The 226,354-nt window shown below is 48.4% G+C and overlaps 2 protein-coding genes across 5 annotated transcripts; one reads left to right on the plus strand and one right to left on the minus strand.

The window, feature by feature from the left end:
• Positions 1-1,051: 1,051 nt before the first annotated feature.
• myo1ea (myosin IEa) lies at positions 1,052-209,047 on the plus strand. Of its 3 annotated transcripts, XM_072470699.1 has the most exons (29): positions 1,052-1,328; positions 62,148-62,291; positions 74,311-74,400; positions 76,681-76,775; positions 80,960-81,047; positions 83,673-83,762; positions 94,032-94,163; positions 96,487-96,621; positions 97,969-98,101; positions 112,810-113,006; positions 116,881-116,961; positions 117,377-117,463; positions 120,035-120,121; positions 124,056-124,223; positions 131,475-131,560; positions 131,669-131,750; positions 136,189-136,295; positions 144,388-144,486; positions 158,141-158,285; positions 171,510-171,624; positions 175,270-175,439; positions 183,251-183,396; positions 183,835-183,981; positions 186,961-187,118; positions 191,859-191,954; positions 199,865-200,072; positions 201,724-201,759; positions 205,207-205,376; positions 208,034-209,047. In XM_072470699.1, the coding sequence occupies exons 1-29, from the start codon at positions 1,326-1,328 to the stop codon at positions 208,108-208,110; spliced, it is 3,372 nt and encodes a 1,123-aa protein (XP_072326800.1). In that variant the 5' UTR covers positions 1,052-1,325; the 3' UTR covers positions 208,111-209,047. The 3 variants fall into 3 exon arrangements, with proteins under 3 accessions (XP_072326800.1, XP_072326801.1, XP_072326803.1); XM_072470700.1 differs by lacking the exon at positions 201,724-201,759; XM_072470702.1 differs by lacking the exons at positions 1,052-1,328; positions 62,148-62,291; positions 74,311-74,400 and adding an exon at positions 62,333-62,351.
• Positions 209,048-217,564: 8,517 nt separating this feature from the next.
• On the minus strand, positions 217,565-225,947 carry ccnb2 (cyclin B2). Of its 2 annotated transcripts, none has more exons than XM_072470704.1 (9): positions 225,541-225,947; positions 223,477-223,593; positions 223,162-223,398; positions 222,876-223,064; positions 221,870-222,028; positions 220,092-220,325; positions 219,815-219,955; positions 219,165-219,275; positions 217,565-219,076 (listed from the first exon to the last, which is right to left on the minus strand). In XM_072470704.1, the coding sequence occupies exons 1-9, from the start codon at positions 225,562-225,564 to the stop codon at positions 218,975-218,977; spliced, it is 1,314 nt and encodes a 437-aa protein (XP_072326805.1). In that variant the 5' UTR covers positions 225,565-225,947; the 3' UTR covers positions 217,565-218,974. The 2 variants fall into 2 exon arrangements, with proteins under 2 accessions (XP_072326805.1, XP_072326804.1); XM_072470703.1 differs by having other exon boundaries at positions 223,162-223,401.
• Between the last annotated feature and the right edge of the window lie 407 nt (positions 225,948-226,354).

Genomic DNA, 226,354 nt, shown 5'->3' on the forward strand with positions numbered 1-226,354 from the left:
AGGGAATAGATGGCCCTAGTGGTGGGGGGGGGGGGGGGGGATGGTGAGGGCAAAACAGATGGATGGAAGAAATTAACATGAATTGATAGAAATAGAAATGGGGTGAAGGTGGAGGAGAGAGTTCACAGTGGGAAGTTGTTGAACTCAGTGTTAAGTCTGGAAGGCTGTAACATGCCTAATCGGAAGATGAGGTGCAAATAATTAACCCTAGAGAGGGAATGGGTCGAGCGCCCTGATTTATTACAACAGAGATTGCATTCCTCAATTTTGTTTTCTTATAATTAAACCCACTGTCGCGACCGTGACTTGGCCATACCAGCTCCCATGTATTCCCTGAGACCTCAGGACTCTCTAGCAAGGGGTGGGGTTACAGGTATTTTCCTTTAGGGGCTGGGGGAGGGAATCGAGTTCTGATCCCATCCGTTTTGATTTCCTGAAAAGCACAGCCGTGCTCCATTCCGCGTGCAGATAACAGTCACTCACAGAAATGTATTTATTTTTAATCCGGGGCAATTCTTTTTCCACATTGGCTGTTGTGTAAGTGGGAGTGGGAGTGATAGTGCTGAGTCGATCCAGGATCCGTAGACTGAAGATGCCTTATAATAATGACACATCTTTAATTTTTAAACTGAGCTAAGCTCGCGCGTTGTAAAAGCCCATGTTTATTGTCTGTGCGGATAAGTCACTCTGCACCTTCCAGTAAGTAGCTGGCAGTAGGGGGGGGGGGGGGGGGGGGGTGCAATGCAAGTTGCAGTGGTGTTAGTTTGAAGTCTGGCTGGGGGGGTTGAATGGACGGTGTCAGAGGCAGGGCTGACTGAGCAGATTGCTGTGTGTGTGTGTGTGTGTGCCTGGCTGAACCCTGAGCTCCTCCTCGCTCCCTGTCCCACTCCGCATTCCCAATGGTGTGACGAGGCGCACTCACAGCCCGATTGGCTGCGGCGCCGAGCTTCATTTCTCCATGTATGGACTGATTGGCAGAATTTGCGCATTAAAACTAGACAACCATTCTATAACACCCCCCCCCCCCCCCCCCTCTCTGCCTCTTGACTGCGAGGCAGCCCGCAGGAGCTGCAAGTACAGGGGAAACTTGACTTTGGGAAGCAAGGATTTATATAGATTTGTCTATCTATCTCTCTCACTACCCACCCCCCCCCCCCTCTCCACGCCTTCCTCCCTTGTCTGAACCATGGATCGACCCCCAGCCTGTTGATGCCAGCGCCGACTGTAGATGGACCTAAGAGGCCAGTAAAGAGAACCCAGTGGCTGGCGCCGCTTGCAGGAGGCAACCTCTACCAGGGCATACGGCGTGAATCGAAGAAAACAAAATGGTAAGTTTTTTTTGGTGTGTGTGGTGGGGGGGGGGGGGGGGGGGAGACAATTAACACTCGATAATAGCGATCTACTGGGAATTGTTTAAGGATGTTTCGCCCCGGTTAGAACACTGGCTCCCAAACCCAAACCGCCTGGGCGGATAGGCACCTAGTCCACTTCCAATCGCCGGCTTTGTCACCCTTAGATCAGAACAAGAACGGTTGTGTCCTCAGCTTCCCTGAAAGATCTCGCCCAGCGCTCCCTCCACACTTTCCCCTAGAATTCGATTGCAATTGGCCCAGCCAAAGGAGCGCCCTCTGGCTAACATACTGAACAATCCACAGGTTGGGAATGGTTGGGTCCAGGGAGCCGCTCCAAAACGTTGAACCAACACAACCGGTCTGCAATAAGCACCCACGTTGGTCAAGGTGTGGGTGTTTTGTTTTTACAATTATTTAATTGGAACATGAATTAGAGACAGTGCCACCACCCAAGTAAAATTTAATCTGAACTAATTTTGAAAGTAGCAGCGTTTATCGAGAACGAAATGGAAACCGAGGTAAAATCCTAATGTTGTTTCCAATCCTTGCAGTATCGATTCGGTTCCATTTAGTAAACTATTAATTATAGTTATCAATCTCATTGTAGTGAAGAGTCAAACTACCCAAGGGGGTGATGGAATTATTTGCAGAAACAATCTCTGCATTTTCCCCAAACGCGTTATTGAAACTAACCAGAGCAATAGAGTTTCAGTTTGCAACACGTTGGTTGGATTGTGCAAGATCAAATGTCATTAAAAATACAAAGGAGGTGAAACTCACAGTCTAAACCTCGGTGACAGAAACTGTCCAGTACATTTTCCGAGAGGAGTGTCTTTCGTTTGAAAGACCCGACCGAGGCTGTCACCGGGAGAGGAAATACAGCAATGTGGGTGCATCCTCGTCCAAGTCAATACCGACATTGAACAAAACCCTGGGTTTGCAGATATGATTTCCCCTGGATTTTCTGCCACTGTGCGCGCTCATCTTTAAAGTGTGTCAGACAGAGGCAGCGAACCGGCCCCACTGCTCACTGTTTCTGATCAGCACTAACTAACCATCATTACGTGTGGAAGCAGCAACTTCATTCGATTCACGGTTGCCGCTTCTGACAGAAGTCTGTAGATTTATTAAGAGGGTAATCTGGGGAACAGTTCATTGGTTTTGTTCAATTTTAATGTGAAGCAAGTCAATATATGGTGGCGCAGTGGTTAGCACTGCTGCCTCAGAGCGCCAAGGACCCGGGTTCGATTCTGGCATTGGGTGACTGTGTGGAGTCTGCACGTTCTCCCGGTCTCTGTGCGGGTTTCCTCCGGGTGCTCCGGTTTCCTCCCATAGTCCAAAAGATCTGCGGGTTAGGTGGATTGGCCATGCTAAAAAATTGCCCCTTAGTGTCCAAAGATTTGCAGGTTAGGTGGATTGGCCATGCTAAAAAATGCCCCTCAGAGTCACAATGATGTGCAGATTAGGTGGGGTTACAGGGTAGGGGAGTGGGCCTAGGTATGGTGCTCTTTCGGAGCAGAATGGCTTCTTTCTGCACTGTCTGGATTCTGTACTATATGTGAGCAAGCAGTTGAGAACTAATATTTTAGTTAAAATGGTGCATAGTCTGATTTAATATAATGGCATTGCATTTTTCTAAGACAGTATTTTTATTTTCAACAGCATTATTTTTTTGTTGTGTCTCCATCCAGCACCATTTACGTTTCTCCTCTTCAATGTTGCAACAATTTTAATAGGAATTGGCTCTTATGTGACCTGCAATGCTCCCTTTCTATCAATGTGTTAGGGCAATGCTTGTGTCTCTTAGATGCACCCAAGGGGAGGCTAGACAGGGAGAAAGAAATACAAGATGAAAGGTGGGAGATGGCTGGTGTGGAAGATAAACACCAGTGTGGGCCAGATTGGTTGAGCCAAAATGGCCTGTCTATCTGCTGTAAATTCTATGCAAGTCTTGTGTGGAATCTCTTTAATTCCAAAGGAGGTTTCAGTAGTCATTCATCACACTCAACGTTGCTCTGCTCAGAAAAGACTGCTGTTTTCACCTACATAAAGAAAGCTCCTGTATTTATATTGGGCTGTAATACAGGACATCCCAGGGTATTTTACAGCTAGTGAAGTACCTTTAAAGTGTAGTCGCTGTAATGGAGGCATTAAAACTGAGTTGTTAATAGTGATGACTGTCCTTCAAAATAAGTTGTATGTGAACCACTTTGGGACAATTCCGTGACATATAAGAAACTATACAAATGGAAGCTCACTCATTTTTTGCCCTCTTTTGCTTGCTTTCTCATCAGCTGCACAGGAAGGAAAAGTAACATTTGCATTTATATATCGCCTTTCATGTGAACATTTCTCAAAGCGCATGATGTACTTTTCAAGTTCACTGTTGTGTATCCCCGAAATGAACGAGCTGTCTACAGTTTTGTATGAAGTGGCAAAATCAGCAAAAACACGAGTCATTCTTCAAAATGTGTGCGGGGGGTTTTAATCGACACTCACTGTTCAGCAGTTTAAAGGTTTAACAGCTCCTCTGGAGAGCCGAACCTTCGACAGCGTAGCACTGCCTCAGTACTGTACAGGATTGTCAGACAGCCGAACCTTTGACAGCGTAGCACTGCCTCAGTACTGTACAGGAGTGTCAGACTAGGTTATTAGCTCAAGCTCTGATGTTCAACATAAACCTTCTGACCCAGAGGGAACTGAGCTACCAGCTGGGCTAAAGTGACAGGAATTAGCTTCAATTTAAATTAAAATCTGTGCTCCCCCCCCCCCCCCCCCCCCCCCCCACCCCATATCATGCACCAACATTGAAAATGTAACTAAATTGTTGCCCATTTCTACTGTCTGGTTAAAACAGACAATGGCATCAGTCATAGGCCCCATTCACCAGATGCAAAGTAGTAGGTCAATATAAACGCATCTGTTTCACATTAGGAACAGGCCTTTCCAAGGTACATGTGCAGTCTCACAGTGGAGGAGTCTGCTCCTCATTTCCAGTCAGTGATGTAGACTGGGCTTGATGAGGAAGTAGCAGTTGAAGTAACAGGCTGTAAAACCTTATCATCACTAAGAATAAAAGAAATAGCAGCAATGGCTTCCTCTGAATTACCACAGTTACGCCTATTAGCTATTTTCTTTTGCTGCAATATCGTTTTGACTGGTTGTACATGTATATGTGGTTAGGGTAGCAATCTGCAAACACAAATAATTCACTACCGTTTGGCATCTTATGGCCTCACTTTATTGGCAGTGCTTGCATGAGAATGATTGAACCGGTTGTATTTATTGTGTATACTATTTTTGAGGATAATACTGTTAACTAAATGTTAGATATGAGTCTTCAGTATTTTACTGAATGATTGACTGTCCATTGCGCTGTTACTGTTACCTCCACATTACATTAATAAAATAGTTTGACAGGTACAGTTGTTAGCACAGAATTACCAGGACAAACCCTGTGGATTAATTCTATGTAAAAAGTTAACCTTTATCATACACCAGCTACTTATTTACAGGCGCTTTCCACGCAGTGAATGCCCCCAGTGTGCTTCAAATAGGAAAAGAAGATCTGAAGCAACAGAAACAGAATTTGGAGAGGTGGCAAAAGGCATCATAAATGAGAGTTGCTTAATCGGCTTCTGAAGGTAGAACTAGAAGTCACAAAGCAGTGAGTCAGGGAAAGAGTTTTAGACAAGGGTTCAGATTGCTGAAGGTGCCACCATTGGTGGTAGAGCAGAGAGAAAGCTTTGTCAAATGACCAGCGCTGGAAGATAGGAGAAAATGAGCTGGGATATGAGGCTGGGGGTTAACTGGAACAATGCCGTGGGTAGATTTGAAAAGAATTGTTTGGTAGGTTGGTGTTGGGAACTCATCGAAGGTCAGCAAAGGTGGCTGAGTGGGGAGAGAAATTTTGAACAAGTCATAGCTAATTAGGGTGGATAAGATATTATTGAATTGGAAGTTCTTGGTACTAATACTTTATACCTAAATTTGAAAGTGTGCCTTTCAATAGCCTGAACATCCTTCACCAGCACAACTATTAAAATTCGCTAAATGTCGGGCGGCTTGCGACGCAGTGGTTAGCACTCGGACTACGGTGCTGAGGATCCGGGTTTGAATCCCGGCCCTGGGTCACTGTCCGTGTGGAGTTTCCACATTCTCCCCATGTCTGCGTGGGTTTCACCCCCACAACCCAAAGATGTGCAGGTTAGGTGAATTGGCCACGCTAAATTGCCCCTTAATTGGGGAAAAAAAAAATTGGTACTCTAAATTTATAAAAATAAAATTCACCAAATGCTTCTGAAATAAACTAAATTGTTTTGAAACTACAGTGATAAGTGCTGAAAATCATTTCGTAATTTTAGAGTGATGGAAATACTTCCATGAATTGAAAGTAGTGGAACATTACAAGAAAATATTGTGCTTTATTTTAGCTTTTTAAAAAAATTATCCATCTGATATAGAGATTGTTGCTGTGAAAGCCTGCCTTGCGTTTTTTGTTTCAAGCTTGTTATCTGGGACAAAGCAACCATCTTGATCAGCACTCGATCCACCACCTTCAATGTTCATTCCCTCCTCCATTGGTGCAGAGTGACAGCAATGTGCAAGATGCACTGCAGCAGCACATCAAGCATCCCTTGACTGCACCTTCCCAAACAGCAACCTATACCGTCTGGAAGGACAAGGGCAGCAAATACATGGTTCCCCTCCAAGCCACAGATCATCCTGACTTGGAACTATATCACTGTTCTTTCATTGTCGCTGGGTCAAAAAACCTCCACAACAGCACTGTGGGTGTATTGCACCTGATGAATGGTAGAGGAAAGGAATGCCGTTCACCGTCACATTTTCAAGGGCCGTTAGTGATGGACAACAACTGTTGCCTTGCCAGTCACGCTCACATCCTATGAAAGAACAAAGGTAAACAAATCTAGGGACCAAATATTGATCACTCGTGGAACTTACTGAATTCACCCCGCATCATTAACTGCGAGATCTCTTTTCGATATGTAATGAGTGCAGTCATAAATGCTGTATGGTCCAACCCCATTGATCTCTCAGTTTCCTACTTTCCTGTCTTTTACTGCAGAATTACAAATGGCTGCAGCAGGTTTCATAGAATTTACAGTGCAGAAGGAGGCCATTCGGCCCATCGAGTCTGCCCCGGCTCTTGGAAAGAGCACCCCACCCAAGGTCAACACCGCCACCCTATCCCCATAACCCAGTAACCCCACCCAACACTAAGGGCAATTTTGGACACTAAGGGCAATTTATCATGGCCAATCCACCTAACCTGCACATCTTTGGACTGTGGGAGGAAACCGGAGCACCCGGAGGAAACCCACGGTTCCCAGCTTTGATTGCTGGATTGTGCTAATCATAGGGTGATAGTGGAGTACGTCAAGTATCCCTCACAAGTCAGGGGTGGGGGGTGGCACGGTGGGGGGGGGGGGGGGGTATGGGATGGTGGCATTGGGTGGGAGATGCTAAGGAAATTAGTTGTACAATTACCAGAACGCATAATCATATGGATGTTGAGTGAAGAGTTGGTTGGGCTCACTGTTCAGACAGATCATTATTTTCTACCCAATGATGCTGACACCTATAATATTGTACATAATACTGAATCATTTTTGGACAGGTGGAAAGAAAGCTGGGTGACAAATAATAGCCTTGTGTATTTTGTTGTAAGAATAATAACATGCTTAGCAAAGGCAATGAGTTCACCACAGCCTTTATTTTGAACAGGTTTTTCTATCAACCTCTTCAAACTATTGGGTTGTGTTTTATTGCAAACAGCTTTAACGGTATAAGAGGATAGCGAGCTGGTGTCCTGATCTTATTCTGAAGATAATAATGCAGGGCATCATTAATATGTCCCTTTTAACTGAAAGAAAGTGTTGAAGCTTTTACAGAAAACCCACCAGTAACACCTGGATGCATACAGCATTGCCAGCCTAAGGTGGTTAGCAGTTAAAATGCTAATAAAATATCTACCTATTGAAGTCTTTCACCTGTGCATGTTTATCAGTGTTCAGGTACCATGCTCTTAAAGGTTAAAGATAAAGCTTTAAACCAAGCAGTCATTTCCCCATTGGTTTTTCTATCCTTATTTCTCCCCCAAAACAGAAACCAGGCAAGATGTGAGTTAATCTTACAGAAGGTATCATCCACAATTAAGCTATAATAGACGCCAAAATGTGCCCACTTCTCCACAGGCAGCACCTGAGGATTGAGTTTAAGGAACAGGAGCTGTGGTGCATTTGCATCACAAGTTTAGCATCTCACCAATACTCTACTTGTGAAGTGTGAATTAGATGTCAAGTTCTGAACTGACTTTGAAGCAAGAAAGGACAAGATTCCTCTCCAGATTTTCTTTTATAAATTTAGAGTACACAATTTTTTTTTCAAATTAAGGGGCAATTTAGCATGGCCAATCCACCTAACCTGCACATCTTTGGGTTGCGAGGGTGAAACTCACGCAGACACAGGGAGAATGTGCAAACTCCACACGGACAGTGACCCATGGCCGGGATTCGAACCTAGGTCCTCAGTGCCATAGTTCCTGTGCTAACCGCTGCGCCATGTGCTGCGCCCCTCTCCAGATTTTTAAACAATTTGTTCTTTCACGAGGTGTGGGCATCGTTAGCAAGGCCAGTGTTTGTTGCCCATCCCCTTGAACTGAGTGGCTAACTGACCATTTCAGAGTATACAAACCTACGATTTAGGAGCAGGAGTAGGCCACTCGGCCCCTCGAGTCTGCTCTGCCATTCAATAAGATCATGGCTGATCTGATTGTAACTTTAACCCCACCTTCCTGCTGTTCCCCAATAACCCTTTGGTTATTGCTCTATCTTAAAAACATTCAAAGGCTCTGCTCCACTACCTTTTGAGGAAGAGAGTTCCAGAGACTCATAACCCTCAAGAGAAACAATTTCTACTCATCTCTGTTTTAAATGAGCCATCCCTTATTTTCAATGTGACCCCTAGTTCTAGGTTTTCTTGACAAGAGGAAACATCCTCTCCACATCTGCCCTGTCAAAACCCCTCAAGTCACTTTTACTCTTCTAAACTCCAGTGGATACAAACCTATCCCCTTCAATCGTTCCTCATAAGACAACCCACCCATTAGAGGGCTGGAAATCCTGTGTCGCATGTAGGCCAGACCAGGTAAGGATGTGATATTTTCCTTCCCTAAAAGGCATTAGGGGAACTAGATCGGTTTCCCTCAACAATCGATGGTAGTTTCTATGTTCATCGTTACTAAGACTAGCTTTCAATTCCAGATTGATAAATTGAATTTAAATTCCACCATTTTGAACCCAGTGCATTAGTGTGGACCTCTGGATTACTAGTCCAGTGACGTTACCACTGTGTCAGCAGCTCCCTCGTGTGTTCTCACTTGCTGTACAACCAGCTTCAAGCTGTATTTACACATGCAGGAGGCACTGTGGACACAAAGTGGCACAATTTCACCCACACTTCATAGAGTGACTGTATCCTTAAACACCGTTTGGTCCTGGAACCTAAGCACCACAAATATCTCCCAAAACTCAGGCAATCATGAACAACAGGAGACCAGCTAGCATTGTTGCCTATATTTATTATTTTAAAAAATGTAACTAGAGGCATGCTTAGTATAATTACTGCACTGCTGCCCAAGCAAATATGTCTGCTTTGCAGAGATGTGGAGGGAAGAATTTCAACTAACTGGCTTCAACCTTTCAAAGTTATCAGCATGTCCATGGCCAAAGTTGATAATTACATTGCACCGCGCCTGTAGCCTCCCCCTCACATGGTCCTGTTTTGAGTGTCATAAGTAATTAATGGGGTAACATATGAAGGGAGACTGCTGTTGTGTTCACGTGTACAGAAGCATGTTATTATTCGTGTTCAGAATCTTGAAACTGGTCTAGTGTTCATGCCAACCTTGGCTTTAGTGGGTAGCACTCAGGCCCCTGAGTCAGAAGGTGGAGCCTTCATGTCCCACCCCAGACCTTCAATGCCAAATCTAGGCTGACACTCCAATACTGAGGAAGTGCTCCACTATCAGAGTTGCCATGTTTTTTTTAAATAAATTCAGAGTGCCCAATTCTTTTTTTTCCAATTAAGGGGCAATTTAGCCTGGCCAATCCACCTACCCTGCACATCTTTAGGTTGTGGGGGTGAGACCTACGCAGCTACGGGGACAATGTGCAAACTCCACACGGGCAGTGACCCGGGCTGGGATCGATCCTGTGAGGCAGCAGTGCTAACCACTGTGCTGCCTTAGAGTTGCCACCATCTTTTGGATGAGACTTTAAAGTGAGGCCTCGAGCCGCCCTTGCAGATTGAAGTAAAGGATCCACTGGCACTTTGTGAAGAACAGTGGGGACTGATGTCTTGGCTAATGTTTTACATTTAACTTGTATCACTGAAGCAGGTTATCTGGTCATTATCAAAATGCTCACAGCAAGGTCCCAGTGATTAGAAATAAATCTAATCAGATTCTGGGTGCATTTGATGCAATAAATTTGTTAAAGAAAACCTTTGATCTTAGCATGTCGGTTTTGGGGAGTGGAATGAAGTCTTTACTTTGGGGCGAGTGTGCGTATCAGGGGCTGGATTCGCCGCCGCCCGATGCGGAAATCGCGATCGGCGATGGGGCGGAGAATCAATTTTAGCGCTGAAATCTGGGACAGCGGCGGTTTTTAAATTCTCCACCTCCCTAAGCCACGCCGAGTATCCACCGCCTCAGGCTATTGCCTGAGGCCCACCCCACGATGCTCCGTTCCCGACGTGGGACTCTCATGGTCCCAGACGTACAGGAACCTCGCGAGGCGGCTGTGGACTCAGCCCAGTTGGGGGAGGGCCGATTGGCAGACAGGGGGGGGGCTTCATTCTGGGTTGGGGGCAATGAGGGCGGGCGGTCCAGGGGGCTCGAGCGGCCGATGCGGGGCACTGCTTTGTGGTCCAGGTCCGCGGGCTGAGTCCGCCTTGGAGCACGGCGCGGCCGCTGCAGGCCACCGCCGTGTGCATGACCCGGAAGTCCTGTGGGCCATATTGGCAGCTGGAGCTGCGTGCTCCACGACAGCTGCCTGCTAGCCTCCAGCAAAACAGGGAATCGGTGGCCTTTTGACACCAGTTTTCCTGGCGTAAAAGACCACAGTTTTCACGACTGCGTGGGGACTTAGTCTCCAAAACGGGAGAATCCAGCCCCAGATGTTTTCATATATACCATGTGTCGGTTGCAAAGCAATGAGGGTGTTTTACTTCCTCAGAGTGACAGATTTTTATTGCGCACATCGAGCATCATTTATAGATGTGAGCCTTGGCTCAATGGTACCAATAGCGCTTCTGGAGCCAGAAGGTTGTATGTTCAAGTCAACTGAAGGGACTATTTATTTTCCCCTCCATCAACATCACTAAAGTAAATGATCTTTTCATCATTTCATTGCTGTGCATACATGGATGTTGCATTTTCCACATCACAACACTGACTGCACTTTGAGAAGCATTTAAATTGACAGTAAAGCACTTTAGGAAGATAGTGAATGGTGCCATATTAATGCAAGTTCTTTTTCTGACTGTTAATTAAATGGCCATTTCCGTATGACTTTGGGCAGTGGCGACATGAAACCCTTCTCGACAGCAGCCGACAATGTTCTTATCCTATCTCATGGTCTGTACTTAAACCCAGGTCCCTGAGGTGAGAGTACAGGGTTGGATTTTTCTACACTTCAGTAGCATGAAATTAGATTTTAATCATTACTTTGGAGACTTACAAGCTTTAATGAATTCCACGGCATATTGCAAAGGGCTCATTTATGTCTGTGCTTAATCCCCACCGTGCTGCACAGTCTGTACTTTTTGGGGGTGGGTGGGAGACGGCTAAAATAGCTGTTTGGGCTCCAATGATTAGCGATTCCCTATAAATCATAATTGAAATGTCTGTTTGTGGCTGTTATCTACTTGATTTAGCAACTGTGCTTTACAGAGATTATAGCCAAAATAAAATAAATGGATTTATGGCGACTGTAGAAAATACTACAATCAACAGTCAAAATGTGGGACAGACCACCCTGGAGAGAATTGTTGGCATTTACATGTCTAGAACTTTGAGGAAAAGACTCTATAAATAGAAAGCTGAGATTGATGGAAGAAATGTGAAAGAAGGTGAAGACGTACTGAATAAGAGATGTTGACATTTCAGTGCAGCATCGCGGGTGCTGGCCTTCAGGTGGAAATTATACCACGGCCCTGTCTGCATGCTGAAATAAACAGTCTGTATGCAAATGCAAATTCTTCCCTCATTTCTTCTCTGCTAATTTTCCATGAAAGCAAGAAACCTCCTACAACATGACACCCCCAGTTGCTTCACAACCAATTATTACTTTTGAAGCGTAGTCACTGCGGTATTGGCAAATGCCGACTTGAATAAAGCAAGGTCCAGCAAATAGTAATGAGATAAAAATCCAGTTCATGGATTTCCAATCTTGATGGTGTTGAGTGAAGGATAAATGTTGGCCATGCTCACTGGGAAAACTCGTCTGCTCTACTTTGAGATCTTTATACTTCGGCTATGCAGAGTTAATGGATGGAATTTAATCCCCCCCCCCCCAACCTCTGGCAATGAGCTTGCAGGTGAGGGGGTGTCATTTAGTTGGACGGGAGAGTGTGGGGTGGACGCTTCACTGCCTTCCACCGCCACTTGAGTATGTCCAGGAAGGGTAGGCTTCTGGATGGCCTTCCAGCCAGGATGCTAATTGAGGCCCTTAAGTGGGCAGTTACTGCCCATTTAAGGACCACATCCCAGCAGTGGGCAGGAGTTGCCATGTGGAGAGGCCAGAAAGCAACCCCTGCCATGTTTGTTAGCATGTTTCCAGCAAGGGGGAGTTGCGGCTCTCTTTCAGAGAGTGTCAGTGCCTGAACGAGGGACCCAACATTGGGTATGGGGAGCCCACTGAAAGCCAGTCCTCTGCCCTTATCTCTGACCTCTCCATTCCGCCCCTCTCCCCCCATTCACCATTAACCTCATCCCACCCTCGCTCACCATTTTCCCAGCTTCCCCCATTGATCCCAGGCCTCTGGTGGGTGCATCACCAACGGTGCTTACAGCAGTGGGGAGCTGCTAACCCCTGATTGGTCAGTAGTTCGCAAGAGGTGGAATTTCCCTCTGAACGGTCTCCGCCCCAGGGTCTTCAATTCCGGGGAAAGTCTGACGCTGGTCACTTAACTGGTGGGCATTCACCAAGAGAGGCAACATGGGACTCCAGCCTCTTCTCCAGCCAATGGGCGAGATCCCCATCACAAACATTAAATTCTTCCCAATACTTCATCTAATTGAATACACACAGATGAAAGAGGTCCCTGATTCAATTCTCTGTCAGTGTTGAGTTTGATTATCTCAACCAGAACGGGAATATGTGTGATGGAATTTGACAAAATGTTGAGGAAAAATTCAGCCAGTGTTCACTATCCCTCGAGGAGCGTGACCCTCCCTACTATCAAAAGGTAGGTATTGAATGAAGACAAGATTGGATCTGACTGTGTCTCCTCTTCACTCTGCCATCTATCACCCACCCTGCCATGGTCAAGTAGGCTGCTTATACGCATGACAAAACCTTGAACAAAATACAAGAAGGCTGATGATAATCATGGATTACACACCCTTGCAAGGAATCAACACCTTCAGTGAAGAAAGGAAGGGAGAAATTTGGTGAAAGTAAAAAGGGATTTGGGGAACTAATCAATAACTGTGAAGTATTCCAGAAAGCAGAGAATTCATAAATTGCCACTTGTCACATCGTTAACAGAATATAGTGTAAATTGCTTCTAACTGCTTTCATTTGCAAAATAACTGAGTCAGACCTAAGCATTTTTGTTTTGCTTCAGTTGTCTTATTATTTTCATGCAGCAGATGAAATCATTGAGTACTGGATGTTGGTGACTGAGCAGAATGAGTAACTAGAAATGGAACATGAGTAACTGACTCTGGGAAATGCCGTCATTTTGGCCTTTGTTTTTTTTACTTGTGGGAGGAATTTGGGGTAAACTACATTATCAGCAATCCTGAGGGAACTGCTGCACTTTATCCTTCATCTAACACTGTGGCAGTTCTGGCATGTCTACATTGCTTACAGTGGTGCATTCTTCATAAATCCACTTCTAAGTGGTTATTAATGCTGCATTTGGGTCTGACTGCATATTGTTCTAAGTTGAATAGCAAACAAAGTAGATTTAACACTCTTAACGTTTTACAGATGGTCACTGGATAGCGACCAAGGGTATGCTTATTTGTTTTATTATTCAATACCCAAGCTGATGGAACTGGTGACACTTGCTGTACCTGGTTACACTCCACACAGAATAGGAATTGAACATGACCCCTTCTGTTTAATGCCGCGCCAGGCGATATCTTTACCCACTTGATCATTACAGAAGCTGCTCATATGTAAGGAGTGACATGAGCCTGTTATTTTTACATTCTTTGAGACAGCACAACACTTTAACCTGACTGTGAGTTTCTTTCCCTTTAGTTGGCACTGACCCAGTGTTTTAAAACCATGTTCATAACCCTCTGGCCATTTACTTTGGGAATCTTATTAAATATTTATGTCATTAGTTTGAAAAAAAGACATAGTAAAATTACAGAGGGAGGTCACTGAACAATTCCACAATACATTATGACCACTGCAAGCAGTGATCCACCAATGGGGCCACAGAATAAATCATAACTTGCGCACACCAACTTTAAAAATAAAGCCAGTTGATTCATTGGGGACTTTTTAAACTTCATTTTTAAGCTTCTAAGCATAGAGCTCCTGGCATCATTGTATCTAGCATTTCGACATTGATGAGTTCTTTGTGCGTATATGCACACACGAGCAAGTGGAGCACTGTATGTAAAAAAACCCCGGCATGGAGCTTCATTTCTCTGATTAGAGAGCAATTTGAAGGGAGCAGCATGACTCGAGCCTTCGAGTTCTGCATCATTGTGAGCAGGAAGCAGTACCTGCTGTGCAGCTGCACCAAGGAACAGTGATGGATGATGACTCTCTTTGCCATTAGAAAGAGTGAGATGCTGCTGGATGGAATTTCAAAAGAGCCTTCTGTTTTATGCAGAAGGTATAACCGCAGAATGCAGCAGGGCCGATAGCTTGTGGATTCGAAGGTCAACTAAAGCCTTTGGTTTGGGCTGCAGTTAAGTAGCACTTCGTGAAGAGGTATAATGTTCTCAATTCAGGTATAACAATGACCAGTTATATAATTCAAGTATATTGTTAGTCTCTCTATTTACAGGGGGGGGCGGCCCAGTGGTTAGCACTGCTGCCTCACAGCAGCAGGGATCTGTGGTCAATTCTGGCCATGGGTCACTGTCTGTGTGGAGTTTGCGCATTCTCCCTGCATATGCGTGAGTTTCCTCCGGGTGCTCCGGTTTCCTCCCACAGTTCAAAGATGTGCAGGTTAGGTGGGTTGGCCATGCTAAATTGTCCCTTCATATCCAAAAGCTGGGTGGGGTTCCGGGGATAGGGCAGGGGAGTGGACCTAGATAGGGTGCTCTTTCAGAGGGTCAGTGCAGACTTGATGGGCCAAATGGCCTCCTTCTGCACTGTAGGGATTCTATGATAGGAAATGTGCAAGATTAGAATAATAGAACTAATGTGCCACCGTGCCGCCCATAATGTGGAAATATACAGAGAGAGGTCTGTTGAACCCAAGACTTCGCTGAGAAAAACTTATAAGCACCATCAATGTTGATTAAATATGGAGTTTTGTAAAGCATTGCTATAATAAAACCTGTGCAGCAACATTAGAAAATGTCCCAATTTCCTGTAAATTATGTAAAAGAAAATGTAATGATCTAATAAAAATATTTCTTTAAAAAAAGTGAACAAATCTATTTTGAAATACAACCTTTTACTGCACAATGCCTTTCTTCCTTGCTGACAGTAAGAGGTTTGACTTCAGAAACCAAACAAGAACAACTGTGATGAACTTGAAAAGGCAAAGTTGCCTTGCAGAGAAAAAGATTAAGTCCAATTCAACTTGCTTTTGCCATATGTAGCAGTATGCACCTCTAGATTATTTGAGCATGCAGTTGAAATCCACGTGCAGCAGGGTAAGAGTTGAGAAAGTGATGAAGAAATTTGTACCTGAACTCCATAACTGATTTTTTTTTTTCTCCTTGGGACCAAAGTGTGGTTCTGAGTGTTTAAAACAGCATGAATTTCGGCTTCCTGCATGGAGCAGTAGTAACTAACCAAATAAGGAACTGGTTAGGTTGCTTTAAGTGAAAAAGTGCACTGAAGGGCTAGTCATACTCATGTGAGGTGAAACAAGCCTGTCTTTCATTACTGGACTGGATGTCCAGCATTGCAAGCACTCTTGTGGCTGTACATATGCGGCGCAAAACCTTACAAGGAAGCACTTGTTAATTTGTATCAGTGAGCAGGGAAGTTCAAAAGGGAAAGAACCACAATGTTTTGTCTAAGATGCGAGAATTGAATCGCTTATTTCCAACAGTTAGGTACATCGAACACCACGTGTGACCGTTTATTCACAAGGCAGCTTGAAAATAAATGTTAAGAAACGCAATAAATCTTGCACAGGCCACTGCAAAAATAAAGAGAGCCCATTCGTCCTGAAAAGCACAAATTCTTTAAAATCGCTAAGGAACATTTTCCTGTGTCTGTCTGTGCCTGAGGGTGTTGAATCACCTGGATGCAATAAATGGAGGATGATGGGGTGCAGAGGACCTCTCACCCGCAAGTCGCAAAGACCAGTTTTGCCCCCCTTTTAGGCCCCTCTATTTACTGTGCCCAACTTATCCAATACCCCTCAGGAACATTTATCACCTTTCAGTTTTAATGCTTTTCATTTCCCCTCCTTCTGCTTTGACTACTGTACTTTTTCTCATCTCTATTAACTCTGCTCCAAATCCCTGCTCTCTGTACGTTTCGCTTCACGTTTCATGGAGCACAGGGGAAGATTTAAGACAGAATTGAGGAGGAATTTCTTCTCTCACAGAGAAGGGAATCTGTGGCATTCTTTACCAGAGGGCTGCAGAAGCTGGGTCATTACATATGTTCAAAGCTGAGATAGATAGATTTTTAATCGGTAAGGGAATCAAGGGTTGTGGGGATAAGGCGGGGAAGTGGAGTTGAGGATTATCAGATCAGTCACAATCTCATTGACTGGAGGAGCAGACACAATGGGCCGAATGGCCTACTTCTGCTCAGGTGTCTTCAGCGTCTTACTTTGTAAATATCGTTGGGTCTAATTCTGTTTCAAAGCATACGGGTGTGTGGGAAAGTGGTGGGAAAAGATCTGGGAGTAATCCCGGTGCTTCCCGATTGCCCCGTTCCTCCCCCCCGCTCCACAACCGTCTCCAACACTGACTAAATTCATCAAAATAAGTTACTTAGAGGTTGCTGATTCACTGGGAACAGCAATGAAACTACCTCAGCATGAGTCAGTACCTTCAGGAACGGAAAGGGGAGCATTAGGAAAAGAAGGCATTATACTTTTTCCATGGATGAAAAGAAAATAACTGTGGTGGATTTCATGATCATCGAACGCCACAACGCACTTTACAGCCAAGCAATTGCTTTTGAAATGCAGTCACTGTTATGACGTAGGAAATTATGGCTGCCAATCTGTGCACAGCACCCTCCCACAGACAGCAGTGCAATAACGACCAAATATTTAGACTTTGTGTATGTTTCTTAAGTGATAAATATTTGCCAGACCATTAGTGATAACTCCCACACTCTTCGAAACACTGCCATGTCCACCTGAGAAGGAAGACAGGGCCTCGGTTTTAACGTTCCACCCGGAAGACAGCTCCTCAGGCAGTGCAGCACTCACAGGAATAGCAGCCTTGCCTTTTGTGCTCAAATCTGGAGCAGAATTTGAACGCACAACATTCTGACTCGGGGGGGGGGGGGGGGGGGGGGGGAGGTGCTACCACCTGAGTCAGGGCTGACACCTGCAACATAGAGATTATAACCGTAGGGAGGTTATGCTTCAATGGTACAGGACATTGGTGAGACCACATCTGGAGTATTGTGTACAGTATTGCTCTGCTTATTTACGGGAAGATGTAGATGCATTGGAAGCAGTTCAGAGAAGGTTCACCAGTGGGCAGGTTGTATTATGAGGAAAGGTTGGACAGGTCAGGTTTGTATCTATTAGAGTTTAGAACTGCAAAAGGTGACTTAATCAAAACCTTTAAGATCCCGAGGGGTATTTACAGAGTGGATGTAGAGAGGATGTTTCCTCTTGTCAAGAGAATCTAGAACTTTTTTGAGCATGGAGAGACCAGGATACAACAGTTCCAGAATAACAAATTGTTCACCCTCTGTCGCAAAAGAACTGGTCAACATCATCGACCCAGACATGAAATGTCAGAAACATCCACCTCGTCCATTCAAAGCTGGAAGGGTGAGTCAGAGAGAGTTCCAGAGCTGTGATGGAGCAAAGACCAGGACAATTCATTCACCGTTGATTTGAAATGTACAACAAACAAATGGCGAAATGGAGGCTGCGGTCAGGAGGGAAGGAGCTGTGAGTGAAGGTCGGATATCTGGAATTAAGGACAGAACTTTGGCATCGATGCTCATTGGGTGCTCTGGCTAAAATTGCGCAAAGTGTTTCTGAGAAGCATTCAGTTACCGTTAATATTGTATCCTCAATAAATCTGTGACATAAAAAAAAAGGGCAGCACGGTAGCATAGTGGTTAGCACAATTGCTTCACAGCTCCAGGGTCCCAGGTTCGATTCCGGCTTGGGTCACTGTCTGAGCGGAGTCTGCACATCCTCCCCGTGTGTGCGTGGGTTTCCTCCGGGTGCTCCGGTTTGACCCGGGCCTTCACCACCTTCAAAATCACTCCCGTCACTCCCTTCCAATACCCTTCCAGTGCCGGGCATGCCCAAAACATATGTGCGTGGTTTGCCGGGCTCCCGCCACACCTCCCACATTTGTCCTCCACTCCAAAGAACCTGCTCAATCTTGCTCCCGTTATGTGTGCTCTATGTAGCACCTTAAATTGAATCAGGCTAAGCCTGGCGCATGAGGAAGAGGAATTTACCCTGCTTAGGGCATCAGCCCACATACCCTCCTCTATCTCCTCCCCTAGTTCTTCTTCCCACTTTCCTTTTAGTTCGCCCACCGACTCCTCCCCCTCTTCCCTCATCTCTCGGTAAATCTCTGACACCTTGCCCTCTCCGACCCACACCCCTGAAAGCACCCTGTCCTGTATCCCCTGTGTCGGGAGCGACGGAAATTCCCTCACCTGTTGTCTAGTAAACGCCCTCACCTGCATATATCTCAAGAAATTTCCCCGGGGCAACTTATACTTTTCCTCCAATGCTCCCAAGCTCGTAAAAGTCCCATCTATAAATAAATCTCCTACCCTCCTAATTCCCAACTGGTACCAGCTCTGAAATCCTCCATCCATTCTTCCTGGGGCGAACCTTTGGTTGTTCCTGATTGGGGACCACACCAGGGCTCCCCGCACCCCTCTCTGTCGCCTCCACTGTCCCCAGATATTCAATGTTGCCGCCACCACCGGGTTCGTGGTAAACTTTTTAGGTGAGAACGGTAGCGGCGCCGTCACCAGCGCCTCTAAACTCGTCCCTTTACAGGACTTTCTCTCCAGTCTTTTCCACGCCGCTCCCTCACCCTCCATCATCCATTTACGTATCATTGCCACATTGGCGGCCCAATAGTAATCGCCCAAGTTCGGTAGTGCCAATCCTCCTCTGTCCCTACTACGCTGAAGGAACCCCCTCCTTACTCTCGGGACTTTCCCTGCCCACACGAAGCTCGTGATGCTCCTGTTATCTTAATTGCTTGCACCCTGCCCGCCAGCGATAGAGGCTGCATGTCCCACCTCTTGAAGTCCTCCTCCATTTGTTTTACCAGCCGTGTCAGATTAAGTCTGTGCAAGGTTCCCCAGCTCCTAGCGATCTGAATCCCCAGGTATCGGAAGTTTCTTTCCACTTTCCTTAGAGGCAAGCCTTCTATCTCTCTACTCTGGTCCCCTGGATGTATCACAAATAATTCACTTTTCCCCATGTTTAGCCTATACCCCGAGAAATCCCCGAACCCCCTCAAAATTTGCATAACCTTAATCATCCCCCCCGCTGGGTCCGACACGTATAACAATAGGTTATCCGCATATAACGAGACTCGGTGTTCTTCTCCCCCTCTAATCACCCCTCTCCATTTCCTGGAGTCTCTCAACGCCATGGCCAGAGGTTCAATTGCCAACGCGAACAACAATGGAGACAGCGGGCATCCCTGTCTTGTTCCCCTATATAGTCGGAAATACTCCGATCTATGTCGACCTGTAACTACGCTTGCCGTTGGAGCCCCATAAAGAAGTCTAACCCAGCTAATAAACCCGTTCCCAAACCCAAACCTCCTTAACACTTCCCATAAATACTCCCACTCCACCCTATCAAATGCCTTCTCTGCGTCCATTGCCGCCACTATCTCTGCCTCCCCCTCCACTGGGGGCATCATTATCACCCCTAATAGTCGTCGCACGTTAACATTCAGTTGTCTCCCTTTTACGAACCCTGTCTGGTCTTTGTGCACCACCCCCGGGACACAGTCCTCTATCCTCGATGCCAGTACCTTTGCCAACAATTTGGCGTCCACGTTCAATAAGGAAATGGGTCTATAGGACCCGCACTGCAACGGATCTTTATCCCTCTTCAAAATTAACGATATCGTCGCCTCCGACATTGTCGGGGGTAGAGTCCCCCCCTTCCCTGGCCTCATTGAACGTCCTCACCATCAACGGGGCCAACAAGTCCACATATTTTCTGTAATATTCCACCGGGAACCCGTCTGGTCCCGGGGCCTTCCCTGCTTGCATGCTTCCCAGTCCCTTAATAACCTCGTCCACCCCAATCGGTGCCCCCAGGCCTACCACCTCCTGCTCCTCCACTTTCGGGAACCTCAACTGGTCCAGGAACTGCCGCATCCCCTCCTCTCCCTCTGGGGGTTGAGACCTATACAGTTCCTCATAGAAGGTCTTGAACACCTCATTTATCTTTCCTGCCCTTCGCACCGTGTCTCCCCTTTCGTCTCTAATTCCTCCTATCTCCCTCGCTGCTGCCCTCTTTCGCAATTGATGAGCCAACAGGCGACTAGCCTTTTCCCCATATTCATACCTCCTCCCCTGTGCCTTCCTCCACAGTACCTCCGCCTTTCTGGTGGTCAGAAGGTCAAACTCCGTCTGGAGTCGTCTCCTCTCCCTGTACAATTCCTCCTCCGGGGTCTCTGCAAATTCCCTATCCACCCTTAAAATCTCCCCCAGTAATCTTTCCCTTTCCTTGGCCTCTGTTTTCCTTTTGTGGGCCCCAATGGAGATCAGCTCTCCTCTGACCACCGCTTTTAGTGCTTCCCATACCACTCCCACAGGGACCTCGCCGTCGTCATTGACCTCCAGGTATCTCTCAATACACCCCCGCACTCTTGCACACACTCCCTCATCCGCCATCAGTCCCACATCTAATCGCCAGAGTTTTCTCTGCTCCCTTTCCTCTCCTAATTCCAGGTCCACCCAATGTGGGGCATGATCCGAAACCGCTATGGCTGAGTACTCAGCTTCTTCCACCCTAGAGATCAATGACTTTCCCAAAACAAAAAAATCTATCCGGGAGTACACTTTATGGACATGGGAGAAGAAGGAAAACTCCCTCGCCCTAGGTCTAAGAAATCGCCATGGATCTACTCCCCCCATTTGGTCCATAAACCCCTTAAGTACCTTGGCCGCTGCCGGCCTTCTTCCGGTCCTTGAACTGGATCTATCTAGCCCCGGGTCCAGCACCGTATTAAAGTCCCCTCCTAAAATCAAGTTTCCTACCTCCAGGTCCGGTATACGCCCCAGCATCCGTCTCATAAATCCCGCATCGTCCCAGTTTGGGGCATACACATTAACCAACACAACCTCCATTCCCTCCAGCCTGCCACTCACCATTACATATCTACCTCCGCTATCTGCTACGATGTTCTTTGCTTCAAATGCTACCCGTTTCCCCACCAAAATGGCCACCCCTCTATTCTTTGCGTCCAGTCCTGAGTGGAACACCTGTCCCACCCATCCTTTCCTTAACCTAACTTGGTCCGCCACCTTTAGGTGCGTCTCTTGGAGCATAACCACGTCTGCCCTTAGTCCTTTCAAATGCGCGAGCACTCGGGCCCTTTTTATCGGTCCGTTCAGGCCTCTCACGTTCCACGTGATCAGCCTCACTAGGGGGCTACCTGCCCCCCTCCCGTGTCGACTAGCCATTACCTACTCTAGGCCAGTCCCATATCCCGCCTCCGCGCTCCCGCTCGCTCCCCCAGCGTCGCACACCATCCCTGCCCACCCACTCTTTAGCCATTTCCTTTTGGATTTCCGCAGCAGCAACCCAGTTGTCCCCCCCCCTCCCCCCCCCCCCCCCCTCCGCTAGATCTCTTTCTAGCATGATTGCTCCCCCCATATTACTTCCGTAAGTCAGCTGACTTCAACTGACCCCGGCTACTCCTGCTCACTCCTCGACCCCCCCGTGTGGGGAACTCCCATCCGCCTTGCGCCTGTCTTCCCGCCTTATTCTTTCTGGCGCGGGAACATCCCTTTACCTGACTCGCCTCTTATGGCGCAGCTCCCTTTCCCCTCCCCCCTCCCCTTCCCCATTCTCCAACTATGTCCCGTCTTTCCCCCCTCACCGGCGCCCACATTTCCCCAATGTCTCCCCCCTTCCCAATTTCTTTCTCAATTAACTTCAACCATAACATTAACAATAACATTTCCTGCAGCATCAGTCCCTCAGTTCCGATCCAATTTCTCTTCTTTGATGAAGGTCCATGCTTCCTCCGCCGTCTCGAAATAATGGTGTCTCTCCTGATACGTGACCCATAGTCTTGCCTGCTGCAGCATCCCGAACTTCACCTTCCTTTTATGCAACACCTCTTTGGCTCGGTTGAAGCTCGCCCTCCTTCTCGCCACCTCCGCACTCCAATCCTGGTATACCCGTACCACTGCATTCTCCCATCTGCTACTCCGCACCTTTTTAGCCCATCTCAGGACCTCTTCTCTATCCTTAAGGCGGTAAAATCGCACGATTATCGCCCTGGGTGGTTCTCCCGCTTTTGGTCTTCTCGCTGGAATCCGATTTGCCCACTCCACCTCCAAGGGGCCCATAGGGGCCTCAGCACCCATCAGTGAGCTCAGCATCGTACTTGCGTACGCTCCACAGTCCACTCCTTCCACACCCTCAGGGAGACCCAGTATCCGAAGGTTCTTCCTTCGCGCTCCATTTTCTAGGGCCTCGATCCTTTCAGTACACTTTTTATGAAGTGCCTCGTGCGTCTGTGTCTTAACCGCCAGGCCCAGGATCTCGTCCCCAATATCTGTCACCTTCTGCTCCACCACACGGAGCTCTGTCTCCTGGGTCTTTAGTGTCTCCTTGAGCCCCTCAATTGCCTGTAGCATCGGGGTCAGCACCTCCCTCTTCAGCAGCTCCACGCACCGTCTCACAATTTCATCCTGCTCAGGCCCCCATGTCGCCTGCGCTTTCTCCGCCGCCATCTTGTACTTCTCTCTTTCTGACCCTTTGGCCGACGATTCCTCGCGCTGCAGCCGCCGCCACCGGTTTTTTCCTCCTTCATTTGGGGGGGACTCCCTTCTCACATACCCCACACCGGGTTGCGTCGTCGAAACATTCCCCGTTGGGGCTCTTAAAAGAGCCCGAAGGTCCGTCGGAGCTGGAGCCGCCGAAACGTGCGGCTAGCTAGGCATCACCGCAACCGGAAGTTTCAGTTAGAACATTCAAGGATCAAAAATGCAGAAGGAGCAATATTTGAAATCTCTTCCTAAGTCACCAGCAGCAAACGCCTGCACGGAGCTCTGGGGTACAATCAGAAATGATGGGCTGGATTTTTAGGAAGTCGGGGGAGACACCATGGAGGTGTGAAAATGATGGACGGGTCCCGATTCCTGAGCCCATTCCCAGGGTTTCCGATTTTCATGGGTCAAAGGTGCGGACTGTTGCGGGTTGTACTCCAGCCTTGGCTAGCTCCACAGCGAGGAGAGGCAGGTCCTCGTCCTCTGCAGTTTTCATAGGGCAGAATATTACAGCCCCTCCTGCTGGCGGGATATTCCGGTTCCACCCAAGTCAATGGACTTTTGAATGGCTCACCAAATTTTATGGTCCCGCGCCTGCCGCGACAGGGCCGCAGAATGTTTTTTTTTAAACAGACAATTTTATTGAGGTTTCTTTGGCATTGTAAATAGTTCCAGATTACAGAAATATGCAAACGTCAACAGAAACCCAACATTTCAACCAAACCATAATGCACATACCCACTCCTCTCCCACGTACACTCCCCTATCCCTCCTACTCTACCCTAATCTCCCCCTCTGGGCTGCAGAATTCTGCCCATAATAGTGTTGGGGCCAGCTTTTGTGGACTCGTGGTCTTTGGCACCTATGTCATGAACCATAGACTAGAATGGTTAGTTAAAAAGGACTTACCCACACCCCGCATGCCAACCAATGCCCCTCTACCCCACTGCCCATGGGATTTTCATCCTCTCCATGCCCAGCCATGCCCCTCCACCCACCTGCCTTGAGGTCTTTTATACACCCATGGCAAACTATGTCCATTCACCCATCACATTCTCTGGAAAGAACCAATCAGCCCTATAGAATACATTTTAAAAAAAACAGTAATTTGTTCATAACTTTCCTCTTTCTTTAAAAAAAAGCTTGTTTCCCTACAGGCAACCAAAAGTGGTAATCATCCAGGCCCCTTCAAGAATCCATAGCAGAAACCGCAAGCACTTGAAACTTCTATCTTATATAAATAAACATTGTGCAATTGACAGAATAGAGTCAGAACTATCAGTCAAGCAATGCCTGGCACCCTGCCACCCATCTGGGCCCTCTCCCATGTCTTTGGCTTCGTCAAAGAAAACCCCACTTACAATCATTTCCTGCAATGACAAGCTTGACTCCCCAGTGCAGGAAGAGTACTCACAGATTGGGATGCTATTTTTAAATGCCACCCCGATCTTTTGAACCTCTTTTTGCTCCCCCACCATGGCCTCCGCCCCACCCTGCCGCACTGCACCCAACCAACCTCTTATGGGGTCTTTGAGCTCCCCCATCACCGACCTTTCATGGTCAATGCATCCCCCAGGTCTGATCCCTGACATGGCCAACCTGGCACTTCCAGGTTGGCAGGGGCACTGTCAGGGTACCAGGGTGGTATGGCAAGGGTCGCCTTGTGGCAGCACCAAGGTGCCAGCCTGGCAGTGCCAAGATACCAGGTGCCAGCAATAGGACCAGGGTACCACCCTGCCCAGACCCCGACCACCCAGGGGTCTCTAATGGGAGACCCCTTGGGTACCATTACGCCTGGGTCACATTTGTGTGGGCCAGTGCTAAACGGTGCCATGGCGAGGTTGGCCAGGCGAGGCGGTTAGTTCCCGAGCCCCAGGGGAAAACGGCGCAGACATATTTAAGTGAGCCTAGTGGCTCATTTAAATATGTACATCTGGATCTCGCAAGGCATTTTGAGCGTCGCGAATCACGTGAGATTCAACAACCTTGTCACATCACCATGTCAGATGCGAAGAGGCAATTAAATCGTGGCCGTTAATTCCAATTGTTATTTAGAACACACCGGAAGACTGTCATGTGTTAATCGTATCGATTGAGGTTCAGTACATATATGAGGCAAGTATTGACTGAATGGTAACTTGAGTACATATAAAGAAACATTTCCCCTTTAAGTACATTTTGACAGTAAACAAAATTAGATCACATGGTATTGGGCGGTCATAGGCTGCTGTGGATTGCAAATAGGTTAACAGATAGAAACCAGAGTAGAAGCAGGGGATTCAGGGAGATTTAGCAGTTTGGATCAGAAATTGGCTAGCTGGAAGAAGACAAAGGGTGGTGGTTGATGGGAAATGTTCAGACTTGAGTCCAGTTACTAGTGGTGTCCCACAAGGATCTGTTTTGGGGCCACTGCTGTTTGTCATTTTTATAAATGACCTGGAGGAGGGCGTAGAAGGATGGGTGAGTAAATTTGCAGATGACACTAAAGTCGGTGGAGTTGTGGACAGTGCGGAAGGATGTTACAAGTTACAGAGGGACATAGATAAGCTGCAGCGCTGGGCTGAGAGGTGGCAAATAGAGTTTAATGCAGAAAAGTGTGAGGTGATTAATTTTGGAAGGAATAACAGGAAGACAGAGTACTGGGCTAATGGTAAGATTCTTGGCAGTGCGGATGAGCAGAGAGATCTCGGTGTCCATGTACATAGATCCCTGAAAGTTGCCACTCAGGTTGAGAGGGTTGTTAAGAAGGCGTACGGTGTGTTAGCTTTTATTGGTAGAGGGATTGAGTTCCGGAGCCATGAGGTCATGTTGCAGCTGTACAAAACTCTGGTGCGGCCGCATTTAGAGTATTGCGTGCAATTCTGGTCACCGCATTATTGGAAGGATGTGGAAGCATTGGAAAGGGTGCAGAGGAGATTTACCAGAATGTTGCCTGGTATGGAGGGAAGATCTTATGAGGAAAGGCTGAGGGACTTGAGGCTGTTTTCGTTAGAGAGAAGAAGGTTAAGAGGTGACTTAATTGAGGCATACAAGATGATCAGAGGGTTGGATAGGGTGGATAGTGAGAGCCTTTTTACTCGGATGGTGATGTCTAGCACGAGGGGACATAGCTTTAAATTGAGGGGAGATAGATATAAGACAGACGTCAGAGGTAGGTTCTTTACTCAGAGAGTAGTAAGGGTGTGGAATGCCCTGCCTGCAACAGTGGTGGACTCGCCAACACTAAGGGTATTCAAATGGTCATTGGATAGACATAGGGACAATAAGGGAATAGTGTAAATGGGCTTTAGAGTGGTTTCACAGGTCGGCGCAACATCAAGGGCTGAAGGGCCTGTACTGCGCTGTGATGTTCTATGTTCTATGTTCTAAACAAGTCATTCTCAGAATAGCAGCAGGCTGTTACTAGTGGGTCCAATCCTGGGGCCATTAATGTTCACAACATACAAAATATTTGAATGGGTGGACCAAAGGTAAAATTTTCAAATTATGTGGGAATGTAAATTATGAGGCGGATGCAAGGAGTCTTCAAGGGGTTTGGACAGATAAAATATAACACGTGTGAAGTTATCCATTTTGGCAGGGAAAAACAGAAAGGCTGATCATTCCTTAACTGGTGAGAGATTGGGAAATGTCGATGTCCAAAGGGACCTCAGTCCTGTGGTACTCAAATGAGTATAAAGAAACACTGGCGTCAATACGGAGTGTTCTACGCTGGCATCAACGGACGTCTTGGTCCAGCGATTCTGTTGCCCACAGGGGACCAGCACGGCGCCGGAATGCCCTGCGCTGCTCCAACTGCGGCCGCATGCGGGCCGGCGCCGCGCAACATGGCAGAGCCACACAGCGGGCGGGCGCGGAAGAAGGTACGCCCCCCCCCGATTGCGGGCCTGGCCGTCGTGGCGCCCCCCCCCCCCAGAGTCTGATCCCCCCACCCCGCCCACCAGGATGGCCACTGCATCCGCAGGTCCGAGCTCCCGCCGGGTGGAACCATACGGGAACCACGCCGGCGGGAACTCGGCCGGTCGACCACGGAGAATTGCCGCAGAGGCCTCTTTCAACGGCCCCCGACCGGCGCCGCGTCGACCGTGCAAACGGCTGGCGGCAATTCTCCGGTCGTGGAGAATCGCGTGCCGCGTCGGACCGGCGTCGTGGGCCGTCTCGCCGTCAACTCCAATTCTCCAAGCCGGAGAGGGCTCAGAGAATCCCGGCCTTTATTTTCCAGTAAATCAGTATCAACTGTCCTCAACCTAGTAGTCTGAAGGATGACTGACCTATGAGAGTCTTGCACGCTGACCATTTATTCTATAAGTAACATGGACCCATTACATGCTTTTGATACATATTTACATTTAAATATTAGATTTCACTGGAAAATGCTGGTGTCACAAAAGAGATAGCACAGGATTTGTGTTATACAGTTGTTGGACTGGGCTGCAGTCACCTGAATGATAAACTCATCATGAAAAATCTATCCTGGAGCAATGGGAAATAGTTATCAAAGTTGTTATTGATTTTCTTTTAAACTCCATTCATACACAAGCATGACCATGTGGATCAGATTAATTTGTTCTGGTTGTTGACGGCCGTTATGTGTAATGTTTTTTCAGGAAACATTTTCGACAATTGAGGTTTCTGCATTTTGTCTCCCTTGGCGTTGTGTCTCTTAACCGAGTGTTTGCTAGCTTAATTAGTACAACATCCATAGTCTGTGCAACCGGCGCGGGAGTGGAGAATCCCGCCCACTATTACTCGACTGTTCTTGTCATGTGATCCTGCCCCCTTATCAAGTCACAAGATAGTTTTGCTCTTCCGTTCCTCTCACACATCACCGAGGATATACATAGAAAAATATGCTACTGATGTAATAGAACCAAAAAGCCTGAGTTATGAGTTTTTATATGGTGGTGGTATGTTACAAATCACTCAGAGTCCAGGTTGCTGTGCAAACATGCACTTCTCCATGGAGTCTGGAGTTATGGATAGTGATTATCGAGGTTCCAGCTTTCTTTCCATCGCATTGGGAATCCCTCCTGACCTTACAGCCTGCCATTGGCTTGTGACGGAAGGGTCTGCAGGTCGATGCTCAACCTGTTTGGCTGCACCTCTTTTCGACATCAAGTCCTGGGGTGGGGCTCAAACCTGGAGTATCAACTCAGAGGCAGAAACTTTACCCACTGCTCCACAAAACCTCATGATCTCCTTCAGCAATGTGTATTTATAGATGGCCATTTAATGCAGTAAAGTGCCCGAAGGTGCTTCACAGGCCTGTTATCAGACATAATTTGCCAGCAAGGCACATTTAGAGATATCAGGAAAGATGATCAAATGCTTGGTCAAAGAGGAAAGTATTTTTTTTTAAATTCAATTAAGGGGCAATGTAGCGTGACCAATCCACCCACCCTGCACATCTTTGGGTTGTGGGGGCGAAACCCGTGCAGACACGGGGAGAATGTGCAAACTCCACACAAACAGTGACCCGGGGCCAGGATCGAACCTGGGACCTTGGCACCGTGAGGCAGCAGCGCTAACCACTGGGCCACCATGCCGCCCTCTGTATGCTTTTTTAACCTCTTTGTCCCCTTGGCCTGCCACCTTCAACAATTTGTGCACATGCAACCCAAGATCTATCCGTTCTTGCACCCCTTTTAGAACTGTAGCCTTTACATTACCTCTCCTACTCAAATGTATCACCTCACACGTATTTGCATTAAATCTTATCTACGTTGGGTCTGCAAACTCCACAAGCGTGTCTGCGTCCTCTTGGGGAAATAAAGAGAGGAGAATTAAACTTCTACTTTTGCCTTTAGTTCTATGGGAAGAGTCACCAACTCCTGTGCAGCAAACACAAGTTGGTGCTAGTTGTAGCCTACCAGGTTTTGCCTGCGGTGAGAATTTTCCCACGGTATGAATGTTAAAGGTCATTGTGTCGATTATGGCTCAGCTGGTAGCATCTCCAGAGTCAAACGGTTCAAGCTCCACTCCGGAGATAATGGCAGATGACATTCCATGCAGTTCTGAGGAAGTGCTGCACTTTCAGATGAAAGCATTGTTTGAAGAAGAGCAAGGGAGTGCTCCCCGATGATCTGACCAGTACTTTTCTTTGACCAGCTTCATTAAACAGATCGGATTGTTATCAGGTTGCTTTTCGTTAGGACTTGCGTTATGAAAATTGGCTGCCGCGCTTTCAATTATGACTACACTTCCACTACACTTTAAAGTGTTTGATGACACCCTGTGGGTATAAAAAGCATGTTTTAAAACAAGCTCTTTCTCCTTTCCTTAACACAGCTTTACATTCCAGTATGTGTGAACGAAAACAAGTTTGTGCATAACACATATGTACGTCCCGCGAAGCCTGATGCTGGGAATGTTTGCTGTGTGAGTGGTCATGTTTTTGATGCATTTGGTTTCCCAGCAACACTCTGTCTCAGGACTGTGCAGTGCTCATGTCTGTGCGCTGTAGAAGACTCAGTGATGTCAATGCACCCTCTGAATGAGCAAAATACCACTTTGTACAGTGTCGTTGTTGAGCTTAAAATAGGAGATGATGTTGGCAATTCATTTTCAGTAAATGCCAGTGTGGATTTGGGGTGACACCCAACTGCTGCACATTAGCTTTTTGGTTTAACCTATCTGGATGAAGACTGGAACAAACAAGCCAATGTTTGACGATTAGATGAGCTGAAACCCCATTTTATTTCCATTAAAAATATTTCTACCTAATACTTGAGAAAAGTGTAGTGACCCTTCAGAGTATTAACTCCTTCATTGCAATGCCCCAGTTTATTATTCCCTACTTTCACATAGGCCCACATTTTCAACTGTTGACCGGATTTCTGAAGTGGGTATGTTTTTTTCTGTGTGAGCCACATTTCAGAGATCCATCTTCCCTTATTTTCCCCGGAACTGTCCGGAAGCTGCAGACTCTTGTAGAAACGCAGATGACAGCAAATGCCTGGGTACTTCATGCAAGTGGCCAATTTTGATACACTATTGTGGATCCCAGTGTATCTGCTGTGGAATGGGTCTTCCATCCAGCAAAAGGTCAGAGTTGTTGTCCTGGTCAATATCTGATGCATTTATGGCGATGTAGGCAAAAGGACTTTGTCAAATCTGGCATATATTCTTCAGGGTTGGTTCTGGTAGTCTCATAACAGGTGCGATCCTACAGTGACGCTGCGCCAGAAAAACAGCTCACCGCTGCGCAGCGTGGCCGTTGAATGCTGGGAGACCCCGCATCACGGGATCTACGCGGCTCGCCACACCTCACAAGATAAAATCCGATCCCGCAAGGTGTTGCGAGGTGAATCCCACCCAGTTTTGAGAAATCTGCAGTAAGCCTCACTCTAATGTGCAGATTCCCGAGGTACCTGAGGCTTTAGCATTCATCCCCTTAGCCTTGGAGACCTCGGGAATCACCATTCAACACTGGTCTCCACAAACGGGGACCAGATGGAACGGCACTCATGGGGGACTCCAATGGGATCGGAGGCCCTCAGCTGCATTCCCTTTGGGCAGAGTCGTGCCCTGGCACTGCTGGTGGCAACTGGGCACCCTGGCAGTGCCACCTGGGTGCCAGCCTGGCACTGCCAAGGTGCCCAGATGGCACTGCCAGCTGTCATGGCCAGCTGCCAGTGCCAGGTTGGCACTGCCAAGGTGCCAAGCTGGGGATTGTTTTGGGGGCATCGGAGATTGAAATGCAATTTAAAAATGGCGTCCAGATACCTCGCTACAATGGGGAGTTCTGCCGTGCGGAGCTCCCCACTGTACAAACTGGGGCTGTATGCAAACCCGGCCGCGGGTTCCCCGTTCAGGCTCAGTATTCAAAGCGAGTCGTGCTCGCAGCTAAACGTGCTCACCAGAGGACTTTGTCCACCCATTACTTCAGGAGGCAGATGCGCTGGGAGCAATTTTCCCTAATTTGCGCATTGTTGTATCAGGAGTAAAGGTGTGTGAAACACGTTGGCTTCATGGACACCTATTCACACCTGATTTAACAGCACTCTGAAATTTCAGAATGCTGGCGGGAATCACACAGCCAGCTGGGGGCGGCAAGGCCTAAACATATCGGCAAAGCCAAGATTCTGAAATCAAATAACACCCCATTGGCAAAGTTAAATTAAAGGCTCTCTCTCTCTCTCTCTCCCCCCCACCCCTTCCACTGGCAATGGGGCAGCCCTCTCCTCCCCACTCACAGGCATCAGGGCATCCCCCTCCCATCGCAACTCCTCTTCACTGGCGCCACCCCACACTCCACTTTGCTGGCTCTGTCCCAATCCGCTCCCCACAGGCATCGGGGCAAGCCCCTCTTTCCCCCCCCCCCCCCAAGGATCAGGCCCCCCCCCCCCCCCCCCAATGCAAGGGCCACTGCTACCCCCCCTCCTCACAGGCACTGCGGCCCCCACCACCCAACACATAAAGGGAACACCCCTCTTCCCCTTCAAATGGGACTCCCCAGAGGGTCCACCCTTGGCACTGTGGCCACATCATCCAAGAGCTACCCCTCATCAGTAATGATTCACACTGGCATGACCTCAAACAATGTGGGCTGGAACTTACGGTGTGGGCGGAAGTAGTGGGGTTAATCCCACTAATCTTAGTTACATTTTTTATAATCTATGCAAATCAGGTGTGCGCCCTTCATGGGCATGAACCTGATGGCATCATTGGTGGGAGGCAAGGAAGATCGCACTCGGGATTCTCGCTGGCGCAAATCCCGTTTTTGGCCTCTTGCGATATTTAGTGACCATTTAGTGGAGATTTGCGCCCGCGGCTCGATCTACCACTAAATCGCGGTACATGTTGTCTTTACCAGTGATTAGCTTCTAGTGCCAGTCCTGACCAGGAGCTGAAACCTCTTTCCCGGATGTTTTTTTGTGCCAAACCTATTCATTAATCCAAATCAGACCGGAAGAATTATGCTTCTTAATCTCTTCAATAGAGCTCGTGCTCTGTTTTTAAATGCTGCACTCTGATTAGACTTTCCATTTAAATACGGCGCGCAAAAATGATGCACCAACATCAGGAGATTGTTTTTTTTTAGTGCTCGGTGAGTTACTGATGATTGCATGAAGTTTTCAAACAATGTTTGTCTCTTAATTTTACATTTTTACACAGCAACTTCGCATTCTCAGGAAGTCCCAAGGGTCACGGGATGACACGCCCACTTCCGGAGATCCGTCTTTTTCCTTGAATAAATGTCACAGAATATTTTTGGGACCACCCAAACAGGCAGATGGTGTCTTGGTTTAACACATCTCATCCACAGGGAATCACCTCATCACCTCTGACAATGCAGCACTCCTTAAGTACTGCAAAGATCACCACAAACCTCAGAGTCTGAAGCGACTGCTATCACAGAGCCAAGATGACTGAATATAGGAGGTAATGAGCTTTTTGGTTAAGCACATTTCTCCCTTACTCTCTGGTAATTGATGAAGATTTTGAGGTCAGTGGCCTAAATTTTACAGAGACAGCAGAAGTCCTGGTGTCTTTGTCCCGACAAAAGGGACATACAAGGGCCAAACTGACCAGGACAGGCATTAACATTGAGCCACCTTTGTCCAGCAGAAACCAATGAAATGGCTGACTTGGTCCACCAACAGGACCGCAGCATCATGAGAAACGGGGGTCGCTGCTGAGGTGCAGCAGAACACCTGGGACTGAACGTAGGCAAACAAAATCTTTCAAATAATCACCCAGCGCTGGAGGAGGTACCCCCGAAGGGGAAGTCATTGAGCCCGCAGTGGGTGACTGCCTTCCTTCCCACCTTGTTCCATAAAGATTCTCCTCCCAAGCTGCTGCTGGGAGACCATCTCCATTCCTCAGTCAGTGGTGTTGACCTGCTTTAGCAAGGTGCCAAAGGCACCGGAAGAGGGCCCCAAATTGGGCCTTTAAGTGTGCAAATCAGCTGCCTCCCCCTCCTTCCTCCCTGCTTCTGGGACACTTCGGTGGAGCCGGCCTAACCTGTTTGCCCAGCACTGACTGCCCCTTCCCCATCCCCCCCTCCCCCCATTCTCAGCCTTGCTTTGCGAGGCCTGTAAAATTCAGCAAGTTTCTTTGGGGAAGCAGAACACGCTTGGCAGTGAGCCTTGTAACTTAACCGGCTGCAGTTTCATCATGGGCAATGAGTAAGGGCACAATTCCAATCATTGCAATTGGATGAGAAATGCCTGATGGTCTTTACAATGAGGTTTGGAAGTTCTCCTGTTTCCCTTACTGTCTAGCTGCCTGCTTCTTGTGGCAAAGCGACAGTGACATGCTTCAATCCCACCATCAATTGAGACACCACCAAAGGACACGGGGGGGGGGGGGGGGGATTTGATGATGAACGAATTTATGGGAAAGCACAAGAATCTGTCACTGCAGCACAGCTGAAATGGAGAACTCTGTAAAAGGAGAACTGATATCTCTCCACTTTGTTACAGTGCGTACAGATACACTCCAGCTGTCCAACTGTCTGATTATCACTCATGTTCTGATAGAAACAGTTATGGTTTTTAATTGGCTGAATTGGTCAGTAATATTTCTGGAAGCTATCAGCCAAACTAACAATGTATGTGTGCGAAGTATCTCTCGTTAACACTGGCACTTGGCAATGAGCACACACTTTCTTTGTAACGTTTTATTTCCATTGCTTTACATGATTGCTGAGTTAATAGAATTTTATCTCCACGTCCTTCTTGAGAACACTTTGTCTGGGAGGGCAGTTACTGTTGTGGCGGAGTTGTGCAAAACTGCAGCTTCTTCTGAAGTGCTGCATTCTTTTTTAATAAAATATATTTATTAAGAGTTTTTAAACAAAATTTTCAACCATACAAGCAAACCCCCCCCCACCCGTAACAAAAGAGAAAGAATGCTCACATAGCAAGACATGAACATGGCAAGTCAATATGGTACAGAACTTTGTACATTGGATTCCTCCCGTACATGTCAGTTTCCCGGATCGTTCATGTGTTTTCTTGCTCAAATGCCCCCCAGAACAACCCCCCTTTCCCCCCCCCCCACCAACAAAATATATCCCCCCCTCCCCCCCTGGGTTGCTGTTGCTGCTGTCCGACCTTCATCTAACGCTCCGCGAGATAGTCTAGGAACGGTTGCCACCGCCTGTAGAACCTCTGCGCAGACCCTCTCAAGGCAAACTTTATCCTCTCCAACTTGATAAACCCTGCCATGTCATTTATCCAGGCCTCTACGCTGGGGGGCTTCGCCTCTTTCCACATTAACAAGATCCTTCGCCGGGCTACTAGGGACGCAAAGGCCAGAATGCCGGCCTCTTTCGCCTCCTGCACTCCCGGCTCGTCCACTACTCCAAATAGTGCTAGCCCCCAGCTTGGCTTGACCCGGACTTTCACCACCTTGGATACTATTCCCGCAACTCCCCTCCAGAACCCCTCCAGTGCCGGGCATGACCAAAACATATGGACATGGTTTGCCGGACTTCCTGAGCACCTCCCACATCTGACCTCCACTCCAAAGAACCTACTCAGCCTCGCCCCCGTCATATGCGCTCTGTGCACTACCTTAAACTGTATCAGGCTAAGCCTGGTACACGAGGAAGAGGAATTAACCCTACTTAGGGCATCAGCCACAGCCCCTCCTCAATCTCCTCCCCCAGCTCCTCTTCCCATTTACCTTTCAGCTCCTCTACCAAAGCCTCCCCCTGTTCTTTCATCTCCTGGTATATCACCGACACCTTGCCCTCCCCGACCCATACGCCCAAAATCACCCTGTCTTGAATCCCCAGTGCCGGGAGCAGCGGGAATTCCCTCACCTGCCGCCTCGCAAACGCCCGCACTTGCATGTACCTGAAGGCATTTCCCGGGGGTAGACCAAATTTCTCCTCCAGCGCCCCTAAGTTCGCAAACGTCCCATCAATGAACAGGTCCCCCATTCTTCTAATCCCTGCCCGATGCCAGCTCTGAAACCCCCCGTCCATCCTTCCTGGGACAAACCAATGGTTATCCCTAATCGGGGACCACACCGAGGCTCCCAGCGCTCCCCTGTGTCGTCTCCACTGCCCCCAGATCTTTAGCGTTGCCGCCACCACTGGGCTCGTGGTGTACCTTGTCGGCGAGAGCGGCAGCGGTGCCGTCACCAGCGCCCCCAGGCTCATTCCTTTTCAGGACGCCATCTCCAACCTCTGCAACGCTGCCCCCTATCCCTCCATCACCCACTTACGGATCATCACCACGTCGGCTGCCCAGGAATAGCCACCCAAATTCGGCAACGCCAGCCCTCCTCTATCCCTGCTATGCTCCAAGAACCCCCTCCTTACCCTCGGGGTGTTGCTCGTCCACACAAATCCCATAATGCTCCTGCCTACCCTCTTAAAAAAGGCCTTGGTGTTCACGATTGGAAGGCACTGGAACACAAAAAGAAACCTTGGGAGGACCACCATTTTAATCGACTGTACCCTGCCCGCTAGCGAGAGTGGCAACATGTCCCACCTTTTAAAATCCTCCTCCATTTGTTCCACCAGCCGCGTCAAATTAAGTTTGTGCAGTGCCCCCCAGCTCCTAGCTACCTGAATCCCCAAGTATCGAAAGCTCCTTTCTGCCCTCCTCAACGGTAGGTCGTCTATCCCTCTTCCCTGATCCCCCAGATGCACCACAAAGAGCTCACTCGTTCCCATGTTGAGCTTATAGCCCGAAAAATCTCCAAACAGATCCCTTAGGATCTGCATGACCTCAACCATCCCCTCCACTGGATCTGCCACATACAGCAACAGGTCGTCTGCGTACAGCGACACTCGATGTTCCTCTCCCCCTCCGGCCACCCCCTTCCATTTCCCCGACTCCCTTAACGCCATGGCCAAAGGTTCAATTGCCAATTCAAACAGCAGAGGGGACAGGGGGCACCCCTGCCTCGTCCCTCGATACAGCCGGAAATACTCCGACCTCCGCCGGTTCGTGACCACACTCGCCACCGGGGCTCTATACAGGAGCTTGACCCAACTAATAAACCCTCCCCCAAACCCAAACCTCCTCAACACTTCCCAGAGATACTCCCACTCCACTCGGTCAAAGGCCTTCTCCGCCTCTCCCTCCACCGATGGCATCATTATCACATTTAGGAGCCTTCGCACATTGGTATTTAGTTGCCTACCCTTTACAAATCCCGTCTGGTCCTCGTGAATCACCCCCGGGACACAGTCCTCAATCCTCATAGCCAACATTTTTGCCAGCAACTTAGCATCTACGTTGAGGAGCGAGATCGGCCTATACGACCCACATTGCAGTGGGTCCTTATCCCGCTTCAAGATCAAAGAGATCGTCGCCCCGGACATTGTCGGGGGCAGGGTCCCCTCCTCCCTTGCTTCATTGAAAGTCCTTACCAGCAACGGGGCTAATAGGTCTGCAAACTTCCTATAAAACTCCACCGGAAACCCATCTGGTCCCGGGGCCTTCCCTGCCTGCATGCTCCCCAGTCCTTTAACCAGCTCCTCCACCCCAATTGGCGCCCCCAAACCAGCCACCTCCTGCTCCTCCACCCTCAGGAACATCAGTTGATCCAAGAATCGTCGCATCCCCTCTTTTCCCCCTGGGGACTGGGTCCTATACAGCTCCTCATAGAAGGCCTTGAATGCCTCATTCACTTTCACCGCACTCCGCACAGTAGTTCCCCTGCCATCCTTGATTCCACCTATTTCCCTCGCTGCCATCCTCTTACGGAGCTGATGTGCCTGCATCCGACTCGCCTTCTCCCCATATTCATATATCGCCCCCTGTGCCTTCCTCCACTGTGCCTTCCCTGTGGTCAACAGGTCGAACTCCGTCTGGAGACTTCGTCTCTCCCCGAGTAGTCCCTCATCAGGAGCCTCTGCATATCTCCTGTCCACCCTTAAAATCTCCCCCACTAACCTCTCCCTTTCCCTGCCCTCTCTCTTCACCCTATGAGCCCTGATGGAGATTAACTCTCCCCTGACCACCGCCTTCAGCGCCTCCCATACTACTCCCACCTGCACCTCCCCGTTGTCGTTGGCCTCCAGATACCTTTCGATGCACCCCCGCACCCTCCCACACACTTCCTCGTCTGCCAGCAGTCCCACATCCAACTGCCACAGCGGGTGTTGGTCCCTCTCCTCCCCCAGCTCTAGCTCCACCCAATGTGGGGCATGGTCTGAAATGGCTATGGCCTAATACTCCGTTCCCTCCACTTTCGGGATCAATGCCCTGCCCAGAACAAAAAAATCTATCCGGGAGTAGGCCTTATGTACGTGGGAGAAAAAAAGAAAATTCTCTGGCCAAAGGCCTGGCAAATCTCCACGGATCTACTCCCCCCACCTGATTCATAAACCCCCTAAGCACCTTGGCCGCAGCCGGCCTCTTCCCCGTCCTAGATCTGGAACGATCTAATGCTGGGTCCAGCACCGTGTTAAAATCCACACCCATTATCAAGCTCCCTAACTCCAGGTCTGGAATACGCCCCAACATCCGTTTCATGAATCCAGCATCGTCCCAGTTCTGGGCGTATACATTCACCAATACCACCTCCGTCCCCTGCAACCTACCGCTCACCATCACGTATCGGCCTCCATTGTCCGCTACTATGCTCTTGGCCTCAAACGACACCCGCTTCCCCACCAATTTTGCCACCCCTCTATTCTTCGCATCCGCACTCCGAATGGAACACCTGTCCTACCCATCCCTTCCTTAACCTGACCTGATCTGCCACCTTCAGATGTGTCTCCTGAAGCATGGCCACGTCTGCCTTCAGTCCCTTCAGGTGCGCGAACAGAAGTGCTGCATTCTAACATCGGAACAAAGGCTGTTGCGAAAGAAAATATACTACTGCGCTTCACTTTTTAATCCGCTTTTGAACCGCCTCCAGTATCATTTATTTTTCTATCCACCGTTGTCCCGCTTCCTCCTTGCAGTACACTTGCAAGTGCCTGCATCTTCCTCTGCTAACCCATCCATGTGGCTTCTATTCTGTTCGTTCAACTGTGAGCCTTGCATCAAGCGGCGCAAATCAGGGCGGCATGGTAGCACAGTGGTTAGCACTGTTGCTTCACTTCTCCAGAGTCACAAATTCCATTCCCGGCTTGGGTCACTGCCTGTGCGGAGTCTGCACCTTCTCCCCATGTCTGCGTGGGTTCCTCTGGTTGCTCCGGTTTCCTCCCACAGTCCAAAGATGTACAGGTTAGGTGGATTGGCCATGCTAATTTGCCTCTTAGTGTCCAGAAAGGTTAGGTGGGGTTACTGGGTTACAGGGATAGGGTGAAGGTGTGGGCTTCAGTAGGATGCTCTTTACAAGGGCTGGTGCAGACTTGATGGGCCATACGGCCTCCTTCTGCACTGTAAATTCTATGATTCTAATTGAGGGCATCACGGTGGAGCCTAAACCAACACCCTAGCCTCCTCCAACACATATATCTCCTCCTGGATGGTGATCAATAGTAGAACATAAAAATGAGGAACAGGTGTAGGCCACCTGGCCCATCGATCCTGCTCTGCCATTCAATAAGATCATGGCTGATCTAATTTATACTTTAATTTCACATTCCTGCCTTCGCATACCCCGGAAACCATTCATCCCCTTGTTTATCAAGAATCTATTGGGCAGCACGGTGGCGCAGTGGGTTAGCCCTGCTGCCTCACGGCGCCGAGGACCCCGGTTCGAATCCCAGCCCTGGGGTCACTGTCTCTCTGCAGTTTGCACATTCTCCCCGTGTCTGCGTGGGTCTCACCCCCACAACCCAAAGATGTGCAGAGTAGGTGGATTGGCCACACTAAATTGCCCCTTAATTGGAAAAATAATAATTGGGTATTCTAAATATATTTTAAAAAAATTCTTGTCCACTGACCCATCCCTTCTGCTCAAGTTGGAACACATGGATTTCCGGCGGGGAAGGTGAGAATTTACGTGTGAATCTTTTAATTTGATCACCTTCTATTCCAGTCCAATGAACACCTCATGCACCAAAAGCAAAGCAAATGGCAGCAGTTTTCTCATTGAATTCCTCAGCTGGACTCACGCACACACCCTTTCCTAATCGCATTAATAGTTCACTGCCCTTTTGTAATGTTATCTTTTCTGTTGATTTTCAGACTTTTAGCACAGTTGCTTGTGGGACATCCCTTGTATTCCGTAGCAGTGCGAATCCAAACTGGGGCTAATCCAAATTTCCACTTTCACTCCAAGTTTTTAAAACTTTTTTTTTATTAGTGACTGAATCTTGTGGTGCAGATGATCAAATTATGCTCTTAACTTTAGCTGGTCCCAGAGATGCACATTTCACTCTTTTCCTCCATTTGCCATTCTTTTGCTTATTAGTTTGATTGTATTGGGATGGTTGCATGGTTTCTCCATTAAGCACCCTCAGATTATCGTAGCAAACAAAAGCCAGGCACGTTAGACAGAATTGAATGCCCTCCCTTGAGGTGAGTGAGGGCATTTAAATCTGATGGGAGTGTCTGGGCGGAGGCCCGATTATGTCAGGGGCAGGAAAACTAATGGAGGGCCATCTGCCCTGCCGCCAAAGAAGGCGCTTAAGTTGGCATTGCCGGGTGCCTGATTGAGTGACCCAGCATCAAGGCTCCTACAGAGAGCAATACTCCTGCCCCATACTCCTCTCCCATCCTTCCCTCACTCACCTGTGGCCTCAGGTTCCTTGCTGACCCTAAAACGAATGAAATGAAAATCGCTTATTGTCACGAGTAGGCTTCAATGAAGTTACTGTGAAAAGCCCCTAGTCGCCACATTCCGGCACCTGTTCGGGGATGCTAGTATGGGAAGTGAACTGTGCTGCTGGCTTGCCTTGGTCTGCTTTCAAAGCCAGCAATTTAGCCCAGTGAGCTAAACCTATGCAATTTGGCTTGAATTGCAGACAGTGAAAGTCAGATTGCCTATTTGCTTTTGGGCTTTTTGCTGATGGTGAGTTAGCATGCTCTTTGGTATTGGTGACGAATGTACATATGAGATTGAAATTTTTTTTCATGTATGAAAGAACTGCTGATCTTGTCAACAGAGAAAGACTCTGGGCTGGATTCTCCGTCCCTGCGTCTAAGTGCTGACGCCAACGGAGGATCCATGTGGAGTTCCACGACGGGAAAATTGGCGCCGCACTGATTCCGATGAGGGGCTAGCACTGGCAACGCGTGAAACACCCGCGGAACACGCGGAAAACAGTGGGAGAATCGCCGGGTCCGTGCTGGACACGCGCAGGGCTGACAAGCTGCAGCCGCGTGTACACCTACACCCCCCCCCCCCACACACGCACCGATTGCACAGGAAAAGATGGCGCTAGTTGTGCTGGGCCGCGTACCCGTCCACCCCGACCCCACAACCCACCTCTCGGCCACCCCCAGCCCTGGCAGAAGCCCCCCCAGCCAGCGGCACAAATGTCGGCAAAATATGGTCGTTGGTGGACACTGTCCGTACGCCCTCTCTCTCGGCAGCCACCACGCTAGGCTCACGACTGTTGAGACCACACGTGGCCTGCGCCGTCGGGAACTCGGCCCATCGGGGGCGGAGCATCGTGGGCGGACCCGATAATGAGATGCGGATGTGGTAGCAACTACCCGCGCCGTGTGTCGCAATGACACCGATTTGGAAGGGGCAGAGCATCGCGATTCGGCGCCAAACCAGCACCTGTCACGATTTTGGCATCGGGAACTATTTGCCGCCCGATCACTGTTCCCGATTTTGCTGTCGGGAAACGGAGAATTTCACCCTCTGTTTGCTGCATTAGTTATAGAAGGAGAGGCCACAAAATTTAGTTTAGTCTGGAGTCTTGAGCATGATTCTTGGGGAATGGACATTGTCTTATTAACACTCTGTTTATTCTTTGATGCTACTGTTTATTGTTTTTCCTGTTGTGTTCTTTCTGTACACAGTCCCAATGATTTCCACTTGTCATAGTGCTCATTGCTCTGTTCTAACATTGCACATGATATAATCCTACTTGTGACAATAAAGATTATTATTATTGTCAATAACCTCTGACCTAGTATCCTAATTATATAACTCTACAGGTAGCTCCTGTTTCCCTCCATCTCCCTTTAGTCTTCAGGAGTGTTTTTGAACAAATCCTCAGGGGTATTTTACATCACGCACCTCATCTTAATGCTTCAGCTGGGGAGTGCGTGGGTGACAATCAAACTCGCGGAGCCGGTCACAGGACAGGCCAGATGTTACTCTCCCGTCTGATTCCCCCCTCCCCTGATGAATTTGTCAGCGTGTCAGGCTCTGTCTGAAAACCCCGCGTATCTCCCCAGATGCTCTGCCGGGTTGTCAGACTACATTTTGAGCCACTCTGACAGAAACAAATTCCAGGGGGTGGGGAGGAGGGGGGGTGCGTTGTTTAATGGCGTCAGTCTTGGGGGGGGGGGGGTGGCGGCCAGGCCACCTCCACAGAGATTGGGGCGCAATCTTTAAAGGATGCCCCAGTCAGTACCGAGGTGAAATTCCCTCACCCACACCCCCCCTACAAAGTTTCAAGGGTTTCCCCCCAACCACTACAAATGGACTGCCCCTCCCCCCCACACACACAATTATCAGGGGCCCTTAACTGCAACCACTCCCCCCGCCCCCACCCGCCACACCCAGAGCAGAAGGGACCCTGCAGCTCCCCCCATCACTGCCAATTTTACCCCCCTACCCATTTTCAATGGCCTTGGTGCTCTCTCTCTTTATCTCTCTCTCTCTCTCTTCTTCCACCCGCACCCCAGTGCCACCCTGTGCTGGGGATGTCCCTTTCCCTCGGGGGCGATGGCGCCCTAAGCAGGATCCCCTTGACTGTTTCCCATCTTCACAAAGCTGTTGTCAACCCGTTGGCGAGTTTGAATTATTCAGTGAGGAGGGGGCCATGTGACCTGTCGGCCCTTTAGTGACATGTCAAATCATTAAAATGTATTTAAATGAGGGCGGGATCCACGCTATCTCACCGGCAAGGGACGGGGGAAATAGGGAGAGGAGATCTCGCTGGCGAGAATCTTGTTTCCTGACTGTCACGAGACTTTGCGCCTGCGTCGCTGTTTACGCCCGTGGAAAACGTGGTTGCAAAACCGCCCTCACCGCCCCTTCATCGCTTTGAGTAAGTGCACCGTGCCATCCAAAAGGATGGAACTTGCATGTATGCAGCGCTGGTGTGACCTCGGAATGTTCCAATGTGATTTACAACCAGCGAAGTACTTTAGAAGTACTGACAGCAATGTAGCGAAACATATCAGTCAATTTGAACATTACTATGTCCCATGAGCAGCAATGAGGTAAATGACCAGAAAATCTGATTGCAGTGCCATTGGTTAAGAGGTAAACACTTGGCCTTGGCCAGAACACCAGGAAGAGTCAGTTTGCTCTTCACAATGGTGGGATCTTTCAATTTGGAGGACTCTTCCCCCTCCCCCTCCGGGCCCAAACGGGGACCTTGGTTTTATGCCTCAAGAGAAACCAGCTGTGGCACTGGAACAAGAAGGCAGACATTAAGAACTGGACTATTCTTCAGGATGGGGCTTTTAATTGGAAGGACTGTTTTCTTTTTCCATGTTACTGGTGGGTTTTTATTTTAAGGTTCTTCTCCTATTCAGTAAGAAGACTTACAACACCAGGTTAAAGTCCAACAGGTTTGTTTCAAACACTAGCTTTCGGAGCACTGCTCACCCTAGTCCAACGCCGGCATCTCCACATCAGGGGCAAAATTCTCCGGTATTGGCGCGATGTCCGCCGACCAGCGCCAGAAACGGCGCAAATCAGTCCGGCATCGCGCCGCCCCAAAGGTGCGGTATCCTCCGCCCCTTCACCGGCCGAGTCCTAACCTTGAGGGGCTAGGCCCGCGCCGGACTGATTTCCGCCCCGCCAGCTGGCGGATGTGCCCCGCTAGCTGGCGCGGAAATGACATTGCCAGGCGGCGCATGCGCAGGAACGTTAGCGGCCGCTCACGGCATCCCTGCGCATGCGCTGTGGAGGGAGTCTCTTCCGCCTCCGCCATGGTGGAGACCGTGGCGAAGGCGGAAGGAAAAGAGTGCCCCCACGGCACAGGCCCGCCCGCAGATTGGTGGGCCCCGAACGCGGGCCAGGCCACCGTGGGGGCACCCCCCGGGGCCAGATCGCCCCGCGCCCCCCCCAGGACCCCGGAGCCCGCCCGCGCCGCCTTGTCCCGCCGGTACAAAGAACAAAGAAATGTACAGCACAGGAACAGGCCCTTCGGCCCTCCAAGCCCGTGCCGACCATGCTGCCCGACTAAACTACAATCTTCTACACTTCCTGGGTCCGTATCCTTCTATTCCCATCCTATTCATGTATTTGTCAAGATGCCCCTTAAATGTCACTACCGTCCCTGCTTCCACTACCTCCTCCGGTAGCGAGTTCCAGGCACCCACTACCCTCTGCGTAAAAAACTTGCCTCGTACATCTACTCTAAACCTTGCCCCTCTCACCTTAAACCTATGCCCCCTAGTAATTGACCCTTCTACCCTGGGGAAAAGCCTCTGACTATCCACTCTGTCTATGCCCCTCATAATTTTGTATACCTCTATCAGGTCTCCCCTCAACCTCCTTCGTTCCAGTGAGAACAAACCGAGTTTATTCAACCGCTCCTCATAGCTAATGCCCTCCATACCAGGCAACATTCTGGTAAATCTCTTCTGCACCCTCTCTAAAGCCTCCACATCCTTCTGGTAGTGTGGCGACCAGAATTGAACACTATACTCCAAGTGTGGCCTAACTAAGGTTCTATACAGCTGCAACATGACTTGCCAATTCTTATACTCAATGCCCCGGCCAATGAAGGCAAGCATGCCGTATACCTCCTTGACTACCTTCTCCGCCTGTGTTGCCCCTTTCAATGACCTGTGGACCTGTACTCCTAGATCTCTTTGACTTTCAATACTCTTGAGGGTTCTACCATTCACTGTATATTCCCTGTAAGAGAGGTGGTTTAATCCACACCGGGGAGACAGGCATTCTAGCAGCGGGACTTCGGCCCATCCAGGCCGGAGAATTGCGGGGGGGGGGCCGCCGCCAACCGGCGGGCCGCGATTCCCGCCCCCGCCGAATCTCCGGTGCCGCAGAATTCGGCAACCGGCGGGGGCGGGATTCACGCCAGCCCCCGGCGATTCTCCGACCCGGCGGGGGGTCGGAGAATCTTGCTCCAGGTCTCCTATTCAGGAAACTCCCACATTACAACTGCTGCCTTTTGCTGCATTAAACTCAACATCTGCTGCGGTCTGAACCATCACAAAAGGCTTTTTCATTTATTTTAATAGTTGTCAAAGGCGGGGGGGGGGGGGGGTGAGGGGGTGATGAGATTGGTGGCTACATACTATAATTCAACCTGTGTGCAATCTCTAGCCATCCCATCAAGAAATCAGAGCCCTGATAACGTTGAATACTTATTTATTCCTTTATCTCTCCCCAATGTGAAAATTTCCCTCCCCTCAGGGATCAATGCCCTTTGGTTTTGTCTCCCAACCTGATGGCGATTGCTGAAGTTTAATAAATGAAGGTTTTAGGAGAGATGTGAAGGACAAAACTGTGAGCCCCATGTGTTTGAACAGCAGTGCCTGATTTTAATTAAGTTTTATTCCAGGGAGTTAGTAACCGCTGTCCTCTGCTAATTTATTAAGGGGGGAAAGGTCAGCGGTTTAAAGAGACTGCATTTTCGTAGGAGCATAGCTTATAATCTGTTGGGAGTTTTCACAGTACTTGATGGAGGAAATGCTGTGCCCAAACAGACCTCCTTTTGCTCTGGTGAAATGAGAAAATGCAAGCTCTGTGATTAAATCAAAAACATGACTATTTCCTTTGCCACGGCATTGGTTCTCTGTTCTCCTTATATGGGAAAGGAATTTTCAAAAGCAGCTGACTGGTTGGGGAATCTAAAGTTGTGGGATGGAAATTTCTTGTAAACTTAAGGATTGGGGGAAAAGGGGGGGTCCCAGAAAATAGCAGTTCTCAGCAAGCTGAATGCGATATTTTGCAAAGTAAGGGAGATTTTGATTCAATACTGTGGCCATGCTGATGTAGAGTTTTGTATTGTGTTGTTGGTGAGCCTGATTAACTGTATCACTGTATATAATTATCATCAAACTTCGCACTTCTCTGTAAGAAACTCATAAGAATAAAACCACTCACCTTATGGTTGGTGGATCACTTACTTTGGACAAGGGTTGTTTCCTGAAGACCTTGGCTGTTCTCCTTGTGAGTCGTTTGCACAAGAGTGTTGCAGCTCCTGGTGATGATGGTCTGTTGCCCGTGGAAGAGAAGCCAGGTTCCGTTATCCTTGAAAGACTTGTGAAGTTTCTGGTCTCCTACTGCTGCCCACTTAGTTAAGCCGGCAAAATACAGAACTTTGATGGGTTTGCCATTGGATGGCATGATTTCCTACACTTGTTGAGCTGAAAGAGTACAATGTGGGGAATCGAGGCACTGACACCAGCTTCTATCCTCCTAGCTGAGAAGAAGCCATTACAGTAGTTCCATGGAGTGGGTATATCTAAAATATAATACTTGCATTCATACAGCATCTTTTTAGGATGAAACATCTCAAAGTGCTTTTACACATTGAATTATTTTCAACATTTAGTGATTACTGCTGTGTAGGCAAATCCATTGTCCCACCCATGAGTTTCGGGCTATATTTGAATGGATAGATGGGAAGGGTCTCTGTCGCAGCCTTCAGAGCAATCTAGACCGAGCAGACAGCACAGTAAGGAATGTTGATCTGGGGAGGAAGGGAAATCTCATAGAATCATAGAATCCCTACAGTGCAGAAGGGGGCCATTCAGCCCATCGAGTCTGCATCGACCCTCTGAAAGAGCACGCTACCCAGGGCCACTCCCCCACCCTATCCACGTAACCCCACCGAACCTGCACACCTTTGGACTGCGGGAGGAAACCGGAGCACCCGGAGGAAACCCACGCAGAAACGAGAACGTGCAAACTCCACACAGTCACTCAAGGCCGGAATTGAATCTGGATCCCTGGCGCAGTGAGGCAGCAGTGCCGCTGTGCCACCGCTGTGCCACTGCGCCGCCCCCTCATTGAGTGATCTGTGCAATTTCATAGAAACTGACTGCAAAAGATAAAGGCTTTTGTGGATTCCTCTGAACTAATCATTGGATAAATATTTCAAGATTAAACTTTTTATAGAGAAAAATTAAGGGGTCGCCCTTATGGGACCGAGAGGAGAATTCTTTCTCTCAGAGGGTTGTGCCACTTTGGGACTCCCTCTCCCTCAGAAGGCGGTGGAAGCGGAGTCACTGAATATTTTTAAGGCGGAGGTAGGTAGATTCAGGTTAGGCAAGGGGATCAAAGGCAATCGGGGATAGATGGGAATGTGGAGCTCACCACATACTGATCGGATGATCTAATTGAATGGCGGAGCAGGCTCAAGGCCAAATGGCCTACTTCTGCTTCTGTTTTGGATATTTGTAATAGGAACCTGCAGATGTTTCCTTTGCTAGTTTTGCTAATTTGGGGGAAAGAACAAAATTTATATTCTGTCTGTCATGTCGGTAAGTCCCAACGTACTTTACAGCCAATAACATGTAGTCACTGTTGTAATGTAGGAAATGAGGCAGCCAATTTGTTCCCAGCAAACAGTGATATGATCATCTGTCTTAGTGATGTTGGTTGAGGGGTGAATATTTTCCAGGGCTCCAGGAGAACATCCCTGTTATTCCTCAAAATCGTACCATGGCATCTCTTGGCATCCATCTGAGAGGGCAGATAGGTTTAGTGTCTCATCCAAAGTTAGCACCTCTGGCAATACAGCATTCCCTCACTACTGCACTGGAATGTCAAATTGGATTTTACTCCCAAGTCTCTGCAGCGGGGCTTAATCCCACTGCCTTCTGACTCCAAGGCAAGCCAGCTTGTCAACCAAGGCTGACAACTGCCTATCGAGGAGTCATATTCTATTTGGGCTTCCATCCCACGATAACGGTTGGCCAAACAGCAAAAATTTGCATTCACACCACCCCTATAGTGTAGTTACACGTCCCAGTGTGCTTCACAATGGCAGATGGTCAGAGGTGGTTTGTATGGAATATCTTAAAAAGAGAGGCGAGAGGCTTAGCAACAGAATTCTAGAGCTTGGGGCCTCGGCTGCCAAAGGCATCACCACCAGCAATGGTGGAGAGATTCAAATCAAGGCCAGGAATTTACGGAACCTCCTGCCCGATGGGATATTATGGTCCCGCCAAAGTAAACGACAATTTAAATGGCCGCCCGCATCCGGTGGTAGAGACGCATCGTGGTGGAGTCGGAGAATCCTGGCCCAGGGATGTGCAAGAGGCCGGAATTAGAAGAGTGCTGATATATCGGAGGATTGCAGAGTTAGGGAGGAACTAGGCCATGAAGAATGAGAATAGGCATAAGAATATTGCAAGAATATGTTTTCCATCTAGTTTTATTCCCATATGAGCATTTAATGTGATTTTTGCATTGAATGCCACATTATCCTTTAGGTATTAAGAAATATGCATATGTAAAATAGGCAAATCTTTTTGGCTGCCAATATTCCCAGAAGGATCTAAAGATCGGAAATTACTGGAAAGAATTTATTGAATGACGGGGCTCTTGGCTACTAGCTTGAGAGCCAGCAAGACAAAACCATGCTGCTTCCTTCAGCTAGGCCCGCAGGTATAGTGTGCCAATCAGGCAGATGAGAGGTCACCGGCAGACCTTCCACTGGATCAGGACCCTGGGTGCGGGAGGTCCTGCCTGTCGAGAGCTGCTGGCCAATCGGAGGTCAGCAGAACCTTTTGCTTAGCAGCGTGTGGTGAGACACGTATGGCTACGTAAGACTGTTGTATATATGTTCTACTGTTCTAATCATATTGTTATCTCCACTGTTGTATATACTTATTGTTATTGCTGTTCTGTTATTGGTTGTTGCTGTTGTACTGTTGGAATGTTATTATTGGTGCTGCTGTTGGCTCCGCCTGTGGCTCCGCCCAGCTGTGGAGGTATAAAGCCTGTTGACCTGGGTCAGCCCTGCAGTGCGGGAGGAGCTACAGGTTGGCACATATTTAGCTCATTAAAGCATCGGTTCACTGCTTCTCAGCGTCTCATCTGAATTGATGTCTATCACAGCACCACCGGAGAGGTGGTGGGCTGCTGTGGGAACGACTCCCACCAGAAGCCCAGGATCATGGAGTGACCCAGTCCAGCTGTAGGTGACGAGGTTTTCAGGGGTGGGTGTCATGGGGGAGGGTGGTGTAGGAGGTCAGCAGCAAGGGCGGAAGAGCTCTGAGCTGGATCCACCTTCCCCATGCTGGGTGCCTCGATTGGGCATCGAGTGTCTTTGAACGAAGAAGGGCGCTCCCGGAGATTACAAACAAACTGCACAGGTTTGCACATCATGCCCTCCGCATGCTGATAGACCTGCTGCTGGGTGTTAATACCGGCGGCGAAAGGAAGAGGTTCTCATTTGGGCATTACTTGCCGACTTAAGGGCCTCAATCGATGACAGGACAGGAAGACCGCCCTTGGACCTCCCGCCATGGCCAGATTAAGCTGGAATGAAGACAGGAAAGTGGCAAAGACCCCACCAGCCACCATCCTGTCTGTTTAAATACTCCCCACGGGACAGAACATAAAATACCACCCACTGTTTTTAATTGTGAACATAAAAACATGTTAATACAACAATTACCTATATTTTGCTGATTTTATTTTATTTTGGTTTATTTTACATGGATTAAAACCTCCATTTAATAAAAGACAAAGAATGTTGAATACAAATTAAGCGCCAAAGGGGCGGCAGGTGGCGCAGTGGTTAGCGCTGCTGCCTCACAGCGCCGAGGACCCGGGTTCGATCCCGACTCCGGGTCACTGTCCGTGTGGAGTTTGCACATTTTCCCCGTGTCTGCGTGGGTCTCACCCCCACAACCCAAAGATGTGCAGGATAGGTGGATTTGCCATGCTAAATTGCCCCTTAATTGGGAAAAAAAGAATTGGGTACTCTAAATTTATTTTTAAAAATTAAGGGCCAATGTCGCAATATCACTTCTTGGGGTTTGTAATGAGTCATAGAATCACAGAGATCTACAGCATAGAAAAAGCCCTTCCACCCATTGCATCTGCACCAGTCAAAAACAATCATCTAACTGTTCTAATCCCATTTTACAGCATTTAGTCTTGTATGCCTTGGTATCGCAAAGGCACATCTAAATATTTCTTAAATGTAATGAGGGTCTCTGGCTCCACCAAACTTTCAGGCAGTGAGTTCCAAAGTCCCACTACCCTATGGGTGAAAAGGTTTATCCTCACATCCCCTCTGAACCTCCTTCCTGCCCCTTACCTTAAATCCATGTCCCCTGGTCATTGATCCCTCCATCAAGGGGAAAAGTTTCTTCCTGTCTACTCTATTTATGCCCCTCATAGTTTTATACATCTCAATCATGTCCCCCTTCAATCTCATCTGCTCCAAGAAAAACAATCCTAGTCTATAAAATCTCTCTTCATAACTAAAACTCTCAAACCCAGAAAACATCCTGGTAAATCTCCTTGCACCCTTTCCAGTGGTATCACATCCCTCCTAAAATGTGGCTTCCAGAACGGCACACAATACTCTAGCTGTGGCCGAATCAACGCTTTGTACAGTTCCAGTTTAACCTCTCTGCTCTTAAATTCTATGCCTCGGCTAATAAAGGCTAATATACCACTTCATCCACCGGCTCTGCTACCTTAAGGGACCAGTGTACATGAACACCAAGGTCCCTCTGATCCTCAGTGTTTCCCCAGGGCCCTGTCGTTTATCATGTATTCCCTTGCCTTGTTTGTCCTGCCCAAGTTCATCACCTCACACTCATCCAGATTGAATTCCATTTGCCACTGATCAGCCCAACCTAACCACCCTGTCTACAACCTCCTGTAATCTAAGTCTGTCCTCCTCACTATTTACCAACACACCAATTTCTGTTTCATCTGTGAACTTACTGGTCAACCCTCCTATGTTCAAGTCTAAATCATTTATATAAGTCACAAATAGCAAGGCTGCTAACACTAATCCCTGCAGGATCCCACTGGACATGGGCCTCCAGTCAGAAAAACACCCCTCGACCATCACCCTCTGCTTCCTGTCACTCAGCCAATTCTGGATCCAATTTGCCAAATTTCCTTGGATCCCATGGGATCTTACCTTCGCTATCAGTCTCCCATTTAAAACCTTATCAAAAGCCTTGCTGAAGTCCAAGTAGACTACGTCAAATGCATCTCCCTCATCGCCACATCTGGTCACCCTTTAGAAAAGTTCGATCAAATTAGTGAGACGTGACCCCTCCACCTTAACAAAACCATGTTGACTGTTCTTGAATAATCCCTGCATCTGCAAATGCAGATTAATTCTGTCTCTCATATTGCTTCCAATAGTTTCCCCACCAAAGGTTAGACTGACTGGTCTGTACTTTCCTGGTTTACCCCTTCCTCCCTTCTTTTTTAAAATAATTTAGAGTAGCCAATTATTTTTATTTTCCAATTAAGGGGCAATTTAGCATGGCCAATGCACTTAACCTGCACATCTTTGGGTTGTGGGGATGAAACCCACGCAGACATGGGGAGAATGTGCAAACTCCACACGGACAGTGACCCAGGGCCGGGATTTGAACCCGGGTCCTCAGCGCCGCAGTCCCAGTGCTATCCACTGCGCCACATGCCGCCCTCCTTCCTCCCTTCTTGAATAATGGTATCACATTGGCTATCCTCTGTTGCTAACTTTGGTTGGTTCAATTGGCTCTGTTTTATAACCTTTGCTCAGAGTCGCCAGGTCTCTTTATGATACCGCCAAGGTTCAAGTTCAAGTAATGATCAATAACTCAACACACCAATTAGTAAGATTCAAATCAATACACATTTATTATACACAGTAAATCGCTACTCATGCATAAACTCTACTTTCTAGGCTATTTCTATCACTAATAGGCCTATACGTAGCTTCGGAATGGCCCACCAGGTCAGGGGAACAAATGGCCTTTCGTTCGGGTTCTGAGTCTGCGGGATTCAAAAGCTGGTATGGACTGGTAGCTAGGAGCGCCTATCTCGTAGCGAGCGTTGATTTGAAACTTACGTTCTTGGAGGCCGCCGGACAGGTCACTGTCAAGGGTTGCTTTGCGTTGCTGAGTGACCCTGTCAAGAAGGACGATTTGAACTTGGGGGGCTTTACTTCATAGTCCCCAGGGGCTTCCCGCCTTTCGGGGCGGACCCCTTACCTGGTTTCAAGTCATTGGACTTTGTTCCAATCACTTGGTTCGATTTCTCCAATACTGGACCTGTTCCCCGATCGTTGGGCAGTCTTTAAGTGTCCGTTAACCTCTTTTGTGTTGGCACCTGCTGGCGCCGAGGAGTCTGGCTTGGCCTTGTTTACCTCAAATGTTTCGATTGTTCCCGGGGATCGCTCATTACTATGTAGATGGCTGCTACATTACTATGCAGATGGCTGCTTGTATCGATGCTGTCTGGGTTTTTGCAGAGTCTAATACACCGTAAACTTGCACCTGCTAGTTTTTGCCTGTGTTGGCTGAATTTCCCTTCAGCCTTTGCTGTTCTCCATTTTAAGTCGGGAAGTGGCCAACTCGGGGGGTGGCTACACCTCCAGCCCTCCAGCACCTCTCCTCTTGGAAAATTATTGCCAGGACTTCTGGTAGCGGCTATGAGGGAGTAAGTCGCACACTTGGTGGCTCCCACTCGGGTCGGACTTTTGGACCTTTTCCCCTGACTTTTTTGCGCTTTTAAGTGCTGGATTGAAAAGTAATAGCACTCAGGCACTGAATCCATACAGAGGTGTATGGAACTAATAAGTAGGAAGGAGCGCAAACAGCTGAAGAAATGGACAAGCAAGGGCAAAGTGGAGGTTGTGAGGGAAACCAATAAATATGGCCGATGTCCAGACCCGGGCACCGCCAGCTCAGCCGACAATGGAGCACCTGTTGCAGGTTATGCAGGAGAACTAGCAGTGAAAAGTGATCATTTGGAACCGCTCCAGAAATGGTTTGACCAAATGGAAAAAAGGTTGGATGCCCAGGCTGAGAAGATCCAGGAGCTGGAGAAGACAGTGGAGGAGCAGGCGGACTTTCAAACGGTGGCGGGCATGGAGATTCGAAAGTTGAGAGACCAACACAAAATGCTCCTGGAAAAGCTGGAGGACCTGGAGAACAGGCAGAATTTAAGAATCGTTGGCCTCCCGGAGGGGGCCGAGGGGCTGGATGCTGCCGCATATGTGGCAGATATGTTCCAGAAGCTGCTGAGGAACGAGGTGTTCCCTCGCCCGCCGGAGGTGGACAGGGCACACAGAGTGCAGGTGAGGCAGCCGCGGCGAGTGGGTCCCTCACGAGTGATGGTGGTCCGGTTCCACAGGTTCCTGGATAAGGAGCGGGTTCTTCAATGGGCCAAGAGCACGCGGAGATGCAACTGGGGCAATAGCATCCTGCGCGTTTACCAAGACCTGAGCGCAGAGGTGGCCAGAAGGAGGGCAGGCGACAGGCAAGTTAAAGAGATCTTATATAAGAAGCAGGTGCAATTTGGGCTGCTCTATCCGGCGCGACTGTGGGTTACGCACGAGGGCCAGCACCATTATTTCGAGGAACCCGAGGAGGCGATGGACTTTGCAAAGAGGCAAGGGCTGGTCCCGAGCTGAGGACTCTTGGACTCGTGTTGGAACTTTGAATTCTTTCTCTCTTGTTTCTGAGAGACGCCTGCATGTTTTTTTCATGCTTTTGTATCTTGGTTTTTATGTGTTTTTTGTCTTTTTTCTCTTCATGTCTCTTTTTCGCTTTTGTGTTTGAGTTTTGTTAGAAAAAGAGAATAGTTAGAATGGGTCAGATATGGGGGGTGTTTTTCGGGGAATTTTTGCGATCTCTTTCTGCGTTCAGATAGGAATGGTTGACAGTGCCTGCTATTTTGTTTTGTATGACTTAAGTTGCACTATTGTTGGGGCTGTCTCTGTCCTGTTTAGAGTATTCGTGCAAGCAGGGCTGATTTGGGGAAATGGTGTGGATGGGCCGGGGGGAGGGAAGCCAGGGAATAATAGGTGAGAGACTCACTGGCGCCGGAGTTGGGAGCCACCAGGCTAGCTGGGTGGGCTAGGCAACGGAAGCCAGGTGGGGGTTGTTCATTTAGCTAGTTTATGTAAGGGGTTAGGTTATAGGGTGGTATTGCTACGGGGAGGAGGGGTGGGGGGGGGAGTAGGTCTGCTGACGATGTTGGAAATTGGGCATGGTAACAGTGAGGAGGTCAGGGATGGAGGCGGCCAGGAGACGGGCCAGAGGAAGCGCGACACATGGCTTGGGGGCTGGCCAAAGAAAGGAGATGGCTGATCGGCAAGGTGGGGGGGGGGGGGGGGGGTGCCCCCCTGACCGGAATGTTAGAGGGCTAAACGGGCCAGTCAAGAGGGCGCGTGTGTTCACGCTGAAGGCGGACGTAGTCATGTTACATGACGGGTCTTACCCCCGACGATGTCGCAGGCCACTATCTCACTTATACTGAAACGGGATAAGGACCCAGAGGCATGTGTGTCCTATAGGCCGATCTCTTTGATTAACGCAGATGCTAAGTTACTGGCCAAGATCTTGGTGTCTAGAATTGAGGACTGTGTACCGATTGCGGAGGACCAAACCGGGTTCGTAAAGGGCAGGCAACTGGTGGCCAATCTAAGGAGGCTGCTCAATGTGATTATGATGCCCCCGGAGAGCAGGCAGGCAGAGGTAGTGGTAGCAATGGATGCCGAAAAGGCTTTCGACCGGGTTGAGTGGGACTATTTCTGGGAGGTGCTGGGACGTTTTGGGTTCGGGGTGGGATTCATTGACTGGGTTAGGCTGCTATATCAGGCCCCAGAGGCTAGTGTGAGGATGAACAGGACGACATCTGACTACTTTAGACTGCACCGCGGGACTAGACAGGATGCCCCCTCTCCCCACTGCTGTTTGCGCTGGCTATAGAGCCGCTGGCAATTGCTCTGAGAGCTTCAAGGGACTGGAAAGGGCTGGTCCGGGGGGGACTGGAACATAAAGTCTCGTTATACGCGGATGACGTGTGGCGGGATGGACGGAATCATGGAAACCCTGAGGGAATTTGGTCGGTTCTCAGGATATAAATTGAACATGGCAAAGAGCGAGATGTGGGTAGTGCAGGTGAGAGGTCAGGAGAGTAGGCTGAGGGGGCTGCTGTTCAGGCTGGTAGGAGAAAGCTTCAGATATTTAGGGATACAAGTAGCGCGAGACTGGGGTACGTTGCATCAGCTAAACTTGTCCCGGTTGGTGGAGCAAGTGAGGGACAAGTTCCGGAGATGGGATGCGCTCCCGCTGTCATTGGTGGGGAGAGTGCAGACGATAAAGATGTTGATTCTCCCGAGGTTCTTGTTCATATTTCAGTGTCTCCCCATTTTCATTCCGCTGCCCTTCTTTAAGAGGCAAGATAAAATTATCCTGGGATTTGTTTGGGCGGGAAAGCCCCCGCGGGTGAGGAAGGCGATGCTCGAGAGGAACCGAGGGGATGGGGGGCTGGCATTGCCGAACTTTAGCAACTACTACTGGGCAGTTAACATAGTCATGGTAAGGAAATGGATGGTGGGTACGGGGTCGGTGTGGGAGCGGATGGAGGCTGCTTCGTGCAGGGGCACCAGTTTGGCAGCCTTGGTTACGGCGCCTCTGCCGCTCCCGCCGGCGCGGTACTCCACCAGCCCTATAGTGGTGGCGGCTCTACAGATCTGGGGCCAATGGAGGAGGCATATAGGGGAAGTGAGAGTGTCGGTTTGGTCCCCAATCTGCGATAACCACCGATTTGCCACGGGGAATATGGACGGTGGGTTCCAATTATGGCGGAGGGCGGGGATTGCGAGGATGGGTGATCTGTTCCTGGAAGGGAGCTTCCCGAGCATGAGGGTGTTGGGGGAGAAGTTCTGGCTGGCGAGAGGGAATGATTTCAGGTACTTGCAGGTGCGGGATTTCGTACGCAGATTGGTACCATCCTTCCCACGCCTCCCACCAAGGGGGATCCAGGACAGGGTAGTTTCCAGAGGAGAGGTGAGAGAGGGGTGAGTCTCCGACATTTATAAAGAACTAATGAGAGCAGAGGAGGCACAGACCGAAGAACTGGAGCTTAAGTGGGAGGAGGAGCTCGGGGGGGAGATAGAGGACGGCATATGCGAGACGCTTTGAGTAGAGTAAACACGACCGCAACATGCGCCAGGCTCAGTCTGATCCAGTTCAAGGTCGTACATCGGGCCCACATGACGGTGGCCCGGATGAGCAAATTCTTTGGGCTGGAGGACAAATGTGCTAGATGTGCCCGAGGACCAGCGAACCATGTACACATGTTCTGGGCGTATCCTAAACTAAGGGGGTACTGGCAGGCATTCGTGGACGTCATGTCCCGGGTATTGAAAACTAGGGTAGCAATGAGTCCTGAGGTGGCAATTGTTGGGGTTTCGGAGGACCCGGGAGTCCAGGAGGAGGAAGAGGCCGACGTCTTGGCCTTTGCTTCCCTGGTAGCCCTGCGACGAATACTGGTGGCATGGAGGGACTCAAAGCGCCCGAAGTCTAAAGTGTGGCTTTCGGACATGGCGAGCTTTCTCGGGCTGGAGAAAATTAAGTTTGCCTTGAGAGGATCGGTCAGGGTTCGCCCGGAGGTGGCAGCCATTCGTTGACTTCTTCGCTTCACACAAACATGACCACCGTGGTCCTCAATGGGCCCTGCTCTTTCCCGAGTTATCCTTTTATCCTTAATATACTTGTAAAACAACTTAGGGGGCGGGATTCTCCACCCCCACGCCGAAGTGGCCGCGCCGTCGTGAACGCCGTCAAGGTTGACGATGGCGCGGAACGGCCCCGGTCCCGACCAATTCAGGCCCTGACAATGGGCCAGTATCGGGGCCGCGTCATCTACCCGTGCCAGGCCTTGTTGCCCACGTAAAAGCGGCACCGCATAGATGACGCGGCCGGTGCCGCGTAACGGACGTCATCCGCGCATGCACGGGTTGGCCGGCGCCAACCCGCGCATGCATGGTTGCTGTCCGCTCTAAGTCCGCCCCGCAAGAAGATGGCGGACGGATCTTGCGGGGCCTCGGAAGGAAGGAGGTCCTCCTTCAGAGAGGACGGCCCGACGATCGTTGGGCACCGATCGTGGGCCACCCCACATTTAAGATACCCCCCGGTGCAGGATCACCCCTCGCCCCCCCCACAGGCCGCCCCCCCAGCGTTCATGCACCGCTCACGACTGCAGCGACCAGGTGTGGACGGCGCCGGGGGGAACCCGCTGTTTTGGCCTGGCCGCTCGGCCCATCCGGGCCTCAGAATAGCGGGGGTGCCGGAGAATCGCCATTTTCGGTGTCTCCGGCGATTCTCCGGCCTGCGGCCCGCGGAACTCGACCGGGCCGGTCGAGTTTGGGAGAATCGTGGGAGGGCGTCGGACCGGCGTCCCCGGAAATTTTGGCGGCCCAGGCGATTCTCCCAACCGGCGTGGGAGTGGAGAATCGCGCCCAGGATTTTCCTTTATTTTACCTGCCAGGACCGTTTTGTATCCCCTTTTTGCTCTCCTAATTTCCTATTTAAGTTCCCTCTTGCACTAATGGAGCAGCACTTAAAATATTTCAGCGTTAACCTGATAAGATTCCTAATGGGACACAAAGGTAACCCATTCCTTGTATTCATTGTGTAATTCATTATCTTTCCATAACACAATGTGTGTCGCAGCAAGGGACCCATACCTCAGAATTTCACTGGTGACAGACATTTAGTGCGTCATATGTTTTTGAGTGAAAACATTTGAGGCCAGATTTGCTCTTCATCCACAGCTAGATTTCTAATGATTGCTAGCATGACGTTTTCTACCTTTCAAATTGTCTGTGACAAAATGTACAGGTACAGGTAGATAATTTTGAATGCAGTGAACACATTTATGATATTTTAATTTTTTTTTTAAGAGTATCCAATTCATTTTTTCCAATTAAAGGGCAATTTAGTGTGGCCAATCCACCTGGCTTGCACATTTTTTTGGGTTGTGGGGGTGAAACCCATGCAAACACGGGGAGAGTGTGCAAACTCCACACGGACAGTGACCCAGAGCCGGGATCGAACCTGGGACCTCGGCGCCGTGAGGTCACAGTGCTAACCCACTGCGCCACTGTGCTGCCCTCGTTTATGATATTTTGACACCGCCTGTTAACTGTATAAGCTTCTTCCACCATCTGAACTTTTAATATGTCCTTGGACAAACGCAAGGTGACTGATTCGCTGTACGAGCCATATCTTACATTTTCAAATGATTTATACGCTTCCACAAAGTTGGCAACACAAGTCTATTCAAGATGTAACACCCGCCTCCATATGATAAACAAAAAGTCGTGAAGATCCAAAACAAAACAAATTCCTGAGCCATTCTTGGTTGATTAGTGATAAGGATACTCTAGTTGTACTTGTGTACCAGTCCCAGATACTGAGGGAGTGGATATGTGGATATGCGGGGGGACACCCCACCAGCACACCAGCTGAGTTGGCTAAAGTGGCACAGAGCGGGGATCAATCCCCAACCTTTCGAAGTCCATCTACAAGCTGATACTTCAGAGTCATTGGGTGTGCATGGTGAGGTTTTTTTTTAATGTTGACCCCTGTTATAGCTTGGGCTTCTTCCAATAATAGTGCTTCTTCCAATACTTGTTACCTTGTTACCTGGAATAAGTGCAAAGGTCAACGTCCATAGGCAAGTCTTTGCACCAATGCTGGACCTTCTGCTTGGAATATCTGGGCTAACATTGTCCCCAGGTCAACAGGTTTGATTCCCGCTTGGGTCACTGTCTATGCGGAGTCTGCACGTTCTCCCCATGTCTGCGTGGGTTTCCTCCGGGTGCTCTGGTTTCCTCCCACAAGTCCTGAAAGACGTGCTTGTTAGGTGAATAGGACATTCTGAATTCTCCCTCTGTGTACCCGAACAGGCGCTGGAATGTGGCGACTAGGTATTTCTCACAGTAACTTCATTGAAATGAAATGAAATGAAATGAAAATCGCTTATTGTCGCAAGTAGGCTTCAAATGAAGTTACTGTGAAAAGCCCCTAGTCGCCACATTCCGGCAGTGTTAATGTAAGCCTACTTGTGACAATAATAATTATTACTATTATTATTATAATATGGTTGACTCAACTCCTGCGCAAAATCTCTCTAAAAAAAGTGGATAATGCTATCCTAACAGACCATTATGCACACCAAATATCAAAAAGTAAAATCATATTATAGATCATATTATAGAATTTACAGTGCAGAAGGAGGCCATTCGGCCCATCGAGTCTGCACCGGCCCTTGGAAAGAGCACCCTACCCAAGCCCATGCCTCCACCCTATCCCCGTAACCCTGTAACACCACCTAACCGTTTGGACACTAAGGGGCAATTTAGCATGGCCAATCCTGTACATCTTTGGACAGTGGGAGGAAACCCGGAGAAAACCCACGCAGACACGGAGAGAAAGCGCAAACTCCACACAGACAGTCACCCGACGCCGGAATTGAACCTAGACCCGAGAGAAGTGAGGCAGCAGTGCAAATGTAAAACAAATGATCCTGCTTTAAAAATGTCATCTCAGCATTAAAAATATTTTTCTTGTGCCAAAATAACTCACAATCTTCTGTGGTGCAGTCATATAACATGCACACACCTTCGGATTGCTGAACCCTGCCTTTGTGAAACCTGTACATGTGTTGGAACCAGCTGAAATGAACCAGAAGAAGACCTTCTGCGTTTAATCTCAGGTCTGGCTCAGAACTTTAGTCCTTAGCAAAATTCTTTGGTTCATTTCAAAGAGCCAACACCAGCAGGAAGGCCTCTGTCTGTGCTGTGAGATTCCATGAGGACTATCACTCAGGAATCAAAATAAAGGCAAAATGTAAGGAACTGATTGGTTACTGGTCATTGGCAGGGAGCTCCAACATCTGTTTTAACCATCTGGCTAGCTTTTGAAAGATGAAGCAGCCTATTGATAGTTCAGCCATTCAGAACAATGGCACAGTGACTATCTCTGTACATGAATGTATTAAAAGCTTAAGACATTTGGGAACTAGTCTAGGTCTTTATAATAAGACATAAACAAAAGGCAAACCTACTCACTTCAGTGTCAAACTCAGATGGTATATTCTATCCTTTCCAAATGCAACAAAGATCACCGTCACAGAAGCCATGACTATATAGTTTTAATACTAAGGATGATTCCGAACTCTTTTTTTGAAGAGGATCCAATTCTTTTTTGTCCCAATTAGCTTGGCCAATTCATCTACCCTGCACATCTCTTTGGGGCTGTGGGGGGTAAGACCCACGCAGGCACAGGGAGAATGTGCAAACTCCACACGGACAGTGACCCGGGGCTGGGATCGAACCCAGGGCCGGGATCGAACCCGGGTCCTCAGCGCTGTGAGGCAGCAGTGTTAACCACTGCGCCATAGTGCCGGCCAGGCTGATTACAAACTCTGCTGAAATATACAGTATATGATTTGAAATGAGGTTGATCTTATGTTCCATTGCAGTACCCCAAGGAGTGCTGAAGGTCGTACTTAACCAACAGTGTATTCATTCTGATCTGATAGATGGAAGTTTCTCTCCTTTTGCTATGAGGATTCTAAATGAGACAAGTTACAGCATTATCTCTCCAGTTTCCATTGTTCTAACATAAGCCATCAAAAAAAGTATTTATGCTCGAATAGCTCTTTGTTCAGAGTCTAAATTCTCCATGTTATTGTAGCTGATGAGCCTGTTCCTAACTTCAAAGTGGCAGTGAATTTACAAAGCTGATGTGTGTATGCCTGCAACTATTGCCCAATTTTGTTTGAAGGGGTAATTTAGTCAGGCAGGAGGGTATTGCATGCGGACCCTGCCACCTTACTGTCTCTGTCCCATTTAATCTGGGGTCGGAAGGATCACGGATGGCGTTCCCACAGGAACGTACCACAAGAGAAGCCTAAAATGCAAACCTCTGTTGGGGTTGCTTGCAGGATGCCTGGGGGCTGGGGGTGCCTTGTCCAAAAGCGCTCAGTGCATGATCGAGGGAACCCTGGAGTGGGTGGGGAGGAGAGGGGGGGGGGAGCACTAAAGGCCACCCCTCTGTCTTTGCTGCCGAACCTCCCTTCCCCATGACGCCCCACCCCCCTCACCTCTTCCCCAACTCACTTATGGCCTGGGTCCCTCCTCGGTGGCAGGCCTACCCGCAAAGAGATGATATTGGGCAGAACGGTGGCGCAGTGGGTTAGCACAGCTGCCTCACGGCACCGAGGACCCGATTCGATCCCGGCTCTGGGTCACTGTCCGTGTGGAGTTTGCACATTCTCCCCGTGTTTGCGTTGGTCTCACCCCCACAACCCAAAGATAGGTGGATTGACCACACTAAATTGCCCCTTAATTGGAAAAAATGAATTGGGTACTCTAAATTTATTTTAAAAAAGAGATGATACTATGCTCTTGAAGGTACTCTAACTGATAGGCTGACACCCCCCCCCCACCCCAGCCCGGTTACCAACATTAGATTCTGCCTATTGTTTCAGAATGTGGAACAGTGGCATCTATCAGCCACTTAATAGTAATTTCAGAGTAACTCCATATAGTTGAGGGACATTTGACACTCACATGAACCTTTTTCACTGAAGTATTTACAGAAGAATGCTTTTAAAATGTGTTAATTATCATACAAATACATTGTTAAGTCATAAGTATCACTCATAAGAATGCTACTTCCAACTGAAATCAGCAACATAGAATCCTTCAGTGCAGAAGACCGTTTGGCCTATTGAGTCTGCACCAACCCTCTGAAAGAGCACCCTACCTAGGCACACTCCCCCACCCTATCCCAGTAACCCCACCTCAGCTTTTGGACACTAAGGGGCAATTTAGCATGGCCAATCCACCTAACCTGCACATCTTTGGACTGTGGGTGGAAACCGGAGCACCCGGAGGAAACCCCACACAGACACAGGGAGAAAGTGCAAACTCACACAAGGCCAGAATTTAACCCGGGTTCCTGGCGCTGTGAGGCAGCAGTGATAACCACTGTGACACCGTGCCGTCCACGTAGGACTTGAAGACATACACTTAAACTAGTGAGAAATAGTTTTAAAATGGATATTAGGGAGGATTGTATTTCGTCAGTGATAAATGTCCAGAATAATTTGCCAGAGAGGGAGTAGCAACAAAAACTTTTCTGGTGATCAAAATGAGGTTTTACAGGCAGCATGGTGGCGCAATGGTGAGCATTGCTGCCTCACGGCGCCGAGATCCCAGGTTCGATCCTGGCTCTGGGTCACTGTCCGTGTGGAGTTTGCACATTCTCCCCGTGTTTGCGTGGGTTTCGCCCCCACAACCCAAAGATGTGCAGGCTAGGTGGTTTGGCCACGCTAAATTGCCCCTTAATTGGAAAAAATGAATTGGGTTCCCTAAATTTATAAAACAAAAAATGAGGTTTTACAAGTGGAGACTGTGTGCTGGAGGGAAGAGGTAAAGGGTTAAATTATTGCTTCTCCTTCCTGAATATTCTAGTGTTCTTACCGAATCAAACCATCCCAGTTCTATAAGAAAATAATGCTGGGCCAGCATTTATTGCCCATCCCTAATTACTCTTGAACTGAATGGCTCATTGAGCTATTTTAAGAGTCAGCCATATTGTTGTCGGTCTGGAGTCACATGTAGGCCAGACCAGGTAAAAGCAGCAGATTTCCTTCCGCACAGGTTTATTTTGTTTATTTTTATTTTTATAAATTTAGAGTACCCAATTCATTTTTTCCCAAATAAGGAGCAATTTAGCGTGGCCAATCCACCTACCCTGCACATCTTTTGCGTTGTTGGGGCAAAACCCACGCAAACGGGGGGCGGGGGGGGAACCCAGAGCCGGGATCGAACCTGCGACCTTGGTGCCGTGAGGCAGCAGTGCTAACCACTGTGCCACCCTTGCAAAGGGCATTGGTGAACCCGATGGGTTCACTTTTATGACCATCAACAACGGTTTCATTAGACTTTGAGTTCCAGATTTTTATTAAATTCAAATTTCACCATTGGCCGCGGTGGGATTCAAACCCGTGACCCCGGTGCAGAATCCTGGATTACCAGTCCAGTGACAATAATACCGCCAAGCTACGCTATGCCAACTCCTCTCAGTTCCAGCGGCAGTGGTTATACTTGAGTGCATCATTACCGCTGCTGCAGAGTCAAAAACAAATGAGTTGAGGGAAAGAATGTCAACCTGGTTCGTGAGTGTCCTCTCATCCCTCTCTTTCTTTTCCCCAGGGAAGTAAAGGGCACTACAGGTATCACTGGCAGAGCCACAATGTCAAACAGAGTGGAGTGGATGACATGGTGCTCCTCACGAAGATCACAGAAGATGGCGTTGTCGACAACCTGAAGAAGCGATACATGGATGACTATATTTTTGTATCCTTTCCAAGCCTGACGTAAAATCCAGGCAGAGAACGAGCGTAAGAAGACAAACAGGTTTGGGACGCCTCCATCACTTGCTACTTTGTGCTTTCTAGTGGTTCCCAAGCTGTGGTCCATGAGAAAGTACTGCAGGTGGTTCATGGGGGGGGGAGGGATAATGCAATTATGTATGTATCATAATCAATGTTACATTATTATTTGCAATGTCATTTGCTTCACAAATATCCTTGTGTAATATAATCCGCAATGTATCTGTGAGTGTGCATCATAACCTATTAGAAATAACTGCATTTGAGGGCAGCGGTGGTTAGCACTGCTTCCTACGGCGCTGAGGACCCGGGTTCGAATCCCGGCACCGGGTCACTGTCCATGTGGTGTTTGCACATTCTCCCCGTGTTTGCATCGGTTTCGTCCCCACAACCCAAAGATGTGCAGGGTAGGTGGCCACACTAAATTGCCCCTTAATTGGAACAAATGAATTGGGTACTCTAAATTTATTTTAAAAAAGAAATAGCTGCATTTTTAATACCCATTCATATATAAATTTGACCCCCATCAGCCATAGGTTCTGTCAAAAATAATGTTTAAAACGGCCTGCGCACGTTGTGGTCCACAAAAGCTTTTGATGACGATCCATGGGCCACATAAAGGAAAAGGTTGGGAACGGCTGTTCTATAATCAATTATAAATAACTCTCGGCATCTCCTAAGAGCCATTGCTGCCCATCGTCAAGCCTTGCGTTAGCACTGATCATGCAGCACTCACTCCCTTCCTGTTTTTGACTGGCCTTCAAATCAAGGGGCGAAGTGGAGAAGATTCATTTTCTTTGGCAGCGAAGAAAAAAAAAAACTTCTGTTATAAATGATAATCGCATGACCTGAGATTCCAGCTATTGCATAAATATTTGCCCTTATTTCTGTGCCTAGACCAAATGTTTTCCTCCCCCAAAAGCAAAGCTTTTGATGCGGAACGGGAGGGGGCTGCTGCTTGCAGTTCACAGGATGTCCTTGATGTGATTGCCTGCGTATGGCTGGCGTTTACATCACAATAAACTGGCACTTGGGCATTGAGCAAAAGCCTTAATGAGAACACAATTTTCAAAGCACCTCTGTTGACTAATTAGGCTGTTTTTTCTGTTGACCAGCTCATGTATTTAATGCTTTTTAAAAAAACAAAATGCTGTCTTTATTATATTCATTCAAACCTACATTCGAAATATATCCAGGTGTCTCCTCGGAGAACCAATTCGATGTATGTTGCTCTTTTTTTTCTTCTCCCCCATTCACTTTAACACAGCTCCAATCCTGATGAAAGGAAATGATTTCCAATTTACGTATTGTGATGGGGAGAAAGCTGCGATTATCTGGCTCATGTGGCCAGCTGCTGACTACGGCTTTTGTTAATCTGCAAGGTTAGCCAGCTAGTAGCTGCATTCTGCAGAACAATTCCAATCTTTATTCTGTATTGAGCTCTATTTTCTCAGCTGCGGTACAGCTTCAAATCCACTGGATTAGGAGGAGATTATCTACCAGGATTCCCTTCTCCATAGAAGCATAGAATCCCCTCCAGTGCGGAAGGAGACCATTCAGCCCATTGAGTCTGTACTGACCCTCCGAAAGAGCACCCTACCGAGGCCCACACCCCGCCCTAGCTCCATAACCCCACCTAACCTTTTGGACACTAAGGGGCAATTTAGCATGTTTTAATAAAAATATATGGCCAAACTATCTAGCCTGCACATTTTTGGACTGTGGGAGGAAACCGAGGCAGACATGGGGAGAACGTACAAACCCAACACAAACAGTCGCCCGAGGCTGGATTCGAACCCGGGTCCCTGGTGCTGTGATGCAGCAGTGCAAACCACTGTGCCACCGTGTCACTTCCTACTATCCAGAAACCGGTCCTAAGGAGGGAGGATCAAACTTGGCTATGATGCCCTTTCTGGACAAATAGTTTGGTCACCCTCACTGTCAAGGTTGAACACAATTGCATGAGATACCAGAAGGTGCTCAGTGTTTTGGGGAACACTACGTAAATACAGACAGGAGAAGGCAGGGAAAGAAAATTACTAAGAGGGGAAAAAGTATGATCAGTATAGCTCCTCATCTGTACTCCATCGTTAACTGTTGAACATTCAGTTCCTAATCAACACGATGAGTGTGGATGAAGATGACAGTTTGGACTCTTTCAATTCATCAATTAAGTATTCCAACTTTCCCTTCATCATGATATCCAACTGACTCTCAAAAGATCTCGGGCAGGATTCTCCCGTCTGCCAGCCCCGTGTTCCTTGGCATCGCGCCCTCGTCGGAGCGGGATTCTCTGTTCCCGCCACCTGCCAATGGGATTTCCCATTGCGGCCAGCCGACGCTGCCAGGAATCCCGCGGGCGTGGGTGTGCTGCCGGCACAACAGAGAATCCTGTCGGCGGAGAATCCCGCCCCCACCCATGTTTTCTTGCTGTAACTGGAATTAACTTGACATCACACTTAATTGGATCTAAAGCGCTTTGGAACTCCCTAAGCATGCGAAAGGTGAAAGCCTTGTATTTGTAAATATGGGACGATGATGGCGTTTTCTGTGAACAGTAATGGTGGTGCTCACTGCCATTTTGAACTTGTTTTTCTGCCCTCATTTTTATTCTCCACACCACATACCAATCACTGGTTTAAAAGTGCGGCCTGGTGATCTACCCCAAGCCTGTAATGATTGCGCTCCTGAACTGGTTGCTCGGAGGTCGTCGGAGGCGTAAGCACTTGGTTCTGTTGATCCTGCAGTTTTCACACTTCCTGATGGGAATTGCCTGCTCACAGTGGCTGCAGGAAGATGTGTGCAATGCGCAGAGGTGCATGCAAATTTATATTGATAGCTTGGCAGCATGTGGGAAGGGGGGAGAGGGACATCAATGTGAGGCACTTAGAGGGCGCTTTTCATTTTGCTATCATTTTATGCTTTTAACACTAATTCAAACGAAATGACACACATGGTAATGTCAACACAGGCCGTTCAAAGGAGTAGGCCAAGGATTGGCCATTGACTAGGGTTGGGGTGCGAGGTATTGAAGTATTGAAGCGAGGTACAACTTTCCTAATCTGTGTGCCAATTAAATTCCGGGCGCGAATTGACGGGACAGAAACAGAGTCCCATTTTGGACGTGTTTCGTAGAATTTACAGTGCAGAAGGAGGCCATTTGGCCCATCAAGTCTGCACCGGCTCTTGGAAAGAGCACCCTACCCAAGCCCACACACCCCTATCCCCATAACCCAATAACCCCACTCAACCAACACTAAGGGCAATTTAGCATGGCCAATCCACCTAACCTGCACATCTTTGGACTGTGGGAGGAAACCGGAGCACCCGGAGGAAACCCACGCACACATGGGGAGGACGTGCAGACTCCGCACAGACAGTGACCCAGCCGGGAATCGAACCTGGGACCCTGGAGCTGTGAAGCAATTGTGCTAACCACTGTGCTACTGTGCTGCGTTTAGAGGGGTGTTTCTCGGCACTTGCAGCACCGGGGCCGGCACTGCTATTTAATGACACTTTGCCGGTTATTTGGCCTGGGTGAGGAACGCCCCACCAAGACCGCACTTACAATCATTTCCTGCACTCATGGGCTCAGCTCGCCAGTGCAGAAAAAGTATTCGTGGATCGGGGCGGCATTTAAAAATGCTGCCCCGATCTTGAGTTGACACACAGACCAGGAAAGTTGTACCTCCCTTCACTACTTCAATACCTCGCCATTTTAAAATACCGCCCTGATCTTTCGAAGCCTCCGGAACCCCCCCCCCTCCCCCTCCACTCCACACAACCTACCTCTTCCGCTCCTTGAGCCCCCCCCCCCCCCCCCTCATCACACCTCTTTTAAAAAAAAATTTTTTTTAGAGTACCCAATTCATTTTTTCCAATTAAGGGGCAATTTAGTGTGGCCAATCCACCGAACCTGCACATCTTTGGGTTGTGGGGGCGGAACCAAGGTGCCAGGCTGGCAGTGTCAAGATATCAGCAGGAGTGCAAGGCTACCATCCAGCCTAGAGCCTGACTGCCCAGGGGTCTCCAATGGCCAGGGAGACCCCCCCCCCCCAAGTGCCTTTACTCCTGGTCCATGATTTTGTGGACCAGTGCTAAACAGTGCCATGGCGAGGTTGCCCAGGTGAGGCCGTTAGTTCCCGGACCCCAGGAGAATACGGGGCGAACACATATTTTAATATGTATTTCTTGATCTTGCCCAGATCGTGATGCCTCGCGAGGTTCTGTTAAATCTTGCAAGGCGTTATCGAGTCACCTAATTGGGCGCCACGAGGAAATTAAATCACATCCTAAGTTTCTGCCTCTATATTTTTACTCTTTATCATTTTCAGCAGTACCTGTGTAAGTTTGAGGTATTTAGGTGGTTAGGTCACTGGCTGACACAGCAGTTCTTCTTTCAGTCAAATGTTCGGATGCTCAGGAGCAGCACACAGGCGCAAGTAGTTAGCACAGTTGCCTCACGGCGCCGAGGTCCCAGGTTCGATCCCGGCTCTGGGTCATTGCCCATGTGGAGTTTGCACATTCTCCCCGTGTTTGCTTGGGTTTCGCCCCCACAACCCAAAAGATGTGCAGGATGGGTGGATTGGCCATACCTAATTGCCCCTGAATTGGAAAAAATGAAGTGGATGTTCTAAATTTATATTAAAAAAATGTTCTGATGATCATTAAAGGGGAGAGTGTGCTGCCTGTGAAAGGCACAGGACCATTCAAACTTGTGGGGAGATGGCGATTTGAAAACAATTTGCTTCTTGTGAAACTTCAAATGCTTCCATTCAGCAACATTTAAGACGTGTCCAGATTAGCTGAAAGATTTTAATCCTTCCAACGACCCAGCGATTTAAGAAGTGACCCTCATTTTGCTGAGTTAAATTAAAGCAAGTTTATTCCCTGTGCGTGCTAAATAACCTCATATTGGCTCGTATTTGATCAGCTTATTTATTTTGTGTAAGCTTTCAAAGACTTGCACATTGAATGGGCTGGCAGGCTGTGAGAATAAAGGCAGGGGCATGTGAAATGATGTTGCCAGGCTGCGTCTCTGCTGCCAGGGATTACAGCATTGGGACCGTTGAAAGTGAACATTGTTTGTGGAGTGCCTGAGGTTTCATTGCACAAGCCAAACACAGTCACTTCCGAAAGAATCCTGGCGTGATCTTTACTGTTTGTATCTAAACACATTTGAGGTAAACATTCCGGGAATTTCATTGACCCCCGTCACATGATTTTGTTTTTGGCGTCACATCACTTCCTGTTCTTTGTAAGACGTTTTGGCATTAATGCTTGTGTTCGCCGCCTCTGCCCCTTTCCTGAAGGTGCTGCCTAGTTGGATGGTAGGGTCAGCTGGGAGCAGTCTCGCCTCTGGGTCACACTCTGGGACGTGAGCTGGCAAAGTGAGACTGACACTCCAATGCGGCAACGGGGCAGTGCTAACTTCCAGGTCAAATGTCACATTGAGGTTACATCTTTTGTTTGGGTGGATGTAAAAGATCCCATGGCGCCCTTTTGAAGAAAATCGTGGGGTGGGGGTGAAGGGGGGTGTTCTCCCTGTCAAGATCTACATTCCTCCTCAGTCAAGATCATAACAAATTGTCATTACTGTTTGTCAGAGTTCTCTGTGTACAAATTGGCTGCCGTGTTCCCTATATTGCGATAGTGACAACTCTTCAAAGGTACTTCACTGGCTGTAAAGTGTGTTGAGACAGTTGTGCTGTATAAATGCGAGTCTTTCTGGATACAGCTTCACAGGAGGCAGCAGCATTTCTTTCATGTGTCCAGTCAGTGTGCCTTGCCAGGCTATTCACCCATGGCGGTCCTCGCTTCTGAGTGCAGAGTCTTTTCTTGCCCAATGTCTTAGTGAGCAGGAACCAGGATCTCCACTCTTCCCCCCCCCCCCCCCCCTCCCCCAAATCCCGCATCCAGGAAGTCACGCCCAGCCCATGATGAACAGGGATTAAATCTGGGAACATCTTTGGACCTTCATACCCATCTGCAGTGCATTTATGCACCAAGACATACAAGTGACTCCCATAATTATTTTTAGATCATTTTCTTTTGCTGGGACAAATTGGTGTCCATTCTACCATATTGTATAGGTGTAGCATTAGACACCCACAACTCTCTCCCAGTGAACCAAACTGGGTCACCCCGGTGCATTGTCCCTGGTGTCCAGTACAGGATGGCAAGGGATCAACACCGTACAACCCTGTTAACTTTTCTAAAATTGATTAATGGGATGTGGCTGCCATTCATTGGGCCAGCATTTAAGAGTGTGACAGATTTCCTTCCCACAGAGGCACTGGTGAACCAGTTGGGTTTTACAACAATCAACGATGGTCATCATTAGGCAACGCAGTGGCGCAGTGGGTTAGCCCTGCTGCCTCATGGAGCTGAGGTCCCAGGTTCGATCACGGCTCTGGGTCACTGTCTGTGTGGAGTTTGCACATTCTCCCCGTGTTTGCATGGGTTTCGCCCCCCACAACCCAAAGATGTGCAAGATAGGTGGATTGGCCACACTAAATTGCCCCTTAATTGGAAAAAATGAATTGGGTACTCTAAATTTATAAAGAGGGAGAAAAAAAAGGAGAAAAGAAAAAACAATGTTCATCATTTAGACTTTTAATTCCACTTTTTTATTGAATTCAAATTTCAGCATCTGCCATGGTGGGATTCGAACCCAGGTCCCCAGATCCGGCCCTGGGTTTCTGGATTACTAACTGATTATCTGGTCATTGTCACATTGCTTCGTGCTGTGCAAAACCTGGGCGCCGGTTCACACAATGCAACATTGACTACACCTCAGAAAGCACTCCTTTCAGCTGCCCAGCTCCGAGGTGCCCTGAAGTGGTGAACGGCGCTTTATGAATGCAAGGCCTCCGTTTTAGGGTGGCATGTGGCGCAGTGGTTAGCACTGGGACTGCGGCGCTGAGGACCCGGGTTCGAATCCCGGCCTGGGTCACTGGCCGTGTGGCGTTTGCACATTCTCCCCATGTCTGTGTGGGTTTCACCCCCACAACCCCAGAAGATGTGTGCACGGTGGCACAGTGGTTAACACTGCTGCCTCACAGCGCCAGGGGCCTGGATTCAATACTGGCCTCGGGCTACTCTGTGTGTGAAGTTTGCACGCTCTCCCCATGTCTGCACGGGTTCCCTCCGGGTGCGCCGGTTTCCTCCCACAGTCCAAAGATGTGCAGGTCAGTTGGATTGACCATGCTAAATTGTCCCTTAGTGTCCGAAAGATTAGGTGGGGTTAAAGAAAAACTTGGCGATGCAGATAAACAGTAGAAGCAACAAAAAGGGGCAGCATGGTGGCGCAGTGGGTAGCACTGCAACCTCAAGGCGCCGAGGTCCCAGTTTCGATCCCGGCTCTGGGTCACTGTCCGTGTGGAGTTTGCACATTCTCCCCGTGTTTGCGTGGGTTTCGCCCCCACAACCCAAAGATGTGCAGGTTAGGTGAATTGGCCATGCTAAACTGCCCCTTAATTGGAAAAAAATAATTGGGTACTCTAAATTTTAGAAAATAAAGGTAATGAATGCAAGTTTGTTTATCATAAGGGATGGCACGGTGGTGCAGTGGTTAGCACTGCTGCCTCACGGCACCGAGGACCCGGGTTCGATCCCAGCCCCAGGTCACTGGCTGTGTGCAGTTTGCACATTCTCCCCGTGTCTGCGTGCATCTCACCCCCATGACCCCAGAAGATGTGCAGGGTAGGTAGATTGGCCACGCTAAATTGCCCCTTAATTGGGGGAAATAAAATGAATTGGGGAGTTTAAATTTAACAAAAAAAAAGTTCGATTTTCGTCTGGAGAACATGATGAAAAGGAAATCAGCAATGGTCGTTTTACGAGGCGAGGTTGTAGGGTGTGAGTGCAGGTTGGTGATAGCCCCATAACATTGCAGACTAACACTCGTGAATCATTCCAAAAGCAGAAATCCGCAAAAGGAACCTGATGTTCCCAGTCTCCTCCTGGATTAAAATGTAACTGGGGTGCCCTGTACTAGTGTCCGGCCAGAATTGTACCACCAAACCACCAACGCAAACTCCCCCGTACTAGTGTTATTCTCTCATATAGGTTCAGAGAACAAGACTATCATTATTTACATAGACATTGGACTCCGAAAAAAAAGCATGAAAGCAATTTGTACTGAATTATTCTGCAGAGAGGTTTTGAGACTATTTTTAAAAGGGGAAAAAGGCTGTTTCTTCCAAATTGCAATGTTGTAATTTCAGAGGTAGCGTTCCTGGCTGGCAGATCGGTTACATTGGAATGGAGTATGTCTCGAATAGTATTCGTTCACTCGTTTAGAAACAAGTACTTCTTACTGAATATGCTTATTAATATCATCGTGATGTTTATTTTGCCCTGACTCTCTTTTCTTTAGGGACTAGGTAAATTGATGATGACTTTGAAGCATCTTTTGGAAATGGCACTGAAATTGTGGGTGGAATTTCATGCAGGCGACAAGAGTCAAGTGCTGCCTTTTGTCGGGAAGGCCTTCCTGAATTAAGTGCCGTTGGACACTTAGCGAAGCAGCATAGAGTTTTCCCCAGGAGACTAGGGGAAAAAAAATCATTGGGTACTCTAAATTTTAGGGAAAAAAAGTAATGAATGCAAGTTTGTTTATCGTCAGGGATGGCATGGTGGTGCACTGGTTAGCACTGCAGCCTCACGGCGCCGAGGGGAAGTTCAACTCGCCAATTGGCAACAACCAATTTATTTATGGGATGTGGGCATTGTTGACAAGATCCTCATGGATTGTCCATCCCTAATTGTCCTTGAGGAAGTGAACAACCATTTAAAAAAATATATATATTTAGAGTGGCCAATTCATTTTTTCCAATTAAGGGATAATTTATCGTGGCCAATCCACCTACTCTGCACATCTTTGGGTTGTGGGGGTGAAACCCATGCAAACATTGGGAGAATGTGCAATCTCCACACGGACAATGACCCAGAGCCAGGATCGGACCTGGGACCTCGACACCGTGAGATAGTAGTGCTAACCACTGCGCCACCACGCTGCCCATGAATCACCTTCTTGAACCACTGCAGTCCATGTGGTATGGTTCTCCCACTTCTGTTAGGAAGGGAGCTCCAGGATTTTGACCCAGTGACAGTGAAGCTACGACGATATATTTCCAAGTCAGGATGGTGAGTGGCTTGGAGGGAGAATGTCCAGGTTTTCCCATGTGGCTTCTGCACTTGTCCTTCTAGATGGTAGTGGTCGTGGGTTTAGAATTTGCTGTCTAAGGAGCCTCAGTAAGTTCCTGCAGTGGTGGGAAAAGGATCACAGGATGGGGTTCGAGAGGTGGGCGGGGATCAACAGCATAGACAGGGTGGTGTTTGTCTCTCCCCCATTCCTGATGCGGTGTCCCTTGACCAGGCTCTGTGCCTTTGATCAAGGGACCCCTCATTAATGCTAACATTAAAGGTTAGATTGGAGAGGTAAATGAACGGAAAGGAGTTGAAGGGATACGGAAATCGGGATATTTAAACATGATTAATGCGGAGGAGAAATATCAACATCGGATTATTGGGCAGATTGGCTTGTTTCTGTATTGTAACCTCTCGAAGAGATGGCAGCTCTTTGGAAATTCATTGTTAACACCCATTGTGGGTTATAGACAAAGATACTGATCCGCTTCAGTTAAAGCTTTTATTTTTATGCCTGGAGGAAATGTTACCGTTCTCATTGAATAGAGTTCAGCTGGTATTCAGATAACATTCTGAATATAAATAGTTTATGCTAACCCTAAAATTAGGTTGCAGCCATTAATTCTTTCCTGATATGCTTTCTTGTGTACATACTGTGCATTGAGTTTGATTGTTAATATTCGGAAAGTGTTCTAAATCGACAGGTGTAAGGCAATGTGGTGGTGATGGGTGTGACTCTCTGTGACTATTTTTTAACATTATTGTTGTTTGAACGGTGCAACTGAGCGATCAGTAGACTGCTGAAGCTCCTTGCCTATCATCTACTGCCAACAGGTGGAATCTAGTACCGCTGGGGTCTCCCGCTGAAGTCAATGGACTTTTCAATGGTCGCCGCGTTTTCCAGGTCCACCCCCTCTCCATGACAGGGCCTTAAAATCCAGCCCCACACACCTACATCATATTGAACTGTTGTCAAATAACCTCCAGAGAGTCATAGAATAGAATCCCTACAATGCAGAAGTGGCCATTCGGCCCATTGGGTTTCCACCAACCCTCTGAAAGAGCACCTGGCCGAGACCCACTCCCCAACCCTATCCCGTAAACCCCACCTAATTGCACAACTTTGGACACTAAGGACGAGATCCAACTGCCAAGCTGCGCCTGAAAAGCAGCTCACCGCTGCACATCATGGCCAATAAAAGATGGGAGACCCCACTCCCAGGATCTACCTGGCTCGCAACGCCTCGCGAGATCCAACGCGATCTCGCAAGAGGTTGCGATGTAAATTCCGCCCATTGTGGGCACGATCACTTTTTGACAAAGCTGCATATTAGAGCGAGACGGCTAGCCTCAGTTTAATGTGCAGATTCCCGAGGTATCTGAGGCTTTGAGATTCATCCCCTTCACCTCGGAGACCTCGTGTGAATGCCACTGATCCCCACAAACAGGGCCCAGACGGAACGGTACTCCCACACATGCCATTCCGTCTGGTCTCCGAGTGGGAATCGGAGGCCCCCCCAGCTGCATGCCCTTTGGGAAGAGTGGTGCCCTGGCACTGCTGGCACCACCTGGACATGCTGACAGTGCCACCTGGTTGCCAACCTGGCACTGCCAAGGTGCCCGGGTGGCATTGGCATGGGCACTGCCAGGTTGGCACTGCCAAGCTGGCTTTATTTGCACGCGTGCGATCGGGCTGGGGTTGCCCTGCGTAGGTGTTGGGGGAGAGGTGCAGGGAGAGGGGCGGGGGGACCCTCCCATAGTGCGTTTGGACTGGGAGGGGGGTCACTTTGGGGGCCTCAGAGCTCCCCGGTATACAAAACAGGGCTATATGCAGCCTCGGCCGAGCATTCCCCGCTGAGGGCCTTTATGGTACAAGTAGTATAACCATGTGTTTCTCAGTACTGCGAGCACCGGGAAACACGCAGCTAAACCCGATCGCTATGGGACTTTGTTCCCATTTAGTTGAATCGAGCCCTCAGGGGCAATTTATCATGTATAATCCACCCAACCGGCACATCTTTGGAGTGTGGGAGGAAATCGGAGCACCCAGAGGAAACCCATGCAGACACGGGGAGAACGTGCAGACTCCGCACAGACAGTCACCCAAGGGCGGAATTGAACCCTGGTCCATGGCGCTGTGAGCAGCAGTGCTAACCACTGTGCTACCTTGCCGTCACACTTAACCGGTATACAAAATAACAGTTTTGAAGAACAGTTATATTTGACTCGAAACATTAACTCTCTCCCTACAGATACTCCCAGATTTGATGGATTTCTGCCGCACTTTCTGTTTTTATTAAAAAAATAACCAGAGTCTGCCTTCATCGAAGGGAAGAAAATACTTTAAGGGACAAAGTGAACTTTAGTTTGGAACGTTACTCTGTTGGAACGTCGTTTCTGTAATGCAAATATTGTCCTTCTTGCCCATCTGCACCCCACCCCCTCCACTTCATCCTTCAGAGTCTCAGTGTATCAACAACCACAGCCCACAGTGAGTGTGGGGACAGAACCCTGGGAGCGTCATATAATGGAGCGTGATTTAAATCCTTCGGAGAGGAATTGGATCAGTATTTGGTGGGGAAAGGCATTCAGATCATTGAAAAGCACAAAATGACCCAGCAGATTTACTGCCCTTGTCGAATTCAGCACCCTAAATGCACAAATGGTCGTTTTATCTCCTCAGTAGAAAGTGTTGAACTAAGCCACCTGTTCAGGTTTTCCAAGGGGTCGCCTCTCATTGCGAGGTTTGAAAAAGATTTTTGTTCACCCCGCGCCACTAATTCCATCGTGATCTTAATGTCTTGTTCGGAACCTTAACCTGGACTGTGCAGACATATATCGGGCCTGTGCTTATCTCTGTGAACCCATTCAAACAAATGCCATACTTTGGAGAAAAGGAAATCGAAATGTATCAAGGAGCAGTGAGTATAATTCACTTGGGGAAAATATTGCAATTTTGTGGGGGTGGGGGAGAGAGATTAACAATAACAAAGGCAAATCTCACCCAGCTGCTCAGTTGATAGATGTGCCACCTGCTGTGGTCGTGACCACACACTGGCTAACAGAATCCCGGGATCAGTGCTTCTCCGAAATGCATCACAATTGACTGCAGTTCTCCCGAGGGAGGAGAAAGAATGGAGAGGGCCTGGTGGTGGTGGTGGTGGGGGGGGGGGGGGGGCGGGGGGATCAGTCCCAGCTTCAGCTCCTGAGCACTCTCCAATGACTTGTCAAAATGGATGCATGTCGACATGGGTTGAGGAGATTTCTGCTTTTCATTGTGAAGATCCTTCCCTGTACTTCATACACAGTTATGTTAATAAATAATGGAAATGGTCCATCCAATCATACGCCCCACTTGGTTGTATGGTTACTGATTTGCCTCACACGTGAATAAGCGTCACTTGAGTGAGAGGGCCATCAACAGTAATTAAAGCATTATTCCATCTCAAGGTTGAGAGAGGGGCGGCACGGCGCCGAGGTCCCAGGTTCCGTCCCGGCTCTGGGTCGCTGTCCGTGTGGAGTTTGCACATTCTCCCTGTGTCTGCGTGGGTTTCACCCCCACAACCCAAAGATGTGCAGGGTAGGTGGATTGGCCGCACTAAATTGCCCCTTAATTGGAATAAAAATTGGGTACTCTAAATTTAATAAAATAAATAAATAAGGAGAGAAAATAGTAGAATTAATTTCAAAAACAGTTTAAATACTGTCCAGGAGGGCGATAAATGTTGTTTCACCCAAAATATTGCTCCCCAGCCTGCAATACATGTTGGAATGAGCTTGATGCAATGAAAAGAAACATCTCAAGGTAAACACAAAAAGGAAAATCCTACAGGGAGATGGGGAAAGAGCGGGGGTGTGACTAATTGGACACCCTTTCAAATGGTTGCCACATGAATGATGGCCCAAATGGCCTCGTTCTGTGCTGTATCGTGCTGTGCTGTGCTTCAGGGGCATTGTAAATAGTACAATTGCTTCGCAGCTCCAGGGTCCCAGGTTCGATTCCGGCTTGGGTCACTGTCTGTGCGGAGTCTGCACATCCTCCCCGTGTGTGCATGGGTTTCCTCCGGGTGCTCCGGTTTCCTTCCACAGTCCAAAGATGTGCAGGTTAGGTGGATTGGCCATGATAAATTGCCCTTAGTGTCCAAAATTGCCCTTAGTGTTGGGTGGGGTTACTGGGTTATGGGGATAGGGTGTAGGTGTTGACCTTGGATAGGGTGCTCTTTCCAAGAGCCGGTGCAGACTCGATGGGCCGAATGGCCTCCTTTTGCACTGTAAATTCTATGATAATCTATGTATCAAAATACAACTACATTTCAACACTTTGTTTTTTGTGACACTACAGAAGAGGAGTGTTGTGTTCGAGTATATTTGTGGCATAACAAATCTGATGCTTGTTTCAGAGGCAGACAAAAAATTGGACATTGAACTCTTGAATAACACTGGGATATTAACATGTCAATGTTTAACAGATTTGTACAAAGTATCCTTGTGTAAGATTTACCTCTTTTTTTTTGATCTTTACAGGAATTGAAAATCACAACTAAAGGCTGTGACAGTAATATTTTATGGTTATGGGCGGCATGGTAGCACAGTGGTTAGCACTGCTGCTTCACAGCTCCAAGGTCCCAGTTCGATTCCCGGCTTGGGTGACTGTCTGTGCGGAGTCTGCACATTCTCCCCATGTCTCCGTGGGTTTCCTCCGGTTTCCTCACACAGTCCAAAGATGTGCAGATTGGGTGAAGTGCCCTTAGTGTCCAAAAAGGTTAGATGGGGTTACGGGGATAAGGTGGAAGTGTGGGCTTAAGTAGGGTGCTTTATCCAAGGGCCGGTGCAGACTCGACAGGCCGAATGGCCTCCTTCTGCACTGTAAATTCTATGATTCTATGTTATAAAGCAGAGATTGACTTACCCTGCACCCTGAATGCTAATGGAGCTCCTTAAATGGGCAATTAATGCCAAATTAAGGGCCCGACCTTGCCATCAATGGTATTCACCCAGCAGCGGGGTGATGGGTGGGGGTGGGAGTTGCCACGCCATTAAATTCTATTGTTCCTGAATTTTCAACAACTCCTGGTATTTAACCCACTCTCTCCAGATTCATTTGTTGGTCATCTGTTGTCATGGGGATAGTTTATTATTTGGATTTGTGACACAGTTATTTCCATTCATCCATTAACATTACCCATTTCTCCATAATCCAGGCCCCCTATGAAAATCCACCTCACATCTATGCTCTGGCTGATAACATGTATCGGAACATGATTATTGACGGGGAAAATCAATGTGTCATCATCAGGTAATGAAACTTGTGTATTTTATTGAAGTCGAATAATCTCAATGGGGGAAATTACTCCCATTTCCTCTTTTATTTAGGTTTCCAACTGACCATGTCACACAGGAGGTTTTTAAAGTTTTTTTGCGGCCTTTCTCTGTAAATGACTCATTGTTATTGCCATAACCCAGCACTTAGCAGCTGCAGAAGAGCTTGATTTCCTCACAGTTAGCTTTATTGCAGTAACATAATTGCTGTATTTGGTAAACTGTGGCGAATGAGTTTGCCGTCTTTGCATTATGTAGGAAATCAATAGTAATGTACAATGCTTGCACCTTAGTGCCTTTCTGGTTACTTTGTTACCATCCTTAATGCACGAGAGCTATTTCAGACCTTTTGTGTTCCCTGTTTTATGGACTTTGATTCATTATTCAAAGCATTAATTGCTGTGGGTATCCTGGCGAGTTCAATAGTTTCCATTGCGGACCACCTCTCCCATCTCTTCATTCCGGTCGAATCAAAGTTGCTTTTGCACCAGTGCTGTTCTGCAGATCTGTGCTGCCTGTGTTTGCATCTGACTCCTTTGTCACAGTGGCAACATGGCAGCCCCAGCTTGCCTGCACCCACATTCGCACGACGCTGCAGGATTCAGCCTGTGACGGACAGGCAAGCGTTTTTGCCCCTGTTTTACAAAATGTTAATCATCCGTAATGAGAGACGTGCTCGCGCTGGATCCCATCCAGCTGTGCAGAGTGGCACTGTGTGACACCAGAGGAATTGTGTGCGTATTAACTACAATGACAATGCGTGCCTTGTTCTGAGGTCCCAGGGAAGCTCAGCCAGTTGTAAGGTTACTTGAAATTGGAGCCACCGACATTTTTAACATGTCCCCAGTGGGACTTTCTCTTAAATACGCACACACGGACTTTCTTGCATGTCCGTATATAATCAGTTTTGGTGTTGCGTATCTGTTTTCTGTGTTCTCTTGGAAGTACGCCAGGCAACAAGAATGTAACCGAAAAACCTGTGAAATTTCACACTGTTGACTAAAAATGGATGGAAAGTTGTGTGAGGAACAATGACTGAAGAACTGTTCATTAATGATGTTTTTGGTGGTAGATCTGAGCTAATTTTTTGGTTTAATCCTTTTGCAAATCAGACCTTTTTCCTTCTCTTTCGCTCTTCTGTAAAATGAAAGGTCGCGTTAGTATTGATTCAATGCTTTTGAGGTTTAATGGCATCACATCAGCTTCTTTCTTCAACAACAGTAACGTGCAATTATCCGATTGAAAGATCGTGGACCTGAAATTCTGGACTGGATTGTCAAAGAGAGTTTTGGAGCACGACATCCAGATGAATTCTGGTCCCAGCGTCAGGCCCGAGGCACGCCTCTTCACCAGTGCAATGTTTAATTGGGCAGGAGACCGGCTCAGTGCCTGAGTGGCACTGAGCAACTCCGGGAAGAAATGAGCTGCCTGCCTGGCACCGTCAGCAAAGGCAGGCAGCAGCCATGTTGGGGGCTGTTGCTGCCTTGCCGATTAGAGGCAGTCCATCAGAAGAGGAGGGTGGAAAACAGCCTTGGTGGACAAGGTTAGGAACTGCGCTTGTGCTGCCGATAGTTAGCCCCACACATTTGAACAATCATCAACTCCAACAAAACTTTCTTGCACGATGCACAAGACTATTTGGGCTCAGCTGATAAAACATTGAAAATTACAGTGCCAAGTGTCAGGCCCCTCACCAACCTTCTTAACGAGATCAAGGGGGCTTTGATTAGCAGTGACTGCATTTCCTATTCCCTCACTCCCAGCCGCCCTTTTAAAAATTCGAAGTTGCCCTGGAGGCATTGCGTTCCCGAGGCGGCTTCTGGGATCTCAATTTTCCAAGCCCATCCACGGCAAGGTTCAGCCTCATGGTCCTTCGATAACCCAGCTCATTAACTCTTTCCCTCTCCACAGAATCTGCCTGACAAGCTGCATTTTCTATCTTTATTTCTGATTTCCAGCCTCCGCAGTATTGGGCTTTCGTGTTGAAGCAATTATATGGTTCTTTCAACATAGAAACATGTCCCGAGGCACTTCAGAAATGCTTGCTCAGGCAATAATGGGCTCCAAAGCAGAAAAGGGGATATTAGAAAGGGAGGGAAGGCAGAAGCAGATGAGAGGGAACCATTTACAGTGTCACCTAGCCTGAGGGCCAGGAAGAGAAGCTGGTTTATCGACAGCAATGTAAACACCCATCAAGTTAGGAAAGCATAAAAAAGGCAATTGGTTTGCACAAGTGACAGTCTATTGGATATCATATTGGTATCGGTTTTTTCCTCTTTATAAATTTAGAGCACCCAATTCTTTTTTTTTTCAATTAAGGGACAATTTAGCGTGGCCAATCCACCAACCCTGCACATCTTTGGGTTGCAGACACGGGAGAATGTGCAAATTCCACACGAATAAGGGCCGAGATTGAACCCGGGTCCACGTGGGCCGCGAGACTGCAGTGATAACCACTGCGCCACCATGCCGCCCCACTATTTTCAGCCTAATTGTTCCTTCCAACCTTCATGGTAATAGCATTCCATATTTTCCATTTGCACTCATCGCCCCCACCCGTCTGTCCTTTGTTTGGTTTGAAGATTAAATTCATGAAGCTTAAATTCATTGATTTTCTGTCACGCAAGTTTTTCTGCTTTCTAAAGTCCTGCTTGTTCTACTCCAAAGCCAGCAAGTTTACTAGCCATCTTACATAGACCTTCTCACTTCGTTCTGCAGATGCCATAGGCCAGTGGTGGGAAAGCTGTGGCCCGGGGGCTACATGCGGCCTATCTGCGTTCTGATTGCAGCCCACGAGATATTTTGTTGACCGTTGATCACGCGCAGTGTTGCCACATTCCGCTGATTTCTGTCTGCGTAGTTTTTCTCCTACCAGGATGACTGAAGTGATACATAAGTAAAGCAAACAGCAAGTGAAGTGAGGTGCTTGCTGATTGCTCACAACATTTAATGTGAGAACCGTGCACTCCCTCCGTGTCCAAAGTTTAAACATTTCTTTTGTTTTTTACCATTTTACATCGATAGTTCTGTTAATATATAAATGATTAAGCATTTTCCACAACTCATTATTAAATATTCAGCGTGTATTACATGTATTCAATCTTATTCATGGGGTCATGGTTAGTGAACAGGCTTGATTTCGATCTTGCGGCCCACTGAGATGAAGGAGGCCACCCATGAGGCTCACTTACCAGCCTGGGTTGTCCATCACTGCTACAGAGTCTGTGATCATATTTCTATTCATGTAGATGCCATAACAGACTGGATCAAATGGAAACCATTTGTCAGAGTTCTGATTGTTGCGCTAGGAAAGCCTTTTGAGTGTATTGACAGGAAGCCATGTTCTGAAGTTCAGGATGTGTTTAGTGGCATTCAATCATCTCATTGAGGAACTCTTATTAGGCATGAGTCTGGAGCAGTTTTCAGGGGGAAAGTTTTATTTTTATGAGAAACTTCAAGTACAAAATGAAAAAGAAATCACACCAGCACTTTGAAACCCATCACACCCTTACCAGATGAATTGTCTGTGCAAAACATACAACTTCCAAACTAGCCCAAAATGGGAATAGAAAGCATCTAATCACGGCTCTGCTGTTTGTCAAGTTTAGCAACTGAGAAGCAAAGAACTTGGACTGATGTAGGTCTTTATCATGTCAACATACAGTACATTTAAAAAAAAAAGTATATCCTTTATTGTTTTGGCATACACAGGGTGGGATTTACCAATCACCCCACCGTGTGTTCGGCTGGGGATGTGGCGTGCCAGCGGGATCAACCGGTCCCGCCGTTGGCAATGGGATTTCCCATATTAATGCCACCTAATGATTTGGCTGGCGGGCTTACTGTAGAGTGAGCTATCAACGACCATTTGACCTCACCTTCAAAGTGAATGTACAGCTTCCGCGAGGTTTCGCAGCTATTTCCTTTTGATGCTGTTTCAGATGGCATACAAGCTCCTTAATTTCCTTTCTCTTTGGAGCCCCTTGCACTATCTCCACCTTACAACCAAATCCTTGGTTCATGATAGCGTCGTCAAGCATAATCAACAATCACGTTTTATTGCAGAAACAATGATGGAGTCTGTTGCCCAACGCAGGCCATGTTACAATGGGCAGTGTATAAGTGCAGAGATTGACTTTTTCTCCTTTTTTCCTCTTCCAGCGGTGAAAGTGGGGCTGGAAAGACGGTGGCTGCAAAATACATCATGGGTTATGTTTCCAGAGTCTCCGGTGGTGGGCCCAAAGTACAGGTAAAAAGTTGTACCATTTTAGATCATAAGCTACATTGTCAGTTTTTCTTTTAATGTTTGGTGCAGGTGTAGAACATACAAGTTTGCCCAATATGCGAATATGCTGTAGTTGGATTGCACCCCAAAATTAACCTGCTTTATGCTGATTTCCTCTGACCCCAACATCATAGGGCAGAATTCTCCCAAGACCCCAAGCGGCGGGTCCGCTGGTGAGCACGGTGGGAGAATATAGCAGGAGGGCCAGAAATTGGTTCCCCCCACCCCCACCGATTCTCTGTGATGCCGGCGGGAAATCAGTGAGGCGTGAGACGGTTCGGGAATAACGTGGCGCGCAGATGCGGAACTCATCTGAACAATGCCAGGGGCTGTGTCCAGGATGGAGGCCGCCTGCAATTCTGTGGGTCAGGAGCGCATCTGCAGGTGGAGCTTCCAGATCAGGGGCGAAACTCTCTGGTATCGGCGCGATGACCGGCGCCCAAAACGGCGCAAATCAGTCGGGCATCGCGCCGCCCCAAAGGTGCGGAATCCTCCGCATCTTGGGGGGGCCGAGCTTCAACCTTAAGGGGTTAGGCCCGCGCCGGACTAATTTCCGCCCCGCCAGCTGGCGGAAAAGGCCTTTGGTGCCCCGCCAGCTGGCGCGGAAATGACATCTCCGGGCGGCGCATGCACAGGAGCGTTAGCTGCCGCTCACGGCATCCCCACGCATGCGCTGTGGAGGGCGTCTCTTCCGCCTCTGCCATGGTGGAGACCGTGGCGAAGGTGGAAGGAAAAGAGTGCCCCCACGGCACAGGCCCGCCTGCGGATCGGTGGGCCCCGATCGCGGGCCAGGCCACCGTGGGGGCACCCGCCGGGGCCAGATCGCCCCGTGCCCCCCCATAGGACCCCGGAGCCCGCCCGCGCCGCCTTGTCCCGCCGGTAAGGTAGGTGGTTTAATCTACGCCGGCGGGACAGGCATTCTAGCAGCGGGACTACGGTCCATCCGGAGAATCGCGGGGAGGGGCCCGCCAAATGGCGCAGCGCGATTCCCGCCCCCTGCCGAATATCCGGTGCCGGAGAATTCGGCAAACGGCGGGGGCGGGATTCACGCCAGCCCCCGGCGATTCTCCGACCCGGCAGGGGGTTGGAGAATCTCGCCCCAGGTGTGCTGTGCGGGGTCCATCGTCCAGACTCAGAATCCATCTCCATTTTCAGGTGGTCCGCCTGCTTCAATGGTGGGTCGGTGATGTTTGGTGCGGGTGTAGAACACCCAAATTTGCCCAGTATGCAAAATTGCTGTGGTTGCAATGCACCCAAAAACTGATCTGGTTTATGTTGATTTCCTCCTGTCCCGTCACTGTGGGGCAGGATTCTCCCAAGCCCCCGCTTGGTTCGATGATGGGCACAGTGGGAGACTATAGTGGGAGGGCCTTTTCAATATGGCACACAGACACAATGACGTGCCATTCAAGCATCCCCGCCACTGAATACAGCGCAAAACACCTGGGTGCACAATTAATGAGGTCTGGGCGAGAAGATTTGGTGTGTTTTCCTGCCGACCACCACAGCAGGAAACACTCGACATTCCTGCCCGCCACGTGACCCAGGGTGCGATCTAACCAAATTGCAACAGAGTCCCATGTTGAACGCATTTAGTCAGGTGTTTCCCGGCACTCACAGCGGCCAGAAAGACCATGCTATCTAACGGGACTTTGTTGCAATCCGGGGCCTCAGCTGGAAATGTCCCTCCGAGGCGGTACTTTGTCACGCTTCCTGCACTGAGGAACTCCTCTCGCCAGAACTCCCCAGTGCAGGAGGAGATCAAGATACCATTTTTACATGGCGCCCCAATCTCACAATCCCCCTGACATGACCCCTGGACCCACCCAAAGCCTCAACTCATCTATAAGGGGGCACTTGGGGGGAGGCTCCCCACATCCCACCTCACACAGGCAGGGCACCCACAATCTCTGGCACGGGCACAATGTGAGCCTGGCACCCTGGCAGTGCCACCTGGGTATGTTGGCAATGTCAGGCTGGCACCCAGGTGGCACTGTCAGGGTGCCAGTGCCAAGGTGCTCATGTGGTGCCAGGGTGCCACCAAGGGACCAACCACCCAGAGACCAACCACAGACACCTCCTATCCACTGGGAGATTTCCCCCCTATCCCCTGGGAGATTCTGTTAGATGTCGCAATGCGTGGCGAGCTGGGTAGATCCCGGAAGAGACCTCTCCCGGCATCTACAGGCCGGTAGGTCGCGCCCTTAGCCTCAAGTTAGGAGAATTTAGCCCATAGTTTTGGTGGGACGTCAGATAATGGTAAGTTATTAGGTTTGTGGTGTTTTAATCCATCAAGGTAATTGAGAAATATCAATGCAACAATCAGTGATTCCAAAATGTTCAAGTACAAGAGTTCTTGAGTACTCAGGAATAAGACTACTCGCTGCCCATGGCCCAGTGGTGTAGCGCCTTCACCTCCTGTGGTATTATAAGGATGGTCAAGGTAAAACCTATTTCAAGGCTAGAACGACAATCTTCAAACAGGATTTTAATGTCAGTTGAGAGAAATATTTTGTTATCGACCAATGCAGCAGACCTTCACATCTGCACATTGTGCAGTAATTTAGCATTCCTTTTTCTTTCTTGCAGCATATAAAAGACATCATTCTTCAATCAAATCCGCTCCTTGAAGCATTCGGGAATGCTAAGACAGTGAGAAACAACAACTCCAGCAGATTTGTGAGTTCTCGAAGCTGTGTCCTGTTTTGACTGTAAATATCCTGTGGGTTTGGCTGGGGAACACTTACGGAAAGTCTTCATCTTGAGTAATGTTTGATAGTTATTTTTGGTTTGATGTTTTTCCCTCCAATGCTAAATTTCCTTTGTAGTTTGCAGCAAGTGAGCATGGATTTTGTTATACTTCATCTTCGAACATTACTCACTGTGAATTCTTGGCCAAAACAGCTTTCAGTGTATATCATTGCATTGCAGCTTGACTCTGTGACCTTTACCCTATGATCAGCAGCCTAACCAAGTGACCTTTACCCTATAACCCGCAGCCTAACCGAGTGACCTTTACCCTATGACCAGCAGCCCCCCCGCGAAGTGTGTTTGCTGGCGGCTCACTATTGGCTGCCGACTGGGTCTTCCAGCCTTGCTGATATCTGCGGTGTTTTGCATGGTTCGCCAGGGATCCACCACGAGGGGCGTCACTTTCGGTGGGACAGGAAGATTTTAAAAAATGAATTTGTCACATGATTCCTGTATTTTCCCCCGAATAGAAAAGCCAGCATTGTCCATGTTTTGATTGTCTCGCGCAAATAGTTCAGTCTCTGCTCATTGAGGATAACGGAAACTAATTCGATGATCTAAAATGAACGAGGCTTTGATGAAACATTTAAATACCAGTCAATAAAAACTGGGCACAGTAAGAAGTCTTACAACACCGGGTTTTAACCATTAGCATTGAATTGTTATCAGTTCTAGTTATGTTTGTATCTGCTTGCACAATTTATAAAGGGCGTGATATTCCGGCCACGCAACGCCGCGCGGCGAGCTGCTTTTCCAGCGCTCCCAGGATCTACCCGCTCCCAGGATCTACCCGGCTCGCAATGCTTCACGAGATTCAACGCAATCTCGTGAGACATTGCAAGGGGAATCCCACCCACAATGAGCAGGATCAGTTTTTGGCAAATCTGCATGTTAAAATGAGGCAGTAAGCCTCACTCTAATGTGCAGATTCCCGAGGTACCTGAGTCTTTGGGATTCAATCCCTTTGCCTTGGGACTTCAGGCAAGTGCCTTTGGTACTGGTCCACACAAATGGGGACCAGATGGAACGGGTCTCGTGGGGGGTTTCCAAGAGGATTGGAGGTCCCCAGCTGCATGCCGTTTGGGAAGGGTGGTGCCCTGGCAGTGCCACTTGGGTACCAGCCTAGCACTGCCAAGGTGCCCAGGACACTTCCAGCTGGCATGTGCACTGCCAGGGTGCCATGGTGGCATTTTCTCCGTGCACGGGAGGTGTTGCCTGGTGTGGGTATTCGGAGGTGCGGGAATGGAGGTGCCGGGGGACCTTCCCATGTTGCATTTGGGCTGGGGGGGGAGGTTGGGGATTTTTTTGTGGGCCTGGGAGATCGGGAACCATTTAAAAATGGCATCCCAAAATCTCACTACAATGGTGAGTTTCGGTGAATAGAGCTCCCCATTGTAAAAAACTGGGCTATGACCGGCCTTGGGCGCCCATTCCCTGTTTAGGCCCCTTATTCAAAGCGAGGCGCTTGAATAGCCACGTGTTCTCAGCACTACGAGTGCTGGGAGACACGCAGCTAAACGCGATCGCTCGGGGACTCTGTTCCCTTTTGGGACGATCGGCCCTCAAAGTTTCTTGCAGATTTTGCCATTATATTTAGGGGATTAATCCACACGTGAACAACGTAAAGCAAAGCAACCTTGATGTAGGTAAAGTAAAATGGAAATAATACTTTTCCAACCGTCAGGGGGTGTACTTAGCTTTGTTTGTATTTCAGTACCAAATAATTATCTCGGTCCAACGTTAATGCTGAGCCTTAACTCAGATGAAAGGCCACGCAGCTGTTAGCCAAACACTGTGTCACCTGAGCAGATCTTCTGATGGCTGGGAGACTTTGAATAAATATATATATTCTCCACTCCCGTGCTGAAGGCTTATAAGTGGCGGCAGATGATGCAAACATGTGGGGACAGTCACCTGGATTGCGCTCGGCAACCCCTCCCTGCAACCCCCTTCTCTTCCCCAGCCCAGGTGTACGTACGAAACCACCCCAACTGTTGCATCGGCGAATATTGACAAAGAGCGCAGATCAACTGAAGTTGAACCTGAGACCTTTCATGTCTGTACAACAGACCACTTAATATCCACTTAATATGAGGTAACCTGAGGAATTGAGACGAACACTCCCTCCTATTACACTCCAGTTTTGTTTCTCTCCTCTTATTATTTTGTTGTTGAGGGAACAAATACAATTGCCTCTTTCAACATCACCTCTTGAACCCTCACTCCTTTCCTGGCGCTACAGTATAAATGTTTTTTCTGTTTAGGAACGTCCTCAGTTGCATTCTTTTCCTGAAGTGGCTCTCACTGGGCTTTTGAAAGAAAGAGGCAACTATAACATCATTCTCTTTTTTTTTCACCGCGCGCTGATTTCCGTGAAGGGCAGTCTGAGGTCAGGGCGTTTGGGGCCTCCTTGAAGAATACGAGGGAACCCGCTGAGTTTTCACAACCAATCGGCAGCATCATTACCGCTTTTGTGCTACCCGGCCCCACAAATTGCTGAGCTGATTGAATCCAGGTTTCACAACTCGCCGAGGTGGTTGCGAAGCTGGATTAACATCCCAGAACGTGTAACGAGACTTCGGTTCCATGCTTTGTGGTTGACCCTTCAGTGCCCTCGGGTGACAGGGAATGGGTTATCGACATTCCCTCACCTGTGTCGCCCACACCGTCGAGAACAAATGAAAATTACACAAAAGAAACAGGACGGGCAAGCACAGTGAAATCTGTAGGCTTAGCAATTGTGTCTCAACCACAAGGGTGAGAGGCTGTGCCAGGAATTAAACGAGAAGGTGCGGTGGACCAGAGGGCCTCTCGCATTCAATGGCCTCCATGTGACAACCTGCGTGTTTTTTTTAAACATGCTGGTTTCAGCTGGCCCTCCGATATTACGGTGGAATAAAAGTGTTTGTTGTGCAGTGGATACGGGAACTACAGAAGCCACAGTATATTTCAAAGAAGGAAATACATGCAAGTGAGGGTTTCTCTGTGCATTCTGTTGCTCTCTGCATTCATGCAGTGAAAGATTGAGCATGTGCTGAGCACATCTTGTGTAACTCCACCACCTACACAAGGAATTGGGAAATGGCAGGTCTGGCTGGTTGGCAGGCAGCATTGGAGACCTCGCCCAGCTTTCCAAAGATCAAAAACTGAGGTTAGAGACTGAGAAATGGTACGTTTCGGCATGTGGGAGACTGCTGATGATTCCCCTGCTAGGAATTTTATAATATTATTGTATGGTGCTAAGCCTTCAATTATTGGAAGCCTGAGCAAAAGGAAGAAGTGCAGCAGCCAAATACACAAGAAAGGAAGAGGAGTGAAAAAAGAGGAATAAAACGGCTTTAAAAGAAGTAGCAAGTCTGGTTAAAAAGGGCAGCAAGGGGGCAGCACGGTGGTGCAGTGGTTAGCACTGGGACTACGGCGCTGAGGACCTGGGTTCGAAACCCGGCCCTGGGCCACTGTCCATGTAGAGTTTGCACATTCTCCCCGTGTCTGCGTGGGTTTCACCCCCACAACCCAAAAGGTGTGCAGGTTAGGTCGATTGGCCACACTAAATTGCCCCTTAATTGGAAAAAAAATAATAATTGGGTACTCTAAATTTTTTTTTAAAGGTCAGCGAATTTGTGCGAATAATTGGAGAGCTAGCAAAATGAAACAGAAAAGTAGCCAGCTAATAATAATAATAGTAATAATCTTTATTAGTGTCACAAGTAGTCTTACGTTAACGCTGGAATGAAGTTACTGTGAAGTGCCCCTAGTTCGCCACACTCCAGCACCTGTTCGGGTACACTGAGGGAGAATTCAGAATGTCCAATTTACCTAACAGCACATCTTTCGGGACTTGTGGGAGGAAACCGGAGGGCCCGGAGGAAACCCACGCAGACATGGGGAGAACTTGCAGATTCCGCACAGACAGTAACCTAAGCATGGAATCGAACCTGGGACCCTGGCGTTGTGAAGCTACAGTGCCAACCACTGAAATTAAACGAGAAGGAACTCCATAGGTTCTCTATAGAAAGGATAAAGGTAAAAGTTAATTCTGCTGGCAAAAGTATTGGCTGCAATAAAGCATCTTTTGCAATTCATACTTTTGTTTTTATCGGATTTATTTTACTTGATATTGAGATTCCACCAAATTGAGTCGTTTTGAACTTTGTGTTATCAAAACGTTCCTGAGGATGCCGTTCTTGCTTTAATAATAATAATAATAATAATCAATTATTGTCACAAGTAGGCTTCAATGAAGTTACTGTGAAAAGCCCCAGCCCCTTTTATGACAGTCATGTAATACAAAGTCCCCGAGCGAGAGTATTTAGCCACATGGCTATTCAACACTATCTGAATGGGGTAAGTGATGCCGCGGCCGCTTATAGCCCCAAAGGGCATGCAGCTGGGGGCCTTCAATCCCCTGGGAGACCTCCACGAGTGCCGTTCCATCCGGTCGCCATTTGTGATGACCAGTACCAAATTGCGCTCGCCCAAGGTCTCCGAGGCAAAGTGGTTGAATCCCAAAGCCTCAGGTACCTCGGGAATCTGCACATTAAAGTGAAGCTTACTGTCTCGCTCTAATATACAGATTTGCCAAAATTGTGGGTGGGATTAACATCGCAACGTCTCGTGTGATTGCGTTGAATCTCGCGAGGCGGTGCAAACCAGGTAGATATCTGGAGCGGCGTCTCCCGGCTTTCAACGGCCGCGCTGCGGTGAGCTGTTTTTCCGGCGCAACTTGGCCATTGGATTCTGCTATTAATCATGTTTTGGGAGAATCGCGCCCTATATTTACGATCTTGATGAGTCAGGTGTGAGGAGAGGCTAAGGCAAGTGGACAACAGGTGTTTTTCTAGATGATGGAAGGGATGAATACTTTTGCACTTTCCCTAGCAGCCAAGTTCAACTCTGTATTAGTGCAGATGTTGGAGGAAATGTGTTGATAGTCTGGGCCGATCCTGATAGGACAGAAAATGATGTGACTTCCTTCTCGACGATAGTTTGAGTCCAACCAGAAGAGTTGGTGGGACTACAGGTCAGAACTGGACCATCGAGCCCATTCTTTATTCTTGATGACTATATCATGAACTCCCTCCTCCCCATCACTGAGATCTTTCTAAGTTCAATCCCTATCGGAATCTATTACTAGCACCGTACATCTCTGACTTTTCTTGAAATTGGCCCTTTTTAAAGCTTTGACATTTAAAAAATTCAATCCTTAAAGTTACCAAGTCAACACGCAGAGTGGACAGGGCAAACCGTTAACCCATCTCAGTGCTTGCTCCAAAAACTAATTCAAATTGAAGCAAATTCATGGTCTCTACAAGAGAGACATACAAGAACCAGGCTGACAAGAAAAGGCATTGCACCTCATCGTGGGCTTGGTCTGACACTTGATCTTAGCCAAAAGGCCGAGGGTGGCCCTTTCTAAAGCTAACAACGAAATCAACTTTCTAATTTCTCTGGCGATCTGTTTCACATCTGATCCAACGCCCAAACAAAAAGTAAAAATGTTTTCGCCTCTAATCTAGCTCAAGTGAGTTAGGCTGTCAGTGCCTGTGATCACTGTCCCAAATAAATGATCTGTTTACCTCAATCACCTTTTCACAGTACTAAAAATAAGTAACTTGCCTCCCCTTAATCATCTTTTCTCTGCTGAGAGGGTTCAGTATGCTTCTACATACTACACCTGTTTTTACTGGGAGGTGGGTGACAGGAACTGAGTGGACCAGTCTCAGTCCAGGACTTCTGCTTGACCACGAGGTGATCCTGGAAAAGGCGGAATCATACCAAATGTGGCTGAGGGGAAACTTTTTATTAGCAGCCTTGGGGCAAATTGCCAGGAAGGAAAGGAAAGCATTGTTAAAATTAAAATGGTACAAAATCTGCTGCAGATTGACATTCCAAATGTAGAAGGAAAAGACTTTTCCAGATATTTTTCTTCTTGTCCAACACAGCAGGCAGCTTTTTAGCCCAGCTAAACTTTTTGCATAGCTCTGTAATCCGGGGTGGCGTTCCTTGGTTAACGGAGGAGGGTGAATTTGAACTGGGAATGTAAATGGAGTGAGGGCCTGCTCACTCCCCTTTTCTGCTTCTGGTTGGCCAACTGCAAATGTGACTTGCAGGGCAGCCAGTCCCCCTTTTGTACAGGTCAGATTTCAATTACTTCAGTGGGACCCGATTCAGACCCTGATCCTGGAGCAGGGCAGCCGTAACTGGTGCCCCACAAGGAAGCCATGGGCCATGCCCACGTTTCCCTCAGCCTAACAGAAACGTCCTATACCAGAGCCCTCCGTACCAATCACCTCGTGCCAGGAGCTGTCATTCCTTGGAGACAGCCTCCTAGCCGCACAACTCTAACGGCGAGGCAGCCACGTTTGATGAGAAAGTTGGGAAGTGACATTGTAATCGGGCCAGGTTGTTAAAATTGGCCAAGCCTCACTAATCCCCATGCCAAATGATCAGGAGACACGCTTCGCCACATTCCCGCCCTGCAGGAAAAATCAGCCCCATTGTCTCTGGAATACACTTCAGATTTCCAACACTTAAGCAGACCATTTTAGAAGCCAATTAATATCCAACATAGGAGACACTTCCCGAGCAGACCAGGTGTTAAACAGATTTATTCACGTACTGTCATTTATTGCAGGAAGCAATAAGTTGTTGAAGCTAGTCAAAAGTGACAGCTTTGAACCAACCCATGAATGGATTCAACAGACAAGCCTGTCTGTCAAGTCCCTGTGAATGGTTGTATTTGCAGATATACATATACTTCTTGGAATAACTGCTGGTTCCTTACCAACTACACACCCTCAGAATTCTATAGACAGCTTTTCCATGGAGCTACATCTTGTCCCAAGGTCTGCCGTGGATCAGTGAAAATTGTAATTTTAACTAGAATATCAAAAAGTGGAAAGGCCGGGCGGCGCAGTGGTTCGCAGTGATGCCTCACGGCGCCGAGGTCCCGGGTTCGATCCCAGCCCCGGTCACTGCCCGTGTGGAGTTTGCACATTCTCCCCGTGTCTGTGTGGGTCTCACCCCCACAACCCAAAGATGTTCAGGTAGGTGGATTGGCCTCGTTAAATTGCCCCTTAATTGGAAAAAAGGAAGTGGGTATCCTAAATTCATTTTAAAAAATATATATATGCTTTAGCTCTAATCCAGTGAAAACGTGTTAGAGCGACTCACTTCCCTGATTTGAAATAGTTGAGGGATACGGACCCAGGAAGTGTAGAAGATTGTAGTTTAGTCGGGCAGCATGGTCGACACGAGCTTGGAGGGCCGAAGGGCCTGACCCTGTGCTGTACTTTTCTTTGTTCTTTGTAGATTGACTTTTACTTTTACTTGTGACATAACCAAATTAATCTAATATTCTGGAATTTTACTGACTAAAAATCCACCCTTTGGCCTTTCGCAGAGTTCCTTCCACCCCAAACATTGCAATGTCAAAAGGGGGAATAAACGTAGGAAGCAAATTGTTAAAAAGCTTTTGGGGGTGTGGGGGCTGGCAAGCATATGAAAAACAAAATTTGTTTAAAAAGATTAAAATCAATCAGAAAATTAATTTGAAAGAAGTGATTTTGCAAAAGAAGCCAGTGTGACGTAAGGAAAAAAAAATGGTTTTCACACAGTGAGTGGTTGGGGTCTGGATAGAGCTGCCTGGAAGTGTGGTGGAGGCAGGTTCAATCGAGGCATTCATGGGGGCATTAGATGATTACTTGAATAGAAATAATGTTCAGAGGTACCGTGGAAAAGGCAAGGCAATGGCACTAAGTCATTATGCTTGTTTGGGGGGTAGCAGACGAGTGTGAGAGGTGTGGGCGGGGGCCAGCGAATCACGCGCATATTTTTGGGTTTGCAAAATATTGGGAGTGTTCGTGGTCTTAGCCAGGATAGTGGAGGAGGAGTGGACCCGGACCTTTGGAGGCGATATTTGGGGTTTCAGAGAAGCCGGAGCTGCTGGAGAGGAGGAAGGTCGATGTCGTGGCTTTTGCCTCTCTGATTGCACGGCGGCGAACTTTGCTGGAGTGGCGGTTGGCATCGCCACCGGGGCAAGCGGATTGGTTGGGTGATCTATACGACTTCCTGCGGTTAGAGAAGATAAAGTATGAGTTAAGGGGCTCTGCAGGGGGGTTTGAGGAAAGGTGGGGAATGTTTGTGACCATGTTTGAGGAGCGGTTCGTCGCAGGGGGCTGGGGAGGGCTGAAAAAGCAGAAAAATCTGTACAGACTGTATAGTTGATTGTTGGGAAGTATGTTTCCCAGGGTGTTTATTTGCTGTAACCTGTTTTGATCCATGTTTGTAATAAAATACATTTTTTAAAAAATGATGCTCATTTGGAGAGCCGGTGCAGAAACGATGGGCCGAATGGTCTCCTGCGCCGTACCAATTCTGTGATTCTGTGAATGTGCAGAAAAGACCTGAGAGGTCAAGCAGATAGGTTCACATTTTAATAAAAATAAAGACTTAGGAACTATTCTAGTTTTATAGAGTTAGCAGCACAGCTCATTGGAGCAACTTTAATGCTGCAATGTTCGTGCTTTTCAGTGTTGCTGGATTTACCTCAAACCTTTAGAAAATTAAGCATTCCAGGAAGATGGCTGGTTTTGCAGCCTTGACGGTAAATTAAAGGGTTGATCCCACAATCGGCAGATTACCCTATCAGGATTTCTCAGCAGGAAGCGTCACTCGAAGGGAGCCGCAGGGAAGGAATCACTGACCTGCAGACCTTGATTTTCCATATTTTCAAATTAATAGATTGAAAAAAAGCAAGAACTGCGAGATTTCCCAAAGTGAGATTTCCCTGTGATTGCCTGAGGGGGGAATTTGGACAATAAATCTATATCACCCCTTAACTCTAAATTCTAACAGGACTACACAGGGTGGATGCAGGAAGGATGTTCCCGATTGTGGGGTTATCCAGAACCAGGGTCTGAGGATACGGGACAGACCATTTAGGACAGAGGTGAGGAGAAATTTCTTCATCTAGAGTGTGGTCGGCCTGTGGAATTCACTACCACAGAAAGTAGTTGAGGCCAAAAACATTGTGGGTTTGATTCAAGTAAATGGGAACAAAGTGTTTCCCGGAACTCGCAGTGCCAAGAAACACATGGCTTTATAACGTGACTCGCATTGAATAAGGTACCTTAGCGGGGAACCAGGTGGCACTGCCAAAGTGCCAGGCTGGCAGAGCCAGGGTACCACCCTGCCCAAAGCACATGCAGCTGGAGACCACCTGACTTGGGAGATCCTCACAAGTGCCATCCCGTCTGGTCCCCGTTTGTGCTGAATGGTGCTCGTCCGAGGTCTCCAAGGCGACGGGGATGAATCCCAAAGCATCAGGCACCGCGGGAGGCTAGCTGTTTCTCTAATATGCAGATTTGCCGAAACGTTACCCTGCCCATAATGGGCAGGATTTACATTGCAGCATCTCGCTAGATCGCCGTGGATCTTGCGAGGTGAGTAGATCCTGGGAGTGGGGTCTCCCGGCTTTTATCGACCACGACACATTGCGATAAGCTGCTTTTCGGGCGTAGCGTGGCTATTGGATCGCGCACTGTACGTTTTCAAGAAGCAGTTAGATATGGCACTTGAGGCGAAGGGGATCAAAGGATATGGGGGGAAAGCAGGATTAGGCTATTGAATTGGATGATCAACCATGCTCAAAATGAATGGCGGGGGAGGCGCAAAGGGCCAAGTGGCCTCCTATTTCCTATGTTTCTCTGTCTGTAACTCCTTTCTGTTCCTATGTAAATGGTTAACCCGTTGTAACGCTGAAACATGTGACTGCAGTGTAAACTATAAATTTAAATTCCAGATCCAATTTTAGTTCCGGTATAAACACTAATTTTTAAAAAGACACGTTGGGAGGCAATCCAGGAAAATTGCTGCTGATTGAGTTTGGTGAAGTCCATTTATTTGCTCCCTCCTCAGACTTACACATTATTCCAGACCCTACAGCTAAGGAGGGAACTTGAAGTGAGCGATTTTAGTTTGACTTTCTAAATAACGCGTGTCCCATAAAAGGTTAAAAATATATGTGGTGATTGATGGTAAAACCCAACAGTGTAACCATGTAGTGATATAAAATCGCTGCATGGAGTTCCACAGCTCTGATGCATTAATTAAATTCTTCACTGTGTGGTTCATGACTGCTGCCTGTCCAATGCCTGCGGTTTTCTCTATTATTAAAAATATGACTGATCTGTGCAGGGGAAATACTTTGAAATCCAGTTTAGCCCAGGTGGGGAACCAGATGGTGGAAAAATCTCCAACTTCTTACTGGAAAAATCCCGGGTTGTAACACGGAATCCTGGAGAACGAAGCTTCCACATTTTTTACCAGGTTAGTAGCAAAGCCTTTGTTCACTTTCCCAGGTTACCAGGTTAGTAGCAAAGCCTTTGTTCACTTGAGAACAAGAGCATTTGACTGAAATTGTGGGTGATCTCTGGGGAGAAAGGAGCTGACCTCTCCTGAAGTGCTAATGGTGGAAAGCCCAGATATCCAGCTGTCCTCCACTCTCAAGATATGTTTAAGGGTCTTAGTGACGTTGCATTTTTTTTAAAAAGCCAGAACTAGTGAATGATGTGTTTTAAACTCACTCATAGGTAAAGGATATCATACAAATGAGCTTAAACATTAAAAAAATATATATAGATACATTTGACCTACTTTAGTTGCTAATTATGTACTATTGCTGCATTCTGGAAAGGCTGGGTGTTCCTCAGATATAGTGTGAGGAATTGTGAGGTTATTCACTTTCGTAGTAAAATTAGAAGGGGATCTTGTGATGCAGTGGGTCGTGTTCCCTACCTCCTGGGCCCAAAACCCTGGACTTGGGATTTGATGGCCAAACCGGTTGAGTGACAGCACGTGAATGTTTCCAATACGCCTGATGGCAGGCGGTTAGAGCGGGAGAATTTCCTGGTCAGCCAGACTGTCGAAGGCAACGGCAAACCACCGCGGTACTTTGCCAAGATCCTGCGTGGACTCGACAGGGCGAATGCTGAAATAATGGCTGGAGTTTTCCGTCCATTCGCTCCGACGGGATTCTCCGGTCCCGCTGCAGTGAATGGCGTTTTAGCGGAGCGCCAAGTTCTCCGTTCTCGCTGGCAGCCGCAGCGAGGGCGAACTCGGATTGGAGAATCCCGGCCAATGTTTCCCGTTGTGGGAGAGAGGAGAACTAAAAACACGGTTTGAAAATAGGGGGCATCTCCCATTTAACATGGAGATGGGGAGAGTGTTTTTCCCTGTGAGTGGCGAATCTTTGGAGCTCTCTCGGCCCCAGAGGGCGGTGGAGGCAGGGTCAATGAATATTTGTAAGGCAGAGTTAGATAGATTCTAGATTTGCAAAGGCATCGCCAATGCCCCCTTTAGGGAATGGTGGCTGGAGGAGGAGTAAGAACAGAAAAGCAGAATATTTTTAAAAGGTGTGAAACTTCTAAATGTTGATGGAAGTGCAGAAAGCAGTTAGCCATGCAAATGACACGCTGACCCTTATTGCAAGGGCATTGGAGTAAAGAATGAGGAGTTCTTACTGCAATTGTGAGGCTTCACCTGGAGCACTGTGCAGTTTTGCTCTCCATATATAAGGAAGGATATACTTGCATTGGAGGCTATACAGCAAAAGTTCAGTAGATTGTTCCCTGAGATGAGAGGGCTCTCTTATGATGAGAGGTTGAGTAACTTAGGCTTGCATTCTCTGGAGTTTAGAAGCGTGAGAGTTTATTTCAATATTGAAAGTAAAAGCCTGGCTGGGTTCCTCCTGTCTGGGGAATCTGGAAGACGGGAAGATGGGATTCACAAGCTCAGGATAACGGGACTGAGATGAGGAGGAATTTCTTCATGCAAAGCGTTCTGAATTTCATAGAATTTCATAGAATTTACAGTGCAGAAGGAGGCTATTCAGCCCATCGAGTCTGCACCGGCTCTTGGAAAGAGCACCCCACCCAAGGTCAACACCTCCACCCCATCCCCACAACCCGGTAACCCCACCCAACACTAAGGGCAATTTTGGAGACTAAGGGCAATTTATCATGGCCAATCCACCTAACCTGCACATCTTTGGACTGTGAGAGGAAACCGGAGCACCCGGAGGAAACCCACGCACACACGGGGAGGATGTGCACACTCCGCACAGACAGTGACCCAAGCCGGAATCGAACCTGGGACCCTGGAGCTGTGAAGCAGCTGTGCTATCCACAATGCTACCATGCTACCGTTCTAAAACCCTCTGGGGTAGAGAACTCCAAAGATTCAGAACGCTTTGCGTGAAGAAATTCCTCCTCATCTCAGTTGAGTATATTTAAGGTTAAAATAGACAGATTCTTGATCTTTCAGGGAATCAGCAGAATGGGGAGTGAGTGGGTAAGTGGAGTTGAGGTTGAATATCAGCAATGGTCACAGAGTGGCGGAGCAGGCTCGAGGGCCCATACCCCTGCACCTATTTTTATGTTCATACTCATTTATACACAAGGGATTGGACATTAAAAAGGAAAATCCTTCTTTGTACCTCAAATCCGATTTAAGCAGTTTGGTTTGCGTTGTTCTAAATGGAATTTGCTTCATTAGTATTCCAATTGCAGCCTAATCACGTAATTATGTAACTGGAGTTGACTACAAATAGACCCATTCAGCTCCATTGGCTTGGTTTCTGTCTCTCTTCCAGCTTATTGAAGGTGCGTCCACAGACCAAAAATCCAACCTGGGTATTACCAACCTGGACTATTATTTTTACCTCAATCAATCCGGTTCCTACAAAGTGGATGACATTAATGACCGGAAGGATTTTCAAGAAACTTTGGTGAGGTTTTATTTTGACTTCACTTAATCAGCCATCTCACTTTGTATTGACTTAAAAGCATCCCACTGGTTAGATCTGGTAAGGGCGGCACGGTGGCACAGTGGTTAGCACTGCTGCCTCACAGCGCCAGGGACCGGGTTCATTTGCAGTCTTGGGTCACTGTCTGTGCCGAGTTTGTACGTTCCCCCCGCGTCTGCGTGAATTTGCTCCGGTTTCCTCCCACAGTCCAAAGAGGTGCAGGTTAGGTGATTTGGCCATATTACATTGAACCTTAGTGTCCATAAAGTTAGGTGGGGTTACAGGAATAGGGTGGGGGCCTGACCCTATATAGAGTGCTCTTTCAGAGGGTCAGTGCAGACTCGATGGGCCGAATGGCCTCCTTCTGCACTGTCAGGATTCTATGATCTTGTCCATTGGTTTTATGGGTAAATGAACCACATGGTGTGGACCGTGCCCTGCCGACTTGTGTTTGTCAGGTTCCAGCAGAGTTGATTCTATATAATATGGCCCCCATTATTTGCAAAGCCTTCTTCTGTTTTATTTTTATTTGAAGTGTCAATCAAACAAAGCCTGTGATGCCTTTCCAGGCTTCACAAAACCAACTGCTGACCCTTTTGATTCTTCCACAAGTTCCTGAGATGTTTATACTCTTCGGTCACTTTCTGAAAGGAATTAATATTTAGAGTTCTTCAGTCATGGAATCCCTACAGTGCAGAAGTGGGCCATTCGCCCCATCGAGTCTGCACCGACCCTCTGAAAGTGCACTCCACCAAACCCACTTCCCTGTCCCATCCCAATAACCCCTTAACCTTTTTCTTTAAATTTAGAGTACCCAATTATTTTTTCCAATTAAGGGGCAATTTAGCGTGGCCAATCCACCGAACCTGCACATCTTTAGGGTTGTGGGGGTGAAACCCACGCAAACACGGGGAGAACGTGCAAACTCCACACGGACAGTGACCCAGGGCCGGGATTCGAACCTGGGTCCTCAGCGCCGTAGGCAGAAATGTGCCACCGTGCTGCCCAATAACCCCTTACCCTAACCTACACATCCCTGGACACTAAGGGGCAACTTAGCGTGCCCAGTCCACCTAACCCGCACATCCCTGGATACTAAGGGGTAATTTAGCATGGCCAATCCACCTAATCTGCACACCTTTGGGGTTTCACTTATCACTCATGGGCTTTCCTGAAAATACTTAACAGACCATAAATTATAACCCAGCAGTGAGCCCAAAGATTGTCCACATCACTCACTTTGTCAGCTTCACCGGCTACATAAGGAGCCAATCTGTCTGTTTTGCACAAATGAATGTTACATGATTTTAAATGATTATTTGCTTGCAGCACGCTATGAATGTGATTGGGATCTTTGCTGATGAGCAGGCTATGGTTCTACAAATTGTGGCTGGCGTGCTTCACATGGGAAACCTCAGTTTTAAAGAGGCTGGCAACTATGCTGCTGTAGAAAGTGAAGAATGTAAGTACTTTGTTTCTGAATCGTACCAGAGTCCGAGATGTAATGTTAAATTTCTACAAGACCTCTGGAGGACCATGTGCAGTTTTGGGCTCCATCCTTTAGGAAGAGTGAAAGCAGTTCCATTAAAATAACAAATTGCTTAAGTTTTCTACAAATTTATCAGAGAAAGCCATTGGAGTAACTGGCCTGTGAAGGTAAAGGATGTCCCTGTTTACAAACAAGAACTAGGGATAAATCGGGAAAAGAACGAATGCTGCAACAATTTGCTAGATCCCATGCAGTTGATACTAACTTCTTAAAATTGTTCAAAACGGAGATACCAATGTGTCTCCAACAGCCATGAACAGTCTTGTGGAACATGGGAGCTCCTCGTAATATTCCGATAGTAGATGTAATAAAAATGAATGAAATTGTTATTGTTGACTCTGATCTGTCAGATTCTAAGGATATTGGACAACAGAATGAATTTGAAATGGGTCAAGAATGGATGGGTCCAGGTGGATAGAGCAGACTGTGACCAGTGATTGAGTAATTCAGGAATAAGGGGCATTTATTGAGAGCAGAGGAGGGGAAGTTTTCTATACAATGGGTTTTGAGAGATATCTCATCGAGTTGGCAATTGAACCAGAAACATGATGACATATAAGAATAGTTTTTGCAGGTTATTCAAGGAAACGGGGCAGACTTTCTCCCAGCCCGACCTCTCTGTAATTTTACAGTGGGACAGGCCAGGCCTAGGCTGCCCTGCCTGCCCTTGCTCCAGTGGAGGCCCTTTAAGTGGCCAATTAACGACAAATTAAGGGCCGTTCCCCTCCAAGCCTCAATATCTAGGTTGTCGGGAATAGGTCAGGAGGAAGGAGGAAGCTAGAAATATGACTCTGCTCAATAGGGTTTGGTCTCCATCAACATCGGGCACCACCATCCCCAAGAAGGTCTGGTCCCTGCCAGCGTCTGGTGCTTCTGGGATTAGAAAACTGCAGCTGTCTGAGTTGGGACTTCCTCCCAAGCTAAGGAGTGGATATCTCCCAACGAGCCAATTTGCTGGCAAAGTGTTCTCTTCCAAATCCTCGGATGACGGGAAGGGAAACTCCGCTGTCCAAAAACTCCTGGCCATGGGACAGCCTGGGTACATGTGATTGTGCGGGGCAATAACTACCAACATGGGACTGCTTGGGCCAAACAGCCCACTTCTGTGTGGTATGTTCTCTGGTTAACAAAATCGTCATTGACGTTGAGATTTAACCACATTGCATCTGCATTCCTGGAAACAGTCATACATACTTCTCATGCAGTGTTCATTCTGACTCTCCGTTGTTGTGGTGTTCAGATTCTAGAACTCACCTCCCTCGCCTGTGACACACGGCTCAGTTTGGCTTTGGCCCCACACCCTGGCAACGCCGCAATCTTATTTTTATGTACGTGCAAAATATTGAGGGAGATTTTGCGTGATGGTGTAAATGGGGGAGTGCGAATCATCTGCCTGCTTTACATCTTTCATTTCCATTTTCGTCCCCACCAGCGTTATGTTCTGGTACAGTGACAATTACTGAGTTGGCGTACTAAAGAACATCTAGTTCAAGACTAGTTAATTTTATTATAGTATAAAAAACCGTGGTAGGAAACTAATGCTATCAAACTGGAATTAATACAAACCCGACTGACCGCAATGGTTTCTCCTCAAGACTCCCCCCAGGCTGCAGTGACACGTGCTACTACTTTCCTGACACCTATTGGTCGGAGGCGAAACATATTTACGCATACACTTGCTAATGCATATCACTACAACCAGGAGAGATGAAACGGCTGCTGATTCGCTATCGCCCATTTTACACTCGCACAATGTCACGGTCGATCCAGTGGAGGGAGAGACAGGATTGTGGCTTCAATTGTACATCAGCGATTAATTTCGCAATCAAAAAAGGCGCAGGTGGTGGGATTAAGTTGGGCTTTTCTGTTCCTGAATTTTTTCGGTACTCCATGCAGGCAGCGATTTGAAACTATTCTCCCTGCTGAAGTTTAGTATCCATTGTTCAAACAGCGAGGTAAAATGTCCTCCCAATAGAACGATAATCAGGTGGGTTCTACGTTAGGTGATCGACTCCTCTTGGTTACAACTTGGTTAAAATTTACCCCAACATATCGAATTAAACTGGAGTCTCCTTTGAAGATGTGGAGAGGCTGGCCTTTCATTCCACTCTTCGATTTACTGCACTGTACTGTACTAAAAATAAATACAGCCCTTGAACCAATAAGCACAAGTTCAGATGACTACTGTCGGATTTCTGCACTGAACATTCTTTCTCTCCTCAGGAAGTGTTTGATTTCCTGTTCCTTCTCTCGTGCGCAGTTTTCTCTTCTTTCTCCGCATAGCCGTATTCTGTTCCCTTCTGGATCATTTTGCAGCATTCCCTAATTACAGAGTTTCTTTTTACCCTGGGATTTTAGTGCCTGGCTGCATCCTGTTCTGAAACATCTGCACTGCCACAGCTGCCAAAACCCAACAACTTCACTTTAATTTAAAACAGATCTCCTTCAGTTGACTGCAACCATCCTGTGACCGGTCTGTGACCAATATTCATTTGGGAAAGATTTCTATTTGAATTCCCAGTGGCGTGAATTCCCAGAGCTCCTGACAGATTCCCAGAAAAGTGATGCCTCTGATTGATCTGTAAATGTTAATTTTAGGATATGGGGTTGGATGCTCCACCCCCCCCCCCCCCCCCCCCCCCCCACCCCGTTACCGGTGTATTTGAAGGTGGGAGGGGAGCTTGTAAAATACAGTGCGTGGTCTTCCCATCACTTTCCTGCCCACCCCAACTTGTCTCCTATTTTATGCCAACGGGCAAGACGTCAGGCAACCCACCCACCCTTGGGCCAAATGAGGACCTTATTTGGTCAATAATGGTCGCAAAGACCTCATTCCACCTCCGCTGTTATTTTACCCATGATGGGGGAGGCTGAGGCCAAGTGAGTAGCCTGCAGCTAACACCACATGGGCAGGGGTCGGGCAAGAAGGAATAGAGTTATTAGGGGTGGGGGTTGTAGTGCCCCCTGCCTCTTAGAGGCAATATCAGGCCCACAATACCTTGGACTGAGCTGGCAGCCCGGGCCCCACCACCTCTTCTTCTTTGGAGGTCTGCCTGTAATCCCAGCAGTGGCTTCTGCTTGAACCTGGTGCTGCTAGGACTATAGAGCCACCTGCCAGAATTAGGGAATGCTTGCTGGTATCTCTGTAAGGCGGGGCTTCCTCCCCAGGTTAGGGCAGAGATCTCGACCTGAAACAAATAACGCTGCTCCCAGCGTAAAATGGCTGCGGGGCAGCTAGTTTTTGGATGGAAGGACTGATGACTGACCTTTCAGTCTGGGCAGTGGGGAATAGAGTGCCCCATGATCTCCTCAGGGGTTGTGTCCCTCTAGATTACAGTTTACATCAGTCTCTTTTGAATCCATTGGCTCAGAGCTATAGTGCCACGAGCGTGAGCAAGTCCCAATGGAACGTTTGCTTTCTTAAAGCTTCCCAAAGGTCCCCCTTCCAAGAAGACAAACAATACCTTGGACTAATCAATTTAATCCTTCAGTGACTCTTGCGTTTCTTTACATGTCGCTGGAGGGGAAGTTCTCCTCACTGTAGGGAAGAAACCATTATCCACCTTTCGTGTTGGCATGGTCACCATTGGGCACACATGATGTGGCACAACAGAAGCACCAATCTACCCCCCACCAAGTAGGCAGTGTGGTAGAGCTGATTGTTAACCCAGGATACATCCCATTGTTTTTAAAAGGGTGACAACAAAACCAGTTCTACAACAGGCAAGCAATCCGATCAGGTGGTGATTATATAAATGATTCCCGTTGTGCGGAGCATCAATGTCGTCACCGTGCATTTTATCAGTGCATTTACTAGTCAACTGTGCGTGTCAGTGGTAGCACTCAATGTCCTCGGTGGTGGAAGGTTCAAGTCCCTCGCTAGAGAAGCTTATATACCCAATGGAGTAGAGAAGGACAGCACCAGGGAATTGGCCTGTGCCCTGGTCAATATTTATCATTCAACCATCATCACTAAGACAGATTGTCTAGTCATGATCACATGGTTGTTTTGTGGGATCTTGCTTTGTACTGGTATCTTTCCTACATTTCAGCAGTGGCTATAGTTCAATGACGCTTTATCGGCTTCAAAACAGTTCGGAATGAGCTGTGCATGAAAGGCACTATATACTTTTTTCAAATTTAGTGCACCCAATTCTTTTTTTCCAATTAAGGGGCAATTTAGCGTGGCCAATCCACCTACCCAGCACATCTTTGCGTTGTGGGGGTGAGGCCCACACATACACGGGGAGAATGTGCAAACCCCACCGGACAGTGACACGGGGCCGGGATCGAACCCAGGCCCTTGGCGCCGTGAGGCAGCAGTGCTAACCATTGCGCCACTGTGTGCCGCCTCTGAAAGGCACGTTATCAATGCAAGTTCTTTCTATTACTGTCCGTGGAACTGCACACCATTTCAAATCTCCCGGCACACCCTATTTTCAATCTAATGCAACTGCATTTAATTCTTAACTGGCTTCAATCCAAATCCACATGGAACTATAATTCATTTAACGAACAACATGTGAGTTGTCAAATTAAAAGTGAAAGTGGTGAGGACCAGAGCTGTGAGTGTGGTGCCCCAGCAGTCTGTGAATTCTAATCACTCCTCTGTAATTAGGTTCATCTGTGTCTGAAAGCCGGAAACTTTGAAAGATTGCGATTGTCATGCTAATCCTTGTGGGCAAGAATTGCCAGAATCCAAGTACCTCGGGATTGCCAAATAACAATAAATGCTCGGAACTATAGGACGAGGCTGGTGGGATTGTGATTGTTGAGCTTTTGTGGAAGGGAGGATATGATTTCCTCCAACCACCTGCTTGTTTGGCTGGGTGGCATGGGCTCACAGAGGCACCAGTCGTCCCTGCGAGTACCACACCCAAGCTGCATTCTTCAAATGTGAGCCTATCTAGTAAATATAAGCCTCACCCAATGCCCATGCGCAACTATTGTCTACACAGGAACCATTGACTCGATCAGTCCAGAGCAATGGGGCACTAAGGCCCAGTGCACCATCTCTACCGCAGCCTTACCAAGTTTCTTTGGGCTCAGTCAGATCAAGTGCGAACTTCCACACAGAACATTACATAAGTGCTCCGGACTAATCGTGGAGCTATTTTCTCAAATTTAATATCACATTTTTTTGGTCTTTCTTCATTGATATCCTTTCTAAGTCACTGGAGGGGTCCCAGCTGGATTATTTTGCCCAATCCCGTACACCACACTGTAGGACAAATGTCAAGGTCCCGGCGAGCGTGCGGAGGAGATTTACTGGAATGGTGCCAGAGATGATGGACTTTGATGGAGGGACTGATAAAGCGGGGATTGTTCTCCTCAGAGCAGAGAAGGTTGGGGGAAATTTAATACAGATGGACAGAACTATGAAGAGCTTTCATAGTCAATAAGGAGAAACTGTTTCCATTGGCAAGATGATCGGTAACTAGAGGACAGGGATTTAAGATAATTGGCAAAAAGAGCTAGCCGACATGAGAAGAATTTTGTAGCGCAGTGAGTTACATTGATTGGGAATTCACTGCCTGAAATGGTGGAGGAAGCAAATTCAATAGTAACTTTCAAAAAGGAATTGAATATACAATTGAGAAGGAGAATAATGTTTAGATACATGCAGGTTCGAGATTTTGCCAGAAAGGAGATACAGAGCTTCCCGGTGGAGCTGGTCTCCACATTGCTGGAGGAGGTGCTGACGACAGGGGAACTGGAAAAGGGGGTAGTGTCGGCGGTTTACGGGGCTATTTTGGAAGAGGAGAAGGCACCACTGGAAGGGATCAAGGCAAATTGGGAGGAAGAATTGGGAGAGGGTATGGAGGAGGGGTTCTGGTGTGAGGTGCTCTGGAGAATGAACGCCTCCACCTCGTGCGCGAGATTGGGGCTGATACAGCTGAAGGTGGAATATAGAGCGCACCTTACAAGGGCGAGGATGAGCCGGCTCTTTGAGGGGGTAGAAGATGTGTGTGCACGTTGCGGGGGGGGGGGGTGGGGGGGGGGGGCTCACATTCATATGTTTTGGTCCTGTCCAAAGCTGGAGGATTACTGGAAGGAGGTTTTTAGGGTAATCTCTAAAGTGGTGCACCTGAAACTGGACCCGGGCCCTCGGGAGGCCATACTCGGAGTGTCGGACCAGCCGGGGTTGGAAACGGGTGCGGAGGCAGATGTTGTAGCCTTCGCCTCGTTGATTGGCCAATGGTGGATCCTGTTGGGATGGAGAGCAACCTCTCCACCCTGTGCCCTGACATGGCGGGGGGGGTCCTGTTGGAATTCCTAACTCCTGAGAAGGTTAAGTTTGAGCTGAGGGGAAGGATGGAGGGGTTCTACAATTCATGGGTGTTATTTATTATGCACGTTCAAGAATTGGATGACATTGAACATTAGGGAGGGAGGCTGGGAGGGTTGGGGGAGGGGGACCTTAATGGTGACTGTGGGTGATTCCTGATTCCTTTTTGTCATTTGTTTATGTTAACACGCGTGCTAATGTTTGGGGTTTGGTGGGAGGATGGAATCGTTGTCATTGATATGGGAATTGACATTACATTCGTTACTGATTATTGTTTATTGTCGGGTATACATTTGGGAGAAAATGCGAAAAAGGAGGAGAATAAAAATATTTATTAAAAAAAGAGAAGGAGAATGTGCAGGGTTATGGGGAAAGAGCAGGTATGGCAGCACTAATTCAGTAGCTCTTTCAGAGGGCCAGGACAGGATCAATGGGCTGAATGGCCTCCTTTTGTGCTGTATAGATTCTATGAATCTCAGAGATGTCGGTAATGCTACTGTCTGCAATTTATTGATTGATTTTTAAAAAATTTTTAAAATAATTTTTATTGAGGTTTTCACAAAATATCAACAACAGAATGAAAAAGGAACCCAATAGAATTAAATACCGAACAAAATAAAACAACCCCCGTGCCCCCCTCCCCCCTATACATAGATAATAAATTAACACCCCAAATTAACACAAAGCAAACATAGCAAATATATACACCCCCTCAGATCCCCCAGTGTAGACAAACAAAAATAAAATAGAACCCCCCCTCCCCTCCCCCGGGTTGCTGCTGCTGCTGACCATTGTCTACCGTTCTGCCAGGAAGTCCAAGAACGGTTGCCACCGCCTGAAGAAACCTTGTACTGATCCCCTTAAGGTGCATTTCACCCTCTCCAATTTAATAACCCCCAACATATCGTCGATCCAGGATTCCACGCTTGGGGGCCTTGCATCCTTCCACTGAAGAAGAATCCTCCGCCGGGCTACCAGGGACGCAAAGGCCAGAATACCGGCCTCTTTCGCCTCCTGCACTCCCGGCTCCCCTGCAACCCCAAATATTGCGAGCCCCCAGCCCGGTTTGACCCTGGATCCCACCACCCTCGACTCCGTCCTCGCTACGCCCTTCCAAAATTCCTCCAGCACTGGGCATGCCCAGAACATATGGGTGTGATTTGCTGGGCTTTCAACTCCACCACCGAGGCCTCCTTCTCCACCTGCATCACCTGGTAAGTTTCCGAGATCTTCCCCTCTCCAACCCACCCCCCCGAGAGCACCCTGTCCTGTACTGTGCGCGGCAGCAGCCGCGGGAATTCCACCACTTGCCGCCTGGCAAACGCCCTTACCTGTAAATATCTAAAGGTGTTTCCCGGGGGGAGCCCGTACTTCTCCTCCAGCTTACCCAGGCTCGCAAACTTCCCGTCCACAAACAGGTCCCCCAACCTTCCTATCCCTGCCCTGTGCCACCCCAAAAACCCTCCATCTATTCTCCCTGGGACAAACCGGTGGTTCCCCCGTATTGGGGTCCACACCGAGGCCCCAACTTCCCCCCTGTGCCCCCAGATTTTGAGGGCGGCCGCCACTACTGGGCTCGTGGTATACCCCATTGGAGGGAGCGGCAGCAGCGCCGTTGCCAGCGCCTCCAGACTCGCACCCTCACAAGACGCCGCCTCCATCCCCCTCCCCCTCCATCACCCATTTGCGCACCATCGTCACATTGGCGGCCCAGTAGCACCCACAGAGGTTGGGCAGCGTCCCCATTCCCACTCAGCTCCAGGAACACCCTTCTCACCCTCGGAGTCCCCCGCGCCCACACAAACCCCGTTATGCTCCTGTTGACCCGCCCAAAGAAGGCCTTCGGGATAAACATGGGGAGGCACTGGAACAGGAAGAAACCCCTTTGGAGCACCGCCACCCCAACCGACCGCACCCCACCCACCAGGGACAGCGGCAAAGCGCCCCACCCCCCGAACTCCTCCTCCATCTGCTCCACCAGCCCCGCGAAACCAAGTACATGCAGGGCCCCCCAGCTCCCGGCCACCTGGACCCCCAAACACCTGAAGCTCCGCTCCACCCCCTTCAGTGGGAGCTCGCCAATCCCCCTCTCCTGGTGAACCACGAACAACTCGCTCTTCCCCATGCCGAGCTTGTACCCTGAGAAATCCCCGAACCCCCCGAGGACCCCCATCACCCCCGGCATTCCCCCCACCGGGTCCGCCACACACATCAGCAAGTCGTCCGCATAGAGCGACACCCCATGCTCCTCCCCACCCCGCACCAACCCCCTCCAGTTCCTCGACTCCCTCAGTGCCACAGCCAGGGGTTCAATCGCCAGTGCGAAGAGCAGGGGGGACAGGGGACACCCCTGCCTTGTCCCTCGATGCAACCAAAAGTATTCAGACCTCCTCTTGTTCGTGGCCACACTCGCCATCGGGACCTCGTGCAACAGCCCAACCCACCTAGCAAACCCCTCCCCAAACCCAAACTCCCTCAGCACCTCCCACAAGTACCCCCACTCTACCCTATCGAAGGCCTTCTCTGCATCCATCGCCACCACTATCTCCTCCTCCCCCTCCCTCACCAGCATCATAATAACATTCAGGAGCCTCCGCACATTCGCGTCCAACCGCCTCCCCTTCACGAACCCCGCCCAGTCCCCGTGGATCACCCGCGGCACACAACCCCCAGCCCACACGGCCAAGATCTTCGCCAGCACCCCGGCATCCACGTTTAACAACAAAATCAGCCTGTAAGACCCACACTGCAGGAGATCCCTGCCCCGTCCCAGGACCAAGGAGATCAGTGCCCGGGACACCGTCGGGGGCAATGCCCCCCCCCCCCCCTCCCCCTCCCCCGCCTCATTGAAGGTCCCAACTAGCAACGGGCCCAACAGGTCCACACATTTCTTGCCGAATTCGACCGGGAAACTGTCCGGCCCCGGTGCCTTCCCAGCCCGCGTGCCCCCCAACCCATCGGCCAGCCCAATCGGGGCCCCCAATCCCGCCACCAGTCCCTCCTCCACCTTCAGAAACCTCAATTGGTCCAGAAAGCGGCCCATCCCTCCCTCCTCCAGTGGGGGCTCGGACCGACACAGTTCCCCACAAAAGTCCCCGAAGGCCCCACCGATGCCAACCCCACTCCGCACCACACTCCCTCCCCTGTCCTTAACTCCCCCGATCTCCCCAGCTGCGTCCCGCTTCCGAAGCTGATGCGCCAGCATCCGACTTACCTTTTCCCCATACTCATAAATCGCGCCTGGGCCTTCCTCCACTGCAACTCCGCCTTCCTGGTGGTCAACAGGTTGAATTCGGCCTGGAGGCTACGCCTCTCCCTCAACAGTCCCTCCTCAGGCACCTCCGCACACCTCCTGTCTACCCTCACCATCTTCCCCACCAGCCTCTCCCTCTCCCTCTGCTCCCCCCCTCCCCGCGGGCCCGAATGGAGACCAGCTCTCCCCAACCACCGCCCTCAGCGCCTCCCATACCATCCCCACTCAGACCTCCCCGCCATCGCCGGCCCCCAGGCACCCCTCTATGCTTCCTCGGACCCGCTCACCCACCTCCTCGAACGGCAACAGCCCCACCTCCAAGCGCCACAACAGGCGCTGGTCCCTCTCCTCCCCCAACACCAAGTCTACCGAATGCAGGGCGCGATCCGAGACGGCCATCGCCGAGCACTCGGCATCCTGCACTCTCGCCATCAGCGCCCCACTCACAACAAAAAAGTCGATCCGGGAATAAGCCCCACGAACATTCGAGAAGAATGAAAATTCCCTAGCCCCCGGCCCCGCAAATCTCCAAGGTCCACCCCTCCCATCCGGCCCACAAACCCCCCCCAGCACTCCAGCTGCCGCCGGCCTCCCACCTGTCCCAGATCCGGAGCGATCCAGTGCCGGATCCAACACCGTGTCAAAGCCCCCCCCCCCCCCCCCCACCCAACACCAGGCCCCCCACCTCCAAGCCATTGTCTGTCACAATGCTCGACACCTCGAACGACACCCTCCCTCCCACCAAGATCGCCACCACCGGACCCTTGGCATCCAGCCCCGAATGAAACACCTGACCTACCCACCCCTTCCTCAATCTTACCTGGTCTGCCACCTTCAGGTGTGTCTCCTGGAGCAAGACCACATCCGCCTTCAGCCCCTTCAGGTGCGCGAACACCCGGGCCCGCTTGACCGGCCTGTTCAGTCCCCTTACGTTCCAGGTTATCAGCCGGATCAGGGGGCTACCCACCCCCCTCCCCCGCTGACTAGCCATAACCCCTCCACAGCCAGCCACGCGCCCGCACCCCACGCCTGGCCCTTTTCCCACGGCGGCAGCGCCCCGCCCCAACCACCTCTACTCGCTCCGGCTCCCCCTTGACCATACTAGCAGCAACCTGGCCCCCCCCCCCCCCCCCCCCCAAAGCTAGGACCCCTCCTAACTGCTTTGCTCCCCCCATTGCACCCCCGCAAGTCAGCTGACTCCTGCTGACCCCGGCCACTCCCGCCTCTCCTTCGACTCCTCCCATTGTGGGACATACCCTCCTCCTCCATTACCCATCAGCAGGCTCTCTGCCTCCCCCTTCCATCCCAAACATGGGATACAACCCTCGCTTCCCCGGCCCCGCCCCCTCCAGCCTTCAGCACGGGAAAAAGCCCGCGCTTTCCACCTGCCCGGCCCCGCCACCTCTGACTCGGGCCTCCCCCTCCCCCATGGGGTCCCATCCCCCCGACCGGCCATCCACCCCTACTCCATTTACTTACTCCCCTCCAAGAGCCCACCCAACAGACCCAACGAAAACAGTGCCCAACCCACCCTAACCACCCACACCGAACCAAAAAGAAACAAGAGCAAAGAACCCCCCCTCAAAATGTAACACACCAACAGCAACTCCCGACCACCCATCCCAACCCTCAGTTTGTGTCCAGCTTCTCGGCCCGGGTCCTCCGGGGACTCAAAATAATGGTGCCGATCCTTGTAGGTGACCCACAGTCGCGCCGGCTGCAGCATGCCAAACTTCACCCCCTTCCTGTGCAGCACCGTCTTCGCCCGATTGTACCCGGCCTTCTTCTTTGCCACCTCCGCACTCCAGTCCTGATATTTTCGAACCTCCGCGTTCTCCCACCTGCTGCTCCTCTCTTTCTTGGCCCACCTGAGCACACACTCCCGATCAGCGAACCGATGAAACCGCACCAGCAACGCCCGCGGAGGCTCGTTAGCCTTGGGTCTCCTCGCCAGCACTCTATGGGCTCCTTCCAGCTCCAGGGACCCCTGGAAGGACCCCGCTCCCATCAGCGAGTTTAACATGGTGACCACATAGGTCACCCATGTCCGACCCCTCCAGCCCCTCCGGGAGGCCCAGGATCTGCAAATTCTTCCGCCTCGACCAATTCTCCATCTCCTTGAACCGTTCCTGCCACTTCTTGTGGAGCGCCTCGTGCGCCTCCACCTTTACCGCAAGGCCTAAGATCTCGTCCTCGTTGTCGGAGATCTTTTGTCGGACCTCGCGGATCGCCACCCACTGGGCCGTCTGGGTCTCCAGCAGCTTGTCGATAGAAGCCTTCATCGGCTCCAGCAGGTCCGCTTTGATCTCCCTGAAGCAGCGCTGGATAGCCTCCTGCTACTCCTGCGCCCATTGCATCCACGCTGCCTGGTCCCTGCCCACCGCCATCTTGCTCTTCTTCCCTCGCACTTTCTTTGGGTTCACCACCACTTTTTTAGTCGCCCCTCTCCTGGTCCAAGCCATACACTGTCGGGAGAATATTGCAATCTTCTTCCCACACCGGGAAATGTCAGAAAAATGCCGTTGGGGGCCCTGAAAAGAGCCCCAAAGTCCGTCCCAAGCAGGAACGTGCGACTTAGCTCTGCATAGCCGCAACCGCAAGTCCCTGTCTGCAATTTAAAAGAACAAATGATTTGAATATATTTTTAGGAAAGGTCCCCAGTTTACCTGAACTTACCATTTGGCCTGCAAAATTACTCTGAAAAATGTTAATATTGAACTGCTTGAGTTGCTTTTTTACACGTTAACATAGTAACTAGCGGGGTGCCGCATGGTTCAGTCCTCAGACCTCAACTGTTTACAATCTATATAAATGATCTGCAAGCAGGGACAGAGTGTATATAGCAAAATTTACGAATGATACTAAAATAGGTGGGAAAGCAGACAGTGAAGAGGAGATACAGATTTTACATTTTTTTCCAATTAAGGGCAATTTAGCGCAGCCAATCCACCTAGCCTGCACATCTTTGGGTTGTGGGGGCAAAACCCACACAAACACGGGGAGAATGTGCAAACTCCACACGGACAGTGACCCAGAACCGGGATCGAACCTGGGACCTCGGCGCCGTGAGGCAGCAGGGCTGACCCACTGCGCCACCGTGCTGCCACAGATGGATATAAATAGGCTAGGAGATTGGGCCAACATTTGGCAGATGGAGTTTAATGTGGATAATGTGAAGTTATCCATTTTGGCCAAAAAAATAGCCAGGCAAATTGTTATCCAAATGGAAAGCAGATTCAAAATGCGCCTGGGCAGAGAGATCTGGGTGTCTTTGTTCATGAATCGCAGAATGTCTGTATGCAGATGCCAAATAAGAAAGGTAAATAGCGTTTATTGCAAAAGGACTGGAGTATAAAAGTAGAGAAGTGGGGCGAAATTCTCCCCCAATGGCGGGATGCCCGCCGACTGGCGCCAAAGCCGGCGCAAATCAGACAGGCATCGCGCCGGCAAAAAGGTGCGGAAGTCTCCGCATCTTTGGCGGCCTAGCCCCAACATTGAGGGGCTAGGCCGACGGCGGAGGGATTTCCGCCCCGCCAGCTGGCGGAAATGGCGTTTATTGCCCCGCCAGCTGGCGCGGAAATGCGGCGCATGCGCGGGAGCGTCAGCGGCCGCTGTCAGTTTCCCAGCGCATGCACGGGAGCGTCAGCGGCCGCTGTCAGTTTCCCGCGCATGCGCAGTGGGGAGAATCACTTCCGCCTCCGCCATGGTGGAGACCGTGGCGGAGGCGGAAGGGAAAGAGTGCCCCCACGGCACAGGCCCGCCCGCGGATCGGTGGGCCCCGATCACGGGCCAGGCCACCGTGGGGGCACCCCCCGAGGTCAGATCGCCCCGCGCCCCCCTCCAGGACCCCGGAGCCCGCCCACGCCGCCTGGTCCCGCCGGTAAATACCAGGTTTGATTTACGTCGGCGGGACAGGCAATTCCTGGGCGGGACTTCGGCCCATCCGGGCCGGAGAATCCAGCGGGGGGTCCCGCCAACCGGCGCGGCCGGATTCCCGCCCCCGCCCAATCTCCGGGAGCGGAGACTTCGGCGGGGGTGGGATTCACGGCGGCCAACGGCCATTCTCCGACATGATGCCCGTGGTGGTGCAATTGTATTGGGTATTGGTGAGATCACATCTGGAGTATTATGTCCAGTTTTGGTTTCCTTATTTGAGGAAGGACTTGCTGGCATTGGAGACAGTTCAGAGGAGGCTCACCAGATTGATTCCAGGGCTGAGGAGTGATTGAACAGTTTGGGCTTATACTCACAGGAGTTTAAATGAGAGGGGATCTGATCGAGGTATATAAAATACTAAAAGGGATTGATAAGGTAAATGTCGACCAAATGTTCCCCCTTGTGGGGCAATCGAGAAGAAGAGGTCACAGATATAGGTTGAGAAGCGGTAGATTTAAAACTGAGATGAGGAGGCACTACTCATTGCAAAGGGTGGTGAATTTGTGGGACTCATGGCGGTGGACTCCAAATCGTTAAATGGTTTCAAGAGGTAGATAGATATATTTCTGATTAAAAATAAAAGGGTTAAAGGGAGAATGGGGAACTGGCGGGGAGGTAGCTTTGAGACCAGGAAGGGATCAGCCATGATCGGATTGAATGGTGGAGCAGGCTCGAAGGGCTGAATTGCCCACTTCTGTTCCTAATTCCTTTGTTCTTATACACATTTTAAACAAGCGAACAGCTCCATCAAAATGGTGCAGGGTGTTTTCAGGTAAGCGCGTTGAGCATTTATATGCCAGTATGTCAGCAACATTTTAGGGCCTTTATTTATCTTATCTTTAGTCTAGTGTTTCTCAGGAAAACTAAATTGTACCATTGTAAATCAAGCCACAGTGAAATATTTCAATGCAAAGAAAGTTGTCAGCCCTTCGGCATTCTCCATAAGGTCTCTGAATAAACCAGTGTAACAATCCTGCATCAATTGATAAAATAGATATTTGCATGTGTTTCATCAAAGTTGAATTTTAGTGCATCCGCTCTTTAAAACTCGAGTTTGCAAGGGAGCCAAGACTCCCAGATGTATCGGACGAGCAAAACTTCTCAATTGAACAAATAAGTAACTTGAAGGCATTTGCCCCACAGTCCTGGCATTCCCAGCTTTCCTACTTGGTATCGATCAAGAGCGATTGAAGGAAAAGTTGACCAGTCGGAAAATGGACAGCAAATGGGGAGGAAGGTCTGAGAGCATTAACGTGACGTTAAACGTGGAGCAGTCTTGTTACACGAGGGACGCACTTTCCAAGGCTCTTCACTCACGCATCTTTGACTATTTGGTAGATGTAAGTACAGAGGGGCATTGATGTGGCTTCTAATGATCATAAAATTAGATCAACCTGTTTAATATTTTAAAGAGTTAGAAACATCCTTGACAGTCAAATCAGCAAATAGGCTGTGAAAAGGGTGCTTGAAATGCTGGGTCAACACTGAGCAATAAACATGACTGTTCGTCATTCTCTGTATGGGCTACTAATGCATTTGTGAGTGTATTTATTTATTTCCTCCCCCCCCCCCAGTAATTACAGATTTATGTGTTCTCTGTTGTTGCTGTCACAGAAGTAACCTTGTTTGACAGTGCTGTGACAAGAACAATACTCCCTTCATTAAAGTTTCTCGTGTGCCAAGCACCTCATTGACACAGCGTTTGTAAAAACACTTATTAGAAGCAGAAGATAGCATGCAATGAGCAGTCAGGCTTCTGCAAATTAAAGGTTTAGTATTTGAGTTTGAATCCAATATGTTAGGGCTTGAATGGAGCGGTTACAGGAATGATTACCAGAATGTTGCCTGGTCTGGAGGGTGTTAGCTATGTGGAGAGGCTGAATAGACCCTGACTGTTTTCATTAGAAAGAAGGAGGTTGAGGGGCGACCTGATAGAGGTCTACAAGATAATGAGGGGCATGGATAGAGTGGATGGGCAGGCACTCTTTCCCAGGGTGGAAGGGTCAGTCACCAGGGGGCATAGGTTTAAGGTCAGTGGGGCAAAGTTTAGAGGAGATATGCAAAGCAGGTTTTAAAAAAAATTTAGAGTACCCAATTTTTTTTTTTCCAATTAAGGGCAATTTAGTGTGGCCAATCCACCTAACCTGCACATCTTTGGGTTGTGGGGGTGAAACCCATGCAGACACGGGGAGAATGTGCAAACATCACACAGACAGCGACCCGGGGCCGGGACTGAACCTGGTCCTCAGCGCCGTGAGGCAGCAGTGCTAACCACTTCGCCACTGTGCTGCCCAGCAAAGCAGGTTTTGTACACAAAGGGTGGTGAGTGCCTGGAACGCGTTGCCAGGGGAGGTTGTGGAAGCAGATGCAATAACGGCGTTCAAAAGGCATCTCGACAAATACATGGATAGGGTATAGAGGGATGCAGCATTAGGAGGTATTGAGGGTTTTGGCCAATGGTGGTATCAAGAGGAACAGATTGGGAAACAGATTTTGGAAAGGTGCAGAAGTCACAGGGTAGTAGTCATGGGTGACTTCAACTTCTCAAACATTGAGTGGAAACTCTTTAGATCAAATAGTTTGGATGGGGTGGTGTTTGTGCAGTGTGTCCAGGAAGCTTTTCTAACAGTATGTAGATTGTCCGACCAGAGGGGAGGCCATATTGGATTTGGTACTTGGTAATGAACCAGGGCAAGTGATAGATTTGTTAGTGGGGGAGCATTTTGGAGATAGTGACCACAATTCTGTGACTTTCACTTTAGTAATGGAGAGGGATAGGTGCGTGCAGCAGGGCAAGGTTTACAATTGGGGGAAGGGTAAATACGATGTTGTCAGACAAGAATTGAAGTGCATAAGTTGGGAACATCGGCTGTCAGGGAAGGACACAAGTGAAATGTGGAACTTGTTCAAGGAACAGGTACTACGTGTCCTTGATATGTATATCCCTGTCAGGCAGGGAAGAGATGGTCGAGTGAGGGAACCATGGTTGACAAGAGAGGTTGAATGTCTTGTTAAGAGGAAGAAGGAGACTTATGTAAGGCTGAGGACCCAAGGTTCAGACGGGGCGCTGGAGGGATACAAGATAGCCAGGAGGGAACTGAAGAAAGGGATTAGGAGAGCTAAGAGAGGGCATGAAAAATCTTTGGCGGGTAGGATCAAGGAAAACCCCAAGGCCTTTTACACATATGTGAGAAATATGAGAATGACGAGAGCGAGGGTAGGTCCGATCAAGGACAGTAGCGGGAAATTGTGTATTGAGTCTGAAGAGATAGGAGAGGTCTTGAATGAGTACTGGACTAGGGATAACCCTGGGAATTACAGGCCAGTTAGTCTTACTTCGGTGGTAGGCAAAGTAATGGAAAGGGTACTGAAGGATAGGATTTCTGAGCATCTGGAAAGACACTGCTTGATTAGGGATAGTCAGCACAGATTTGTGAGGGGTAGGTCTTGCCTTACAAGTCTTATTGAATTCTTTGAGGAGGTGACCAAGCATGTGGATGAAGGTAAAGCAATGGATGTAGTGTACATGGATTTTAGTAAGGCATTTCATAAGGTTTCCCATGGTAGGCTTATGCAGAAAGTAAGGAGACATGGGATAGTGGGAAATTTGGCCAGTTGGATAACGAACTGGCTAACCGATAGAAGTCAGAGAGTGGTGGTGGATGGCATATATTCAGCCTGGAGCCCAGTTACCAGTGGCGCCTCTGCTGTTTGTGATTTTCATTAATGATTTGGATGAGGGAGTTGAAGGGTGGGTCAGTAAATTTGCAGACGATATGAAGATTGGTGAAATTGTGGATAGTGAGGAGGGCTGTTGTCGGCTGCAAAGAGACATATATAGGATGCAGAGCTGGGCTGAGAAGTGGCAGATGGAGTTTAACCCTGAAAAGTGTGAGGATGTCCATTTTGGAAGGACAAATATGAATGTGGAATACAGGGTTAACGGTAGAGTTCTTGGCAATGTGGAGGAGCAGAGAGATCTTGGGATCTATGTTCATACGTCTTTGAAAGTTGCCACTGAAGTGGATAGAGCTGTGAAGAAGGCCTATGGTGTGCTAGCATTCATTAACAGAGGGATTGAATTTAAGAGCCGTGAGGTGATGATGCAGCTGTACAAAACTTTGGTAAGGCCACATTTGGAGTACTGTGTACAGTTCTGGTCGCCTCATTTTAGGAAGGATGTGGAAGCTTTGGAAAAGGTGCAAAGGAGATTTACCAGGATGTTGCCTGGAATGGAGAGTAGGTCTTACGAGAAAAGGTTGAGGGTGCTAGGCCTTTTCTCATTAGGACGGAGAAGGATGAGGGGCGACTTGATAGAGGTTTATAAGATAATCAGGGGAAGAGGTTTATAAGATAATCAGGGGAATAGATAGAGTAGACAGTCAGATACTTTTTCCCCGGGTGGAACAAACCATTACAAGGGGACATAAATTTAAGGTGAATGGTGGAAGATATAGGGGGGATGTCAGAGGTAGGTTCTTTATCCAGAGAGTAGTGGGGGCATGGAATGCACTGCCTGTGGAAGTAGTTGAGTCGGAAACATTAGGAACCTGTCCCAACAAGATTCCATTAGGGTGGCATCAACATTGACCATTTCAAACAAGAGCATTTAAATCAATGGTGGGCAGCACGGTAGCATTGTGGATAGCACAATTGCTTCACAGCTCCAGGGTCCCAGGTTCGATTCTCGGCTTGGATCACTGTCTGTGTGGAGTCTGCACGTTCTCCCCGTGTGTGCGTGGGTTTCCTCCGGGTGCTCCGGTTTCCTCCCACAGTCCAAAGATGTGCGGGTTAGGTGGATTGGCCATGATAAATTGCCCTTAGTGTCCAAAGTTGCCCTTAGTGGGGTTGCTGGGTTATGGGGATAGGGTGGAGGTGTTGACCTTGGGTAGGGTGCTCTTTCCAAGAGCCGGTGCAGACTCGATGGGCCGAATGGCCTCCTTCTGCACTGTAAAAAAAAAATTCTATGAATTGAGGATTGCTGAAGGATGTTAGTCATTTGTTCACATTTTAAATGGTGCCTAGTTTTTATTAAGATGTATAAAAGTGTTGAAGTTGAATTGGGTGACGTTCACATTTTATGCTATGTTATTGAAGATGATATTTTTATTAATACCAGGCAGAGAAATTTCAACCAAACTGTATGGCTACATTTCAGCTCCAAACTATTATCCCACAACTTGTGTAGTCACAGTTATTTTGCATTTTTTCCAGTCCATTAACAGGGCCATGGAGAAAGATCACGAGGAATACAACATTGGCGTTCTAGACATCTATGGCTTTGAGATTTTCCAAGTATGGTTTTATTTTACTGGCTTCGAGTTGCTTCAGTACTGTTTAATTTTCACATTTCTGGTCATGTTAATTTCAACATCAAACAAAATCACCCCAAATGACTTTTAATTCTTCTTGGGATGTTTCTATACACTTTAATGCCAGATATGTTCAGTAAAGTACTTGTATCCAGCTGGTGGCTGTGAATGTCAGTAAATGTTGGCGTTCCCTCCTAGGAAACTATTAATGATATGAGTCGATGAACATTTAATGATTTGTGTGATATCCCTTTTCTCCCTTTTTAACTAGTTTAAATGGGTTAATGACTCCGTTAAAATAACTAATAAATAACTAATACCAATTTCTAGTCTTTCCTGAAAGCTCTTGTGTGAAGTCACTGTCTCCATTTTTAAGATGTTTTCTCGTGTATTTGCAGAAAAACGGCTTTGAACAATTTTGCATCAACTTTGTGAACGAAAAGCTCCAGCAGATATTTATTGAGCTCACTCTGAAAGCTGAGCAGGTATGGCCAACCAATCTAATTTATTTATCGCGTTTAAGTCGCCCATTCACTTAGATGGCTCCTTTTCTTTAAATGAATTAATGCAACGTCAAGCTGTGTTTCCATATAACTTATTCATATCCTTTGGAACGCACCGGAAATGTACCCGAGGTATTCGCATCTTCATAATGAAGGTGCTAACTGGGGAGATAATCCCTCGAATGACGTGGTACAGGCTCAAGAGGCTAAATATCCCACTCCTGTTCCCACATCCCCATTATTTAATGTGTAATCCTATTTCATGTAAGCGTTCTGCCGTTGAAATATACTTTTGTTTTGCTTGGGAGTACAGTTGAAGCGTGATTGATAGCGGAAACTCAGAGACTGAGGGTTGATCTATTTATAAAGATCACTTGAACAGATTACATTACAACACTTAACGACTTTATGCCCGATACTTACCTTCCACAAATCAGGCACCTTTAAACGTGCGTTTATTAGTTATGTGCAACTTTAAAGAAAATCTAGATTTTTCTCCATCTGTTTCAATTTAATTCTCTTCCCTATTTCAATCTCATTCTCGTCCTTTTTCTATACAAGCGTGAATGCACACACACACACACACACACTCCAGTTTCATATTGGATTGACCTTGAGCAGGATAACAGGTGCAGCCAGCATTTTCTGTTTTTTATTCAGATTTCCAAGGTCTGGGATTTTGCTTTATAACAAAATATATAGTCTGGAAACAACTGTTGGAATACCGACAGACAAATGCTGAATATGTTCACACAATGTCCAATACTCTTTCAATAGTAAAATTAACCAATTTATTTAAGTTTATCGGTCTGCGTGGGTCTCACCTCCACAACCCAAAAAGATGTGCAGGGTAGGTGGATTGGCCACGCTAAATTGCCCCTTAATTGAAAAAAAAAGAATTGGGTACTCCCCTTATCAAGTGGCGCCTCCCAGTATATTTTAAATTTAGTGTGACTAATTTTAAAAATAAATAAATTGAGAGTATCCAATTCTATTTTTTCCGATTAAGGAGCAATTTAGCATGGCCAACCCACCCACGCTGCACATCTTTGGGTTGTGGGGGTGAGACCCAAGCAAACACGGGGAGAATGTGCAAACTCCACATGGACAGTGACCCGGGACCAGGATCGAACCCGGATCCGTGGCACCATGAGTCAGTAGTGCTAACCACTGCGCCACCATGCCACCCCAGTTATGGAGTTTAGAATGCAACTTGCAGGTTTGGGGTTACAGACCTGAAAAGCAATCTTTAAAACTTTTAGCAATTCAACATTCATGCTGACTTTAAAGTAAACTGCGGCAAGTTTTTGAAAACTCTGTAACTAGTGTTCAATATAAACACTTCCAATTGGATCACACCGTAACTTTTTCATTTTCAGGAAACATACCCACTCTGTTATCATAAATTTGCAACTAAGATAGGGATTATTTTCTTAATTGAAGTAACTACGGAATGGCAGGGTTATGCAGTGTTCTGTCTGTTTCTGATGAATGGGCAGGACCCAGTCCCACACGGCTAAGTGAGTTTAAGAACCTACTTGATGGTGCTAATGCCAGATCTAACTGGCTTCTGGCATCCATCGGCCTCCTCAGGGAGACCCCAGCTGGGTGCCATTTAGGCGTAAGGGGGAACCTGGGGAGTCTCCTGGGCCATTGTAGGCCCCTAGGTGGTCATCGACAGGGCAGCGTGGCACCCTGGCTCTCCCCCTGGCACCCGGGCACCTTTGCACTGCTAGGCTGGCAGTGCCAGGATGCCAAGCTGGCATTTTTCACGCGGCAGTGATTGGGCTGGGCGGTGCACTGCGTGGGTATGCGGAGGGGCCCAGCTCAGGGTCCCCTTTATGGTGTGTTGGTGCTTGTGGGGGGGGGGGGGCTCGGGGGTCACGTCAGGAGCTCGGAAAATCGGGACGGCAGTAAAAATTGATGCAGAAAACGGGGCCCTGTATCTAACCCATGTGTTAGCGGGGGTTCCTTGGCGCTGCAAGCGCAGGGAAACGCTAAATGTTCTCGCTATGGGACATAATTCCCATTTGGTTAAATCCCACCCCCAGAAACCTTTCTGTTAAATCACACCTGAAAATGCCAAGTACTCCTCTGACTCAATCAACTTCTGAATGCTGCACAGACAAAGGTATTGGACAAAAGACTTGTATACAAACTGTCAATATTCTCTAGACACTTCTGTGAATAAGTCAATTAGTCAGAATACTTTTCTTAAAGATATAAGTAACAAAAGCCCATTTTTAATTTGGAATATTTTATCAAAAATCACAAATGAAGATGTAATGCAGAAATGTTGCCTGTTTGATACAAGAAGCAGCTTTGCTTTTATTATACTCAGCACTAGAAGTGTTCACCTTGGGGAGCAAAACGTTTGCAAATATATCCTTGAGACTGAACACTGTTTGGGGATTGCCGTCCTACAATATTGGCCACCAAGTGTTTTAGTGAGTACTGTTGCTATTTAGTGTCCTTTATTTCAGCTGTACTGCAACTAATATCTTTTCTGTCTGAAATAGTTCAACTGTTATTGTGTAATTCTCATCTCCTTAGGAAGAATATGTGCAAGAGGGAATTAAATGGACTGTAATCGACTATTTCAACAATAAAGTAGTGTGTGATCTCATTGAGAACAAACTTGTAAGTATCAGGACTGATTCTTGTATATATTTAGAGTGATGTTCACATATATGCAACTGTATCCTCTTTAATCCTTCATTGCTTAACAGCAAAGACCATGGTGTCGCTTATAAAAAAGAACTCATGCTTTTTCCTTCAATTAATTGTTATATTTCTCAAACGGTTACCCATAAGATACTTAGTTGCACAGTTACTCCTCTATAAGGTTTCAAAATTTAAGAAAAGTTATTTAATCCTCCTTTCTTTCCCTTTCAACTTTTCCCATGTTATGTGGGGTCGGTCACGCTTCATACCAACCATTATTTTTTCCGAAATCCTCTCCAAGTCTCTTTAATCTATTCTATAATGATAAATCTCTTGGTCATTTCTGATCATGTAAACTTTCCGATTGTTATTGGCTACTGGTTGTTTATTAGACCCTGGTAATTATACACCCGCGCTGTGGTAACTGCTGTTTTTTTTAGTTTTGAGTGCTGTGGTTGGTCCATAGAAAATGTGTGACTGAAAAACAAATTTACCATTAATCTGTGGTAACCATCTAATTGTAACCGAGGAAGAATGTTGCAATAGGTGACCACATTTTAAAAATTATTTAATTGATGTGGGTGTCGCTGGCTGGGCCAGCATTTATTGCCCATCGCTAATCGCCCTTGAACTAAGAGGCCACATTGCTATGGATTTGGAGTCACATATAGGCCAGACCGGGTAAGGATGGCAGATTTCCTTCCCTGAAGGGCAATAATGATTCAGATGGGTTTTTACAACAATCGACAGATATTATTAAAAACAGAATTCAAACTCCACCATCTGCCGTGGCGGGATTTGAACCCAGGTCCCCAGAGCATTGCCCTGGGTCTCGGGTCACTAGTTCAGTGACAGTACCACTTTGCCACTGCCTCCCTCAACTGAGTTTGTTTTGGTGGTAAAAAAATAAATCTTTCAAAAATATGATAGAAGAATCATAAGCGATATAAAACTATTGAAATTGTATTGGGATATATGTAATACAGGCAGATAAGCATTGGAATATTAGAAATATACGAATTTATAGCATCAGATGTAATTTTATTTTCTAAGCAAAGATCAATTATTTCATCTCCATCTTTCACACATGACTGCAGATGTCTAGGGCAGCACGGTGATGCAATGGTTAGCACTGCTGCCTCACGGCGCCGAGGTTCAATACCGGCCCTGGGTCACTGACCATGTGGTCATTTCTCATATGAGATGAAATAGGCTTGCGCATCTTTCTCATCAAATCTTGGCAATGCTCGAATATATTTAAACATACGCCTACTAAGCTTTTCAGTGGGAAGTATTTATTTTTCCTCTAGAACTTCCTCAGCTCCTGCCTTTAACTCCAACCATTAATTTGATGTTCTCCTTGCCCAGCACATATGTGCAAAAGACAAGGCTGAGGCATACCGGCCCTGGGTCACTGACCATTCTCCCCATGTCTGCGTGGGTCTCACCCCCACAACCCAAAGATGTGCAGAGTAGGTGGATTGGCCACACTAAATTGCCCCTCAATTGGAAAACAAATAATTGGATACTCTAAATTTATAAAGGAAACTAAAAAAAATTACTGCAGGTGTATTTCATACATGTTCTTTCCAATTAATACTAACCATGGGCTGAAATTTTGACGAGCCAAGCAATACAAAGTGACCGTTGATTATTTGTTTTTAGTATCTTCAAACTTTCTTAATATGGTCACGTTCTTCCATGAAGATGATCATCTATGATGTAGACCTTGTTGTCTGTTGTCATTGTCTGCCTTTTTAATATATCTATTAATAACCCTATTGCTGATTTCATTTTTTTGAAAGCCCGGGTAACCATGGAGGGTGGGGGCAGTTAGCTCAGTTGGCTTAGAGCATCAGCAGGTGGTTCACCAACAGTATGGTGTTCAATCCCCGCTTCAGCCAAGGTAGACTTTGGGTCTGCTTCCTTGCCCTGCCCAGTAGTACAACCATAGGTGAACTGTGGTTTGGCAACCTTCAAATAATTGAGGATGCTACTTGAACTAGAAGAAGGATAACCACGCGGGCCAATTTTTAGGAAGGGGGAATGGCTTCCTTCTACACTGTTGGGATTCTATGATTCTATGACTCATAGGAGTGCATAACAAAAAAAGATGGGTTGGAAGTGATGATAAATAGGAGGCTAATAGACATCCTGATTATTACTGAAACCTGACTGAGGAAGACAATGAGTGAGGAACAATCTACGAGGCTCTGTGTACTTGAGGCAAGGGGGTGGCACAGTGTACTGTTGAGAGGAAGGAAGCAGAAATTGGCACAAAGCCCATTTGGGTGAATCTGAAAGATAGAAAAATGATAAGAGTTAATGGTAGGAAGCTGTTAAAAGATTATCATATTGTGCCAGAGTTGGATTACTGAAATGGGAGATTGAACAATAGTATTGCAGCCTCAGTTGTAACAGGGAATTTTAATCATCCTGACGTAGACTGGGCTCTGTATACACAAAAGAATGGTTTACTGAATTCCGTCATGAATCTTTGCTTGAAGACCAAATGAGTGACGGGATCAAATAAGGAAAACCAGAATGAAAATCAAATTAAGTTTGCAAAGCTGGTATGAGATGGAAAGAAGAGCAGGTGAGAAGAATAAGGTGGAAAATACAAATGCTAATAAAAGGTTGTTTGTCAGAAGACGGAGATGGATACTGAGCGGCATGGGCATATTTACCTGTAGCAATAGGGAGGTGGCATGTGTGAATAAGGAACAGGCAGAATAACAAAACTTTCAATTTGTGGTTCTTCTTGCCCATGGAGAAGGAGCAACTCCAGAGATTAAAGAGGTAAAGGGAGAAAGAGGGAGCAGACTGCTGAAGCTGTCTGGGAAGGGAAATTGTGGTAGAAAGGAGGCTGGGTAAATTAATGCCTACACATCCAGCGGTGGAGTTACCCTAAAGAAGTTCACAAATTCCTTCACCGTACTTTTCTCGAAGCTCACTGGAATCAAATAACATTCCAGAAAGGCAAACGTTTCAATCATCTTTAAATAAATAATCTTTATTGTCACAAATAGGCTTACAATAACACTGCAGTGAAGTTACTGTGAAAAGCCCCTAGTCACCACATTCTGGCTCCTGTTCGGGTACACAGAGGGAGAATTCAGAATTCTCAGCTGGTGCGGGAATTGAACCCGCGCTGGTGGTCTTGTTCTGCATCACAAACCAGCTGTCCAGCCCACTGAGCTAAACCAGAAGGAGAGGAACAGGATGAGTCTTCAAATCACAGGCCTGTGCTTTACCTCATTTGTGGTGGGCAAAGTGATTGGGATCTTGATGAGGGATGGCATAAGTGACCGTCCGGAAGGACAAGGACTGATTAGAGAGAGCCAGCACTCAGGCATTTGGAGAGATCTAAAAAAAAAAACTTCTGTCGGATCCATGGTTCAAAGACGAGAGGGTATAGTTTAAAATATAATATCAAGCAAAAATAAATTTAGGCTCCTTTTTTTTAAGTAAAAGGTGATATAATTGTGAAACACATTCATAAGAAACAGTGGCAGGTTTTGAAAAAGGACTAGATGCATTTCTGCTAGGAATAAAATTTTGAAACTGGTGGATTGATGGTTTTCCTGCCTCCCAAAGCAATACTGCATCACCATAGGGGCTGGTTTAGCACAGTGGGCTAAATAGTTGGCTTGTAAAGCAGTCTAAGGCTAGCAGCGCAGGTTCAATTCCTGTACCAGCCTCCCCGAACAGGAGCTGAAATGTGACAACTAAGGGCTTTTCACAGTAACTTCATTCAAGCCTACTTGTGACAATAAGTGATTTTCATTTCATTCATTTCATTTCATAATCTACAGATAGTTTCCAATATGTGCCATTTTGACAAATATTGCGGTATCATTGTTTTGTTATGTGTAGCCTATGGTCTGTAATAGTATGCATTTATTCACAGAATCCACCTGGCATTTTGAGTATTTTGGATGATGTTTGTGCAACTATGCATGCGACGGGGGAAGGAGCAGACCAGACATTGCTGCAGAAACTGCAGATGCAAATTGGAACCCACGAGCATTTCAACAGCTGGAACCAGGGTTTCATCATTCACCATTATGCAGGCAAGGTAATTAAACATGATCGCAATGGAGGAAAGTTGGGACTAAGCACAAAGTAGCTGACGTCAAGTTTGGGTTTTCAAACCAGGAGGACCTCTCGCTTAATCCCAAATAACATCTCTTTCCAATTAAACCTAGATTCAGACAGTCCAAACGCTGCTCTAAAGTCCATAAGGGATATTATACAGGTTTACAAATGTACTCACATTCTTGGTAAATTTATGTGCAATGCATAAGCCCTTATGTGCAAGTGTTTTCTCTCTCTTTCCCCAAATTGGTATCTTCTAAAGGTGAGCAGACCTATCAATGAAAAGTTAGATATACAAACTATAAAGAATTGACATTTTATAAGTAAGTTCCAGACACCCATATTTCTTAAAGAAAATTCCAGTTATAGCTGCATGTGTGGCTCTGCCATGTGTGCAAATTAATGAAAGATACCATTTACTTAATCTTGCTGGAAAGAGAGACATGTTGCCAAAGCTTTTCATCTTGGACTTATCCGGACAAATGCAAGAATAACAAATTTCAAAGAAGCATATAAACATATGCCAAAAGAGAAGAGGGATGCTGATTGGTTAGCATGTCAACTCTGATTGGCTGAGGCGTTGTTGTGATGAAAGCAAAGGGGGGGGAGGGGCGGCTGTAGGCTCCCAATGCAACTGGGTAATTCAAAAAGGTGCAAGGATTGAACATATTCCTTTTCTTTGCAGAGTACAAGTATAAATGCATATCTCTTTTAGCAAACACAAATGAGCCACATTATAAGCTCGACTGATTATCTTAAATTTGTTCTTAGTGCAACTAGCACACTCAGGACTGTTCAGCAAGTGTTGCCAATCATGCAATCACATCTAATCTTGTTTTGGATTTTGCAAGTGTGGGCTGGTTGAGCACGGTCTGTACCCTGTTTATTACAAACAGCTGGAGGAGCATGCTGTTTGGTTCGATGAGCCAGTATGTTGGCCTACGCACGTGACATCACACGGACACTGAAATTTATACATGACATTGTTTAATCATGTGGTCGGCAGAACATCCTTTTGGACTGCGGGCTGCATCCCACTCATGGAAAATACCACTTGTGCCGTCACCACACAGTAACAACATGAAACTGTTTGTTCAAATTGTTAAAGGTATTCTGTCTTTCCAGGGTAATTTGAGGTAGACTGGGTACATTTTAAGTCCGAAAGTGGCAGCCTTTGTCACGTTTGCGCAATACACAGTGGACAACGACATAATCAGGATAGCCACTGTCCGCGAGCAGGGTGATTTTGATGTACTTTATTTCTGTGTCGAGCTTGCAAGGTGAGCAAATGGCTAGAGTGCTATTTACAAGATTGGTGATCAGGCAAATCTTATATCGCATGGAGTCATATGAATCCCAACATATATGTTGAGCAGTGAAGGAAGGCTTAAGGTAGACAAATGCAGAGAAACCATTAGCAGATTTCTCAACCAGCACTTGAGTAGAGTTGCCAACTCTCCACGTTTGTCCTGGAGTCTCCAGGGATTGAAGATCGGTTCCAGGACACAGCAGGGAGCGTTCCAAAAGGCAAAATCACAGGGCCATCAAAATGATGTTATTTTGCATTTTCTTCCAACATGTTCTTTCACTGGTCATGAAAATATTAGAGACGGGGGAAAAGAAGGAATAATCTAGGGTCTGTTCCCTTTCTAACTGGCCGTGGTAAGACAGCTCTCCTGGAGGATGGATTAATGACAGGAGTGTGGGGACAGGAATTGGGACGACGATCATGTGTCTCCAGGAGTACACTCAATCTTAACGTTGAGGAAAGGGATTGTCCCATCTGTCTATGCCCTTCTCTATTTCAAAATAGGATTTTCAACTCCCAGCTGATGGGAAATTCTGCAACGAAACCGAACATACTGCTTAAAAATACAAGGCCACCTTCCAAGGTGAAGGTGAAAAATAAACAAATGACTCTTGGAAGTGTGAAGAGAGAGGTATGTCCTATAATTCAGAGACCCATTGAAACTCTAAGGGAGACACAATTTAAAAAATTCGAAGTACTGGATATTGTACCAATGTCTACCAAAGACAGGTCCACCCAAAGTCCCTTTGGAAATATGTAATGGCTGGAATATTTCCAGGCCAGACAGCTGAAATTACAAGAACATTTTCAGCAGACGAAACAAGCAGAAAGCTGGTCTCTCTGTCTCTCTCTCTCTCTTAGACCAAATATATTACCCAGTTTGGAAACCCACTTCACTAGAAATCTGCCACCGAACCCATAATAATTGCAACACCTTTTACTCTTGACTGCATCCATGGCTTGCGCATGTGTGTGTGTACCTGCACATGTGTGTGTGTGTGCACGTGCACATGTGTGTGTGGGCTTGACTGATTGCATGAGAAATGCTTGATGTCACATTTTTATTGTACTTCTTGGGTTTAGTGGTAAATTGGCTCTTTCTTCGACTCAAGAAACGCTAGTTTGACTGGCTCCTTATTATTCACAGTTTTTTAAAACTACATTTAGAATACCCAATTATTATTTGTCCAATTAAGGGGCAATTTAGTGTGGCCAATCCACCTAACTTGAACATCTTTGGGTTGTGGGGGCGAAACCCACGCAGACACTGGGAGAATGTGCAAACTCCACGGACAGTGACCCGGGGCCGGGATCGAACCCGGTCCTCAGTGCCGTAGTCCCAGTGCTAACCACTGCGCCCCATGCTGTCCTTATTACTCATAGTTCGAATAGTTAAATACATTTGTATTCGGAAAAGGCGTATCCTCGTGAAAAAGAAACTTAAACCTCTGTTGTGACCAAGCAAGGAGGTTGAGTCGAAGGGAGTCCATCCACCCGTTCTCACCTGGTCATCACACATCTCCTGGGGTGGAGCGCATTAAGATGTGTAAGGAAACCTTTACAGGCGACAGCAGATTCAAGGATCATGAACATAACGGGCTGGATTCTCCATTATTGAGACTATGTCTCAATAATGGAGAAACGGTGGAGTTTTACTCCTGAAATTCCTGCAAAAAAGTTAAATGAATTCATTTAGGGACCCGGAGTGGATCTCGCAGCCTTTGCTGCCGATACGGGCCCCCGCACTTCCGGGGCAGAGGCCGCGCATGCGCAGGGCGGCCGCTGGCCGCGCCGTGGTCCATGTCGGACTCGGAGCACAGAGAAGGTTAGTTCGACGCCGTCGGGAACTCGGCTGGTCGGGAGCGGAGGATTGCGGAGCGAGCCTCTGGCAATGGCCCCCCGGCGGCGCCGTGTACTCCCCAGTGACGCCGATTTTCGGTGCCTGGAGTATCACCGAACTGATGCCGGGTCCTATTACGGCGTGAAACTGGATTCTCTGCCCCAGTGTCGGATGCGATTTCGGGGTCGGGCTGCAGAAAATCCAGCCCATCATCTACATATCAGAAATATGCATGGGGTAGGATTTAATCAAAGGCAACTTTCCTGCGCAAACCAACAGAAATATTTAGGAAATGCTGTATCTAGAGGGGTTGTCATGGTTACCCCTCCATTTGGCCATGCGTGGTGTCATTAAAACGGAATTCGACAGCATGATTCGCTAAGTTCATGGGTTCAATGAATGTAAGATTCAGAAAATGGTGGTTATTCTAGACTGCTATGATATATATAAAACATGTGGGTTTTCCTTAAAAACCGATGCTAACCGTTAACTACTCATTACTTCCTTCTTTACTTGATATCTTTGTTCATTACCTTTCCTACCTCACCCGTTCTCTGCACCAGGCCTTACCACTCGTGTTGTAAGTTATAAAACAACATTTATCTGAAATTGTACTGCCCGACTATCTCTAGTATTGAACTTTAATAATAATCTTTATTTTTTTAAATATAAATTTAGAGTACCCAATTATTTTTTCTCCAATTAAGGGACAATTTAGCATGGACAATCCACCTAAACTGCACATCTTTGGGTTGTGGGGGTGAAACCCACGCAGTTACGGGGAGAATGTGCAAACTCCACACAGACAGTGACCTAGGGGCGGGATTCGAACCCGGGTCTTCAGCGTCGTAGTCCCAGTGCTAACCACTGCGCCACAAGCCGCCCCAATAATAAGCTTTATTGTCACAAGTAGGCTCACATTAACACTGCAACAAAGTTACTGTGAAAAGCCCCTAGTCGCCACATTCCAGCGCCAGTTCGGGTGCACGGAGGGAGAATTCAGAATGTCCAAATTACCTAACCAACGTCTTTCGGGACTTGCATCCGGAGGAAACCCACGCAGACACGGGGAGAACGTACAGACTCCGCACAGACAGTGACCCAAGCCTGGAATCAAACCTGGGACCCTGGAGCTGTGAAGCAACAGTGCTAACCACTCAAAGACTTTATTTTAGCCTCTCATATAGTAAGAGAGTGCTGTCATACCCAGTCCAGTCATTGACGAATGAAGTTTTTGGCTGTAAAAATTGCGACCAATATTTACCAGGAAAGTTTTTTAAATGTTGAAGAACTACAGATGCCTTGAGTGGGGGAATTCCAGACCCATTGTGCATGGAAGCTGCTTATTAATGCAGCCCGCTCCTGATAACCATCTAGCTTTGTTTGTGAAGAAATTTTCCGCTTGAATCATGGGGGCTAGAAGCAGCCAGTCTCATTTCTTAGTTAGTCAGCAGCTCTCATCTAATCAAAAACAGGAAATGCTCTGCAGCTATAGCTTGGTAGTTGAGTGTTCAGTGCGCAGCCCACTGGCAGAGACGGTTTCAAGGTCAACCTTGATGGACTGGACACTGCCTAGATGGCTGAAAAGCATCTCCCTTGTCACTACCTCCTGTTTTCTCAATGCTCAAATGGCCAACGTTCCAGGGGAGGACAAAGGAATCACTTCAAAGATACTCTCGGCGGCGGAGAGATTGGTGACTGGGAGGAGCTTGCTACCAATTGTACAAGATGGCGACGTGTCGACGAAGCCGCATCACGCTTTGAGTCTCAATGTTTTAATGATCAGAGTGACGGCACAGAGGGAAAGATAAGAAAATCCTGCATTCCGGATCCCGCTACCCCGTGGGACATCCTGTCCCATGTACCCAAAGACATTTTGGTCGAGAATTGCCTATCAGTCACGTGAAAACTCATGGCAGAAACTCCCGGCCTTCAGCAAACGCCACCCCCAAATCGAGGACTAGCGACTGCCAGTACTTTTCAGATAGACAAACACCATCAGCCTTCACCGTCTACAGAATTAAACCAGGGCCTCCACCCCAATTTGGTAGCATCTTGATTTATCCCTTCAATCTTCCTGTCTCCATCTGGCCATCAGTGGTATTCTGATATTTAACACCTGGACAGGCTAATGCTGCAGGCATGATTGAAGGGCCAATATGTGATGCATGGTTCGGAATATTGATTCAAGATGTAAGTGGAGCCCCCCTCTGCCCCTGTGGCGCACTTGCACCATCTGATTAGGGTGCATCTGCCTACAGGGCAAGGTGATATTACAAAGAGTAAAGAAAGATTTACAATTGCTTTTTATGATCACAGAATGGCTCAAAATGCTCTACAGCCAATGAAGTATTTTTGAAGTGTTGCAACTTTTTGTAACGTTGAAAATTTGAAACTCCCTCTTCCAAATTAGAAATTAGATGGCAATTGCCTCTTGAATCTCCCGGACCCACATAAAATGGTGCATACCCGAACGTGTCCTGTACATCTGGCTCAGTAATTCTACACTTGGGGGAGTACAAAAAGTGATTTGATCAATTGTAATTGCAGAATAAGAGGGATTGAGCACATTGGAATTGAATTGAGTAAGAGTGAGAGGGATGTGGTTTAATGCATTGCAATTCTATGCAGATATTGGAAATGTAAAGTGATTTGCTATTATACAGGTACTGGAAGGAGTCTATAGATTTCAATATTCAGACCCTCCCTCTAGAATAAAACGATGTCAGGCTCAATGGTACTATATACTCGGGTCAGTATGTGTTTGTCTGTTATCCACAACTTGTATTTATGTTGCATCTTTATATACAACATAGTAAAACATCCTGAGGTGCCTCATAGTTGCATTGTCAAAAAATAAATTGACCCATGGAAATATTAGAGCAGATAACCAAAGGCTTGGCCAAAGAGAGAGATTTTTAAAGAAGTGAGCGGTTTAGGGAAGGAACTCCAGAGCTTGGGGCTCAGACTATTGGAGACACATCCACCAATGCTGAAACAGTTCAACCTGGGTTTTTGTTTTATTCGTTTATGAGGTGTGGGTGTCACTGGCTGGTCCAGCATTTGTTGTCCATCCTTCACTGCCCTCCATTTCACTTCTGAGCGTCAACCACACTGCTGTGGAGCTGGAGTCACATGTAGGCCAGACCAGGGTTTTTACGACAATGGTTTCATGGTCATCATTAGACTTTTAATTTGCATTGAATTCAAATTTCACCATCGCCTATGGTGGGGTTTGAACGCCGATCCCCAGGTCTTGCCCTGGGTCTCTGGATTACTAGTCCAGTGACAATACCACTGTGCCACCGCCTCCCCATAGGAGGTCAGAGTTAGAGGAGTGTACATATCTCGGGGTGGGGGGGTGGAAGATTGTAGGGAGGAAAGAGGCCTTGGAGTGATTTGAAAACAAGGATGAGAATTTTTTTAACTAGGTGTTGCTTAACTGGGAGCCAGTGTTGGCCAATGAGCACAGGCAAGAAAGGTGAATGGGACTGGGTGTGAGTTTTGGATGATCCATAGTTTAAGGAGGGTGGAGGATCAGAGGTCAGTGTCCGAGGTCGTTGGAATGGTCAAGTCCAGAACACCAAAGTCATAGATGAGGCGTGAGCAGCAGATGAAATGAAGCAGGGAAAAGTTGGGCAGTGTTATGGAAGTGAGCTTGGTAATGGTGTGTATATGTGACCAGAAGCTCATCTCGTGGTCAGATGCGACACCAAGGCTGTGAACAGTTTGCTTCAGCTTCAACACACGGCCAGGGAGAGGGATGGAGTCAGTGGCTAGGAAACTGAGAGTAGCAGAGACTGAGTACAATGCCTGTGATCTTCCAAAAGTTTAGTTTAATGCTCATTCATCGCTAGATGTCAGAAAAGCAGTCTTGACATTTCAGAGACAGTAGATGGATTGAGAGAGAGAAGGCGGTAAGGGAACCATCAGTGTACGTAGAGAAGCAGTTTTTTCAGGTGATGTCGCTGAGGGCCAGAATGGTAACCTTCAACTGAGAGCCTTAAAAAAAAATGCGGTTGCAAAATCCCAGGGCTGAAAAAACAAGAGTTCAAATCTTTCAAATTTTCTTTGGTGTCCAGGTTTCCTATAACGTGGAGGGATTCTGCGAGCGGAATCGAGATGTCCTTTTCACGGATCTGATCGAACTCATGCAGAGCAGTGAACTGTAAGTGAAAGAGAAGCTATGTGTAAAAGTGCATGGATTGTTTGGAGCTGATTGTGTGAAACATTAGCTTTGCTTGCATGTTTAATTGTATTTGTTGCTGCTTCACAGCCCCTTCATTCGCACCCTTTTCCCCGAAAGTCTACACGCCGAAAAGAAAGGGCGGCCCACAACTGCAGGCAGCAAAATAAAGGTACTGACAGTCACCAACGTTCCTCACTAACCTTTCTTTGACGATGTCAACCATTGTCTAACTTTAGTAACACATGCACCACAGAGCAATGGGACATTTTGGTGGATGGTCACAAAGTGGTAATGTTACTGATCTAGTAACCCAAACGCCCAGACTAATGCTTTGGAAATGACGCCAAGTTTGCCCATCCCCACCCATGACGATGCCCACCTATGCCGGGACCGAGATCCCCGCCCATTCGCTCAAATCCCATTACAGCAGCTGGGGAAATGTTTAATTCAGGTAATAAAACCTAGGATAAATACAATCCTTGTCAATAATAATCATTGAATATCGGATTGTTGTAAACAAAAACCATCTGGTTCACTCATGCCCTTTGGGGAAGGAAATCTGCTGCCCTCAGCTGGTCTGGCCTACATATGAATCCAGACCACAGCAATGTGGGTGATTTTTAACTGTCCTGGAAATGACCTAGCAAGCTATGCAATTCAAGGGTAATTAGGGGTGACCTCACCAGCAATGTCCCACATCCCAAGAAAGAATGTAAAAGATACCTTGTAATTCAATTGTATCATTGTTAGCATTGGCAAGTGGAGGCAAGGCTGTTCCTCCAGGGAGGGGAAAAAAAACTAGAATAGTTCTATTTTAGTAGGGTCCTTTACTTGCTCGATGGAAGCTGGGAAAGCCCTAATCTACTAAAGATTATATTCCCTTGCTGAAAAAGCGAGGGAATAGAGTCATAGAGTCACAGATGTTTACAGCATGGAAACAGGCCCTTCGGCCCAGCTTGTCCATGCCGCCCAGTTTCTATCACTAAGTAGTCCCACTTGCCCGCATTTGGCCCATATCCCTCTATACCCACCCTGCCCATGTAACTGCCTAACTGCTTTTTAAAGGACAAAATTGTACCCGCCTCTACCACTGCCTCTAGCAGCCCGTTCCAGATGCTCACCACCCTCTGTGTGAAGAAATTTCCCCTCTGGTCTCTTTTGTATCTCTCACCTTAAACCTATGCCCTCTAGTTCTAGACTCCTCTACCTTTGGAAAAAGATGTTGACTATCTACCTTATCTATGCTCCTCATTATTTTATAGACCTCTACCCCTAAGCCTCCTACGCTCCAGGGGAAAAAGTCCCAGCCTATACTGAGGAATTGAACAAATGAATGTGATATAAAATAGTTAGTTCAAATATTAGTTACAGTAATGTAGATAGAAGTGAGTTCACAAAGGACAAAGGAATTCAGAAAGCATGGCAAGGAGGATGGGGGAAAAGGATGCTGGGTAACAAGAGGCCCAGGGTTAAGGAATGCGAAGTGAGCCAATCAGGATATATGGCCAGGTCAAGGGGTGTATAGGATGACCTATGGGAATCTTGTATGTGAAACTTGATGCCATTTGAATGTATTTGCAGAGATTTCTTTGTCTCCGACCTCACTCGGTTCCGGAGCTCCAGGAGACAGCTTGTGTGTTCTGGAACTCATTGCGGAGCGAGTCAGCCTTGCAAGTTGGTTAAAAATAAATAAAACTATACCTACAAATCCATCTCGAGTTTTATTGAGGCCAGACTGACGGGTAAAGAATTCAATACTGTCATTTGGTGCCGAAACCCGGGATTTCTCCAGACGTTCACCGGCCAGCTGCGAAATCAGAATTAGACTGATGTTGGACAAGGAAAGTGGAAATGGGCCCACAATGTGTGTAGCTGGAAAATGACCACATTGATTTTCCTCTCTTCTCATGGTCTGATTGGTCTGGTCACTCGCGGTTGGTACAGAAAGATCGTCTCGACGAAATCAAAGGTCAGTCTGGGGATTAGAAAATTAAACTGATGGGATATCATAATATAGATAGTTTAGTTTTGGGTTAATTGTGGAATTGATGGGACATTGGAAGGATGGTTCGGTTCCACGTGTGTTTTTGATTGGGGAATTGATGGGACATCGGATAGGATGGTTCAGTTCCACGGGTGTTTTTGATTGGGGAATTGATGGGACATCAGAAGGATGGTTCAGTTCCACGTGTGTTTTGAAACTATAGTTGATTAAGCTAAAATTGTATCCTTGGACTGTAGTGACGAACAACGCAGTCTTGAGGACTAGTTCGAGATTATGGGGAATTGCTTGGATAACACGAGTGATCCAAACAGTTCATTGCAAATATTATGTGATATTTATCCAAATAAAGCGAGGGATTTTAGAAAAATGTCAGCAACTTTAAGGAAGAAATTGGGTGACGAATGGCCACTAGGGGGCACTAAAGATGTGGACATCATTAAGAAAATTCAGGGTGAAATCTGGAAAAAGAGCCAAAGTGTGAAAGCCAAAGAGTTAATTGGATTATGGAGACAATATTGTCAAGAGGAGAGGGATAAGATCATGTTATCACGTTGGCAAGAAAATGCCCTTAAAATGGGGATTCCAATTAGTGAAGGGGGGAACCAGAAAACTTTGGAGATCTTGAAAAAGGAGTGTGCATTCAAAAAACGCGCAAGTAAAGAGTGGGAGACACCTAGCGGGGCAGACTCGAGTTTAAAAATGGGCTACGTAGTTCAATGGCTGGCCTTGCATTGACAGAGGCAGATGGTGACCTAGAGAATTGGACCATGTCGGGTTGAGTCCCGACTGCACCAGTAGCATTGTCAGCACTAATTCCAGAACCGCCAGGGTATCATAATTTATATCCAGTCACTGCTGCCCAGATTCAAATCATGCCAGCCTCTCCAGTCCCTTTGGTTGATAATTTGGGTCCTATTTCTGCACCTTCACCGTCTGTTAGAGAGGGGAGCTCTGTTCCACAAGCCCAGTTAGCTCTAGGACCCGATCTCGGACAATGAGAGAGGGGCCTGATCCTAACCAGAAACAATTACGCATCCCACCTAGATCCCTTAAGACTGATATGGTAGGACAGAAAAGTATGAGAACAAAGAAAGAGGACGGGAATGGTTCTGAGGAGCCGGAGCTCCCCCTATCGGAAGGGAAGGACGTCAAAGTCTTTGAAGAGCCAGAGGAATCCGCTAAAGCGCCCCCTAGTGAGACTCTGAGACAGTTGCCGATTAGGAAAATACCCAACCCCGATGCTGCAACAGCAGCAGCCCAGCCCATGATAGACGTTTATTTCCCATGGAGACCCAATGAGATGATGGCTATTCTGGCTGCAACCCCAGACAGGAAGAAATCTTTCGTGGACTATCTGAGAACTACCATCTCAGTTTATCAAACTGATTCTAGGGACCTCTGGGCCCTAGTCCAGCAGCTTTTAACCCCAGCAGAGTACTGCAGTCACCTCAACCACTTGAATTATGCTAGCCATGCCGCACTTCAGCAAGCCCATGCCTTGGACAATGATAGACGGTCACAAATCCTGAATGCGTTGAATGCCACATTTCAAAAGCCCATAAACATCTCTGCTATCTTAGACCTAAAACCTAAAAAGACTGAGGAGCCAGAGAAATTTCTGGAACGTTTTAATGAAATCTACCGTGGGCAGTCAGGCGACTTGCTGTACCAAAATGGTCAGAATTCCCCTCAATATTGTGCTATGTTAATGCATTGCCTACCACCTTCCGTGGCTACTGCCGTGAAATGTAATAACATGAATTGGACAGAGAACGACCCTTCCCAGATGGCCCGGGCAGTCAGATTTTATTGGAAGGAGGGTGTAGGCCAGGGAGGAGGCTCAGTTACAAAGATTAAGACTGAGTATGTAATGAAAAAGGATGATCTGAGACCCCAACCAGCGGCAGATACAGTGGTTTACCAGCTGTAACCCCAGTATTGTGACCTTGACCTCAGGTCTTCGTAGCACCCTGAACTGAGCTGTATCTCAGCTATATAGAGTCATCTCATTAATCTCATTAATATTTTTTACAATAGTTGCCTGCTGGCCAAACGTGTGCGAATTGTCCTATCCGTACACCGCAAGGGACTGCACCAGTGGTCAGTTTCTCCACGTAACAGATGTGGCATTCCTCATGGGCAGACTGGCAGGTAGTTACCAGTGTTTGCTTGCTCAGAGGGAGAGCAGGTATGTCTCTCTTCAAGCTCAATGTTCAGGCAATAAAGTTATGTTCAATTCAGGGGATTATTGGAACGAATTGTTTCTATAGATTGACGGGTAAACCCTTGACTCTTGACTAGGGCAGAAGTCAGGAATTTGACAGGAAAGAGATGAGCTTCCTTTCTTATTGATCTCCGACGATTTGAAGTGTGATATCTGATGTGCGATTAGCCTGCCTCAGCTGCGTATGTTATGCTAATAGATAAATCACTGGGTATGTTTCACTGCATTGGCCAGTACCCTTCCCGTACGGCGGTGTTTACGAGCCGTAGCACGGACTCATACCTCACAGACACCATGAGAGACTTCTTTGAAATGTTGGCTACATCGCTGAACAGTTGCAGCATTTCCTGATCACTTGTTATATTTTGTCTTTTACAGAAACAGGCCAATGACCTTGTGGGCACCCTGATGAAGTGTACGCCACACTACATCCGCTGTATCAAACCTAATGAAACTAAGAAGCCCAGGGACTGGGAGGAGAGCAGGTAACATTGTCTACACGGAGGTTAGGTGGCTGATTAGGCCATTGCATGAGTCTCCAAATCAGTACCCCTTCGATATATTTTTTATCCCTCCTGCTTCTATGGACCTCTGAAGATTCTAAACTGTGCCGGGGTCCATAAGACAGAGGAGCAGAATTAGGCCACTCGGCCCATCGAGTCTGCTCCGCCATTCAATCATGGCTGATATTTTTCTCATCCCCATTCTCCTGCCTTCTCCCCATAACCCCTGATCCCCTTATTGATCAAGAACCTATCTATCTCTTAAAGACACTCAGTGAATTGGCCTCCACAGCCTTCTGCGGCAAAGAGTTCCACAGATTCACCACCCTCTGGTTTAAGCAATACACCCCTTTAAAATGTAGCAGTTTTCTGCTGTCAGTTTCTGCCATTTTATACCGAATTACAAAAACGCACTAAAAAACCAACACATAAGTCAGGTGGGGGGGAGAATACAGCCATTGAATGGCAGGGGTGGGGTTATCGGGGGATGTTGCTAGGGGCGGGGAGGGGGGGGGGAGTTATTTTGCTGACGGGGGAATCTGAAGTAGGTAATGGAAAGGAGATTGGGGGTGGGGGTAGCCAAGAGGCGAGCCAGGAATGGCATGGCACATGGGCCGGGGGCGGGCCCAAGAAAGGTTATGGCTGACCGGCGGGGGGGGGGGGGGGGGGCAACCAGGCTGATCACCTGAAATGCCAGGGGACTAAATGGGCCAGTTAAAAGGGCGCGTGTGTTCGCGCATTTGCGGGCTCTAAAGGCGGACGTAATTATGTTGCAGGAGACACATCTGAAAGCGTCTGACCAGACTAGGCTAAGCAAGGGCTGGATCAGCCAGGTCTCCCACTCGGACTTGGATTCTAAGTCCAGGGGGGTAGCAATTATGATCAATAAGCGGGTTCAATTTGAGGCGGAGGGCATAGTCGCAGACGGCGGGGGCAGATTCCTTATGGTAAGGGGCAAGCTGGAGGGGAGAAGAGTGGTGCTGGTGAACATATATGCGCCGAACTAGGACGACGTTGACTTTATCAAAAGAGTGCTGGCGAAGATCCCGGACCTAGACTCACGTAAGTTGATAATGTTGGGGGGGGGGGGGGGGGAATTTAATGCGGTCTTTAATGCGGTCCTTGACCCGGGGCTGGACCGGTCATGTCCCAGAACGGGCAGACTCCCAGCAATGGCAAGGGGGCTGAAAAGGTTCATGGAGCAAATGGGGGCTGTGGACCCATGGAGAGCCAGACAGCTGACGGAAAGGGGCTACTCGTTTTATTCGCATGTTCATAAAATATATTCTAGGACTGATTTTTTTAATCTTGAGCAGGGACTGTGTAGGGGAGGTAAAGAATACGGAATACTCGGCAATCACTATCTCGGACCATGCCCCGCACTGGGTGGACCTGCAGGTCCGGAGGGGGGGGGGGGGGGATTATCAACGCCCGCAATGGAGGTTAGACGTAGGACTGTTGTCGGAGGAGGGGATATGTGAGAGACTTCGGAAGTGTATGCAAAATTACTTGCAGGTGAACGATACGGGGGAGGTTTCAGCAGCGACCCTGTGGGAGGGGCTGAACGCAGTAGTGAGGGGGGGAACTGATCTCAATTCGGGCTCACAGGGTCAGGGCGGACAGAGCAGAAATGGACAGATTGGTTAGGGAAATTCACCGGATAGACGAGGAGCATGCGGGGGCTCCGGGGGAGGACCTACTCGGGGAGAGAGACGGAAATTGCAGGCGGAACTAGGGGTGCTATCCACGAGTAGGGCCGTGGAACAACTTAGGAAGGCGAGGGGAGTGGTGTATGAGCATGGGGAGAATGCCAGTAGATTTCTAGCGCAGCAACTCAGGAAGAGGGAGGCGGGCAGGGAAATAAGTAGAGCGGTTGATGGGGAGGGGAGCAGAGTGGAGGACCCGGCAGGACTGAATAAGGTATTTCAAGACTTCTATAGTAAGCTGTACACTTCAGAACCCCCGGAAGAGCCGGAGGAGATGAAAAGGTTCCTGGATGGACTAACCTTCCCAAAAGTAGGCCGGGGACTAGTGGACGGGCTGCGGGCCCTGATTAGAGCGGAGGAGGTATTGGGGGGCCTAAAGGCCATGCAGTCGAGGAAAGCCCCGGGACCGGATGGATACCCAGTAGAGTTTTACAAGAAGTTCTCGGAGATAGTGGGACCGGTCCTGACAAGTGTTTTTAATGAGGCAAGGGACAGAGGGACCCTGCCACCGACGATGTCGCAAGCCACCATCTCGCTGATACTGAAGCGGGACAAGGACCCGGAATCCTGCGGGTCATACAAGCCAATCTCCCTGATCAATGTGGATGCCAAGCTCCTGGCCAAGGTCCTGGCGATTAGAATTGAGGACTGCGTACCGGAGGTGATTGGGGCCAATCAGACAGGGTTTGTGAAAGGCAGGCAGCTGACAGCTAACTTGAGAAGATTGCTTAATGTGATCATGATGCCCCCGACGGGCAAGGAGGTGGAGGTAGTGGTGGCAATGGACGCGGAGAAGGCCTTCGACCGGGTGGAGTGGGGCTATTTGTGGGAGGTGCTCGGACGGTTTGGGTTCGGGGAGGGACTGGTTAATTAGGTCAGACTATTGTAGCAGGCCCCAAAAGCTAGCGTTAGGACGAACAGGATAATGTCAGATTATTTCAGACTACACCGCGGGACCAGACAGGGGTGCCCACTCTCCCCATTGCTGTTCGCGCTGGCCATAGAGCCATTGGCGATGGCGTTGAGAGCTGCGAAGGGGTGGAAGGGAATGACTGGGGCGGGGGGGGGGGGGAGCATAGGGTCTCTCTCTATGCGGACAACCTGCTCCTGTACGTGTTGGACCCACTGGCCGGGATGGAAAATATACTGGAAACATTGAGGAAGTTGGTTTTCATAGTACAAATTAAATATGGCCAAGAGTGAGATGTTTGTGGTGCAGGCAAGGGGCCAGGAGAATAGACTGAAGGAGCTGCCATTTCGGCTGGTGCGGGAAAGTTTCCGGTACTTCGGGATACAGGTGGCACGAGACTGGGGCAGTTTGCATTAGTTAAATTTGACGAGGGTGGTGGAACAAATGAAGAGGGAGTTTCGGAGATGGGATGCACTCCCACTGTCACTGGCGGGGAGGGTGCAGACTGTAAAGATGACAATCCTCCTTAGATTTCTGTTCATCTTCCAGTGCCTCCCGATCTTTATCCCACGGTCCTTCTCCAAAAGGACTGGCAAAATCATCATGAGCTTTGTCTGGGCGGGAAAATCCCCGCAGGTGAAGAAGGCAATGATTGAAAGGAGCCGCAGCGAGGGGGGACTGGCATTGCCGAGTCTGATCAACTACTACTGGGCGGCTAACGTAGCCATGATAAGGAAGTGGATGGTGGGTACGGGGTCTATCTGGGAGCGAGTGGAGGCGGCTTTGTGCAGGGGCACCAGTTTGGCAGCCCTGGTCACAGCTCCCCTACCGCTGTCGCCGGCCAGGTACTCCACCAGCCCGGTAGTGGGGGCGGCCCTGCGGATATGGGGCCAGTGGAGGAGGCATGTGTGGGGGGGGGTGCGTCTGTCTGGGCTCCAATATGTGATAACCATCGATTCGCCCCCGGAAACATGGATGGAGGGTTTCGAACATGGGTGGCGGGCGGGGGTGGGGTGGGTGGGCGATATGTTCCTGGAGGGGAGCTTTGTGAGTTTGAGGGGCTTGGAGGAGAAATTTGGGCTGGTAAGGGGAAATGACTTTAGGTACTTACAGATGCGGGACTTTGTACGCAGACAGGTCCCATCCTTCCCACGCCTCCTGCCAATCGGGATCCAGGACAGAATAGTCTCTAGAGGAGAAGGAGGAGAGGGTAGAGTCTCGGATATCTACAAGGTGCTCATGAAGGGGGAAGAGTCCCAGACGGAGGAACTGAAACTCAAATGGGAGGAGAAGCTCGGTGGGGAGATGGAGGACGGGCTATGGGCGGAAGCTCTGAGTAGGGTAAACTCAACCGCAACATGGGCCAGGCTCGGCCTGATTCAATTTAAGGTCGTTCACCGGGCCCACATGACGGTAGCTCGGATGAGCAAATTCTTTGGGATAAAGGACAAGTGCGCTAGCTGCGCGGGAGGACCAGCGAACCATGTTCATGTTTTGGGCATGTCCTAAGCTTAGGGGGTACTGGGAGGGATTTGCGGGGGTCATGTCCCGGGTGCTGCAAACAAGGGTGGTGATGAGTCCAGGGGTGGCAATTTTCAGGATTTCGGAAGACCCGGGAGTCCAGGGGGAGAAAGAGGCAGATGTTCTGGCCTTTGCTTCCCTAATAGCCCGGTGGCGAATACTGCTGGCCTGGAGGGACTCAGAACCCCCGAAGACCGAACTGTGGCTTTCGGACATGTCAAGTTTTCTGGGTATGGAAAAAATTAAGTTCGCCTTGAGGGGATCTGTACTGGGGTTCGCCCGAAGGTGGCAACCATTCATCGACTTCTTCGCGGGAGTGTGAACGCCAGCAGGGAGGGTGGGGGGGAGAGGAAGAGGGGTGGGAGGGGGAGATTAGAGTAGAGTAGGAGGGATAAATAGGTGGGTAGTGTCTAGGGGAGAGGAGCGGGCATGTGCAGTATGGTTTGATTGAAGTATTGGTTTTATATTGATGTTTGCACATTTCTGTTATCTGTAACTGTTTACAATGCCAAAAAATACCTCAATAAAATTGTTTGTTAAAAAAACCAACAACACATATATTCACAAGCAAGTCTCTTCACTACAGCTGTGGCCGTAACCCCCCCTTTAGTCGACATACATATTTTCCATTCCCTAGGATGACCGAAACACCAATTTACAAGCATCTATTTACAGTTTGGTGTGGGCATTAACTTTAATAATCTTTATTAGTGCCACAGGCATGCTTACATTAACACTGCAATTAAATTACTGTTAAAAGCCCCTAGTCGCCACATTCCAGCGCCTGTTCGGGTACACTGAGGCAGAATTCAGAATGTCCAATTCACCTAACAGGCACGTCTTTCAGGACTTGTGGGAGGAAACCGGAGCACCAGGAGGAAACCCACGCAGACACGGGGAGAACGCGCAGACTCCACACAGACAGTGACCCAAGCCAGGAATCAAACCTGGGACCTTGGCGCTGTGAAGCAACAGTGCTAACCACTGTGCTACCGTGCCACCCTCGGACCAGTCCCCTGCGGCTTTGTCACTCCTGCTTGTCCCTCGCGTGCCTTCGCCCCTCCCCCCCTTTCCTTTTCCTCTCTGCCCCGTGGCTAGCCCGTGACTCCCCCCGCAACCTCCTCCCCTGCTTACTCTACTGGTTGCTGGCTGCGAACAGGTCTTGAAACAAGCCGGTGAACGGCTTCCTGTGGAAGCCTTCTTCCGACCCACGGATGGCAAATTTTATTTTCTGCAGCCTGAGAAATGTTCTTGCCATGCTGATTGCCCTGTGCACGTGGCATTTATCGCCGAACACGGGCTGCGGCTGCTGTGTAGCTGTGAACCTACACAGCTCTGTGGGAACGTCGGGCTTGACGCCTCCCTGGCATGTTGATTGTTGGTGGTACAAATACTGCTGCTTTCAGTCAACATGAGTGGCAGCTGTGACTCAGCAAAGATACAAGAAATTTCCACTGTCAGCCATAGATGTTGCTCTAATGTGGCGGGGGTATGATTCCCAAAGCACTTGTGAGTAGGACAGCTCAGTCCTTAAAAGAAAACGTAGGCTTCTCTGTAAGACCTGCCTTCAGTAATTGCAGGTAACATACACAACCAACCTCTGTACTCTGGAGTCCAGTACCGGGTTGAGACTGATCTATCAGAACATCTGGATATGGAGGGGGCCATTTGGACCTTCGAGCCTGCTCTGCCTTTCAACAAGATCATGGCTAATCTATCTCAATTCCTGCATTTCTCCATCACCCCATATCTTAATTTCCCTCATGCCGAAAAAGCCACCAACCTTTGTTTTTAATATACTCAAAGAGCGAAGATCCACAGACCTCTGGTGTAGAGAATTTCAAAGATTTCTGCTGATCTCAGCCCTAAAATGGCCAACCCCTCATTCTGATTCTGTGATCCCATGTTCTAGATTCCTCAACATGGGCGAAACATTGCCTCAACATCCACCCTATCAAGTTTCTGAAGAATTTTTACACGTTCTGATTAGATGACCTCTCATTCCTCGGAATGCTGGGAAATATTAAAGTCGGCTCAGTCTCTCCTCATAATGCCAAACCCCTCATCCCAGGTACCAGTCTAGTGAACCTTTGTTGCATTCCCGCTGGGGCAACGACGCCCTTCCTTAGTTAAGGAGACCAAACTGCACACAGTACTCCAATTGTGGCATGGCCACTATCAACCGTGGATATGTGCAGGTCGATCATGTAACCAAGGAGATCTACACAGAAGAAAATGAAAAAATGAAATGAAAATCGCTTATTCTCACAAGTAGGCTTCAAATGAAGTTACTATGAAAAGCCCCTAGTCGCCACATTCCGCCGCCAGTTCGGGGAGGCTGGTACAGGAATTGAACCGTGCTGCTGGCCTGCCTTGGTCTGTTTTAAAATCCAGCACTTTAGCCCTGTGCTAAATCAGCCCCTGACAAGGCAGAGGGCGGACCTGAGGTGGACCTGACCCGCTAATGTCCCACTGTCACAGAAGGCATTGTTTAAAAGGGAGGTAATTGTAAAAAAATACTATTACAATTTATTCCTTCATATGATGTATAGATACTTTGGCTCCTTTAAAGACTGCTGCACACATTCAAATGCATTAAAAAAATGTAAAAATTTTTAGAGTAGCCAATTTTTTTCCAATTAAGGGGCAGGTTAGTATGGCCAATCCACCTACCCTGCACATCTTTGGGTTGTGGGGGTGAAACCCACGCAAACACGGGCAGAATGTGCAAACTCCACACGGACAGTGTCCCAGGGCCGGGATCGAACCTGGGACCCCGGCGCCGTGAGACTGCAGTGCTACCACGGCGCCACCGTGCTGCCCTATCGTAATCATTTTTGTCTTAAAATGAGGCCGTGGCAAACGTTTTGTGTGTTCGACTTTTCTCCCTCTGTTACTTTTAGCCCGTTTTTGTGAACAGGTTAACATGGCCTCTGTAATGATCGAGAGAACAATTTCAGATAAACTTGATGCATTCCTATGCAATGGAAGAGCTTGTATTAATATAGCACCAGTCACATCATCAGGGAATCCCAAAGCGCCGGACGTACAATTAAATACTTTTAAAGCTGGGTCACTATTGCAATGTCAATGTAGCAGCCAGTTTTGAAGTAGCAGGTTCCCTCAAGAAGCAGAGATAGATAATTAGGCTGCGGTTGAAGGATAAATATTGTTCAGGACACCTTCCCTATTCTTCAAATACCACTATCTGATTTCTTGGGTCCACCTAATGGGCAGACAGAACCTCGGTTAATATCGTGTCTGAAAGACTAGCACCTCCAAAGGTAGAAAGCCTCCGTCAGATTGTGTGCTCAGTTCACTGGAGTATTTCATAGATAGATTTCCTACAGTACAGAAAGAGGCCATTCGGTCCATCGAGTCTGCATTGACTCTGTGAAAGAGCACTCTAACCAGGTGCACTTCCACACCCTATCCCAGTAGCCTCACCTAACCTAGACACCTTTGGACACTAAGGGGCAAATTAGCACAGCCAATCCACCTAACCTGCACATCTTTGGCCTGTGAGAGGAAACCGGAGCACCCGGATGAAACTCACGCAGACACGGGGAGAACGTGCAGACTCCGCACAGACAGTCACCTGAGGCCAGAATCGAACCTGGGCCCCGGGCGCTGTGAGACAGCTGTGCTAACCACTGTGCTACCATGCAGTTCATCAGGGTTTGAACCCACAAACCTCTGACTCAGAACCAAGATGGCTACCATGGAATCAAGGCGACACCAATTGGTGTCCAATGGCGCAGTTTCATAGCCCTGGAATTTTTCAGGAGAGTAATAAACTTTGATTTATAACCATAAAAATAGGACATTGAAAAATAAGCAGTAAACTATTTCATTCCAACATTTTCTGTATATACCAAAATAAAAATTAAAAATCATCTTTCTGTCATACAGTTAATGTTTGTCGTTTTCTTTTTAGAGTGAAGCATCAAGTGGAATATCTGGGTTTAAAGGAAAACATTAGAGTTCGACGAGCAGGCTACGCTTACAGACGAGTATTTAAGAAATTCTTACACAGGTGAGACTTACTGAGGGAGTCAAACATTTCTCGCCGTTCGCTGCCTGCTGGCAGTGTTTTAGAAAATCGTCTCTCTTTTCTCTAGAAAACACTAACTCTTGGCGGGGAATGGTTCTGTAAGGGTTGGTCACTTTGCAATACCTCCCTCAAATGGACACCCTTCACTTGTGAGTTGAAACGGTAAACGCACTGAAGACAAACATTACAGCGACGCATAATTCTGTCCTTGCCTGGTAGTCACATATGTGTGGTGTCCAGTGGTGACAAAGAAAGGAACTTGATTTCCTCGGGATGTCGCAGAGTGCTTTAAACCCAGTGGAATGGCAGCCACTGCTGTTACAGTGGCAGATGTGGCACATAGCCAGATCCAAAATAGCAAATGAGTGGGTGGTCAGATAATCTGTCTTTGCTGGGGTTGTTTGGGGGGTTTGTTTGAGGAAGGAACATTGATCAGGAGAACATTCAAAGAATTGTTTCGTCCCCTGCAATCATGCCCACTGTGTAAAGGATGGCTGATATGACACTTGTCTATGTTAACTTTGCAAACCCTAGCCCATGGACAGGAGCTGGCTCCAATAAATAAAATTACCAGGCCATCTTTTTACTGGTAAATGCACAGAAAAACATAGCAGGTCTGCCAGCATCCATAGGAGAGACACCAGACTTAACATTTCGAGTCCTTAGATTCTAAAGAAGAGTCTAAGGTAGGCATTGTCAAACTCGGGGGCGCGACCCACGTGTGAGTCGCGGGCGGGTGACGGAAGGGTCGCAGAGCCGTCCGGCGCAGCGTTCCCGATCGCGCAAATCAGCCGCAGCAGCCGTCTTTTAACAATGCCGGCTGCAAGCGGCCTTCAAAATGGCCATGAACATATTTTAAAAATTTGGCCGCACTGCGCATGCGTACCCGATCATCGGGCATGCATGCGCAGTGCGGCTGCATTTTGTTTTATACGGTCACAGCCTTTTTTACAAGTTCGGGAGTCCAAAGGGACAAAGGGGCCATTGAGGCCAAAGGGACCCAAAACCAATTCCTCCATTTTTGTCAGCAACAAACAAGGTAGGAGAAAATGGTGGGTCGCGCATGTCAGTCGGCGTGGGTCGCGAAGGTCGGCTGGCGTGGGTCGCGCATGTCAGTCGGCGTGGGTCGCGAAGGTCGGCTGGCGTGGATCGTGAAGGTCGGCCGCCATGGGTCGCAAAGGTCGGCCGGCGTGGATCGCGAAGGTCGGCCGCCGTGGGTCGCGAAGGTCGGCCGGCGTGGGTCGCGAATGTCGGCCGGCATGGGTCGCGAAGGTCGGCCGGCGTGGGTTGTGAAGGTCGGCCGCCGTGGGTCGCGAAGGTCGGCCGCCGTGGGTCGCGAAGGTCGGCCGCCATGGGTCGCGAAGGTCGGCCGGCGTGGGTCGCGAAGGTCGGCCGCCGTGGGTCGCGAAGGTCGGCCGCCGTGGGTCGCGAAGGTCGGCCGGCGTGGGTCGCGAAGGTCGGCCGGCGTGGGTCGCGAAGGTCGGCTGGCGTGGGTCACGAAGGTCGGCCGGTGTGGGCTGCGAAGATCGGCCGGGTTGGGTCCCGAAGATTGGCCGGTTGGTAAAAATGGGTCCCCGGAAAAAAAGTTTGAAAAACACTGGTCTAAGGCACTGTTGCGCAATCTGCGGCCCAGGGGGGAGCCGTTCCGCTGGCCAGGGGGGCATCAGCGGGGGCTGAGGGGACTGGTGGACCGGTGGTCCAGGGGTGGCGAGGGGGGTTACGGGGGTTATCTGGCAGGCCGGGTCCGCCCGCGGCCAGCGCCATGGTGTATGGCGTGACCACTGCAGGTCATCACCGTGCGCATGCATGGCGACGGAACCGGCAATTCTCCGGCCGTTTCTTTTGGGAGCGCCAGGGGCTTTACGTGGCACGGCAGCTAGCCCCCACCGGGCGGAGCATCGGCGCGGGGGCGGCGCTGACTATTTCATCGTAAGACAAGACACATTCTCCAGGCATAGCCTCAAAATCGGAGAATCCAGCCCCATGTCTTCCCGCTGGATCTGAATTGCACCAGTTTTACGATGCCCTTGAGGTTGTAAAGTGGGATGCAATTCAGTGTTCTACGCCATGCAAATTTATCAATCCCGATATTGAGCCGTCATCTTTTCTTGAACTAAATTTAGAATACCCAATTCATTTTTCTCCAATTAAGGGGCAATTTAATGTGGCCAATCCACCTACCCTGCACATCTTTTGGGTTGTGGGGGTGACCCACCTGCCGCCCCTACACACAGCAGCCCCCGCATTTGGATTGCCTGGGTCACCCCCGTACTTGGGGGTGACCCGACCCATCCACCCCCAGGGACTCCTGTAAGATAGGGCCCCCCCCCTCAAGAGAGTAGTGGACCTCCAGGCACCCCCTGCCTAAAGGAAACCCCTCCTCCATTATGATCGATTTGCATTTATTTCCACGCTCCTGCTAGCGAGTGAGTTGACCTCCTTCATCTCAGTGGGTCGCAAGATTGAAATCAGGCTTGTTGATGAACCATGACTCCATGAATAAGATTAAACATATTTAGCACATGGAACTTGTTCACGCTGCCAGCAAGGGGTCAGAGCATGGCATTCAGACTCTGACCCCGATTTTGTCCTGTTGCCCGATTCTCCGTCCCATCAATTCATTTATCAGTGACTTTCTCCAGGAATTCCAAATTTGGGTCATTTTGCTTTGAATAAACTTCATTTTAAAAGTAAGTCAGGTGGCGGCATGGTGGTGCAGTGGTTAGTGTCATAATATACACACAGGTATATGATGGTGCACAGACAGGCAGTGATTGACACACAGGATGACCAGTGAACACACAGAACACAGCAGCCAATCACCAGACAGGACACGACCACTATAAAGCCAGAGGGCACTAGTTTTCCCGCTCTCTTGGGATCCAGCTTCTGAGACAGTCAGAGCCTGTGAGCAGCAATTAGAACATACACCATGTGGTAGTAAGATAGTTTGGTCAGGTTCGCCTCAGGTCTCCAGTCAAGTCAGCATAGTGTCAACCCACAGTTAAAGTATGTATGATAGTTAAGAGTTCAATAAAATCGAGTTGCATTTCTTCAAGTGTTGGAAGCCTGTCTCTCTCACTGCTGCAGTAAACGCAGTCCTCGCAGACCCGGCATACCCAACACATCAGTTAGCACTGCTGCCTCACGGCGTTGAGGACTTCAATCAGAGTTCAATCCCGGCCCCAGGTCACATTCCGTGTGGAATTTGCACATTTATCCCTGTGTCTGCGTGGGTCTCACCCCCACAACCCAAAGATGTGCAGGGTAGGTGATTGGCCACGTTAAATTGCCCCTTAATTGGAAATAAAAAGAATTGGATACTCTAAATTCATTTTTTAAAAAGTAAGTGAAGGCCCGACTTTAATCCTGTGTCGGTGAATGGGTTTGGAGTGAGTTAAAGTCAGGCCCTGATTGTCTTGCTCTGCAAACAGTGAGGCAAATGCCCCATGTCTCTGCTACTGCTAGTGAGTTGCCTTGAATTCAATCAAATCAAAATGATTGTGTGCTGGCGGTTGACTGATAGGAGCTAATGGTAGATAAGGTGCTTTGCTATTGGCTCAACTCTGGGGGAAAATTACATTGCAAAGTCATTTATGTGGAGATTTGAATTTTGCACTTTAAAATCTCCAGTGAATACTGCTTGGAACCCTTTCTCGGCGACCCCTTTTCCTCCAAGGCACTCAGTTTTTAAAATAGCCATGGCTTTATAATGCAGCGTTACTAATATATTTTAATTCATTACATTTTTGAAAATTCATTCATGGAATGTGGCCTTCTCTGGCGTGGCCAGCATTCATTGCCCATCCTTAATTACCCTTGAGAAGGTGGTGGTGGGCTGCCTTCTTGAGCCGCTGCACTCCATGTGGGGTAGGTACACCCCCAGTGCTGTTAGGGACAGAGTTCCAGGATTGTGACCCGCGACAGTGAAGCAGTGACCAGATATTTCCAAGTCAGGATGGTGAGTGGCTTGGAGGGGAACTTCCAGACGGTGGTGTTCCCGGGTATCTGCTTCCCCTTGGCCCTCTAGATGGTGGCGGTCCTGGGTTTGGAATGTTTTGTCTAAGGAACATTGGTGAGTTCCTGCAGCGCATTTAGGATAATGATGCAGTACTCTGCCAAACTTTGGATACTAAACATCAGAGTTCACTCCCACAGATATCATTTTGGTGGGCGTGACTGTCTGTCCCTGAGAAAAATCCAGTATTGTGAAATTTATGTTCTCGTGTTTAGTGTAAATCAAAATCACCAACCTTATTAAGCCAAATAGGTTTAGAAAGGTGACTGTTTAATCATCTTCAAAGGCAATTAAGTTCATTTGTTATTGTGATTTGGATTAATCGTGAAAAAGTGTTAAGCATAAATATTAGGCATTGACTCAATTAGTCCTGAGAAATACAGTGTGTAGAACTGATGGTGTGAGGGCAGCAGGGTGGCGCAGTGGGTTAGCCCTGTTGCCTCACGTCTCTGAGGTCCCAGGTTCGACCCCGGCTCTGGGTCACTGTCCGTGTGGAGTTTGCACATTCTCCCCGTGTTTGCGTGGGTTTCGCCCCCCACAACCCAAAGATGTGCAGGCTAGGTGGATTGGCCACGCTCAAATGCCCCTTAATTGGGAAAAAAAAAGTGAATTGGGCACTCTAAAAAACTGTTTTTAAATGAATTGACGGAGTGACCACACAGGAGCACACAGTTAGATGCAAAAAGAGACCGGTTTATTTATAATACAGCAATCTCTCCACTCCCCGAATGGCTCCTTCACCAACCTGCACTCAAGAGGGGTTTATATACTGAGAGGCTAGGGCGGCACGGTGGTGCAGTGGTTAGCACTGCTGCGTCACGGCGCTGAGGATCCGGGTTCGATCCTTGCCCCGGGTCACTGTTCGTGTGGAGTTTGCACATTCTCCCCATGTCTGTATGGATCTCACCCCCACAACTCAAAGATGTGCTGTGTAGGTGGATTGGCCACGCTAAATTGTCCATTAATTGGAAAAAAAGAATTGGGTACTCTAAATTTATTTTTAAAATATATTGAGAGGCTCCCCTTGTGAAGGGGGAAGCCCCGCCTTGTTTACCGGCGAAGTTTGTATTCCCAGGGGACCAGATGGTGCACACTCCGTGACCTCCGAGGGGGTCATAACAACTCCACCCCCCAAGTACGGAGACATGTCCACGTCCATCGGGTGTAGCGAGGGATCCTCGATCCGTTTAGCTCGAGGACAATGTTCAGGTGTCAGCAGAGCAGGGGCGGGGGGGGGGGGGCACTGTATCGCACTGGGGACCGGCGTTTCTGCGCAGAGCACCTGGGCTGGACTGGTGTGGCCGGCGTGGGCGCGGGCAGCGGCTTGTCAATGTTCACTTGTAGCTGAACTTTCATTTCGGAATCAGCCTCGAAATCCGGAAAACCAGCATCAGGTATCCCGGCCTCCTGGACATAGGCGGTGGCTGCAAATGAGCGAGACCGGGGGGGTCTGCGTTAGGCTCTGGAAGTTCCTGGATGTGCCGACGGATGTGGTTGACGTGGCCATCTGACTCTCTGCCCTGTGCCCACATGGAATAGGATACAGGTCCCATCTGGAGTAATACCACGCCCGGAATCCACATGGCGCCATAGCCACATTTGCGGAGATAAGTGGCATCCCTGACAAGAAACGGCGCAGCAGTGTGCACCTGTACGTGTCCAATTCAGATCGGTCCTGTCCACGGCGGACCTTGTCCCTGTTATCCAGGATGATCAGACTCAAACGTGTCCAGAGATGTTGGCCCATGAGTATTCAGCCAGTGCAATTCTGGGCCACCAGACATAGCTGCGTGCCAGCATCTTCGTCTTCTGGGTGCCCATTGTGGAGGTCTTCCAAAATGGGTGCGCCGCTGCGCTCTGCAATGACCACTCGAATCCCCCACAGGTTGACGCCATCCTCAACACCAAGCTCCGGAATCTTTGAGGTATAAGCTTTTAGGTCTTTGGGCAGAGCCCTGTGCTGTGCACTGTCATGTGAGAGTACCTTTAAGAAATGGGTGTTTATAAATGGGTGTGTATATAAATATCTGTAGTGAGAGTACCTTTAAGAAATGGGTGTTTATTATTTCAGTGACGCCAGAGAGTGGGTGGAGCTGGACTGTCTGTCAGCTTTTTACTTTCATTTTAGGCTGTTTGCTGCAGGGTGTGTTTTAGTTTTGTTTTCAGAGCTGGATAGCTGCAGTCACAGCCAGAAGGGGTATTAGTCTCTCTCTCTGTAACCCAAAAACTGCAAATCGATCCTTTGATGATTTAAAACTAACAACTGCTCTCAGTAGTGACTTTAACCTGATGTGCTTCTGTTAAAAGTTCTTTTTTTAAGTTTTTTGGATGTTAAAAGGAAAGTCCAAAGGATTACTTAGTGTTGTAGTCTTTGAGGGCTGTATTTGAATTGGTGGTTGCTAAGATGTTCACTATATGTTTTAAAAAGGTTAACTTGAATTCATAGAATAAACATTGTTTTGCTTTAAAAAATACTTTTCCATTTCTGCTGTACCACACCTGTAGAGTGGGCCTTGTGTTCCCCATACCACAATCTATTAAAAATTGTGGTTCAGGTGAACTCCATGATACACTTTGGGGTTCTCTAAACCCTGGCCCATAACAGCAGGCATTGGGTTCGAATTCTATCCTTGTCGCCAGTGTAGAAACCGATGGAGTAAGCACACGGGAACGCACAGTTGAATGCAAAAAAGAACACGGTTGATTCACAGTACAGCAATCTCTCCACTCCCCAAAGGGCCTCCTTCCTCGACCTGCAGTCAGGGGTTTATATACTGAGAGGCTGCCCATGTTAAGGGGGAAGCCCTGCCCAGTTTACCGGGGAAGTTCGTATTCCCGGGAAGTCACAGGGAACCGGATGGTGCACACCTCGTGACCTCCAAGGGGATCTTGAAACGATGTCTGTAAATTGGCCCTGGCCATTAATCCAGTGTAGGGGCTGTTGTTAATTTCCCCATTGTGTAATTTCACAGTAACATTTTTGATATTGTTCTGGCTGCTTGTTAAAAAATGGCTGTTGGCTAAACTGAAGCTATAATTTGTTACTTTAATGTGTTATTGTTCATAGTATTTTTAAAATGTGACCGTTTTCTTTTTTTAAGTAAGTCAAGAAAAAACTCTTTGTTCTTTTAGTTTCTGCTGGCTTCCGAAGAGTTCCACAGGCATGAAGTCCTTGTATTTCTTGTGTTATAGTTCAAAATAGCACTCTGCTATCGAAGGGCAAGTGAAGAACGTTGCCATTCGCTTTGACCAAGTCTTTCTATTAATGAGTGGCTGGTGATGTTGAAGAGATAGGCTTAATTCTAAGAATACTCTGAACTTAAGAAACTGTTTGAACTGGTGGTGATACTGGTGCACTTATATATTGTAAATTCTGATCGCTTTGTTCTCAATTAGATTGAGTCTCAATCACTATTTTTGAGCATCTTTTTTTCTCCAAATAAATTTGATTAGTTGCTTTAACCCATTGATGGACAACCGGAGGGCACATGTGGCCCACCTGGGGTCTGAATGCGGCCCGTGGGGTATTTTGGTGACTGCTGCCCGTGCGCAGGGTCGCCACACTCTGCTGATTTCTATCTGTGTGGGGTTTTTTCCTCCCGATATAACTGAAGCGATTCACACCTAAATCAAGGGCAGTGAAATGGGATGAGAGCTGATTCCGCACAACACTGACTGTGAGAGCCGTGTGCTCCCCATGCATCCAAAGTGTAAATAGTTCCTTTGTTTTTTACCATTTGCTAGTTCTATTAATATATGAATCATTAAACATTTTCTGTAACTCATTGTGAAATATTTGACGTGTCTGCAATCTTATTCATGGGGGTCACGGTTAGTCAACAAGCCCGATTTCAATCATGCGGCCCACTGAGATGAAGGAGGGCCACTCAAGCAGCCCACTCACCCGCCTGGGTTGTCCGTCACTGTTCTGACCTGTCGAATCTGTGGCCTGTGTATAGTTGATCTGTTAGTATTTAGCCAGCTGAATCTTTGACTTGAGTTTTCTAATGTGTAAATTGAGTGCAGGAGTGTAGCATGATTCTGCGCTTTGCATTTGGCTGACATACCATAAACAGAACCAATGTGTTCATGGATTCTGGAGGGGCAGGAAACAAAAAGATGCAGATTTCAAAAACTTGTTGAACTAGAGAATTGTGTGAAAGAGCTTGAATCCATAACAGATGCAAAATATAGAGTACAAATGATTATTACTACCAAATCGAGCATAACAGTTCCAAGTAAATCAGCCAAACCACATTATGAACGGAATGCTTTGATTTTATCCCCATTGAGCCCCTACAGTGCAGAAAGAGGCAAATTGGCCCATCGAGTCTGCACTGACACATCGAATGAGCCTCTACCCACATCCACCCCGCCCTATCCCCGTAACCTAACATGCACATCCCTGGACATCAGGGGCAATTTTAGCTTGGCCAAACCACCTAACCCGCACATCTTTGGACTGTGGAAGGAAACCGGAGCACCCAGAGGAAACCCACTTGGACAGGGGGAGAAGATGCAAACTACACACAGATAGTGACCCGAGGCTGGAATTGCACCCGGGTCCCTGGCGCTGTGAGGCAGCAGTGCTAACCACTTTGCCATCATGAGGCCTGTCTCACAGCCTCTCAATGAATAACTATTTAGTTGAAATTTTTTGTTCAATTCAGTTTTTGAGATTAACTGGGCTGGTTTTTTCCATTTGGGAGACTAAGCCCCCATGCCGGCGTGAAAACGACGGTGTTTTACGCTAGGAAAACTGGAGCAAAACGACCACCGATTCCCTGCTCCGGCGTGGGCTAGCAGGAGGCACAGCGTCGAGATCTCAGCTCTAGCTGCCGTTACGGCCCGGAGCATTGCCGGGTCCGTGGCCGCGCATGCGCACGGCAGCGGCCTGCAGCGACCGCGCTGTGCTTCATGGCAGACGCAGCCCGCAGACCCGAACCACTAAAAAAGTCCCCCCCTTCGGGTCCTCGCGCCCTCCCTGCCTGCAGATTGGCCCTCCCCCCACTGTGGCGCCGCTGGCCTGAGTCCGTAGCCGCCACGCTGAGTTCACGACGGGTGAGACCACACGTTTCACACGCCGTAGGGAACTCGGCCGGTCGGGCCTCAGCCAATGGCCTGAAGTCATGGAAACGGCGTGTGAAAGCGGCGCCGCCCCTGATTTGGACGTCACCGGGGATTCTCCGCCTCCTCGCCGAACACGATTTCAGCATCGGGGATCGCCGGATCCAGACCACTATCTATGGGTTGCACTTCTTTTCTTTTCTTGTCTGGATGAATTGTAACAGCAAAACCTAAGACTGATACAGCACCCAAGGCGTCCATACTGCCCATTGTGTCTGTGCTAGCGTTTTGGCAGAGCACTCCAATTTATCCCATTCCCCCCCTGATATTTTGTTTCCTCCTTCAAGTATTTATTCAATTCTTTCTTGAATGTTACCATTGAATTTGCTTCCAGACGGCAGCACGGTGGAGCAGTGCTTAGCACTGCTGTCTCACGGCGCCGAGGTCTCAGGTTCGATCCCGGCTCTGGGTCACTGTCCGTGTGGAGTTTGCACATTCTCCCCTTGTTTGCCTGGGTTTTGCCCCCACAACCCAAAGATGTGCAGGCTAGGTGGATTGGCCACGCTAAATTACCCCTTAATTGGGGAAAAATAATAATTGGGTACTCTAAATGTTTAAAAAAAGGTTAACATTTTTTTTACTTCCAGCACCCTTTGATGCAGTGCATTCCAGATCACAACATTTTTTTGTGTTTTTGAAAAAAAATGTTTCCTCATTGTAAGTATGTGCCCTTGGGTTACTGACCTTTCTGCCATTAGAAACAATTGTTCCTTATTTTCCTCTATAAAATACATTTTGAACTCCGGCAAATACTCCCTTAAACCTCGGTGCTCAAAGTAGAACAACCCCAGCTTCTCTGATTTCCATGTGACTCTCATTCCTCATCCCTGGTACCATTATAGTACATCTCTTATTCACTCTCTTCCCAAGGTCCTAACATTCTTCCTAAAGTACGGGATCCAGAATTGAACATACTGCACCAGCTGAGGCCTGACCAGTGTTTTTATAAAGGTTTAGCATAAAAGTCACTTGGCAGTTCAAAACTGGAATATTGCTGAAAAGAGAAACATATTGATGAAGCTTTTCATCTTGCATTCATCACGACAAATGCAAGAATGCCAAATTTCAAAGGATCACAATAATTTCTAATAGAGGAGAAAAGGGTGTTGATTGGTTGGCAAGTTGACTTTGGCTGAAGTTTAACTTGTGTATCAATCCTAGCTGATGTTAATACTGGACAAGTCAGATCCCAGAGTGAAACCTTGCTTGATAGATCCTAACATTTTTTTAGAAACAGTGGAGAAAAGTTACTGAACAAATTGACAAGAGTCTGCTGATGAGTTCTTTTTAAACACAAAATAAAATATTTATTGAACAAGAAAATGAGTCATATTACACAGGACAAATTGGAACAATCTCATTACAAACACAAGACACTCAGTTACATTTTCTATCTGTTTAATTATAATACTGTACATGATAAAAGGTTATTTGTGCTTTAAAGTTACAAACCTGGTGACTGTAGTTTATTTGTTCCAACCAAGGACCCCGGGTATTTAAAAAAAAACCTAATTTCACCTGTGTAGCGACTCCGGGTCAAGTGAGGCTGGAATTGACTGCGCACCAGCCCAGGATGTTGTGACAGAAGCAACTCTGTGTTGCTGACAGTGTCCTGTTTTAGTGCAGATGGGTCTTGTATCCGTGAAGGGAACTTATTGGGGATGTTTGTAATGACACCTGTGATGTTTTACATTGATACCTATGTTTTGTTTTCTCTTTTTCCTTGTTTTGTAGTGATATTTATAAAAATTTGAAAACTTCAACAAAAATATATGTAAAAAGCAATTTATATATTGTCAATAACACTTGAAGAAAGTAACAGAAAACCTTTGGTTCCCCAAGCTCCTCGGAATTTCAAAAATGGCAAAAGGCTTGAACATATTCCTTTTGTTTGCAGAGAATGGGTCCCTGCATCTGAATGTATGCTGCTTCCAGCAGCGCAAATGAACCACGTTTCAATCTCAACTGATTAACTTAGATTGGTTGTTAATCTGTCTATTATCCCACTCAGGATTGGTTTTAAAATAAGTTCCTTGTTTTTCTAATTCCTCTATTAATAAAATCAAGGATACTATATGCATTTTTATCACCCTTTTCCATTTATCCAGCTATTTCAAAGCTGTGTGTACATGCATCTCCCACGAGTCTCTCACTTCCTGCATTTATTTGTCAAATTGCCTCTCTTTATTCTTTCTACCAAAATGTATCCCTGCACACTGTAAATGTTATAACACTCTCTGGGTATGAGTAGGACCAGTCTTGCATATGGCTAGAAATTCTGCCATAAAAAATTGGATCAGAACTTGTGCTACCGTGGGCAGCACGATAGCACAAGTGGATAGCATTGGGGCTTCACAGTGCCAGAGTCCCAGGTTCAATTCCCTGCTGGGTCACTGTCTGTGCGGAGTCTGCACGTTCTCCCCGTGTCGGCGTGGGTTTCCTCCGGGTGCTCCGATTTCCTCCCACAGTCCAAAGACGTGCAGGTTAGGTGGATTGGCCATGATAAAATTGCCCTTAGTGACCAAAAAGGTTAGGAGGGGTTATTGGGTTACGGGGATAGGGTGGAAGTGAGGGTTTAAGTGGGTTGGTGCAGACTTGATGGGCCGAATGGCCTCCTGCACTATATGTTCTATATCTATGTCTATTCAGCCCATCGAATCTGCTGTGCCATTCAGTCAGATCATGACTGATCTGATATGATAATCCTCAACTCCACCTTCATAATAATTATAATTAATAATAATCTTTATTATTGTCACAAATAGGCTTACATTAACACTGCAATGAGGTTACTGTGAAAATCCCCTAGTCACCACACTCTGGCACCTGTTCGGGTACACAGAGGAAGAACTCAAAATTTCCAATTCACCTAACAGCACGTCTGTCAGGACTTGTGGGAGGAATCCGGAGCACCCGGAGGAAACCCACACAGACACAGGGAGAACGTGCAAACTCCGCACAGACAGTGACCCAAGTGGGAATCGAACCCGGGACCCTGGAGCTGTGAAGCAACAGTGCTAACCACTATGCTAATGTATCCCTGTAGCCCTCGATTCCCTTTTTCTTTTATAATTTAGAGTACCAAATTCATTTTTTCCAATTAAAGGGCAATTTAGCGTGGCCAATCCACCGACCCTGCACATCTTTGGGTTGTGGGGGCGAAACCCACGCAGACACGGGGAGAATGTGGAAACTCCACACGAACAGTGACCCAGAGCCGGATCGAACCTGGGACCTCAGCGCCATGAGGCAGCAGAGCTAGCCACTGCGCCACCGTGCTGCCCTCTCAATTCCCTTCCAGATTAAAAATCTGTCGGTCTCAGCCTCGAACGTACTTAATGACCCAGACTCTGCAGCCCCCTGTGGTAAATAATTCCACAGATTCATTACCCTCTGGGAGCAGAAGTTCCGCCTGTCATAAAGCTGTCATTAATGGGCGACCCTTTACTCTGGGATTGTGCCCTGTGGTTCTAGACTCCCGCACAAGGGGAAACGACCTCTCAGCAATATGGTATATTCGTGCCATGGCCAAAATGATAATAGCTTTGTACATGGATACCTGATGATCATGGAGCAATATCTAGCCAGTTACATTGTGAAAGACCATCAGGTGTAACCAGAGTGATGTATGTAGTGTTGAGTTTCTGGTGAGGGAAAGCCACTTCTTGGTGTAAGATCGAGGCATGGAGAGGAACCAAACTTGGGTTTGAGGGGAATGTATGGGGTATATCATTTTGTGGCATGGTAGGAGGAAATGAAGAGGACCCAGGCATGGACAGGAAAGGTTACGGGGAGGGAGAAGAACCCCTCTTTAACTAAGGAGGAACGTAGGACAACGGGATATTGGTTTGCGAGAACAAAGAGAGGGAGGGAAGGGTTGTAAATTTGTTTGTGGAGCTGTGTGAACAGAGGTCAGCGTGAGAAGTCAGACTATTTCTCATTTGTAATATTGACTGTAATCTATAACTGAGTTATTATTAAAGCAAGGTATTCCTTGGCTCAGCCCTTGTATGAGTTATTTTAAACTGCACAAAATCAGCTATCGTATAATTTAGAGCATAGTTATTGGGTCCTAAAATGAGCAATGAATGATTCGAAAACAGTGAAAATTGGCCATCTAAAGTTATTGTTGGTGATGCCATGTTTGTGGGCCTGAGATGGGCCCCGGGGGTTAATGGACTATTTGCTGTTTTCATTTAGCTGTTCCACTGGGATTAATGGCATATTTTTATAAATAAACATTTCCAATATTTACCAAGCAAGAAACCTTTTATAGCTTGCTGAATTTTCAATCTATGCATTGATTGGACATGGTTTATCACATCCGTTGCTATTTATTTTATCTTGAACAGAAACTGTTTAGTTCCAGGGCTGAGCAAAATGAAATTAAAATTGGAAATGGTATAAAGCCTATGCTTTTGTTTTCTTTTTTAAAATTTGTGCCATTCGCTGCGGAACTTCTTTGCCACAACATCACCTTTCTCATTGCAGGTACGCTATTCTGACTAAAGAGACATGGCCTTCGTGGAGAGGAGATGTGAAGCAGGGAGTTGTCCATCTCCTCAGAGCAGTCAACATGGACCAGGATCAGCACCAGCTGGGGAAAACCAAAGTCTTCATCAAAGCCCCAGAGTCTGTACGTGGACGCTTTGTACCTAATCTACTATCTCTGGTCCGTGATCTGGGGCGGGGTCTTCTGCTCTCTCTGGTAGCGAGCTTGGAGGTGGGAAGGGCATTTGTTTTGGCAGATTTGTAGCATACCTGATACCGCCTTCCTGCCCTCACCAGAATTAAGTTCCAAACTGGAAGGCCCATGGTCAATTGAGGCCTTTAAGTGGCCAATTAATAACCACTTAAGCTGCAGGCAGGGTTGTCACCATGTGGGGTGCGTGAACCTGCGGGGGTCGTTTGTCACCTTTGGTGGGGGGGGAGGAGATAACTCAATCAGCACCTCATCGAAAGATGGGGCCGCTACTAAGAGAAACCTCTGCCCTTGCTTTCGATCCCGCTGACCCCCCCTCTCAGCTCTATTCCCTCCCCCCTTTGAAAATCCCTCCCTAACATTACTTACCTGCAGCCTGAGTCCTCAGTGATCCTGGGATTCGGGGGCAAGGGGCGATGTTCTACCGGCAGCAACCACAGCCCCCTTAGTGGTGCTGCTGAGCACAAGAACAGGAACCTCTGCCCCCGGGGTCTTGATCCCAGAGGAAGGCCCACTGTTTTTTTTAAATAAATTTAGAGTACTCAATTAATTTTTTCCAATTAAGGGGCAATTTAGCGTGTCCAATCCACCTAACCTGCACATCTTTGGGTTGTGGGGTTGAAACCCACGCAAACACGGGAAGAATGCGCAAACTCGACAGGGACAGTGACCCAGACCTGGGATCGAACCTGGGACCTCGGCGCCGTGAGGCAGCAATGCTAACCACTGCGCCACCATGCTGCCCGAGGAAGGCCCACTGTTCACCCTGCCAATGCCTGAATTGCATGTGGTACGGTGGGCCTTCTATTTTTTTTATAAATTTAGAGTACCCAATTAAGGGGCAATTTAGTGTGGCCAATCCACCTGGCCTGCACATCTTTGGGTTGTGGGGGCGAAACCAACGCAAAAACCGGGAGAATGTGCAAACTCCACACGGATAGTGACCCAGAGCCAGGATCAAACCTGGGATCTCGGCGCTGTGAGGCAGCAGGGCTAACCCACTGTGCCACCGTGCTGCCCTCGGTGGGCCTTCCTGAGAAGAGGTCTCTCGCCAGCTCTCCAGCCAGCAGACGGGACGGCCAACACCACAACCTAATCCCGCCCTCGGCTCCTCCCTCGGTTCCTTTGCAGAAGGACTTTTTTTGAAAGATCAGCTCCACCCATGTTATGATTGTGGTTTGGTTGCACAAACCTCTCAAATTGTTTTTTCCCCTGCTCCAAACAAACAAGTGTGATGTTCCTTAAATTGTACTCTTCCCCCCTCGGGCATGTGGTGGTGTTCTTTCACTGGGCTTGCCTTCCTCCTCCCGTGTGCTATCCGGTAAATTGGACTATTCTTTCCTTCATTTCGATTTGTTTGTCCTTTTAACGGGAATAAGTTGTTGTGGAATGAGAATGGAATATTGTGCGAAATACTCCGAAAGAGCAATGCCAACCTGGCACAAGGTTCTTCACACAAACCACTCTGTCTGCTCAGTATAGACAGGACTCTACACTTTGGTGACCAACTTTGTCTGGAATGTGAGTGAACTTTGTCGTTTCCCCCCCCCCCCCCCCCCCCACCCACCCACCCACCAGCGTGACTGAGGTGGGCAGACTGAAGCTCTGCAGCTGTAACTTGAGTTTGGAAGGAAGTTGTTCTTGGCTGCAGACTCCAAGCCAAGGATTGTCGAACATCCGAGAGGTCGCAACGTCAGATTGTTGCTGCCAAGTTCCTGTCACTCCCCCGGGATCTACGGCTGATCTCGTACGGTATCGCGCCCTCACAGGATCCGGATAAAGAAAGAAGAGTGCGTGAGGAACTATTCTTGCGGTGTGAGTGATCCTCTAAACCCTCCATTCCCAACATTCAGCGTCTCAATTTGAAAGGTTGCATCTTGAACTGAGTTACTTGCTCGTCAGCAGGCTCATGACTACACTGACTATGTGCGAATGTTAAAAAAACACATTCTGAATTGCTTCAGAATATCTCTCCATTCCTGCATTTATTTAATTTGGCCGCATCCTACCATATGCCAGGTAAAATATATTTCCCTCCTTCTTCCAGTCTCCTGGCCTCAGCAGCAGCAGCACTGATCCCATTGTCAGCCAGATGTCAATGACCCATTCACATTCAGAGAGTGAATTCATCCAGAGTTTACTTCAGATTTGGAGGTCGTCCATACACATTTTAAATGTCAGTAGGGTTGGTGTAGCGGTGGGCATCATCGCAGACACGCACACAGAACGCATGATTGTTGGGGGAATTAAAAATGGACACTCCCAGCATTAAAAGATTGAATTTAACTTGACCCTTTGGAACCTGTTCGGGCCGAGGGCTGGTTTCACGTCAGGGTCTGCGGTTGAGATCCCAAACCACCTGCTGCTGGTCGTTCAACTTTTGGGTCTGCAGGTAAAATCGATTTGATCTTGACCTGTTTTGCAAACCATTGTCGGTGTCCACATTGCTGCAGTGTGAAAGACAGTGGCCGGAATTCTCCGTCCATTGCGATTCGCCTTCCAGCTGACAGCGCACCCCCGCCCACGGGTTTCCTGGCGGAGCGGGGTGGTTACGAAGGGAAATCCCATTGACAAGTGGCGGGACGATAGAATCTTGCCGCTAGCGAACGGCGCATCGCCAAGAAATGCACGGGGGCCCCCAGTGGAGAATCCAGCCCAGTGTGCGAATACACTGTTATTCTGCTCCAGCTTTACATGGAGCTAATCAGCATCTTAATCAGCTTCGCTGGCATTGGAATCCATGTTTCTACTAGAACAGGGCTCGGCCAGCTGTGACTCGGGCCCCGTGTGATTCTTCAACATCTTATTTGCAGTTCCCAACCTTTTCCAGTTGCATCTCATTAACAGGAGAAAGGCCTAAAAATAAACTAAGTCTAGCTCAGGGAGAACTCTTTTTTTATTGTGAAGATAATGGGCTACATTTTGCTGTTAGACAAATTAACATTTTAACAAAATGCACCATGTGCTTTAAGTAAACATGTTTTTTTTTCTCCCAGTATCTCCCCTCCACCTCCCAGTATCTCCCCCTCCACCTCCCAGTATCTCCCCCTCCACCTCCCAGTATCTCCCCCTCCACCTCCCAATATCTCCCCCTCCACCTCCCAGTATCTCCCCTCCACCTCCCAGTATCTCCACCTCCCAGTATCTCCACCTCCCAGTATCTCCCCCTCCACCTCTCAATATCTCCCCTCCACCTCCCAGTATCTCCACCTCCCAGTATCTCCCCCTCCACCTCCCAGTATCTCCACCTCCCAGTATCTCCCCCTCCACGTCCCAGTATCTCCCCCTCCACCTCCCAGTATCCCCCCCTCCACGTCCCAGTATCTCCCCCTCCACCTCCCAGTATCTCCTCTCCACCTCCCAGTATCTCCCCCTCCACCTCCCAGTATCTCCCCCTCCACCTCCCAGTATCTCCCCCTCCACCTCTCAGTATCTCCCCCTCCACGTCCCAGTATCTCCCCCTCCACCTCCCAGTATCTCCCCCTCCACCTCCCAGTATCTCCCCCCCCCACCTCCCAGTATCTACCCCTCCACCTCCCAGTATCTCCCCCACCTCCCAGTATCTCCCCCTCCACCTCCTAGCATCTCCCCCTCCACGTATCTCCCCCTCCACCTCCCAGTATCTCCCCCTCCACCTCCCAGTATCTCCCCCTCCACCTCCCAATATCTCCCCCTCCACCTCCCAGTATCTCCCTCTCCACCTCCCAATATCTCCCCCTCCACCTCCCAGTATCTCCCCCTCCACCTCCCAGTATCTCCCCCTCCACCTCCCAGTATCTCCCCCTCCACCACCCAGTATCTCCCCCTCCACCTCCCAGTATCTCCCCCTCCACCACCCAGTATCTCCCCTCCACCTCCCAGTATCTCCCCCTCCCAGTATCTCCCCCTCCACCTCCCAGTATCTCCCCCTCCACCTCCCAGTATCTCCCCCTCCACCACCCAGTATCTCCCCTCCACCTCCCAGTATCTCCCCCTCCCAGTATCTCCCCCTCCACCTCCCAGTATCTCCCCCTCCACCTCCCAGTATCTCCCCCTCCACCTCCCAGTATCTCCACCTCCCAGTATCTCCCCTCCACCTCCCAGTATCTCCCCCTCCACCTCCCAGTATCTCCCCCTCCACCTCCCAGTATCTCCACCTCCCAGTATCTCCCCCTCCACGTCCCAGTATCTCCCCCTCCACCTCCCAGTATCACCCCCTCCACGTCCCAGTATCTCCCCCTCCACCTCCCAGTATCTCCCCTCCACCTCCCAGTATCTCCCCCTCCATCTCCCAGTATCTCCCCCTCCACCTCCCAGTATCTCCCCTCCACCTCCCAGTATCTCCCCCTCCACCTCCCAGTATCTCCCCCTTCACCTCCCAGTATCTCCCCCTCCACCTCCCAGTATCTTCCCCCTCCACCTCCCAGTATCTCCCCTCCACCTCCCAGTATCTCCCCCTCCACCTCCCAGTATCTCCCCCTTCACCTCCCAGTATCTCCCCCTCCACCTCCCAGTATCTTCCCCCTCCACCTCCCAGTATCTCCCCTCCACCTCCCAGTATCTCCCCCTCCACTTCCCAGTATCTCCCCCTCCACCTCCCAGTATCTCCCCCTCCACCTCCCAGTATCTCCCCCTCCACCTCCCAGTATCTCCCCCCCACCTCCCAGTATCTCCCCCTCCACCTCCCAGTATCCCCCCACCTCCCAGTATCTCCCCCTCCACTTCCCAGTATCTCCCCCTCCACCTCTCAGTATCTCCCCCTCCACGTCCCAGTATCTCCCCCTCCACCTCTCAGTATCTCCCCCTCCACCTCCCAGTATCTCCCCCTCCACCTCCCAGTATCTCCCCCCCACCTCCCAGTATCTCCCCCTCCACCTCCCAGTATCTCCCCCACCTCCCAGTATCTCCCCCTCCACCTCCTAGCATCTCCCCCTCCACGTATCTCCCCCTCCACCTCCCAGTATCTCCCCCTCCACCTCCCAGTATCTCCCCCTCCACCTCCCAATATCTCCCCCTCCACCTCCCAGTATCTCCCCCTCCACCTCCCAGTATCTCCCCCTCCACCTCCCAGTATCTCCCCCTCCACCTCTCAATATCTCCCCTCCACCTCCCAGTATCTCCCCCTCCACCTCCCAGTATCTCCCCCTTCACCTCCCAGTATCTCCCCCTCCACCACCCAGTATCTCCCCCTCCACCTCCCAGTATCTCCCCCTCCACCTCCCAGTATCTCCCCCTCCACCTCCCAGTATCTCCCCCTCCACCTCCCAGTATCTCCCCCTCCACCTCCCAGTATCTCCCCCTCCACCTCCCAGTATCTCCCCCTCCACCACCCAGTATCTCCCCCTCCACCTCCCAGTATCTCCCCCTCCACCTCCCAGTATCTCCCCCTCCACCTCCCAGTATCTCCCCCTCCACCTCCCAGTATCTCCCCCTCCACCACCCAGTATCTCCCCCTCCACCTCCCAGTATCCCCCCACCTCCCAGTATCTCCCCCTCCACCTCCTAGCATCTCCCCCTCCACGTATCTCCCCCTCCACCTCCCAGTATCTCCCCCTCCACCTCCCAGTATCTCCCCCCCCACCTCCCAGTATCTCCCCCTCCACCTCCCAGTACCACCACCCCACCTCACAGTATCTCCCCCTCCACCTCCCAGTATCTCCCCCTCCACCTCCCAGTATCTCCCCCCCCCCCCCACCTCCCAGTATCTCCCCCTCCACCTCCCAGTATCTCCCCCTCCATCTCCCAGTATCTCCCCCTCCACCTCCCAGTATCTCCCCCTCCACCACCCAGTATCTCCCCTCCACCTCCCAGTATCTCCCCCTCCACCTCCCAGTATCTCCCCCCCCACCTCCCAGTATCTCCCCCTCCACCTCCCAGTACCTCCACCCCACCTCACAGTATCTCCCCCTCCACCTCCCAGTATCTTCCATCTCATCTCCCAGTATCTCCCCCCACCTCCCAGTATCTCCCCCCGCCTCCCAGTATCTCCCCCCACCTCCCAGTATCTCCCCCTCCACCTCCCAGTATCCCCCCTCCACCTCCCAGTATCTCCCCTCCACCTCCCAGTATCTCCCCTCCACCTCCCAGTACCTCTCCCCCCACCTCCCAGTATCTCCCCCTCCACCTCCCAGTATCTCCCCCCGCCTCCCAGTATCTCCCCCCACCTCCCAGTATCTCCCCCTCCACCTCCCAGTATCCCCCCTCCACCTCCCAGTATCTCCCCCCCCACCTCCCAGTATCTCCCCTCCACCTCCCAGTACCTCTCCCCCCACCTCCCAGTATCTCCCCTTCCACCTCCCAGTATCTCCCCTCCACCTCCCAGTATCTCCCCCTCCACCTCCCAGTATCTCCCCCCCCCCCACCTCCCAGTATCTCCCCTCCACCTCCCAGTACCTCTCCCCCCACCTCCCAGTATCTCCACCTCCCAGTATCTTCCATCTCACCTCCCAGTATCTCCCCCCACCTCCCAGTATCTCCCCCTCATCTCCCAGTATCCCCCCTCCCGGTATCTCCCCCTGCACCTCCCAGTATCTCCCCCTCCACCTCCCAGTATCTCCCCCTCCACCTCCCAGTATCTCCCCCCCACATCCCAGTTTCTCCCCCTCCACCTCCCAGTATCTCCCCCTCCACCTCCCAGTATCTCCCCCTCCACCTCCCAGTATCTCCCCCTCCACCTCCCAGTATCTCCCCCTCCACCTCCCAGTTTCTCCCCCTCCACCTCCCAGTATCTCCACCTCCCAGTATCTCCCCCCCACATCCCAGTATCTCCCCCTCCACCTCCCAGTATCTCCCCCTCCACCTCCCAGTATCTCCCCCTCCACCTCCCAGTTTCTCCCCCTCCACCTCCCAGTATCTCCCCCTCCACCTCCCAGTATCTCCCCCCCACATCCCAGTTTCTCCCCCTCCCAGTATCTCCCCCTCTAAGTAAACATGTTCGAGTAGCATAGCTGCACCATGGTTAGAGATAATGGCAAGGGGGCAGCACGGTGACGCAGTGGTTAGCACCCCCACGACCCAAAGATGTGCCGGGCAAGTGGATTGGCCACGCTAAATTGCCCTTTAATTGGAACAAAAAGAATTGGAAACTCTAAATTTATTTTTAAAAATAGATAATGCTTTTATCTCTCGTGACACGAGTTTTGAGGCGGGGCCATTTAACCAGGCACGGTGATGTAAAGTGGGGCCTCACCCCCTTTACGCCTCTGCCCCATTTAGATCCAAAGCCAGAAGTCACGTGGACAGCCAATTGAAGGACCTAAGTGGGCAATTAATGCACTTCTGGTTCTCAATGCAGTGCCACCGGTATTGAATCAGCAGTGAGCAAAGCAGTCTGAAAGCAGGAAACACGAGAAGCAAACTCTATAGGGGTTGGCAAAAATAGACATTGGACCACTAGAAAATGTGGCTGGAGAAGTAATAATAGGAAACAAAGAAATGGCAGACGAACTGAATAGTTACTTTGCATCAGTCTTCACAGTGGACGACACTAGTGGGATGCCAGAGCTCCAGGAGAACCAGGGGGCAGAGGTGAGTGCAGTGACCATTACTAAGGAGAAGGTTCTGGGGAAACTGAAAGGTCTGAAGGTGGATAAGTCACCTGGACCGGATGGACTACACCCCAGGATTCTAAAAGAGATAGCTGAGGAGATTGTGGAGGCATTGGTGGTGATCTTTCAGGAATCACTGGAGGCAGGAAGGGTCCCAGAGGACTGGAAGGTGGCTAATGTAACACCACTGTTTAAGAAGGGAGAGAGGCAGAAGACGAGAAATTATAGGCCGGTTAGCCTGACTTCGGTCATTGGTAAGATTTTAGAGTCTGTTATTAAAGATGAGATCGCGAAGCACTTGGAAGTGCATTGTAAAATAGGACTGAGTCAGCACGGCTTTGTCAAAGGGAGGTCGTGTCTGACAAATCTGTTATTTTGAGGAGGTAACAAGCAAGTTAGACAAAGGAGAATCAGTGGACGTGATTTATTTAGATTTCCAGAAGGCTTTTGACAAGGTGCCGCATGGGAGACTGTTAAATAAGTTAAGAGCCCATGGTGTTAAGGGTAAGATCCTGGCATGGATAGAGGATTGGCTGACTGGCAGAAGGCAGAGAGTGGGGATAAAGGGGTATTTTTCAGGATGGCAGCCAGTGACCAGTGGTGTGCCTCAGGGGTCTGTGCTGGGACCACAACTTTTTACAATATACATTAATAATCTGGAAGAAGGTACTGAAGGCAGTGTTGCTAAATTTGCAGATGATACAAAGATCTGTAGAGGGACAGGTAGTATTGAGGAGGCAAAGGGGCTGCAGAAGGACTTGGACAAGCTAGGAGAGTGGGCAATGAAGTGGCAAATGAAATACAATGTGGAAAAGTGTGAGGTTATGCACTTTGGAAGGAGGAATCTAGGCATAGACTATTTTCTAAATGGGGAAATGCTTCGGAAAGCAGAAGCACAAAGGGACTTGGGAGTCCTTGTTCACGATTCCCTTAAGGTTAACGTGCAGGTTCAGTCGGCAGTTAAGAAGGCAAATGCAATGTTAGCATTCATGTCAAGAGGGCTAGAATACAAGACCAGGGATGTACTTCTGAGGCTGTATAAGGCTCTGGTCAGACCCCATTTGGAGTATTATGAGCAGTTCTGGGCCCCATATCTAAGGAAGGTTATGCTGGCCTTGGAAAGGGTCCAGAGGAGGTTCACAAGAATGATCCCTGGAATGAAGAACTTGTCGTATGAGGAACGGTTGAGGACTCTGGGTCTGTACTCGTTGGAGTTTAGAAGGATGAGAGGGGATCTTATTGAAACGTAAAGATACTGCGAGGCCTGGATAGAGTGGACGTGGAGAGGATGTTTCCACTTGTAGGAAAAACTAGAACCAGATGACACCATCTCAGATTAAAGGGATGATCCTTTAAAACAGAGATAAGGAGGATTTCTTTCAGACAGAGGGTGGTGAATCTGTGGAACTCTTTGCCGCAGAAGGCTGTGGAGGCAAATTCACTGAGTGTCTGTAAGGCAGAGATAGATAGGTTCTTGATCAATCAGGGGTTATGGGGAGAAGGCAGGAGAATGGGGATGAGAAAATATCAGCCATGATTGAATGGCGGAGCAGACTCGATGGGCCGAGTGGCCGAATTCTGCTCCTATGTCTTATGGTCTTATGGTTGCAGGCTCCCACGGGTTTCTTTGTTCAAAGGCACTCAGTGCCTCATTGAGGGTTTCATCGTCGGAAAGGGGGTGCACGCTGTGAGCCAGCCCCCTCTGCCCTTGCTGATGAACAACCCCGCCCCCGCCTCCCACGATCCCTCCCAGCTCTCACTCACCTGTTGCCTCCTCGCCCTCGGTGATCCTTGGCTTCTCCTTGGTGCAATACCAGCTGGTGCCACTAGTCCCCCAGTAGCGCTGCCTGTAGCAGATAGCTCTCGGGGAGGGGATTTCAACCCCCGGGTCCTTAATCTGGGATGGCCCGCCAATGACCAGTAAATTTGAGGGGCTTTTTCCAAAGGGGGGCGGTCCTAATTTTATGCATCTTAAGTTCAAGTTATTTTAAAGATGATTTACTGATAAGATTCTAATAAAAGAAGTGATAATTCAATTATGTCTATTTTAATTGCATTTCTTTAGATACATGCATTTTATTTAGGGTAAATACAAGTTATGCATTCCACCAGAGATAGTTAGCAATTTGTGATGTATTGGCTTTGAAATATCGGGCAGGATACAACCCAAAAATTTAATGTGGTTAATGGAATGTTTCTCGGTGCTGCGCTGTTCAATGGCACGTTGCCATTTTTTTTGCCTATGCGAGGAACTCCCTATCGAGGCCACACTTGAGTCATTTCCTGCACTAGTGAGCTCAGCTCACCAGCACTGGGAGACTATTCATGGATCCAGGCGCCATTTTCAAAGACAGTCCCAATTTTTCCATACCCTTTCAGCGAATCCACTGTGGGGCTGCCCCATTTCACCCAACCTACCTCTTCCAGGGTCCTTGTGCTCCCCACCTCACCCCACCTCTTATGGGCAAGGCACAAGGCACGCCTGGGCCGAATCGATGGTACAGGCAACCTGGCACCCAGACACCTTGGCACTGCTAGTCTGGAACCTTGGCAGTTCCCCAGCCAGCCTGGCAGTGTCGATGTGCCATGCTGGTAATGCCAAGTTGCCTAGGTGACAGCAGGAGTGCCAGGGTGCCACCCTTCCCAATGCAGGACCACCTGGGGTCTCCAGTGGCCTGGGAGACCCTCCCAGGTGATGTTACGCCTGGTCCACGTTTCTGTGGACCAATGCTACACGGTGCCATTGCAAGGTCTCCCAGGCACAGCCGGTGAATCCCTGGTGCGGGGAGAAACCGGCGAACGCATATTTAAATGCTCCTAATGGCTCATTTAAATCTCGCTGGGCGGGATCCAGATTGCAATGTTTCATGAGATTATTTCAAATCTCGCTAGACATTTTGAGCGTTGCCAATTTCGTAGAATTTACAGTGCAGAAGGAGGCCATTCGGCCCATCGAGTCTGCACCGGCTCTTGGTGGCATTACCAGCATGGCACATCACCACCACCCTATCACCATAACCCAGTAACCCACCCAACACTAAGGGCAATTTTGGACACTAAGGGCAATTCAGCATGGCCAATCCACCTAACCTGCACATCTTTGGACTGTGGGAGGAAACCGGAGCACCCGGAGGAAACCCACGCACACACGGGGAGAACGTGCAGACCCCGCACAGACAGTGACCCAAGCCGGGAATCGAACCTGGGACCCTGGAGCTGTGAAGCAATTATGCTAATCACTATGCTACCGTGCTGCCCAATTTCGCAAGATCCAACAGCCTCATCCCGACACTAAGTCGGACGCAACAAGACCATTGAATCAAGTCCATTGGGCGGGATTTTCCACGCGTCCTGCAGTATGTTGGCAATGGCGGAGGCAGCTCAGCATTGGCCATTGTTGGGATCAGCCAGTCCCGCCGCTGTCAATGGGTTTTCCCATTGTTTGCACCCTCCTCTGCCAAGGACCCCGCTGCAGGGGGTTAGGGGGAACGGCTGGCAAATTCTACCCATTGAGATTTTTCTTCATGCAGTTGCCAATAGGTTTTATTTTGGTGATGTCCGGGTAAAAGAAAGACCCGTCTATCCGGAAGAAAAACTTACTCTTGATCTAATATTACTCAGGACTTGTCAACTGCCAACCTGCTGTTCTCTGCTCCCAGAATAATGAAGCTTTTGCCCGTGGGGAGTTTGCACATTCTTCCCGTGTCTGCGTGGGTCTCACCCCCACAACCCAAAGATGTGCAGGGTAGGTGGTTTGGCCACGCTAAATTGCCCCTTAATTGGAATTTTTAAAAAAATAATAATAATGACTTTATTGACAATAGTCTCAATGATAAACATTTAATTCATTAATTTGTCACAGCGGACGTTTTGTGATTTCTTTTTCCCAAGGGAGTGCTCAAAATCCGACAGGATGTTTAGTCTCTTTGAAACAACAAATAAAACTGGTTGCAAGTTCATGTAGGAAATGACAGCATATTGAGAAATGCCAGCGCGCATCAGCACTGAAAGCTCAAGGCAAACTTTGTGGCTAAATCTGCCTGGGCCATGGACCAAAACTGTCTGGACTAACTGCTGTCAAATGGTTTTCCTGAGGCGTCATCCATTACTGAGATGCACTTTGTCAACTCTCAACCCCCTCTATCATGTTTTTTATTTTATAAAATGGATGTCTTGCTTGAGACTTTCAATACTTCTATGTGTTTCAAAGAGAAAATCAGAGCGTTCTTCATTTCTGTTGATCTGAGCTTCGGGATTGAGAGGCAGCACCCACTCCTCCAATAGCTCTTGTGGGTTAAAGCCCTGCCCAGTGTGTTACTGAGCCCAATACACTTCTGTTACGACACCCTGCGTGAATCAATGTAAATATAGAAGTTAATGTCTGTGTGTGTCTCGGACTCACAGAATCCCTGAAACGCTCTCTGAGTTCTCTGAGAACTATCCCCTCGGGATAGGATCCAATCACCACCTGTTACCGGGCAGATTACGGCCTTTTGGCTAATTCATTGGCCACCAGCCGACCAATCGTTAGTTAGTGAGAATGGAAAAAGAGTCCCTGAAAACAAAGAACAAGCCCCTCGGAATAAAACAAATCTCTCGAGAAAACCTCAGCCGGTGGGGTGGGGGGGGGGGGCGGGGGTGCAGGGGGGGAGAGAGAGAGAGAGAGAAAATATATTTTGACCCCTGTAGTCTTGCCACCTTCACACTGGGAGAAATCTTTTTAAGTATCTGAATCAGGATGAGCACGTACTTAATGGCTGCTTTCTTGTTGAAATCAGACTATTTCATCAATAATACCAATGGACAGATTTACATGTCATCATGCCAGTCCCTTTTACCTCCAGACATCCAGCAAAGAGTCTGTTGTGTTTCCACATTGCGTGATTTCCTGTTGTGGACACTCCCTGCCAAATGTTACCAAGAGAACACCTTGTGAAAGCTTCAAGCAATAGTATGTCAGGAGGTGTACCACCAGAGTCTCCTCACCTCAGTACCATCCGGACCTCCGACCTAGGGACTCTTTTCCTTGTACATAGGAAGATTGGGCGGAGATTTGTTAGATGTGTTCAAATTCAGGAGGGGCTGGATAGGGCAGATAGGGAGAAACGGTTCCCACTGGTGGAAGGACCAAGAAGCAAAGGGCACAGAGTTAAGGTAATTGGTAAATACGAGAAGGAAACCTTTTCCACGCAGTGAGTGGTTAGGATCTGGAATGCGCTGCCTTGGAGTGTGGCGGAGGCAGGTTCACTCGAGGCATTCAAGAGGGAATTAGATGATTCTTTGAAAAGAAACAATCTGCCTCTTGGAGAAGGCAGGGGACTGGCACTGGGCGAAATGTTCATTCAGAGAGCTGGTACAGACACGATGGGCCGAACGGCCTCCTTCTGTGCTGCCATAAGCCCGTGAGTCACGGTTGCCAGCAGGGCCGGCTGAGAATGTGCTGGAGAGAAGGCGTTGGGTGTTCTGCACCATCTCCTCCAATCATCAGCCCAGTCTGTTTTCTCTTTAACCCCTCTGATATTTTTATCACAGTCTCACTTGTTGCAAGTTCTTTAATGGATGATATGAAAAATTAAGTTTGAGCAGATCGATGAAAGCTTTCAACCATTTTCTTTCCTACCCTCCCCCACAGCTATTTCTGCTCGAGGAGATGAGGGAAAGAAAATACGATGGATACGCTCGAGCGATTCAGAAGGCATGGAGGAAATACGCTGCGAGGAAGAAATATGTCAAAATGAGAGAGGAAGGTAGAGAATCTTGACCCTGTCTCTATCGGGCAGTCTTGGTTACTCAGTAGTCGCCCTAATAACTTGGTGGTTTCTGGAGTGAGCAGCTGAACCATATCGGAGCTGAATAGTGCCAGGTTCCAGTTCCTGCTGTGCTACACATTACACAAAATGAACAGTACCGTCACCCCCACCAGTCTGTGTCTCAGGCCAATGTTCCACACGGGCCTCCGCACCCCCCCCCCCCCCCCCCCCCCCCTCACCTAACCCCATCAACACGGTAGGGCAGGGTTTAGGGCAGCACGGTAGCATTGTGGATAGCACAATTGCTTCACAGCTCCAGGGTCCCAGGTTCGATTCCGGCTTGGGTCACTGTCTGTGCGGAGTCTGCACATCCTCCCCGTGTGTGCGTGGGTTTCCTCCGGGTGCATCGGTTTCCTCCCACAGTCCAAAGATGTGCAGGTTAGGTGGATTGGCCATGATAAATTGCCCTTCGTGTCCAAAATTGCCCTTAGTGTTGGGCGGGGTTACTGGGTTATGGGATAGGGTGGAGGTGTGGGCTTAAGTAGGGTGCTCTTTCCAAGAGCCGGTGCAGACTCGATGGGCCGAATGGCCTCCTTCTGCACTGTAAATTCTATGAACATATTCTTTTTTTTCTCCCCTGTGCTTTTTGGGGGGGTGTTAACAATGAATTTACTGCTCAGAAAATGGTATTTCCAGGCTGAAACAAAGAGGTGCTTCACGGAATGGCCAATTTCTTAAAGTTGACTCTTCTGAGTCAACTTTAGTCCCTCCATATTCTGGGAGTAGAACTGGTTCGCCAACTTTCACATTGACTTTCACATTCACCATTCTTCACTCCGTTACCAGGTCCAACCGTTACAACTGTTGTTTGAAGTACTGTCCCCTGGGATTGTTCTAGAAGCGCAATGCCGCCTTCTGTTACCTTTTCTGCTGGAGCCCTTTCCACCAAAACACGATGGAAGAGGGGTAGAAATATTTTGCACGCCTGATCATCTCAACTCCTCATGATACTGCGTCCACCATTCTGTCCACTTTCAGAATTTAAATGCTTCTCCTGAATTCCCCACTAAAGTCATTGCTGTTTATCTTAGATGAACAATAGACATGCAAAACATCGGTAATGAAATGAGTATCTTTATTGTGACAGTGGCCCCAGTTCGCTCAGCTGTATAGATGGCTACTGCGTTAGGTTCAGAATTAACACCAACAGCATGGGTTCGATTCCTGTTCTAGCTGAGGGAGACTTGGGACCTGCCTCCTTGCCCTGGCCCTCTGAGAGTGGAAGGCAATGGCAAAGCCACACTGGGGGAAATAAATGTCATGGAAATAGCTCAGGAGGAAGCAGATAATGAGCCGTGGACAGAGCACATGTAAATGAATCGCACCCGCACTTCTTGAAGTCCTCGTGCCATATCCATCTCAGTTCCATCATCTCCATCTCAATGTTTCTTCTTGTGCCACCCCCATACCACCCATGCAGTGTCCCTCTCCCGTTGCGGCCAACCCCCCACCATCCTTCCATCGTATTCCCGTCACAGCCTCCCGTTGTCCAATGCCGAATGTGCACCAAGTTCCACTCACCAAATCACATTATTGTTTCTAACAAATCTTCTAAATGTCACTGATTGTTATTGTCTGGCTGTTCACACTGGCGGGATTCCCTATTCCCGCTGACAGTGCACCCCCTCCCATGGGTTTCCCGGCAGCATAGGGTGGCTTCATTGTGAATTCTCATTGATAATGACGGGAGCAGAGAATCCCGCCGCCAGCGAACGCCACGTTGCCGAAAAACACGTGTCTGGGAGGCCGGAGAATCCCATCCAATATATTCTCAGCATTCACAACAAAATCAGGCAAAGCGTTCCAAGTATCAACAATTCTATGTGGCAAATTTATGTTACAAATATCAAGACGGTTTATACGGATGACCACGCAAAATATCGTAATTGCGAGGAAAAGATGTTTTCAGGTTAGAAGTAGTAAGGCCATGTATCAATTTATATACTTCAACCAAATCAAAACTCAATCTCCTCTTCTCGAACGATTGGAATCCAAGAATTCTTTAAGCGCCTCCTAAGGTATTTCCCACATGCCTTCCATTTTCCTGGTAACACTCTCTATCAGGTGTATATCTCGCTGAAGTGTGGATTCCAAACTGTGGAAACATGCTCCAGATGTGGACGTACCAGCTGCTTATAGAGTTTAAGATAAACACTAACATCCTGACTTAAAAAGGTTGCATTCAGCCCTCGTAAAACATTTGCTGCCCGCTGTACAGCCTGAGCCACACGATTCGTTAACTTCAAACGACTTGTAAAACACTCACACCCAAATCCTTTTCAATGGTTGAATGTGCTGAAAGCTGGCCATCGATGTGACACTGTCAATTAGGATAATTGTGGGCAGGGGCAGCACGGGGGCACAATGGTTAGCACTGCTGCCTCACAGCGCCGAGGCCCCAGGTTTGATCCTAGCCCCGGGTCACTGTCCATGTGGAGTTTGCACATTCTCCCCGCGTTTGCGTGGGTGTCACCCCCACAACCCTAATCTGAATATGGCCATCAATGTCATTAATATAAGCCACAAATAAAAGGGGCCCGTGGCCACTTCCTTGAGGGGCCCCAGTGTTTGGGATTTGGTCATTGCCCATTAACAGTGGCCACTTGCACACGGCCCAACTAAAATGATTTTATCCACTGGTACAGTTTGCCTTTAATCCCCAATGCTGCCAACAATACCCACAATCCAAGTAAATGACATCACACCATTGGCCTCTGCCAACTCCAGCACTCACATCTTCTAAAAAGCCAAGGAGCTGGGAGGCACGGGGTGGCACAGCGGCGCAGTGGTTAGCACTGGGACTGCGGCGCTGAGGACCCGGGTTCAAATCCCGGCCCCGAGTCACTGTGTGGAGTTTGCACATTCTCCCCATGTCTGCCTGGGTTTCACCACCACAAGCCAAAGATGTGCAGGATAGGTGGATTGGCCACGCTAAATTGCCCTTTAATTGGAGAAAAAAAATAATTGGGTACTCTAAATTATTTTTAAAAACTGGGAGGCACACGAACACCCAGGGATGATGCCAAACTGGTTGCCCCCCCCCCCCCCAAGTAAAGCCACGTTCCTTCCACAAAGTCCAGATGGTCTGGACAATGTAAGATTCCATTAATTTTACAACGTGGCAAGTCACACTGACCGGCCGATAAACCTGAGAGTCCTTTCTTCTCCCTTTTAAAAAAAATAGGTACAACAAGAGCAGTTTTCCATTCTTTAAGATGTTTCTACATCTTCCAGACAACGAGTAAAGAGCAGACGAAGCAGATGCCATAAAATAAATCCCCCACCCCTTTTCAAAAGATAGTCAGGTATCTTATCTAGTCCAGGACAGGCACAATTATTATCTTGTCCAGGAGAGGCACAATTCTTGCATCTGAATAGCCTTAGTTGACGATGGGCTGTTCGGACAACCGACATTGTGGTGAGGCGAAAAATATTGGTCCATAAAACAGGCCTCAAAGTGAAGCCGCTTCAGTTAGCCACGTTCCATTAATCTGGAGAACCAAAAAGAGTTTTTTTAAAGAATTATTAGTCGGCTTCCGAAGGATTAATCTGAGGTTTTAAGCGGGACCATTTTCTGCCCAGCATCTGATCTGCTGCTCAATAAAAAGGAGAGGCGGAGAAACAGCATCAACAGGAACTTTGTCGGTGATTACATTGGGATGGAAGATCGACCTGAGCTCCGTCAGTTCATTGGGAAAAGAGAGAAGGTTGAATTTGCAGATACCGTCACTAAATACGATCGGAGGTTTAAGGTACGTCTGATTTCAACTAGCTCCACCCAGCCTATATTTGTTTATCAAATTATCAGTCGATATATAAGCTGACTCATGAATTGTAAGTTGGCCCTTTACCTGCATGACTCGTCATTATCCACCAATTTTTAATTTCCCACCACAGTTGGTCTTCATTATGCTGTATCATCGAGGTTCGCCTCTAATATTTAGAATGGACGCATCCAGTAGATTACTCATGAATAAGAATCAACAGGTAGAAATGCTGTTCTATTAATACCTCACCATCACCATAAAGACAGGCTAAGGTCTGCTCCACTCATAGGAGAAATACCAATGCCGTAACCTTTGCTAGAGCACCCCCTGCTGCCCAGTTTGGGCACTGCAGTATATCAAGGTCCAACAACTACAGCACTGTATTGGAAGTGTGAGAACCAGAGGGATGCTGGGGAGCTGCAATGATGCCTGAAGTATTTTATCACCAGAAGCAAATCAAATTTATTGAATGTTGCTGGTAACTGAAAACTCCAGAGAATGGACGCGGATGGTTTAACCACACTATCATTTTTTTTTTTTTAAATAATATTTTATTGAAAATTTTTGGTCAACCAACACAGTACATTGTGCATCCTTTACACAACATTGTAACAATACAGATAATAATGACCTTTTTTAAATTTAAACAAAAACAACAACAAATAAATAAATATTAAATAACAAAAAATAAAAACTAGCCCTAATTGGCAACTGCCTTGTCTCAGGCCACACCCCCCCCCATCCCCCCCCACCCCCCCCCCCCCCCCCCCCAAGTCCTGGGCCGCTGCTGCTGCCTTCTTTGTTCTCCCCTATCTATCTTTCCGCAAGATATTCGACGAACGGTTGCCACCGCCTAGTAAACCCTTGAGCCGACCCCCTTAGGACGAACTTAATCCGCTCTAACTTTATGAACCCCGCCATATCATTTATCCAGGTCTCCACCCCCGGGGGCTTGGCTTCTTTCCACATTAGCAATATTCTGCGCCGGGCTACTAGGGACGCAAAGGCCAAAACATCGGCCTCTTTCGCCTCCTGCACTCCCGGCTCTTGTGCAACCCCAAATATAGCCAACCCCCAGCTTGGTTCGACCCGGACTCCTACTACTTTCGAAAGCACCTTTGTCACCCCCATCCAAAACCCCTGTAGTGCCGGGCATGACCAAAACATATGGGTATGATTCGCTGGGCTTCTCGAGCACCTCGCACACCTATCCTCCACCCCAAAAAATTTACTGAGCCGTGTTCCAGTCATATGTGCCCTGTGTAATACCTTAAACTGAATCAGGCTTAGCCTGGCGCACGAGGACGACGAGTTTACCCTGTTTAGGGCATCTGCCCACCTCCCCTCCTCAATCTCCTCCCCTAGCTCTTCTTCCCATTTCCCTTTTAGTTCGTCCATCATAGTCTCCCCTTCGTCTCTCATTTCCCTATATATATCCGACACCTTACCGTCCCCCACCCATTTCTTTGAGATGACTCTGTCCTGCACCTCTTGTGTCGGGAGCTGCGGGAATTCCCTCACCTGCTGCCTCGCAAAAGCCCTCAATTGCATGTACCTGAATGCATTCCCTTGGGGCAACCCATATTTCTCGGTCAGCGCTCCCAGACTCGCAAACTTCCCATCCACAAATAGATCTTTCAATTGCGTTATACCTGCTCTTTGCCACATTCCATATCCCCCATCCATTCCCCCCGGGGCAAACCTATGGTTGTTTCTTATCGGGGACCCCCCCAGTGCTCCGGTCTTTCCCCTATGTCGTCTCCACTGTCCCCAAATCTTCAGTGTAGCTACCACCACCGGACTCGTGGTATAGTTCCTTGGTGAGAACGGCAATGGGGCTGTCACCATAGCCTGCAGGCTGGTCCCCCTACAGGACGCCCTCTCTAATCTCTTCCACGCCGCTCCTTCCTCCTCTCCCATCCACTTACTCACCATTGAAATATTAGCGGCCCAATAATACTCACTTAGGCTCGGTAGTGCCAGCCCCCCCCTATCCCTACTACGCTGTAAGAATCCCTTCCTCACTCTCGTAGTCTTCCCGGCCCAAACAAAACCCATGATACTCTTTTCTATCCTTTTGAAAAAAGCCTTCGTGATCACCACCGGGAGACACTGAAACACAAAAAGGAATCTCGGGAGGACCACCATCTTAACTGCCTGCACCCTCCCTGCCATTGACAATGCTACCATATCCCATCTCTTGAAATCTTCCTCCATCTGTTCCACCAACCGCGTCAAATTTAGCCTGTGCAATGTGCCCCAATTCTTAGCTATCTGGATCCCCAGGTAACGAAAGTCTCTTGTTACCTTCCTCAACGGTAGGTCTTCTATTTCTCTACTCTGCTCCCCTGGATGCACCACAAACAGCTCACTCTTTCCCATGTTCAATTTATACCCTGAAAAATCCCCAAACTCCCCAAGTATCCGCATTATTTCTGGCATCCCCTCCGCTGGATCCGCCACATATAGTAGCAGATCATCCGCATATAAAGATACCCGGTGTTCTTCTCCTCCCCTAAGTATTCCCCTCCATCCCTTGGAACCTCTCAGCGCTATCGCCAGGGGCTCAATCGCCAGTGCAAACAGTAATGGGGACAGAGGACATCCCTGCCTTGTCCCTCTATGGAGCCGAAAATATGCCGATCCCCGTCCATTCGTGACCACACTCGCCACTGGGGCCCTATACAACAGCTGCACCCATCTAACATACCCCTCTCCGAACCCAAATCTCCTCAACACCTCCCACAGATAATCCCACTCCACTCTATCAAATGCTTTCTCGGCATCCATCGCCACTACTATCTCCGTTTCACCCTCTGGTGGGGCCATCATCATTACCCCTAACAACCTCCGTATGTTCGTGTTCAGCTGTCTCCCCTTCACAAACCCAGTTTGGTCCTCATGAACCACCCCCGGGACACATTCCTCTATTCTCATTGCCATTACCTTGGCCAAGACCTTGGCATCTACATTGAGGAGGGAGATTGGTCTGTAGGACCCGCATTGTAGCGGATCCTTTTCCTTCTTTAAAAGAAGCGATATCGTTGCTTCTGACATAGTCGGGGGCAGTTGTCCCCTTTCCTTTGCCTCGTTGAAGGTCCTCGTCAGTAGCGGGGCGAGCAAGTCCAAATATTTTCTGTAAAATTCAACTGGGAATCCGTCCGGTCCCGGGGCCTTTCCCGTCTGCATGTTCCTAATTCCTTTCACCACTTCTTCTACCGTGATCTGTGCTCCCAATCCCATCCTTTCCTGCTCTTCCACCTTGGGAATTTCCAGCCGATCCAAAAACTCCATCATTCTCTCCCTCCCATCCAGGGGTTGAGCTTCATACAATTTTTTATAAAATGTCTTAAACACTTCATTCACTCTCTCCGCTCCCCGCTCCGTCTCTCCATCTTCGTCTCTCACCCCCCCTATTTCCCTCGCTGCTCCCCTTTTCCTCAATTGGTGTGCCAGCAATCTGCTCGCCTTCTCTCCATATTCATACTGTACACCCTGCGCCTTCCTCCATTGTGCCTCTGCAGTGCCTGTGGTCAGCAAGTCAAATTCCACATGCAGCCTTTGCCTTTCCCTATACAGTCCCTCCTCCGGTGCTTCCGCATACTGTCCGTCCACCCTCAAAAGTTCTTGCAACAACCGCTCCCGTTCCTTACTCTCCTGCTTCCCTTTATGTGTCCTTATTGATATCAGCTCCCCCCTAACCACCGCCTTCAACGCCTCCCAGACCACTCCCACTTGAACCTCCCCATTGTCATTGAGTTCCAAGTACTTTTCAATGCATCCCCTCACCCTTAAGCACACCCCCTCATCCGCCATTAGTCCCATATCCATTCTCCAGGGTGGACGCCCTCTTGTTTCCTCCCCTATCTCCAAGTCTACCCAGTGTGGGGCATGATCCGAAATGGCTATAGCCGTATATTCCGTTCCCCTCACCCTCGGGATCAATGCCCTACCCAACACAAAAAAGTCTATGCGTGAATAGACTTTATGGACATAGGAGAAAAACGAGAACTCCTTACTCCTAGGTCTACTGAATCTCCACGGGTCCACCCCTCCCATCTGCTCCATAAAATCCTTAAGCACCTTGGCTGCTGCCGGCCTCCTACCAGTCCTGGACTTCGACCTATCCAGCCTTGGTTCCAACACCGTGTTAAAGTCTCCCCCCATTATCAGCTTTCCCGTCTCTAGGTCTGGGATGCGTCCTAGCATTCGCCTCATAAAATTGGCATCGTCCCAATTCGGGGCATACACGTTTACCAACACCACCATCTCTCCCTGTAATTTGCCACTCACCATCACGTATCTGCCCCCGTTATCCGCCACTATAGTCTTTGCCTCGAACATTACCCGCTTCCCCACTAATATAGCCACCCCCCTGTTTTTCGCATCCAGCCCCGAATGGAACACCTGCCCTACCCATCCTTTGCGCAACCTAACCTGATCTATCAGTTTCAGGTGCGTTTCCTGTAACATGACCACATCTGCTTTAAGTTTCTTAAGGTGTGCGAGTACTCGTGCCCTCTTTATCGGCCCGTTAAGCCCCCTCACGTTCCACGTGATCAGCCGAGTTGGGGGGCTTCCCACCCCCCCCCCCTTGCCGGTTAGCCATCATCTTTTTCCAGCTTCTCGCCCAGTTCCCACGCGGCTGTATTTCTCCCAGACGGTGCCCCCCCGCCCATCCTTTCCCGCACCCACTCCCCCCTTTCCCCAGCAGCAGCAACCCAGTAATTCCCCCCTCCCCCCCCCCCCCCCGCTAGACCCCCCGCTAGCGTAATTACTCCCCCCATGTTGCTCCCAGAAGTCAGCAAACTCTGGCTGACCTCGGCTTCCCCCCGTGATCACGGCTCGCCCCGTGCGGCGCCCCCTCCTTCCTGCTTCTCTATTCCCGCCATAATTATCATAGCGCGGGAACCAAGCCCGCGCCTCTCCCTCGGCCCCGCCTCCCATGGCCAACGCCCCATCTCCTCTCCCTCCCACCTCCCCCCATCACCACCTGTGGGAGAAAGAAAAGTTACCATACCGCAGGATTAATCATACAATCCCTCTTCGCCCCCCCCCCCCTCGTCCCACCACTTTGTCCAAACGTTCATTTTCGTAGTCCAATCATTCCAATTTTTCTTCTACAATAAAAGTCCACGCTTCATCCGCCGTCTCAAAGTAGTGGTGCCTCCCTTGATATGTGACCCACAGTCTTGCCGGTTGCAGCATTCCAAACTTTATCTTTTTTTTGTGAAGTACCGCTTTGGCCCGATTAAAGCTCGCCCTCCTTCTCGCCACCTCCGCACTCCAATCTTGATAGACGCGGATCACCGCGTTCTCCCATTTACTACACCGAGTTTTCTTTGCCCATCTAAGGACCATTTCTCTATCTTTAAAACGGAGAAATCTCACCACTATGGCTCTGGGAGCTTCTCCTGCTCTCGGTCCTCGCACCATAACTCGGTATGCTCCCTCCACCTCCAACGGACCCGTCGGGGCCTCCACTCCCATTAACGAGTGCAGCATCGTGCTCACATATGCCCCGACGTCCGCCCCCTCCACACCTTCAGGAAGGCCGAGAATCCTCAAGTTGTTCCTCCTTGCGTTATTTTCCAGTGCCTCCAACCTCTCCACAGATCGTTTCTGGTGTGCCTCCTGTATCTCCGACTTCACCACCAGGCCCTGTATGTCGTTTTCATTCTCTGCTGCTTTCGCCTTCACGACCCGAAGCTCCTGCTCCTGGGTCTTTTGTTCCTCTTTCAGCCCTTCAATCGCCTGTAATATCGGGGCCAACAACTCTTTCTTCATTTCCTTTTTTATCTCCTCCACACAGCGTTTCAAAAACTCTTGTTGTTCAGGGCCCCATATGAAACTGCCACCTTCCGACGCCATCTTGGTTTCTGCTTGCCTTCCTTGCCGTTGTTCCAAAGGATCCGCTGCAATCCGGCCACTTTCCTCTCCTTTTTCCATCCGTGTCCAGGGGGAACACCCTTCTGGTTTACCGCACGGTGTTTTCAGCCGTTAAAATTGCCGTTGGGGCTCCTATCAAGAGCCCAAAAGTCCGTTTCACAGGGAGCTGCCGAAACGTGCGACTCAGCTGGTCATCGCCGCACCCGGAAGTTCAACCACACTATCATTGAATGCTTCCTGTTTTTATCTCCCCCTCACCAGTCTCCTCTCGTCCAATAATTTTGCTTCCCTACAATTCCACAGGCACCAGGCATCACTGGCACCTTGCCCAAGTGGGTATTATTCACATGTAAGCTGTAAAAGGTGGGTGTCATTAGGCTGTTCCTCCCAAGTGCGCATCAGAGTTCAACTTAAATCCCATCTCTGCCTGCTGACCAAGAGTGCACTTCGAACAGATGTGTTGATCGGGGGCACGAAGCCTGGTTAACATTCCCTTGTTAAGCCAGGTTTGCTGAGACCAATTGTGGCACAGACTGGGCATTGAACCAGCGATCATCATGGGTCATTGTAAATAATCCATCAGAACATCTGCACCTCCCAGTTTTTTTTAAAATACCTAATTTGTGGACTGCCACTTTATCAATTATAGTCACTCAATAATCCGGTGTACTGACCGGCCTTTTACAGTTTTGCGCTGCACGAACGTTGCAAAATAAACCCTGAAAGATTCATGAAGAAAGAATTAAGATTCCCACTGATCTAGCCAGAGTTTATCCTCATTATCTGCTGCATTTGCTGATATCAGTTGGGATTGGTCTAGGCCCATGAGAATGGCCTCAACAACTGTGTGGGTTTATTGGGGGAAGGGGAGGAAATCAGACGGGGTCTCCCTCCTGATCGCCCCCCAGTGACTGCTCATCTCCAAGTACAAAGCAGAGAAAAAGTATTGGAGACCTGTGCTACCATGTCTCTGCCATTAGATGGCACTTATTCTACGAGTCCAGGATATCTTTTATTTTTAACATGAATAAAAGTGAAACATGAATAAGTGAGGACAGGGGGTAGGTGGGAGTTACGTTACATCGGCTTGAGCAAAACGGTAAGTATCTAATTTACCTTCTACTGTGTCACCATATAAACTAGGTTTATTCTTTTCCACGGAGAAAGCGGGTACAGCACAAGATGTGTGCGCCAAGCTTGCGATGCGCAAGAATTGCGTGGTCGACTGGAGACAAATTTCTGATCGACCGATGACCGCAATCGACATTTTGGGCACCTTTGCGCTAATTTATCAGTTGGTGATTCCACAATGGGGGGCCTTATGTTCAAAGAGCTTTTTTGGAAAGTTGGTCTGTATTTTTTAAAATATAAATTTAGAGTATCCAATTATATATATTTTTTCCAATTAAGGGGCAATTTAGCATGGCCAATCCACCTAACCTGCACATCTTTGGGTTGTGGGGGTAAAACCCACGCAGACACGCACGGGGAGAATGTGCAAACTCCACGTGGACAGTGACCCAGGGCCTGGATTCGGTCCCAGGGCCGGGATTCAAACCCGGGTCCTCAGCGCCGTAGTCCCAGTGCTATCCACTGCGCCACATGCCGCCCTTGTCTGTATTTTTAATACATGTGATGATGTCCTCCTGTAGGCTTCTTCAGTTAAACAAAAGAACTTCATTTTCAAGGCTGCTTGCTTCACCAGCTACAGCTTCCAGCTAGTTCACCATTCTGGGAAAGCTCCTCCCCCGGAGAGATTCCCGCTCTAGGTCTTGATTGGCTGGTCAGACCATGCGACCCTTACTCAGTAAGATTGCTCTTAAAGGGTCACTTGCTGCAGGAATATTGTATTCCATTTATCTAGTTTCCCCATTACATATTCTTCCATTGTTGTGTTCTATTTTCAGAACGCGAAGCGGGACCTTGTGCTCACCCCGAAGTTTGTGTACCTCATTGGACGTGAAAAAGTAAAGGACGGTCCTATGAAAGGACAGGTGAAAGAAGTACTGAAGAGAAAGATTGAGCTGGAGCGGATTCTAACCGTTTCACTGAGGTAAACTCGCGTCATTGAGCAAGCAGCAGAAACCACTGTCTCTCAGAGTTCACTGCTGTGTATGCACCAACTTTCACAATGTGTTGCCTGACAGTCTTACATCGACCCTTGCCAGGACATATTAGGATCACAGACATAAGACTTGTGTTACATTCTGTGGTTGCAGCTTAGCTCCGTTGGTTGAAGGTTGTGTATTCATATCCTCCACTGCAGCTCTAAGGTGAGCTCTGCATTGTTGGAGGTGCTTCTATTGAGTAGGAGATGAGGGAGGAAAGCGGTCAACCTGTTTGGGTTCCATACTCGAAGGAGACTGCTTCTGCTCATTGACAACTTTTTTTGCCTTCAATTAATGCTATTGAAAATGGGATTGAGCTGGTCATATTGACTGTCCGCTATTTCATTGCGATAATAACAGTCCAACTTATTTTCATTATGCAGCACACTGCAAGATGACTTCTTCATCCTACATGAGCAGGAGTACGACAGTCTGCTGGAGTCTGTCTTTAAAACTGAATTCATCAGCCTTTTATCGAAGCGTTATGAAGAGAGAATGCAAAGGAAGCTACCTCTGCGGTTCAGTAACACGTGAGTACCGCACACACACATCACACACACACATAGATGCACACACACACACAGACACACACACATGGACACACACAAATCACACACACACATAGATGCACACACATACACACACACCACACACATCACACACACACATAGATGCACACACAGACACACACACCACACACATGGACACACACACATCACACACATAGATGCACACACAGACACACACACCACACACATAGACACATGCGCACACACACACACCACACACATAGACACACACACACACACACACACTGGCACATACACACACACACCGACAGACACACACACAGACACGCACACACAGGCACAGACACACAGGCACAGACACACAGGCACACACACTCATAGACACACACACACATAGACATAAACACACACACAGACACATAGACACACACACAGACACACACACATATAGACACACACAAACATAGACACACACACACACATAGACACACACAGACACACACACAGACACACACACAGACACACACACTCACATCGACACACACACGCCACACACATCACACACACACCACACCACATACCACACAAACAACATACACACCACACACACATATCACACACACATACACACACACCACACCACACACATAGACACACAGACACACACGCACAGACACACACACATATCACACACACTCATCCCTCTCTCACACACACTTATCCCTCTCTCACACACACTAATCCCTCTCACACACTTCATCCCCCTCTCATGCACACTCATCCCTCACTCACACACATACCACTCTCACACACACTCATCCCCTTTGTGGTGATATGCATCACTGTATATACACAAGGGGTTAATGTAAATACACTACAACTAAGTAACCACTAGAGGGAGCACCAGAGATGTCATGACATGCAGACATACAGCCAATGGGTCATTACAACAGGACACAACCAATGGGTAATCAGGACACCCAGAGGTGGCATTACCACAAGGGGGCACTTCACAACCCATATAAAAGGACAGGGCACACATGCTCTGCCTCTTTCCACAGACAGACATCTAGAGAGTACATCAGGGTTGATCAACAGCATCACACCCAGCACGTGGCTTAGAGCAGGCTGGTAAAGATAGATTGAGTTACTACAGCTAGATTAGCAGAGAGTTGAACTCATTTAAAAACTGTGTTAATAGTTCAATAAACAAGTTGAACTCATTTCATAGTCTGGAGCTTCCTTTGTCAAAGCATACATCAAGGAAGCAGCTTATGCTACATGAAGCAGCATAACACAACACCCCTCTCTCGCACACACTCATCCCTCTCTCACACACACTCATCCCTCTCTCACACACACTCATCCCTCTCTCATACACACTCATCCCTCCCTCACACACACTCATCTCCCTCTCTCACACACTCTCATCCCTCTCTCACACACACTTATCCCTCTCTGACAAACACACTCGTGCGTCTCACACACACATCCCTCTCTCACACACTCATCCCTCTCTCACATAGTCATCTCCCTCTCACACACACTCGCACTGGATTATACAATAGTCCAGTGTGTGGCAAAAGAATTGCTTTGTTCTGGAAGTCTGGTTTGTTTGACCATTTTTCCATTTCATTGTTCAGAGTGTGAGTCTTTGTACCACTTCCCCTACTGAGCCAAAGATTTGTGAGTTCAAGCCCCACTCCAGTTTCTTGAGCACAGAATCCAGGCTAGCACTCAGGTGCAGTGCTGAGAGAGTGCCACACTGTCAGAGGTGCCTTCCTTGGAGGAAACAAAAAACTGAGGGGCCATCTGCCCTCACAGATGGGCATAAAAGAGTAGGGGAATGCCCCCTGGTTTCCTGGCCAGCTGGGACAATGTCCACTTCCTCAATGTCTTTTGTAAAAATAAATTTAGAGCACCCAATTCATTTTTTTCCGATTAAGGGGCAATTTAGCGCAGCCAATCCACCTACCCTGCACATTACTTTGGGTTGTGGGAGTGAAAATCACGCAAACACGGGGAAAATGTGCAAACTCCACACGGACAGTGACCCGGGGCCGGGTTCGAACCCGGATCCTCGGCGCCGTGAGGCAGCAATGCTAACCACTGGGCAGCACCTGTTGCCTCACGGCGCCAAGGTCCCAGGTTCCATCCCGGCTCTGGGTCACTGTCCGTGTGGAGTTTGCACACTCTCCCCGTGTTTGAGTGGGTTTCGCCCCCACAACCCCAAAAGATGTGCAGGCTCGGTGGATTGGCCACGCTAAATTGCCCCTTAATTGGAAAAAATGAATTGGGTACTCTAAATTTAAATAAAAAAACAAAAACAATGCTAGCCAGCGTGTCGCACTCCTGAATGTCTGAATAATCGGTGGATCTTGGGACTGTCCATCTAACCCTGAACAGATACCCCTCCGTTTGCTCATCTGGTTCGCTCCATTTTCTGACATTCTTCAAAAAATTGAAATCTCCCAATTGTAGTAATGTGCTGTCCGATTCTGCGGCTCGGGAGGCTGACATTTTACCCATCATTTCACCAGCTCTATAAGAACAATCCATCCCCCTGCTCTATCCCTGCTCTACCCCAGGCTTGGAGGGTCAAAGGGCCTGTACTGTTCTTTGTTCTTTAATTTACACTTCAAGTAATTGTCCAATTCCTTTCTCAAAAGCTCCTGTTGACCGTTATCCATCTCACCATCAAACACTGCAATCCAAATCCTAACTGTTCATAAGAAGGGTACCTTTGCCAGGATGTTATCCCTCGATCAGAGTGTAAAACCAGTTGATCTGATTATTTCTATCGCTGTCCGTGGGCGCTTTCTGCGTGGAAACTGGCTGCAACGTTACATCAGCGACCGCACTCCAGAAAGTATATAATAGGCTGTAAAGCACCTTGGGGATATCCCGAAGCCATGGGAGGTGCTACATAAATGCAGGCATGTCCTTGTCATTTAACATTTGTTTCCTCCTGTTACTCAGGCTCGAAATGAAAGTAAGGAAGGACAACTGGGGTCCTTGGAGTGCTGGGAGCTCTCGACAAGTGCAGTTCATCCAAGGCGCTGGGCCAGTTGCCCTGCTCAGGCCCAGCAGCAAAACCTTGCAGGTCAGCATTGGCCCCGGGTTACCAAAGAACTCACGTAAGTGACACATTCCCTCTATTTACGCTCTGGGTGAGCACCCAGTCGCTCCATTCATGAGTACCGGTGCGCACACAATGGCCTCCTTCCGCGCCCTAACAATTCTGTGCTTCCTGCTGTTGGCAAATGCTGCCGCCCAAGAACTTTACGCACAAAGTGCTGATATCTAGTTTTGGTCAAAGTCCCAATTGTCATTCTCCATGAATCTTAACATTGTGAGGTAATCCCAGGAACAATGTAAGAATTTATCATTTTACCCCCTTTGCCAGTGTCAGTTTGCGTCACAGGACAAATCCCTTCATTTTCATCTCTGGTTTGTGGTGACTTTGCTCAGTATGACTGTCTGAGTGAATGGGACGGGGACGCAGCCTGAGAATAAAAGACATAGGAACGGGAAGCGGCCATTCAGCCCATCAAACCTGCTCCCCCATGCAAAATCATCATGGCTGAACTTGGGCTTCAACCTGGCTCCCCATGTCCCTGGATTCCCCAGAGACCGCACATCTGTCTGTCTCAGCCTTAACTGTATCCAATCCACAACCCTCTAGGGGTAGGGAATTCCAACGATTCACAGTCCTTTGAGAGAAGTAAATTCCCCGCATCTCAGTCCTAAGTGGTCGACCCCTAATCCTGAGACGGTGTCCCTGTGCTAACGTTTTGTTGAATTATTGTTTTTCCTCAAATCATCTAAGTTGACTAAGTGATGGTACTCGGCCTCCACACCTGAAACAGTTCAATGGAGTAACCAATATTAGCAGCTGTGCTCAGGGGATCGATTCCTCTTTGTTTATCAGACCAGGCAAAGAATTGTATTATGAATGAAACAATGTCACAGTTCTGTATATGTAACTGCAAATAATATCGAATTAATGTAAAGAACTTGCTCAATGTTTGAGTTACGTCAAAATAATAGGTTCTGCCAGCAAAGATGCTAAATCGCTGGCTTTGAAAGCACACCAAGGCAGGCCAGCAGCACGGTTCGATTCCCGTAACAGCCTCCCCGAACAGGCGCCGGAATGTGGCGACTAGGGGCTTTTCACAGTAACTTCATTTGAAGCCTACTTGTGACAATAAGCGATTTTCATTTCATTTCATAGATTGTGTGCGTGTGACTGACACTGTCATTTGTGTGTGACAGACAGTGTCGCGTGTGTGTGTGTGACACTGTCATTTGTGTGTGTGCATATGTGTGTGGCACTGTCATTTGTGTGTGAGACACTGTCATTTGTGTATGCGTCTGTATGAGCGGGACTGGTACGGCACCCTGGGCTAGTGCACGGTCAATTCCAGCCCCACTTGACCCGGAGTCGCAACACACTGGAATTAACCAATAATTCTTGGAAAAATATTTGAAGCCTTTGGCCCTTAGCTGCCCAATAAGTACAGTTACCAGGTTTGTAAATTTAAACAGAATGGGCTGGATTCTCCGTCTCCCAGACCAGGTGCTGATGCCAGTGTGGGAGCAGTGGGGTTTTACGCCAGGAAAAATGGGCGCAACAGCTGCATCGATTCCAGGACCATTGAGGGGCTTGCAGCCGTGCTGGATGAAGCTCCCGGCTCCCACGGCAAAAACGGCTGGAGAATGGCCGGGTCCATGGCCGCGCATGCGCACGGCGGCGGCCTGTGGCGGCCGCCCGCGGACCCGACCTGCCAAATAATGACCCCCAGTAACCCCCCTCGCCACCCATGGACCAACCCCCACCCAATCTCCCCAGCCCGTGCCGAAGCCCCCCCAAACAGCGGCACGGCTCCCCCCTGACTGTGGCGCCACTGGACACTGTCCACAGCCGGCACACGGCGTCCACGAAATTAATAGCACAAGTGTTCCGCGTCGTCGGAAACTTGGCCCATTGGGGGCAGAGCATCATGGGAGGGCCTTAGGTGACATCCTGAGGCCGTCCTGACGACGTGCAGCGTGCTCGAAGAAGGGGGGGAACATCACAAAAACGGTGCCGCCCCTAATTGCGCCGCAAACGGGGATTCTCCGAGTGCGAATTCGGTGACAGAGATCAGAGAATCCCGCCCAATTAAAAGAATTATTATGAAATATGCAGCAAATGTAACTGGTTAACTATTATCTACTTGCTAATCCCCCACATTAACTTCCCCCACCCTCCATACACACACACACACAAACAGACACACACAAACAGACACATACAAACAGACACACACAAACATGCGCACGCACGCACACACATACACACACACCTACACACACAAACATACATACACACACACCTACACACACAAACATACATACACACACACGGACACATACACACACATGGACACATACACACACACGGACACATACACACACGCAAACACACACACACACATACATACACACACACATACATACACACACACATACATACACACACACATACATACACACACACACAAACAGACACACACAAACATGCACACACACACAAACATGCGCACGCACACACACCTACACACACACATACACACCCACAAACATATGCACACACACAAGCATGCGCACACATACACACACACATACATACACACATACTCACACACATACATACCCACACACACATACATACACACGCACATACACACACACACGAACACATACACACACACACAAACATACACACACACGCATGCACATATACACAAACATGCACACACACACAAACAGGCACACACTCACATACAGACACACACACGCACACAGAGGGGAGAAGAGGAGTGTAAAAATAATAATGAAAGGGAGAAAAGTCTTTGAACACAATCACCACCTGTTTCCGGGCAGAATACAGTCTTTTTGCCAATTTATTTGTCACCAGTGAATCAATCGGACCAAGTCCGTCCTCATCTCTCTGGTGCCGAAAGTCTGGGTCTTGCTACCCAAAGCTAACAGCACCATATACTATGTTGCAACTTCTTTAATTCGTCTCATGTAAAGATACATGTCCATTAAGTATTCATGGATCAAAATTATAACAGCAAAAATAAAGAAAGGAGAAATAAGGGAATCATCAGGATGGATCTTTACAGTGACACTGTCATGTGTGTGTCACACTGTCATTTGTGTATGTGTGAGACACTTGTATGTATGATCGCATGTGTGTGTGTGATCCCACATGTGTGTGATTATTTGTGTGAGATCACGTCTGTGTGACACGTGCGTGTATGTCATGGTGTTTGTGTGTGTGTGTGAGACATAGTGTATGTGTGTGTGACACGGTGTGTGTGTGACACGGTGTGTGTGACACGGTGTGTGTGTGTGTGACATGGTGCGTGTGACATGATTAGTGTATGTGGGTGTGACAGTGTGTGTGTGTCATGGTGTGTGTGTCATTGGGTGTATGCGTGTGTGACACAAGGTATTTGTGTGTGTCGTGTGTGTGTGTGTGACATGGGGTGTGTGTGTCACGGGGTGTATGTGTGTGTGACACAAGGTATTTGTGTGTGTCATGGTGTGTGTGTGACATGGGGTGTGTGTGAAATGGGATGTGTGTGACACTGGGTGTGTGTGACACTGGGTGTGTGTGTATGACATGGGGGGGGTGTACATAGGATGTGTGTGTGACACTGTGTGTGTGTGACACTGTGTGTGTGTGTGACACTGTGTGTGTGTGTGGCACTGTGTGTGTATGACATGGGTGTGTGTGACATAGGATGTGTGCGTGACACTGTGTGTGACACTGTGTGTGTGTGTGATACTGTGTGTGTGTGACACTGTGTGTATGACATGGGGGGGGTGTGTGACATAGGATGTGTGCGTGACACTGTGTGTGTGACACTGTGTGTGTGTATGACTTGGGCGGTGTGTATGAGACACGGGGTGTGTGTGTATGACTTATGTGCGTGTGCAAGTAGTTCTCAGCTAACTTTGTACAGGCCAAGTATCAGTTGTGAAGCCTGGCACCACTGGATTGAACACCTCCCAGTAACACTCTTGGAGGGATTGGGTTGCTCATTTTAATGTTGTGTATGATTATGCATTTTCTACTAAATATACATGCAATGAAAATAGTTTTTTCAGCAGTCCCGCCATATTCCTAAGAAGCGCGTAAGTCTACATTTATGACCTGCTGATGAATCTTCATTCGGACTCTTTTGCCCAAATGTTGACCACACATAAATATGGTGAGGAGTTTTGGTCTTCTTACCTGAGAAAGGACGTACTGGCGCTGGAGGGTGTGCAGAGGAGATTCACTAGGTTAATCCCAGAGCTGAAGGGGTTGGATTACGAGGAGAGGTTGAGTAGATTGGGACTGTACTCAGAATTTAGAAGGATGCAGGGGGGATCTTATAGAAACATATAAAATTATGAAGGGAATAGATAGGATAGATGTGGGCAGGTTATTTCCACTGGCGGGTGAAAGCAGAACTAGGGGGCATAGCCTCAAAATAAGGAGAAGTAGATTTAGGATTGAGTTTAGGAGGAACTTCTTCACCCAAAGTGTTGTGAATCTATGGAATTCCTTGCCCAGTGAAGCAGTTGAGGCTCCTTCATTCAATGTTTTTAAGATAAAGATAGATAGTTTTTTGAAGAATAAAGGGATTAAGGGTGATGGTGTTCGGGCCGGAAAGTGGAGCTGAGTCCACAAAAGATCAGCCATGATCTCATTGAATGGCGGAGCAGGCTCGAGGGGGCCAGATGGCCTACTCCTGCTCCTAGTTCATATTGTTCTTATATATCTGATGAATATTTGTTTCATGAATGTCTATTATTTTGTACCATTTTTATTCTAGGGCCCACAAAGAGGGACTTGACACAAATGAGACAACAAACCACTAGGCCGCAAACTGCAGCATTCCCAATGCGAGCTGCTCCCCCTCCTCCAGCAGGTAAATCGCTTGGGGTTTAAGGTTTAGTAATAGATACTAATTAATTACTATTAAAATTTGCTTTAAGATTACAATTCTCACATCTGGCCCTCAGATTGAGGAGACAGGCAAAGGAAAGGGGTTGCCAAGCCTCCAGGATTGGCTTGAGTTTCCAGAAATTGAAGGTCAAGCTCCAGGACAATGTCAGAAGAAATCCCGGGGTAAAATCTGGAAGCATTTAAAAAAACTTTTTTTTTTTTAAATTGGGGGTGAGGAGGAAAGAAATCTGCCTGACCGAATCAACCCCCATTGGGGGTTGACAAGTTTGTCTAACCATTGACGTAAGAAGGCACATCCGGGTGAGGATTGATGTTTCAAGACAGCCAACAGCGGGCGAGTGGTGGTTGGGGTGATTGGTGGCAGGAGACCATGTGATGGAACCTCCAGGGATACATGCAACTCGATCTGGCAACCCAAAGAGGGCCAGTTCCTTCCAAGGGGCTAATACAAAGACTGAACTCTGCCTGACCTGGTCGTTAGCCAGTCAACAGTGGTTCACAAGAGCAGGACTGGGCCTTGTCGTTGGTCAATAGCCTGGCAAGATTTATTGCCTAGTCTGCATAGGCAAGGACGATTGGAGGCCCACGGAAATGTTCATTAAAAAGGGTGGCACAGTGGTTAGCACTGCTGCCTCACAGCGCCGAGGACCCGGGTTCAATCCCGTCCCCGGATCACTGTCCGTGTGGAGTTTTCACATTCTCCCTGTGTCTGTGTGGGTCTCCCCCCACAACCCAAAGTAATGTGCAGGGTAGATGGATTGGCCACGCTATATTGCCCCTTCATTGGAAACAAGGAATTGGGTACTCTAAATTTATCTAAAAAAAGGAAATGTTCATGAAAATAATTTAATGCCTTCAGCAGGGAAATGGGAACGTTTAGTCGGGGGAGGTGAAATGTCAAATAAATTCCAGGCGATTTATAAACTGGGGTTACTTTTATATGAATTAATCACGGCGTGTTTGGATTACAATTATTAAAAGTCTAACACAACTTTTTTTTTTAAACTCGAGGTTTCCACACAACAGGTGAATGTGCTGCACACAGAGGAGAATCCAATACTTAACAAACATAGCAAAGTCTAAGGAAATGTTGACAACTCCACTCACTCCAAACTAAAGCTGGGAATGAGATTCTGATTCTCAAGGCTAATGCTCCCCACCCTAGGCCAAGTATGTCCCTGCTACCACCCTGACTCAGATCAGCTCACTCCAGGGCAGACCAGGAATAGAGTCTGGAGCCTTCCAGCTGCTCGCTGGGTAGACCAGGAGTGGGACAGGTGATAACTCTGTGAGCTTGATTGAAAGCCCCCGTAAAGGACCCACGCAGACACGGGGAGAATGTGCGAACTCCACACAGACAGTGACCCGGGCCGGAATCGAACCTGGGTCCTCGCCGCCTTGTGGCAGCAGTGCTAACCACTGTGTCCACTGTGCCGCCCCTGAAAGCCTACTTAAAGTTAGTGTTGGGGAGGAAGTGCCCTGGTCATTCAGTGTAACACAAAAAGAAGCTATGAAGAAAGGCTGCTTAGGCCGGGATGGTTTTCCTTGAAGCGGCGAAGACTGAGGGGGGGGAACCTGATTCCGGTGTACAGAATTGAGGGATGATGATAGGTAGGCTAGGAAGGGAATTTTCCCCTTACTGCAGGGCTCAATAACCAGGGGGCATAGATTTACGGTAAGGGTAGGAGATTAGGGGATTTGAGGAAAAACCTTTCAACCAGAGGGGGGTGGGATTGTGGAACTCGCTGCCTGAAAGAGCGGTGGAGGCGGAAACTGTCACAAGATTTAAGAAGAATTTGGATGAGCACTTGACCACCATTGTATACAAGGCAACGGATCAAGTACTGGAAAATGGGATTAGAATAGATAGGTGCTTAATAGCTGGTGCAGACACGATGGGCTAAAGTGCCTCTTTCTGTGCTGTAAAACTCTATGGCGGGATTCTCCGGTCGCATTTGCCCGGCATCCAGGGAATCCCGCCCCAGGTCAATGGATTTTTCAATTGTCGGCTTCCCGCCCCTGGCGTTCTTGCGGCGGGCAGGGTGGAAGAATCCAGCCCTATGTTTCTAAACTTAATACACAAAGTAGGTGAAGCCGTTCTTCCAATATTTTATAGTGCCAAAAAGGATAGTAAGTCGAATTGGAGGGAGCAATGGACAGATGCAGTGGCCAAGGGCCATATACAATTGCACTACCTTGGAAATTTAAAATCCTTTTGAGTAGCTCCTGATGCACGATCAATGACCACTAAAACGAGGTTGAAGTCCAATTGGAGGCTTTAATAAGCTAGATGTTTCCCCCAGCAGCTCAGGTACAGAATGAGGGCTGCTGGGGCGGCACGGGTTCTTATACCCCGCCTGTCAGGGCGGAGCTATTATACACTCTAGCCAATAGCAAGCATATAGGTTCTACCAATGGTACTTCAGCCTCTCAGGTGCCGTAATACCTATAATACCACATTCACCCCCTGTTAAAAAAAAAGTCCGGTGGGGGTGGTGGCCAGCAACTACAAAACATAACAACATGGTATAATTAGTTATGGAGGTACCGTAATACCCCCGTACAGTGTTTAGTAACTATTTACAAGTCTGGTAGCTATGTACATTCGGTGTTTAATATTTACAGATTACGGTTAAAATGAAGCAATCAGTCGATCGGGGGCCGTGGTCGTCCTCTGTAATCATTGGAGCCTCGGTGGTGACTCCGGTGGAGGCTCGGGCGTCTGTGACTCCGGGAGCGTGGCTTCGATCTCCATGGCAGCTTCGTCACCCCTAGACGGCGCTGGTGGGGAAAACGGCTGACCTGGGGAGGGAGCGCCTGTGGGGGGCGTTAGTGGGTGGGGTGGCCTAGGCAGGGGCGGCGGAAGAACCGGTCCTCCTGTAAGGTGCTGCGGTGGAGGGGAGGGTGGGACTGGTGGCTGGAATGTGCGTGGAGTTCCGGCGGGCGCCAGGTCCCGTAGGGAGACCGTATCTTGTCGGCCATCGGGGTACGCCACGTAGGCGTACTGGGGGTTAGCGTGGAGCAGATGGACCCTCTCGACCAACGGGTCCGACTTGTGCGCCGGCACATGTTTTTGGAGCAAGATGGGTCCGGGTGCTGCCAGCCAGGTCGGGAGCGAGGTCCCGGAGGAGGACTTCCTAGGGAAGACAAGGAGACGTTTGTGAGGTGTCTGATTGGTGGTTGTACAAAGTAGTGACCGGATGGAGTGGAGGGCATCCGGGAGGACCGTAGGGCCAGTAGGACGGTCTTCCAGACCGTTCCGTTCTCCCTCTCTACCTGTCCGTTACCCCGGGGGTTGTAACTGGTCGTCCTGCTTGAGGTGATGCCCTTGCTGAGCAGGAATTGATGCAGTTCGTCGCTCATAAAGGAGGACCCCTTGTCGCTGTGTATGTAAGCAGGGAATCCAAACAGTGCAAAGATGCTATGGAGATCCTTGATGACGGTGGAGGCGATTATGTCGGGGCAGGGGATGGCGAATGGGAACCAGGAGTACTCGTTCAGGAAGTACGTGTTGCAGTCGGTGGAGGGGAGGGGGCCTTTGAAGTCCATGCTGAGGCGTTCAAAGGAACGGGAAGCCTTTATCAGGTGCGCTCTCTCTGGCCGGTAGAAGTGCGGTTTACACTCTGCGCAGATTTGGCAGTCCCTGACGGCTTCTTGACCTCCTCAATGGAGTAGGGCAGGTTGCGGGTCTTGATGAAATGGAAAAGGCGAGTGACCCCCGGGTGGCAGAGGTCCTCGTGGAGGGCTCGGAGGCGGTCCACTTGTGCAGTGGCACATGTGCCGCGGGACAGGGCGTCAGGAGGCTCATTTAGCTTCCCGGAACGATACAAGATCTCGTAGTTGGGGTGGAGAGTTCAATCCTCCACCGCAAGATCTTGTCGTTTTTTATCTTGCCCCGCTGTGCATTATCGAACATGAAAGCCACCGACCGTTGGTCCGTGAGGAGAGTGAATCTCCTGCCGGCCAGGTAATGCCTCCAATGTCGCACAGCTTCTACTATGGCCTGGGCCTCCTTTTCGACTGAGGAGTGACGGATTTCGGAAGCATGGACGGTACGGGAGAAGAAGGCCACGGGTCTGCCCGCTTGGTTGAGGGTTGCTGTCAGAGCTACGTCGGACGCATCGCTCTCGACCTGGAAGGGGAGGGACTCGTCGATGGCGTGCATCGTGGCCTTTGCAATGTCTGCTTTGATGCGGCTGAAGGCCTGGCGGGCCTCTATCGACAGGGGAAAAACTGTGGATTGGATCAGGGGACGGGCCTTGTCTGCATAGTTGGGGACCCACTGAGCGTAGTAGCTAAAAAAACCCTAGGCAGCGTTTTAGGGCCTTAGAGCAGTGAGGGAGGGGGAACTCCATAAGGGGGCGCATGCGTTCAGAGTCGGGGCCTATCACTCCATTCCGCACTACGTAGCCGAGGATGGCTAGACGGTCGGTGCTAAACACGCATTTATCCTTATTGTATGTTAGGTTAAGGATTTTAGCGGTCTGGAGAAATTTTCGGAGGTTGGTGTCGTGGTCCTGCTGGTCGTGGCCGCAGATGGTGACATTATCGAGATACGGGAATGTTGCACGTAAACCGTACCGGTCAACCATTCGGTCCATCTCGCGCTGGAAGACCGAGACCCCGTTAGTGACACCAAAGGGAACCCTTAAGAAGTGATGGAGCCGCCCGTCTGCCTCAAAGGCAGTGTATTTGCGGTCACTAGTGCAGGTGGGGAGCTGGTGGTAGGCGAACTTGAGATCCACCGTGGAGAAGACCGTATAATGCGCGACCCTGTTTACCAGGTCGGATATGCGGGGGAGAGGGTACGCGTCCAGCTGCGTAAACCTGTTGATGGTCTGACTGTAGTCGATGACCATCCTATGCTTCTCCCCGGTCTTTACCACCACTACTTGAGCTCTCCAGGGGCTGTTACTGGCTTCAATGACCCCTTCCCTCAGTAGCCTTTGGACCTCTGACCTAATAAAGATCTGGTCCTGGGCACTGTAGCGTCTGCTCCTGGTGGCGACGGGTTTGCAATCCAGGGTGAGGTTCGCAAACAGGGAAGGCGGGTCGACCTTAAGGGTCGCGAGGCCGCAGACAGTAAGGGGGGGTATAGGGCCGCCGAATTGGAAGGTCAGACTTTGAAGGTTACACTGGAAGCCTATACCCAGGAGTGTAGCCGCGCAGAGGTGGGGAAGGACGTAGAGACGGAAATTTTTGAACTCCCTTCCCTGGACTGTGAGGTTTGCTACACAAAACCCCTTTATCTCCATTGAATGGGAACCGGTGGCCAGTGAGATTTTTTGATTAACAGGGTGGATGAGGAGGGAACAGCATCTTACCGTGTCGGGGTGTATAAAGCTCTCCGTGCTCCCAGAGTCAATTAAGCAGGACGTCTCGTGCCCGTTGATGAAAACGGTCGTCGTAGCGGTTGAGAGTGTTCGAGGTCGAGATTGATCCAGAGTCACTGAGGCCAATCGCAGTAGTTGGGAATTCTGTTCAGGCAGTGTGTGGTCGGCCGAGCTGGGGTCCTGGGGGTTCATCCAAGATGGCGTCTCCCATTGGTCGCACATGGCCGGGGGTGCACAAAATGGCGGCGCCCATCCCTCAAGCGTGGCATCCGTGGAACAAGATGGCCCTGGGATATGGGGATGGCGGCGACCGCTGGCCGCACGGGGCCCGTTTGTGGTTGCGGTCCGCATTCGCCGCTGGAGACCGCGGCCACTGCTCGGGCCTGACATACCCCAACGAAATGGCCCTTTTTGCCGCATCCCTTGCAGGTGGATGCGCGGGCCGGGCAGCGCTGGCGGGAGTGCTTGGCCTGCCCGCAAAAGTAGCAGCGGGGCCCCTCGGGTTGCCAGGCCGCCTTGCAGCGCAGGCCTGCGGGGCAACGGGAGAAGTCTCTGGGTCGGCCGCTGCGGGGTTCCACGCTGCCCAGGGGGCTGTCGGGAACGTAGGCGCGAGCGTTCCTGGAGGCCACGTCCAGGGAGCCTGCAAGGGCCCGTGCCTCCCTTAGACCCAGGGTGTCTTTTTCTAACAGGCGCTGGCGGATTTGTGATGAAAGCATACCTACCACGAAAGCGTCCCGGACTAAGAGTTCCGTGTGTTCGCTCGCCGAAACTTGCGGGCAGCCGCAGCTTCTGCCCAGCACCAGGAGTGGGTGGTAGAATTCCTCCAATGATTCCCCAGGGGTTTGCCGTCTTGTTGCAAGCAGATGCCGGGCATAGACCTGGTTTACCGGGCGAATATAGTGTCCTTTTAGCAGCTCGATTGCTGCATCGAAGTCTTCCGCTTCCTTGATGAGGGTGTAGATCTCCGGGCTCACCCTTGAGTGCAGGACATGCAGTTTCTGCTCTCCCGTGGGTGTGTTTTCTGCCGTCTCGAGATACCCTTTAAAACACGCCAGCCAGTGCTTAAAGATCGCCGCTGAGTTCGCCGCATGGGGGCTATGTTGCAGACACTCCGGCTTGATTCGGAGCTCCATCCTTTCTTCTTAAAACCTAGCTTATTAAATTGATGCACGATCAATGACCACTAAAGCGAGGTTGTAGTCCAACTGAAGGCTTTAATAAGCTAGATGTTTCCCCCAGCAGCTCAGGTACAGAATGAGGGCTGCTGGGACGGCAGGGGTTCTTATACCCCGCCTATGAGGGCGGAGCTATTATGCACTCTAGCCAATAGCAAGCATATAGGTCGCACAGCCTCTCAGGTACCATAATACCTATAATACCACAGCTCCTACAATCATGAAACTTTTCTATACGTTTTGCATGTCTCGCTTGGTACTGCTGTCTTCGGAAAACAGACTCTGGTTACTAGGGATGGTTGAACCAGGGAGGAAGGGTATTTGATGAGCAGATCTTGAGGGATATGCCCTCAGGATGGGATTCACTGACGACTTATCTTGATGCATTTGAATCATTTTTAATACATATTTTAATTAAAGTTACATCTCTGTGGTAGAGTAATTTTATTTATTTTATTGTTGCCATTCATTTATATGTAATGTTTAACAGGTGAGTAATGAATTACCATATGGACAATAAAGAGAACGGTGGTATGGTGGTAATATCTCACCTGTTACCCAGAGACCCAGGTTAATGGGTTCAAATCCCAAACGGCAGCTGGGGGAACTTAAATTCAATTGATAAATGTGGAATATAAATCTAGCCTCAGTGATGGTGACCATGACAACTATCATCAATTGTTGTAAAAATCCACCTGCCTCACCAACGCCCTTTAGGGAAGGAAATCTGCCGCCCTTAGCTAGTCTGGTCTACACGTGACTCCAGACCCACAGCAATGTGATTAACTCTTAACGGCCCGGCCCCTCTGCAATGGCCTAGCCAGCCACTCAGTTCAAGGGCAATTAGGTTGCCAGTGATGCCCATATCCCAAAGTGAATTGATTATTATATGGCCAACGTAATTCTCGTGGTTCTTGGAATGTTTGACATTACTATATGGTCCTATAATATACGATCAATACTATTCTTGGGCTGGTTTAGCACAAGGCTAAAGAGCTGGCTTGTAAAGCAGACCAAGGCAGGCCAGCAGCACAGTTCAATTCCCGTACCAGCCTCCCGAACAGGTGCCGGAATGTGGCGACTAGGGGCTTTTCACAGTAACTTCATTTGAAGCCTACTCGTGACAATAAACGATTTTCATTTCATTTATATGGTACTATATTATACGGTCAATACTATTCAATATATAGTCTTATACTATACTGTATACAGTCAGTACTATTCTATATATGGTTCTCTACTATATACAGTCAATGCTATTTTATATATGGTCCTACACTGTACTATATACAGTCAATACAGTACAAATTATTTTTTCCTTCGAATAACTAAAATGGATTCCTCTCTCGATTTAATGTTCAAAGGTTCCCACCAGAACGGAGTCATAAAGGGTCTCCATAACACGTCTCAATGGCCACCTTTAAACTCTCGGTCCAATCAGAGAATACCCTACCAGGGCACCATGACAGATCGCCCGTCACTGCCAAGGCCAGGCTCCAACGTCAAAGACAAGCACGCCCGCATTCAACATAACCTGGATTTCTTGAAAGTGCCCGAGCAGGGTGCTGCAGGGTAAGAGGAGCTCCGGGATTCTGGCTGCTTTGGGCCTCTGTTGCGTTGTTGTATCTCTCAGGGCAGTCCGTGGCCTCTGAGGAATCGCAACTCCAATCCTTGGATGTGTGACAGGAATTCCCCTCAGACAAAAGACTTTGAGGTCTCCAAATGCTTTGTGATTTCTGGATGCCAGAACTGTTCTCATCTTTGAGGGATAATCTAACAACTGTGGCTGAGTTTGCTAATGGCGCCTTTAGCCAGGAGAAGTATATTAGTGAACTTGTCCTGTACACTGAGGTGTACCTTGCCTGGAAATCTCTACCCTGAGGTACAGATTGTTGCACTTGGGCACACGGGAGTTGAGATCCTGTTCAACTTGGCAGTATGAAATGGTATTTTGTTTGTTTTATTTATTTTAAAAAGTATTAAAGAGTAGAGATCCTGAATGCAGACATCCTAAAATTCTCTTGTAAAAGTAATCACCCAAACATCAATAAGCTGTTTCTCCCTGGAAGCCACCATGACCAGGCCTATTTCTGACCTCACTCAACACCCACAAATGTACATTCCAGCAAAGGTCACAAGAATGGGTATCAGGAGTGGAAATCGAGGCTAATTTACTTTTACCATCCCTATTCTGTGGACTCTTAAACACAATTTTACAAATATCGCCACAGCTACATTACTACAGACCGGGGATCTGAAGGCAACAATTGGAATTTACAAATAGGTTTGCCAGCAGTGCAGTTTTGGCAGTGGAACAGCAATCAAACGGTTAAGTTTTGTGGCGCAGGGAACCGCTTGCGCCCACCGGGTGTGAAACATCTTATGTACGTTTAGCTGGACCCTTTGGGAGAGTGACACGTTTCAGGGGAGCTCAGTGTGCTGGACACACAGTGGAAAAGGTGTGCCCTCTGCTGGCCAGTCATGAAGCTGCAGCATTAGGCGGAGGAGTTTGAGAAGCTGAAAGGGAGTGGGAGTAAACTCCAGGCGTTCATATTGTAGGAACCATTCTGGTTTGAATGAACTCACCCGGTAACTGTGATGCGCAATTCTTCAACAAAAATGAAACTTTGCCTCAGCTAATTTGTTGTCCTAACCTATAGAATTCATAGGTGGCAGAGTGGTTAGCACTGCTGCCTCACAATGCCAGAGACCTGGATTCAATTCCAGCCTTGGGAGACTGTGCGGAGACTGCACCTTCTCCCCGTGACTGCGTGGGTTTACTCCGGGTGCGTGGGTTTACTCCCTCAGTCCAAAGATGTGCAGGTCAGGTGGATTGGGCATGCTAAAATTGCCCCTTAGTGTCCAAAAGGGTGTTCTTTCAGAGGGTCGATGCAGACTCAATGGGCCGAATAGCCTCCTTCTGCAATGTAGGGATTCCACAAACTTACATTATTCTATTGAGTAGCCATCTAATAAGTGAAGAAGCTGGAGTCAGCATTTCTTCAACATAGGCTTAATTACAAGAACCAGTGTAATGTTTCCATTCCACAACCTTTCTTTCCCCTCGCGCTGATTTTTATATCTGTGCCCTAACCTTCCCCCGGTTACTATCAGCGGCTCTTAATCAGAAGCAGGCCATGTATTCAGTTGTCACAGCATTTGCAACAGTAATGTTTATAGCAGGTGTATATAAATTATTGTTAAAATCTCTTCCTTTTTATAGCAAACGTTCTGGAATGACACGACCAAATGGAGGAAAGTGAGTCAAGAATTATGCTGTTGGGTGGTGGTTTCCGATGCTGTTGTTGCTGCATTTAGTACAACTGGTTTATTTCAAATTAGCCCTTAGAAGCATGGAGTAGGTTTGATGGCTTATCGCTAGTTTTAGTACTAATTGTGATTATAGGTGCCTATTTTAACCTCGTTGTCAATCATGGCTGTGGTGGTGGGAGAATTTTTTTTACTACTAATGAGACTTCACTATGTACTGGCTTAATTGAAAACAATCACCATCAATATCACCACTTTATGTTGCCTCTGTGTCGATAGATTGAGCTGGTTCACAGATCTGATAGTTAAATTGTACTACACCCGTTTCCCATTCGATATTGTGATTGCAAAGTCCTTTGTTTAAAAAAAACCATAAAATATTAAATATTATAAAGGTACAGGGTAGATGCTTGCAATGTTTATCCATCAGTCTGCAAAGCACCAGCCCAAAGTATTTCCAAATCAAAAACCCAAAACTGAAATCAAGTGTTAAAACTTATATTAACACGGCAATGAAGTGAAAATCCCCTAGTCACCACATTCCGGCGCCTGTTCGGATACACTGAGGAAGAATTCAGAATGTCCAATTCACATTCGGGACTTGTAGGAGGAAACCAGAGAGTCCGGAGGAAACCTACGCAGACGCAGGGAGAACGTGCAGACTCCGCACAGTCAGTGACCCAAGCCGGAAATCGAATCCGGGTTCCTGGTGCTGTGAAGCAACAGTGCTAACCGCTGTGCTATCATGCTAACTTTGACAAAGTAGAGGGAGAGAAACTGACTCCGTTGTCAGGAGAGTTGATAACCGGTGACAGATTTAAGGCAACCAAAAAAAGACATAGCATCTGGTTGTTACGATCAGGAATGCAGTGCCTGAGAGAAGGGAGGAAGGAGATTCAAGTGTTAATTTCAAAGGAGAATTGGATATCCACAGGAAAAGGAAATTAATTACAGGGACATGAAAGGAGGTTGGGTCTAATTGAATGGCTCTTTCAAAGGATTGGCAATTATGATGTGCAAGTTTGAGATCTGTGCCGTATGATTCCATGAAAGTTGTATTCACGTGCGGGCTTCCCTGGGACTTGGGGGATTGGTGGGTAGGGACAACGAATGGGCTGGATTTTCCCGTTTCCCCAGCCGCGACTTTCTCGGCGGTGCGCCATTTGCTGGCAGCGGAATTCTATACTCCCGTCGCCTGTCAACGGGATTTCCCATTGTAGCCACCCCACGCAACCTGGAACCCGCGGTGGGGGAGGGGGCATGCACTGCTGACGGGAACAGAGATCCCCAACGGCCGCAGAGTTCCAGTCAATATTCCTTCTGGGTTATTGGAGGGACGGAATGCTATCTCCTGAAAGGATTTTGTCCCATCAAGAGGTTGCTCTGCCTTTGGCTGATCATGTCAGTTATGAGAACTTGTGTGTAGGTGGCTGAAAATGTGTAGATTAACTAAACTACAGAAGCTGATAGCAATTTGCAGGAACAAACTGGGCCAAATAGTCAATAGAACCACTGGGCGTGATTCAGAGATTGTGTTGCGCCCAGCGAGGATCCGGGCACAATGGGTGAATCAGGTCAGAGCCCCGTTAGAGCTCCACACTGGGCTAATTGCGACTCACCCAACTCACTCCGCCCGGCGAGGTCCAGATCTGCATATTTAAATGAGCCATTAAGCTCATTAAAATACCCAGCGCCTGGTCAACGGCCGCACTGCGAGACCTCGCGAGGGCACCGTTTAGCATTGGTTTCCACACATGTGGACCAGGTGTGATGGCATCTCGGGGGGGGGGGGTGTGGGGGGGTCTCGCAGGACATTAAAGACCCCCGTGTGTCGAGGCGCTGTCCGGCCAAGTTGGCACTGCTGGTGTTGGGCCAGTGGGGGAGGGCTTTCCCCTAAGAACGGGAATGTGGGTGGGGGGGGGGGGGGGGGGGGGGGAGTTTGAGGGCCCCAGGAAAGCTTGGGGGAATGTAAGGGCGGGAACCTGCAATACCTGGGGGGAGGCGGCTGAAAGGGGAGTTCTAGAGATCAGAGCAGCCTTCCAAAATGGCGCCCTGATCTGCGAGGAGCCAGTCCTGCTGCCGGGATCAGCTCGCCATCACAGGACAGCTGCCTAAGTGTGGCTTCGGCGAGGAGAATAGCGGGGTGATCCTCGACACTGCAGCCACCGAGAAACAGCCTGCCAAACGTGCCCAAAAGCGCCGTCTGCTGAATCGGACCCGCCGTTGCTTCATTCGCTTTGTTACTCGGTTAACTTTCAAGATCATGAAGGGGATTAACAGGGCAGCACGGTGGCTCAGTAGTTAGCACTGCTGCCCAATGACGGCGAGGACCTGGGTTCTATCCCGACCCCGGGTCACTCTCCGTGTGGAGTTTGCACATTCTCCTCGTGTATGTGCGGGTCTCACCCCCACAACCCAAAGATGTGCCGGGTAGGTGGATTGGCCGCACTAAACTGCCCCTTAATTTTCTAAAAATGATGGGGATCAACCAAGACTGATCCAAACAAATCATAGTGAAGGGTTCCAATACCAGGGCTAATGAAACCAAAGTCATTGGGGAGATTTCAAATAAAGGCGTAATAGACTTGAAGAGCACTTTGTGAAGAAAGGGCTTGAATTGAGGGCGGGATTGCCCCCCCCCCCCGGCCTGTTTTCCAGTTCCAGAGGCGGCATGTCATCGACCACCGCTGGGTTATTTTGGTCCCACCGATGTCTATGCCGATGTGCACGGTGTGCCCATCTTGCCACCGGGGAACCCGCCGCAGGGGCGGCCACCCTGGGCTGGACTGGTAGACTCCGCCAGCGGGAAGAGCCAGAAAATCCCTCCCGAAGAATGTAAACAATCTCTTTGCTCGTTTCTGGAGAAGGGATTCAGGACGTAGAGAGATGATGGGGTCAAGATCAATCAAGAGGATATGAGCATATTTGGCTTTCAAAGGCCATTCCCTACTAATATTTCTTCTGTTCAAAGTGTTTGAAATCTTGGGAAATTGTTACCTGCTGTGTGTACATTGATGTTGATTGTCTTCCACGGGACTGTCCAAGCTGCCTGCCATGACCAGACGTAACCCGTGAGTTCCGCAGCCCCGCTCTATTTGTGATTCACTGACTGGTTCATCCTGATTTGAAAATTGTGTATCCGGGAGGTCTCAAACAAGGCTGTCTTTAACTCTGCCTCTGGTCAGCAGCTTGATTATATCTGCATATGGACGATCAAGGTTGTTCCGACCTTAGATGTGGGCCCTCAAGCCCCAGGCCGTGAACCTTGGTGATGCCCAATGTGAAGGGGTTTGGACACCCCTGATGGACGGTTTTTCATTCTCTGATCTTTCCAAGAGCTGAAATGTTCAAAGTGCGAAATGAGTGCAATGTGAACCAGCCGTGGAGGTTCAATGTCGAGACCAGCATGTTTCAGTAATTCTCTCTCTTCCTTTAGTGCACACAGACATATGACGAGTCGCCCAACCCCTGCTGGAGGACGTCCTAAACCACAACCCAAACCCAAGCCTCAGGTGCCACAGTGCAAAGCTCTGTACGCGTATGATGCTCAGGACACAGATGAACTTAGCTTTAATGCTGATGATGTTATAGAAATAGTGAAGGAAGGTAAAGTGTTTTTAAAAAAAATACAATTAATGCTCTTTTTCTCTTTGCATGTTCCATGGAATTAAATGTAACTGGAAAATTTAAATCCCACAATCATACGCCAGTTAAGTGGCTTGTTTTATTTACATTGCAGTTCCCTACTAAAGACATGTTACGCCAGATTTTGCGATTTAAAAAAATGGTGGGGCATTGAAAGGAATGTGGCCGGGATTCTCCGTTCTTAGCTCCTTTTGATGTGGTCAGCAGCTGTCAATCAAAGCAAGAGAGTTTATAAACATTTCAGTTAACATCAAAGCAAGGTACTTGAGATGCATTCAAGTGTGAATGGAAAGATAAAGAATCCACCAAGCACCTGTCTCTGGAGCAGTAAAACTGTCAATCACTGGCAAATGCAATGTATTGCTGTGCAAAATTAAATGGAAGATTTGGATTTCAAAGGCTCTCAAGGGATTTGAAGCCCTTTGAAGTACACTAGATTTTGGAGGAGGCCTCCGACACTTGTAGCAGCTGCTGCTTTACGCACTTTTTTCTGATGTGCACATGTAGGGGAGGGTAAGTGAAAATGCAGTGACTTTTCACTCTCTGCCCGGGCTACTTTTCAGCTTTCAGGCAGGGGTGACTGATGGAGGGGTCTCTGATGAGGGGTTCAAATTGTGGAGGGGGGGGGAGCTCAGGGGGGGTCACCCTCCTGTGTGCATGTTGCGGGAAGGTGACCCGTTATTCCTGTGGTGGGGTGAGCATTCCCCGCTTATCAGCTGGTAGGAGGGGGCTGCGGATTTGCATTGTGGGGGGAAGTTCTGATGGACTCTGGGGGGCACCTCAGTTATGCATTGACCCACCTCGAGGACCACCGCATCAGGGCCACGCTTACGCAAACTTACACCAAAGCCCACCCCGTGGATTTCCCGCTATTGGGGTCAGAGCGTACGAGGGGAAGGGGGTATGAAGCAGGATTCCAACCCATTAATCAGATGTAATTATGTGCAAATCGTGGATTTGCATAGTGCCGCCGGCACAGGGTGGGTAATTCGCTGAGACTAGCAGTGGGCCAGCAAAGCATTGCAACTGGTCAGGCCCACACCGCCACCCTATCCCCGCAACCTCAACTAACCTTTTTCGGACACTAGGGGCAATTTAGCTTAGTCAATCCATGTTTGGACTGTGGGAGGAAACCGGAGCACGACACGGGGAGAATGTGCAGACTCCGCACAGACAGTGACTCAAGCCGGGAATCGAACCTGGGACCCTGGAGCTGCGGAGCAACTGTGCTAACCACTGTGCTACTGTGCTGTCCAAATGTAGCGTTTCGTTCCTGCAAACGAAAATCAGTGCTCAAGATTTTTTAAGAAGTTCGAAGAATCTTTCTGTTTCTTGGCCCTGAAACTGACACCAGATTAGAGAGGAGCAGAACTCTAAATCCCCCCAAAAAGTGTGGGCATATATCAGGCAAGCGTCACAACTTCAGCACCAACTGCAAAACCCAGGCCTCTGCAACGCTGCCATTATCTAGATCCGAGAAGAATTAGCTTCAAACTGTGGTTTGATGTCATTGGTGCTGCAGTGCGATTGAGATTGGTGTTAATTTTTAATAACATGTTGGTGTAATGATACGCAAACAAGTGCTGCAGTGGCTTACATGGAACTACTACAAGCACTGCACAATTTCCACCTCGTTTGGCATGTAGGCATAAGCACTGTTAGGTGATAATTATTTTCCCTGTCACCTTTCTCATTGCAAGCATTTTTGTGTGTCTCGGCTTTTCAATGACTGCCAAGACCATTACTGCTTTGAATCTTCTTTTCCTGTTCTCCCCCAAGCTCCAGATGCACCGTCCAACCTGTTCTTTCTACTCGCTTCACCCTCATCAGTGTCGAGATGGGGACTTCCCACACCGTCTGCTCCTCCTGTTTGTTATTTTGGCAAATGTCAAAATTTTATTGCCATCCCCTTCAGGCTTTTAAATTCCAGGCTCAACTTCAACCACTCATTCCTTTTTTGAAGTATCGTGTCTTCTCTCACTCTTGCCAGCACCTTGTCCGCCCTTGGCACTTTTCACAGCAGAGCAGGCAATGCCTCCGGTGTCCAGGCCAACATTTATCCCTCAGTTACGAACACAAGAACAGGTTAACTTGATTATTCAACTTGCCGCTGCTTATGAGAACTTAATTCGCATAAATTGGCTGCTACAATTTTCCACAAAATTGACTGCAACGGTAATTTGGTGATTTTGAAGTGCTACATAACATTCCGGAAAAAGCTAGACATTCAGATCCTTGCTTTATTTCAATCAGCTGCTCCTGGCAATAATCTATCTTGCCGGATGCAATGTTGGCCCAGAGAGAGAGCGTATGCTTCAAAGAGCTTGGCTTTATTTAAGAGTCTCCAATTTAGAAGTAGATAAGTGGCACTAAATTGCAGTACAACCTCATGCAAAAGATTCATGAGTTATTCCACATTGGGGCCAGGCGAGTCTCCCCCTGAGTCACTGAGTTTCTCTAATCTACACAATCACACCTTTTCTAGACAACATTTTCATTGATTGCATACATTTTAATTTAATTAAGGTTTGCAACTTTTCATTAGGATGTCAATCGACCGGGGAAGGTTGCATCAAAATTCCCGCTGCTCTGTCTAAATTCCCTCTTTCTTGTTGTAGATCCCTCAGGCTGGTGGACGGGTCGACTGCGAGGCAAGCAAGGATTGTTCCCCAACAACTATGTTGCCAAAATATAAACCCGTTCCAATGAAGATCTGGTCAAACGAATTGAAGTACCTGAGATACTTTGAAGACTGAAAGGCATGTTTGCAAATGTATAATTCCACAAAATATATGTAGTCTGGAGCTACACAATAGCTGTGCTAGTACTGAAGGAACTGTAATTTATTGTATTTATCTCCTTCTGAATAAAAAGTGTGTAACTGCTAGTTCAGCGAGAATGTTTAACTTGGACCATAAAATACCTGCATATGGGTTTAATTATTCTTGCTTGAAGTGCCTTTTGTCAATTAATGCTTAGTAGACTTTTATATAATATTTCTTAGCGATCTGCTCTTTCTTCAGGAATAATAGTGATGAAAGGTAAAACTTCCCTTTTGAAGTGCATCCAAATTGGGAAAAAACACTGAACTTTGCTGCTGAGTCACTCATTTGATGCACGTGACACTCAAGATAATGGAGTGTTCTGTTTTTTTTTACAAAAGATAATTTAAACTATCGAACTTTCTACCAATCACCAGGTGGGGTATTGTAGAACTTATCGGTGGGCAGTGTGAAGGTTCAAAGGAGAAAGCACTGTTCTCAGTACTGTATAAATGTAACATTTGCATTTTTAAAGTGCCTTTTAATTAAATGCATAAATGTGGCTGGTCCATATAAGTGCTGTATCTGATGTAAAGTTGAGGTAAATAAGAGAAAGTGTTCTGGTCTTTTCTTTTACTGTACATTATGAAACTCTGAATAATCCTGCAAAGTAATGTCTAACAACTGTATATTGATGTACTCTACCACACTCACGCTGCAAGTTTTCGATTATTCAACTAGAATGTAGATCAATTAACTTACACCTGCATTTGGCCAACGTGGTAAATTTTATAAATTTATATATGGGCAAAACTTTAAAGTGTATTAGGATTCTTGGATTGACAGAATAAATACATTCAATAAACTGTATCTGGAACTAGTGTGTTTAATTTTTCATCAAATTATAATCGTAGATCGCCCGCACTGGAGGTTGGATGTGGGACTTTCGGCGGATGAAGGGGTGTGCGAGCGGCTGAGGACATGTATTCAGAGCTACCTGCAGGTCAATGACACGGGGGAAATTTCAGCAGCGGTGGTGTGGGAAGCACTGAAGGCGGTGGTCAGGGGGGAGCTGATCTCGATTTGGGCCCATAGAGAGAAGGTGGACAGGGCAGAGACGGACCGACTGGTAAATTAGTTACTACAGATTGATAGGAGGTATGCGGAGACCCCAGAGGCAGGGCTTTTAAGGGGACAGCGGCGGTTACAGGCGGAGTTAGCTTGCTGACCACAGGGAGGGCGGTGGAGCAGCTGAGGAAGGCGAGGGGGGCGATCTATGAACATGGAGAGAAGGCCAGTAGAATGCTTGCACAGCAGCTGAGGAAGAGGGAGTCAGCTAGGGAGATAGGGAAAGTAAAGGACGGAGATGGGAACCTGGTTGGAGATTCAGTCAGGGTGAATAAGGCGTTTAGGGATTTCTACAGCAGGCTGTACAGGTCGGAACACCCTATGGGTCCGAAGGGGATGAGGCGCTTCTTGGAGGGGCTGAATTTCCCAAAGGTGGACGGGGAGCGGGTAGAAGAGCTGGGGGCCCCAATCGGGCTGGAGGAGATAGTGGGGGGCTTGAAGGCCATGCAGGCGGGTAAGGCCCCGGGTCCGGACGGGTACCCAGTAGAGTTTTATAAAAAGTTCTCTGGGATATTGGGGCAAGTGTTGTTGAGGATGTTCAATGAGGCAAGGGAAAGAGGGGTGTTGCCCCTGACTATGTCACAGGCAACAATTTCGCTGATTCGTAAGCGGGACAAGAACCCGGAGCTGTGTGGATCCTACAGGCCGATCTCCCTGTTGAATGCAGATGCCAAGTTGCTGGCCAAAATCTTGTCCTCCAGGATCGAGGATTGTCCTCTGGATGTTATTGGGTAGGCAGTTGGTGGCCAATGTAAGAAGACTGTTAAATGTGATCATGATGCCCCCGGAAGGTAGGGAGGTTGAGGTAGTGATCGCAATGGATGCAGAAAAGGTTTTTGATCGGGTAGAATGGGTCTATCTGTGGGAGATACTGGGACGGTTCGGATTCGGGCGGGGCTTTATTGACTGGGTCAGGTTACTGTATCAAGCTCCTGTGGCAAGTATACGGATGAATAGGACAACATTGGACTATTTTAGACTGCACCGGGGGACGAGACAGGGATGCCCCCTCTCCCCACTGTTGTTTGCGCTGGCTATAGAGCCATTGGCCAGAGAGCCTCGAGGGGCTGGAGAGGACTGGTCCAGAGGGGGTGGAGCACAGGGTTTCGCTCTCTGCGGATGACCTGCTTCTGTACGTTTCGGACCCAATAGAGGGGATGGAAGAAATCGTGAGGACTCTAGGAGAATTTGGCTGGTTTTCGGGGTATAAGCTTAATATGGGAAAGAGAGAGATGTTTGTGGTCAAGGAGAGGCGACTGGGAGAGCTGCCGTTTAGGTTAATAAAGGGAAGCTTAGATACCTAGGCGCAGGAATGGGACAGGCTGCATAAATTGAATCTGGCCCGGCTGGTGGACCAAATGAAGGACGATTTTCAGAGATGGGACGCACTCCCATTGTCATTAGCTGGGAGGGTGCAAACGGTGACGATGACGATTCTCCCGAGATTCTTATTTGTATTTCAGTGTCTCTCCATCTTTATTCCACGATCCCTTTTTAAGCAGGTCAACAGAGTGATCACGGGCTTTGTCTGGGCGGGCAAGACCCCCCCCCACACCCCGTGTAAGGGAGGTAATGCTTGAGCGGAGTCGGGGAGAGGGCGGGCTGGCGCTGCCAAATTTTAGTAACTATTACTGGCCGGTGAATATAGCCGTGATCAGGAAGTGGGTGGTGGGGGAGGGGTCGGCATGGGTGCGTATGGAGGCGGCTTCATGTAAGGGCACCAGCTTGGGGGCATTGGTAACGGCGCCTCTGCCGTTCCCGCCGGCACGGTACTCCACCAGTCCAGTGGTGGCGGCGGCCCTGAGAGTGTGGGGACAAAGGAGGCGGCATGTGGGAGCATCGGTCTGGGCCCCGATCTGTGATAATCACCGGTTTGTCCCGGGGAGTATGGACAGGGGGCTCCGGTTATGGCGGGGATTGAGAGGATGGGGGATATGTTCATAGAGGGGAGCTTTCCGAGTATGAGGGTGCTGGAGGAGAAGTTTGGGTTGGCGAGGGGAAACAAATTCAGGCATCTGCAGGTGCAGAACTTCCTTCGTAAACAGGTGTCAACCTTCCCGCTCCTACTGCTAAGGGGGATTCAGGACAGGGTAGTTTACAGAGTGGGGGGGGGGGGGGGTGCGGGTAGGAGAAGGGAGCGTCTCGGACATAAGGAGCTTATGGGGTCGGAGGAGACGCAGAGAAAGGAGCTGAAGTGCAAGTGGGAGGAGGAGCTGGGAGGTGAGATAGAGGATGGTCTATGGGCAGACGCGTTGAGTAGAGTCAACGTGTTTGCAACATGTGCCAGGCTCAACCTGATACAATTTAAGGTTGTTCACCGGGCTCACATGACAGTGGCCCAGATGAGCAGATTCTTTGGGGTGGAGGATAGGTGCGCAAAATATGCAGGAGGACCGGCGAACCATGTCCACATTTTGGACATGTTCAAAGCTTAGGGGATTTTGGCAGGGGTTTGCAGCTGTCATGTCCACGGTTTTAAAAACAAGGGTGGCGCTGGGTCCAGAGGTGGCGATTTTCAGGGTGTCGGAAGACCCGGGAATCCAGGAGGAGAAAGAGGCAGACGTTCTGGCCATTGCTTCCCTGGTAGCCCGGAGACTGATACTATTAGCTTGGAGGGACTCAAAGCCCCCGAAGTCGGAGACCTGGCTATCGGACATGGCTAGCGTTCGGTTTGGAGAAAATCAAGTTCGCCTTGAGAGGGTCACTGTTAGGGTTCGCCCGGAGGTGGCAACCGTTGTGGGGGGGGGGTGAGACCCATGCAGACACAGGGAGAATGTAAAACCAGATAGGACTTAAACATATCACTTCACCCATTTTCCAAACGGTGTTTGAATAATGCAAATGAGAAAGAATGAGTGAAAGACTAATTTTGGGCAGAGGAACAGGCCATTTTGTACCCTGCCTTTGAAGGAGGAGAAAATCAAATGGAGTGGAAATCCACTCAGACACGGGGAGAAAGTGCAAACTCCACAGTCAGTCACCCAAGGCGGGAATTGAACCCGGGTCTCTGGCAGCAAGACAGCAGTGCTAACAACTGTGCCACCCAGTGCAGACATTATTCCACTGCAACTGCACAACAATTTTTATATTCATAAAGCACCTATTTTAATGTCCACCATCGGACATTAAAATCTTTAATGGAGCATTATTAGCAAAGTTTGCCTGAGCCACCCAACAGAGTTGGGCAGATAGAGAATTCCTACACTGCAAAAGGCTGCCACTTGGCCCATCGAGTCTGCACCAACCCTCTGAAAGAGCACCCTACCTAGGCCCACACCTCCACCCCTTCCCTGTAACCGCTCCTAAATTGCACACCTTTGGTCAAAAGCTTGATCAGAGGGCCGTTCTTCAGGAGTGTTTTGGGACAGAATTCCACAGCTTAGGCAGGTGAAGGCACTGCCTGCAATTGATGGGAGCAGTTAAAAATCAATCAGCACTGCTCAAGGAGCCAGAAGTAGAATCCAACTACCGTTCCCTGAAATTGATTGTGTAGTATGTAAGTCTGCATGAAATTGCATCCGTAATGCAAAATTAAGGATTGCAAAACGACAATTAGAAATGTTGATTTTAAGCCTGTCAAGACCAGTGTTGTGGCTGGACACTCGTTTCTCTAATCAGGTGACCAGGTAAACCGAGCAAGGCAACGGCTATCAAAGGATCGGAAAGTTATTTTTACAATTTAAGATAGAGGGTCTTGAAACATGTACGCAAAAGGTCGACTAGCCCAAAACTGAAGTAGTTAATTCAGCGGTTTAAGGCTAAAAGAAACAAAAACTTGGAATTTTTAAAATCAATGAATCAACAACAAAACATCAGAATGGAGGGCAGCACGGTGGCACAGTGGTTAGCACTGCTGCCTCATGGCACCAAGGTCCCAGATTCGATCCCAGCTCTGGGTCACTGTCCGTGTGGAGTTTGCACATTATCCCAGTGTGTGGGTTTTGCCCTCACAACCCAAAAGATGTGCAGGTTAGGTGGATTGGCCACGCTAAATTGCCCCTTGATTGGAAAAAATTAATTGGGTACTCTTACTAAAAGATAAACATCAGAATTGGACAATATACAAAGCTCCCAATGCACACCCTTTATGTCAAACTATTGGTAAATTCATAATTAAATAATTGGTAATTTTTGAAGATTATACTGAAGTCAACGATTAAATAACGACAGATCTCAGTGATGCCTCATTTGTTGCTTGAAACTGTAACTCTCCGCAACTATACGTAGCTATCCCCACAGAGGCAATTTGTCTTTGTGGAGGAATGGCAATGTTTTGTAGTTGGGACAAGTGTTACATATCCTAAAGGAGATGAATGAGGTTTGGCCAAAGAGGTGGAAACTCCTGCAAAATACAGATGAAACAAAGTGATTCCATTTCAACTATCCTCCTAGCAACATTGAGAGACTCGAGGGTCTCACTATTTAAAGGGTACAGGCTAGGACTGCCATGTGGCTGCTGCAGTCTAAAGCCAGGTGGGCCAGAGACACTGCAGACATTCAAGCTTACGAAAGACTAAAATCGTTAGATTAGAGGTAAACTCTCAGCGAAATGCTGTAATACCACAGCCCCCTCACTTCAGCTGCCAAGATCACTGCATTGAGCTTCGGAATCCAGGTTATGTAAATTAGAAAACAGGCACCGTCTCAGTACTCTCCAAGTCACTCATTTCCCAACCTTCAACCACGTCTTGATTTCCAGTAGTTATCCCAAATACCCCACACTTTGATTTTAATTATTTCTATGCTTACCAAAACCCATTCCTCAAGAGGGTGTTGAATCTTCAGTGGATTTTTCTCTCTCTTTCCCTCCTCCCTTCCCCCCCCCCCCCCCCAAAAGGATGTGGGCATCCCCAATTGCCCTTGGCAATTTTAAGAGTCAGCCACATTGCCGTGGGTCTGAAGTCACACGTAGGCCAGACCAGGTAAAGATGGCAGATTTCCTTGCCTAAAAAAAAGGACATTAGTGAACTAGATGGGTTTTTATGACAAGGAATGATTCCATGGTCATCATTAGATTTTTAATTCCAGATTTTATTGAATTTAAATGCCACCACCTGCCACAGTGGAACTTAAAGGAGAGCATTTATCCTAGGTCTCTGGTATACTAGTTCAGTGACAATACCACTGCCTCCTGATAGGAGGTAGTCCTCAATATTACTTGTGAAAATAAATTCCATTTGAATCTAGCTCGTCTAAATTGCTCATTTTCCTTTTCAGAAAAGCACCACCTTAGCCGGTTTCCAATCTTCCAGTACCCATAGTTGGCACTGAGAACTAAGCCTGGCATCTAAACCAGCTTCTATAACATCAACTGGCTGGTATACAACAGGAATCACATTTGCAGCAGTCTATATTTTAGTAGTAACGTGTGAGTTATTCCGGGAAGTATCAGAATATCTAGCGGCTCCGTTCAATTAGTATTAGACCCAAGGAAGCAGCATACAAATTGGCCAAAAAAAAAACAACCAGCAAGAGACCAGAGAATTGGGAGCAATTCCGAATGGGAAGGAAAGTATGAGCACTCACTGGGAATGAGGGAGTATAAAAGTTTCTATAGATACATGGGAGAAGGGAGAAAAAGATGGATGAAGACAAGTCAGAAACAGGAAGATTTATAATTCCTGTTCAGAAATGTTCAGAATGGAGTACAGTCACAAGTGGAGTACCACAAGGATCTGTTCTGGGGCCGTTGCTGTTTGTCATTTTTATCAATGACCTAGAGGAAGGCACAGAAGGGTGGGTGAGTAAATTTGCAGATGATACTAAAGTCGGTGGTGTTGTCGATAGTGTGGAAGGATGTAGCAGGTTACAGAGGGATATAGATAAGCTGCAGAGCTGGGCTGAGAGGTGGCAAATGGAGTTTAATGTAGAGAAGTGTGAGGTGATTCACTTTGGAAGGAATAACAGGAATGCGGAATATTTGGCTAATGGTAAAGTTCTTGAAAGTGTGGCTGAGCAGAGGGATCTAGGTGTCCATGTACATAGATCCCTGAAAGTTGCCACCCAGGTTGATAGGGTTGTGAAGAAGGCCTATGGAGTGTTGGCCTTTATTGGTAGAGGGATTGAGTTCCGGAGTCGGGAGGTCATGTTGCAGCTGTACAGAACTCTGGTCCGGCCGCATTTGGAGTATTGCGTACAGTTCTGGTCACCGCATTATAGGAAGGACGTGGAGGCTTTGGAGCGGGTGCAGAGGAGATTTACCAGGATGTTGCCTGGTATGGAGGGAAAATCTTATGAGGAAAGGCTGACGGACGTGAGGTTGTTTTCGTTGGAGAGAAGAAGGTTAAGAGGAGACTTAATAGAGGCATACAAAATGATCAGGGGGTTGGATAGGGTGGACAGTGAGAGCCTTCTCCCGCGGATGGAAATGGCTGGCACGAGGGGACATAACTTTAAACTGAGGGGTAATAGATATAGGACAGAGGTCAGAGGTAGGTTCTTTACGCAAAGAGTAGTGAGGCCGTGGAATGCCCTACCTGCTACAGTAGTGAACTCGCCAACATTGAGGGCATTTAAAAGTTTATTGGATAAACATATGGATGATAATGGCATAGTGTAGGTTAGATGGCTTTTGTTTCGGTGCAACATCGTGGGCCGAAGGGCCTGTACTGCGCTGTATTGTTCTATGTTCTATGTTCTATAATGGGAAGAAATGACTGAGCAACTATATACATACTTGGTTGTCTTCACAAAGGAGGACACAATATCATACCAGAAATGTAGGGGGAACAGAGCCGTGCAGGAGGCCATTTGGACCATCAAGTCTGCACCAGCCCGCAGGCCCACTCCCCAGTCACCCAATGTCAGAATTGAACCCGGGTCCCTGGCACTGTGATGCAGCAGTGCTAACCCCTATGCTGCAGTCAAAGCATGCTTTAGGGAAAGAGAGGAACTGAAAGTATAGGAATGGTATGGGGAAAGTGATGGGATTGAAGGCCTACAACTCTGCAGGACCCGAATCTACATCCCAGAGTACTTGTGGCTCTAGAAATAGCAGATGCATCGGTGGTAATCTCAAAATTCTATAGACTCTGGAACAGTTCTTACAGATTAGCTGCCCTCTAATGTAACCCCACTATGTAAAATAGAGAGAAAAAAAAACCCAGAAGTTTAAACCAATAAAGCCTGACAGTGGGGATAATACTATTTTTAATAGCAGAGGACTGGATTGGAGAGTCAACATGGACTAATAAAAGGGAAATCATGTTTAATAAACCTACTGGAATTCTTCGAGGATGTAAAGAGTTGATGAAGGGGAGCCAGTGACTAGTGGGGTGCCACAGGGATCAATGCTGGGACCCTTGTTATTCACACTGCACAGATGAGGGAACAAAAGTACCATCTCTAAATTTGCAGTGGACACAAAGCTGGGTGGGAGGGCGAGCTGCACATGTTCGCCTTCATAAAGAGAGCATTAGAGTACAGGATAAGAGAAAATACAGGGCCTTAGTATAGCTGGAATATTGTGCGCAGTTTGTTTTCCTGATCAGAGGAAGGATATTCTTGCTCGAGGGAATGCAGTGAGGATTTACCAGACTGATTCCTGGGATGGCAGGATTGACATAGGAGGAGAGATCAAGTCAGTTAGGATTGCATTTGCTGGAGTTAAAAATGGAGGGGATCTCATACCTGCAAAATTCTAACAGAACTAGACAGGATAAATGCAGTATGTTCCTGATTGGGTGGGTGGGGGGGGGTGGGTAAAGAGACAATGAGGAGACATTTATGGAGGGTGATCAGCCTGTAGAAAATCACTATCACAAGTAGCGGACACCAAAACACTTCAAGAGGCAATTAGATATATAGCACTTGGGGCAAAGGGGCTCTGGGGAGGGGAAAGCATGAAATGAAAAGAAATGAAAAATAGATCACAAGTAGGCTTCAAATGAAGTTACTGTGAAAAGCCCCTAGTCACCACATTCCGGCACCTGTTCAGGGAGGCTGTTACAGGAATTGAACTGTGCTGCTGGCCTGCTTTCAAAGCCAGCGATTTAGCCCTGTGGTGGTGAGTAACAAAGTAGGCTCGAGAAAGCCATTTGAATGTTTCATTGTTAAGTTTTCAACCCTAACCACCTTCTTACTGCTCTGGTATGGAAAGCATAGTTTCTTATTGGGATGCTTTACTGCAGTTAGTGCATCTTGTTCAAGTTATGGTTATAACAGTACATACTCACTGAATAATCTTTTATAAATTCTGTACCCGACTGCTATTCTTTTATTTGACTGTCACACTTTCAAACAATACTAACAGTTACCACATATTTGTAAATGATTTTATTCACACTTCAAGTCTGTAAAGGAGACGGATCAAAATTACTGTGGGCACATCTGTGGGGCTGCCTTGTGCATTAATGGCAACTGCTTCATTACAATGCAACATCCTCAAGAATCAGGTTAAAATAACATCCAGCAGGACCACATGTAAAGTCTGAACATGACCAACTTTAGCATCATGGGAGTCTTTAAAAAAAATACTAAGCAATGATTGCCAGTGTAGTCCTAGTATTAGAGAAGCAAATGTGAAATTAGTTACTAGGTTTCTTTAAAAAAAGAAACAACTTGGGCTGAGGCTTATTACATTTAGCTACAGCAAGGAGAGATTAATAAATACAGACTTTCGCAATTCAGTCAGTTATATTAGAGACTTGTATACAGACCATTCCGGTTGGGTTTGACTGCATTATACTAGAGCTTTGTCCCTCGTCCCCACTGCTAATTTATCCTCAAGCCACTCCAGAACATGAAACTGTACACCGTAAACTTTGGGAAGGACTTTGGCTTTGCATAATGCCAGATGATTAATTCTGCTCGAGTTGATATGTAATCAAGAGAAATCTTGCATGCCTTGAGTTATTGCTGCACCACTTAATCTCTCCTACATTTCTGATCACAAGGATATTTCTGGCACAAAAAAGGGAGTGTATTGTACTTGCGTTGCATGTTTAAGTGAGCCCTCAGACTTTGTAGGAGCCTTGGCCGATTAAACCCTGCAACCTTTGGGCCCAGTTACTTGATGCCTCGACCAACAGCCTTAAACGAAGTAAAATAAGATAGACCTTGACAACCAACAGCCTTAAGAGAAGTAAAATAAGATAGACCTTGACAAAGTCTAACCTCAAGTCAGTCAAACAATGTTTGCTGCTGGGGTGGGTGGGTAGAGAAATAAAAGAAGAAAAGAAAAGGAACAAAATATTCTAGGGGAAAAAAAGCAAAGTGGAACGTTTCCCATTTAACAACTTGGGAGCAAAGTAGATTTCCGAAAGTCTCTCCCACAAGAGTAGGATCAGGGAATGTAATTTTAAAATAAACTTGTTTGCATTGCAAATTTTACATCAGACAGAAAAAAAGCTTTAAAATTTACATGTAAAAACAAGATTGAGCACTGGGTGGTCTGCTCTCTACACAGTGCCCAAGCCCTTTGCTGAACTTCAGACATGAGCAGCCTGGACTATAGTCCTTCCAAGAGGAGAATCACTGGAACTGCAATTGAAGACTGAGCAGGTGACTCAGTTTTTAAAAAACAAAACACTGGGACAGTTCAACAAGAGGTTTTGAACATGGGAAGTACCCATCACAACTTTCCAAAGGCTGGACCGGTTAATAGCAGCAATTTTCTCATTTAAAAATCTGCAAAAAAGTGCAAAAAAATGTCCATGTTACTTTGGGGAGTTACAGTAAGGAAGAGGCCAGTTCTTGGACAAGTGCTGACTTCAGTTGAGGAATGGTGCTAATTTTCAGTAGTTTAGAACTTGCATATTTGTTCCTTACGGCCTAAGAAAGAAATAAAGAAAGAACCATTAAACTGATGCAACAAGATCTTTTCAGGACAAAAAAAAAAGCGACCAGGGTGATTACTTACAATGTGCTTTGTGAGGCCTCCATTCATTTTCACTACATTCTTTGCCATGTGTTGCATAGTCAAGTGCAAGGCTTCCTCCGTGTAGCCAGTATAGTATTGCTGAACTGTTGTCTAAAAGATACAAACGGGGACAAGATTGTCATGTCAATATAGAATGATGAATCGAGAAACATTCAATTTCTCTTCCCAATTACAATACCTTGCTAGAGATACTAATCAAACAATTTAAGCAACTCTAGTGAACACAGATCAAGACATTTGTATGGCTGAAGGACACAATAATAAAATTAAAGGAAACCACACTTCCATTCTCTCATTGGTTTAACCTAGATTGCAAATGCCACCAATATCTTGCAGTACATGTTTAGCACACTGGGATAAATAGCTGGCTTTAAAGCAGACCAAGGCAGGCCAGCAGCATGGTTCAATTCCCATACCAGCCTCCCCGAACAGGCGCCGGAATGTGGCGACTAGGGGCTTTTCACAGTAAACTTCATTTGAAGCCTACTTGTGACAATAAGCAATTTTCATTCCATTCCGCAGTACCTGTGGGAAAGTTACTTTTGCTACATTTAGTTCAACTCTACACGGTTTGCAAGTATATCTTGCAAATGAGGCCAGGACTTAATTAAACCATGTTTAAAACTTACCCATTTATTTTGACCCAAGACTTTGAAAGACAGGCAAAGTGCAGCTGCTGCAATTTCAGACGGGTGGATGTGCACCATGTTGTAGTCTATAACAGTCAGTTCCATTAGATATTTGGCAAGAGTATAGTTCTCAGCATCAACCTGTTATAAAGATAAATTAGTGTACTCATTTCATGTCTGATCAAACAAACAAAATTACAGACCCTGGAAAGCTCCCAATTGCCACAAGTGGTCTTGCAAGTAAATGGATTTTACGGATCTCAGATTCCATACTTACATCTGTTTTTGAAGCTCGTCTGAGGAAGTGCAGTGGAAGGGGGCGGCCCAATTTAAAGTCAAGTTCTTTAAGAATAAGTATTTCCATTTGCCGGATTTGGCTCTTGGTGTAGGCGTTGTCGGTGATGTAAACAAAGTCTCCGATAGCAGGTGGATACATTTCCTCATACTTGGAAGCGAGCAGCATGGCCGTCACAGCAACTAACTGGAGCTTCTTGCGAGAAACTGGCTGCTTCTGAAACGAGAATTTATTCCCATGAATGACAAGTCTACACATCGTCTCGGGGAGTAGCTGAGGATTAAAATTGTGCGATTTATTCAGATGTGACGGATTCCTCTACCATGGGATTTTTAATTCTATGACAAGCAGCAATTGCTGCCAGTTGGTCCAACCAGAAGTCCCTTCAGCAATGTGAGAAGGAATTAAGAAGTTACTGACGCTCCTCTCCCCCCCCCCTCCGCCTACAGCCCCCCCCCCCTCCGCCTACAGCCCCCCCCCCCCCTCCGCCTACAGCCCCCCCCCCCCCTCCGCCTACAGCCCCCCCCCCCCCTCCGCCTACAGCCCCCCCCCCCCCTCCGCCTACAGCCCCCCCCCCCCCCTCCGCCTACAGCCCCCCCCCCCCCTCCGCCTACAGCCCCCCCCCCCCCTCCGCCTACAGCCCCCCCCCCCCCTCCGCCTACAGCCCCCCCCCCCCCCTCCGCCTACAGCCCCCCCCCCCCTCCGCCTACAGCCCCCCCCCCCCCTCCGCCTACAGCCCCCCCCCCCTCCGCCTACAGCCCCCCCCCCCCCCTCCGCCTACAGCCCCCCCCCCCCCCTCCGCCTACAGCCCCCCCCCCCCCCTCCGCCTACAGCCCCCCCCCCCTCCGCCTACAGCCCCCCCCCCTCCGCCTACAGCCCCCCCCCCCTCCGCCTACAGCCCCCCCCCCCTCCGCCTACAGCCCCCCCCCCCTCCGCCTACAGCCCCCCCCCCCCTCCGCCTACAGCCCCCCCCCCCCCTCCGCCTACAGCCCCCCCCCCTCCCCTCCGCCTACAGCCCCCCCCCCTCCCCTCCGCCTACAGCCCCCCCCCCCCCCTCCAGCCCCCCCCCCCCCCCCTCCAGCCCCCCCCCCCCCCCTCCTCTGCCTACACCCCCCCCCCCCTCCCTCCCCCTCCATGAGTCAAGGCGTTTAATTCCCCAATCCGGGAGTTCTACTAATGCCTTAGTACATCATCTAGTGAGGATTACACTTTCAATCTTGACCTGCCACCACAGTTAATGCACAAATCCATTCTAGAGAGGTTACATGTACACTCTGAGGAGCACACAAAGGCAACATGCCTGCATAGGCAATAAGCCTTGGGCCTACTGCCTGTCAGCTAATCAAACTGTATTATTTTGACCTCTTAAAAAAAAAAAAGCTATCACCCAAATCTGTAAAATTAACTGTGACACTTATTTAGTGGAGTTGAGGTTTTTAAATACTACATTGTGCTTTTAATTAAAATGGAGTGAATGACCCATTAGAAAAGCCTCAGGGTAGCGCGGTGGTTACGGGTTTGATCCTGGCCCCAGATCACGGTCAGTGTGGAGTCGGCACATTGTGGGCCTCAGCCCCATAACCCAAAAGGTGTGCAGGGTAGGTGAATTGGCCATGCTAAATTGCCCCTTCATTGGGAAAAAAAAATTAATTGGGCACTCTAAATTTATAACCCTCTTGCAGAACTCTGGACACTTCATATTTCCAAACACAGTTTAGTTACAGATCCCAAAGACAATCTCTTGTTACAATGGCACTCACTTGCAAAAAACGATCCATTACAGCCAAGGTCATGTAGAGAGTTTCTTGCAGCAGGCAAAATTTTGAATGAACTTGAATTAGCCAATCAACTAGGATTGCACGCATGCGTTCATTTATTTCTTGCCCGTCAAGGTAATGAGGCCTGATAGTTAGATCCATCTGGTGAGGAATAAAATGGTCAAATATCATGTCTGGTTTTAAGTGCTTGAAATAGCAAACTTCAGTTAGATTTAAGAAACATGCAGGGCAGCATGGTGGCGTGGTGGTTAGCATTGCTGCCTCACGGCACCGAGGTTCGATCCCGGCTCGCTGTCTGTGTGGAGTTTGCACATTCTCTCCGTGTTTGCGTGGGTTTTGCCCCCACAGCCCAAAGTTGTGTAGGGTAGGTGGATTGGCCACGCTAAATTGCCCCTTAATTGGAAACAAAATTATTGGGTACTCTAAATTTCTTTATTTTATTTAAATGAGGAACATACATTTTGAACTTCAAAGTTCCACGAATGTGTTCAATTTTATTCTCCGAATTAATTACGCAATCCGACCTTTCTAATGGCGTTGGGAGTTTAAATGTCTGTCTGGGCAGTGCCCAAAATTATTCAGTGCATGTTTAAATCTAAAACTAGTTCACAGTTACAATCAGAAACTAGGGGCTGGTTTAGCACACTGGGCTAAATCGCTGACTTTTAAAGCAGACCAAGCAGCAGGGTTCAATTCCCGTACCAGCCTCCCCGAACAGGCGTGAATGTGGTGACTAGGGGCTTTTCACAGTAACTTCATTTGAAGCTTTTCACAGTAACTTCATTTGAAGCCTACTTGTGACAATAAGCGATTTTAAATTTCATTTCTAGAGTGTCAGGTCAAAATAGCAGTAAGCACAATTTTAAAACACTAAAATTTAGAATGACTTTTTAAAAAAGATATGTTTATTAGTCAGGAACATTAAGTGCAAGAGATCATTCAGCATCACAAAGGCTTCAGCTACCACAAGCCTGATCAGTCTACACACCTCCAGTTGCCGCAAATATTTGTAGATATCTTTTATATACTGACTACACATTTGAGGGTTGCCAGCATCCTGAACATCAAGGTCTTCCACCTCCAGCAAGGCTCCAGAAAAAGCAGAACATAAATCTTCCTCTTTCATAGCGACAACCTCAGTCATGGAGACATCCATGGGTGTTGGCGAGATGGGGGCCTTAAGGGAAAAAAAAAAAAAAAAGGGCAATGAAAAAAGTTTGTTTTCCCCTCAATAAAATTTTTATTTTTTTAAAAACTGTATCTGCAATGCATACCTGTGGGATGGGCTGCTGAATTACTGGCTTAGTCTCAGGAACGGCTCGTTTAATCCCACAAGCCACTGGCTTCACCTCACGAGCTGCCGGCCTCAACTCGTGTGCCATTGGTTTGGTGAATTGTTGCGGCAAAACTAGTCCTTTTGGTTTGCCTGCCACTGGCTTAGATGCCACTGGTTTGGCTGCCACTGGTTTCGATACCACCGGCTTGGCTACTACATCAGCCATTTGTTTTTTCTGCTGGAATAATAGAAATTTATTAATTGCCTTTTTGGATAAATTAGTCAATAAGATATTCAAGTGAAAGGTTATTACCAGTTCTGCTCGAGTCATCATTCGATTGGCCAAGTCTCGTAAAGCAGGCCTCCTGGTGACTGCAGTCAATTTGGTAGAGGGCTGGGCTGCTTCCATATTTTCTACATTTCGAAGAGCCTAACAAGATAAAAGTATATGCTGCTTTACAAACAGGTACAAGTTGATACAGATATGGACTCCCAATTTGGGATACTCATTCTTCCAAATAGAGGAATTGGCCAAGGATCATGCCACACTTGTGGCCACATCCCTCCCTCCTCCCCCATATCTGCTTCTGCTACACTTAAACCCTTTTCCCACTCTGCTTCCCCAGCCCACTTTAAAGGTGGAACCAAGAAAGGGCAACCATACAGGGGTGGGGTGGTCATAAAGTTATTAGGCCCAATTTGGACACAAATCCAATTGGGAGAGTTCAAAACAGCTGGGGCTCAGAGGACAGATGAATGTTAAGGGGCAATTAGGTAAAACGGACAGGACAGCATGTAGTTTCCTAGAGCTATTTGGTAGCGAGAGGAGGTGTTTGCTCTCCTCATGACCCTTGAGTGGCAGGAGGCTTCGGTATGTGTGACCCCAAAAACATTTACTGTGGCGTAGCCAGATATATTCCAGTCCGAAATCAGGCGTTAAGAGAGAGTGAAGATGGACGAGGATTGGGAACAGGTAGAAATCCTGCTGAGGACAAGGAAATCAAAGATGTGGAAGTGGTTGAGCGGACTGATCGCTGTCAGGTGGGTAGGCTATTGAGAGTTGACTTTTTAAACAAGGGAGGGCAGGAAGGAAACAGAAGGGAGTACCTCTCTCCCCTAGCAATAGATGGAGAGAAATGGAACAAGTTGAAAAGACAAAAGGCAGCGAGGAGAGATTAACAATTGATAGATGTGCCATTTGTTAATCAATCAGTGTTGCCACCATAAAGCCAATGGACTAATTGGCCAAGGACAAGAGCAGGTGCAGACTCGATGGGCTGAATGGCCTCCTTCTGGACTAAATTCGAAGACAAAGCCAGGATAACGATGTAACCAAGGTAGCACTACTGCCTCACAATGATGGAGGGCCCGGGTTTGATCCCAGCCCACTCTGGAGTTTTCACATTATCCGTGTCTGCACGAGTCTCATCCCCACAACCCAAAAAGTGTAGGGTAGGTAAATTGGCCACGCTAAATTGCAACAACAAAAAAGAGAGATATAAAACTGTGACTATCAATGGCCTTTAGTTCAGCATCCATTTTCCTACAATGCCAGAGAAAATTCATAAGATAGTGTAAAGTATACAGAACAAACAGGCCATTCAGTCCAACTGGTCTGTGCCAGATGTTCCAATTCAGTAGATTCCAGCATTTAAAAAGGACAACACTAAACATGATCAAACCACACGGAACTGAAAAAGACTTGGCCAGAACAATGGTCAGGAAACTGGGACAACATGCAGCCCACACTTGAACAGTGACTGCTGCATCACACCACCAGGGACCCAGATGCAGTTCTGGCCTTGGGGTAACTGTGTGTGGGGACATATTCCTCCCCCCCCCCCCCCCCAGTGTGTGTGTGGGTTACATTCTCCGTGTCAGCGTAGGTTGTGCTCCAGTTTCCTCCCACAGTCCAAAAGATATGCAGGTTAAGTGGATTGGCCATGCTAAATTGCATGCGCAGGTTAAGTGGATTGGCTATGCTAAATTGCATGCGCAGGTTAAGTGGATTGGCTATGCTGAAGAGCAGTATCCAAAGGTGGGGTTTGGGGGATAGAGGGTCGGTGCAGACCCGACGGGCCGAATGGCCTCCTCCTGCACTTTAGGGATTGTACGGTTCGATGGGAATGCAAGGAGTTGGGAGCGATGGAACTCGGACTTTGTAACAATCGCGGGCGGGAGGAAGAGAAAGAAAAAAAAAAGTGTCCTAAAATCCAGGAAAGGATTTAATTAACAATATTCAACAAGAGCGCCAGACATAGCTGTTTTGGGGGTGGGGGGTGGCAGAGAAAGATATTCATAATTAACAGCTGGGAGTCTGGGACCATGTGTCGATTTCTTCCCCTCCCCCAATGAAACTGAACAGACTGAAACTTACAACATTACGGCGGCTGAGAGCCATGGCGGGGGTAGGGGGTCAGTCACTTGGCGGAGGCTGGGTGTCCCGCTGCAGGAGGGGGTCCCGGAGCTGCTGCTGGTCCAGCGACGTGTCTCTGTCTTCCTCTCCGAGGCTCTTCTGGTGGGTCCTGGAGGGGGTCCCGCGGTCTGTCTCGGTGTCTCTTTCGCTCTGAGGCTCTGCTGCTGGGTCCTGGGTCCCGGTGCTGCAGCTGGTCCCGCGGTCGGTGTCTGTGTGTGTGTCACTCTGAGGCTCTGCTGCTGGGTCCCGGTCCCGCGGTGTGTGTGTGTGTGTGTGTGTGTCTCTCTGAGGCGCTGCTGCAGGGTCCCGGTGCTGGAGTTGGTCCCGCAGGCTGCCTGTGTCTCTTTCGCTCTCAGAAGATCTGCTGCTTCCGCGAATCTTTCAAATGCCCCTTCCCGCCCTCTCATTGGCCGGAGCCCGGAGAGATGCGCTCTCCCCATTGGCCAGCGGCCCGCTCTGGAATGCGTTTCCAGGGCGACGCCTCGTTCGGAATCAGAACCCTTTAAAAAATAATAAAAAAATATTTCCACCATCTCGCCGGTGTCACCAAAGAACCCCATCCCAGCCTCCCGGAGTCCCCAAAACCCACCCCAGCCTCCCGGAGTCCCCAAAACCCACCCCAGCCTCCCGGAGTCCCCAAAACCCACCCCAGCCTCCCGGAGTCCCCAAAACCCACCCCAGCCTCCCGGAGTCCCCAAAACCCACCCCAGCCTCCCGGAGTCTCCAAAACCCACCCCAGCCTCCCGGAGTCCCCAAAACCCACCCCAGCCTCCCG

The sequence above is a fragment of the Scyliorhinus torazame genome, chromosome 12, assembly GCF_047496885.1.
Source record: "Scyliorhinus torazame isolate Kashiwa2021f chromosome 12, sScyTor2.1, whole genome shotgun sequence".
NCBI lineage: Eukaryota > Metazoa > Chordata > Chondrichthyes > Carcharhiniformes > Scyliorhinidae > Scyliorhinus > Scyliorhinus torazame.

Coding starts and splice junctions, on each gene's coding strand:
- myo1ea (XM_072470699.1), top strand. Junction 76,776..80,959: donor AATCAATGTGTCATCATCAG/GTAATGAAACTT, acceptor TTCCTCTTCCAG/CGGTGAAAGTGGGGCTGGAA. Junction 171,625..175,269: donor TGTCAAAATGAGAGAGGAAG/GTAGAGAATCTT, acceptor TTTTCTGCCCAG/CATCTGATCTGCTGCTCAAT.
- ccnb2 (XM_072470703.1), bottom strand. CDS start 225,564: ATGGCTCTCAGCCGCCGTAATGTT. Junction 219,956..220,091: donor GACGAGCTTCAAAAACAGAT/GTAAGTATGGAA, acceptor TCTTTATAACAG/GTTGATGCTGAGAACTATAC. Junction 219,276..219,814: donor TCTTGGGTCAAAATAAATGG/GTAAGTTTTAAA, acceptor TGTATCTTTTAG/ACAACAGTTCAGCAATACTA.